Genomic DNA, 288,358 nt, shown 5'->3' on the forward strand with positions numbered 1-288,358 from the left:
GGAATAATGTAAACACTCTATATCTATTTTCAGATTTCATAATCAACCCATAAATAAAGCATACAGACTTAAATACAGTAACAGAACATAATTTAAATGTTATTAAGTGTGAAATTGTAAAAATAAAATTATAAAGACAGAATCTGAGAGGTAGAAGTTGAAAAAAATTGGTAAGGGCAGGGTATGGGGCTAATGCCCTCATCTTACCTCAAAGCATTAACACATACTGATTAAATTTGATGCAAAAAAAACAATTGATGTCTACATGTTGCTTATTTCGATGGTACTGGTAGTTACATGACAAACTGGCAGCTGTGGGGTTGGGGGATGAGTGCACATGTGAAGGGGATGAAAAGGTACAAAATTCCAATTACAAAATAGATATGGCACAGGGATGAAAAGTACAGCATAGGGAATACAGTCAATAATATTGTGAAAACTTTGTAGGGTGACAGATGGTAACTGTGGTGGCGAGCATTTCATAATATATATAATTGCTGAATCATGATGCTGTACACCTGAGCCTAATTTAATATTGTATATCAACTACACAACAATACAAACATTAAAAAGAAAAAAAAGGGATCACCTGCTCAAAGACCACAGTAGGAGCTTTTCTTTCTTGCTCTTGCTTTTCCTACTCACATGGCAGCTTATGAGCACAACTTTAGGCTGAGAATACCTTCAGACACTGGAAGAACTGGAAAGGCCTTTAGTTTGGAACCTAATTCCTTTGTTTTAATGACCAGAAAACGGAGACCAAAAAGCAGACGCCTGCTTCCCCATTAAGGGCTCTTTCTGTTTAATTAACCTAGCCTTTCACCAAAGATTCTCAAAGTTTTCAAGCCACAGATGTGCTTTTCTATTTTAGTAATCCCTTTCCCTCTTCTTCTGTGATGTCTGGCATATCTATTTTTAAGACCTTTTGGGGGAAAAAAGGTTAGATTTTAGTTTATGTAAATTATACCTCAATAAAGTTGATCTTTTAGAATTTACCATTAATTTAAATTTAAAATGTAACCAATAGAAGAGTAAAACATATATAATCCTAAAAAGCTAGGGAGAGGAATAAAAATGAGTGGTAAATTAGACAAAGCCTTGTTTTTCTTAACAAGGAATCAAGTTGGTAAATCAATAAAAAAACTAAAAGAGTGGCATTTGTGCATGAAAAACAGAAGATCCATAAACAGACCCAGTTACATACGCAAATTTAGAATGTGATAAAACTGCCATTTTTATCACATGGGGCTAAACTGGGTTTTTTAATAAGTTATGGGGTAGCAAGATAACCATACAGAAAAAGAAAAAACAAAGCTTGTTTCTTACACCGAACATCAGAATAAATCCAGACAAATCAGAAAGTTAAATGTTAAAAAAAAAAAGAAAACTTACCAACACTAGAAGCAAATGTGAGCAAATTACTCTATAACTAGGACAAAGGAAGTTTTTCTGACTCAAAATCCAAGTGAAGTAAGGGGAAAGATTGTTGACTACAGAAAAATAAAATTTTTATCCAGCATAAAAAAAAATTTTAGAAAGGTAAAAGGATAATGGGGAAAATGTTGCAGCTTATCACACAAAACACTACCCCTAATATTTAAAGAGATTCTAAAAACCAAGCAAGAAAGGACTAGAGAAATGGGCAAGACAGAGGAGCCAACAACTAGAGGAAAAGAAATGCAAATGCACCTTAAACACTCTTGAAAAAATGTTCAATCTTCTTTGTAATGAGGGGAATGCAAATTAAAATTTCTAAGTTTAACAATCTATTTTGTTGATGAGGCTGTGGAGAAATAGACACTCTCATAGTGTTGGTGGGAATGAAAAATGGTACAACCCCTTCAGAGAGGGGACTCACATTATTTAGAGAAAGTACATACAATTTGACTCAGGGAAGCTTCTAGGAATCTCTTCCAAAGATACACTGGTGAAAATTCAAACAGGACACATGCAGAAGGCTGCTCGTTGAAGGATTATAGGGGTTGGTTGAATAAACTATGGTACATGCTCACAATGGGATGTTATGCTGCTCTCAATGGCAATGTGAAAATACGGACGATCATCTTTGCTGGTACCAGGATGGATTGACAGCAACAGGGCAGGAGGGGATGGATGTGTTCTTAAACTGGATTGTGACGATAGTTGCATTACTGTATAAATAAACTAAAACTCATTGAACTGTAATTTTTGGAAGGGTGTATTTTATGGTATGTAAATCCCAAAAAAGCTGTTTAAAAAAGGAATGCACAAAAATATATTTATACATAGCTATGGAGTGATCCCTGGGGTAATTACATGAAAAAACCAAGATGGGGAAAAGTGAGGGTTGAATAACAATATACAAACACATTTGCTTATATATTTTTAAATGGAAAGGTAAACCAAAAACTAATAAAAATAGTTACCTATAAAGGAAAGGGGAAACTATGGGGAGGAGGAAATTCTCTGAGTAGATTTTGTTTTATAGACTTGACTTGGAACAAGGTAATGCATTACACAGTTTATAAAGCCAAGTTAAAATTTAAAAGCAATTCTTACAAATCTGAAGCAAAATGAAAAATTAAGCTGGTAGTATAACCACTCTAAGGCCAAAAAACAAACAAACAGAAAAACATAAAACCTACCCACAAACTTTAGATTGTTTTCATAATGTTGGTGATAGCATTGATGGTATGCTGAGACTTTGGCATATATAATTTTGGCAAATGAACAATCTTGTTGACCTACCTGGAACGAGGACTGTCAGGATGGGAGAAAGAAGATACAGCTGATGAGACCAAAGAGGTTAAAGAAAATCCTGTTGTCCTGAATTTCAGTATAAATGCATGATGCATTTTCCTTTCATAAAAAAATAATATTCCTCTTCCCACTGAAAGATAGAAAAATGCCCAAAGTGGTAGCCGTGAGCGACACTCATTCCAAACTGTGGTCACAAAATACCATCTCTACTACAGGAACTCAGATCTCCTGAGAAATGAAGGATTCCAGGGCTAGGGTGCAAAATGAGCCCAGAAATTGTAACGCCAGAAGCTAAAATTGTCACGGAGCACTGCAGTCGTGTCTAAAACACCCAGGAGGAAACTTGAAGACATTCCTACTGGCTAAAGCTATAACCATTTGAGCAGCAGTAACCCTGAATTAAAAAAAAAAAAAAAAATCAACCCAATTACTATGGGTTAAATTTATATAGATCTTGATTCAAACATACTGTTAAAAATCACTGAAATAAGAGAAATCTGAATACTCAATAAAATTTGAAGAAATTAAGGAATTATTTTGTTTTATTTTTAGGTGTGAAAATGGTTTTGTGGATTTGGGAATGGACGCCAAAATATTCATGGAGCAAATGAAGCAATGCCCGGGGACTGCTTCAAAATAATCTGTGAAGGAAGTGGGTGGGGGAATAAAGAGATGGTTGTAAATAGATGAATCATGGAAGCAGGACGGTGGATACATAAGCGCCCTTCTTTCTATTATTTTTGTATGTACTTAAATTTTTCCATTAAAAAAAAACCCTGTTAACAAGCTTAGCTTATTATTTATTTGTATACTGCGTGTACATATGAATTCAATCGACAACACTCAGGACAAGAAATGTCACGTTAGTTTTTAAAAATCAGATGCAATCATTTCTAATGTCCCAACTGGTTAAAGTGTTGAGAAATTCAAGCTAAATCGTGCCTCAGCGACGGTTTCTCCTTCGCGGGGTCTTTGGAGCCTGTGTGTCACCTGCCAACTGGACCGGGGTCCGAGGCTCCAGCCCTTGGAGGTGTTCCCTGCCCTAAGCCAGCGGTGCCGGTCACCTGGGGTCTTTGGCTCCACCTCCTGCGACCTCGGCTCTCCGCACTTTTCCATAACGGCTAGCCGTGCGGCGGTCGTCTTCTGGTGGGAGCTGGACGAGTCCCCACCAGCAGAAGCCCTCCTAAAGCCTTCCCTCCCCCAGAAGCTCAGCTGCTCGCCTTGGTTGCGCCCTGTATTATCGCGCATGGGCTGCCATACCCAGGCTGCTGGGTTAAACAGCAGAAGCTGTTTCTTCACAGTTCTTGAGATGGAAATCCAAATCCAAGGTCAGGGTGCTGGCAGGGCTGGCTGCCCCCGTGCCTCTCCCTGGGGTGGATGGCTGCCTCCCCCAGCGTCCTCACATGGCCTTTTGTGTGGGTGCACTCTGGGGTTCCTTCCTCTTCTTAATAGGGTGCCAGTCCTACTGGATTAGGGCCCCACCCTTATGATAGCATTAACCTTGAGTACCTCTAAAGAGCCCATCTCCAAACATAGTCCCACTGGCACTTCGGGCTTCTTCAGCATATGAACTTTGAGGGCACACAGCTCAGTCCATTGTAGACCTCCAGGTGCCCGTCCCCACCAAAGCTCCCTGGCGGCTGGGGCCCTTAAGCAGAAGTCTTGGCAGTGAAGTTGTCTTTCAGCTGCCCAGCACTTGTTTGGGCCCGGAAGTGCAAACCATCCCTGCCTGACCACGGAGGCAAGTGGGGGGCAGAGGCCCGAGCTACTACCAGGTGAAAGGCCAACGAGGCCTACTAGCAGCTCTCACAACTGCAAGAGAAAAGCATACATTATACCAATAAGGGTACATACTCAAAATAAGCCACAGGGATGACAGCGGTCAGGTGTCAGTCTCTGACTCCTCCTTACAGAACTTCCTCAGGCGCCCTAAGAAGTATGTGCAGGTGACAGCTTCTGCCCTCTGTGATGAGCCCTCTCCTCTGGGAGTTCTCCGTGTTTCTATCCGATCTTGGGATTTGGCTGTGCTAATCTTAGGCATTTTTCAATGCCCTTGTCATGTTTTTACTAACAATTTCTATGGAATAGTGGTTCTCCAAGTGTCGTCCCAGACCTCTTGAATTAGACTCTGGGGTAAGGCCCAGCAATCTGAGTTTTAACAAGCCTAGAGGATCTCATGCCTGCTCAAGGTTAGGAAGCACGGACCTAGAATAGCAGAGGGCTGGGCAGCCCTGCAGTTCCTCGGCACCCCTGGTTCTCCCCGTGCTGTGGGAAGGCCTCCATGTCCTTTTAACTCAACTTCCTTTTGGATGAGCTAGTTAGATCTTCTTCCTTCACTTTTCACCAAGGTTCAGCATGTAACAGTGGCTCACACAAAGCAGGATGCTTCATAGTATTTATTGAACAGATAAACTATGTAATAAATAAAATTATGAAACATTATTTGCCTGTGGCTGCTATGATTCATTTTGTAGGTAAAAAGGATGTTCTGAGAGCTGAATGTAAGCACCTGATTTGGGAGAATGCTGTTTAAGAGGCTGGTCCTGCATGATAAGACCTTTTTTCTGACAGATTCCTGGATGAGCACTGCCACACCCCGTTCATGAAGGCTTCCCCGTAGACGCGGCGAACCCCTGCGTCTCTTCCCTGGACCACACCAAAGCACGGAGGGTGTAACAGAAAACAAGGGAGGTTATGGCCTGGCTCTTAGGAACAGGCTTTACCTAGTCTGGATTTTTGCGACAGCAGAGTGCAAGCTCAGAACCCTGCAAACCTGGGCACATGTCCGACCCACTATGAGTGCACCAGGCCAGAGCACTGGTGGGCATCTGCTTCTGCTGCCTGGGTCTTTTATGGGTCACAGAATGGCAGGAACTACTGTCTAGACATAAAGGTGGAATGGTTGTTCACCACAAGGAATCTCTGTTTCTCAGCAAGATGAGGCCCAATCGCTCTGTCACATGGCTCAGAGGTTCCGACTGCCCACGTTCCCTGGCACTGCACAGGGCATTCTGTCTAAAACACTGACCACCCTCAGGAAAACAGCCACCCAGCTGCACAGCCCCCACACCATGTGACTCCTTGTTGGGTATGTGGAAACCCTCAGGGATTTCCCTCTTCCTCGTGGCCTTGAGGAAATGAAGGGCACACCACAGCAGAGAGGCTGTCAATGCTCAAGTGTGCCGTGTCAGCCCCCCAAGAAGGATGAGGCTTTCCTGTGCATCAGGCACCACCAGATTGGTCCCTTGGTATTTGTGGTCTGTCTTTGACTTTTGTTTTAACAGAACCAGACAACAAAAGCTTTGTAAATGAAAAATTAAGAAAACCACTTCTAAAATCCAGGTTTTTTAATGAAAATATGCATGAATGAAATAAACCAGAACCCGCTGCTTCTCCCCTCCCTTCCCAGGTAACATTTCCAGGGGAACTTTGCCTTAATTTAAGTGTTTTTTAAAGCCATTTTTAAAAACCAAATTAATGTGCACAGATGTTTAGAAAAATCAGGTTTCAGAGATTAACATGCCATGTCTGAATCCTAATCCCTCCCCCTCCATTCATACTCTCTGGGGTGACCCTCAGCAGGTTTGATTTTAGAAGCTTCAGTATGTTTTTCAGCAAAGTGTAGCCACATTTACCTGAAGATTCTAGAGGGGATTAACCATGGTAGGATAGAGCTTCTAGCACTTGGAAGTTATCGAGAACTTAAAATGTGGCCTGTCAGAACTGAGACGTGATGTGTGACATGCACACTGGATTTCCAAATCTTAGCATGAAAAAGGAATACAAACCATTTTATTTCCTAAAATACTGGTTATATGTGGAAATTGTTTTGAAATGCATTGATAAATAAACTATTAAATATTACAATGTGCAAAATTATGTGTCTACCTTATACTAGAGACCAGCAAAATGATAGTTTGCTGATAGGTCAACTTACTTTTGCACACACCTTCAAAGTGTGTGCGGCTCCCCTCAATCACTAAAAAGTACTCAAATTGCTGACTTCATCTACATTTTAGATTCTTTCCTTGCCAGGTTTGCTGTTTAAAAACTGCAGTCATACACCTGCTGGCACCGGAGTTCTCTCCATATTAGAGAACAAAAAAAAGAAACTTGGTGCAGACCTTGACAGCTAAGGTCCATAAACGCCAAAAGCAGAATAGTGCCAGTTCTCAACGTTACACACCTGAATTAAAATGCACACTAACACCTGTTTTGGCATTCCACTGCTTAAATAAAGTTGGGAATCTGAGATAGACTTGGCCCCAGGAACAGGCAATGTTCCTCTTTGGCAACTGAAAGGAAACGTGGAGTCTTCCAGGGCTGAATGGAACAACTTTGCCTGGTTGCAGATCCAGCAGGGCCTGCCTGTTTCCGGTGGCTTTGGGTTGAATGGGGAGCCAAGCACATGACTGGGAAAGAGGACCCGAACCTAGTAAGCCTTCGACGGAGAGGCCTTGCAGGAGGATCTCTGAGGAGCAGTGACCGTATCAGGGTAGCTGATAAAAGTTCTCACCTCTGCCACTGCCCATCCCAAGATGAAGGAGCTCTTCATATTGCTGCCTAAACACCCATTTGCTAAAAAATGCACTCATGTTCACAAGGAATACCAAAATCATTTTGTATGGGTTCAGAAATGCTCTCCGATGGCTCCTGGACTGTTTACCAGCCTTGTGTGTATGTATGTATGGATGTATGCATGTATACACCCAGTCCCTGAAGGGACCTCCTCTACATTCCAGCAAAGACCACCTCAAGGGCACAGCCCAGGTCAGCCACACAAGGTGCCCATTTCAGTCTCTTGGGCAGTTATGCTTGACCTTCATACTGGAGGCCTGTCTCTCTCCATGGGTTCAACACACTTTTCCTGGCTCTACCTACGTGGCATCTTGCAGAGCAACCCTTCCTGCATTTGGTCTCTCTCCAAATAAATTTAAGCCAAAAGTAGGTACCCTGAGTCTTCCATCCTACAGACTGGGAGGCTATGTGTAAAAAATGTACATGCTGGGGCACAGCACCACACACAAAAGAGTATTCCTAGCATCACTGTTGCTAACCCCCATTTAGGACAGACTGATTAGCTGAACAATCTTTAGAGGTTTATGTAACTGCTTCTCCTGTTTTACCTTTTCTGCAAACCAGTCTTTATGGGAGCTAGTTTAGATGCTGTGACCTGTGTCCCACCAAGTGCGACCTAACCAGGACGACAGAGTGGTGGGCATCATCTCCTCCCACTTCACAATTTTATCCATGCATTTCAAACTCACACCAACTCTTTTGGCAGCTACAATGCTTCTTTAGCTAAAACATGGCATCTTTGTCATCTGTTACAAGGCTCTGCTTTGATGTAGAAGGCACCAAGCACCACTTTCAGAGTTGCCCCTTTAGACGGCATCCCCGCATTTCCCCAGAGCGGCAGCATACCCACGGCTACTCGGCATGCGTGGTTGCTCAACTTGCTAGACTGACTAAAATGCTGCCAAGTTCCCAGAAATTGCTAGCATCCACACTTACTCAATGATGTGCCCTGCAAGGGCAGGCTGAGGGACAGGACGACCTTCCTGGAGGCAGCACAGAGGAAATGTCCATGATGCCAGTAAGATACACACGAGGTGCTCAAATAACAAGGCACTTTTGAAGAGTGACTATTGGACATACTTACCTAGGATGAGAAAAGTATCTGCTCGGTAGATCAACTTTTACATCCACTTCTCGGAATGAGCACGTTTAGAAGAAAACCCGAGTACCCCTAGGCAGGCCGCCTTGGCCACCAGCGAGAACACCTACTGGCCCCAACCTTCCCAGGGTTTAAAGGTTTACTCTCCATGGGCAAGACTTGGTATTAGTGCCTCCAGAACGGCCCCCCATTGCACAACTTTAACCTCTGCACCTGACCTGTGATGAGCCTCATGTTTAGCATCAAGATCTCTGGTGGGAGGGGATCAGTGGGTTCCTAAGAGCTCAGCACGAATCCCTTTCTGGGGCTGCTTGTCAGGCTGTCTCCCCTGCGGGGTGGAAGGTTCATTCTGCAGCTTTCATTTGAGGCTGGGGCCCTCACTGCCTGGCTGAGATATTGGTCCTGCAGCTGAGGGCCCCCGTGATCAAAGTTAAGAATGAAGAATGTGAATAAAAGGAAACGAAGTTCTTAAGTGATACAGGCTACAACATGGATGGACCTCAAAAACATTCTGCTAAGTCCAAGAAGCCAGTCAGAGACTACACATTGTATTTCATTTCTATGAAATGTCCAGAAGACGCACAAGATGAGTGGTTCCCTAAAGCATGTGAGGATGGGGAGGGCCAGGACTGAGAGGATAATGGCCAGCAGGTTCCTTCTTCAAAGTAAAAAAAAAAAAAAAAATGCTTAAAAGTGATCGTGGTGGTAGCATGTGCATAAGACCACATAAAGGCTACTGATGGGCACACTGCATGGATGTGTATCCTACCTCAGTAAAGGTGTTAGAAAAGAGCCAAGTATTTAATACCATTTGTTGTGGAAAGTTGTTTAACATTGGCTTTAATGGTGAGTGGTTACATCAGACTTGTAAATAAATTTAAGGAGCAGAAAGAACAACTTGCTCAAGCTCTATGCACATCCTTCCTCAGAACCTCCAGTGGGCATGCTGCCAGACTTTCACAACCTAAACCGAAGTAAGATCTATCATTCTGAGCTGGACTATCGAAATTTCCTATCACCAGGCGAGCGAGCCGACAGACGGAGGAACCGAGGGCTCTGCACTGTTCCTTCAGCAGGCCGGGCGCGGTGGGGACCCAAGTCGGCGTGGCATCCTGCCCAGCATGGGAAGGACGCACGCTCAGCCTATGGCCTGGCTAACCCAGCGCACTTCCTCTCGAGTTCCAAGCTGCACAAAGGACTGGTTTTCCCCTGGATTCATGTTAGGGTTTTAATTTTGTTACTTAAAGCAAATCACCCGGCATTTCTGAGTGCCTGCTCAGGCCAGCAACATGTTTGGGAGTTTCTGAGGAGCAGTTAGGATTTAATAAATGGGTCACCCCAAGAACTATCTCCATTCAGATGACAACAAAGGGAACAGAACTGTACTATGTCATCAGCAAATAGGTTATCAACTTTAAGCACAATGTAGAAACAAAGACCGTCTTTAACGTGATTGAGCTGGATCAGCTGAGCCTACTATCTGCGCACACATTACTTCTCCCTTAAGAAAATGCATAAACTACTTCCCCAACTTATCATTCCTTAACTGTTTTACTCTGTAAACTGTAACACCTACTTCTCCTCGTGAAAAATAGGTGTGTGGGGGAGGGGTTTAATTCATAGATAGCAGAGAAAGCAGCAACTTCCCTGCCCCCTTGAATGTGCCCCTCAAGCACAGCACTGGAGTCAGTGATAGGATGTATGTCTCCCTGCTCACTTCAAGGGAAAAACCCACGGAGTGCAGTTGGAAGAGGAGGAATGAGTGACAGCTCCCAGGCAACCACGCGCTCTGCCAGATTTCTATTCCTCATCACCTACCAGCTCCAGCAAACATCAAGTAGGAAAAGAAGAAGTGTACTCACTTTGGCAACCTAGGTATTTACACTTTTATTTTCACCTTAGAGAAATAATGTTTCTAGTATGAAGCACAAAGGAGCTAGTTTACTGACATATTTAATTGCTGATATTGTAGCATGGCCAGCCCTCCACAATCCTGGAGTCTTGGGCAAGATGCTGATCCCCATGACGTGGCCCCACATCTGTCCAGTGGGGGTCGTTACTGCCAGACCTATGGGGGGATTGGATGGGGCACACCCCAAGGCTTAGCCATAATGCCCTTACACTGAAGGTGCTTCAATTATTAGGCCTAAGTTAGTATTTACATGCCAATTTGAGAAGGGTTTACTTCAGTTGTTCTGTTAGTGACAGGCATGCTGATTTACTTTTTGATCCAATTCAGACCTGCAAAATAAAACCTTATTTCTTAAGCATCAACTTTACTCTGTTTTGGCTTCAGTTAATGGTGAGCAAGAGCTCACCACCAGGTTCATTCTGAGATCTTTGAGCAAACATACCTGTCACCCCATGATGGGAGAGGGCCAGGGCTGGCACAGGGGAAAAGCTAGTGTGCATACAATACAGATCCTATAGGAAGAAAACATTCTGGAGGATCAGAATATACTTGAAACTCATGCCACATAAAATAGGTGTCATTTTTACTTTATTTAAGGAAAAAGGGGGGTGGGGACAACACTAATTTTCATAATACACAGAAGACAAGTTAGCACTGGGAAAAAAAAGGCCATGTACTTGTCACCAGTCAGCTTTGCAACTCTATGATTAGTAAATTAATGCAGCTTGTCATTTGTATTACTGTTTAGCAAATTTATAATTGGCAAAATTAGGGATTATGAGTCACTGTCAGTAGACTAAACTAAGACACAAATCTAAATAATCCATAAAAAAATCACTTAAAACCATAAATGTGATGCACATTAGTGTAACAAGACCATTTTTGTAAACATTTTCTCCAACATAACATGTGCATGAGAAGTAAAAACACTGCACTCAATACAGGGTCACTCTGATTCAAATACAGAAGGTATTACTTATGAAAGATTTGACTAAACCAGAGACGACTTGGCGTGTAGCTCTGAAGAGCCCTGTTCCCTTTGTAATGCTATCCCTGTAACACTGTTTCTTCTGCAGTTCTGCCATCTCAGCACTTCTGTGAGGTCACTACCCTGCTAAAGGAAAAAAAAAACACCCTTTCTTGAAAGTGGAATCGTTGATGGAGAACCCTGTGTGCATCTGCTTCTAGCTGCAGCAGCACAACCTGGGTCATGAGGTGCTGCAGGCCAGGGAAGCACCTGGGACTCGCCCCACGAGGACAGGTGGCTGCCCGGCCTCAGCAGGTAAGCCCCGCAGTGGACTCAACCACACTCAGTGCAAACCCACGCCTGTGCCCAGCGGATGCCTGGTGCCATGCAAGCGGGACAGGCCCAGTTCTGATGTGAGCTCAGACCGTTACCTCGTCCGCTAGAGAAATGCAGTTTTTGCCAAGCTCTCAAAAGTCAGATCTTCTAAGGAAACACTTTTATTACCCACACAACACCTCTTAACTTACAAACCCTCTGCTTCAAGTTTATGGATGATTAAGACCAAGGTGCCTTCTTTTTTATTTCGTCCTTCTCAGGATCAGAAGTGTAACAGTTTCCCAAAGACACCTGCCCAACTTTTCCTCTCTCTAAAGCCACACAAGGGGAGGACAATCAACCAAAGCCATCTCTTTCTCCTCCCAGCGTGCGCACAAGCTCACCGCAGCACCTGCCATCTCACTCGCAGCGCCACCACACGGGAGATCGACGGCAGAAGTTTGGTTTTCCCTGAAGTCCTGTGGTGACAGAATCTGGCCTGTCCTACAAGTCTTTTCCAAAGGTGGGCTCAACTCTTCAATCTTCCCTGCTAACTACAAATTAGTAGGAAAAGAACTAGTTCTTTCTGTGTGGGACTTTAGCACTATGGCAAAGTCTTACAAGTGGAAAAACCCCTTTCATCCCCTTGTCCTTCCACAAGTAAGGTTTTCTCAGCTTATTGATCGTCTTTGTGGGTGTGTAGACCCAGCTAGTTTCTGCATCTGTGGGTATATATATTTTTCACTAGATTTTTGTAATTTAAAGGAGAGCCTTTGGCAAAGATGCTGAACCAGGAGGAAGAGAATAACAGCAGTCAAAGCAGGTGCCAAACGGGCTGGGAACACTGGGCCACACAGCCTTGGCAAGCAGGTGCAGGTGACGTTATGTTTTCAGGAGGAAAAACCCCCATTTTCGTGTTATAAAAGAAAATTAACCACAAGGGAGAATTAAGCCTGTTTGGGAGCAAAGTTTGAAGCCGCCATCACACTGTATTCCCGTTGCAGAGGAAGAGCAGGACCGCCACACTGAACACTGCTCTTTTACCGAGACTACCATCCTCCCAGGAATCGAGCAACCATGGAGCCATGAAACAAATTATTACCCAAGACATTTATTACAAATGTCATGAACATATTCATAAAGTAAAACTGGTTTAAAAAACAGAGAACAAGTGAGACCGAGAAAAGCCAGGGCTTTGATATGACACCTGAAATGCAGAAGACCCCGGCTTATGAAGCAGCAGGATTAACTACATTCTCAAAACGGTTTTAGTGCACTGCATTTTAGAAAAGGAAACTACCCCCGCCCCCAAGAGCAGGTTCCTGCAACACTGGACATTGTGTATGACTACTCTAGTATGACCCCCGTCTGCCGCCAAACCCCTGACTGACAACAAGGAGGCCCCGTGTGCTGTGGGGCAGAATCGCCCACCAACCACTAATGGTCAACTTGGTGAAATGAAGCGCTCTGTAGAAAACAGATGCATCAGTAAGCATGGTAAAGCCACTGGCTACTTCTCTTCTTCAGGGACAATTTCTCTTGTGCCTACGGACACCTGTGATGAAGTAAGTCAAACTTCAATCTGACAGTTTTGGTACTAAGATTAAATTAAACATTAATGTTTTCCTCCAAAAAACATATAAACTAAACCACCTCTTAATGCATTAAAAACAATGAGGTAGGCAAAACAATAAACGTGGTTGAAGTTTTTTTTTTTTCGTAAGTGCAGACGGTGGTCTAAGTGTTGTCACACTTCTAGGTTTAAACAAAAATTAAACCTTGAACTGAGGCAGTGCTAATACTGTCACTCAACGAAGTTCTGGCCATTATACAAATGCACACATTTTTTCTTTTCTTTTTTTTTTTTTAAAGAACCATCTGCACAGGATTTGGGCAAAACCTGGTACACAAAAAAATGACTGGGTTCTTGGCCAAGCCAAGCCAAAAAAAACATACCTCAGAAAAAACAAAACGGGACCCCTCTTAGCCCACCCCACCCCCCACCCACAAAAAAGTTCTCCTAGTAACTGTTTTTCACATTTTATAAATAGTAACTTCTTAAACCTGCACCTTCTTCTTTGTCCACAAATTGTCACATTACAAAAAGGAAATGTCAATTAAATACATTGTTAATGGTACTATATTAAATCTCTCTGCTGCAGCAAACTGCTGGTTAGCCCGATACTTCACACCACCTGTGCCCACTTGATAAAACCAACAGCATGTTCATCGTCTCCACCTTCAGACACCCACAGACAGAGTCATTCAGGGACAAGGAATTCTGGAGCTGAAGGAAACGTGTTTGCTTCTGGTCTGATGCTCGATCCCAAACACTGATAGCACCTGATGGTAGAATCTGAACAGCACCAGCTGCATTGCAGCCTTGATTTATTTTTGAGTAAGGAAACGAAGAGAATGGGGGTAAACTGGTAGGAGAGGAGCGGGAAGGAAGGGGAAAAGAACCCCACACGCGGTGTCCGCGCACGCACACAGCTGTCCTGCACCGGCGCAGCTGAGCTCCAGTTGCAAGGAATTCCAAGTTCTCGGGGTCCTGAAGACTCTGGGGGCCGGCAATCCTCACCGCACTGCTTCTACCAGCTCAGAAGAGAAGTCCTGCCTAACGTCATGAAATAGACCTGACTGCTGCCGCCAGACCGCACAGAGGCAAAGAACACCTGTGAGAGCAAGAGAAGAAGGGGATGTATTTACTGCGTGCACACCATGCACACTGGGCAGACACGCGCCCCGGGTGGTCACCAGAGCCACGGCGACTTGGGCACCCCGAAGACGCCTTCACATCAAATCTGCAACCATGCCAACTTATCATTTGTAAGAGTGACCATCTATAAACAGTTATCACAACTAAGAAGGCTAAGTTAATTTAACTCCTCATACACAGCTTTACTATGAGACCTCAAGAGAAAAATGGGTATTTCTGAAACTGCATTATTTCTTTTTACCCCCACTGCTTATAACACCCAAACGATAAATGTGTTTGGAAAACCCAGTGAGCAGTAAATAGGGAGGATTCCTCAATAACCTGATTTTTCTCTTTTAGGAAATTAAGCTAAAATATTACTAGTTATTTCACAGGATTCTATAATCAAAGAAATATAATTTACTTTTGTGCTTTTTATTAATAAACTTATGGGATATGACATCATGAATAAAAATAGACTATCAGTTATGGCTGCGTTGAATATACCTAGGAAAACATGAGCCAAAAAGATAGAAAAACCCTGGATTAGGCCTAAGGTTGTATGGATTTTCAAAGTGAAGATTTGGGAGATACTATGTAAGAATAAAAATGTTAACTGCATTAGCCAATGAGCTATGGGTCTGCTGGAGAGGCGGTGCTGTGACTGCCGTGCTGGGTATGTAGCTGTGCACACCGGGGGACCAACTGCAGTCAACTTGTAAGCTGGCTACTAAGAAGTTTAATGTATTTTAAGTGATGCAAGAAGTGGAAATGTTCTTAAAAGGCAAGTTTCAAAGACTGCAGTGAGCTGCCTCAGGCAATCAGACATATTTACATCCAAATGGAGAAAAGTTGGGCTTGGTGAAGACCCTCGATGTCCCCAAAGGAGGCCAGATGGGTCAACTACCCTCGGACATCTGCCTGCTCCACTCCAAGGCTGGTTTTGGGAGGGAGCCCTGGGGAGGGAGTGGACCCTGGAAAAGACAAGGATGTGACCAGTGTTGAAAAACAAAGGTTTTAACTGGGACTTTGATGCCCTGAAGTCTCAGCTGCTGGAGGTGCTCGTGCTTCTGCAGAAAACAACTTACCCTGTTGGGCATATCTGACATGCAAACCATCAGGTTAGGTCACTACTCAAAGGGCAGACTAATGAGTGGTCTTTCTCAGAGACGTCAGGGGAGAGGGAACTGTTCCCCTAACTCAACACTGCACTGTGGCCTCCTCCTCTTCACAAAAGAATCCCACCTGTCTAAGCTGGCCCCCTAAAGCAGACAGAGCCTAGATAGGTCACCCAATGGAGCTCAGAATGAAATCCAACACATGGTCATCCTGCAGATAAGTATGTCTATCCCATCATGGCAAAAACAAAATAAAGGAGACCGCAACCCCCACAAACGGGTCTCAAAAGTTACTACTAAAAAGTTCCTTGTTGAATTTACTTCAGAATCTATCAAAATTCCAAAGAAAGGCTTCCCCAAATTCCATGGAAAATAAGTCACTGCTAAAGGCAGTAACAACTAAAAGGTATCTATCAGGAAACCATTACCTTGTCATTGCGTTCACATAAGAATTTTAGTCTTTGAGCCCTTTTGTGCATAAACACACCATCCAAGTGTCCAGTTTCCACAGATCGGATCTCTATGGCCTTTTCTCCCCAGCCCATCGTCTGATTGGATCGAATATATGCTTTTTGAAGGGAGAAATACATGTTAAAATTAAGTCAATAGTTGTAAAAAGGTGCCGGTTATATGGCATACACACACACACACACCCTAAATGTCTAGCAAGATTTTTGTTTCTAAGGAACTCTGCCGATGTAACCTTGTGGTCTATCCTGGGAAGTGGTCATCTGAACCCATGGTTGAATCTGTCAATTCCCTGGAGGCATCTCATGCTTACCTTGAGCAATGACCCCCTGAGTTTATACCCAAGCACTCATATTGTCCTCAAACCAGTTATGAGGTTAAGGTAGGCAGAAGGAATGACAAGTAGAGATAAATAATTTGGGATGTACACTTATACGCCATGAAATTTCAGACATCAGCCTGTCCTCCTAAATGCACACCAGCAGTCTGAGAGGCTGTGTTTCTGGTGTGGCTCTGCCCCTCGGAAGAGCAAATCACTAGCCCTTCTCTGTCCATAACTCAGTCAAAACAACATCTATTTTATTTTCCCTGGATGTCGTAAATAAATGAAGGACTGTGAATGACAGAGTTTTAAAAAGTATTAAATAATTACTTGGGTTTTGTTTTAAAGTAGACTATGACCAGTCTTGGTCTACCATATAATAACTTTACACCATCTGTTGTCAACCACTCTGTTAAAATGGCTAAAAGGTCCGGACATGTAAAATTAGCATAATGAAATGTATGTGGTGTTAAGAGTAAGCGCCACTTTCACAACTGTCTCCTCTGAGTGGTCCGTACCTACAGACGTTGGCATCTCTCCCCACTGCAGAACCACATCCTTGGTGATGCGTCCATAGGTGTTCACATAAACCCCTTCATCTTCATAGCACACCAGAAGCTCCATTCCATCTGTGTTGGGGAGGATGATGATTGCATGGGGTTTGATGCTACACTGGATCTAGACAAGAGGAATGAAGCACAAGAGGCATGTTTGCGGCTATTTCTATCCCTACAAAATGCTCACTAAGACTGTCTGGGTGAACGCGCTGGTTCCTATTCCTGGTGATAAATGCAGCAACTGGATAACATTTTGGAAAACCCATGTGACATATACCCCCAAAGTCTACCTTTTACAAGTCATACACTCTATTAGACACATTTCCTGAGGCCCCGGAACACATCTGCATTGCAGGTTCCATTAAATCATGTTCCTCAGACCATTCCCAACCCAGGGATGTTCGGACTACCAGCAAATGCCCCCAGTCCATCCCATGTTAGTCAAAGCCAGGGCTAAGAGGTTCTCAGGAGGGCCTCACAGAGCCAGGAGAGTGGATTTCCACTTGTCTCAGAACATGGAGCTACTGAAAATGGCCCATCACTTAAATACTCACCCCTCACCAAGAGGAAGTGAGGAGTCCCTGCTTGTGTTAGTTCACTAAGCAGAGTAAAGAAAAAGTCAAAACAAAATGAAGCCAGTCAACCAACCATAGAGTGTGGGCTCTTTCTTACGTGTGTTGGTAGATAAATGTCATAGACTGATCCTGAATCCACATCAACAGCATGGAATCCAGCACAGGATCCATAGATCACTTTCAACCTCTGGCCTTCCTCCACAGTGAGATCCACCAGTAATGGCTTATGTACCAATTCTCCAAATGACTACAAAGAAGCAATCAAGAGAGAAAGCAGTAAGACTAGTAAAACTGATTTCTAACAGATCAAATTAGACAGTCCAGAGCCAGGGTACTCAACTGTGTAATTACTGAGCTGCCCAAAAACCACCATACGCAGAAGTGCTTGACAAAATGAGTTTGTAGTTTACTACAGTTCTGTCGGTTCGTCAGCACCTGGAAGACACTTCTTCCAGAAGCCATGTCTCATATCTGCCCACCCAGCCCAAGAATTCTGCTCTGTCACTTACTGTTCTACTATTTGTCTTGGTGAGAAAACTGAAGTGAAATAATCAGGATTTTCTGGAATGTACTATGCAAATGCAGACAAGGGAGAAGAAGAGGAGATGCAGGAGTACACGTGAGAGTTTCATCAGTATGCTCACCACAGCCACTACTTGAGCTACACAGACTTCTGTTTTAATTCTGACTAGGACAGTGATGAAAAGCTGCAGTTACTATACTAGCCTGGATGGCCTCAGTTCTTCACTGTATCAATGCCTACAGCTCATGAAATCGATTTAAGTATGATATTTATAAAAGCAACTAGTACAGTACCTAGCACATACAGAATATTAAGACCAGATCTCAGAAGACAGTTGAAATTTTACAACTAATTACTTTCTTAGTAATATGCACACTTACATTTTTAGTAAATTTGGTAACCTAATTTATTCTGCTCTACTGGGGAATCAAGCCAACAAGCAATTAACAACAAGCCAACTGACATGTTTGACATGTCAGTTTTCCAAACAATTGAAGCTTACCTTTAATAAAACACATCAAACATTTAAAAAAATTAGTATAGAATCATTTTGGATGAATAATTCTTAATTAATTGCACTAAAACAGCCCCAAGGGCTATGCTTATGGTTTTGTGTCTAGTATTAGTAATGATGTTAAGGTATTTATAATATCTAATGTCATACACTGAGGAAAAGATGTGACAAGAATGCCAGGTTCACGAAAGTTTCTGTGATGAATGCCCTTGTACTGTTCACCATGTAAGAACTTATTCACTATGTAAGAACTTGTTCGTTATGCTTCAGAAGACTGGAGACTGACGAGAAGTAGGCTTGAGATGGATTAATGATTGTGCATTGAGCATTGACCCCCCTATACAGAATTTTATTATTGTTAACAACCATTTGATCAATAAGTATGAGAGATGCCCTCTCAAAAAAAAAAAAGAATGCCATAGGTTTTAAGGGCTTGTCTCATTATAAAGGTACAGGGTGGCTTTGCAGGTGAAACCAGAATCTTATAAAATTTTTAAGTAACTATTCCTTTTCAAAATGCTGTTCTAAGTTACTTAGTAAGATTTCTTATATTACTGTTTTGTTTTTTCAAAAAAATGTGTAACAAAACTATAAATACGCTTCGCTTTTAGCTGTGATACTCTTAACGATTATTCTTGAATGTACTATGAAGTCAGAAAGCTCTTTAGTTCTTTGTTAAAAATTATTTTTAATTAAGAATTTCATAAATTTGTATTTAGTGCAAACTCTAGAATTATAAAAAATATTAAAAATGCCCACAAAATAACATATTTTACTATAGATTTTTTAAACAAAAATGGCATAGTATACAGATTTTTTAACTTACTTTTCCTATTTAACATATAATACACCTTACTCCTTATATCATTAAGAGTTTCTGTCATTTAATTCTTAATTAGTACTCTTCTGAATTACCTGAAGGCTGCCTACTATTGGATGGATACTTTTTTGTTATCAAAAATTCATCTACATCTTTATACACAACCATGACTTTAGTTACAAGGTCACGGTCTGCTTTTTAAATGGAGGTGGGGTTATTTTGTCTTTTCCTCTATTACCAAATTGGTATATTGATCAAAATGTCTGCCCTCTCTCTGGTAAAGTTACACAGTGTTAGTACATAGCTTTCAAACAACCCGCCTCAAGTATGCAAGGTTTTTTTTTAACTCATTCCCTGGCTCTTGGTCACAGCATGCAGGTCTGACTCTACTTTGGAGTACACTTAAGCTGTTACCTTAAAGGCCATAAATTTGTGATATGGCTTGGGTGCCCATGCATAGACTTCCACAGAACTCTTCAGAGCAATTACCAGAAATTTGATTCTTTCATATTTTACTGAAAAAACAAACAAGAACACAGGTCAGTATCAACATGAACTCTAAATCTATTTAGGTGTTTCCTGTAAAGTATATAAAATGCCTTCTAGATTCATCCAAACCAACAGGAGAAAACTGTTGAAAACAAGTTTCACAGTTTCCTTTTCCAATTCTTCAATGTGTAACTCATGCTGTTCCCATCTTTCTTGATGTTGTGTTGGACTCAACTCCAATACCTGGGTTACTGTCAACAAGTGCTGTCACCAGGGCTCCTGGCCTACCAGACTGCGAGAACTCAGTAATCAAGGGCAGTGCCACACACAGCACCCCCTAAAGCCTCAAGGGCTTAGCACTATTTCCAAAGGATAAAGAGATTCATCAGCTTTGAGGCTCCCAAATTATACAAGATCTTCCATGTGGCAGGACTAGCAGCGTGTCCTACATGGGGCTTACAGACTGGGGAACACAGAAGGCTGTGTCAAAATACTCATCAGCTCAGTTTGAAGTCTGTCTGTTTCTGTGTACAAGGACCAGGTATCACTTCAAACCAGTTACTCATCCTCAGAGGTGAGGATTCTGTATCAAAAGAGCAAGAGTAAAGGAAACCTCTCTTCACCCCATATATAATAGATAAGCAAACATGCCTCCTTTGCACGGCTGTTTCGATTCTTATGACCAGGCAACTCTGCTTAGAAACACATACTCTTGAGGGGTCCTGACCAGACACAACTTACTGGTCTGTGCAGACCGACCAGTTTCTTTGCTATCTAATATCAAAGTACTACCTGACTCTTCCTCTGTACGTGAGAAATGGCCTGTGACCCTAACTCTACTTGTTAAATTCCATGTATTGTCACTATTCAATAAATCAGACATTAATGTTAAGTCACAAGGATAAAAGGTTGTCCAAAACAGTGCTGTTTAATAGAATTTTCTGCAATACTGGAAAGATTTTTTATCTATACTGTAATCTCTATCTGTGATATGATAGCCACTAGTTGCACGTAGCTACTGGGCACTTGGAATGTACTAGAGTCACCGAGGAACTAACTTTTCCAATTTATTTCATGTTAATTAACTGAAGTATAAATTTAAATAGCTCCCTGTTCTTGATAGAACCATACTATACAGCCCAGTTCTTGATAAACTAGGATTTCCTTAAATGCAAAGGTAACAAATGCATGGTATTATACACTCGTATCTCCAGAAAACATTTGTAACTCATTCTCCAAGAATGGCGGGGCCGAGGACTGTTTTGTTCTGATGAAAAGCCCAGTAACATTCTAACATATTTGCCTCTAGTTCCCCCTGTAGGACAATCTATTCATGTACATTTCAGCTGCCAGGAGCTGTTACATTAAATATGTCCTTTGATGATTTTGGTTACATCTCAACACACAAAACTATTTCACATAAACACACAGAAAAAATTTTAATCCCAAAATCTAAACCAAGAGATAATACTGTTTTCCAGTTTCACTCAGAATCATCCCAATATTAGGATGGCCCTGCAATTATATTAAACAATGAGGTGAGTGTTGTGGACAGATTACATAAACAAGACAAGGTCAAAGATTATATATAGTATTCCTGGGAACAGAGAAACTGACTGTAAATGACCCTTGAGCAACATGGGTTTGAACTGCATGGGTCCACTTATATGCAGATTTTTTTCAATATATACTGGAAAAGTTTTTGGAGATTTCAACAATTTTGAAAAAAGTTTTCTCTAGCTTATTTTAAGAATACAGCATATAATACATGTAATATACCAAACATGTGCCTGACCATGTTATTGGTTAGGCTTCCAGCCAGCAGAAAGCTATTCAAGTTTTAGGGGAGTCGAAAATCACACACAGATTCCTGACTGTGCATTTCAGTGGCGGGGGGGAACCCTGAGTTGTTCAAGGGTCAACTGCACTTTATGAACATAGAAAAAAAAGAAAACATAAGCAGAAATCAACATTCAATGAACCCCTTATGTTAATCAGTCTTTGGTGTATATACAGGCCCATTTGTTATTTTCTCAATTTCCTATTTTAAATTCTATTAAAATATATCATCTCTTCAATAAAACTTTAATTTGTCTTAGCTCCATTATTTCCCCTTGACCTCCAATATTAGTACCAGTATTTTAACATTTTCTCACACACAAATTTCTTTTCATTTTGTTCTTGTGAAATTTCATTTCATGAGAACTATGGCATATATGCCAAGAAGAAAAAAACACAGTTAGTTGCCACGAACACTGATAGACCAGCTAGACCTATTTACTACTAAGAAGCATAGTAGCTCTACACAGTGCACTTAATTCGAAATGACAAGCCACAGCTCTTTGGGCAAGCATTCTGTCAGTGACCACCCGAGACCCACAGTCCTCTAAATGGAGAATAAGCCTGTAGCACAAGGAAGGATTTGGATCGGGTGGCTTTCCTTTGGTAACCACCTTCCTGAGAGGAGTTATTATGAACCACTCCTACAAAGAAGGATGTAGACTGTCAGAGAAGGATCAAACAACTTTCTTACAAGACTAACGGAGAGGATGAGATGGACAAAGGTCAGAGGGAGCAGTAGGAATGAATGAACTATATTATGCTTCAAGGTGCACCACTTCAGAGACGGAAGATGCTGCAGAAATGAAATAATAGAAATGAACTATGTGTAGAAACAAGATTATTAAAAGCCTCAATGAACACATGAATTGTAAATTATTCAAAGCTCCAAAGAACATGTGAATTTTAAATGGAACATGAATTAATCCCTGGAAAAACAAAATCCTTAGGACCCTCCTGGAACTTACCAACTTTATAGTGTACACATCCTTCCAAATCCCCTACGGTTGTCCACCCCTGCTTCTTCTCAACTTCTGGATCATTGTGAAGTATTTTATTTCTTAACCAGGACAAATAGTAGACACGTAACTTGTCCTTTTTGCCTAGCAAAATAAAATAAGTATTTTACATGCATATTCAAAAGTAGGTATCATTAGTAACAATAGTAACCAAAAGAATTTCAAAAAACAGTAAGTATAATCCCCTTAAGAGAACCATTCTCTATCAGTTTTACAAGAAACTCAATTCAAGCTATTCAGAGGGACTTTTGAAACCCCTACAGAATTATCACCATGTGTAGGCCTGAGTTAGAGGGAAAGATTTTAGAAAAATAAAGAACTCACATTTATGTAGATGAAACTGTATCAATAAAGCACAAAATAATACAAACATATGCACAACAATATAACTGATAGAGCTTGTAAGATGCTTTCACATTTCATTATGTCATCTGATTTTCAAAACTCTCCAGAGTAGCTATTACTGCCCATTTGACAGCACAAAGGGTTGAATAAATAACCCAATACAGGGACTCAAACCCAGCAAAAAGCAAGCTGTAAATTAGAGATGTGTGCATCTTCAGAACTGACAACGGACTTACATCCAGAATGTGTAAAGAATTCCTATACATCAATTAGAAGAGAGGGAATGCAACAAACAATGGAGCAAGCAACTAACTAGACCGCAAAAATAGTAATCTCACAGATTCGCGAAAAGGTACTTGCTCTCAACAGTCAGTAGTGAATGCACATTAAAACCATAGAGATACAATTTCATACACCGATCAGAGGACTGAGAATTGAAAAGTAATAGACTGAAAGTAGGGACCATGTGGAGTAACTAGAAACTTTAGTAACTAGTGTTGTAAACTGAAAACCATTTTAAAAAGCTTAGCATTATCTATAAAAGTAGGATATATATGTACACCTTACTTTTTAACAGGTAATTAATTTCTCTTAATACAAACGTGTGTGTATGAACCCCCATATATATGAAGAAGACAATGGTCACGGCAGCATTGTTCATAATAGCCCCAACAGGTAAATACAACTGTCTATCAACAGCAGAATGCGTAACCAAATTGTGGGACAGTCATACATAAGAATAAAGAGGAATAAACTATAGCTATAAGCAACAATAAAAACAATGTTGAGCAGATGAAGCCAGACACATCAACAAACTAAAGAAAAATCATGATTGTATCAATAGATGCAGAAAAAGCATTTGACAAAACTTAGCACCCTTTTCATGATAAAACCTCTCAAGAGAACTGCCTCAATTTGATAAGAAACAACTACACACAACTTACAGCTAAAATCCTATGTAATGATGAGAAACTAGGTAACTTTCCTCTTTTAAGATCAGGAACAAGGGAAGGACGTCCCCTTCTCACCACTTACCTTAAACATCATACTGGATGTGCTAGCTAATGCAGTAAGACAGGAAAGGAAATAGAAGGCATACAGATTGGAAGGAAGAAATAAAATTATCTTTGTTTACATAAGATACTATTGTCTAGGTAGAAAATGCTGAAGAACTGGCAAAAAAAGCGCTCCTGGAACTAGTAAGTGATTATAGCAAGGCTGGAAGATACAAGGTTAATATACAATAGTCATCCATTCACTTTCCTATCTATATACTTGAAACAAGCAATTGGAAATTTTAAAAAACAGTTTAAACTCTAACAAAATAGTTCTATACAAGATCTCTATAAAGAAAACTACAAAATTCTAAAGAAAGAAATCAAAGGAGATCTACATAAATGGAGATATTCAATGATCATGGATAAGAAGACTCAATATTGTTGTCAGTTCTACCCAACTTGACTTATAAAGTCAATGCAATCCTAATCAAATTCCTAGCAAGTTATTTTGTGAATATTGATAAACTGATTCTAAAGTTTATATGGAAAGGCAGAAGAACTGTAACAGCCAACACATTATTGAATAAGAACAATGTGGAAGACTGACACTATCCAACTTCAAGATTTACTACAAAGCTATAGTAATCAAGATGGTGTGGTATTAACAAAATAAGAGACAAATAGATCAAAGGAACAAAATAAAGACCTGAAAATTGGCCCACAAAGAGGTATAATGAACTACTTGGACAAAGAAACTGAGGCAATTTGAATGGAGAAAGGAGAGTCTAGTCAACCAATGTTGCTAGAACTGGACATCCACATGAGAAAAAAAAAAGAGTGAATTTACACAGATGCTTTAAAAACTTGCACAAAAGTAAACTCAAAATGGGTCATAGACCTAAATATGAAACGCAAAGCTACAAGCTTCTAGGAGGTATTAACATAGGAGGAGAATTAGGTACAATCTCCTCAGTACTTTATTAGGTCACGCATTTGGTGTTAAAAAAACACTGCTAAGTTAGACTTCACTAAATGAAAAACTTCTGTTCTGCCAAAGACACTGTTAATACACAGACAAGCCCCAGCCTGGAAGGAAGGATTTGCAAAACACTTATCTTGATAAAATACTTGTACCTAAAATACACAAGGAGCTCTTCAAACTCAAAAATAGAAAAACAATACAACCTAATTATAAATACATTTTAGTACATCTATGCAAAGAACATTCTGTAACCGTGTGAAATGGGTATCTTGGAGGAGTGTTTAATAACACAGGAAGAGCAGGCCACATGGTTTGGACAAACAGAAAGGGATAGAATACACTCTCCCTCTGGGCAGTGGTTACCACTGGTGGCCTGGAGGCTGGACATGGAGGGGGATGCTAACTATACATACAACAGTGCATTCAACATGTTAGAACTAGCCAGTCAGTATGTGCTGTCACATTATTCTTGCGTATTCTCTAAGCCTCAAATAGTGCATGCCCACTTTTGTACAGATTTTCTCCTGTTAAGCGTTCTGAGTGTGCATATGCTTACAAGATTGGAGGTTAAAAAAAGTTAATAGATGTTCTTACTTTTTAGTTCTGACTTACTTTTCTGCAGTAGCTTCTTACTTTCTACAATGAACACATGTAATTCATACTAAGAAAAATGCTCTAAAAAGAAACTTACAGTGTTAACTGGCATAAGGAAGGAACATCATACAATACTTTAACCACTACATTAAGGAATGGCTGTTTTTGCATGAGAGCCCTATGGGAGGAAGCAGACAACCTTCACCCTGGATGCACCCAATTACACCCAACCAGCAGTAGGGCAGCATGTGGACTGTGTGGGAGACACCTGCTCTAAGTGCACACCCCTGGGCATTTCCAGACTGCTCTGCAGACAGTCTGACTGTGACAGTGGACATCTGAATACATTCTCCTATTGTATTACTGTAAAATGCTAGTTTTATCTCACTTAATTACATTACTTCAGAAAATGAGTTAAATGAAGTTTAGTGCTGGGAAGCACTGTGTTTTTAAACAGTGCTATAATCCTGATCTACTAAATAAACACTTACCAGATATTGTCACCAAGACATTCAAGCCTTCAAGGACATCCATTTGCTGAAATCGTCTTCGGTTGATCAGAGGATATACCTTCCCTTGACCACTTCTGTCCAGCAGCATCAGGCCACTCTCTGTACCCACTAACAAATTCACTCCTGTTTCAAAGACACAGAAGGGCCTACATTTTACACTGTGCTTGGCAAATTACCTGGTTGTATGGAAAGGATAATACCACCTCTCTGGAAAAGTGTTTCCTTAACTCATTCCCATAAAGAAAGGCTTAGAATAGTCACAGGTTAAAGTAACCAACTGCAACAAATCACCATGAAGGAGGAGTGGGGAGGTAGTCACTGAAACCCAGACAAGGACCTTAAGGGGGAGGTGAGCGAGCCTCGTCCCGATTTCCTTCTCCAGCCGCCAGATCCCCGCTCTTCCTCAGTCCCTCAGAATGTATCTCGCTCATCATCTCCGTGGTATTACGAGCTCTACATCTCATGAGCCACATTAGACACTTTAACAAAGCTTCGCCTGCAACCATAATCTTCGTGCTGCCTTCATCTGTCTTTACTTTCACAGGCAAACTTCTGAAATGAGCTTTATAGAGGGAGCCCCCTTAAGTCCTCAAAAGTTTGATTCGCTGGCTTCTATCACTTGGATCACTGTTTTCTTACAGACCACCCTACATTGGCATCAAGGAACAACTGCGCCCTGTCCTCTGCCCCTTGGTCTCTGAGGGGCACTCAACAGGGGGCGTCCGTGTGGCACCCGCCCTCTGACAAGGCACTGCCAGGCTTCCGCCATCTTCATCCCTGCTACCACGCGCCTTCCCTGCTGCCTCCATGCAGGTGGCTGCGCCGTCCATCTGCTGGAGGAGCACGTCAGGTCCATTAGCTCCTCACTCCATACCCCACCCTCCCTGCTTTCCGACCCGCTATAAATCTCTCCTGAAACCAGTTTCTTGGCCTTTGCTGTTTCTACCGAGAGCACCACCCTCTCCCGTAACTGTTCCATGAAACTGGCCACACCAGCCACCAGCACCATAGGCCTCCTTCCTTTTCCCCTTCCTCTGCACGCTCTCCCGATGTCAGGCTTCGGTCACCTTATAACTGATGGCTGCGGAAGGGGTTTTTAACTGAGGCCGAGACAACGGCACCCCTCTGTCCTCTCAGGACCGCACATCAGAACAATCCTAATCTTCCTACAGTACCTATGCAGTCACACTGCATCGTTAAGAACTACACTCTCTGTGGGAAAGCACACAAAAGCCTTGATCAGCTTTCAAATCTCTGCTCCTTGAGCCAACTTCTCCCTGGTCACCATTCACTCACTTCCCCAAATGCACTTGCTTGCTCGGTCTAAACCTTCCCTGTCCCATATAACTTTGTAACATGCAACACAAATCACCTTATATCCCCAGGGGAACTACATGTGTTTGCACTGATTCCTTAACACACACACACACACACACACACGTGTTTGCACTGATTCCTTAACACACACACACACACAACTTTCCAGAAAATTTCAAGTGAACAGTTGTGAAGGCAACAAGAAATACCCTCAGTCCTCTCCTCTCTCAGCTTTGTGTTGAATAGGAGAAACTCCAACGCCTGGAGAACAGTATGCAGACAGTATGCACCCAGGCAACCCTTGTGAGGACTGGAAGCTCCTTTCGGAACCTGGGGGAAAGTGTAGAACTTGGGATTTACATACATACTTACTGTCATTGCTACTCAAATGTGAATAAGAACTTCAGAAGCTAACAGAGCACCAGGCACACACATGCAGAATTATGGCAGAATACAGTCAGAAGCACTGCAGGCTCTGAACTAACAAACCACCATCCCAGAGTCATCAAAAACTGTAAAGCACGTAAAGAAATCCTCATGAATTATTAGAACAGACATCTCTAGTTTCTGATAATAGTGTCCACTGATAAAAGTCCCTACTAAAAACCAGGTTCCAAGCACCAAATATGGGTTCCCTGTTTTGCCCTGTGGAAACAGTGTCCATTTCACAGAGCAGACCCATGTGCTGAGCTGCCCCGTTCCCCTCTACAGCACAGGTGACTTTCCAGCTAGGAGATTTTAGTGAGACAGTTTTGACAGAGCCTGGCAGGCAACAAATCAGCTTCAGGAAATCTGAGGGAAGTCTCTGAAATTTAGGGGACATGGTAAAAACCTGAGGATTCACTCCCCATATAGAATGATCCTTAAAAACAAACAAACCCCTCAAAACATGCTCATTTGTACACCGTAGGAAAAGGCTTATTAGAATTGCATGTGTCTTCTTCCAGCACCTACAGTTAGGACTTTGAGAATGTACCATCTGGACGAGCCCTTCCTTACTGTGACCTCCATGTGGTGAACACCGCAAGTTGCTACTCAATGCTTGAAGTATGGCTGGTGTAACCAAAAAACTGGATTTTCTATTTTAATTCAATTAAATTTAAACAGCTACCTGAGACTAATGTTGACATAATAACCAGTCCAGGTATGGATAATACCAATATTTCATTAATCAGATAACATGGCTTTGAACTAGAGCTCAAGCATGGGCTCATGCTTGTTAAGGCTTACAACAGAAAAGGTCTTTAATTAGAAACATCATACACATTAGTGACTCAATGCTAAGAAAAAGAAACTGCTATCAAATTAAAAATATTAATCATAAGACTAAGAGAATTTAATGCTCCGCTCATTTGCATATGCTTTCACTTCTGAGGTTGGCCACATTTCCATGACTACCTTCCTGTCTATGTAAAATTTATTTGGCTGTTATTCTGAGTGTTTTCCCTCAACACACCTATGTAATTCTAAATAGCTTTAAAGTTATTTGCTGCAGAAAAGAGGCCAAACATTAATTGGTAGAGCTCTCATTCACAAAGGCTCCACTTTATGTTCTATTTCATCATCTCATGTCCTATTCCCTTCCTGTTCTGGTCAATCTTCAATTATCAAGCAGACAAAAACATCCATGTCAAGAATCTACTAATAATCACTCCAAATATGAACCTTATTAAATCATCCTGTTATATGTGGTTTCCAAAAACAAACAGCATTCAAATTATCAATCAAGATTTTACAGTAAACAAGAATGAAGGAATAAAATATAAAGCTGAAAACATCTTTTCTTACACATGAAAACTGCCGTACTTTGGCACTTACATCCCACCTTCTAACTCTGCACTACATACTGAACTGTGATTATGTAAAGTGCCAGGTGCTAGCAGTCAAAGGAACAGAGGAAGTTACTGGAAAGTAACTACCTTGGGAATTATCGGCCTGTGAAAAAATTTGAGTTGCATGCAATTATTAAAATGCAGTAATTTTTAATAAATACCCTTCTTAAACCTTTCAGCTGTTAGATGTAATTAAATTTTATAATGCTAACTGGTGTAAATTAGCTGTGCTGTACATACACTAAATAAGTAACTTATAAATAAGCTGTGCTAGGAATTGCAATTGCACACACAGGAATCTGGTGTGGTTGGTGGGGAAAATGACTAAGAGTTCTATAATGTGATTAAACATTTCCTTTAAATTCTATGATAAATTATTTTATAGGCAAATCACTGTTAAGTTCAGACAATTCATTATGTATATAAGAATGGAAACAATCATATTCAAAATGTGTTAAAATAATGCTCACTGAAAATAGGAAAATGGTCTTATTAAAAAATATAAGAAGCAATTTACAAAACGAAAGCCAGTTATGTAAGATGATCAGAAAAGAATGCTTGCTGTAAGCATTTTCTAAGAAGGTACACAAAAGGCTAACCTGTCTGACACTGGTCACCAGAATGTAAATGAATCAATTTACGATTGAGACAAGGACCGTGAGTGTAGTCAGAGTAGGGTGAGGGCCTCAGGGAAAAAAGCAAGATATTTGCAGTCAGAGCCATGTAACTACATGCAAGAAAACCCCCCTAATAAAACTCTGTGTTAAACATTCAGCTCTAGAGTCATTCTTCAGTGAGATCAGTTGGTGTACCCCAGATAAAGAAGAGTAGCACATGTTTATTTCATGTCAATCATTTATAATCATGTATAAGATTCACTTTAACATGCTAAAAGGCCCAGAGCTACGAGCTGTCTTTCCTCCTTCAGATCTGATGAGGTGATTTTGCAAACCAGGCAAACTAATTTAGCATGCAAGCCCAGCCAGAACACAGTCAAAGGCAAGAAGGATTTCACCTTAAAGATAAGACTGCACTTAACTTACTCTTTAGCAAACAATGCCTCAGCCCACCTTGGGGTCTGAGCAGGTGGCCCTGTTTCATATGCCCCCAGACCAAGAGGCTGGTATCTCAGGGAGGAATGAACAGAGCAGGAGGTTCCTTGTATCGAGTTACTTGTAAATATCCTAGGACCACTTAGTAAGTCCACACCCCTAAGCTTTTTTTCATGTTCTCAAAAAATCCTCATCTGCCTATAAAACCCCCTAGACAACGTACCACCCCAGACTCTCTTGTCCCCTCCTGGCGTGAGCCGGGAGCTCTGTCCTTTATCTCTAAATAAAAGCCTGTACCTTGCTCTCCTACCTTGACTGTTTGTGAAACTCGTTCTTTGGCTTTGTGAACAAGAGCCCTGGCATCACCATTTCAAATACTCAGGGGTCCTCTGAGCTTTCTCCTCTCATCAGACTACAGTTCTCACTGTCCAGTTTTAACTTTTCTGGGTTTAAGTCTTTATGAGGCTTGATTTTTAACTTAACCTAAAAGGTAACTGACAACTACCACACGCAATTTAGGGAAATCCAACACTGATGTACCCCTAGCCAAGGGGCAACTCAAAAACAGTGATTTAGAGAAACACATTCCAACTGCAAGTCCTCTCTGTTAATCCTCTTTTAACCTAATGATAAAATGGAAAGTTCCACTATATTTTTAAATACACAGACCTGAGATACTCTCCCAGTCTTCATGGAGGTGTTGAAGAAATTAATTAGGAAAAGGAAGGATTTTAGTTTAAAATAATCAGTAAGGCACACAGAATGGGGTTCAACACCCTGTAGGACATGAGAGGAATATAAAACATGTGCAAACCTTCTGGATAAAAATCACTTCCCAATTGTGAAAGAATCAATAGATTTAACACTCTTTCTACAATTGAATATAATGTAATCCCTGTGACGATATAAACATAGCTTTAACATGAATGAAAATGACAAACTGAACTCCCTGACACAGTCACCGAAACTCACTGAACCACAGTCACAAGTCAGGGTGGTGCCCAGGCAGGCCAGCAGCTTTCCCGGGTCCCTGACCCAACCCCCAAATGGCCACTGTGACCTTCACAGGGAGGTTCATAAATAAAAGGCCCATGTTCCTGAGAGAATGTAAAGTGCTCAGTAGTGATGGGGTGGGGACAGAAATCAGATGTCAGGGAATGGAAGGGAGAGCAGGTGTGCCAGCAACGGTGGAGAGGACCCTTCCCGAATCCTCGGGACAGCTGATGAGGGGCAACCCACAGGAGGAGTATCGGGTTACAGGGCAGAGTGGGGACAGCTGGAGCCAGGAAGGTGAGTGCTCCCCAACCAACCAGCCTCCCAGGTTGTGGGCACAGGCGTGGTGTGGCTGAGCCGCCAGGGGCCAGGTGGGAGGGGCGGGGAGAGCTGCCCAGTCCCTGGGGATGACATTCCTGGGAACATATGGGGCAGGGCATGCTGTGGACTCCAACCATGAACGGGCAGCAACATCGAGGGAGTCAAGCTTTGCTGAGCAGAAGCAGGGCCCCTATTTCAGGGAGGAGGAGAATAAAAGCCAAGTGTGGGACTGGAATACAGGGACAGCCAGAAGCAGGGTTTCTCTGTGGGAGTGAGAAGGCGATGGGCCAGGGTTGACAGAAAGGCAGGCTTCAGAGCAGCCCTAGCCTCCACTGAATACCCTCTCCTGGTGTATTACACAAGCCCTGCAGGTATCCTCAGCTCAACAGCCCCCCTTCCGCAAGTCTCTCAGCCACTGGCAGATTGCTTTTAAAAGCTTCATTTACATGTTAGGCCCAAGTCACAAAAAGCAAGAAAAAGTGTTAAACGGAAACATTGAAAGCAATTCAACACATTTCTTCATTTTCCCTATAAATATGGACCAATCCAAACGTCTTTCTCATCTTTTAACTTCTTTTTTATGTAAGAGACAGATATCAGGCATCCTTTGCCACACCCAGTGGCCCAAACAAGCGCAAGAAGGCGGCCCCTTGGCCTGCAGGGTTCCCAGGGAGCAGCACGCGGAGGGCGGCATTTCCGCCTTATCTGTCAACAACTCTGCAAGAAATCCCAAACTCCCAAAGGAGTACTTCTCTTTAAAACCAGCTCACCCTTCAGAATAAAAATGAAAGTGTCAGAAGAACAGCAAGACACCTACCCCATAAGGCAGCACACAGGATCTCAGAGTTAAATCTCTTCTTGTATTTACGAATCTCTGGGGTGTCACTCTGTGGCCTAGTGTTGGTGGGATTCACATTGACCACTGAGCCCTTCCGGGTAGGGTCCTGCCTTATGGCTTCTGGTCTCATTCCATCACAGGAAAATCCCACTGAAATACAGTACACTTGAAATTATTTTCAGTACATACAAATGCTGTAGCTGCTTCCCTCCCCCACCATACCTCAACTAAATATTCATTTGTCCTAACTAACTCTGTCAAGAGAAACTTGTAAGAAATGTACATGGAAAAAGGAAATTGACTATGCCGCTTGTTGCAAATAAAGCAACATGAGCAGATGGGTGTTTCTGTATCCCAGGTCAGCCTGTGGACGACCACCGGCCAGGCCCAAGCCACCAGAAAAAGCAATGCAAAGAGACCAAAGTCCTGTTTGCCAGCTACTGTCCTGCTGGTAGCTTTTACTTACCCACAGAAGTCACTGTTGTCCCACTAGACGGAGAAATCTGTAGTAATCTGGGGTCTATAAAAGGTGTAAAGGAGGAGGAAGATTTGTGTTTCTGGAGTGTGCTACTAGCGGACTGAGTCTGCAATGTAAATTTCAATTTTATTAATACAAATGACATTAAAAAGATGAACATAAAGCATTTCAATCCAGTTCTATACTGCAATGCTCCCCAATGCAAAAGCCCATCCCTCTAGCATCATCCCCCCAAAATGCTCTCAAGGGCACTTCTGCATGTGCATGACACTCCCCAGTGCAGGCTGCTGAACCTGAACCACTGAAGGCGCTACACCTCTTTTCAGAAATATTGTTCATCTAAGACAGGAATGCTGCAGGCTACCAACAAAATCTATACTTCACGTTCCTAGCTTTTTGTAAATAAATAATTGTAATGAAAACTCCTAAAGGAGGTTTGAAATGTCCTGGTCTCAATTCATCAATTTCTGAATCTACTCTCCTGTCTCCAAAAGTCCAATTATTCTGTGATAGAATACTGACAAATCTTAATTTTATACTATTTATTTTAAAGTGAGCCTCTTGCCAGAAAGCTACAGAAGTTTTGGCTACCATAGTTAGGTGCATCATCATCAAACCTGTATCAAACAGGCTCATTAGTGAAAGGTGCAAATGACAAAATAAGGCATATCCCTTCTCCTAGGAGTGCTAGTGTCTTGGTTAGTAGCGTAACTGAAGACAAAAAAAAAAAAAAATCAAAAAACACAAGAAAGTGAAACAAATTGTTAAGTGGAAATGTAATGACAATTAAGAACAAAACAAACAAAAATAAACTTGCCAGTTTAGTGAGTTAGGAGCTATAGTAAATACTGTACATTAGCACAAAATGGAGCAAAGTTCAAATATAAGGAGGAATGTGAGTGCAGGTGGGACTTATCACTGGAGAAAAGGAACATGTCTGATCAAGTGCTTCCATCCTGTACCTTTCCATCCGCCATAGGCAGCTGAAAATCCCCAGGCCCTGGAGCCCACACCCTCCGAGTCCACGCCCTCCTAAGCTCCTACCAACACAGCTGCCTACAGGCTTTCCCGCCCTGTCCCATGAGCAGTGGCCAATCTGGCCAATGGCCAATCTGATGCCAAGCCTGTCTAGGAAGTGCTCAGCTTGCCTCTGCTTCTCAGGGGACAGGATTGTTCTGGTTCTTTCTAACAAGGGAACCAAAATAGGAGCTGGCAGCCCGGCTGGCAGTTAAATGTTTACAATGACAAGATTGGCTGAGGCTATATGCAGCTTTCAACCTCCGCTGTTAGACAAGTGTGTTGAAACCAAACCTCCCATGACATCAAAATCACTTGTTTAAGTACAGGGTGTTCAGGGTGGACTCTCACTGCATTTGGGGGTATAAGCCTCTTCCAAAGAGCAAAGGATTCCCCCAAGCAGCACCGTGACTGAGCACCACAGCCAAGCCTTTAGAGCGAACCACACAGATTTCCCACTAAAAATTTCAAGTTAAAAAGCATATTCAAGACCTTTGCCATTCTTGCTTAACATCCTAATCTAGGTTTCCCTGAAAAGCACTTGACTGCTTCAACTCTGACTGATTGTGAATTTCACAGGGATTGTGAAATTGTGAATTTCAAAGTCTTTTTAACAGGGTTGGCAAAAACAAGAGTAATCAACCCATAATCCACCCCCAAACACAAAAACGATCTGGCCTTGTTTGAAGGAGATTCCTGTACAGGGTAACAATTTTGTCCAGTAAGGCCAAGTCTGCTGAATCAAATTATTCTGCATTTCATTTATTGGATAAAAAGAATTAAAAGAGCAGATTCCACAAACGACTATGAGAATTTCATGCCAAATATATCATGGATCTGAGAACACAGCAATCATTTTATTTAGACTTTTAAAAAGTAAAATGAACAAAGAAAGCCATGCAACTACACTATCTAGAGAAAAGGGAACAGTGCCCTGAACCGGCAAGTCTGGAGGGAAATTGCTCTATGGTTAAGGGATCTGTATGCAGACCTAACACATGTTATTTGGGGGCTGGGAGAAGGGCAGGTGACAAGAAGGTGGGTGGGTAGGGGAGGGGGAGAGGCACTGGGAAGGTCTCCCCTGCAAGCTAGTACTCGGCGGTGCTGGTCTGACCCTAGGAAAGCAGCCAGCTGTGGTGCGAGACATACCTCATTAGTAGTGAGCTTGTCCTGGGGTGTCTGTGGGGACATGGTGGGTGTCGGCTGGCTGGAGGATGGGGAGGAAGAGGTGGAGGAAGTGGAGGAGGAATGGCTTTGCTGTAAGAGATCTGGCAAGAGGTGAATGCGACCGGCAAAGCCATTGCTCTCATGATGGCTGGCACGCTTTTGGTCAACTGTACTCTGTAGAAAAAACAGGCACACTTGTCTCGCTCAAGCGCTGCTGCAATTGCCTATGACCCTACTGATACCTGACTTTGTTTAATGTGCTGTGTGACTTCTCAAACTCTGCTCAGTTGTCAAGGAAAGACCGGAGGAAACTGGCCTCAACTACTCACACTTCTCACCAAATGCCTGAACTGAGCCAACAGCCAAAGGACCCCATCTGGTGGCCGCGGATGGGAGCAGTGAGTGTCTAATCTTGTTTCTCTATCACCCTAGCCGCTGTCACCAAAACCCCTAGGGCTTTTTTGTGTCCTTTTTCATCTTTCTGTGTAAAGCTCTAGGAAGTACTCGGTCACTTCTTTCAATCCTGGTCTTTTCCATGTTCTTCCTACTTCCTATCCAAATACATTACACATCCAAAATACCAGAGAGGTGCCACGTTCTAGCTGAATGAGGAACATATCACTTTCCGTACATCTAAGCTAAGAAATGAACAAACAGACAGTTGTAAAGCTTGGTAATCTCAGAGCACATCTGGGTGGCACACATTTAATATCCAACAAGTGAGAAAACTAACATTTTGGAACACACGAGGAAGACCGGACCTCCACCTCCCCACCCTCTGCTCCACACGGCCCTCCCTGGGACCGAGACTAGGGCTTCCGCTCTCCAGCGGTGCCGTGGGCCCCCAGAGCTAGGAGCTCTGCTTTGGACTAGGGGCTGCCTCCCCGCCCTCGGCAGGGCTCCCCCATGGCTTTCCTATTGCTCAGACACAGACTGTGAAACTCAGCGTGGTGCTTGAATGAGAGCTGCTGCAAAACATGCAGAGGAGCAGCAATGTGGGGTGAAGCCTGCTGGCTGCCTTCTTGGCATGCAGCACACACCTGCCTCCCTGGCCCCAGCACACTGCTCTTGGGGTCTTGTTAATATGAGAACAGATGATGATGTAGAAACAGCATGAGTGAGTGAATGAGCAAGTGGGTTAATGACCACAGGAAAAGCTCAGCCTCTAACAATGCTGGGAAGACATGGATACCTGGCGGACGATCAGCGTGCCCTCTTTGGACGGGGTCATGGCTGGTTCGCTTTCCACGTCGTCATGGACAATCATGGTTTTCACAGATTCCGTTTCACCATTGCTCAAATTCAGAGAAGACCTGTTGCGACAAAAACCCAGAGGTGAAGGGTCATAATTCCACAAGTTGAAGATAGCCTGGTTTAGATTTTTCACCTTTTCAAAGTCGTAAGATGAGATCAGGGTATAGACATAAAGTTTCCTCTAGGAAAAAAAATGTTTGGCGTTTTCCACGCAAGAAGGAATTTTCTACCAGTACAGTGTTTCTGAATGAAAAAATTAGCATGAATGCTACAGTTAAAATAAACCGAACTGAAACTTCCGTTTTATCATATCTTCAAATTGAAAAGAAAAAATAAAACACACTAGGGCTCTGGGGAGAGGCACTGACATGCATGCACATAAATGAACGGAAGGGGGAAACAAAGGATGTCTGCTGTGAATCTGTAACAACTAAGTGTTAAATGTTCACAGACTCTGACAGGTTGAGAAAAACTGTCCCAAGTGGAAACAAGGCTTAGTGGGGACACTTTCATCCTCTCTTAAATACACCAAAGACTGACGCTGCTCTGGTGTCCTCTGGCCCCGACGTGGGCTCCTCAGCCCCTTCCTGCTCCACATCATCGTCCTCCTCATCTGTTGTTCCCGACTCCTCGCTGGACGACGAGTAGTCGGTCACTTTGTGTGGGGGCCGGACATCCTCCACTGCTCGGAGCTCTTTGGCTAGTGCAGTCAAATCCTAATGCACAGAAGAAAGTGAGGCAAAGGGAAAAGTAGTGGGGCAAAAACAGTAAAAAATGGCAGCTCTGATAATAAAAGAGCTGTGCTGTCAGATCCATAAAACTGTTTTGTAGAGTATTTACCAGTAGCATATGAAGGTGAACTCTTAAAAGCTGTTTATAGAGAAGACCAAAAAGAGTCAAAAGGCAGACAAAACAAAAACAAAAACCCACAAAAACTCAAAGATGTTCAGTGCCAATCTCCTAACAAAAAAAATAACAATCTGTTTAGGTGATAGTGTTTTTTCCCTCGACTTAAGATAAATTCTAGATTAACAAATGGGTGAAGACAGGTCCCTAGAATTTGTTGTGAAGATGCCTGTGAATAGTCTTCTTTTGAGGACATTATCCAAAAAGCAAGATTCTAGGTTAAATAGGGCTGTTTTAAGTACGTATCTGGTGAAGTTTTTATTTTTAAAAATTTCAAACCTACAGAAAAGTGAGCATTGAGCACCAGCATGCCTCTCATTATCTTGCTTCCCCTTCACTGACTACGAACAACTTGCCATGTGCATTAGCAGCTCCTGCCCTGTGACGGGAGGGGGTGAGAGCTTGGGCTGCTGGGGTGGGGCTGACAGCAGCCCACCTTTCCCCATGACACTGCCTATGAATGGGGACATCAGGGAGAAGAGCATCCACAGAGGAAGGTACTACTCAAGAGGGACTTTGTCAGCCTCCACTGTACATTTTAGGGTTCAATCAATTACCCAAATATGATTTTCAGGTGTGATTATTATTTATAGTCTACATATTCATATAGAAAGCCAAAATATATCTTTTCACTTGGGTTGGGCATTTTATTTAAAAGTAATGACTTTTTAAACAGTGGGACATATGGCTATCTCCACTTTTCTGCTCAGAAGTTCCCAGTTTTCTTCTTCTTCACAGTTAAGGCCAAGTTTCTTTGAGCTTGAGCCTCTGGAGTTAACAGATCAAGCAGTGGACTTTGAATTTTATCAACTATTTCATGATTACAGCTGTGGCTTTTTAAGAAGTTAATTTTTAAAAGCCAGAGTTAAGAAATAATAAAAAATGCATGCAACAAATTTTGTGTGTTGGAAAAGATGAGGCCCAAGTTTGGGTTTTTGAATTCTAGAAAAGAACAAAAAGGCAACTTGAAGAAGGAAAAGGACTGTAGGTGAATACAAGCAAAATCTGAAAGGCAGTTAGACCACTGTTCTGATGCTGAGATTCTCAGAGGCGGGGCTTACCACTTCACCCTGCAATCGAGGTGGCGTTTCATTGAACGAGAGCAGCCGTCAGTGGTGAAGGATGCACAGCGTGAGGCAGCGTGAGAGAAGGCCAGGGAGTAGGAGGAAGGACAGAAGTCAGTCCAAGCAGGAAATCAAAACTCCCAACAAGCTTACAGCCCCAGGATGTATGCGCTTCCATGGGCAGTTAGTGCCACAAGGACTGAAGGAGGAGTGGGAGAAAGGGCCATGCCCACTGCTCCCAGCTCCAAAAGGCAGGATTTTAAAAGCAGGTGAGTTTAAGGTGACTTAGAAAAATTATTCTAAGCTAGTGTTGTAAATGGCCACATCATCAAGAACAAACACATAAAGGTTAATGCTAAGCAAAGATACAAAAAGGTTTCTCTTTTGTATTTTTTTAAATGACTGAAGGTGGCGCATACGTGACTGAGGTGTAGGGCTGTCCTTGTAGTTCTCAAACCTGAGGGGCCCCACAGAAAGAACTGCAGGCCTCTCAACTACACAATGTAATAGAGAAGTCTCACTCAAGTATTAAAATCTTAGAAATGAAATGAAAACAAGGAAAATGGATGTGCAATTCTTACAGCAGGCTTGAGAGGTCTAAAAACCTCTTTTTTATCTTCAGGTTTCTTTGCTGCGTTCTCTAGGCGCTGAGATGGAGAGCCTTCAGATTTGGATGATGCTGGAGACAAGAAAGGCGGATGCATATAAACATACAGGCATGTGTCACCAAGCTGACCTTGCCCATCTGGCCTTTTGTCCCCGCTAGATTACCTCTGTGAGCCCCACTCAGGAGGGCTGACTCCTGACACAGAATCCCCACTGCTGCACTCTACAGTTAACCCCTTACTTGGATTCACATGTGCTCACAAAACCCTGTAGAGGGACTTCCTACTCATCTATTATTATGAGTAGGTTAAAATAATGCATGCCATGGCATTATTATAAGGATTAAAGGAGATAATGCATGTAAAGTGCTCACAGTGCTAGGCATGTGTAAGCCTCAAAAGTTAACTTTATTACTTTTATATTTAAAATTTTGACGACTATTAGTGTTCTCAGCAACCTATACTGAAACAGTGTCTTGTGATAGGAGGCTGTGTAAAAACCACAGGTCTTACATGACTGAGAAGGGTTTCCCAAATACTGATCATAGCCCAGTACTGTTAACAGGGAAAGAGAAAAGCAAGGCCCCCTACATCTCACTCTGAAGCGCTCCCCGGAGCCGCTCTGAGATCCGGGGTGGGACCCCGGCTGGGATCCTGAGTTGCTGGACCCCGAGGAGCTGCCACTGCCAGGCCTGGGCACCAGCTTCTCCACTCTCTCCCACAGCAGCCTGGGCTCGATACTGCTGTTGGAAAAGAGGAGAGAGCAGCTAAGGAACTGTCCCAAGATGCAGTGTCAAATTATAAACACAGGCAGTCTCTGTCTCTATTTGCCCCATGTCAATGTTTCAAATGGATGTTGAGAAAAACAGCCTAGAAACAACATTTAATATTAAATTCACCCCAAGTTTTACTGACATCATTCATGGATTTTTATCTCAGATATCTTAACAAACCCAAAACTCTCAATGGTAGCCTACTGTTAGCAGACCCAAAGTCTTGAAGAGGTGGAGAGGAAATGTTACTGCTTGGGTCTAGAAGTGTCACTGTTTCTGTCACAGCTACGAACTCACTTTCTTAGTATAAAAAAACTCCACATATACAATGACACACACAATCATACAGGGCCAGGCTGCTGCCCTCACCCACTGCCCCTGGACACTTTCATGTATGGAGTGTATCCACACTCCTCTGTCTGAGCTGTGTGGGACACATGCCCATCCCTGCCACGGGCGCATCCAGAGCACGTGTTTGCTATGCAGGATGCCCGTGCAGGCTCAGTCACAGGAGAGTCCTGTAGTCTGCTCTGACTGCTTCAGGACTAAGAACGCTCTCTGCAGCTTCTGGGCTGCCCTCCATCTCACGGCTTCAAGGTACACGGAGGTTCCACGTGTACAAGGCTAACTACAGAGGTTCAGTGATGATCAAGTACAAAATATTCAATATAACAATCTTGTGTTTCACTAGAATGGTGCTGGTCAATGGAACGTACTGAGGTGATGAAATGTTCTGGAGCTGAGCTGTGTAACATGGTAGCCACTAGCTAAATGTGGCTACTAAGCCCTCAAAATGTGGCTAGTGCACCTAAGGAAATGATGTTCTGATTTTATTTATTTTAATTATGTTAAATTCAAATTTAAGTAGCCTCATGTGGCTAATAGCTATTGTATAGTACAGAACAGCTCTAGATCCTAAAACTATTATTTGATAAATTCATTCATTTATTGCAGACTGTAAGCCAATCACTGGTTGTCTTTAGCAGCCAGCCTGTCTGTGATTCTATACCACTCCCAAGACCTTAGGACTTCCTGCAGATAGTACACTCTGTCAGATTATGATTTTCTCAGAACCTCTCCCCACTTCCCTGCTATTTCTTCCACTTACTCTTAGAGACAGGTGGTTTTCATTTTAAAACTGCCACAACACACAAATCAATTTAGGTTCTCTTTTCACTATAGATCAATTTGGTATTATTCATGCTAACGGATTTTATGGCAGTTTGTCATTTATAACCTGATCATCTTTTTGCCCAAAACTTCATAATGAGGAGCATTTTCATGAAAAGAGACAAAGCCAAACTGTAGGAGACTACAGTAAGCCTTTCCTTAGCTTTACTCCTCTTTTACCTGGTAGAGTTTCTTTGACCTGCTTGGCTGTTTTGCTGCCCACTGCCCTGCAGTGGGGAATCCCGACGGGACAGAACAGGGGAGCGAGATGTTGTTCTTACGGGGACCTTTGGGGCAGAAAACACAGCAATTAAATTATTGAAAATATGAGGAGGAGAAAAAAGATTTCCCTATCAAAACATATTTTTAAGGCAGCCCTAATCACGTTGGCCTTACCTAACACCAACCTACCCTCGACCCTGACCTGTCCGTGCCCTCTACTGATATGACAGAGTAAACACAGTCAACAAGGCACCAAAGGAGCCAGGGAAGGAGCCTGTCAGTGCTTCTTTATAGCATTTAAATGATGCTTGGACTGAAGCATGGTGGCAGGGGACATATAACGCATTTTGCTAAGATAATGTGAGAATCAGAAAAATAAGCTCAAAGAAACCAAACAATGTTCCACAAATGGATCAGTAGGAAACAAAGACTGGTAGCAAGCAAGAAAATATTCAGAGGAAGCAAATTCCAAATGGATAAAACGTACACTAAAATGTTCCTTTTTGTTTAGTTTCACCATTAATTATCAAAAACAAAACAAAAATTTAAAACCCCAAACAAAATCCCTCAACTTAGAAAGAAAAAAAACATTTTATTTGAAATTTTTATGTTAATTGTTTTCCTTTTTAGATAATTTCTAAAAATTTCGGTATTGGTTAATGTTAAACAAAATAATTTGTAGCTTCCATATAAACTTATAATAAGACAACCAATACGCTATATTTTTATTCTATTTGCATATGCCCCTTAATTCTGGTGAAGTCGCCATACCCTCAATTAAAGTAAATAATTTTTAAAAAAATAACAAAAGAAAGAAAGAAAGAAAGAAAAAGCAGCATACATCTGTCTTTCTGCTTCTTACCCTTGGAGGCACCTCGTCACTGTCTGATCTAGACCAAGCCTTTTGGGTGGGGTCAGGTACCTCCGACTTAGAGTCAGAATTCTGACTTAGCACCTCACTGCGGGAAGGTGGACATGGGTCCTGACAGCGAAGATGGTGGTGTGCAAATTTGGGAGGAGAAGGGTCACTGAAGGAATGGGATCGCGAGACAGGGGAAACATTGTTCTTGAGAGATGCCAGGTGGGACCACTGTACCTTACAAGAAAACAAAACACAAAACATTCAATGCGTTCTGCATACAACGCTTTTCTGGTCAATACCAAATCCAGAGCAGGAACTAGCAGGGGAAGCAAAGTGGGGTGGTACAGCATTAGGTAAGCCACGCAGTAAAACGGGTACAATCCTGGTAAAGAAGCGGTTGGGGAACACAATATGTAGAGAAGAACTGTACATTTATAAGGAAAACTCTTAATATCCAGACAAACATTACAGGTATCAGTAAACAAAAGAATTGAAAAAGAAGACTTCTAGACCTCCTGTCCTGAAAGTGGGGAGAAGAGCGTGCTACATGCACATCCATGCCTAAGCAGAGACTGGACAGGCAGAGAGGGAGAGAATCACAAGACAGACACTGCCATACATGCAGACCTATCTATCCATCCTCACATTACCTGGTGGTGTAAAATTTCAGACCAAGTTAATAATAAAACAACACATTTAATGAGCAAAGAAAAACCCCTCATGCTTTGACAGACTATAATTGTATAACTTAAAAAACAACCAACTTTTCAAATACACCAACAGTTTTGCTTCTTTATTCTCCCAAACCTCAAAACACTCAAACCTTTGATTTCCTTAGAAATATTCAGTACTATGTTTCCTCAACTGTCTGCTGCTGGAGTTTTCCCTCTACTTGACAATTAAAGAAATGTGACAATTGTCAACAGAGTTTATCTGATAGCTTTTAAATTGGGAAAACAATCTCTGAATTAATCTGTAATTTCTTTATTTTATTTTAAAATAATTGTTCAGTATTCCAATATATATACTATATACCTATTATATCAATGCACTTAATGAAAACTGCAAACATCAAATCACAATTGCTTCAGTCCTTCTGAATACAAGATTCAAAATTAGTTTCAGAGCTACGACTTCTAGGTAAGTGAAATAACTCCAGTTATTGGTGTAACCCCAGAAGTCTAAAATGTTTAAAATTTTAAGGGAGAAAGCATGGAACTAAAAGTATGGGTTTAAAGTTAGAATCCTACATGAAAAAGTCTCCCCAAAGAATGTTTCCACAGATGTACATCTACAGTGAGGAGGAGGAAAAGGGCAACTATTTTCAGCACCACATTATTTAATCATTAATATGGTCCATGTAATTCAGGAACTCGTATTTTCTAAACTGTTAGTGGATAAATAAGAAAGATTTTCTACTTAACGGTAAGTTTACATTTCAGAATAAAAACTTTTAATCCTAGACTCTTCATACAAGTGCCATCACAAACCTACGCCATGAGTCCCTCTTCCCTTCCTGCCTCTCCTTTTACTCTGTCCTGCTTCCTTCCACTCCTCTCCCTCTGGAGTTGCCAACTTGCTCCCAGGTCAACTCCCCTGTGATCCCGTGTAATTTCCTCCCTGACTCCCAACACCTTCCCCACACCCACTGCATATGTCCTGGTTCTTCTTTACTTTTTTTTAAACATCTTCCCCATCTGGGGATTATTTACTATAAAGCACATTCAAATCTTCATTTGAGTTTGTTTTTCAGAACATCACAGCTATATTTCTCACGAGACTATGAACTTTTTGTCTCCCATCAAAGGAAAACAGTGACAAAACGATGCACAGGGACTTGTTCCCCATATTCCTACACAGCTGAAAGGAGGAAAATGTCTGGGTCAGTTATTTTCAGCAAGAGAGTGGGAATCAGCATTTTAGAGCTAAGCTCTTTATTGAGGGTAATCACTGAGATCTACTTTGTTCTCCCAACCCCACAGAGGGGTCTCTGAACCATAGAGCACTCATCCAGACACGACAGAAGGCTGTGGCAGACCCAGTGAGAGGCCACGATCTTTCCCCCGGCCTACTGCAGGGAAATCTATACCTTAACCACTGGATCGTAGCTTATTTGGATCTTGAACCTTTTGAGATTCTGATAAAAAGGCCCCTTTCCCAGAAAAGGGAAATGCACATTTCAACCAATCAAAAAATTCTACCTGGAACTTCAAGGCAGTCATAGGCTCTTTAAAGCCCTCTCGTGGAAATGGCCAAAAGCCAAGGACCACAGTAAAGGTTTGGCTTCTTCCTCTATGGATGTATGATACCAACCTTCTAAAAGCTAAGCTGAAAGATTTTTGTATTAGAATGAAGATGTAACTTGTTTATGAACATTTGAGTTAGTGAAGGCAGAAAGTTGGACTGAAAGAAGAAATCAATCTAGATACTCTAGATTGTGCAACAGAAATCTTAAAAAAAAAAATCATCTCTTCTGTATCAACTGGGAGTATGTCTTCTTTGAGTTAGTCCAAAATCACTCCTGCTACTCTTCTCTTTCTAAAGGAGGTTAACACCCTGAAGTGAACATCATAAGAAGCCTGTGGTTCAGTGAGCCTCCTCAGCCCACAGCCCCCGGTGGTTGCTACCTGGGGCTCAGCTGGTCTCTGCAGAGCAGGATGCACAGACTCGGAGTTGCCGTTGGAAAAAGACTCTGATCTGGAAGGCACTGGTGGCTCCAATACTCTGCCTGTCTGCTTAGACTGGGCTTCAGGGGAGCTGTGGTTAGTTTTCCTAAATCTATCTTCCACCTGCATCAGAGAGTTAGAAGACACAACTCAGTGTTAGTAGGGGATAAGCAGAGATACTCAAAAAGCCTGAAAGCTCAAGAACTCTGAAGAGCAATTTTCCATTTTCTTCAAATGCAGGAAGAGAGGTGGCTTGGAGAGGGAGGAGGCAAATGCACCAGGACTAGATTTCAATCAGGATAAAGAAATAATTATGAAGATAAAAATTAAGAGCGGCTACCTTTAAAATCTTTTCTTGACAAGAATTCTATGACTATACATGATGATAAAGTAGAAAACAATCTGTCATAACCAACTAAACCATTAGATTAAAAGACTATGCTCAGGAATCCAAAACACATTTCATCCCACCAAAAATAAGGGCATTCCCCAGAATAAGCAGACACTTGTTCCTAGAATCTGCTCTGCCAGGGCAGGGCACAAGATGCGAGGCTGCCGCCTGCAGGCAGGATGCAGTGCCCCTTTCCCAGTGACCCAGAACAGCACAGCCGTGCCCCTTCATCACTGCGGGACTCTGTGCAGGCCAAAGGCAGAAGTCCAGACACAAGTCCCATCAGTGAAAGGTCAATAAGCCAAGCCACTGGCACACTTCACCCTCACTGCAGTTTTAGAAAAGAGATGACCAGGCCACCATTCCCCCATTTACATTTTAAAGAACAGTTCTGCCATACAATCCTGTTTGGTGTTCAAGGTTCGCTAATGGAGGTGCTCTGGTCCTCAGGAAAAACATGAACTGCATTAACAGACCTTGGGCTAGTCCCTTCAGTTCTCTGCTCCTCAGTTTCTCAGCCAGAAAACCAAAGGGGCCTCTATGCCCCCTTTCCCCCTACATCAGCAGGTCTCTATGGTCCTCCAGGTGCCAACATCCTACAGCTGTGAAAAGTCCTTACATTACTCTCCAGGGAAGAGTCAACACACAACCAACAGCAACAGAAGAAGATACCTCTCGGGCTCTGTCAGCTGGCTCGTAGTGGGCCTTCGGCTCCGGGCCGTGGTACGCGGCCTTGCTCCTTTCCTGCTGTGGCGGCGGCTGCACCAGCTGCGGGTGTGCCCTCCTGTGGTCGTGCTGTAGAGATAGGAGATATGCTTGTTCTTGTTGCAACTGCCTCTGGAGCCTCTCTGCCTGCCGGTGCTCCTCCATCTCCCGCCATCGGCACTCCTTGGAGAGGGAGAGAACATCAATCTATGGGGCACTGGCATGCTTGCCTCGCCTCTGGATTCATCCTCAACTTTTTAAAGACACAATGCTTTCCCCACCCCCTTGTTTTACAGCAAAGCAAAATGGCTGGGATTTTAAGTAGCATATTACCTGTGGAAAAATCTGACAGCTTGTTGCTAACCATAGTATCACTGAACAGAGTGAGAGAGAATTCAATTAAGTGTTGGTTTTGGTGGTTTCAAAAGATACTTGGAGTATGCTAGGTAAAAATCCTACAGCACATGCTTTGAACCTTCAGTCCTCAGCATTTGAGTATGTTCTCTGAATGCCAAGTTCTGTTCAAAACCCTGTCATCTACCAAACGAGAACAGTTAACTATTAACGGGAAGTAGTAAATAAAAACCACCTCGAAATGTGCCCAAAGCAGTCTGACCACAGAGGACGTCTGCATTCGCACCTGGCAGCCAGCCCACAGTGCTAAGTGCAGCTGTGCAGAGCCCGGGGCGGGGCAGATGAGCGGGCCCTAGCACTGCACAACAAGACCGACGCGGGGCGTTACCAGTAACATGGCCTGCTCCTGGAGCAGCTGCTGCTGAAGGATTTCCAAGTGCCGCTGCTCCTCTTCTAGCTGTCGCCTGATATACTCCTGTCACACAGAAATTACCCAGCAATCAATTCATCCAAAAGCAAAGCATCAGGACCACATGAACGGAGCCCCAAGAACCGTCTGCTCCCAACACCTTTAGTGGTGATTCACTTAGTGATGAATAGCCAAAATAATCTGTCCAGAATGTTCTCAAGAACTTCAGACTGGCCACCAAGATCTAAAGACTCTAATAAATAATGACATGTACTCCGAGGACATACACGAAGGCATGTGGAAGTTTTCTGTTAGAACACAGCTGTTACATACAAATGCAGGGTTTAAAGGACCGTGATTTTCCACTTAAGAGAAATCAGCAGTTTAATTAGATAGGAAACCAGAGCTCTCATTTTAAAAGTCTGCTTATTAGTCATCATTTATAAGCGTGGATTACCTATTTTTAAAACCCAAAACCTGTTTAATATTAAGGTAAAATAAACATGATTTGTGTTTTCTCAGATGACACAGAAGGTCCCTGGAATGGCTAGATTCGAGAGATCTCCCACAAATGAGCAGACCCAGGCGCTTCATGGTGAGGGCGTGTAGGGGGGCTGTGTGTGAGAGAGAGAGAGGAGGAAGGTGGGAGTGACTTGTTTTCAATGGGAGAGAGAGACCTCTGTAACAAGGCAAACAGGTAACACATCCAGAATATGTAGAGGAAAAGTCCACTTGTTAAGGTACATGCATATTAAATGGAGCAGGGGACCTAGATCTATGACCCTGAGCAAGCCCTCAATCTCTCATTCTCAGTCTGGTTATTTGAGAAATAGTGTAACTTCCAGGTTTTTGTGAGACTCTAATATGATACAGTGATGAAGTAACTTAAAAAAGTATGAACACTTTACCAACAGAAGATGTTTCCTTCCTTTTCAACAGGGAAAAAAGCTAACTACTCTAGAAGGGGAACAGAATAAGGGGCCATGAGGAAAAACTTCATTCTGAAATTCAAGTATTTCTTTGTATGTCTACTGGTGACCATCCCCCTGAGGTACTGTGCACACCGTAACACAGTAATGGCCATATATCTGGCAGAACAGAGGCTTTAGTTACCCAATACTTCTGACTGAGAGAACTCTGGACAATGGAAATCATGACCTTAGAACCCCTGATCTTACAAAGCAAATGTAGCCCCAAAAAAGCCAGTATGTGGGAAGCATATCCACAAGGCAAGGCATCCTGATTCCAACCTGAGTTCCAAGCCCCACACATTTCAAGCCCGACTCTCCAAAGCACACGCTGTGCCAGGAACTGCCCAGCACGGTGTACAGCCTTCCCCAGCAAGGATGGACAGAACAAGTTGAATCCAACTCATCTCCTCTGAACTAGACAGCATTAAAGCATAACTTGAAAGATCAAGTTAGTACTCTTACTTGTTTTCTGCCTTCAAAACACAGGGACAATCAGAAAATTCACATCTCTCCAAATCACAAAAGCCCTAACATGCTGTGAATGAACACAGGATACAATTATACACGTAGACAAACATGCACACTTGTGCAGAAATGACATGTTTCGTACAGCACTGTAAGAGACATGGGGAATAATTATCTTCCAAGAGTAAGGAAAACACAATAAAAACTGAGTTCTGATGCTTTTCTGTTTAAAGAGGTGAATACTTGTTCCACACAAAGCTAATGACTGCCATTATATTACAGTGTTATTTTCACACCCTCTTCTCACAAATGGGAAGAATTATCCCTAGGTGATTTGTCTTTTAAAAAAAGCTTGTATGATCTCTACTCTCTTCAGCCCCAAGTAAAAATGAAAATATGAAAAAAATCCAAAACTCGCCAGGTAACTGGCCAGTAATGTCAATAAGGTAACAAATGAAGAGTACCAAATTCCTAGGAAAAACTAGTTAAGCATGCAGACCCAAATCTCAGAAAGCCCAGGGAATACAACTGGACCAAGGATAGGAGCTGAAACATCAAATCTGAAGGTAATACCACTGTTTATAAGTATTTTAAGTATGAATTTCAAGTGTTATTTAAATTGGTCCCCATTCCTATAGTTTTTCTCTGTATTCAAAATTCATAACAAAGAGTGATCAATTCAAAGCCATGAAGGGCAAAGAGGCTGACAATGGGGTCCCCTCTGACAACACAAAGCATAATTTTTGTTTGCACAGGTGGTTCAGGAAAGACAACTGTATCTGCATTAATTAAATACTATAAATAATACTAAAACACGATCTTTTATTTTTTGGCTTAACAACATTATTATTTTTTCTACTGGTACATATGTATATACTGAATTATATGCAAACACAATATTCAGTTACACACTTGGAATACTTTCAACGTTTCTCAAAAAATTTCTTACAGTTGGTTTTTAATCTCATTTTTTAATTAATTACCATCCAGGTATTTGGGATTCAATGCACTTAAGCCAAACCTAAGAAGATATATTCAGAAATCTCTCAGGTATAATATTTAGAGACCACTTAGCTGGTTTAAAGAAGTTTCTAAAGTGTCATGATTTACATTATCTTTTTTGAAGACAGGAGACTCAGAGTTTATTGGTCTGTTTCCAACTGTGTTTCACTATTTTTAAACTTCCAAAGTCCTGAAAATGTGTGTATGGGGGGTGGGGGCGGGGTGCACATGTGTGCACACACACACACACACACGTGTGTACTTCCTGCCCCAAACCCCTGACTCTGCCAGTAACACACCTCACCAGGCCATCGGTGGCGCGTTCTTTCATGAACTGACCTGTTCTCTTTCTACTCTCCTCTTCTCCTCTTCTGCCCGTCTCCTTTCCTCCTCTTCTTTCCGCCGTCTCTCCAACTCTTCCAGACGCCTCTTCTCCTCCTGTTCTCTCCTTCGCTGTTCACGTTCTTGTTGCCTTCTGGCTTCACGCTCTCTCCTTTGTTGCTATCAGTAAAGACACATAATTAGCAGGGACCTCCTGGCTGTGGCTCTCTTATTAGTCTGCCGACCAGTTCACAGGTAGATGCTAATAAGGGGGGCTCCCGGACCCCAACCCTACTGGCCAATTATGTCACATTGCCCCTTGGCCCATACAGACCAGCTTCCCCATAAACATTGGTCCAAGGTGCTGTGTTCCTGTGAATCCTTCTAGGGCTGAGTTTCACTTTGACATCAATTATTCCCCATTCTTCACTGTGCCACAACAAATAGGGGACAGGAATCCTTTATCCTTGAGTATCACTAACCGAGTTACTCAGGGCCCTTCAGTCAGATGAAAATGAAGAGAAAGGAATAAAGCAAAGGGGAAAATAAACAAGGCAAAGAATGCAGAAAAATAATTTTAAATGAGAAAAAAGAAAAAGTACACATCAGGAAAACAGGAATTGACAAATGCCATCATTACTATCAATATAAAAATAAATGCCACTGAGCACATGCTTACGGTGTCTCACGCTGTGCTAAGGATTTGTCTTTATTCCATTCACTTTACCTAAGATAATTCTTGTAATAAACCAGAAGTAGGTATTTCACTCCTACTTTACAGAGGAGCAAAGAGGGTCAGCAAAGGTAAGTAACCTGCCAGTGTCACCCGGCAAGCTGACCCCAGCTGTAAGGGCCACTCTGCCTGTAAAGCTGATCCTCCTAACGACACCACCCTGCATCCCAACCAACAGGCGCAAAAGGTGCTCCTGAATCACCAGACCTGCGCTGACAGCCCTTCCTGAGCCAGGCCGTCTGTGTAACTCCACAGTACACAGCAACGTGACACACTGGCTCTCACCTGGCTGCTGCTTTGTCCAGTCCCAGACACCTGCCAATACAGCACTTCCATGGTGTAGAGCATAAAGTCAGCCAACTCTTCCCATAAAATGAGAAATGCCTAGACTGGGACTGCATAAAAGACCTCTCAGCAGTGATGACATGTTCTGCCTCCGCGTGTCCAGAACAGCAGCTGCTAGCCACACGCCGCCAACTGAGCACCTCCAAAGTGACTAGTATGACTGAGGAACTGGGTTTTTAATGTGATTTTAACAATGTTAATTTAAGTTTAAATAGTTGTATGTGGATAGTGGCTACTATATTAGCTCAACTCTAGAGATATACAGCCATCAAATTTCTCAAGATACAGGGAGCCAGTATTAAATACCACAAATTATAATGCAACATGAGATTTAACTATTAGACAAACAAGCAAGTTGGGGTAAAGCTATTAAACACAAACCTCTGTGACGGGTGCACCCAGTGGGTACTTACTATCGTTGAAGTATTCCTTCTGGATGTCCCCCCACCCTCATCTAGCATTCAGTCTGAGGCAGATACTTACAAATGATTTCCTGAAAAATGCAAAGAAACGCCCTACATGTCTAAGAACTGGAGAGAAACGTTTACCTGGTGTCCAGTCTCTCTCAGCCGAGTACTACATCACTATTACTTTTCAACAAGGTTTTGAGTCAGCTGTTGGCCCTACCTCCTCTCATACTCCACATGTTTTTGTTTTTCCCCCATTGTCTGCTATTAGAATTCAATGCACAAAACTTACCAGGTTCCCATCAGTGGGGATGGAGTCCTAAGAAGAACTGAGTTCCTGTCTTAGTGTTTAGAAACCACAACTTTAATAGCTATGGCATCTTTACTGAATTCTAACATGTTCACTGTTCCCATGCAATGGCTGCCTGTCGCTTTCTCACCAAATGCTTTATGCTTTTTCTTTTTCTGAAGTCTTACAAGAAAAATCCAAGACTAGAGTCTTTTCAAACGCAAATCTAGGGAGGACACTGACAGCAATCGTCCATGGGTCACAGGACTTGGGGGCTGAGGCTTTCTGCACTGATGCTTCCCTTCCGTCACGTGCAGTCTGCACATGGGAGCACAGCCCAGGCACCTGGCCCTGAACCCCTCAGAAGGCAGAGGCTTTCCTTTTTAAAAACTTGCTACCAGAAGATAAAACAAACGAAACCACTTCCCCTCATATCAGACCTCTAGGAATCACATAATAGAGTAACTGAAGGGAATAAATCTGAGAATCACATCCAAGCAGTGTATACTGGAGCCTTTCCTCTTCAAAGCAAATTAAGATATTTTATTGTGTATCTTTTGCTTTTACTACTACACAGGAACAAAAGGAACAGGTTAGTTTTCAGCAGTATATCATCTGCAATAAATATACAGCAGCTAAGAACACAACTATTTTTCTAACACTGGTAATGAAAATCCCTATTATTTTGCCAATTATTTAATTCCTTCAGATATTACTAGCTAGCCATATTTTCCAAAGGAAAACATCATCTGATCTTTTCTGTTGAGTAAAAAGGCATTATTATAAGCTTTTAAAAAAGCCTCCTGATAAACCTGAAAAGTAAAATTAGAATCTCTCTCATTCAATTTGCTCTAAAGCTTAAACCACACCGTATTTTCCTTGAAGAGGTGAACATAGAAGCTTCGGGGAGCTCCAGTCCTGAGAAATGGGTGTGCTCAACCACCAGGTGTACTGAGCCTCAGGACTACTTGAGTTCTGAGGGACGATCCTGGGTAAAGCTCCTGACGGTCAGGACACTTTCTGGTTTATGAGGGAGATCACTTGCTATAATGCACGGGGCTTAGTAACACCTGACAGGCCAGGTATGAAGAGCCCCACTTCTGGCTGAAAACCAGAACTGACACTCACAACAAAGGTGGACAGACAGCCACCCTCTTGGATGTGTGTAACAATTTTCCTCAGAGTCAGCTGGACAAAAGGAAAACAGAACAAAGCAAGGAGTGACACTGCCTCACACCTCCCCCCAGCATGACAGCCAGGCCGCAAGCCCGTCCGATTAATGTGGCCAGGTCAGAGGAGGCAAAGGGTTTCACACACTGAATTTTACAACTTCCAGGTAACACAGGAGCCAGGATGGGCTGAAAGGGAGTTCTCTGAGAGGTTCTGGGATGCACTATGGAATCCTAGAGAGAGAACTGAAATGAGCCAAGGGATTGGTCTGTGGTCCTGATCCAGCCTCTCCTCTCCCTGCCTCTGCTTCCTGACGTGTGTGTGCAGCACAGCGTGGCAAGGAAGCCGTCTGTACTAGAAACCATCATGGCGTGGCATCTGTGAGGAGTATCTTTTGGAGAAAGTCAATAGTTGGTGTTTAAAGTGAGAAAAACAAAATTTTTAAGGTCTCATAACTTGTGCACTATAAGAGAATCATTCCCCTTGGAAAAATGTGGGCTTCACCCTTCCTTGCCCACCACCCTGGGGCTGTGTCCTTATGCAGTGAGATTACATGGTCAACACAGAACTGAGACAAGTGTGTCCCTGCATCAGCAGCACAATCAACAGGAGCACAAAACACCTACAACTTTAATTTACTTATAGCTGTAGCTCAGCCCTTTAAGACAGCTAGTTTTGCATGTTTTATAATGCACATAGCCAGCACAATAGTATATAAGTAAATATATTTGTCAAGATAAACATGCTCAATTTCTTCACTGCCATGTGCATGATTAAAAATCATTGCAGGCCACTGCACTACTCTCAACAATGTCACATAGCCACAGACACACCCCACAACAGCCTCAGAGGTGTGCTCACTGCCATTTCCTAATGTACCATGCAGGCTATTAAAAACTGTTTCATTTTTAGGAGTGATGCTGAAGTTAAGGTACCTTTTAGCCCATGGTGTCACACTAACAGAAAAAGTATCCACAGTTTCACTTCTTTTGTCCTCTGTCGTTATTTATTTTTTTAATTCTTCATTTTGAAAGCAAACCCATATCCCCATCTCTGCTGAGGCCTTCTTTGGCTGTTACCAGCAAGGACTCGTCCAGGAAGAGCTATATGAGGATAAAAACCTCATCGAGAGTCCCAAGTGCTGCCATGCTGAGGTGTGGCCAGAATGACTGGTTGCTCACCACACTGGCTGCCACTTGGCAGGTGTTCTGGTATACCTAGAACCAGCCAGTGCAAACCAGCCTCAAAATCCACATTTCTGCTGTGACTCCAGAGAAAAGGGGGTGTTGCAAAGGAAAGGCAGAGGCAGTGTAGCAGCATCACAGCTGGCTTTGCACATGCCGGCCCCTCGCCTAGAACCATGACACCCCAAGCCCTGGAGTGGGTCTGATCTCAGGCCCAGCTCACTGCCGGACCCACTTCTCATCTCACCTCGCCTGCTGCTCTTCCCTGTGCTTGTGTCACCTAGAGCCTCAGGGACTGATGGGACCTTGTGTACATCCTCCAGTCACATGCACTCATTCTCACAGGTCATAGTAAGTTCCAAAGTGGTGAAATGTGTAGGATCCATTTTCTTCGTTATTTCCAAGTCTGAAAAAAGGCTTACAGTTCAAGGGGAAATACTAAATTCAACCACATGCTACTAAGAAGCAAATTTTAATGCTCTTACAAGTAGCTTTTTCTGTTTGATTTATGTTTTAACTTTTTAAATCAAAGTACTATGTACTTTAAGAAGTCAAAAAGAATATAAGACTTACGTCAAAAAAAAGTTGTTCCTTCTCACTCCCAATTCTTACTTCCAAGGTATAACCACTTTCAATGATTTTAGCTTTTCTCATCGTATTTTACATCCTTACTTTTAAATAACAAGCTTAAAGAGCTATTTAAAATTTTTTACCACTTTAGACACCATCCATTGACTTCTCCCAAAAAGTCATGCACCACATGATTCCATGCTCTGAATTTAGTCATGTGACCATTTCTGGTTAAATGAAAACCTCATTCAAGGCTGAGTTATTACAAGTACCTTTATTCTTGGTTTTCTAGGGAGTTACTAATTGCCTTACTTAGGACGATCAAATCATCTGTGGAGTTTCTTCCTACCTTAAAGCTCCTCCCAACATGGTCAAACTACCAGGCATTCTTTACCTTGGGGATCCACCTTTTGCAGCCTTCTCTTCTCCTGAGCCAACCAGGCTTCCTGTATATCTGTCCCCCCACTTCCAGGACTCCTTTTACGCCCTCTCCTGTATAGGATCCCGTTTACTGGAGCCCTTGCCATCTCTCTCATTTGATGGACCACATCCTCCAGTGGCTTCTTGAGGAAACGTGAAGACAAAGTATAAGACTTTTAGACACTTGGTACACCACCAAATCTCTACTTTCACACTGTAGAGGTAATTTTGGCTAAGGGTAATAATATCCCCTCAGAGTTTTGAAAGCATTGCCATGTCATTTTCTAGTTTCTGATGCTGCTCTTGGAGAATCTGAGAGCATTCCAACACTTGACACTTAGTAACAAGACCCATCCTACCCCTCTACCTGGCTCTGCCCGGTGTGTAGGGTCCTCTTTTTAAGGTGATACATGTGCCTATGTATGGGACTTTTTCATTCATTGTGCTGGGTACTCAGTAAACCTTTCAATTCAGAAATTCCAATTCCTTAGTTCTGGAAACTTTTCTTGAATTATTCCTGCATGTTTTCCCTATAATGTTTACTTCCTGGACCATCTATTAAATGAGTTAAACCACCTGGATTGATTCTGTTTTTCTTCTGTTCTATTTCCCATTAACTCTTCTCCACACCCCAAACCCCAACCCACCCCAAGAATTTTAATTCATTAAAATTTTTCAAAAATTCTTATTTTCTGAATATCCTCATGGGCATATTTTCTCTTTTTAGGGATGCTAAGATTCTGTATATGTGCAGTGTGTATGTATGAGATGCCTTCTGTTTCCTAGAATTGTCTTGATTTCCTTCAAGTTCCTTTTTCTAGCTGTTTTAGAATCTCTCATGTTAAAGATTCTTCTCAGTGTCCCTGGATCGTGGCTGTCCATTCACATTTAGGATAGTAAAGAGCAAACTGTAAGGGCTGTAATAGCACTTGGCAAACAGTAGGCTTTCGAGTACAGTGGCTGTGAGGCAGCATGATCATTTCACAGAGGCCTTATTTCTCTTGTCTAGAAATATCTTCAGAGAGGAATACCTGCAATATTCTGAGAATCACCCAATATTCCACCTGGGTTGGAAAGGCTATAGCAAAAGGAGGTAGCACTGTAATTAACACGGTTGCCAGCATCATGGGAGCTGAGGGAGTTAAGCATGCTTACAGTCAGACTGATTAGTATTTTGATTTCCACTTAATGCCCTTGCTTCAGTCTCTCTCTCTTTACATCCACAGTTGTGTGATTTCTCTGTGCTCTGAGTTTCTGGCTCATCTTTTTCTAAGTAGTACATACCTGCTCCTTCTGGGGAGAGGGAGCATAGTGGCCTGGCTGCATGGAGTTTGGAGGGTCTAACTGCTCCATATATATATAGTTTTCTCCTCTCATTTTTTTACGTGCTTCTGGGATCTACAGTACCAGCCTCTTAAAGTGCTTACCATGCACTATTTAATTTCTACAATTTGGTTTCCTTTCTTGTGCTTGCTGTCATTGTTTATACCATTTGTTTTTTCACAGTCATTTCACTGGATTTCTCTAGGAAAGTGAGTCAAGCATCAAGCGGTTTTTATTCAGCTGTTTTCCAAAGTCAATATAATTATGTGCCATTATTTAAATGAAGTAATTAAAAATTATTATAATAGGTTTAGCTCAAAATACTCATCATTAAATAACAGCAGCCAGACTTCTTACAGACAGGGAGACTACAGTGACAATCTCAGTTGTCAAATGAAAGCCTCTGAGAGGCTTTTTCTTCTTAGTTTCCTGCGGAAGTACTGTATTCTTGGTTACTAGTCAACACACACAAAAGACCATAAGCACCTTGAGAGAAGGAAACACATTTTACTCATCTTTTGCCCCCTGTAGTAAATGTCATAATATTTTTTTGAACTGAATCCAACCCTCACAACCAGCACACATGTCATCCAAGACAAAATCCACTGTGATTTTATCTCCACCATGTAGCATCAGGAATAACGAGAACAGAATCCATTCATATCACAAAACCAAATCAAATCATAAAGCCATCTCCTCTTCAAGACCACCTAGTATGTACATAATTAAGGATTGAACAATAATGGATACATTTGGATAGTGCCTCACACTTTACACAACACATTCTTTGTGCCTCAGGATAGTCTGAAGGTCTGTATAGTACTTTCAGGTGGCTCTGGAACTCACATTAGAGATCTCAAGTCCAAAAGTCTACTTAAGAATGGGTGTAAATTTTAAGAACAAGCCTTTTCTTTCCAGAGATACACCTAGGGCTACAAATGACTGATTCATTCACTTGAAAAATATTTACTAGGCACCATGGATACACAAAGATGAATCAGACACAGCTCCTCTCCACCAAGTCTTGTAGTTAAGCCATACACTTAAAAAAACCCAAAAGACAACTGGAAAGCAGGAAGTTTCCCAGGGCTAGCCCACTGAAGTCCTGATTGGGAGACCAACTGGGTGACAGGACCAATAGCCAAGAAAAAAAACAATGCAGTCAGTGACTGCTCTGCCGCATCATGCTCTTAGTATCTGCAGCTGTGAACTGGGACAAGAGTAAGAATTTGAACTACCCACCATGAAAACCACTATAGTCCATATAGGCCCTCAATTTGGAATGGGTGGTTAGTGGTGGTGAGGAATAATTACAAGTAAAAAAAAAAAAACAGCCCTTAGTAAACACATCTTAATAGATGGTTAATGGGGAAAGTGGGCCTCTTGTAATAGAATCTCAAAAGACAATGGCCAAAAATAAAACATACATACCATTGACCATCAACTAAGTAACATCAATCCTTACTGGATTAACTTTATTCTGTGATTTCAAATAACAAAACCCAACAGATTCTAATGAACATGCCTTTTCAGGTTTACCCCACTAAGGACAAACATAATATAATCCTAGAAGCATTTGCAAACTTGTGTCATTATTTTTTTTTAAATCATTCTTTCTTTAAAAACCAAATCAAACAAATTGAAAGACTGCATGATACTATAAAGTGATTTTCAAATCTCTCAAATTATAGAGATTTCTTTATTACTTAAAATTTTCTAAGCATGCCTGGGTAAATATGTATTTCCCCAACTACACTTTAATTATCTTTAAGTTCCCTTTCTACTTTGTTACTTAAAAGCAATGCTTTCATCTCATAATTCTAAAAACTTGTCTAAATAGGTCATACTGATAATAGTGAGGTCCATTTAAATACACTCCACTGGGCTTACCAGCTTTAATAGAAACTGACTTAAATAAACTAGTCTATTCTTCTTCAGAGTCAGCTATTTCCAAGAACTTCTGAGGTCATATTAGTATACATATATACCACCAACCTTTGAGTTTTTAAAGTGCAAGTTCTGATGAAGCCTTACTAGAGAAATTATTTGCTTCTCCCCAAAGACAATTCTTTCTCATCTAGAAGCAACTAATAGTGTTTTGCTGAACTGAACTAATTCTTACAAAGTTTGACTATAAAATACAACCAAGCACTAGGCTGGGATGCCAAAAGAACATTTAAGAGCTTATAAGGAGTTCTGATAAACAAGATGGCTACCCTCCGGCCAAACAATGTAGCTGCTGCCTGCAGAGAAAGCAACAAGGCTTGGCTGTAGAGGTACCTCCATGCCCCGGCACCATGATCGCTGCATGCATTAAAGCTGGAACTGTAAAATAAGGAGCACTGTGCTAAAAAAGCTCTCCATGTTGCATCACATCCAAATGATCCACCAAACACCGGTCTCTGTGTCAGCAAAGAGGGGTGAGATAATGGTTCCACTTATTTAAAATGCATGGAAACCCTGTTGGGGTGAAGGAGTTCACAGAGCCTTCCTTCTAAGATCTTGCAGCCAAGGAATAAACAGCAAATCCTGGCACGGTTTATTATTTTTTTCTTAAAAACTCGTCTGTTTTATTGGTGTCCCTATTTAGCTTCAGTGGTAATCTTGCTTCACACAGAAAAATCCTTCCATTTTCCTTTTTTAAGCATTTCTTCCCCTTCTACTCTCCTCTCTTAAAATTTTAGTCAGTTTGTAGTTTGCAGAAATGAGGGTAACCATTGTGTCCTCTCGGTGTCAAAAAGGCAGAACACAGAGTACTGGGCTCATGCCAGCATTACCCCTACTTGAGGGAGCAGATGCCCCGAATCCCAGTGACAACAGCTACTGCAGGGCTGAACGTTTTGAAAGGAAAGATGACAAAGATGGGGATTCTTTTTTTAAATACCTGCAGAAGGATTCTGAGACAGGGAAGTGTTGAGTATCCTGTCAGCAGTGTTCAAGAATAGAAGAGAGGAACGAACAGCAGAAGTGACGCAGCCCGCTGTGTCAATGGTATGTATGTTTTATTTTTGGCCATTGCCTGACTGGATCCAGGTAACGCACAGGTAGCATCCAGAGCACAGGTGTCATGGCCATCTTCCCAGAAGGGGAAGACTGGGAGGAGACAGGAAACTGATTTTATGTTTTTAAGAAAAGGGTAAATTCTAATCTCGAATGAAAGTTCTGACTTCTATCTATAGTAAAAAGATCATTTAAACAGAGTTTTTTTGCTGTTTTAAAGTGCTACTGTTATGATGGCACCACAGCTTGCTGAAAACTCATCTTCTTTCTAAGAAATCTTCTTTCTCCTTTCTGCTGGCTTACTGAAGTAGCACACACTCACCATAAAAAATGTTATCTTGCTTTTACCAATAATTTGACAGTCTCTTGGAGGACAAAATGCAAATGTATACACTAGGAGACAGAAACTTAGTTAAACATGTTAACAGGTCCAAAAACATATCCAAAGTATACCGACTAACGTAGTAATCTTAGATTACTAATAGGGTTTTTCTCCAGGACAAAACCTTATTTAATATTTTTATTAAACTTAGACAAAGAACAAAAAAACATACTAATTATAAATACGTGGATGCCATGGGAGTACGGAGAAATAGTTAATAAGTACCAAATCAAGATTCAGTGAAACAAGAGCATAAAACCATTAAGTTAAAATGACAACGTAATTCAATACTTTCATTTTTGCTCAAAAAAGGACAATGGATAGAGTGGGGAAAACAGCTGGCCTGTGAACAATTTTTATATATAAACAAAATTAGAGGCAAAGTTCTAGATGAGCCAAAGGTGCTATGATACATCTAAATGTGAAAGGTAAAACAGTCACAGGACAGCTTTTTGATTGAGGAAGATCATTTCCATATGGGTTCTGAATCTGGATGATACACCTAAAGCAAGCTGAGAAAAAAGAGTGAATCCCAAAGAGAAAAGCTGGAGGAGCAAGTCAAGTATCAGAAGAGCTGTGAGGGACAGGACAGGAGCAGCCACCAGGAGGATGTGGCTGCAGGAGCTCTGCAGGATCCCCTCTCCTCCTGAGACCAAGGGAAAGGGAAACATAAACAAAACCTCGTTTTCAGCAAACTCAGAGACAGACTCAAAAATATCTGCAAGGACTTCCAAGATCTCTAGTTCACACAGGAGCCAAGGAGGAAGCAGCAGAGAAAAACAAATTGTGTTTTCTTTCCTAGAAGCAGCAAATTTCAAAGAGTACCAAAGGAAGAGAGGAATATATATATACACAGGCATACTTTTGACATCTTGCCAGTTTGATTTCAGACCACAGTAAGGGAAATACCTCAATAAAGTGAATAAATGAATTTCTTTGGTTTCCCAAAAGTGCACATAAAGAAATTATGATAACACTATACTGGAGTCTATTAAGTGTGCAATAATAGCATCATGTCTAAAAAAAATGTGTATAGTGTACACCTCAAATAATACTTTACTGCTAAAATATGCTAGCCACCATCTGACCTTCGGTAAATCATGCTCTTTCGGCTGGAGGCAGACTTGCCTCCATGTTGATGGCTGCTGACTCATCAGGCTGCTGAAGGCTGGGGTGGCTGTGGCAAACTCAAGACAGCAAGAAAGACTGCTGCATCAATGGACTCTTCCTTTCCCAAGTGAGTTCTCTGTGGCCCATGATGCTAACAGCTTTTTGCCCACAACAACACTTCCTTCAAATTGGAATCAATCCCCTCAAACCCTGCCACAGCTTTATCAACCAAGTTTACGTAATATCCTAAATGTTTCTGTCGTCACTTCCACAAAATCCTCACAGCATCTTCACCAGCAGATTCCATCTTAAGAAACCACTTTCTTTTTGCTGATCCATAAGCAGCAGCTCCTCATCTGTTTGAGATGCAGCAACTCAGTCCCACCTTCAGGATCCACTTCTAATTCTAGTTTCCACCACATCTACCTCCTCCACTGAAGTTTGGACCCCTCCAGGTCATCCATGAGGGTTGGCATCAACTTCTTCCAAACTCCTGTTGATATTTTGATCTCTTTCCATGAATTATGAACATTCTTAATGGTATCTTCAACAGTAAATCCATTCCAGAAGGTTTTCAATTTACTTAGCACAGATCCATCAGAGGAATAACCGTCTATGGCAGCTATAGCCTAAAAAATGTATTTCTTAAATAATAATATTTGAATGTCAAAATGACTCCCATTTATGAACATTAGAATGGATGCTGTGTTAGCAGGCATGAAAATAAACATTAATCTCAGTGCACACTTCCACCACAGCTCTGGGGTGACGAGGTACATTGTCAATGTGCAGTAATCTATCTTTTTTCCAAGCAGTAGGTCTCAACAATGGACTTCAAATATTCAATAAACCATGTTGTAAGTAACTGTACTGTCATCCAGGCTTTGTTGCTCCATTTATAAAGCACAGGGAGAGAATACTGAACATAATTCTCAGGAGCCCTAGGATTCTCAGAATGGTCAATGAGCACTGGCTTCAATTTTCAAAGTCGCCAGTTACATTAGCTCTTCACAAAAGAGTCAGCCTGTCCTTTGAAGCCCTAAAGCCAGGCACTGACTTCTCTCCAGCTATGAAAGTCCTAGGTGGCACTGTCTTCCTATTGGAAGCTGTTTCATCTACACTGAAAATCTGTTTAGTGCAGCCTCCTTCATTAATTATCTGGGGTAGATCCTCCGGAAAACTTGCTACAGCTTCTCCATCAGCACACTGTACTTTCTACATCATTCACCCTGCACTTTGATGTTATGAAGACGGCTTTTCATGAACTTCATAAACCAGCTTCTGCTAGTTCCAAACTTTTCTTCCGCAGCTTCCTCACTTCCCTTGGCATTCCCAGAACTGGAGAGTCAGGGACTCCCTCTGGACTGGGAAGTGTTGTGGCTGTTTCCATTTTCTACCCAGACCACTACAACTTCCTCCATATCAGCAAATAAAGTTGTTTCGCTATCTTACATCCATGTGGTCACTGGAGCAGCACTTTTAATTTCCTTCAAAAACTTTTCCTCTGCATCACGACTTGGCTAAACTATTTGGTTCAAGAGGTCAAGCTTTCATCTTATGTCCACTTTTGACATGCCTCCCTCACCAGGCTTCATCATTTCTCGTTTTTTATTTAAGTGAGAGACATGTGACTCTTCCTTTCACTTGGACGCCATTGTGGAGTTATTAGCTGGCCTAATTTTAATAGTGTTGCACTCAGGGAATAGGGAGGCCCCAGAAGAGGGAGAGAAATGGCAGAACGGCTGGCCAATGGAGCAGTCAGAACAAACAACACTTACTGATCAAGTTTACCATCTTACACGGGCGCTATTCATTGCACCCCAAAACAATTATGACAGTAACATCAAGTATCACTGATCACAGATCATAATAACAAATATAATGGAAAAATTTGAAATACTGGGAGAATTACCAAAATGTGACAGATTCACAAGTGAGCAAGCACTGTTGAAAAAGTGGTGCAGGCTGACTTGTACAACATAGGTTGCCACAAACCTTCAATTTGTAAAATTTGCTCAACCTCTGAGTACAACAAAACAAAGTGCAGTAAAATGAGGTACACCTATACATACGGATTCCTTGAAGATGGGGGGGACCCATGAGGAGCAAAAGCACTAACCCCTCCCTGCAAACAGAGCTCAGAAACACTAGAGGTGGGTGGCATAAGTCCTTAGCCCCAGGGGGCCTGATTTTACGGGCAGCTGCAAAGGAAGGACTATCTTCACTGCTTCCCACAACCTTGACTTTGAGGCCATTATTCTGCTAGTCACTGGGAGGCAGTTGTTATCTCTTCCAGTTTTAACTGTCATTTATCTTATCAATGAGACCTCTATGCTAGCAACAAAAGGAACCTCTACTCCCCAAACAGTTCTAACTGATGACCAGTTAAGGGCTATTACGGCTCAAATATTCCCAAACTGCCTTCTGGGACCTAAAGTATCCAGGTGAGTAAACAGAAACTAGATCACCAAGAATCCAAATTAGAGGATGCCATTCATGCAAATGTTCCCCATTTCAGTCCCAGCTCCATCTTTCCTGATTAAAGAGGTATAAAGAGGTGACTGAGTAGCAGGCTCCCTAATTCTCTGGCCTCTGTTTAGCTAATATAACAAAATGGCTTTAAAACTTCAGTTCCTCTTCGTGAGCCCCTGCTGGCCTCCACTCTGCAATCCTCACTCCCCACTGAGGACAGATGCTGGATAATGGACACCTACCTCACAACCAGTTGGGCTGAAGGCAGCCCCCATGAGCTCTAATTAGCCTAGGGCCTGGACCGTCAGGGCATAAACCAGCAAACTAACCTGCTTTGGTAGTTGAGGGAAAACAGAGCCCAGAGTCAGAAAAGACAGTGGGGAATAGCATATAAAGGGCTGACTGAGAAATGCTGCAGCCTCAAAACTCAAGCATTCGCCTGTCAGTCCAAATGATAAGTGACTCGAGCAAACCTCAGAAACCACTCCAAGCTTCTGTCATGTGCAAAGGGTGATGAAAACAGTCTTTTAAATACTACAAAAGAGTTTGCAAATCAACTGCTAAAAGAGTTATTACGTAAACAGCAATGCTGTTCCCACTACTGAGGAAAGTTTCATCCTGTATGTTCTTCGACAAACTCCGCTGAGTATTTCCACTCCCCTTAGACAGGTACTGGTTTTCTAACCTCAGGGCAAATTAATGTTTTCAGAATTTCAGAATTCAGACTACAAACACAAAACGAACAAAGATCTCCTCACAAAATGTACTTAAAATAGCCTGAGCTACAGCTTGCAATTTTATTTAGACTCCTCTGCATAGTGTCAATGGAGCGCTTTTGTGTTGTTTTGGGTTCTTTTTCTGGTGTGAAGATAAAAGGTGAAACAATAAGGTACATGAATTAAATGGAAACAGAAACTATTAAGAGGGAGAAATTTGGAGCTGTGAAATATACAGCAAAAGGCAAGCAGGAAGAGAAAGCTGAAAGACTCTTTTGAGCCCCAAGTGAAATACAGGGAAATAATGCTTCTATGAATTAAAAAAAGAAAGATGTGGGTAGCCAACCACATTCCGTATGTCACTAGTACTGATGAATTACATGAGCAGGTAGCAGGACATGTATTTCCCCTCCACAGAACATAACTCACCCCACACTAACGACCAAACTAGGGAATACCATCTATGTTACACCCAATATAATTCTTTTATTTGTGCCTTACTCTTAAATGTACCTCAAGTTGAGGCGTTTATAAAGAAAAACTAAAGTTAGGGCATTGGTAGAAAAATGTTTTTCTTGGAAAAAGTCTGAAGTTTCAGAAAAAGCACATACACATACACCTGGACCCAGAGGCCACGAGTGGGAAAAAAATCAGGCCAAGCTGGAGCTAACCAATTTACCACCAGGGACACTGCCATCAGAGGCTGGCTGTGTGGCGCCATGCTTGCAGCCCTGCTGCCCTGCATCCAACACAGTGTGCCAAGTAATGTGGGGCAGGTTCTTGAAGTCTTTATAAGGAATGAAAACATGTCTAAGACCTCAAGGAATGTGAAGGCCTGCAAGTGTGAAAGCCTACATTTTCCTGCAGAAGTTACTTGAACAGCTAAGCCAGGGTAACGGTATTACCTCAGGAGGCTACAGAAACATTCCTTTGAGTGCCTGGGCACCAATGGAATAAAGAGAGGGCAAACGGACATTTTCCTTTTTCTACCTCCTCCAGTCGCCGCCTCTGCTCTTTCTGCTGCTCGATGCGTTTCTGTCTCTCTGCGAGCAGCTGCCGTTTATACTCTTCCTGCTCCCGGAGCTGTTGCTCCTGCAGGAGCTGCTGTCTCCGCAGAGCCTCAGACCGTTCCTTGTTCTCCTGTTGCAACCTCAGGAAGTCCCGACGAAGAGTGGACTCACCAGGCACATTAACAATGGAGCTGCAGGAGGAGACCGAGTGTTCAGGGTACAGCGGGCACGCCGCCCTTCTGTGAGGGGCAGCCCGGCAGGCTGGTGCACTCCTATCCCATCCTCTCAATGAGTTCCTCCCACTCTGAGAGGCAACGAATAAATCTACAACTTAATGGTACTATTGCCTATCCTCTTTTATCTGTTTCGCATGCATCTTAAAACTCTCTCCTGGTTGTCTGCCTGACAAGACACCTCTACTTAGGACTCCCCATCAACTCTAACTCTGTAAAATGGAAAGCTGACATCACCATCTTTCACTTCCTTAATCCCTCCCTGACCACCTAGTTTCCCATCACTAAAAGCAACATCATGTTCCAGGTCTGTCAGGATAGAAATATCAGCATAATCTTCAGTTCTTACCTCTCCTTCATCTTCCTCATCTGGTCCAAGACCTGTCATGTACCCCCTTCCCGCTTCCTTCAATTCCAGGGGCAGCAGCTGAGCCCACATGGGTCCCAGGAATTAGCCACTGCACACATCAATTACACACAGCACCTTTCCTAGCTGGTCTCCCTGTTGAGCGTCCCTTTCCACTTCTAGAACATCCAGGATAAATGGCAAATCAATCTCCTTAAATGGCCTCTTTCATTTTATCATGCTCTTAACCAAAAACAATTATACTGCTGCTCATGAAATCAGTTGAAATTACTCTAAAATTTTTATTCTCAAATGGATTCAAATCTTCTATGTAAGAAGGAAAAGAAACTACAGAGTTTCTTCAACAAATTCTCTTCCCTCTCTATAGGTTCTCACAGGTCTTTCAACAAACACTTCCACCCTCAATAAGTTATGCAGAGCTGCAGCAGGAATAGCAGCTAGGCAAGACTATTATTGACAGTTTAAATTCTCAATTCCTTGATTAACTTAGTTATTACAAGATTCTCGTGTTACCATGCCTTCAACCTTCTGCTTCACTGTACATTGGGAAGCAGAGAGAACCAAATCAGAAACTCTAAAATAGATCAGGACAGAATATACCCCACAGAGAGGAAATGAAATGCTGGTAACCACACTTGTGGGAAGAGCAGAGCAATTACATTTTGGGAAAGACTGCTGTGTTTTTCAGTGGAAACCCTGGTGGGTCATGAGCAAGACAGTTCTTTGTGCGTGTGACCATCTTGCAAACCATTTACCACCCACGCCTGCTCAGGCCATTAGTGCCAGAGGCAGGCTCCCCTTCCCAGGACCAAACACACCCCATATGCCTCCAAATGACTGGGAAGGGGGAACAACACAGTCTTGGTAAAGAACTAGTGGGTAAGAGGATTCGGGGCAAGATGTTTATAGGAATCATCAAAGAACAGAGATGGATGGAAGGTAGTGAGGCACTTCCAAAGTAACTGAAACCCCATCTCCTCACAAAGCAGGACACCAAGCAGCGGCTGCCTCAGTACCTTGGCTCTCCTTCCTGCTCAGGCACTTCCTCCTCCTCTTCCTCACTCCCACTGTACTCATACTCAGTTTCATCTATAAAGAAAGACAAGATAAATACAGTTTGTGAATCATGACATGGGCATGTAAAGGCAAGCATCTCCAAGGGCATTATAGCAGAAAACAAACAATATATTCTTTGCGAGAATAAACATGTATGGGGGACTTGAAGGAAAGTGAGTGACACTCAGTTCCTACAGTGAACGCTGCAAAATCCTGGGCCAGCCTTGCTGCCCTTGCTCTCAAGGCAATTCCATCTGGGACACACTGCTGACGGGGTGCAGGGCTGTGAGAGAGGCTTTGGAGCCCTCAATGCACAAGAAAATGGGCTTAAGAGTGTCCACAAATTCAGAAAGTCCACTCTGATGCCAAAATTCAAAAGAACAAGCAAGATTTAGCTGCCCAAACTAATTAAGACAACTACACAGGTATTTGGTTATTTGTGGCACTTGGTAACAGGATGCCAGTTATCCAAATGATCTGGAAAGTTACCAAAACAGCAAGGTCAATGTGAACTAGAGGCTACAGAAAAGAAGACTTCATGGAGATGGTGATGAAGCCTGCCTGCACCTTGCTGCACACAAGGGAACAAAGGGTGCTCTAGACAGTAGACACAGAACATGAAAGGATTGGAAAAGATACTGGCAACATAAAGAAATCTAATATATCAGCAGAAGGACATGTGCAAGAAGTGTACAGTAAGAGAAAAGTTATCAGGCTGTAAGCGTGGTCCAGGCCTACCCACTCCATCTGTAGTGGAGCAAAGCAGTGAGAAGCCTCAGGGTTTCCTGAGCAGGAGAAGAACATAAGCAACACACTGAGAATGATGGTCACAGCTGATGCTTGTCAAACCCTGAGCGACGTCCAGAGAACACAACATCCGTGAGGCAGTGAAATGTGCAGCAACAATGATGTGCTCCTGAGGAACATGAGAAGCATCCCGGGGCGACCAGCCGCAGTGACTGTGTAGCTGGTGACAGTTTGGTGGCACAGCACCCCGCTCTGGTCAGCCATGCCAGGGGCCAGGCTGGACCCCAAGTCCACCGCTAGACAAGCTACTCAAGCACAAACAAACCCATCACTCAGAAAGCAGCAGCCTATTTCGGATGGCAGAAAACTAAAGGAACATTTTTAATATGAAAGTAAAAACAGATTGAATACCTTTCTCTCCTCTCTTCTTTCTAGTCCGGTCTATATGATCCTTAAGCTGGATTCTAACTTGCCTCTCGTTGGGCTGATCCCTTATAAAAGGATGTTTCAAAAGCTGCTCTGTGGAGGGCCTCTGCATGTAATTCTTCACCAGGCACCCTTCTATAAAACTAAAAAATTTCTTTGACCTGTAAAAGGAAATTTTAAAAAAAAATCATCAAACTTCTACCACAAAGAGCAAAGCTCCAAAATACCGGTTAATTTATAAGCCTGAAAATAAAGAAGAGCTTTGAAATTCACTGTGACAGTCTGCAAATGCACAGGAACAACACAGGAGCTTCAGGACCATTGTGGACCGAGCATTACACAACATGGCTTAAGAGTCACACACATCACTGACAACACTGCACAGACATAGAGCTATAAAGGAGTCAGATTTAAATAAATTATTGCTTAAGAATAATCATTCGATCATGGGGTGGAGGAGGCCGGGGTGAAGGGAGGGTCTTGCCAAAATGAAGGCAGACAGAGGATAGGTGTCTGGAACCCAGAAGACAGACACAGAGATGTGAAAAAGATAGTAAGTGGCCAAATGCTGGGGTGCTTAAACCTGATAATATGACATTTCAATCAGTTTCAGACTAGTTTACTTCCCAGTTCTCTGCACTGAATATACAGAGGTAGAAGTAATAGTTCTGAGGGGGCAATGACTCTTGTCACCAACATATGCCCTACCAGGCACTTTTATTTTTGCCTGCTTCTCCGTACCTGGCTCATGAAGACCCCCATCTCCAGCCTCGGTGGAGACTTACCTATCATAGCTTTTGACTCAGCTCAGATATTGTCCCTTTTGGTAAGCCTTTCCTGGTCTCATTCCAACCCTAACTGCCCTAAGTGAGGAACTTTTCTGCAGGGGTTGCCTGCATTTGACAGTCCTTAGCATTATGTTTCTATCTCTGTCACCCCTGCTGGTTTGAAATGGTACAGGCCAAGAGCTGGTTCCTACTTTTCAACCGGTTAGCAATGCCTAAGACTGAGCATGGCAGACCATGATAGGTATGTAATAAATTTTTGTTGAATGAATGAGTTATTTGGTCTTTAGAAATGTGACTTAGAAAATTAGTTCATTTCTTTCCAATTAGTTCACCACTTTAAGGAATCACTTCTATTATCTTGTATTTCCTTCAAACACTTGTTTTCAATTCAACAAATATTTATGTATGAACAATTTACATTTGTTTATGCTAGGCCCTATATGAAATACACATAGGAAATAAAATGGAGGAAATTTACGTAGACACAGTAGTTGTATAATCAAATGTAGAATGAAGAAAAATACTGCTGCAGTGGGTTAGACATCAAAACAAGTGGGATGTTTGACATTCCAAAGACGGGAACAGGAACAAAGGTAGAAAAGTAATGGGAAATGATGAACTGCTTTCTGATGCTAATATAGGAAGTGGAAAAGAACAGAAAGATAGGTCAGGATCAGCTCAGAGCAGGGCCCCCAAAGTCACTCAAAGCAGTTGTTACTTCATCTGTGGTCAACGAGGACATGGGAGCTTCTACACAGTAGTGGAAGGCTCTAACATTCAGATTCCCAAACCCACTGTCCACAAGGACCATTCCAGAAGCTTATTAAAAATACAAATACCTGGGTTATTCCTCAGACCCCACAAGCTGGAAACACTGGGTTTGGAACCTTAAATTAAAAGATTCTAAAGGGATTCTCATGTACTGAATATACACATTAACATTTGGGAATCGATGACCTATAACATATTGTTTTAAATCAACTATTAAGTTCTTTTGACAGAGAGTTCACGGCTACTTCTCCAAACATAGTAGAAATTTCCATCTGGTGGACAGGAAGACAGAAAATATAAGGAACAAAGGACTTTATATTTGTAATTATGGTCCTTTACAATGAGAACAATGAGATAAATAGATGAAAATGCATCTAATCAAATTTAGTTAGAAAAAGTTTGGTGTAAGAACATAGAAAGAATTTACTGTCATCTGTGCCTGTCTCTTTATATCACCATATTATACACACAGCAGTTAATCTAAAACAGTGAATAATGGGCAGAATAATAAGAGTTGGGCCAGCTGACAAGGCTTATAAATTGTGAGATACCCTAAAGATAGAGAACACAAACTCCTTTAAATGAAACCTGACAGAGAAAAGGGGAAAATGCGTATTATTTAGTTCAGCATGAGCAGCAGACCTCACTCCTTGGTGGTATCTACTATACGCATTTGGTATCCCTTGGGTTGGCCATCTACGGGTGCCCAAAGTTATTGTGTCCCAATACAGGACACCAGTTGAAGCTAAAATTTAAAACTTGTTTGCCTTAAAGAACATCTCCAAAAACTGCTAAGTGGAATTCAACAACCTGTTATCTGGAATGGAATGTGGTTAAAGACAGTATAAAAGAATGAAGACAATCCTGCCAGTAGACAAAAGGTAGGGGGGAAAGGACAGCAAGAAGCAGAGAAAAAAAAGAAAACAAGAGTGAAAACATGGGTGTGCACATGTAATCCAGAGATGGAAAACTATAGAACATCAGATGGGCACCCATGGAGAAAGAACAGACACAAATAGCCGAGAGGGCAAGTCGAGGCCGGGAGGAGGCTTCACACTGAGATTTTGTGCCTATTTCAGAATTCAAGTCAAGAACCTGAGAGGAGATGATATTAATTGGATAACTAGAGAAAAGAGCTTCAGGGTGGAAGTAAGACGACAGTGGGTATGCATTAAGGGGAGATGAGTCCAGGAAAACACAGAAGAGAGGCGACAGGTCCACGTGCAAGAGGAGCCTGATGGGGACAAGAAAAGGGACAAGTGGGGACAAGAAAAGGTTGGGGGGGTGGGGGGAAGACTCAGAAGAAAGTTTGAGAGGGAACATTGGGCAAAATTCTCAGGCAGAAAACAAAACACTGCCCTCTCCCTTCAAGATTTTTAAATCTAAACCAAACCAGCACTTTCCCACACTGCTGCGATTCTCAAAGTTCTCGCCAGTAAAGGTCATCATCACCCACTCCACGGACACGTTTTTGTTTAGCAAGTGTATGAGAGCTGCAGGGAGAAAGAAAGGTGGCAGCTCAGAGGATGGTTCCTCTGATGTGTTCTTCTGGAATGGAAAGGGACACATCCACTTTGGTGTTTTGCAATAGTTACAGGAAATGCCTTCATTAATATTAAAATGCTGCTTCACCTGAGGAACTACAAGGCAGTACAGCTGTGCTTTCTCATGTGAAAATGTTCGGCAGTACATTACACTTGAGAGTGTGTTTAAATATTAAAATGGAACTTCTTTCTGTAACCATGTTACAGTTCACATGGTCACTTGTTGAGATGTTCTATAATTGGAAGAGAATGTATCAAGAAAAAAAATTTTTTTTAAATCAATACACTTTTCAACTGTTGTTTTGGGGCACTGGCTCTCCTGTTCTATGGGAATTAGAATGGCCAGAATTTGTCTCAGAGTCAAACTAAAATGAATTTTTTAAAAAAAATGAAAAGAAACAAGGACAACAAAGACAATACATAGCTTACCATTTTTTTGACTTCAGCCGGGGAGGAGGGTTTCTGGGGATGAGAAACAGTGCTCTCATTGGATGCATGTCACAGAGAGCTGGGGAGAGGAGACGGGTGGGTCAGCACGGCACTGATTTTACTCATTCTTGATTTCCAGGGCTTGCTCATCTTATTAAACGCTCTGTCTCATCATCTGCTTTGATAAGTTTTATGTCAAGCAGCTAGACATCTAGTTATGAACCCTAGGACATACCTTGAATTCCCATCTAAACATAGCAAAATATAAGGAGGACAAGAGCAACAAGAACATACAATTTCAAGTAGACATTGGAAAGTTCTTGTAAATCAAAGATAAACACTGACTCAGTCTTAAAAGAGTTAAAAGCTTCAGTTTCTAAACCACCTCTAAGATTACAATGAAAACAACTTGATTTTGGCAGGGTTGTTGTGAGGGTTAAATTTTGTCACTGCTTGTAAAGGCCATCACACACTGCCAGGAATACAGTGAGCAGAGTCAAGCCCCCTCAAGACATCCCCTGTTCATTGTTATAGCTAATATTACTATGAAAAGGCAGAAATGTGGGAGCAAAATGGGATTGTTTCATTCTGTGCAATTACTGTTTTGTATTCCTATCACTTGCTCAGTAAAGGCATGCTGGCTACACATGTACATCTTAATCTTACTATGTCACAAGAGGAAATATGCATTGTTCTGTGTTTATTTACCTCCATGAGAAACTTACACAAGGCAGCTAGAAAACAGGGGCCAAAGAAGAAAATCTACTCCCATTGTGAAAGAAAACTGAGACAAAAGGTCAGGCAACACTTCCTGATCTCTATTCCACAGAGTGAAACACGAGGGGACATATGTTTGAGACTGACATCCATTTCAATATTGCAAACTGATTTCCAGCTATTGGTAATTCATTTTCATTCATTCAACAAATATTTATTCAGCACCAACTACATACCAGCTGTACATTCTTTGTGTATCCCCTTTTTTGGGGGGACCAGTAGAAATGCTATTTTTACTTTTGTTCTCTGCAATTCTCTAACCTTGTCCCTGCTCAAAAATCAGTTTTATGAAGTTGCCATTGATATTAAACAAAGGAGAAGTGAAATTTCATAGGTAACACAAAAAAATTTATTATACAGATAAGAAGCAATGCCAACTTGTAAAGTCAGAGCATAAATACTACTAAAATTTTAAGTGTTAGGACCAGTTTCACTGAATATTAAGATTAAACTATAAAAGAAAAATTACTATCTATTATCTGAGGTCAGCATAATTTCAGTCACACATATGAATACAATTTCAATAAAAAAATGTAGCTTACAGACCTCTGGGATACCTCCGAAAGGAATAGCGGATGCTAAGAATTCCTTTTACATCTAAAACTTTATTAATGATTCCTTCATCTAAATGCCCCACTAGGAATGGCTTTGCCCATGAAGCTGCACTTTTTGAAGCCTACGGACTAGATTTAAGTTAATTTAACAGCTGGGCTAAATAGGAAGGAATATTACTTACGGGGAGCACCTTCTGCCATCTCAATGGCTGTAATGCCACAAGACCAAAGGTCGCTCTGCAAAAATAAGACAATTTTGTTATGGGTACCGTATAAGATATGAAGCCACTACCCTACCATTGCTGGTTACTCATGCAAATGATATAAAGGCATTCTTTGGTATAGAAACTGAAAGGAAGTTCGCCAGGAAATTAAAAGCACAAACACGTTCTCAAGAACGCTTTCCAAATGAATGAATGATAAACTAAAGACAAAACAGATTTGTTAATCAGAACTGCTCCTTATCTATGAATGAGTTAGAGAAGGTCCATATAAAAGCTTCTAACTGGCCGCCACATGCTCTGTTCAATGTTTCGTTTCTTTATAAGCATTCCGTAATTCAGACTCCTAGCCCAAATTTATGTTTATGTTAATATCTCAAAGTTAATTAAGATGTCAAAAGATTAAAGGCTAAAAACAGTCTTTAAAAAAACAAAAAAATAAAAATAAAGGTTCACAGCTGAATTAATAAAATCTACCACAGTGCACTAATTTGAATCACACTGCTGAGTCTCTCTACTCTCTCCTGAAGTCTTATGTCAGATGAGCAGTAAGTCAAACTGACTTTCTGTGCATGGAATCTTTTCTGATTCCTCTAAAATATTCATTTAAAAATGTCAATTTCAACTTTATTCCCCAATCAAATATAAGTTCTATGAGGACAGGCATTTCTGTTTTATTCACCTTTGTGCCCCCAGAAGAGTGACTTGCATATGGTAGGCACTCAAATAAACATTGGCTGATGAAGGAATCCAAACAAGACTTTTAAAATGCAGATAATGAATGGCTATTATCATTAGCATTCTTTTGTTTATATGCTATTCCAACAGAGGAATTAGATAATGTTGCTCAGTCTAAGGGTTTTCTAAAAAACCTATAATTATGTTACAGAATTCAAACACAAATGCTTGATTACAAGAATGAGGATAAGTCCATGAACTTCTCCATTATGTTTATGGAGTTTTCTATTCCATTGGGGTGCAAAGGAGGGGTTCATCATGGCAACCCTGTGACTGATCTTGGCAGCTTCAGTGGTGCAGTAAGCAGATGTTCTGTGCCCCCAGAAGAAGAAATATGAACTATACCTGTATCCTCTGAGGAGAGAGCTTGCTAAGAACGTTTTCCTACTAATTAAGTATCTCCACTTTATAGGAAACTAAACGACATTACGAAGACGGCAAAGGTAAAATTCAGAAGTGGCAAGACAAATCTAGAAGGTGGAATACTGTCTCTTCAGCAAATCAGTGTCCTAAAAAAAAAAAGAAAAAAACTGGGGGGTGTAGAAAAAGGAGGAATAATCTCAATTAAAAGATACCCAATGGCCAAACAATCAACTACTATGTCTTGTCCTGTGTTGAATACTGGTTTGGACAAACCAGGTGTAAACCAACTGGATCTAATTATGGATGTTGTATTAAGTTCTTTTTAATTTTCTTAGTGTTTTGGGTATATTGGAAAATGTTCCCAAATTTTGGAGATGTGTAATAACTCATTTAAGAGTGAAAAGTCACAAAGTCTGTAATCTATTTTAAAATATATCCAGCATGTTAAAAAATAAAATAAAAATCCCTCTGCACTGCAGACTTAAATTGAGTTTCACTAATAGGGTATTTATAATAAATATTAAAATACACTAAAGAGTGTTAAGATATTAACATAATTTTGAAAATCATTAAAGGTACATTAATCACTCAGATTCACTGAATTGAGGCAAGGAAAATAAAAAAACATTTTGTAAAGATTGAGCCTGAGTCTGATTATTAAATATGGGTTTTACATCAGGATCAAAAAAGTGTATTACTGACACATGTCCCTAGAGGTCACTCTAATAACCTAAATATATTTTGTCCCACAAAACTCTTTAACCATTAAGATTTCACATAGATAAAGTTATTGCTATATATTCTAGCAATATTTTTAAAAGAATAAATACCTGACTGTAATATATTCTTCTAGTTAGAAAGACCAACAAACAGGGTGTAATCACATAATTTACTCATGGCAAAAAGTTCTGTGCACAGCAAAGTGGCCCACACTGCCTTGAAAGCAGTGTGTTACTTAAGTAAGGAGGACAGAGATGATGTAAATAGACCAAAAAAAAGACAGCAATTAAATACCATCTGGAAAATCCGTACCTACAATAGGATGCCCTGTCATCCTCAGTGAAAAAGCAGGAAGAGAAAGGGGTGTGCAATGTGTAAGCAAAGCCTGCGCCCTCAGGTATGTTAGGGACACTGCAGGCCAAGCTAACTGTGCCTCTTACTCTGTAATCGTAGGTGGCATCTGGGTTCTCGTCACAGGCGATGACCTCAGGAGCCATCCAGTAGGGGGTGCCTATGAACGTATTTCTCCTCCCAACTGTCCTGTCAAGCTGAGCACTCACACCAAAATCAACTGTGGAAGAAAAAGGAAAGGAAAGTACCATTAACAAACAGGTAAAATACAAGATAAAGAAAGGGTGAAGAGGGGGTATGTTGAGAGTAAACTGAAATAGTTACACTTCAAGGACGCACAGCCTCAACACTACCTATTGTTGATGAGGAGCATCTTTCCAGAGCAAAGCCACCCAGGGGGCAAGATCCTCTATAATCTGGAAGCTCCTAAGAGGCCCAGAACCAGCCACCTCCCTGAGCTCCCAGACAGCGGCCAGCAAAGGGACATCTGGGTGAATGAGGATCTTAAGTGCTTTCAGGGAACGTATGTGCCACAAAAAGGTAAGTCACAGAAAGCCCCAAGTTCAGGAAAACTGACTGAAACCCACGTAACTTAGCTAAGAAGCAGCACTAACCACAAAAAGAGAAGAAATACACAAAGGTGTTCTGGAAAGAACACAGTACTGAACTAAATAAAGAGAATCAAGCTAAATTACAAATACCCTAAAAGACACTCCCCAAAGTACCTGGGACTGATTTTTCAGAATGACTCCTCCATCCCACTCAACTGAATTATGGTACTAGTATAGGAAAGTTCAAGGGTGAGGCTGGCAGAAAGACAACACCTCTAATGAGGTATCTGCCAATGTCATCACTGCCCCTAGCACAGCGCATGACAGTGGAGGAGCTTGTGCAGACGGGCCTACGGAGGATGGGGGTCACTCCCAGGGTTATGGACGCAACTTCTGTATGCAGCACATGCTCAGCAAACCCCTGGCTAGAAGTAGGCTGACATGCCGAACGCTCCTCAGAGACAGACACACAGGCCGGGCTGCCAGCAGAGCTCACAGCAATGGGACAGCAGTGGCAGTTCATCACCAAGCGATTGAAGGAGCCAGCATAGGCCACCACCGAGGGGCAGTGCAGGGACTCACATGGCTATAAAGGGACAGACCATTATATGAAAAGGGATAGGCAATTCCAACGGGTTAGGTCCCCAGTGTGAGCAACATTACCACTTTCTAGCTGCTCCTTGAAGACACACTTTAGATTACCATCTACAGTTTGGAAGGGATTTTCCAACTGGGCAGACTATTCTTCTAGAGACTATCAAAAAATGCAGACACTATGCAAGACAGCAACGATTTTATTTTTACAGGGTAACTACTGTGCCTAAGATTTTTGGAAGATGGATTGGATTCTTACAAGCATAAAGAAGTTTTATGTGCAGTGAAAGAAAACTTAATGCTAATTCTGTTTTAAAATTTGACAGACCATTATATGAAAGTGGGATAGGAAAAGGTCAGTCAGATCTAGGTAAGAAAAATAAAATCATCTCTAGGAAGACACCTCAGGCTCCATCCATCCATCCATGCATACATTTATTGAGCACCTACTACATTTAAGGCACTATACTAGCTGCTGCATAAGACTCTCTGGTTAAAGAAACAATTCCAATTGCTGCCCTCACAGAATTTATTTATATTCTGGTAAAGAAGTCAGAAACATAAGCGAACAAATAGCTACAGTTGTAAACTATATCAGTCTCATGAGAAAACAAGCAGTGGGACCCAGTATAGATGAGAGGGTCAGGGAAGGCCTCTGAGGATAAGAAAAGAATTGCAATTTCAAATCTGAGGTCAGCTGTTCTCAATGGGGACTAGCATGTGCAAAGGCCCTGAGGCAAGTTCCACAGGAGTTATAAAACGAGTGACTGAGGAACAAAGAAGTGAGGAGGGGATACAAAATGAGGTTGGAAAGTAGAGGCCATGGCTTTTTGTGAGCCACTCTAAGAGATGTAGATTGGATTCAAAGTGAAATAGGAGCCACTAATGGTATTTAAGAAGGAAAGCGACATGATGTGATTTAAGTTTTAGTTTGTCTACTATACTGAGACCAGAGTAGAGGGGAGAAGCACAGCGGAAGGGGGACTGTGCCAGGCTAAGCAGTAAGCCCAGTTCCCAATTTTTTAACAGAACAGAAATAGAGGACATGGGTAACAGACTAAACTTTTCACTAAATGCAAACAGGGGAGGGAATGTAGCTGGTTTGCGCCAGGGACAAGCACCATGTGTCACAGCCACAACATACCAAGCTTCACCTCCGCATTCTCTGTCAGCAATACATTCTGGCCCTTAATGTCCCGGTGAATCACATGATGGATGTGAAGATGTGCCAGTCCCTAAATAGGAGAGACATGTGACTTTAGTTCTTTGTCCCTGTAAGTAAATAGCCAGGAACACACCTTTTATAAAGACAAGTGCACATGCAGGCCAAAAGTTTTTGTGAGCCTTATTTAGAACATACAATTCAATCTTAGTGCATTTCCAGTACCACAAAGACAGAAGGAAGTACCCACCCCCAATTCCAATGGGTTAGGTCCCCAGTGTGAGCAACATTACCACTTTCCAGCTGCTCCTTGAAGACACACTTTAGATTACCATCTTCAGTTTCTCTGCTGTAATTTGTGCTATTTGTGTACAGAGTGGCTCCTTTCCCATGCTATATGTCTGCTACACATGGGTATACTTAAACTTCACACATCCCAGAGGAAAAGCAAAGAGCTAGTGTGGAGTTTAAAGTTTGGCTCTTGACTGCCTAGTTTTCCCACCACATGATAACAAATCACTATCAATCAATTCTACCTCTACCCCAAGTGTAAAACAATTTTGCCAACAAAAGAGCTTTATGTCAAAGTAAACTATCTTTCTTTCCCAAGAAAATAAACCCTACTGGTCATATAGCACTTTCTGATGACCTTGTACCTGGAATGAAGCCCAAGATCATGTCTCTCAGGTGGGAGAAGAACAAAACCGTATTTTTTATCCAAATATAGTCTGAAAGACCAAAATGCATCATTATCCCAACTCACTAATTTGTTCCTTCTTCAGCTAGAGAAGCCAAATCTATAGCCTGCCTCCTTAAGATACAAGCAACCTATTTATTCAGAAATGTCTCAATTCAAAAAGGGTAGATTAGAAGTAAGGCTTTATTTGAGCTTCGTGTTTAATTTTTTTGTGTGGGGTTTTACTATTATCATTACTTCGTAGAGTATGGGTTAAATACAACAGCTATTCTAGCAACACTCATTTTTATAACACTGGGTGTTTCTAAACAATCATTAGGAGTCTGTTTGTGAAATCAGAACAGAGCTTATTTGATGGTTCTATTTATTCTTCCACCACTCAGGATATGCAGTGTTACACCACAAAGCCCTGACTGGGGGGAGAAAAGCACTAACAATATATGGGATTGTCATGCTCTAGTTAGGAAGGAGGTCCCCTCTTTTGGTGTAACTCTGAACAGCAAAAGAAGAGACCAAAAAACTGTAGCTTCCCTAATTCTTTCATAATTCCTTTTACTTCAGCTCATTTTTTATTCTCTCACTTTCACAAACCCCCTTCTTACACTTCTACAGGTTTCTCTTAGCAACAAACATAAATACCCACATCTTCTCAAACACACGTGGCCTGCATGCACCGTTCTGCCTTACGAGGGATAAATGTAGGCAACTTCTACTTCTCAGAACTTTCCAAAGATCTTAAATAACAGCAGCCTCTGAATCTAACACCTAGGAGGGAATGAGGGCACATTTTGACACTATACAAATTAGTTCCCCCAGGTGCGTCTTTTGAGAACCCAAGTTACCTGCTTGGGAGTGGCTGCCTTCCTTTTCTTTCCTGCCCCATTTTGCTTTCTCTTTACCAAAACTGACTCAATAGCTCCTAAGATAAAAACTAGTGGATGATGCACTGACTCTCCCAGAGGCTTTCGTTTGTTTAGTTCGTTTAGACTTTGTCATCGGAAAAATTCCTATTCTAGCTGAAGTGTAGATGAAGGAAACTGTTGTTGTTTCAGGTGCCCATTGAGGTGGAAAGCATTTGCTGCATCTCAAAAAGATGTCCAATAAGCTAGTGTATTCATGTTCACCAGAGGCCTCAAACAACCAGGCTTTTTTAAATGTTGTCTGAGAGCACGTATTTATGCACCAAGGGTGAAGAGTGCTTGCCTGTGTACATAAAAACCTATAAATTGTCTTTGATGGCTGAAATACACTGGACACATCTGTACTGCAACTTGGTTCTCTGCTTGAGAAACTATACTGGAATTATTCATAGGAAAGCTATGTGTAAGTGTATGTTTGTAACAGACAGTAATGAGAATTAATATTTACTGAGCACTGGTTATATACCTCCAAGTTACATTAAATCATTTGTTTTAATTCTCCTAATACCAGTACTTCCTTCATAGGGCTGGTATCTAAATTTTACAGAAGAACATAACCCCTGAAAGTTAAGTCACTTTGCCAGGGGTCTGTAACCAATGAGCAGCAGAGGCAGGCCTCAAGCCCAAGTCTGTTCCTCCCCTGTCTACCATGCTAAGAGTTTTAGTTATTAGCATAATAAACAATCTGCCCACTCACTGAACTCCCTCACAGGAAGAGTGGGGCAGGATACTTCACTCAGTTCCCCATTTTTAGGCTCTGCTTCCTGTAATAACCGTAATAGAGAGGACCTTAATGTTTTAATAATGAATTGGAGTGTGATTATAAAAAGGTGGTTCTCCCACCTCACCCCTGGTAACCAGTTTTCTTAAGAGAATTGTCTATTTTCAAGGGCTTTGTAAAATATCCAAATAAAAAGAATTAAAACTTATCTCTTTGAATCCAAAATGGCATTTTTTTAAACCTGCAGTTCTCTATAAAACTAAAATATAAAAAGTGAGGTAAATTTACCAATAAAAAATAAAAACATTGCTTATTATTGAGAGAAGCATTAAGAATTACATTCTGTCAGCAGTATGTTTTAACCCCATATTCTTTATTTTTAAAATGCAATCCACTGCAGATGAAATCCAGTCAATTCAGGTGTGAAAGTTAGGGGTGAGGTAGAGGGAAACACCGTAATAGCTGGTCAATGGAAAGAGGCCCACTGGGCCATTCACATGCATGTTTCGGATATGAAGCATTAAAAACACTCTGCTCTGTCAGGATGGCTCTGCTACTGAAAGGAATCATTTAGCAGCTGTGCCAACAGAGGTTCAGAAACTCACTCTAAAATCATAAGCCAGCTTTCCAACTGGCTTGTAAATAACATCAAACACTAAAAGTTTTCCTCATAAAAACTGCAACAGATTCTAACAGTGAATGCCCAAGTCCTCAGGATGATTCTGAAAACCAGCATTCAACATCATTAATGTTGATTTCTAAGTTTAGAGACAGGATTTCTAAAAGGAACAGCTAGAGACTATTTCCCTTCCCCTTCTCTGATTTTCTTTTTGGCACCTGTAAGATAAATTCGGGGAAATACAGAAGAACAGTTTTTTGTTTAAGTCTACTTTCTTTAGATACCTGCCAGGGTCAAAACCATGACAGAGCTTAAACTGTCAAGCCAGCTAGATATACAGATCCCTTGGCTGCCTGGCTGCCGCGAAATGAATAATCTGTAGGATTATCTAATGCAAAGAACTACTTCGGGCTGGGAAAGTGAAAATGGAAAGACAAGACCACCCTGGGGGTGCCCCAGCCACACCCCCTCCTTACCCTCAGGATCTCTCTGGAGATGTAAGCTATCCAGTCTTCTTTGAGTGTGTTCCCTTTGGTGTTCTTCACAAGGTCCGTGATGGACCCAGCCCCACAGAACTCCATGACAAGCTACAGGGCAGATAAGATACATGTGACTGACACAGCCCAGCAGTCAGAGGGAGCATCACAGAATTCCGGACACGCCCGAGGGAGTTGGGAAAGCACAGTCTAACCTTCTCTGCCTTCCCTAGGTGCCTGGGCACATGATCATTCTGGAGGTATCCAAACTGTTGAGAGCTCGTTTCACCATCCAATTTGTTCACTGAGTGGATGTGGTCCACAAACGGAGCGTTCTGAAGCTCTGTACCTCCTCTCATGAGCTCACGGGCACAGGAGGATCATTTTGTTTTTAATCAATGCTAACAATCAGAAATTTGATGTAAACACTCTTGGACATTTCTTCTCAGAGTCAAAGATGTTCTACTGTTCACACATTATGATTCTCCAACTATTTTATATTAACTGGGGTTGGGGCAAGAGAGAAATGCTATGTTTAAGCAGCACATAATTTTTGAAAACACATGATTTACAATACCTAAGTGTTTGAATAGTATGAACACAAATATATTTTTAAAGAACCTAAAAAATGAACTGAATTGAACTATTCTAAAATCTTAACTTTGATTGGGTTTGGGCAACAGAAACAAAGCTAAGTGTTTCCCTTTTGCCTTCTCAATTTTGCCGATTTTCTATAATGGTTTTTAAGAAAATTAGAGAAAGTATTATTAATCTTCCTTCCTGCTTTAACAAATCCAGTACCTCTGGCATAATTAATGTGATAATCAGATTTGACAGCACCTTACAGTGTTGTCATCTTGAATATATAAATGTGTGCAATAAGAGATATGGTTGAATATGTCAGTCTAGAAATTTCACTGGAATTTATTGTTTTTAACTATCATTAATATTATTAATTAATCACATATAACATAGGTTTGTGTTTTTGCAGTTTGTCTCTCACTTTCAGGTGTAAAGAAAGGTGCATTTAATTGTGCTTCCGTATTAATTAATTTCCATAAATAAAGTTTTTATTGCATTGGTTTTATTTTCAAGCCCCTAATTTCCTTGCTATTTACATTCCTTTTCACAGGTGCCATTTTATTCCTGAAAAACAAAGTTAACCCTTTTCCATGCAATATAAAAATCATCAAAATCAACATTCAGCATACTTTTGACAAAGGAACCCAAGGAAGATTCTGATGCCCTCTTAATAGAACCAAGGAGAAAACCCCACAAATGCTCAGAAATTTGCCTACCCAGAGCTGGTCATCATGTCCTGGAGGGCTCTTTTTAATGAAAGCACCATAATATGTTGCAATATTTCTATGATGAGAATATTTCTTCAGCATATTTATCTCCAGTTTGATTTCTTCCTCTTCGTCCTTAAGAAAAAAAATAAAAATAAAATGTGTGGCTTTTGAATGATGTGCATGATTTATTTTCCACATACACAGGCAATAATAAAAGTTCCCAGCCCTTCCAACAAAAGAGAGATACATTCACTTTATCTTCATGCCAAGAATTCAAGACTTCAAGAGAACTCATCCTTTGAAATGTGATTATTTGTAAGAAGTACATGAAGTATAAAGGTAAAGATGAATACAGAAAGCAGCATGCAGGAAGGGGGGCATTTCAGTCCTGCACTTTCACTATGTGACCTTAAGCAATTGACTGCACCTCTCAATTTGCTCATCTGTAAAAATGGCAGGAGAAAAAGAAATGGATTCATACTCTTTCAATTAATTACTAAGAAAGATAGATTCTTTTCTAGAATACATTTGTGGGTACAAATCATCCGGCACACATAAGGCGGGAAGGGTCACACCACCCACCACACACAACAGTTGCACTGGTCTATGGTGAGGCCCCAGCAGATCACTGAACAAAGATCAGCACTGCAGGCCTAGGGTAGACGGGGACTCAGTGAGAACCGCTACACCACGCCCCTCTTCCAGTACCAAAACGTCACTGTGACAATGGTGTTTTAGCCTTGGCTCTCCCCCGAGATTTGTGCTTTATGAAAATAAAATGAGCAGAGGAAGAAACGCAGAGTTCATGTGAGAAGAGAGAGGAATGAAGGAAACAGATGGTGACACATATTGCCCCTTGTGAATGCTGAGGGTGCCTGGGTGTGCCTTTCTAGCTCATGCACACCCAGGGCAGAAATGGCATCAGCAGGGCATTCTGTCCCTTGTTGTGTACACATGACACAGGGAGGGTTCTCCCAACCACCTGCAAAGAGTTTGGCTAAGGAACCTTGACTGGTAGCATGAGAATAAGGAGAAAGCAGGATTAAATGGGAAAGAAGAGAGAACATGCAGGAAAGAGAAGGCCAGTCAGCCCTGGTTAGAGAAGCAGGGTGCAAAGGAAAATAAAGATCTTTCATAAAAACCTGATCATATGAATTCTCTAGAATTCCCTTTACCACATACATTTTAAAAAGGAAATGACAGCCTACAATTTCCTTCCTTTTCTACCCTGGCACACGCATTCCACTTACAAGTGATGTTCTTCCTTCTCCTGGACTTAAGTCTCAGGATTACTAAACCGTCAAGGTGCATGTGTGTTTACATGTAGGAGAAAAACAGACAGTGCACGTGAAAGCATGCACGTGCACCCAGACACAGACACACACACACACAAAACCTCCTGTTACAGCCCAGCGTCTCCAAAAACATTTATAAGGCTTCACAGACCTTACAGCAAGTTTTGCTTGCAAATATTGTTCTTTAAGATAAAAACTGCAACATCATTAGTTAGGTATTAATGATGAGACCAAATGGAAAGAAAAGATGTCTTTTTAATGTATAACTGCTTTAGAAACCAAATATAGAAAAAACATGTAGTCTCAAGTGATTCTCAAGATGGTAGATTTCAGCGTGGTCCCCAAAACATGTACTAGACTCTTCCAGCATATATATAATGAGCATAGCTGTCATGTGACTTTGGCAAATGATTGACTGCAAATACAGAGCAGAGCTACATGGCCAAGTACAGTGTATATAGCAGTCACTAATAATTCTCATTCAAATCCTATATATATGAAAATCACAGCAAATGCATATCATTTAGATCTGTGATTTAAACATGGCCGTGTTTGAAGTACATGAAAAAGATACTGACTAACCAGAATAACAATCTTAATTCTAAACAAAACCAGTGTATAGCCCAGCTAGTATTACAGAATAACACACTTGTTTGGAATCCTTCTTCAATGAAAATTTATACTAAAACTTAAATAAAAGGGTGACAATTTTTATTAATATAAGGCACAAAGAAGTATGCCCCAAACAGAAGTAGGAAGTCCAACTCAATAGCTTATTTATGCTCTTTCCACATGCTTACACTGATACACATTGTGCGTAGTGACCACAACTCACTGGCACAGGACACATAAAGCCTGCCCCTCCTGAGACACCCGAACTCACAACTGGCTGCCAACACTATCTGTGGGTTCCTGAGCAGCCAGGACAACCCTGATGAGGTTTATCAGGACTGACAGGAGCCCAACACAATGAGCACATGACTATGGCCATAAACCAGCTCCTGCTGGATAGGCACGTGGTGTTGTCCCTGGGACAAGGCCCACAGGTAAACATGTTGGGCCCTGAGAAGTCAAACATCCCACTTTCCTGACAGGTGATCAGTAAATGAACTGATTGCTCTTTCCCTTTTATCCAAAATCAGTAAACCTACAAGGGGATCTGAGATAAAGACTACACATAAAAAAATAACAATGCTGAACTACAGTAGGGGAAAATCAAAATATGGTTTGATTTAGGTTTTGTGCAAAGAGCAGCCAAGTACTTCATGCAGCCTGTGTGTCTCACTGGGTTGCACAGGCTTTGTTTCACTGATTTATCCCTGACCCCTACCCCCTCCCTCCACTGCCTATACTGGCTAAACAACCCCCAGGGTCTTTATTCCCTTTGATGCTCTGCCAATTGGTTTCACCTCTTGACAGAAAACAAATGCTACCTACATACAATTCTCCCAGGAAAATCTTCCTGAGCAATAATTAAAGATCATGATCTGTTTTCACTAGTTTCAATATTTTTTTTCTTTTAATGACACAAACAGTATCTTCTAGGATCCAACTTGCTCACCAGTCTGTGATAATCAAAAGCTTTCATAGACACTTGATATTTTCAGAGACCACTGAGTTAAAATTCATATACATTTTAAATTGAAAATTCTCAAAGGCTTAAATTTAGTACTTTCCACCGTTGTGAAAAACACTTAATATGCATATTGGTGAACACTGTTGGCAGATGACCACAGCACAATGTGTCACCCTGAATCTAAGATGCCACTACATAAACATCATTTTATGAAATAAAATCATCATTTACTGTCAACCGTAGACTCACACTGCGGCATCTTTGAAATTGGGCTACATATTAGAATCATGAAATATGACATAAGAACAGCTTAAATACAACAAGGCTGGCAACAGCTTTTCTAGTATGGCTGAAACAGCCAAAGTACAGTCATTGGCTCAGTGTCACTTAACAGAAGATTTCCAAATCCTTAAGTAGTCAAATCCTGAAACCAAACTACAAAAAATTTTGCTAGGAAAGTATACTGTCCTCTCAATTTACTGTTATTGAATAAAGTTTTTATGTACTTTGATATTCCTTCTGTTGCTTCTATGATTTTAAAGTAGATGGCTACTACATATCTTATAAAATAAGAAGGCATTTAACACCACTAATTGTCATTTACTAATTAAAAGTGCCCACTTTGGAGGAAAATCAGAAATGCAGAATCTGCCAACAGCTTTGAGATGATTATAGCTGGAATTCTAATTATGACTGAAGCTTATAATACAGTGTTTTATGTTGTCTTTAGAGTAATAATGGACCAACTTCTAAGTTGAAATCTCCTTTAGTTATTAGTGAGAAACAAGTTTGGTGGTCTCATTACGTTTAAATATATAGGCACACCACCACCACCACAAACAAACGCCTCATTTAGACTGAGAAGATAACCACAGGGAAGAGACGCAGGGCAGGCTAGAACTGAGATGTTAGAACAACAAATCCCACATATACAAAGAGAAGTAAAATTGGCAAAATTATATGACGGTTTATATATCCCATGTGTCTAAGCTGAGTCCAAACAACTTTGCCCTTCATTCTACTCTTTAGGAGACCACAAACATATACAAATGAAAAAAAAAAAATCAGGGTCACTTGAGAGAGGAGAGAGGAGAGGGGAGGTGTTGGTTAGGAAGGAAGGCCCCCTCCTGGTTTTCTCCAATGATGATGAGGCAGCTGCTAGCCTCCACTTAGTGATTTAATGCAGCTGATGCCAATTAGCATTTTGGACTCCAACCAGTGGAAGCAATCTCTCTTAGAAAAGGTCTTTGTCTGGGGCTGGGATGTGACTAGGACTTTTCTGTTGCCTTCCTTGGCTGCTAGAGAATGGGGGAGGGGAGAACATCTGAATAGTGGCAATTTTTTCAAAAGCAGCTATGGGTTTGTAAATTGGTCCTATGACAAGCCCTGCCCACGCCACCATCAGAGCACACAAAAGTGGGTATTATTAGTGAGGGTTTTTTCCCCTTTAACGGCTCCTTAAAATGTTGTTTAAACTCTTGTTACCAAAATTCTCTCTCCCTCCACTGATGGCAGCAACTATGTGAGGACAAGCCGACTTTAGATAAGCAAACTAGGTGGATCGAGGGGACTGAGAAATGTTCTGAGCTAATTGGCTCTCCTCCCAGCATACCCTCCTCATGGAATCAAGTCTAGTCACCAACAGTTAACAAACAAGGAAGAACAATTCATTATTCACTTTATCTTTCCAAGTTCGGGAGAGGACTAAAAAAATGAAATATGCAAGTATCTGGCAGATTTCACCACCAAAATGTATAAATGAATATATACTTAGAATGAAAATACCTATTTTTTAAAAAGTTTACTGTGAACTAGTAGAAAAATTAGAACAGATCACCTTTTACCTGGCAAATCCCAGTTACACCTGACAGCACTATTTAGTACCTGTCCTGCCTGAAGGGTTCAGCCCGCCAGCAAGTTCACTATGGATCAGTGAGACTGAGAAATGACAACAGAACATTCTTGGGGTAAAAGGGTTTATACCCAGTTTTATTCTCAGGACAGTAGGTTGGGCACTAGAATCACATCTGCATTCAGCAGTCTGCAGGTCCATAATCCACCTCCATCTCTGCCTCTGCCCAGAGCACTGGGCAGACCTCTTTATATAGTGACTCGGTCAACAGCTAATTGCCTAGAGTGTGGAAGCAGTAGCCTAGCAGTAGGCCAATTACATCATTGAGTAGTTTAGGATCAGGTGAGGATCCTGGCCAGAGGAATTTCCATTTTTCCACAGTGCCATACCAACCTGAATTAAACAAAATTCATTTTTTTAACTCAGACATATGACAAGTTACACAACTTTAAGTCACTGACAATTCAAACAAAAGGTGAACAGACTATGCAGAAGGAAAACTATAGAACAAAATTAAGGTTACAGGATCTGGTAAAAGGAAGGAATGACATCTTTAAAATTAATCAGTCCCCATCTCCCAAGATCAATCAGTCCCAGAAAGAAACCCAACAGAAAAATGGCAAAATCAACATAACTCAAATGGAAATCAGACACTCATGACACCTTACTCAAGAAAAAACACTGTTCTGAACACATTTCAGGCAAAAGACATGCTATTTTTGTTACTCAACCAGTGAACTTCTGGGATTCCAAAGTCAAAGGGTAATGGACCTGAAGGCCTTAACTTGCTCTGTGTTTTCTGTTTACAGGCACCATCTAAAACTTTTACTTGACATAATGACATCTGAGCCCTCCATCTCCTCCATCTCTGTTAAGTCTGCCAGAACACATTACTTACTCTATTTTCAGTGAGATCATGTCATTCAATGGGTATCTAGAAACAGTGTGATAAGGAGAATTCCACAGTAAAACCATTCACCTGGATGGGCATGGAGCAGTGGGTGATGGGGGAAAACATGAGACTGTGACCAAATAATACAGGACGCTGAATACGATTCCCTCCCTTTTCCTCAGTATCACTCACTCATGAGAGCCTTGGGGGGCAGTGCTTCCATGTCTGACACCAAGAACCACAAGGAGGCCCAAATATATCTCTGTGACAGCCCCCTACCAAAGGGCGGAACACAACAAATGGATGTGGTGACTTGACTCAATTCAAACAAGACAGATCACTATTTTCTTTATGATCAAAATGAAAACTATTAGAATCATCCAAAGTTCCATGCCATCAACACCCAGCAGTCCTAACAGTTGCTCTATCAAGCCCCAATCTACAGGACACAACTATGCCATGAGGACAAGTGGTTTCAACTGTGACGATTTTAAATAGTTCATGTTAATGCTTGATTTTAGAATCCATCCATTTTCCTCCCCTATTAGGGAATTAGTTACACACACACATACCCACTTACTGGGGACCCTGAGGTGTGACAACCTAGAAACAGGACTTGAAACCTAGACCCTGATTAAAATGGAAGGTAGACCCACCATTAAGGCCCAGTGTGTCCACCCAAACATTTTATTTAATTGAAGGTCACTCCAAAATATCCTTCTTTCATATAAGGATTATTTTGAGCTAAAGGCAATTGAAAAACAGCAGGTGCAAGGACACTCTGATATCCCCTTTTCTTCCTGAAAGCAGGAGATAAAACTCCCATGTCCTTCTTATAACAACTGGAAAAAATATTCTTATCACCAGAGACAGGGAGTTGAGGCCCGGGAGAATTCTGTACAAGCAAACCTTGTTAAAATAACTCTTATCTTCCTTTAGCTACCCACGTATTTTAGTTACTTTTCTACAGTGGCCTCTCTTTGTTCAACCTGATATAAAAGCATTTGGATTTTATCACTTCTTTGAATCCTCATTTTTCTTGTGAAAGCTCCCCAATATATACAAGATATACATGTTAATACACTTGTTGGTTTTTCTCTTGCTTAATCTGTCTTTTGTTACAGGGGCCTGGGTCAGAAATCTAGAAAGGCAGAATGAAAGATTTTTCCTCCCCTTATGTAATCAAAATTGTAATTATATTATGAGACCAAAAAGATCAGTAATCCAAAATGCTCGGGACAAAATAGTATGCAACACATTCACAACACAAGTGTGCAAATATACTTAATTACATATAAGTTTTAATGAGTTTACAGACAGAAGAAAAGTGTTAACAGAAGACCACCTCTGGATTATGGATATTTTCTTCTTTAACTCACATACTTCTCTCCAATGACATGCAGTGTTTTCCAATTAAGGAAAAAACATTAAGTAAAGAGTTTAAGGACAGAGGAGTTAGCTCCATAAGAAGTCAAAATGAATTTCCTGGCAATTCACCAGGCCCAGCCCAGCCCCAGGTGTCTCCATGGGTTAACGGTCCCCACCCCTTCGCTCCTCCAGAGCCACTGCAAATGCAGCTGTTGGGCTGCTCCCCCTACGACCAGCTGTGCACAGAGGCGGATGGGGCCTGAAGAACTAGTACCTCCCTGGTTAATTTGCTCTCTGCTCGATCAGTGGCACCACAGAGCTCTGACCCTTCGTGGTCCTTTCTTCTGTTTGCTATCATGGTTACCAATCCAGACCTGTAACTTCTTGAGACTGGAAATTTCCAAGCTTCAGTTTTTCCTGGAGCAAAGGAGCAGGTAAATGGGAGCACAGATCAACCATCATGTTGGGTTCACCCTCCTGACCTGCCAGAGGCTTCCCTTAAAGAGAAGTTTGCCTCAGTCCACTCATACCCTTGCTTAAGCCAGTGGCAAACTCCACGAAGCTTCCCACATGGCCAGCAGGAAAAGAATACTGAGTACACTCAACAAGGTCTTGCCTAAAACCGTAGAATCAGGCCCAAGGCAGGATGGCGGCAAGGGGTACAGCTCTGAAGACAGTGTGGGTGTGGCATGCAGTACAGCCTGCGCATTTCTTCCTAGATCTCTGTGTGTGCTCATGTGCACAGGAACCCTTGCTGACCCATCAGACAGGGCGAGTCAGAAGAAAGCTGGGCTCTCAAAAAAAGTCTGTAATTTAAAAGAGAGAAGGGAACATCTGCTCCTGGCCAAGTTGGAGACTTGATTTACTGGACAAGATTTACTCCCCCACTTGAACTAAAATTAGACAAAACATGTGAAGATATTTTAAAACACTGGACATCAGGGATTAAAGGACAGTGACCCTGAGAGATGGGAAGCATGAGGAAAGCCCCATGACTGTCCAGCTTACTGCCTTAGGAGAGATTCCAGGCTGCAGCAAGGGAGAGGAAACCCAATCAATGCTCAGAGGATTCTCCAGCTGAGAGGTGGGGCAGACCAGCGCTGGCATATGCAGCACAGGATGCTGCAAGCTCAGGAATTCTGAGATGCCCGCCTGGGCGTCTCAGCCACAGTTGGCAGGACTTACTGGAGGTCAGTAACCTGCCAGAGAAACCCTGGGAAGAAACCCCAGAACAGATCAGGGAACAAGGATGAGGACTAGTATCCAGTGCAACTGGCAGAATGGAAAAACTCATCATTCACAGGACTTTGGGTACAATACTCAGGAGGCTAATTGGAACAAAATTAGCCCTAAATGCTGATGTGATCTCAACAAATCTTAAAAGACTCACACCGTTTCCAAGTACCTAACTGCCTCACTGGGCAAAGTTCCAGATTATAGTAAGAATATAAAATATCCAATAAATGGTAAGGTAAAAACTGTCTGGCATCCAGCTAAAAGTTAAGGGGCATGCAAAGCAACAGCAATAAATACCCATGGCGGCGGAGGAGGTCAGAGGGCAGTCAACCAAAACAAACCCAGGACTGATAAAAAGATGATAAATTAGCAACAAAAACACTAACCCACCTACTATCTACCCTCTGTAGGCAGTAACCATTATGCTTTTGGGGCCTTTGCCCATGACGGAATGAATGTGAGCTCCAATTCATTTTATATGATCCACTATGTTAAAACCTAGTGCATTTAGAAAGCAACAACTTGGATGTATAGATGCTTCAATTCCTCAGCCAGGGAGGAAGGGTAAATACCCCCCACACATCATACAGACCATCTTGTTCCCTCTTTCCCACCACTAAAAGAATATAATAATACTTTTTAAAAAAATTTAATCATACATAGGAAAAAACCTAAACTAAATTCGCATTCAAAATCACCCTTTTGATGAAGTCATTAAGTTTTATTTGCTCTCAACTGCTATAAGCAAACTATTATTAGTCCAGGCCTGAATGATAGGTCTAGAAATGGCCAAAGTGAAGAAGTACCACTACACCGACCACACCTGGAGGAGCGCTGGCTTGCAGGGTCAGGGAGGGGTGGCAGTTAGGGACAGAGGGTCTCATGCACAGTACTTAGCACGGTGAGTTTCAAATTCTGACCTTGAGGATATTAGTGGCCAAGCAAAGACTTTTGGTATGTCTCAATGTATTTTTTACCTTGATGTTTTTCTCATTTTCCTGTCTCCCCCACATCCCGCTTTGTAAGCTACCCCAATTTCTGCTTATATTACCCTGATATGTTTTATGATACACCAGACCAGAATGAGGGAGTGAAAAAAGGTAACAGAAGAAACCCAACAATGATCACCTATAGAGAAGTAATAAAATCTTCCCTTGGTAAACTATCATCCAAATGTCATGGCATTAAACCAAAATGAGTAACACCTCCTACCACCTGGCTCTTGGTGCTTGCTGGCTTACAGAAATTTGCTGTAGTGTGCCAATTATAAAATTAAGCCCTCATTTTAATGGTTTAACTGTCATCTTGTTGCTTTCAAATAATTCTGTCCATTGTGGACAACTCACATATCTGGAGAGGATCCCCCTTCTTTGTTCTGAATGGCAGTTTCCACTCAGATACAATCGAGTGCCCTGGGACACGTATTTCACATGCCTGAAGGCAGCTCCAGAAGATCCTTGTGGAAAACACACAGGAAGAGCCATTCCCTCAGCTCTGAGCATTCAAAGATGCTTTCCACAAAAGTTACTCAAGAAGACAATGATTACATTCCACACATCTTCAGGCAAAACAGAAAACAGAATTAAGATACTTTAACTCCTAACAGACATCTCCTATTTAAGAGATCTTAGGTGACAAATTTCAGGTAAGAACATTCATTTATCACACTGCCATCTACTCACATTCTGGGGAATGTGGATTTAGCACAAATGGGACCACCACTCTGTCACCTCTTGAAACACCCTAAATTGATGTTGTCACTTCTAACTGTGGTGTGGAGGAAAGCTGCAGGATGGCACTAGGAACAATGACTTCAATAATTAGACCTCACCTTATTTTTCAATCCCAACTAGGAAAATACTTTAAAATGCCTCTTCCTCCCAATTTTCTCTAGTTTTTAGAAACACATCAAATCATGTGAAGAGAGAAAATGAGAAGAATATAAAACCAAGTTTCCAAGTCCTAACAGAACTATTATACCAATGGGGGATCTGATTCTATATTTGCAGAAGACTAGCTATGTAAACTGACCTCTCACATTGTTTAATAAAACCCAAAAGGGAGGTTTTGCTCTAAACCAAACCAACATATTCAGCCCACTGTGTAATTACTTGGTGGTCCTCCATGGGAAAAGTCTGGGTGGAAGTTTCATACTCTGCCACAGAAATTCATAAAAATGTGTTCCCCAGCCTGCCAGCTCGAGAAACCCTCCCCACCTCTCCAAAAGCCTCACTCACTCCACCTCTGCACCACAGCCAGGCTAACAGCCAAGTCCCAAGTTCCAAAAGAACCTAGAAAAAACAATGAAAACATTCAGTAGCATACAAATCACATGCTCTGGAGACAGATAATTGTCTCTCATAGTACTCTCTATGACAGCACAAGTTCAAGGAAAGCAGGGACCCTACCCCTGGCAGTGCCTTTCACACTAAATGTGTACAACAGTATTTAGCTGGATGCTGATAAGATAGCTTTTTAAAAAGAAAGAAAAGAGTAAATCCCTGGGTCAGTTTCCTTCCATACCAGATGAGGAAACCCTAGTTCACTCTTAGCTAGTGAGTCACAGCCCAGGGTGGGTGAATAAAAAAATTAGACATATGAAGACCCTCATGATAGCTAGCACATAGTAGGTACACAAATATGATGTTAGGAAAATGAACTGTAATTATGTTTTGCTTTATAAACTGAACATTTAACACATTTTCTGAACACAAAGCATTCCTGAAGCCGCATATAAAAGAACTAGGCCGGTGAACTCCAGCCACACAGCTCTGTGGCATCACCTGCTTGTGGCAGCAGGGAGGCAGACAGGCAATCGATAGCATGCACTTTGTCAGCTTTACAGACTCACTGCTGTAATGGACCGAGTGGGCCAAGCAAGGATGCCAGCCATCAATTCAATCAACAGCCAGCCACCAACACACTCACCACCACTGTACTTCCATCCAGACTGCTTGTCAGGGTCTACTGCTAAAGAACGCAGAGCAATATGCGCCCTTGACTACATATGCTATGCTCTCACCTCTGTTCGGACAGAGACAGTGGTAAGCTGCAGGTGCTCCTCTTGGAAAAACATGAGAAGATGCCAAAAATCCAGATACCAAAAAGACCTAGAGGGTTCAATAACTGATTATCTTCAATATGTGATTCACTTAGAAGGAAGGTGATTCATTGCTGAGACTGACATTAATCAACTTATTTCTAAGCCTCAAAGAATGCCACACCTAGCATGGCACTTACTTTGTTACAGCTCCATTTCTACGGTTTTCATTCTGAGACATGTTCTGAGCACAGTACATTATTACTGCTGACACTGAACAGTATTTGTATTTTATCAGAAAATAATTTTTTTTAAATATGATTTTTAAAAAATACATAGGATTATTGTTTAAAATGTGGATTTTATTGCATACAGGAATATTAAGTGTTTACCAGAAAATACATCTTTAATTTTAGAGTTGAAGGCGGTAATACAGGGTTAGAGTAATCAGATTCAAACAGGCAAACAGAAATAAAGTTTCTCCACATTTTGAAGACTTAAATTCATATCCTATCTTAACCTTGCTCATCTTACTTCATACATCCCAACCAGCAGCATGTCAGCTGTACAGCAACCATTTTTGCAAAGGAAAAGGGCAGAGTTCTCCTTTTAGATCACCAGAAAGGTGAGTGGTTAGTGAACTTTTGTTATTATCACTTTTGTTATTATCACTTATGTAGAACTTTAGGGTGTCTACTACATACACATTTCAGAGAACTGTAGTAAGTCATTTTGGTCTAAAAGCAGCTCATTAACTTGAGATCATGTTTCTTAATTCATTCACCCCACCCCCCACCCCACAAACACACAGACGGCGAGCCTGGGGACAGTACAGATGCTCTCCATCTGGCCACAATCAAACAGCACCACTCACTAAAGAACAACACAGGAATCCCTTTCCTGGGATCACTGTCTCCCTCTACTCTGAATGTCAATGAACCAAAACACAAGAGAGTTGTATGGAGCCAACGACATCACACTGGCCAAGTCGAAGTAATGGCTTTAAAACTGCAACTCTCGCAGAGGACAAGAAAAACGGCCACACCCTATCCTGTGCCCACCCTCAAGGTAAGGGTAGGGGCGGGCCCTGGGCTGGATTTCTGCATAAAAGGCAAGGAAAAAGGAAAGACGGGAAGAAAACCACCACCATCAGGGACTTACATACCAAGTACCTACCTCCAGTGGCATCTCCTCCTCCAAAAGTAAACACTGATTTATAGAGACCAAAATGCAAAACAAATTTAGTTACATGTTAAATAAATTTCTCCAGTGGAAGGTCATTCACCAATCCAAAGCACAAGCATGAAAGAAGGTACCACGCTGGAACCTGCCCAACTCATCTATGTCCAACCGGCATTATTAACTGCCAGCCTTACCATCTGCCATGACCCCAAAACTGAAAGCTAAGAGGTTGCTGTTACTTTTCTCGACAGCCTTTTAGGAAGAACCGCATCGTTCCTTATGCCCAACCATTGGGGCAAATGCATTCAATCAGCATGCTGGTTAGTGTTCTTCATTAAGTAAACACTGTGTGGGCACTGCACTGCACAGCACCAGGATGGGGTGGGGAGCAATAGCTGCTGACACAGTCAACGTCGGGGCGGGGGAGCACCCTCCTCAAGGCATAGTGGGCAGATCTTACAGAGCTAAGGGGCCCAGAAGAGCCAGCATAGAAGAAACCCAGACAAGAGGAGCCATGCAGTACAGAGGGCGAAGCAAGAACACTCACAGGAATGTAAGACCACCTGTGCCCTTGGAGCCTCGACTACGTGGCCAAGACAAAACCATCTGTAAGAGAAACCAGTAAAATCCCCTGTTGCTGCCAGGCTCTGTATAAAATGGCAAACTCACATCTGAGTCCAGCAACTCACCTTGTATGGATGTCTACACACTGTACACACTCAGTAGCTGGTCCTTCTATTGAACACTAAGCCTTGGGCTAAAAACTGGCTCACAAGAATACTGCAACCTGTTTGCAGAATTAAGTTGACTAATTTATCTAACTAAACACGGATCCAAGATGGGGGAAAGACACAGTTTAAAAATTTAAGGTTCTTTAAGGCTTACAATCTTTAGAAGGAAAACCTCAAAATCAGAGGAAAAAAAAACAAACGTCTCCTGAACTGACAGTCAAGTAAAGAGTTAATTTGGGGCTGGCAGGCAGAGCTTAAATCCTCTCAGGGGTTAATTTTAACTGAAGACAATGACATCCTTAATTACTTGGGGAGGAAAAACACATAAAATCTTAGAGATATACAAGTTCTGGAGACCTCTGTGTTTTAAATGGTTTTGAACCTTTTATTTAAAAAGAAACAACCCAGAGAAGAGATTCCCCTACAAGTGCCAACGCAAGAGCTAGTGAGGTTAAATGATTATATGTGTATAAATTAAAGTATGTACAAATTCAAAATATAGAAATATACTTAATACATACACATTAAGAATCTATAAAAAGAGAAAACCCACAATGGTACTACACAGTCTTCCCTAAACATCCCCTCTACAAAGGTACAGGAGCTGCTAAGAAATGCATCTCAGACACACTGATTCTCATGAGATTTTAATTAAACTAAATTCACTCTTGACTATTTGGCCAAAGTCATCACTGACTGTATTTGCTGCTATAGAAAATGGCCATTTCTTAGACTTGGAATGACAGAAGTTAGCATGTATCCATCAGCACTGGACTAAACAATTTACAGGTACTACTCAGTAAGACAATGATTTTTCAATTCAATGAAATCTTCCAAGTCTGCACAGAAAACCATCCTGAGCTCTTGAATCATTTGTGCCTTGTATATCAACTAAGTATACCTGACATTATTCCATTAGGCAGCAGACAATTTTCATAGAGTTGAAGGAGAAAAGAACTCCACTCTCAGGCCAGATGTTTTTGGGATTGGTGCCACCAAGCAGACACAGAAACCCCACAGCTGTGTCCATCAATCACAGACGTGATGTCACGGTCCAGCTTAGAAGCTATTTTTCCCTTCCACACAAATGAAGTAGCAGATGCTAAAGATGATGATATGTAAATTCTGACACTGAACCACTTCATTTAACCAAGAATGGAAGACTTAAGTCAAGTATCAATAGAAATTCACAGAATCTTATCAGAGATTTCAAATAGGACACGTATTTTAGTCATCAGACTTTTTCCATCAGTCTATACTGCCTCGTTCCCAAACTTCAGTTTTCTTTGTATTAAGCTGAGTTAAATTAGTAAAGAAAATGACAAATACCTTGTCATTTAAGAAGCATCTGTCAAAGACAATCATATTAAGTAACTATTATGTATCATGGTGATTAGAGCCTACCTTTCAAGAGCTCATTGGCCAACTAGAAAAATGACTCAAAGTAAAAAGTGCTTCTAGTCACACAGTACTATGAAGTCACTTAAACTGGCCTGTTCTGTATTGTTTTATAATCTTAAAGGCCACGTTGTCTAAACAAAGTACATGGACATAAAGAAGTAACCACTGCATGAACATAGAGTATGCACATACTATTAATGACCTTAAAGACAGAAATATATTATGAGGTGGTGACTTTAAAAAAGTGTGTGTTTGAGACTAGACCAGGCTAAGGAATTCACTTTCTAAATTATTTATGAGAAATCTCCCCAGAAAAAATACAAACTTAAACGCAGCCATATAAACACACATATTCAACTATGAGTTCTTGGGTGATTAGCAGCAGCAAGAAATAGCTTTAATCCACAAAAGACTAGAAACACACCAAAAAGTTAACTGGTTAACCTGAGGAGAGGGAGGGAGCGTAAGGAAAAAAATGTTCACATCTTTGAAGTTTCTACATGAATACATTACTTTTAATATTAGAGAAAGTACTATTTTTTCATTTAAAAATTTTATATGTATATGCACATATGTATGCATGAAACTTGAAAAATATACATTAACATGTTAACAGTATTTAAGCCAAGGTGAGAGAATTATCAAGTGCTTTTTCCCCATCTTTTTATTTCTTTGTACTTTCTCTCCCTAGAGGTTCATTTCATAAATAAAAACAAAACTCTAGGAGTCATTTAAACTTTTTTACTGAGCAGTAATTTATACATCACAAAATTCAGCATTCTAAGTATACTAAACTTTTCCTGCCTGAAGGAGGAGATAAACTTTAATTTTCTTACCATCACGATAAGTAAAACAAGCCAGTGAAATCCAAAGGCTCAAAAGACCTTGAACTTGTAAGCTAACCTGATGAGAGCAGGTGAACATTCACCACCTGCGATGACCTGGGCTTAGGTGAAGCAGCATCAGCTCCGAACCTGCTGTGTAGAAGAACAAGGGCTGAGGCCATAGCCTCAGGTTCCACAGGTGCAGAGGAGGTCCTCGCTTCTGCAGGACGCCAGCAACCCCTCTCCAGGAGTCCCCAGGCCACCACCCTACACACTCTGCATCGACACCACGCAGCATTCATCTACATCTCTCCAACTCTTTCCTTTACCAGCAAAGTAAAGGGAAACTGGCATCTGCTCCCCATCCTCCTGGTGGGCAACAGAGAATTAACTAGAAATGGTGGTCACCAGTTAAGGCAGTGGGCTTACCTTAAAGAAAACAACAACTCACTTGGGTGGACCCTTCCCGTGAAGAAGCAAGCATCCTTGATCACAAATGTTACCACCTTCTTGTCCCTTCTGTCTCTGACTGACTAAATGAGAATGGCAGCTACTCTAACATCCCCCTTCCAAACACCCCACAACCAAGGCTTCATTATAAAGCACTTACACAAATATTACAGGACATGATGATAGTCTATAAACTGTCATACAGAAGTGCCATCTGGGTTTAAAGAAAGGTGTGGGGGAAAGATAAGCAGAATCTGCTGACCCGTGAGCATTACTCCACACGCGTCAAGTCACAGACCCAGGGGACACCACTGCTTCGCCCAGTGGTTCCAAATCTTAATCTCTCTAATCTCAATGGCCTTCTCTTCCTTGTTCCTTTTGAACAAAAACATCTGTGTAGTCATTTTCCAAATAAACTGTTTTCTTCTTTGTTCTAAACAACTCAAGGAGAAATGACCAGGAGTGGTGGTCATTCCAGCCTCAGGGGGAGGAGGCCCAGCATCTGCAGGGAGGACAGAGTAGGAGGACACGGAATGCCGCCGACCCTAACCACAGGAGAAGTGAAAGGTGACCCAGAGGGTGTCCGTGTGCTCTTTTCTCATTCACAACAGAGGCGCCTGACTTGGGGACTCCTGGCACAGGGACTCATCATCAGGAAAGACCACATCACGACACACTCCCTCGGCCTAACAGCCACTGCTGGAACTGCTGCTCCCTTAGTTATGACAAAATGCCCCACCAGAGACTTTGTTTTTGAAGCACTCGTGTCATCAGAAAGGAGAGCGAGTAGACCAAGAGCTTTCTCCCATGAGGATCTGTGAGCACCGTGGCAGGGAGTGGGGCACCCACAGCGGGGGAAGCAGGGCAGGGCAAGAACACTGACTTGCTTGAAATGTTAGTCGTTCAGTTCCATCTCCCTATCGTGATTTCAACCAAACCTCTAGCACCTTAAGGCAAAGTGAGGACACACTGCAAGTGCAGCAGAGTCAGGAGAGCCAACCAGCCTCAGGGACAGGATGGAAATTCAACAGCAGCGTGACATCACTGCTAACACTCATGCCAAACAGGAGTTCCCCAGGGCTCTGGGTAAAAACTGCTTTAGACCTGTAAAAGTAGAAAAGCTCTGAAGCCAAAGAAGATAAGAGTTCCAGAAGAAGTTCCAAATACTTTATTTCTAGTAATCAAAAGTTAACAACATTACCTACTCCTTCTCATGACTCTCACAGTAAACAAATAACTTAAATCAGAAAAGAAATACTTAATCGCACCCAAAGCATGAGAATTAAAGAAGTGCATCTTTACCCATTAAAGGAGAAGGCCCTATAGTAGGCATATTTCCTTCTATTTCTTGCAGCAATTCAATTCAGCACCTTCTACGTGCAAGAGAGTGCTAGGCTACATGGTCAGCCATATACCCAACAAGACGAGATCCATATTCACTTGGAAGCCAATGGGACACAATACTAAAAGCAATGAGAATTAACCAACTATCTCTATATGCATCAATATGAATGGATCTCACAAATAAAATGTTAAGTGAAAGTCAAGACCATACAAACAGAACCATGCGGTACTCTTAACAAGTACAAACACAAGCAAAAATAATCTATTGTTTAAGGAGCCCGGTTAGTAGTTACTCTGGGGAGAAGAGTCAATGCCTGGAAAGCGGGCAGTAGGACAACTCCTGAACTCCTGGGGTGCTGGCAACGTTCTGTTTCTTGATCTTGTTGCTGGTTCATGAGTGGGATGTGCTCACTTTTTGGAAATTTACTTAACTTCTAAGCTATGCCCTTTCCTATTGCACATTATACTTCACAAATGGACAAATGCACACAGACACAGCTACCCTTCAGAAGTGGCTCCTTCCAAACCTGTCAGCTCCATTGCTACAACATAGGTATGTTAAGAAGAAAGAAGAAAAGCGTCTGGGAATGTCTTGACACATCAGAGACAAGGGTAAGGGGTAACTGGCACAGAGTTCTGGGGCCAGGAGCAAAGCCCCGCACTTCAGAGTCCCAACGCTGGACACAGTGACGACCATCAGGTCCCACAGCGCAGCAGCAGTAGGGGTGGGAGGCAGGTCTGCACTCAAGTCAGGGCCTCCCCTCTACACCAGAGATGAAGGCCAGTTAGCGGCCGCGAGAACTAGGGAGAGGAGCCAGGAGATCGACTTTCTCCACTTCACCAAGACTTTAAATAAAAGCTAAATCACTGTAATGATTCCAAAGATCATTTAAAACCTCTAACACATACTCAACTACATGTAATGCCCAAGGTTCAAAAGGGACAAATGTGAATCTTAAAAGTGGCCAATTAAAGTAAACTCGAATTCTGGGGCAAGATTACAGCCACAATATAATCTGGGCCTTGTCATGCTGGGCTAGCACATGCTGCTAAAATCCAGGGGATGGAGCCCAGTGTGTGGCACAGCTCAGACAGCAGGGAGTGCTAATGGGGAGTTAACAGGGAGAGGGGCTGCTCTCTCCACTTTTCTGCCTTGGGGTGGACAGAGCCTAACTTCCTGGACTGCTTAAGAACCATTTATGGATTAGTAGTGCACTCAATACACCAGAGATGTAGAAGCTAAAACTTCACCAATCAACTAGCTGGCTCTTTAATCTTGTTTTAGATCAATTCTGCCAAAGTCAACCCTCTTTTCTATATAGGTTTAGTACAAAAGTCAGAATAATCAGAAGATAGGGATTCTGCCACTAGAGATTTCTCATTCTTTCTCAGGGTATGATGTTGACTTCAGGGGTCAGGGGTGGTGAGGTTTCTCCAATTAAACAGACCATTTATTCTAAAGGCTCTTTTACTGTCATATAAACTTAAGAAATAGATTTTCACTGGACATTGACTAGTAAAATAATTCCAGTAAGTTTTATTATACAGGCAGTTTAGTTCAGCCTACAAATAAATTTATAGTCAGATCCTATAAAAAGAATTTAAACTGGAAAGCAGTTATTGGGATTAAATTTAGAAAAACAAGGGTGGGGGTGCTACTGTGGTCCTTTTAAAAAGCTTTGCCATTTCAAAAGGTGAAGTATTTCAATGGTGTGGGTGTGGGTATTTGAAACCTCTTCTTTCTAACTGATGTTTCATCACTTCACTACACCACAAAGGGCATCTCATCATATATAATTAAAAGATTATTAAAAGTTTAATTTTCAATAGTTTCTCCAACAAAAGCATGAGCTTACACAGGCGCACTCACACAAAACCACTAACAAACCATACATAACTTCTTTGAGCTTTGAGTTCTTCACACAGAAAAAGACAGAAGTGGCTCTCTAATAGATTTCTAATATGCCTTCCAGCACTGATACCATTCATTCAACAAATAGTCATGAAATGCCTACTACATACATGCCAGGCACTGAACGGGTGCTCGGGATGATGCATCACTGAAAAAAACAAAGTCCTCTATCATCATAGTGTCTTGGGGAGAAGGGGGGTGAGTGGCAATGGGAGAGGCAGGTGACAATACACTTAGTGTAACAACAAACTGTGATATGCAGGCAGAAAATGTACAAGCTAAGGGCTCTGGAGACAGGAAGGTACTGTTCACTGAGCAAAGGCATGAAGAAGATGAGGCAGGTGGGTGGGCCATACAGTCACTGGGGAAGGGCAGTCTACAGGAGGGAACAAAAACAAGGGAGAGGTCTTTGCACAAGAGCACCCTGGCAGGATGGAGGCACAGGGAGCAGGGCTGTGTGGCTGAAGGGTGAGGCAGGTGGAAGAGGAGGTTTGAGAAAGAACAGGGTGGGAAGCGGATCAAGGAGGGCACTGCAGGCCCCTGTGAGAAGCCAGGTGTTTCCTCTGAACTAAACAAGCAGCCAGTGAGAGACTGTGATCTGACTTTATTTCAGAAAGATCACTACTGAGCTGCTACATGGAGAGAAGACAAGTGAACAGCATGGAAGCAGGAAGATGTGTTAGGAGCTATTGCAGAAATGCAAGCAAGAGATGGAGGCAACCGGAAGCCCAGGTGGTAGCAGCAGAGGCTGGGGTGGGAAGGGGTCAGAATTGTAAGTGATTACTTTCTTACAGACTCACAGACTATTACAGTCTGTTACAAATTTCAAATATACAAAAGAAGAGGAAAGAGTGTAACAAACTCTCTTGTATCTGTAATCCAGATTCAACTGCTATTAACTTGTCACCTTCTCCCTCTCACTGTCCACCACTGGTGGTCGTTATTTGGATACAAACTGGACATGGTTTGAGGGCAGCACCGACCTGATCACCTAACGGCCGGGATGAGCTATCTATGACAGGGTGGTCACAAGGGATCACAAGCCTTTTTTCCCCGTGACAAACAGGTGGGTTTCCACCAACTGAGGGGGCAAGGATACAAGTAGATGAGGTTTACAAGGCAAAACTAGGCACACACACGATGTGTTGAACCTGGGCTTGCAGCAGACATTCACTTAGGGTAGATACTGAAATGGTCAGCCACAAATGAATGCAGCGTTCAGGAGAGTCTGGTTTCAAAGCCCAGAAAGGTCTGCTGCAAAGTCAGCCCTTGGCTGGAACCTGGGACTTGGTGCAGGAGGGTTTCCATCACTCCCAGAAACAACAAGAATGGCTCACTGTTCCTAGATTGTTTGAACAACGTGGTTATGCTTTCCTGTTGAGAGTCTGAAAATTTTGGTACATGCCAGGCAGAGGATGCTTATGTGACTGCCTCCAAATAAAAACTGGGTCTGAGTCTCTAGCACACTTTCCTGGTAAACACCATTTCACACATGTTTCGACAACTCATTGCTAGAGGAGTTAAAGAATTAAGCTACCCTATATGAGTCCACTGGGACAGCAGTCCTGTGCCTGGTTTCCTTCAGACCTCATCCCCTGAGCCTTCTCCTTTTGCCGACTCTGTTGTGTGTCCTTCTGTAGTACCATAAACCTCAGCTTAGGACCCTCCTAATGAATCACTGAACCTGAGGGAGGTCTTGAGGGTCTCCTATACACAGCCTTTTCAACATATTTGTTGTGAATGGATGCAAGGAAGTGTCAAGATAAAAACCAAAATGTTGCATTTATAGCCTAAAACTTAAAAAAAAAAAAGCATGGGGAGGGAAGACAGAATTGTAAAGGGGAACAGTGCCCTCATTTTTAAAAACTGCAATTTAGGTTCCACAAAATCTGCTGGGTGATTTTTTTTCTTGACTATTTATTTTACTTAGAAAAATGACTTTGATTAATGAAGTGAAGGGATTAAACTACAAAAGTGTATACGCTCTGCCTGGAAAATGCTCATAAACAATTACAAAGAGCATCCTCCCAACACAAGTTTCATTTTAACCAAAAGATCAAGAATAGCTCCTTCCAGAGCATGATTAATCCGTCTATCCCATCCCAGAGCTGAGAATAACATGTATTAAAAAGACTACGTGTTCAGTAATCGTTTAAATGAAATTAGTGCAACTTCATGAACAGCAATTTAAAAAAAACAAAACTGCAAACCATGGTTGGTATTTGCCATTGCCAGGCCCAATGGCCCAAAACTGCATGTGATCAAAGTGATGAGTACTTTGCCGTGTTTTCAGTAAGAAAGAGTAGCAAGATTTTTCTCTATTCCTTTTTAACATTTCAAATGATCTCACAAAGCAATAAAGAAAATGCATGATTACAAAGTAATGTAGTAAAAAATACTAGCACTTACACATATTAAAATAAGGACTGTCTAATTTTTATAAAAGGGAATGTGTGTGTGTGTGTGTGTGTGTGTGTGTGTGTGTGTGTGTGTGTGTGTGTGTGTATGGGTTTATTAATGCCAATGTTTGAAACACTTTTTTGGAAATTCTCCTCTAAAACTGCCAGGATATTCTTTAGAAACAGCAAATATAAGCTTAGTACCACCCATGTGAAAGGCTGTGTGATCAGACTGGAAGGGCTGAGAGAATCCTAACAGAGTTAACTCCCCACATGGAGTTTATTTCACCTAGTACAGAATGACATAAGCATGAAACTGACATGTGAAAACCGTTCTCCAGGTCGTCAAACAGCACGAGAAAAAGACAGCTTATGAAGCAGGACAAAGGCAGCCAGCAAGGCACCAGCAGTGATGACTATAGCGAGGGGACGAGAAGCCCCTGCTGCAGGAGCTGCAGGCATGAAGACGCAGAAAGGAGGAAGGCCAGTGGGAAAGGTCATGGGGACAGCTAAGGAGTGCCCTGGAATTGTGAAAAAGTCTTCAACAAAAGGGATGTTCTTTTAAGATCCTGAATGAAGAGAAAAAAGAAGCCCTCATTTATGACGTAAAAAGTAATAGGCAAGCACTTTATATGTATTGTGTAATTTTAATTCTGACAAAAGCCTATGGGGTAGGAATTATTATTCCATTTTACAGATGAGGAAAGTGAAGCTTTATTAAATTTAATTCTAGGCCCTAGTCTAACAAAAGACATGAATACACTGTCCTGGGGTAAAAGCCAGGATATGACTATTAAATAATGAGGCCAAATTTCTATGTGGCTCATAAATAATAAATTCACCTGGAAAATTTTTATAGGCCTTAAATTTATGTTCATAGGAAAAAGGGAAAAAATATTAATCATTTTTATTGGTTCAGTGACAATTCTACAAACAAAGCCTAGAAATGTACTCACTCTTTCTAACCACTAATAATTTTAAGACTCCTTTATTTTCTTTCCTAGAGCAAAGAGATTTAAGTGCAAAAAGCAGGGCTCCCTATCACTTATTTATGATTACTGTATAATATCCACAGTTACTTTTAATACTTGATTACAAAAACTGAAAATGCTCTAAAACATGGTACCTTCAAGAGTCCATTACTTCAACATTACTATAACTTTCTTAGACAATGAAAATAATGTGTATCTGTTACACGTTTCTTCAACTACCCACCAAAAATAGAACATCCTGTTCAATTCATCAAAGATTAAAGTACCTACACAACTTAACAGGGCATTGCAGCTTGTTTTTTGCCCCTAGAACCCGACTCCAGAATACCACTGCTCTGTCCCAGAGGGGAATGAGGTGGTCTCCTGGTGCAATGAGACCAGATGCTGTTCTGGCAGGGGGCAGGGGGCTTTGGGCAGGTCAACCACCTATTTGAATGTCAAATGCTTCCATCCATGAACAAAATGAAGGCTTCTCAGTACAAAAAATGTAAAACGTCTGAAGTATACAGCTAACCTAGTCTTAACCTACTACTTATTTACTTATTAAATAGACAAGTATGGAACGAAAGAATTTTGATAGTTTATAAAACCCCAGTTGCATTCTTAAGTTAGAATGAAGTAATCCAAAATAGAAACACGTTCCATCATTCCATCCCAGCCAAGAAGAAAAAGAAACACTAATTCTTTAAAAAAGTTCACTATCACATCATCATCAGCATAGTTCTCTTTAAAAACACTTCAACAGGTACCTATTTGGTGAGCAGTTTTGATCTTAACCCTAAGTTCTTTATACTACTTTTGGGGAAAGAAGGATAAAGGGGGTCAGAAGAAAGAGGGGCAAGCTTTACAATCAGAAAAGCTGGGAGCCAAGTCCCAGCCTTTGTCCTTCCCTCCGCACCCAGGGAACAAAGGTTTCTGTCTCAGAATGCTGAATGAATCCAAGCAAGTGCCTATACCATACTCAGTGTGCTGCCCGGCACAAGCCGTTAAAAAAAAATACCAGTTCACTTCAATCACTGTGTGCTTTCCCAGCCAGGAGATCTTCTTTATCACTTTAAATTAATTCTAATATCCAGTGAAATTTAGAAAGGAAAATACTAGAGACAGTACAAAGCTTACTGGAGCTCATCTGTAAAACTAGGTTTACCTTCCTCTATACCAGGTGTTCTCAACGCAGGTGGTATCACCCTCCACAGGGATGTAAAGTGGATGTTGGAGGTAGAAGAAAAAACTTTACCACTTTTATGTATAAAGCATGAAGATACACATGTAAGTATATTAATAAAGAGATTTTAAATTTCCATAGGGGTGTTTAGGAAAAAAAGCCCTCAAAGTTTTCTTAGGAAGGTGATAATGAAAGTAAGTTTGAGAAACACTGCTATATTTTACAAGGACATAGTGGAACCATTCTCAAAATCACTGATATATTTTAATTAAAATAAATCAAAATTTAATCAATTTCTAACTGATCCGAAGACCTTTTCTTCAAGGACTTGTACCAATATAAAAAAAAAAAAAGAAAAGTACTACTTGTGACCTTTATCTATAGAAAAGCTGAGTGAGGAAAACAATCCAAATTAGAAAGTTGAAATCTAAGCTCAAGACCATATAATTTAAGTTAGATGTTATCTAAAGATAATGCCAGATGAGGAAACTTAACATTCCCCCAAACTTGGACCATCAGTTTCTCTCTCAGCAAGAGAGAGAAGGTAGTTTTCTTAAGGAACATAAAAAGCAGAAGATAAGCAAGAGAGAATATGTGGAGGTAGCGGACACATAACTCCGCTGTCCAAACACAGCTGAACATGGCCTAACCAATGCACGGAGAGCCCCTGGCAACCCTGAGCAAGCTTGTGGTGAATCTGCCAGTCAGGGAGGACCAGGAGAAAGTGCCACCGGCTACCTGAAATGGAAAAGGCCAGTACCCTGCTGTAAGGCCTGCAGCATTTAACTGGCCTCTGAGAAGCAACTGGAACAATAGGTCACACAGTCCACAGAGACCTCTCTCCCTTCCGTTGTTCTTTTTTCAGTCTGGTCAAGCGCAGCACACTTGCTGTATTGTATTGTGCTCCCCTCAGCTGAAAAGTGGTAGAACTGCTGAGCCTCAGAGGGCCTTGATTTGTCATTGGAGTAAGCTTGCTTTGCTCTTCTCTTGCCAGAGCAAGGACTCCCTGGGAGCAAGGGATCTGGCCTCCCTTGTGGCCCTAGCTCAGATGGTGCCCGAACACCTGCCCCCCAGATGTGGTACACCCTGCTTATTCAGCACTGACCCGTTTCAGTGGCTCCTGCCTCCCCAATTTGTTGATGGGCAGAGACGAGGCTTTTACTGGCTATTCTAGGCAAGGCCAGGTTTTTGCCTAGCTTTTATGCTCACATCTCCAGGAGTACAGTGCAAACTATACGAAGGGTGCTCCAAAATATCTGCTGACTGGCTGCCTGCGCCCAACAGGCATGAGGCCCAGCATCTTCCTGTCCTCCCAGAAATATGCCACAATTACCAACCACAAACATTCTGGTCATAAGACTAAAAGTCTGCCTGCTCTGCTGATCTGCTAAAAACAAACTTTAGAAAGGAGAAAAGCGATCAAGAGCCATCCATCCATCCTTTAAGCTCCAATCAAATCAGCTTTCTCAATAAGCCCACTTCAAGCTGATGTTTAAAACTGTTAATATTTTTTAAAGTTCCATAAGGTGAGAATCAAAGATCTGGGGTTGGGGGGAGGCTCCGATCCCTGCGATCTGACTAACAGTATACTCCTGAGCAAGAAGTGTCAGCATCCCCAAGCTGGAATTCTTCATTCACAGACATGAGGGGGCAGCCTCTTCCTTAAGGTCCCATTAAACTAAGGGGTTTTCAAGCATGAGGGTACATCAGAACCTCCTGAAGGGCTTGCTAAACCCTGATCACTGGGTCCCAAACTCAGAATTTATGATGCAATCGTCTAGGATGGAACCTGAGACACTAAGTTTCTAACAAGTTCCTAGGTGCTGCTGCTAGTCCAGAAACCACACTTGGAGAATCTACTTTGATCCCATCACGTGACAGAAGGCCAAGTGGAAGAAGGACCACTGGACCACCCTGAAGACTGGACTAGATGCAGCTCTCCCGCTCAGTGCTGACAAACTGCAGTGAAATATCATTCCACAGAGCACCAGGTCTTCTGTGATATAAAACACCACGTGTTAAGCTTGCATCTCTTCTCTCTGCATCACAAGGAGAAATGTTTAGCCCTATTTTGCCCAAAGCAGTAACAAACACAAATGGCACAGACCCTGCATGGCATACTTGGATATAAGTCAGTCTGCCACCTAGATGGTCTAGACTAAGCTCTTTTGCATTGTTTACCAAAATTCACACCTTTTATATATTTTTGATTTGTGAACCATTGTGACTTACACATTCAAAAATTGATCAGGAGTAAAAGCAAATTCCACAAATGAATCAAAACAGAAACTGAACCTAGCTACATATCAAATTAATAAACTATACAGAGAAAAGAATTATTTCAACTTCTGAACACAGCACAATGCAAATCCTTAATGACATATTCCAAGGACAAAAGGAACTTTAGAAAAACCATAACCTTCCATCCATTACCACTGTTAAGTGGCAATATTTGTTAATAGAATTCCAAAATGAGTTTATGCTGAGAGAGAAAGCAAATAAGTAAACATATTATTTTTTTATGAACCTAGATTTTACAGTATAGGAGAAAAGAGAAACGAAATAAAACGACACAAGATTAAAGAAATTAAGAAAAAACTGATGTTTGAAAAGTAGATTTCTATGTTCAGTCTACTGAAAAGGCCTAGAAGCAATAACATATCAGCAGTACTGGGCACACTTAGCATCCAGATATTGGTTTCTAAGTATATTTTCCACCAAAACGAACTAAGGCACCTCAGAGGAAGAGAATTCACATTCTGGCATTTGCATTTCAAACATCTACTTGTGCCAGAAAACAAGGAAATGGTCAAAACTAATGGGGTCACAGGGCTACAGAAGTCTGTCTGAATGAGCACCTGTAGGGGAAATGGAAATTACTGTGGCCAAGATCCTCACCTGACCCTAATCTACTTGCCCACTGCATACATGCAACACTGGCAGGCACAGGCCTGCACACGTGTTGGCAGTTCTTGATATTATTGACTGTGTTGCTATATGAAGACCTCTGCTGGATGGAGAGGCACAGCTGGAGGAGGTGTAAGGAGCAGACCAATTGCAGACTGGCCAGATGTGGACCGACTGCAGCACTGACTTGCTGCTGTAAGAGTAAAGCCTGCTATAAATCCATTTACCTCTCAAGTTCAGCTGTTTTTTCCATCTGAGTCCAGAGTGAACTTGCCCAGAGCAGAAGGCCTCTGGCTAGACAGTACCCATGGCCAAATGTAGCAATTTGACTTAATAATAACTGCAGCTTTAACTGATGGAAACACTTTAATAAATAAAACTGCCTATTTCTACTGCAATACCCAGAAGAGGACAGAAGAAAGCGTGAGAGTAGATAAGAAAGGAAACTCTTCTTTATGACTGTTTTAACTAACAAATACAGAATACAGAATCTGAAAATCATTTCACAATAATAACTCAGACAATAGTCATCAAATGAATGCCAAAACCGTTACTTAAAAAGTGGTTGGTGAAGAGGATATTCACAGGGTGCCAGAGCATATCCCCGGAGATTACTTCCAAAGCACAAAGCTAATAATGCACCTCCACAGAACAGAGCGTTGACAGTCACCTCCTCAACCAAGTAATCAAACTTGGCTTCACCAACAGTGAGACAACGAGAATGAATGTGCCCCTTGATGTGACTCAATAGGAAGTACCTAACACCACGAATAAGGTGTTTTTGCCAAAAAATACATGCTTTCAACCTAATTTCCAGTTTACAGGAAATACAGGAGGGAGGAGCAAGTTTAAAAACACAACATGAAGAAGTGATCAGACAAATACAGAATGTGGAGTACCTTACAAAACAACTGGCTGAACTCTTCCAAAAGTCAAACTCTTAAAAAAAAAACTGGAGGGGCAAAGAGGGTTCAAGGGAACTGACTTAGATTAAAAGTGAGTTAAAAGATAACCAAATGTAATGTTTAAACCTTGATTGGGCTGTGATTTGAAATAATGGTTATAAAAACATTTCTGGCACAACTGAGGACATTTGCATGTAGACTGAACATTAGGTGAAATTCTGGAACCATTAATTATCTTAGGTAGTACTATGGTTATATAAAGACTGTTCTAAAGACGCATGCTGAGTATTCACAAGTGAAGAGTAGTCATGGTGGTGCCACAAAGACACATACAACACACACACCACAAAACGTCAGGCTGTTGAATCTAAGCTAAGGGGAGAGAGTGTTCATTCTTTCACCAGTTCTGTAATTACGAACATTTTCATAATAAAAGTTTGGGGGAAATTATTAAAATGAAACACAAAATTCAGTCTTCAGAGACAAATCTTACTCAGAGTTCATGGACTCCAGTTTGAGAATTACTGACCTAGCTAATTCATCTTTTTATCTTCCAGTGTCAACTCAAGATAATGGAATACTTCCAAAAGGCAAGAAACTTACCAGTCCCTTATGCATGACAGCAATAATACAAGTTTGACATTACAATACAAGGATTGAAATGAAGAGGCTATCAAGAATTCAAACCCAATTCAAGTGTCCCTCAAAACTCATCAATGTCTGTCTCTGTCTCACTCACACACACTCACACTCACACTCACACACACGCACACACACACACACACAAATATGGGTGCATGTCAACCGAGGGAAATCTAAATTAGCTCTGTGGACTAGATGAGTGCCACTTTCCAGTGGCCCGCCTGGTTCAATGCCATGTGGGTGCAAAGTATAATGGTACGGCCTCATTTGCTATAAGCCAGCAGTGGAGTCCAGGTCAAATCCTCAGCATGTAAAAGCAATCATTTGCCTTGCTTTGTTCTGTGCATGACTTCAGTCATACTGAGACAGGGACCGTGGGTGTAGCCAGAGTAGGGTGAGGGCCTCCGGAAAAAAGTAAGGCAGGATATTTGCAGTCAGAGCAATGTAACTACATGCAAGAAAACTCCCTACTAAAACTCTGTGTTAAACATTAAGTGCTAAGAGTCATTCTTCAGTGAGATCAGTTGGTGAACCCCAGATAAAGAAGAGTAGCACATGTTTATTTCATGTCAATCATTTATAATCATGTATAAGATTCTCTTTAACATGCTAAAAGGCCCAGACCTACGAGCTGTCTTTCCTCCTTCAGATCTGATGAGGTGATTTTGCAAACTGGGCAAACTAATTTAGCATGCAGGCCCAGCCAGAACACAGTAAAAGGCAAGAAGGGTTCCACCTTAAAGATAAGATTGCACTTAACTTACTCTTTAGCAAACAATGCCTCAGCCCACCTTGGGGGCTGAGCAGGTGGCCCTGTTTCATATGCCCCCAGACCAAGAGGCTGGTATCTCAGGGAGGAATGAACAGAGCAGGAGGTTCCTTGTATCAAGCTAATTGTAAATATACTAGGACCACTTAATAAGTCCACACCCCTAAGCTTTTTTCATGTTCTCGAAAAATCCTCATCTGCCCATAAAACCCCCTAGACAAGGCACCACCCCATACTCTTGTCCCCTCCTGGCGTGAGCCGGGAGCTCCGTCCTTTCACCTTATCTCTAAATAAAAGCCTGTACCTTGCTCTCCTACCTTGAGTGTTTGTGAAGCTCATTCTTCAGCTTCGTGAACAAGAACCCTGGCATCAACACTGTACTACAGATATTTAAGACATCATTGCTAGCAAGAACTGGGTGGAGGGCACATGGGATCTCCCTAAACACTTTTCTGCCAATTACTGTGAATCTGTAATTATTTCAAAAATAAAACATATTATAGATCTCATGTCCTGGTTATGTCCAGTTTGAACATATCTTAACCTGCTCCTTAAACCCTTCCCACAACCAGTAAGATAAACAACAAACTTTCTTTAAAAAGACCCCTTCAAGATTCTAAAGACAGTCAAATCTTAAAATTGTTACAGTCCAAGAAGAAATATAACAAGATCTGTATGTCTCTTCCGAATAAATGCCTCTATTCCAGACCCCTTAGTCTCCTACACAGACCCCCTCTGTCACTTCACTCCAGGGTGAAATGTGAATTCAGCTGGCTTTGCTTTCCAGGATCACATAATCAAGTAAAGCAGGTGAAGTGGAGTCAGTGCAGCCAGTCTAGAATACATTCATTCAGGACTGCCAACAGTTGACAGCCGGGGAGAAGAGCAGCCAGGCATTTACCTTCCCACACCTGCTGCTCTTCTGGCCTTCTGAGCCTGGGGTATAACTCATAGCCTGGTAATTGTCCCTCAACTTCTCCTAATGAAGAGGCTCAAGAGGCAGGCAGGTCGGTCTGTGTGATTTTTCCCAGAAATAAAAACACTCACACCTTTCTGCTCTCAGACAAAACTGAGCATGTCAGAAACCATGCAGAATTCTACTCTCATCAACAGAACCGCTCCGACAGCCTCTTCTGCTGGAGCTGAAGCTAGAAACACCAGCTCCAAGTTCTCCCTCACTCCAGCCTGCTCCCTCATGCTCCCAAGTCCCACCCAGGCTGATGCCTTCAATTTTACAAGAGTGAGAGGCCCTTGGTACAGGGGCAGACAAAGGCATGTCTTCCAGGGTGCCAGCTGCACTACATCCTCTATGCATAATCAATACTTGCTCTGAGTACTCTGCACAGAGGTCACTCTGTATAGAGGTCACTGTATCAAACCAGCACAGAAGAAACATTGAAGGCCAATATGGTAAATGGCTGATTTGGTTTGTATTTGTTCTAAAGACTCACAATCTGGTTTTCATTATATCTGAACACATGGGTTTTGCATCATTATTTTTAAAGGAGACCTGGAAAATGAGATTTTCCAACATGTCCTGATTTTTCAGACAAGGAAATACCTTTTGTATAAACTGAACAAAAGGAGAATATAAAAGCATCTATTGCACACAGGTATGTATTTTACAGCTATGCTCACAAAGATGATAAAAAGGAAACACTGCGAAGTACCAACAATGGTTATTTTAAGGGGTGGAAATAAAAGGATTTACTTTTTAAAATAGTTTTCTATATTTTACAGTTTTCTTGGTTAACAGTGATCATGTGTTGAATACTTTACTCAGAGCCAGGCTCAGCTGAAGAGGACCTCTGTAGAGAAGACAAACCTCACAGATTCCACCTGAGATGTGAAAGGGGGCATAGGCTGGCTGGCCACAACAGCTGTGTAAGCCAGGGGTGCACTGGCTGAAGGGAGAGAGAAGCTCCACTCTCAGGACTTCCAAAGGCTTCATTAAATTCCGAAAGACTCCATCTAACACAGCGCCCCCAAGTCTGCTAGTGACCAAGTCAGGCAGTGTGGTAATACACGTCCAGGAAGGCAGGCTTCTGCTACAGCACTTCCCAGTTCCCAGCGCAGCACCAGCAACTGGCAGGGTGTGAATGAGGCTTGGAGGCTCACCGCACTCAGGATGGGTGGAAAATAACTCGACCACTGTATTTAAATTACAGTAAGTTAGAAGGTACTGCTTCTTCACCACTCCTTAGAATAATCTTAAAAATAGTATTTGACTGGAAAGCATCCAACTTCTCAGTGATTTGTACACGAAGATAGGATCACTCTAATGCAACAGAATACTCTGTATCACAGTAAGCAATCTTTTAGACATCCAAGCCAAGCAATGGTGCTTTTTCATTATCAAGTCCCTATTACCCCCTTTGACAGAGAAAAGAGCAGTCAGCTCATAAAGTATCACATCTTCCAATATTTGTATAAAGCATTATCAGCTGTCCTGTGATCCAGAGACAAAAATGTTTTCTAATTCCAAAAAGTGTGCACACTGCAGATAACAACCATGCTATTAGAGCCCAAGAGGAGAACAGGGCTGAGGAGATCTCTCTTGATTACATCATCACTGTTAACCAGTAGGTCCCTCAACAGACACAGATTTGAGGAGATTATATGACTTGATTTAAAGATACCCCAAATCCCCACGGCTACTGATTAACTCTAGAATCAGTGATATGTGGTGGTAAATCTTATTCATAATTAGTCAATTTAGAAGCAATCATGAAAGCACAAAGTAAAATTGCAGATAAAAGTAACTTAAGTAACTTAAGATATTCATTATAATCGACTTTTAAAAATTCAATATGGACTCACGCACATTATGTACATGCACACACACAGGCACATACAAACTTACTTTTTGTCTGAGTTAATCTCTCTTCTTTCCCATCCAAAATTACACAGTAAATCCTCATGTGACCACTTCAAGAACTATTTTCTGCTACTAAATTTTGCCAACAATCTGCTCAGTATTCTAGCAGATGTTTCTGTTTTCAAACCTCTGGGAACTTGGCTAAATCTGTTTTCTTTCCCCATGTTAAAAATAAAAGAAATGACCCAAATGTGGCCTAATACCCTAGAGAAGATTTTCCCTACCCACACCCCTCAGTCTCCCTATTCATGTGACCCCACGATCCTTTCTAGAATCTTCTCTTCCATTAGAGATGTTTCCAATTATGATCTATTATGTTGCCAAGGATGACATCACTCAGATGTGGTTTGGGTTTTTTCTGTTTTTTTGGTTTTTTTTCTGTTTTGTTTTTTTTTTTTTAAGAAAATGCTACTGATTCTTAGTTACTTGGGGTCCCATCTGCAACAATTTAAGCCAACTAGTCTGCTAGATCTTCTGAACCCAAGTCACAGGAGGGCAATTTGTTCAAGATCAATTCTCCAAACAGAATACTCTCATGTTGGGGGATGGAGAGAAGGGGGGATCCTTGTCTTTATCTAACAATTTCTTTAAAAACATTTCTGACACAAAGTTACCTCGGTGACATCCATAACTTTGATGGCTGCCAGCTGACCTGTTTTAACATGTCGGCCCTGAAAAACAGAGAAAAGAAATATAATTGGCACCACTGTTTTGCACAGTCATTTTAACAGCTGAAATTTCAACAAATCTTCTCTTCAGTACTTTTTCCCAAAAGTGATGATAAAATGGTCCCCCCCTGCTCTCCAACGAAACAATACAGTTTGTAATACCAATGAACTACACTTAATAAACAAAACTAGAACAAATGAAATTTGATAAAGTGTCAATTCCCTCTTTCCTTACTGGGCTTCATTTATATATCATTACTCTCAATCCAATTAACTTAAATGTTTTCTTCTTTATGTCAAGGAGACCATTCTTTCTTTTTTAACATTCTACATGAATGAAGTGACCAAAAAACTACCAAAAAAACCTCTAGATATTATAAAAAATGGACAGTAGTCATTTTTCCCATGTACTTCCAATACCCATTACTTGATTTTACAAGTTATACTAAGAGTCTTCTTTGAAACTTTATTATTGCAGTCCCAGTGTAGGGAAGCTTAAGAATATTTATCCAGAATAAAGAGAATGTAGAAAGAGATTGGGGTGACACAAAAGAGTTTTCTTACAGCTGTATTACAATTCCTGACCTATGGCCTAAAATCTTTCATCCACTTATATCAGCAGGTGTTCTCAAACAAATGTGACATCATTCTCCTCTCACCCAGATGAGGTGCACTGTGTTTATTACTGTCAGTCTTGTTCCTCTCCACTGACTATGCAATGCTCTGCTGATAATCACTCAGGCGAGTAACAAAGAGCTACCCACGTATCCTGAGCATGATCTGTGCTGTGGAAAACGGTCCTTCTGCAACCAATGTAAAACAGAAAGGACATCCCCCTATTTTCCGAGAGTCTGTCTATTCTGTGGTCTCGTGAGTTATTAACTTTAAAACTTAAAACCTGAGGAAAGCTCTCTGTTTATTCTGGAAAGCTTACATAGGAACTGAAGTTACAACTTAAGACAATTACACGAAAAAGCATTGTATTACAATTATATCTCAATTATACATGGTCATGGAGGAATGGAGTCCAGCAGGTTCATGGGCAGGAACCATAAAACTTAACATACACAGGAGACCAGGACAAACTGAATCCACAGGCCAAGACCCTCACCCAACTCTCCCCTACCTGCAGGCACCACCTTCCTCTGCTGTTCCCAGCGTGAGCTACCCTCCCTATCTTCAAACATGCTGCCATGTGATGTGGGCACCATCTCCAACACCACACACACCAGTGGTCCACTCTAAGGCTCTGCCTCTGAGGTGGGCAGGGCTGTCCCACACTGGTTCATGTACCAAGGAACTCTGCCTACCTCCCCTTGCAGCCTTGCCCCAGATGCCATTCCGTAAGTGTGCCTCCACAGACCCCAATGCCACCTCAGCACCCCATTATCACACAGTCTTTAACATCACTGCATAGCCCTGTAGAATGTCTGGCACTCTTCCTGCATTCACAGGAGGGTGGCCCCCAATCCTGGATGAAATGTTATCCTGTCTATATGTTACCATACAGCATACAATGATCTAAGAAACCATTTGACAACTATAGATGCTCCATCTCAGAGATGCACAGGGTGAATATAACTGACAGAAAAGTCATAATTCAGAACATTGTCTGGGTTTACATATTCCTGATTTTTACTGCCATTTTTTACTACCTCTCTATCCAAGAGTCGGTACCTTTCAACACTGTCCCCTCAGAATCACTCATTTAAGTTTCCAGGTATGTGTGTTAAAGACTTTTTTTTTTTTGCTTTGTGTCCCACAGCCCTGTGCTAAGCACTCACATGTGGGAAACAGAGCTGTCCCTCCTGGCCTGGGTGTGGCAGGATCCTGCTGCTACGGGACCACAATACAGATCCCGGGCTCCAGATTCAAGACTGCATCCACACCTGGTCTCCTCTCGTGACAGAGGCCCGGGCATGGAATGGTGCCTCAGCCTCCTGCTTTAAGAGGGGCAGGATGGGTGCCCAGTTTGTATGTTTAGTAAGAAGGACACCAGAGGGGCAAAGGACAGTGCATGACATCTGGCCAAGGGCAGCCTTGACAGGAGGATTCCACTGGCCATTGTTTCCTTCAACTGGTAATAGAAAATAATATATTGGCAAATTATCGAGCAACTCCCATGACTATGACTGGTAAGACAATCAATCGTGAAGCCAAACTATGATTTCTTTGAATCCAAGAACAGAGTAGAACTTAAGAAGACAGAGTATTAAGGAATCCTCCATACCTTCCATGTAACAAACACAAAAGATCATCTCCTTAGCACCCACCCAGTCAGCCCTCAAACCTGAAAACACACACCTGTTACCTTTCCTGTGGTAGGATTCCTTCCAAATTTCTGAAGCTAATTTCTTGCTGACAGAACCACGCAGGGAGAGAATTGTACCAGGAGTTGCCCCGCTTTCCCTCTTTTCAAGAGGTTAGCAGTGTTGTGCTGGGAATGTGTTGGTAAGATATGGGGTAGCATAGGTCTTCTGAGTTCCGATATGGTAATACTTAAAATCCATAGGGAACAAGAAAAGCCATAGATCTACAAAAAAACCTCTCGCGATGTTTGTGCACTAGCAGTAACTTCTTTTTTCCCCCTCTATGCCTGAACTCAAGGCCACAAGTGTATTCACAAGACTTGGCAGTTTGATGGCGGCATAAAAGCTGAGTCATGAATTCACTCAGTATTTGCTCTATATAAAACATGAGTTTCCCTTACTGAAGGAATAGGGAATCAGGACCTAACAACTAACCGGTTACTTCTGTGTCAGAGGACAGACTACGCAAAAGCAGCAGTCTTCATCAACACATACTACACCTTCCAATATTGGGTCCATTTTAAATTTAAATTTAAATCAGAAAATATCTTAGCATTCTGCTTCCCTCCTTTCTAAGAAACAAGACAACGTTCTGGGAGAAATGAATCTAGGATTCAGGCAGCTACCTTTACCTATCATTCCTCTGTTACTGAGATAGGGACCATGGATGTAGTCAGAGTAGGGTGAGGGCCTCCGGAGGGGGCAGGGCAGGATATTTGCAGTCAGAGCAATGTAACTACATGCAAGAAAACCCCCTGCTAAAACTCTATGTTAAACATTAAGCTCTAGAATCATTCTTCAGTGAGATCAGATAATGTTCCCCAGATAAAGAGGAGTAGCACGTTTTATTATGCTAATCATTTGTAACCAGTGTAAGATTCACTTTAACATACTAAAATGCCCAGGCCTATGTGCTGTCTTTCCTCCTTCAGATCTGACGAGGTGATTTTGCAAACTGGGCAACTTACTTAGCATGCACCAGCTGTAAACAACATAGTAAAGGCAGGAAGTACTCCATCTTAAAGATAAGATTGCATTTTAACACCCAGGACATTCCAGAGGCAGGATTCTTTAAAAAATAGACAATACCTCGGCCCACCTTGGGGGCTGGGCAGGCAGCCTTTTGATATGCTCCCAGACCAAGGCGCCAGTGTCCCAGAAAGAAATCAAGGCAGGAAATTTCTTATGTTAAGTTAATTTTTAATATTCAGAGACCACTTAACAAGTCCACACCCCTATCTCAAAAAATCCTCAACTGCCTATAAAACTCCCTAGACAATGCATCACTAGAGACTCTCTTGTCCCCTGCTGGCGTGAGCCAGGAGCTCTGTCCTTTCACTTAATCTCTAAATAAAAGCCTGTACCTTGCTCTCCTACCTTGACTGTTTGTGAAGCTCATTCTTCAGCTCCGCAAACAAGAACCCCGGCATCACTACCACCTCATGACTGTATTTTCTTGAGAAAATTCCTTAACTTCCACAAACTTCCTAGCATCACTGTAGGATCCCATGTGTTATGGTACCTTAAGTCCTCTCTAGAATAAGGGAGGCAATAAATAAAGCAGAGAGTACATAAGGCCCGCCATCCTATCTGGCATGTGGTGGGCCCTCAGGTAAGTCTGCCTTTCCCCACTCCCACCACAGACCCATGCTGATTTCCTGACCCCTTTTCTCCCTGAGCCTGCAACCACCTCAAACCTCGTCAGTTTAGGTCTACTTCTCATTTTCAAAAGGCAGGACCAAAAAGAGGAATGTAGCAATATGCTAAAGTAATGTATTTCTCTAGTTAGTGAGGAGGAGGAGAAAAAATCTCTAAATATGAAACTAACAGAAGTACTCCTACCTATCTGCTGAGACGGCCCATCTTTCTGTAAAGGACAGCCAGCACAAAATCCTGAGGAGCAAAATTAAAGCCAGAACTGAATGTACTAACATTAATATGCACATAGGTGTGTGCTAAAGCGCTTACATGAAGAGGGTTTTGAATGGGTAAAATGTGTCTGGGGTTTACTCAACACTACCAAAGAGAGAATATATTAATGAGTCTCCTTGTGGAGAGGGCTACAAGCTTACGTCTGCAAAAGCCAGGTGCCCCCATCCATGTGAGAAGCCCTACCCATGCTCCCTGGGCACCACCTCAGCTTTAACATTGGCCCACTTTCAAACTGCCTCAGCAGTGTAGGCAAGGACAGATAATCGTAACCACTGAACTGGGCTAGGGACTTAGGGGTATAGAAAAGGCACTGTTCACTGAAGCCTGAGGCACCAGGACACAAAGCACCAGGATGTCCCCACTCCTGGGATATGTAGAACAAAGCACTTTATATGCATTATCATTTACTCTTCATGCAACCCAATGTATGTATCATTACTCCCATTTTATAGATGGAGAAACTGAGGCTTTGTTTTTGAAAAAGTTAATCTGCTCAAAAATCACACCCAGACTTTTCCCTATACCAGCCAGGCTGTGGACTTTGAAACACCAATGACCACAAATGTCCTATTTAACCAAATTACACAGGAACTGCCAAGTATACTATTTTTACCACATAAGTTTTAAGTGATTATAATCAAACATGGCAACATGGTAACCAATAATAAAAACTTATTTTCAATCCCTGGCCTTTACTCTCCCCTATGACAAACCAGAAAAAGTCAAAAGAACATCCTGAAGGAATTCTCTAGGGACCCTGAAGTCTGTGTGAGCACATTCAGAGCACCCCATCCAGGGCTTTCTGAAACTGATAATGGGCTTTTGTTTGTTCCTGTTTTATCTTAGCATAAATATTCCTTCAGTAAGTATTGGGGAATAGAATGCTTTTCTTCCTGCTGAGTTTAATCGGAGACAAGAACTCTGCAGATTAACTAACTGAAAGCTTTCTATTTGCTTAATAACAAAATCTTTCAATGCAAATCTCAGGAACTGAAGACGGACTACATTTAACCAGTGCCCAGGACATGCTCTTACACTGCCAGGAGTGCAGGAGGAGGATAAAACACTGCACCGGCCTTCTGGGAGCTTATGATGCACAGAAGTGGAAGAAAAAAAAATCACAAGAAGGGGCACTACATGGTAACAGAGGAACACTGTGCTCTTTAGCAGAGACACTCACAACAGGGCCGTGTGAAACCAACTGCTCTGTGGCACAAAGTACAGAAGGGTATTATTGTTAAAGGAACATCACCATGGGGGTGGCTAGTGGTGTGGGCCTACCCTGACCTTCAAGGATTGCCTTGATCTTGAAGATCATGAAAGGACAGGATGTGGATCCCTCGAGATCCAAGCTGTAAACAATCCTTACCAAATTCCAGAAATGGTATGAAGTTTTCAACAGGTCAGGAGAAAAGGGGAACTCAGTGATTCACCCAGGACTAGTGTCACAGAACTGCATCGCCTCTGTCCACACGTGGAAGGACAAAAGGAGCCTGCCATTCGCTGCACGCAGCCAGGCAGACACCAGTCACTCACGCGGTCTGAAGGGGGGCCTTCTTCCCCAATGTGATGGGGTGCTGCTGCAGAAGGGCCACGACCTGACTGCTCCTCATCCCCACCCAACCTGAAAGCTTTCTTCCTTGATCTTAGTGATTTTTAGTGGTGTTTTGGTTTGGAGATGTAATCTTTTGGCTATAAGAGGCTTATTAGAGGTGAGGAGGGGTTATGTTTTTCTATGAAGCAAAGCAAGTCAAATTCAGTCACAAACACCACTCACTGTTACCCACGATGTGCAGATTCCCGGGTACCCCTGACCCAAATGCATATTCCATACATGGGGTACAAGCAGGAATCCACAACTTTTTAAACCCATCTCTAGGGGTTCTTACACATTCTGAAGTTTGAGGATCACTTCTCCAAGCTTATGTGGAAAAGCCCAAATTCATGTTCTCATATCCTTTTTGGACTTACAGTATTTATTACAATAATATACACACTCATTATCTTAGCTGGGGGTTTGGTGTGTGAAGAAAAGATTCACAACAAGTACATTTTAAAATACGGCAATTATGTTTATAATAAAACATATGTTCTGAAGCGTTTAAGAGCTCAAACAACGGGCAAGCCTACTTCAACAAAATAGTTAATTTTCAGATGAGCAAGTAAACCCAGAGAGCTAGGAGGACCCCTGATGAGTGAGGCTAAACCAAGTCCGGTTTGTCAATTCTCTCTCCAGAATGTCTCACTCGTCACTTCGTTGAAAATTCCAACTGGGGAAGGTGGATGAATATGCAGAGTACAGAGGACTTTCGGGGTAGTGAAAATACTCTGTACTATGCTATGATGATGGATCCATGTCATTATACATTACCCAAACCCAGAGAAGGCACACCACCAACGAACAGACCCTCATGCAAACTATGGACTTGGAATGATCACGATGCGTCAGCGGAGGTTCATCAGTTGTAGCAATTGTCCTACTCTGGGTGGGGGGATGTCGATAATGGGAGAGGCTGTGCATATGTGGATATAGAGGAAATCTCCGTAAATTCCTTTCAATTTTGCTGTGAATCCAAAACTACTCTAAAGAAATTAAGTCTTTAAATTTTTTTTTTAATTCCAATGCACTCCCTCCTGTATTTCCTTATTTTTAAGTGCAAAGACGAACATATATGACCATGCAGTGAACCACGTGAGCTTAGCACCAGGCAACTCACTGACCATTCTTTTTACCCTGCGGTTCTTCATCTACCCACGCCAAAGGCAAAGACCAGTTTAACTGGTTCTGCGCTGTAAACCCGAAAACCATAGGCACCACCACTTCCAAGTAGCATCTGTAAAAAACCCAAAATTCCACCAAAGGGAGAGAAGATACTACCCAGACAGCACTCCATTAGCCACCCAAGATAAAGAATCACATAATTCACTTGGGAGATGGCTCAGCGAATTTCAGGGAACATCTCCATCTTCTAACACCTCCTTACAACAGAGCAATAATGAAGCCAACTTTTCTCACATTTCTCCACAGCCCACAGCAAGTGTAAGGAGAGCAGGCTCATTGTGGCACTCTTACCCTTGTTAGTGCCACTATTTCTTACTATAATCAACACCTGTTCCCTTCCTCCTCCTCCTCCCTTTCACCATCAGGGCTGAGGACAAGCAGGAAGGAGAAAACACGGTGATATGTAAGTGTTATGAAATCAGTCACAACTTACAATTTAATAAGAAGATGGTGCGCTTCTAGTCCCTAAAGAGTTTAAAATTAAAGACCCAATATAGAATTGTGCCTTTCTTAGCTATCTTATCTGGAACAACACTCCCTTAAGGAAAATTACACCTCAATAACAGCGAATGTGTAGGTTTAACTTCTACTAAGAACGAAACAGTCAATATAAACAACATGGTAAGACCTCAACTATGTGGTGCTGTTCCCCAACCCCCAACAAATGAGTCATTTTACATAGCTGAGTTAGCAAATAACTAAAAGTCAAATCGTTTATGCACTCATCTTTTTTCTTTAAGAAACCAATCTGGATGGAATTTTGAGCACACTGAAGCCCTTTTCTTAATGGTTCAGGGAAATCATTATGAACATCAATTATTCTCCTGTCCTTGCAATTAAGTGGCAGCCTCAGGGAACACTACGTCAGGCAGTAATATTCTGGCTCCTTCAAAGAAAGGGCCCAGTCATCTGGGCTCTGCAGCCTTATTCGGACATTTCAGCTGTGTTCTAGAACAGATGGAAGGTAGAGAGATCAACCAGACATCAAGCTAAGTTCCAGTTAGGTGAGTTATCACTAGCAAAAATCACCTTTATGTTAAGAAGTGGAGACAATTTGGATGAATACATAAAATGTAAGAGCACAAGGGAAGAAGTACTGCACAATGAGAGTTTATGAGTAATTCACTTAAAGGCAGGGAGGGAAGATTTGGCTGAGCAGTGAGTCAGGTGGAAAGAAAAGGTAGCTGCTTTTTAAACACATCTGGTGAAGCTGCATCAAAAGGAGAGTTTGCAAGGGGTGGGGCCGTGGGTACTGGCAGCCCTGTGGTGTGGGACATGTGAGCCAGGGTCCGGACTCCAGTATCAAGTGTGAGGAATTGTGTTTAACAGGGAGACTGGCAAATTAAAAAAAACACTATAGTAAATGATCCAAAAAAATACAAAGGCGGCCCAAAAAATGAGCATATCTATTCTTAACATTAATAGCAAAAGAAAAGGCACTGGCAAGTCTTCCTCTCAAAGCATCTAGAACAAGGGAGATTTCAGATTCTGCAAGCAAGCCATCACTAACATTTAAAACACATTTGCAACTGCCTTTTCCTCTACTCACTTGACAAACCCAGCTGACTTCAGATTTAGCCTTATTAGTTTAAAATAACAACATTTAATAGCACCAAAAACTCCCAATCCTTTACTATTGGCAGACAGACATATAAACTTATTTTTCTAGCTTAGTCACTATGAGACACGGCTTAATACATCCAACAGCTAAGTAATTAGTCAACGCAGTAATGCTAGACCTGAAATCCGATCATGACTGTTAAGGTACATTAAAATATTATACTCCTCAAGGTAATTTAATTCAGCATTGGATAAAGGAAAACTGACCAATGGAAATACACACAACCCATAAAACACACATTCCCTAAACACATATTCCCTACCTTAAGAGTTCTTACAGCAAGAGCTGCAGATAAAACACCTATTTTCATATTTATTGACTGTTTGAAAAGCTACTAAAAATAGTTGAGTTCACTTTTCTTTCTTTCTCTCCTTTGGTGTATTATCAGTATTTTATGCTTAAATTTTATAATCATATTTTTAAGGAGAAAATAAACTATTATTTTAATTAGTACTTTCATTTCACATATTAAAATATGTAAATACCACAGAATGCTGCCCAAATGCGGCACTGGAGGCAGGAGCCCTGAACTGGAAACCCACCTCCACCACACACCAGAAGGTGACCTCAGGACAGTTTCTTAACCTTTTCTGGACATCATTTTCTTCATCCATAAAATGGTGATAATAACAACTCTCTCCAAAGGTCCCGTGAACTGAAAAATAAACACTGAGGTGGTGAGCCTAGTCCTAGAAGAGGGCGCTGTGTTTGCAGTGGTGGGAACGCAACTGTGGTACCAGTGGAAATGGATCTGCGATCAGCCTGACATCACAGTATCTGAGGGATGGGCTTTCACAGCAGGGCAAGTCCTCTAAGGTCGCCAGCCAGAGTTCAAAACTACCATGCGTTGCACTAGATGTTTCCCCTCCAGGTGAGATCTCTCAGAGGGGTTGGGGGAGAAAACATAAACCTAGTTATACAAACTCTAGCACAAAAAATTAAATATCCATTCAGATTTCAAACATACAAAAAGAATTTTTCTCTTGAGACCCCACACAAATAGCGCCTATAACTACTGTTAGATATTGATTAATTTTCTTATTCACTGAAAACCAAGTCATAGGCCACACTTCATTATTTTAATTATTGCAACATTAGTGATCCACATTTATCTTTAATATAATTCTCAATCTCAGCTCCTCTCTTTGGTCTTCCCTTGGTAACGTGTAAAATGGCCACAGGTCCCTGCACCAAAGAGTCCTGTCTTTTTTATATACAGTTTTAACTTTGAGTTTTGACAGTGAATTTTAATAAAAAGCTTGTCCATTATAATAGGCAACCATTTACCAGAAAAAATGATGAAACACAGAATTCTGTGGTTCCCTTCTTCCTCCACCCATCATGAATCCACACCCCGCCCCCCGCTCCCCACCAAGCTTTCCTACATTTCTCCATTGCGGCATCAGAGTATTCTCAATGCTCAGGAACTATACCCATGGTATAATTCCAACACTGAAATATCACCAGGGCACTCAAAATAACAATTCTCATTTGCTTACAGAAAAAATCTGGAACTTTCAGACACAAAACAAAAGAGAAGAGATTAAGTGATGTAAGTGATTCTGACTCCTTTTTGGGCTCCTGATCTTCCTAGTCATTACCAACCCAACCTTCCATTAAGGTTTTGAAATTGTTCCTCACTTTTTCTCAGCACTTCAAGAAGCTGACTGTAAAATAACACTGCCCTTGAACATGGATATACTTAACAGTATTTTATATACAGTCCAACTATAAGCAGCTTTGTGTCTCCCTGAACAATTGATTTCTAAATACACATATAACTGGTTTCTGAACCTACACTGCTGGTGAGGCTGTGTCATCGGCACTGGTGCAGTTAGAAAGCAGAATTCTTCCCTGCATCTGAGCTCTAAGGGAAGTTATTTGTTCTTCTGTACTTCAAAGTGGGTTCACAAGTCTTTGTTCTGTATACAACTCTCAATTTGCCTGTTCTGAATATTCACAAGCTATTTCATTCATTACTCATAATTCCCCTATCCCTCCTTAAAAAAAAAAGAGGTAGAAGAGAAAACCCCACCTTTAGAGTTTCCCTTTGTAGTTCCACTTGATAGTATCCCTTACAAGACAGGATGCATCCCACCATAACTCAAGTTTTCCAAGTATCTTCATGCAAACTCATACCATGTCCACCTAAAATTTATATTGGTCCAAGTGAAGAGAGATCATTGATATTTTAAAAGTATTTCCACAGAATATAGGGAGAGCTCTAGCATCAGCATTTGAAAAAGAAAATTCTCTCCTCAAAGCATCTTTTGTTTAAAATTATGATCTACTACAAAGAACTATACTGTAAAAGTAGGTAAGTTTTCCTCAGTGTTAAACAGCTGTTTCTTTTTGAGCTGGGCACACCCATTGTAACTTCTGCAGAATAAGAAGCACAATCAAAAAATTTGTGAATATGTAAATAAAAGAACAGTTTTATAACTTCAGAACAACTTTATAACTTCAGCATCTGTGGTCAGTAGGTGTTGGGATGTCCCTTCATAAAAGTTTACCTGCTTCCCTGCCTGCAGCCTATGGTTTAAATAAACTTGGTGGGGCTGATAAAGTCAATCAATATTCTAACCACCTTCCCTGACTACTCTAGAAGATGAGGCCACAAAATGATCACATTGCATAACTAAATGAACAGGCAAAGTGAAATTGTAATGAAATTTTATGCTTCCCTCTATTTTTTTGAGTCTCCTCCTTTCGTCCTCCTTCCTACCAATAAATAAACCTCCTCTCCCACCCCACAAGGATGATAAAGAAGCACCCACTGCATGCTCGTTCTTTTAACAAGTATTTTCAGTAAATATTTATTTTCTGTGCCTGGCACATAAAAGTGTACAAATATGTTATTATGTAATACAGGAAGTTCTTGCAACAAACTTACAAAGAAGAAAATTCTCCCTATTTTATAGAAAAGTGGTAGAGGTTCCATGAGATTAGAAAACTAACCGAAGATCACAGAGCTAGAAAGAGTATTCTAACTCAGGTCTATCCAGCTTCAAAGCTCTAAGTCTGAAGCACTCTGGGTCTGAACCACTGATTTGGATCAACACATTTCCTTACAGGCCATAGCAATTTAAAGCTAAAGGTCTACATTCCAGAACCTGCTCCCATCTCACTCGTACCTGACTGCAGCAGGCAGTGGATGTCAGAATGTAGAATCTGGTGAGTAAGAAGCATCTTTGGTCAATAGGTGTTGGGATGTCCCTTCATAAAAATTTATCTGCTTCTCTGCCTGCAACCCTACTCAGAGGGAAGCTTCCAGAAGGCTGTTTTATGAAAGCCCTCTCCTCTCAACTACTAAATTCTACCTCCACTTTTCAGTCAACCCCCAACTCGTTCCAGAGCTGCAGATGTCAGAACCAAAGAACCTTTACAAACCTGAGAGCCAACTAAGAATGAGCCCAACATACCACTGTTTATCTCCACATGACACCTCCTATTTGGTGCCCACACTGCACAACACCTAAGAGCTTTGATGGGGTCTAGGCAAAGCCTGGGGCTATCAGTATGAAAGGGCACTACTCAGAAAACCATACAATGAAGAAAGAACTAATAAGATTCCACACCTACCTGAGGGATCAGAAGCCATGGCCCCAGAGTCCAGAGTGTGCTGGCCAAGCAAATGAGGGATAAGTGGAAGTAGATGTTCACCAAACTACAGTAAGTGCCTAATTAACTTTGTCTTTCAATATACTTAACTTCAGGATGGCGGCAGAAAGGTCCAGTGCCACTGTTCCTCCCTGGGATAGAGAGCTCTGCCTGGAGGTACCCCCTCCCTTTCAGCAACCCCCTGATGAGACAAAGTCTCCCTGATGAGACAAAGTCTATCAATGGACTTGCTGCTCCAAAGAAGTCACTCTCTCCAACCTGTAGGAACAGGCATCCAAAATTACCCTACAGAAGGTCGAACTGAAAACTGAAACTCTTCCAGCCACAAATACAACAAAATTTGCTTTCCTACGATAAACCTAAGATATTAAAAGTGAAAAGAAATTCTGATCACCTGAGTCAACTGCTCACTCTCCCACTAAATAGATTTATGATCCTGAATGAGTCACTCTTCAGAAGCATGGCTGGTTCACTATAAAATGTTCATGGCCCTGAGGTCTCTTCCCCAGGCCAGCATTCCGATTTACCAGCCACAGTCTACACACAAGGATAGGAGAGAACAAAGGAGGTGAAGTCTGTGCTCTCATTCCAAGAGGGGACACAAGCAACAAACAAGTGAATATACTGGATGCTGTTGTGAATACATTCTGATGGTTAAAAACAGAAACAAAAAAGCTACAGGAAATTCTAGCAGAGTGAAGAGGAGAGGTTGCTAGTTTATACTGGGTGGTCAGGGAGGCCTCTCTGATACCCTGTCATTTGGGCAGAGAGCTGAAGGAGGTGATGAATGACATGCCCTGCAGGACCTTGTTTCCCAGAATTATCTACAAAGGAAAACTCCCAGGCACCACAGGGTGGGCTGGCCCACCAGCCCTGCTACCTTAACCAATGCATTATCCTCTGCAGCTTGTGGGCAACATGGGGGTTCTATTGAAGTTTCATCAATGGTGACATGCTCCATTCCCTCTTGTCCAGAGCAGGCACAGCACCCAAAGGGCATCCCACTGCACCTTGTCTCTTGTAAAAACAGGCACCATCCAACACATCAACAACAGGACCCTTTCTCTGGGCAAGCCAAGCCATTCTCAAGGCTAACTACTTTCTCATGCAAAGCTCAAGCCTAGGTAAGAGATTTTTAGCCTCTCTTGAAAAATGGATTTGTTAAAGCAGGGCCCGTAGGCCCAAGGAAACAATGTGTGGAGCTGAGCTGAACCAAGGCTGCCTCCTTGGGCTGGCAGGTGCTCTCTGGCAACCTCTCACCACTCAGCCGCTCACGTATAGATGTGCTGGCGTGGGCCAATTGTCCTTGATCAGAGGCCACAGCAGGCTCCCCTTCCCTAGCTGACAATGGGTCACCCGGAGAGATTTGTGTTGTGTTGTTGTGTGTTTTTTGTTTTGCTTGCAACATGCTTGGGCCTCACCCGGATCTACTAAATCAAAATCCCTAGGAGCGCGACCTGAGCATCCACATTTTATAAATATTCCATAAGTAATCCGGAATAACTGCAACTACAGCCGCATAAAGAACAATGTCAGAAAGACTCCAGTATATACCACCAAAATCCACCTTCTCGACAGAAAATGAAAAGCCCCCAAGGACAACCCCCTGGATCACATGTTATTAAGAACCATACTGTAGGTAATAAATGCATGGCTGTTACCTCCCCAGATATGTAAGACAAATAGGTGTGTGGCCCAACAGCAGGGAGAAACCCAAGAAGCAGATGCCACAAAACACACCAACAGAAACACCCACTGGGAAATGGCCAAATAAGCACCCTGCCTCCTTTCCACCTTCCCTGGTGACCATTTTAAATGGCCATCCAAACAGGACACTTGAGGAGGAGGCGGCACTGGTAATAAGCAGGCCAGGAGACCAGGTGCAAACCAGTACTGCCCTGGGCAAACAGAAGGCGTGGTCACCTTCCCTTCACTGTGCCTCAAGAGTATTTGGGGGGCACAAAACAACACACACAGATGGCAAATCACGAATTACGAGAATCTCAGATACAGAAAGCAACACCCCAGCACCTAGCCCAGAGCCTGCACATAGCAGGCCCTGGACAAATGAGGTTTCAATGAATAACCAGGAGGCCAATAAGACTGAGTTGGGAGTGATAGATGCTTGTGTGGTCAAATCTACTCAGTGATTTGTAAATACAACCCTTACAAACAATCTCAAACCAACAGCGCAATCCCCCAATCCCTCAGGTGATCTCCCCAGAGGCTTTCTGGCAAGCCCCCACAGCCACAGATCATGCAGGAACGCGCTGGGTGGCATACAAATTCTTCACAGGAAAAGTTGTAACAGAGGATGTCAAAATCTGACCCGGAAGCCAACTCACTTGTAAGGCGCAAGCTCCCCAACCAAGGCGGTGGACAGGACCTTTGCCTTCTCAGGCCGGGGACCCCTGCTGTTCCTTCCGATCAGGTCTACTGACCCCAGGAACGCACTCTCCTCAGCTGCACCCCACAATGGCCTGGAAAGCCACTCACAACACGCAGGAAGCTTGAAGGGTTGAAACCGCTTGGGAGTCCTCCAATACAACTAAAAACCCACAAATGCCTGCATCCATCATCATCCAGGCCTTACAACAGAGCAAAACCTAGTTCATTAGATGGTAAGCAAAAATGCAGTGTGATAAAATGAGCAGTAAGACCCAGAATGTACACCCGCATCGGGGCCTCCTGGGAAGAGGACTCAAACCAGCCTCTACAGAAGGCCTGGGGCTACACTGCATTCCTCCCAGAGCCCTACGGAGCCCTGCCTAGGAAGAAGGCAAGTCTCCTCAGCACCAAGACATTCCTCCAAAATCTGACCTGACAAGAACAGCACGAGAGGATTTTGGGGGTGATGGAACTGTTCTGTATTCTGACTGTGGGTACACAAATTACACGTGTTCATTTTCAGATTTGTATGCCAAAAGAAAACAGAAGTCGGTTTTACTGTATGACAATTTTTTAAACAAAATTTAAATACTGAAGGGAAGTAGCAATGATTCAAAACCCAGGACACCTCCAGGGCCTTCGGCCTCTTCCTACTTGCTTGGTAACGGCCCCCAGACAGGCACTCCGCTTGGGCTTTTTTGCTTTGCTGGCACTGTCTTCCCTCCCTCCCCCTCCTGGCCCTCACTTTTCCTATTCTGATGACACTGTCATGCAACACAGTTACAATTCAGGCTCTCCACTAATGAAAAATATCAAAATATCAGGGAAAATACCGAAGCCAGAATATGTGTAATTACTTCCCCAGGTGCTACATCAAGGAGGAAGGGCTGGGCCACTAAGGGTTCATCAAGGCACAGAGCACAGGAGGACGTCCCACAACCTGCAGCCCTCCCAGAGGGCTACTCTGCACAAGTGGGAAGGTGTACTGTGTCTCAACAGCCCATGCAAAGAAACTGAGCCTTGCCAACTCAGAAAAAGCAAAGCAGAGTAACTAACACAAAGCCATGAGCTCCCAACTTAAGGAGTCCAGTGATGACAAGGACAAAGTAAGGATGTGTGTGACAGAAGGCACAGTGCCCCACACATGCCACGATAAAGAAGCATTAACTACAGTGATTGCACAAGCAAGACCACATTCCATGAAACTGATGAACACTTTGCAACACAGATGCCAAGCCAGGACTCCACTAAGTTGAAATTTATGTAGTGCTTTTCCCATTTAGTGCTGAAAGGGAAGCACACTATTATTCCAGACTAGGGAGGCAACTGAGAAAACTCAGCAGTATTTTTTTCCCATCCTTCCTTGGACAGACACACAAAATAATCTCATCTGGATCTTTGGAAAGGGAGTCACAACAGTCCACTATTTAAAAGGAACCCATTTGTGCAGAGACAAATATTTCTATAGCTATGCTTCTTTCTACTCAGTAGGTGTGTTCCCAAAGCTGGTGCTTTAGATCAAAGAAGTTTTTGCAACATTCACTCAACTTTACCAAGTTTGAAGAAATTTTATTGGGTGTCCTTTTTCACCCAATGAACTACAGCTGCAAATACTGGGTTTGTATAAAATGCGGGACACCTGACTATAAGCCCTACTAAGACAATTTTCCCTTTGGGGCAATCAGAAACAAAGACTTTGTTTCTGCTTGATTTTCAGGTGGTTGAGATGCTAAGTACCAATCTGTGGGCCTCTTCCCCAGCCCTCTCCATCAGGAGTACACCCAAGTAGAGGCCAACGCAAATAAAGTTTATTCAAGTTATGTCCTTTTAACATACACTCAGCCAACAGAATTTTGAGCCCTAGCAGAGTCAAACAAATGGCACAGGATGGCAGATTTTACCTGAGGCCTGGCCTTACCATACTAAGGGAAACCTGAGTGGCCCACAAAGATGCCCTACTGACCCCCAGGGACCACAGTGTCATGAACACCAGCAATCAGATTTCAGAGCCGTCACAGTCACAAGGCATCAAGACTATTGGGTTTCACTCCTAGGATACTAGTAAATTATGTAGGGATTTTGCTTCTATTTAAAGAACTGCAGTGAACAGGGTCAATCGGGCATCTTCTCATTATAGTTTTTAATTCTCCCAATGATTGTGTCCATCCTGGAGCACTGTGCATCTCAATTCATCATCATGTGAGTGAGGGAACAACAATGGGTGGGTCTGGCCTTATTAACTGGAGCCACAGTACACCTCAACTACTCATGTGCATGGCCTCCGTGCAGTTTGCACAGAGCGGCAGGAATGAAACTCACCCAAGAAGGGATAGGAACAACGTCAAGTGGAAAAATGCTCCCCCTTCTTCCCAGCAGGAACCTGAAATTCAGTGCAGACTGAGCACCTGGCTCAGAGGAAGACAAGGCATGATAATGGGCTTACACAGCTGGACAAGACAAAAGGGGATGACTGGCATGCTTAAAGAAGACCTGGGCCTAAGTATAAGTGGTAACAGCAAAGGGGGTACGTAGAGAAAATGGAAGTTTCACGGTCAGGATTTTCACCTGACCCTAACCCACTTGCCCACTGAACACGTATGACACTCACAGGCACAGGCTTTCATGGGCAATGAGTTATTATTGGCTCTGTATATAAAGAACTTCACCTTGGGCTCTGGGGCTGCAGGGCTAAGAGGCAGCAGACAGACCTGGAGGCAGAAACCAGCTTGCTGCAAGCAGACTAGCCCTGAGGCGGACTTGACCTGCCACGGGGAAAATAAAGCCCTGTATAAACCCTTTTACCCCCAGGAACTTCCATTGTCGTTTAAGGCAAGATGGATGGATACTGGAGACATAAGGACCCACTCTCTATTTACGAAATGAGGCTAGACAGACAAACAGCTAATCATATTAACCTAAATTTGCATTACCACAGAGTTTAACGGTGTAACATTCTCATTCTCCAAAAATTAGCACAAAAATATCTTGTGAAATTTAAACTTCACACACATTGTTTTTTTTTAATGGTCATCTGAGGGCTCCAACTACATGTATGTTAACATCTTGTTAACAGGAGATAGACTACCAGCATCTTTCTGAAGAGCAGACCTTATTTAAAAACAAGTGATCTGATAAATCAACAGTAACTAAGAACTGTGAATAAAGCTGGTTATCTTCCTAATAAGTTTATGAAGATTTTGCTGATAAGAGCCGAAAAACTCTCACTGGTATCAGTCAGCTGTGAAGAGTTGTCAGTCATTCCCTATTTCCTTTCAGACATCCCTTTAAATATATAACTCCCTACAAATGGCTCAAAATCATGACTTAAAATCTCAAGACATTTCTTGTTAAGAAAGCATCAAGATACCACTATCTCATTAGTACATATCTCAAAATTCTATCTACATCACCATCATCCCTCGCCTCCATGTGAGGACAAACCCATGTGTCTGTAAGCAGCAGGAGGGCAAGGACCTTACTTAATGACTTCTCATTATCACAACTCTACCACCTAGCTGGACACTTAGTAAATGGTCACTGAAACAGCTGAAACTCACTTTACTTTTCTATTTAAATGGTAACAAAAGAACAAATGAGACTTTAAAAAGACGAAGCAGCTAATTTCGCCATCTAAGTAGAAGGAAAAAAAAGCCAAGTCAAGTAACACTGTTTAAGATTCAGTGAAGTACAATTATTTCCAAGAATCCATACATTAGACATAGGCACAAAATTTTGACAGAAGCAAAAGCAAAGGTTTTCTTTTTCATGTAATATTACAAAATTAACGCACAATGAATAAATCCCAGACCTTTGCAAATTCTTCTCTTGTTACCCTTTAAACGCCACTATGGTTTTAAATTAGAATGGTTTGAACAGGCTTATGGTGTGGCCACTGACATCCTGTGCCTATTGAGAACTGGCATCTTCTCTCTACCATGCAAATAAAAGGCACCTTACGTCTTGTGCTGAAAAGAAGAAAGGACAGAAGTTTTCTTATTAGACACCTAACAGTACTTCTTGGGCAATTTAAATCTAACATCAGTGATGTTAGCTGTGAACACCCTTCGCTGTGGAGCAAATCTATCTGCTCACCTAACTCCACTCCCACATAGCCTTCCACAGAGGAAAGAAACACGCACAGTGCCATATACTATTATTTGACGGGTGGCAAGAAAGGTGTTACTGCATTACCTCAAGGTGTGACAGAAAAGGATGGATGTGATAAAACCGCAGTATTTCCAGAATCTCTCGCCTGGCCTTATGGCATCTCCATACATTAGGTGTTTCCAAGTGGTGGAGGGAAGTAGCCCATCTCCATATCAGTAAGCAATTACAAAGGGGGAGCAAGGGCATATCTGAACCAGAGAGGTTGAATGGGATCTGAACCAGAGAGGTTGAATGGGATCTCTTTTTTGCAGCCAGGTTGTGAGAGACACAGGCGAGCAGAAGTGGATGACTATTTGAAAGCAATAAATAGGTTTCTCCCACTTTATTTCTCTCTTTGACTGATTTCGGCTTCAAAGCTTATTTGCCCAGGGGTGGGAACATACCTTCCCCCAGAGTTACAGTGGCATACATGGTTTGTTTTGTACAGACACTAATGTTAAGAACAAGCAAATAAAACCTACAATGTCAGGGCTGTAACCAAAAGTACACAATACTTAAGCCAAAACCTGAACACAGAAGAACGCACTACAGGTTTCAAAAGTGAATGAAGCATGTTTTCACTCTTTGTGAGGCTAACTTCATCTCTTCTAATTCAACACTTGTTTCTTTGGCAAAAGCAGTTACTACTATTAAAAGAAAAGCAGCAGGTATTAAATAAAATCTCTATCTCCTCAGCCCACTGGTCAGTTAAAGAGGAAATAGACCAAACTCTTATTGAAGCGGTCCAACAATACCTCCTAATTGGATTTGGAAATGCAAACAGTCACTTTAGTGCTCTCAACTCATTACTGTATTAAAATATCACTATGATTATGATGCAAGAGAATCATATACCTAGCTTAAGGAACTGAAGTAATAATATGCTACATGTAAAAAGGAAGCATATAAGAAACCACCAAGAAAAAGAGATAAGCAAAATCTGTTTCAATTAGTTACTCCAAAAGTCTGAAACTCAATCTTTTATTGCAATAGTAGCACTTTATAGTAAGCCACCAAATCCAAAAGGCAGGTTTTGTGGGAAAGAAAAGGGAAAAAAATTAAAATGAACTGGTCTGAGTATGAGTAACAGAGTATTATAGCCCAGTCTAACCCAGTTATTAGCAAGTCCACTGTCACAGCAATTATTACAGCAAATTTCCTTCCTAACTGAAGGTTAAGTCAACCTGCCATGCACGCCAAGCACAGTGCCCCCTTCTCAGAGGGGAACATCTCTCTGGGAAACCAATCTGGATGGAGCTGGAGCCCAGTGAGAACTCTAGTTTGGATAAAAACAGAGGCAGGAGGTACCTGCAAAGGTGAAATGTTTGTCCTCCCTGAATGCTTAGTACTGGCGTACTTTCCTGAGGTTTGAAATAGAAGGGCAAGGCCATCCTAGAGGTGACAAAGGCTGAAGGAGCATCAAAGATAGCTAGCTGCCGCAAGAACCTGTGTGCGCAGAAGGTAGCTACCTCCCTCTGAATCACAAACCAAAAAGCTTCTGAAAAACCATTACTTGAGGGAGAAGAGATCAGCTCTTTACAAGTTCTGATTATTTAATTTCTAATAAAATCCAGGTTAAGTTACAGGACATCCCCACCCAATTTCCAATGAGGTAACATGTTTGCAAAGTCCACATGGTTGATAGTCTTCTAAAGGCGAATCCCAAATGTCACTGTGGCTTCTTCTTACCAGACTGGGTCACTTACTCACTGTTCCACTTAGCCATCCCCTTCTACTGGTCACAACTTTCTGTAGCGGAAAGAAGCTGCCTTAACCTACACACTCAGACAGTTTGAAAAAATTATTTCCTAGTACAGGAAACAGAGGGAAATGATCTTAGACATACTGAAGCCAAAAAAAGTTAGGAAAAAACAAGAAATGTTTACTTTTTAAAAAAATAATGGAGTTTAAAATGATAAAGAGGAGGGGGGGAAAAAACAAAAACCCACCTCCTAGCCAACAAAGCTCTAAATGTGATTATGGCTGGAAAAATGGAGGCTTAAATATTCATCTCCCTCAAGCCACCCAATCAATTCAAACTGCATGTGCATTTACACTGAGCAGTAACTATAAAGAGACTTGGGCCACACCCCAGGGACTCTGCACCAAGAGCTACTCTAGTTCAGCTAGTCTAGTCCCTCCCATGGTCCAGCTCTCAGACACTTATTATCATTATGCTTCTCGTAACACAAAAATCCAATCAATTTACCTAATTTGCAAACCCCACACTTCTGTAACTCCTGGGGGATTGGGGGATAATTTCTCAGCCAGGGCAAAGTACCTTTGAAACCAAAATCATTCAAAAGGAGAAATAAAGTGGGAGAAACCTGTTTATTGCTTATAAGCAGTCATCCACTTCTGCTCTCCCGTGTCACGCCTGGCAACCTCTCGGTCCAGATATGCCCTCGCTTTCCCCCTCCCCCGTGTAATTACCTATTGATATGGAGATGATACTTCTCTCCACCCCTTGTAAACACCTATTGATATGGAGATGAATTAAGGCCAGGCGAGAGATTCTGTAAATACTGCAAAGTCACTCACAACTTCCTTCCCACCAAGCCTGGGTGACCACCGGGCACTTCCTCCTGTCCAGTCCCCTAAGCACTTCCAAAAGAGGAGGAACAATCACTCCAATAACTTCACTTCTCTGTAGTTTAAAGACTTTTATAGCAAAGAGGTTAGATATTCCCATTAGTTTAATTTATCAAGTAAGGGAGAAAGTTTTCCCAGAAGCAGTCAAGGATAAGAAGGGTTCAGATCCCGGGTTAATACGAAGGTGGTCTGTGAGGCAGTCAGCTGGCCAGAGGCCAGGGTGGCCAAGGGCATTTACAAGCACTTCCCCAAACACCTATTCCTTGGGCTCAGGTATTCAACCTTTTGTTATTGAAGATTAAACAAGTAAGCTGAAAACAGGCAAAAAGTCAGTATGGCAAAGAAATACCTTTACAGGAATTCATATGTGCCTACATTTTTAAATGTGACCTGTGGAGTGCCTCAAAAGTAGAAATACTATTTTTTAATCTTTTTTTAAGAGAAATCTCTCATACAAAGATTATGAAATACCCCAACATAAAGAAAAGGGAAGGAATGGTTCTCAATATACTGAATATCTAATTATCTAATACCCAGAGTCAACACTGATTAACATTTGACAAATTTACCTATTTCTCTTAAAAAAAAAAAAAAAGATTTCCCCACTGAACCATTTCAGAATAAGTTGTAAACATCAAGAGACTGCATTTCAAAATACAGGTGAGAGTATCCTCATTACCACAAACCATAATCACAGCTAAGAAAAACAATCATCCCCATATTATCCAATACCCAGCCCATTAATAAAATATTTCTGACATCCCCCTTCCCATTTTTTAGCTTGTTAATGAGACAGGGACCATGGGCTTAGAGTAGGGTGAGGGCCTCTGGAAAAAGCAAGGCAAGATATTTACAGTCAAAGCAATGTAACAATGTAAAGTCCCTATCAGAACTCTTGTGTTCAGCATTATGCAAGGTCAAGGTCACACTAATTCTCTAGGGTAAAGATACTAGACTAGGAATATAGACATCTTCAGTGAAATCAGTTAAAGGTCAAAAGGCCAGGAGCAACCTCGCCTGGAATGTTTAAGTGTTCCGCGAGGGTATCTCAGCATAACCCATGACTTCACTGTAAACAGCCCTAGCAAACAGGCAATAACCCAGCCCACCTTGAGGGGAGGGCGGGTGGTACACGTCCACACCCTAAGCCCTCAGTTCACAAAAATCCTCAACTGCCTATAAATCCTTTAAACAACGTACCACCCCAGGCTCTCTTCACACCAGGAGCTCTTTCCTCTCACTTTATCTCTAAATAAAAGCCTGTTCCTTGCTCTCCTACATTGAGTGTTTGTGAAACTCATTCTTTGGCTCTGTGAACAAGAACCCCGGCATCATTTCTAAAGCAATCCCTCCCAGCACCCCTTTGGCAGCCACGGCACTGACTGTTTGAAGAAATTAAGCCAGTTGCCTAATGGAAGGGCTCCCACTGTGGATTTTTCTGACTGTTCCTTGATACATTGTTAACTTGCTCTTCTATCCCCTATTTTACTTTAGATTCCAATTAACATTTTTTGGCACATCATAGATAATACTTTATATGTGTACAGCATTGCAAGGGATTACACAGTGTCAGGTTGTCCAACTGTTACTGATCCTAAATTTGATCACTTAAGCAGTGATACAAATATTTAAATCTGAAATTATGTCACTTAAAAGCATTTGGGATTTCTAAGGATGTTTATCAATAAGTAGAGAATACAGAAGAAAGAAAAGGGGGAATGACCAATAAAAATAAGGGAAACAGATGATCCAAGTGTGCTAGTAGTCGGGGATATAAATGATGTGACCAGAAAGTGAGGGGTGTAATATTCAGGTAAAATCTACTTCAGAAAAACCTAAATGCTTTAAAGCAGACACAATTATTAGGTGATTAAAAATTACCATACAACTATTCATACAGTTAACTCCTCAGGTACCATTAAAATACACTTAAAAATGCAATATGTATACTATGTCACTGTGGGTAAAACTGCAGTATTCCCAGAATCTCTTGCCCAGCTTTAGTTCACCTCCATACAATAGGTGTTTCCAGGGGGTGAAGTGGAGTAGTCTATCTCCATAGAATAGGTACTTGCACGGGTGGAGCAAGGGCTTATCTAGACCAGAGAGGTTGGGTGGGAGGCTCTCTTTCTGCAGCCTGGTAGCAAGAGACACAGGGGAAAAGTGGACAACTGCTTTTAAGAAATAAACTTTTTTTCTCTCATTGACTGATTTTGGTTTCAAAGGTATTTGCCCAGGATTTTTCCCCCAGAGTTACAACCACCTCTTAAGTCATTACATACTTTTCAAATATGCTTTTCCATATATATATATATATATTCACACAAGGGATCACCATGACAACCCCAGGGAAGTCGGCAGGGTTCAAGAACATTCTCAACCTCATTTTACCAATGGGAATTTGAGTTCAAAGGCAAAGAAGGAGCCAATATCACTCTTACTGTCAAAACTAAAGCTACATTCCAAGTCCCCTGACACTCAGTATAATAACCTTTCTAATAAAATGAGTTCTGATTTAGCAGCAAGGTTCAATTTGGGTAAAATTTTTCAGAAACCCCTTTATGTCTGATACTATGGTACAATGCTATACAGGCATGACATTCTCATTTCGTATGTGTAAGGTATAATTTTATGCACATACATATATATATGTATATGTACAACAGAATTCATTTAATCTCAATGTTCCTTTATTTGAGTAAACAGTATTTGTTAAGTATGTTCAATAAATCCTCTTTAAGTAACATCAATCCTACACAGACTTCCCACGTTAAGTATAACTGTGTAACTACAGTCTACATGACAAAGAAAAAAGATGTGACAGCAGTGGTGTAATCAATTTCTATCTGCTCAGGCAAATAGCATTTAAAGCCACACTGGGTGCAGCCTAGCACCTCTGGGTCCAGTTCTCTCCAGCTCTGTCTCCATTCACAGCTTTATGCTGGCACATGGCCTGGCACTGATTTACTGAAGTCAGAAATGCACCACTATAGTTATTTTTAAGTTAAAGGGGTTTCCAAAAATAACCCTATTTTACAGAAATATCAGAATTCGAATGACTCTTCTGCTTCTCACAGAAATTTTAACGAGACATTTTTCAAGTTAGTTCATCTCTCTGTTATGTAGAGTCCATGAACCCTAAGGCCTTTTTTGCCAGAACCACAGGTGGATTTAAAATCTTCCAAAAATTATTAATTTACTCACATCTTCACTTCTCTAGCTAGAAGATGCAAAGAAGGACCAGTGCACATTTTTGCAGTCTCACAACTATGGTCATTCTATCTGTTAGGGTGCAGGCTTCCGAGGCTTCCCCAAAGAACAAAATACACAGGCATAGAGATGTAAATTCAAGCAAAGTCTTTATTCAGCCAACTAGTTGGGGTCCAAGTCAGCCCGATGCAGTGGGTCTCAACAAGGACCCCGAGCACTCAGAGCCAAGGGTTTATATAGCAATTTCAAAGCACTTAACTCATAGCAATTTTCTATAACTATACATTATTCTTGCAAGACATATATCCTGGGGTTAAGCAAGGGCAGGGTAAGACTACTCCTCAATGGTTAGGGAGGTTCTGCACGATAAGCTTGGTATGTAAGATTTACTGACCAAGGTTAGCTGACCAAGGGTCACAGCTGCCCACCACCCGGTGCTCATGATTAACTTGTTTTTCAAGGCCTTACCCAGTTCCAGTTTTTCTTTCTAAGTCACATACTCAGAAAATGGCTTCTAGGCCTTTAAGATGGCTATGCTTATGCTAACCTATTTCTATTCTTACATTCCCCTCTTCTTCTTGTATCTATTTCAATCATGAAATTAGGGGTCATCTGTTTGGTTAACACTCTGATAGTTCTGTCTCAACACTATGATTTGCACGGTGCTAATGCGTTCTTTGATAAAGGTAACACATGGAGTGACTCCGGTTTGGCGGGCCTACTACTTGTTAGAATAAGCTGGGGTGGTGCTGATTACTTCTGTCTTGTTGTAGAGGGAGGTGTAAGTTTTAGGAACTCTCTCAATGCAGGTTCTTTGCCTACTTGCAGAGGATAAAGTGAGTCTCGGTCTTTGTCTTCTACAGATAGGGACTCTAGCTGCTGCTAGGGAAAAGGGGCGATGACCGCTCTGACTGCTTCGTGCTGAGAAGGGGGTGCAGTAAAGGGTGCAGCTAGGTCTCTATTACTGGTCAGTTGAGAGGGCTTCAGAAGGCTGGCGCTTCTATTACTATTTGCAGTTTTGTGGCTTCTAGGCAAGATAAAACAAATTGTGTTATTAGGTTATGTAGCAACATCTGGAGTTGGATTTTCTATTCTGGAGGCTGCAGTTATTGAAACAATACTTTTCTCTAAAATCACCCTCATTTTTATTAGAAATAACCAGGTTAAGAAAATAATTAACAGCTGGCTTGATCATTTGCACAAGTGCAGCAAGAAGAGCAATTGATTACACAGGCTCTTTTAAATATGCTTTGCTGGAACTTTTTATAAGGAATTTCAGATTGAACTTTTAAAGGCCTCTTGAGGCCAGACAGCCAAGCTAGACTTGCCATCAGGCTTTGCCTGCAGTACCTGTAGATTTGGATGAATTCTTCTCTTCTCGAGGTCTCTGAACCTGCCAGGAAGTGACCTTCTTTACTCACCTGGTAAGGCTGCTGGGAACTCTGTAAGCAAGGTACTAGGCCAGTTCTTCCAAAGGGCTTTGTTGGCTTTATAAAGTCAATCTTAGTTCCTTAAAGTTGTTCACATCTGAGTCCATGCACATGTCTCTCAGGTATGACATTCCAGTCAAAGCCCTGGCAGTATAACCAGTGTTCTTAAGTAGTCTTCTCACAAGGAAAGCAGATTCTTATTGAACTCATGCAAATAAACATACTGCCATGGAATACAAAAACAGTCACTGAAAGTTTTTAAACTCTGGAGGGATCAGGTAGAGAGAAGGAAGTTTCAATTCTGCTCATAAAGATAGTCATTTACTAAACTGTTGTCAGTTTAAGAGAACAAGGTTAAAACACTTTATCAGCAACATTTGAAACAAAAAGACACAAAATCATTTTCTTTAGTTTATGTAATCTTATGTAACTAATACCTGTTCTGCTGAAATCTAGTTCTTTACCAGTTTAGGGATAATACTATAAATGACAAAAGACTTACAAATGACAATGGTTAAAGATCTGATGAGAGCTTACTGTAAGACAGTTGACATAAGGAAATTCTGTTATTTCTGTAATACAAAACATTTAGTAACAAAGTTTAGCATCATTCTCTTTGACAGTGCTTTCCTGGTAAATAAATAAATATATATCAGATAAATAAGCCAAATTAGTCAAATACTTTCTCTAATGAGAAAAAAATTCTTCTGACATGTTCCAGGGGCCCTCTGGAAAATATCAGAGTTAACTAGAGGTAAAAGCACTTTTTTTTTGAACTTAGCATAAGTGTCCAAGACTAGATACAAAAAAAGCAGAGAAAGTGCTTAAGTCTACAGGTCTTCTCTGAAAGCTTCAAGAATGTTTTACTCTTTAATAGTAGATATAAGCTGCTATGCAAATTCTATTAAAAGCTCTAAGATCATTTGCATTAAAAAATATGAAGAGTCCTCTGAAGGACTACTACTAGTAAGATGGCAAACTTCCGGCTTCTCTTCGGGGTCCTTGGTTTCCGCCGGCGCCACCTGAAGCCCAATCACCTCTCGCTCCCCTCCCAATCCCAGCACCTAGCCAACAGCCACCAGCTCCGTAGAAGTGACACCTCAATCAATTCATGCCCCTTCCTATATAACCTAGCACTTTTCCCTAATAAAGCGGAACTCTCCGGTTAATTGCTGCTATGTGTCGCTCCTTTCCTTTCATCCCCCATTTTTTTTTTTTTTTTAAAACATACAGCATATAAATTAAACAAGAAGACCTGGTGGTTGTCAAAAAAAATCTATTACAACCTTTCTCAAAAGTGGTCACACGTTTGTCCATTTAAACTTTTACAGTGAAACTTGTTTTTCTGGGAGAAACATAATCTTGTCTAGATTCTAGTTTAATTTTTAAGAATAAATTTTGGTTTGTTAACTAAGTGCATTTAATCAGCTGAAAAAAGCTTTGTTACCATTCTGCTTAGGTGGATAAATTAAGAAAACAAATAATCAGTAACAACTTTAATCATTTGTTGGTTAGAGATTTTTCCACTTATAAAAATATATGGAATAATTCAATTTCTCAGGCCATGCAATCGTTTTCAATAACAAAATATTTCAAAGGCAAATAAAGCTTATACAGTTGTTAACAAACTTTAGCTTTTCGTCTTTTTAATATTACGATTTCATTTTTTTTTTTTTTTTTTAATATTCTGGCAACTCACTGAGACTTTAAGCATGAGAAACTGCTTTGATCTTTCAACATTAAGAGCAGACTAACAGTTAAAGAAAACTGTTTAACTAGAAACAAGATTCTAATTTTGCTGTGCACTTGATGTCAAGACTCACTTGCTTTAATTTCACTAGGCACGACTATATCTGTAAGAATATAGTAATTTATTCTTCATTTGCCCTATGGTCCCAAGCACATAAGCCGGTGAGAATTAGCCTGGGCTTGCCTGCGGCTTGACTGGGTTTATCTCACTTAATCTCTAAACATCCTGACCCTCCCCCCCAAAGCAACATGCTGAGCGGGTCTTCTACAACAAAAGGCACCACGCTGTTTTCTCTCTTTAAACAAATAGCTGTACTTTAGAACAAAGTTACTTTCTTTATCACAAAACACATTCTTTAGCATGCAGAAGACTTTTCATTCTTTATACTTTTTCTTATTAAAACATACATTTTTTAGCATAGAGAAATGTTTTATTACTTTAAATAGTTTTAATTAAAACTTAAAACCATTAGAAACTTTAATTTCCAGTGAACACCGAGAAGCAGGCCATTGTAAACTGTTAAACTAACATTCTTTAGATTGACAAATTTATGAACACATTTTATAATTTCTGTAACCATGAGCTTTACAGCACAATCTCTCATAGAGTATATCTTCTTAACTTAGCAAAACTTTAAGGTTTTAGGTTTCTACAAAGATTCTCAGGCAGTAGGTAGGTATACACACTGTAACACACAATTAAAAAGAGGTTCACTTGCTTCAGTCATTTAGTTCACTCATTCGTAACAACTATTCTAGATTACTTACAAGACCTTTACTGAATATTAGACAAAGCCAAGCCTTTAAGCATTTTATTTTTAAAAGATTTAGCAGATAACATGACTTAAATGACCTCAGGTAAATTTAGGCAGCTGATAACTACAAGGACATGCCCGCCTCAGGCAAACTCAAATTAGCATTAATGCTTAACACTTTTTATCAGGTTTTCTGGAAGTTTTAGAATACCCAATTTTCACAAGCGCTTGTCTTTAAATCAATTTCATTAATACCATCCGGAGGTAGAAAGATATATTCATTTACACACTTAGGGGGTCGTCTGAGTCTGTCTCATGGTGAGAAAGAAGGAAAAAGAATATGAGGGAGACAAAGGCGAAGGATGAAGATGCCACTTCAAACAAAATGACTGTTGTATGTGCTTGTGAACGAGTGCCTGTCGTTGCACAGTTTTTCTTCCACGGGGGACGCGAATTTATCTGGGATTCGCGGCTGTGACCCCCTTATCCTGTCACGGGAGTCTTCTAGCGGCGGGCGCCCTAATGGCTCTTAATTGCCCGACCCGTGCCCGCGGGGAATGATGTAGTGGCAGAAAGGAGGAACGGAGAGAGCAGGAGAACCTTAGAACAAGGAAACTTAAAATGAGAAGCGCAAAAAAATATAAACTGAAACCAAAACACAGTAAAACAGTCAATGATAACACCAAGCACACACACACCACATCTGATCGCACTCGTTCGGACCGGTCCTTCTCTCACTCTGGTGCGCACCACACTCACCACTTTCAGGGTCTTCAAAAACTCTCGTAATTCTCCTGAAGGGCGTCCACTCGGACTGCCGCAGGGTGACGAGCTCGATCTTTTCCTCCTCGGGCGCCAGTTTTCTGCCGATCGGATTTGCCTTCCTAAGGCCGAGTCACTCGGACCCTAGGGCCAGGATTGGTTACCTGGGCTTCACCCAGGGTCGCTAACCTGGGGGCCGGGACTACCAGCCCGGACTTCCTCACTCGGGACCACTAACCCGAGACCATACACGGGATGGCGACTCCCGCTTTATAATGGATTTATGCAGACACGAGGGGGCGACCCTCGAATTACACTGCCCCGTCCGGACAATTAGACCTTGCCTCCAGCTGTCCTTTGTTCTCAGGGAAGCTGCTCGTATCCCGGACGAGCCCCCAAATGTTAGGGTGCAGGCTTCCGAGGCTTCCCCAAAGAACAAAATACACAGGCATAGAGATGTAAATTCAAGCAAAGTCTTTATTCAGCCAACTAGTTGGGGTCCAAGTCAGCCCGATGCAGTGGGTCTCAACAAGGACCCCGAGCACTCAGAGCCAAGGGTTTATATAGCAATTTCAAAGCACTTAACTCATAGCAATTTTCTATAACTATACATTATTCTTGCAAGACATATATCCTGGGGTTAAGCAAGGGCAGGGTAAGACTACTCCTCAATGGTTAGGGAGGTTCTGCACGATAAGCTTGGTATGTAAGATTTACTGACCAAGGTTAGCTGACCAAGGGTCACAGCTGCCCACCACCCGGTGCTCATGATTAACTTGTTTTTCAAGGCCTTACCCAGTTCCAGTTTTTCTTTCTAAGTCACATACTCAGAAAATGGCTTCTAGGCCTTTAAGATGGCTATGCTTATGCTAACCTATTTCTATTCTTACACTATCAAAAACAAGTTAATTGAAAATTTATTCTATAAGCTTACTAATTTAGCCACCAAAACCCTAGAAAAATCATAGTCAAGATAAAGTCAAAGAAAATTATATGTATGTACTGCATCCTAAGTCATCTGACCTGGTCAGGACTTGTGAAGAGGCAACACTAGTAACTGGGTTGTGCTTTATACTGCCAAGTGGTTCTGCCGGTAACTCCTGACCAACTCTACACAACCCTGAGAACAGAGAGCCTTTAGCCCCTGGTGGACTGGTAGGTTAAGAGTAAGAGTTACAAGGTTCTGCTCCTTTCTGAAGTCCCTTGGTATATGGGATTCTTCGTGGAGTCCTGCTGTCATCAACAAAGTGGACTTGCTGCTCCCTAGAGTCCAGGTAACTCCCCACAAGTCATGCAACTAGTGAGTGGCAGAGCAGCATGCCAAACCAGCTGCCTGGGGCTGCAGCCTGGGCCCGTGGGCACTCTACTATTCTGGCTTCCCATCCCAGGAGATGGACAGACAGGCTGCCCTGAGGAACCCATCAGCTACCGATCAACTGTTGATCAGATGTCACATTTCCACAAATGGCTGCCACTCAGATTCTCCACAACACCCCAGCCCCCACGAGCCGAAACAGCTGCTGGACACTAGCAGAAAGCAGACTACTGCTTTCCATATTCCTTTCTTCTGGCTGTTGCAATCACACCCACACAGGGAGAGCCAAATGCAGAGAAGGGGGCATTACCAAGTCAGAGAAGGCCTCACAGCCCTCTGCCAGCCCCCAGCGAGACAACAGGGAAGCTTTGTGCAACACATGCTCGGGGGTTTCTTCACAGTGATTCAGAGTGAGGGAATTCCACTTACTGCCAGGCTTTGTTAGAGAGCTCCCTTTTATGGCCATACCCTTCATAATCTTCCCCTGTGCCCCTTTAGCGTTCTACCTCCACACGAGCTGACAACTCAGCAGATGGTATCAAAAGTACTTCTGTACCCAGGCCTGAAGGGGAGGATGAGGGCCTGGGCCGGACAGAGGTCCTATTCAGAAGGGCCTCCTTTGAAAACTCCTCTGGCATTCCAAGTTCCAGATATCCAAGTCACTGGGCAGGGAGAACTTTCACTGCCCAGTGCAATGGGGACAGGCGACCAACTGTGCCACCTGGGCTAGCTGTGGATCATCAGCACAGTGAAGCCAGGGCAGATTTAGTGTCTCGGCAGGTGCGGCAATTTGCCACTTTCCTTATTCTCTCAGTGAGGGTTTCCTTCCAGACATTTAAAATGAACCTCTAAATGTAGGGTACGCGATTCCTGGAGCCAGAGGTCATCATATGAATCATAACACCACCAGAAAGCTTAACGAGCAGTCAGTCTACTTTTCGTGTAATTTCTACTCCTGAAAGCGACCCTACTTGGCAGGGGGCACTCCCAGCCCTTTCTTCAGACAAGGAAACAGGCTGGAGTGGGGTGGGGAGACATGGGGGAAGTGGAGGGTCATTAACTTGCCCAAACTGACAGACCTGCTTGCCCAAACTGACAGACCTGCTGAGCCACTGAACTGATGTCAACCAAATCCCCACAATCATGGTTTACCTGCTCCCACCCATGCTTCCTCCCTGTTGCCTACCTGTAACGAGGACAGTGGGGTGACGCCCCGGCTCTGTACAGGTGCTGCATGCAACTCACTGACAGCGGGGACACTTCCGGCTGAACGGAGGATTAAAGAGTCGCTTTCTCCTCAGAGCTCCCGTTTTCACTGGGAGTTAATTACCTGCCTACTTGAAGGTAAGGACTGACTATCTTACTCATTTCTATACCCCCCAGCACCCAGCGCACTGCCAGACACACAAAGCGCCCTGAATTGGTAGTGTGCAGGGTCCCTGGGCCAGAGCAAAATCTCAGGCACATCACCAGAGACCATACATCACTGACTGCACATCAGAAGAAAACTGGTAAGAGCAAACCCCAAAGCCTTATTTTTCATAATCTTAAATATTAAGTGCTTCATTTACAGCAAAACCAAGTGAAAATAAAGCCACACTGTCACAACAGTACCTTCAACTTCTATAGCAAGTTCCTAAGACACAAGTGCTTCACTTTAAATCTCGTTGTTACTGCTTAAACATTACTTTGTTCCTACAGCCTCTACAATTCCCAAGTTAAAAGTTGGTTCTTTGGATTCAATCTAGTCTAGAATTTAATCAACAAGTTAAAAGACTCAGTTTTGAGCTAAAAAGGAAAGAAAAAGTACTATAACAGTATTTTACCTCTGCCTCCACACCACTTTTATTTTTTAAGTAGAATACCTTATCTAGTTTGTACACAGATGTCTCAGTACATCTAAGAGCCGGCTTATGAACCTAGATAGTATGAAAACCCAGAAATATTTTAAAGCCTTACGTGAAATAAGAGTGAATTTTTTAAAAAAGGAATTAAAGACAAGGCTCCATTAATTTTCACTTATATTACAGCTCCCCTTAATAAACAAACCCCTTCCTGCTGTGGTTGGAGAATTTGGGAGAACAAACTCAGAGGAAATGCCAAGGAGATGGTATCATGCAAAACTCCTTAAGGAAAAAACAGATAAGACCACTTTCTAGGAGAAAAATGCCCAAGGAAACCCAAGGAAGCAAACTTTATTCAAATAGAGAGAAATCTAATCTAATTTAATGAGCCTTACAGTCTAATGAAAACTAAAACATGTCTAAAACATCTAAAATTTAAAAAGCAATCTCTTTTTACAGCACCAAACTCCCCAGATTTCAACTTAACCCCAAGAGAACATGCTGCCTGAGGCACGAGTCAATTATTTCGAATGCCTATATACCCAACCTCAGCCAAATTTCTCAAGTGTTTTTTTCTCCTTTCTTCAAACTATGTGTCCTCCTAAGAGGATGAGCATCTAGAGCAAAGCTAAGGGATCAGTTTCAGGGTTAAGGTAATCAAAGGAAAAGTGGCTAAAAAACATAAATCCTGGGACAGTGTTGGTAAATAAAGAACTGTACTGCCCGTCATCACAGACATGATGTGAGCCATAAACAAATGCAGAATATCCCTCAGCAGCACCCCTGTTCAAATGAAGGTTACAAAATAGCAGTTGTTGCCACAATTCTGACAGATATCTCTGATTTGCTATCTTCCAAGAGTAGTGGATCCCATGACGACATTCATTACTATAAAAACTATTTCAAGTTTTGTTTTTATATGGAGTCTGTATTATATGACTTATTACTACTTATACTACATGACTTATTACTAAATGGAAAAAAAAATTGTGAATTGGGCTCAAATCCTGCCATTTTACCACTTGCAAGCTACAGGTTACTTTTCTGTAAATCCAATCTATTCACTTCTAGTTATTATTTACTTATTATTTACCAGGAAGGTTTTCTCAAATTTTATATAAAGAGAGACAGGGACAGAAGCAGAGATTGTATATAGTATTTTTAAAACCTACACAAAGTATTTTGAGGTTAAGAACAGAAGAGTATCTAAAAAAATCAAGTTACATCATTATTTCAAAAAGCACTTGTCAAACTGCTATCACTTCAATGGGTTTCTAATGCACACAGTTGCAAGATTCTTCAGGCCCTAAGCTTTCCACATATAAGAAGTTTCCCTCTTGCATGTCCCTTATCCCAAAGGAACACACAGATACTTTGGAAGAATTCTTAAGAGTAGAATGCCATCATGAAAGTTCAACAAACCCTGTCCTATTGCATTCTGCATGAAGTAAGATGGAAGAACAAATAGCACTGGCATTAAAGATCTAAGGCAGATACAACCCACCAGCAAATACTCAGGGGAACATTTTTCAGAGCCGAGTAGAAAAATTAATTTATAAGTGATGGAGGCCATTTGATAACAGAACACTCCTATGGTAAAGATGAACTGGGACCTGGAAGACACAGGTTAGAGTCCAGTGTTGTCACTAACACTTCTTTACTTCTGACTTCCAAGAACACTTCTGGAACAGTATAACAGTATTTTTCAACTGCTCTGAGGCAGGGGCTGGCATTCCCAGCTGCAAAAGAGGACCAAGCAGAATTGGATGGCATCTACTCAGCTTCCAGCTTCCCTCTTAGCTTAAGTAGATTTTTATTAAAGCTCATACTGAAATCTTAAAGCAGGTCTAAGGACCAGCACTTGGGATCCCATAATTTCATTAAGATCCAGATGTGTTCATGACTTCCTGAAACACAGTTGACCCAGGAACAGATGGAGGTAGTGTGCATTATTCTGCTTGTAACTTAGGCAGAAAGTGAGCATACTTCACTCAAAATTATTCACTCTAGTGAGCTTACTTTAAATTTAAACCTCATCAGCACAATGAAATGACCTCTTTTCACTCCATCCCAACCAAAACCAAAACTAAACATCTCCAAGGCAAGCAAAGTTCAGGAAACTACTGTTATGTACCTAGAAAGCCTAGGCATATCACCTAGCTCAGCTGAGTAAAAAGAAGGCAAATCCTCACCCACCTCCTCACCACGTGTAATTCTAGCACTGAAACCAAGAAACACACTGCCAAACCGACTTCACCCTAAGTGATGCAAGGGGCAAATTCTACTTGGAATTGCTTCATGTCTACCTCAGTCAACAAACTCAGGAGAAGTGCCAAGAATTGTTACTTCCTGCATGTGCTTATAGTTCAAAGCTCCAAAGTGTTCAGAAGGGCAAATATATTTCCTTCCAACAAAAAATGCTGATTGAATTTTAATACTTTTCTACTACAGAAAAGGAGCCCAGGTTAACAATGCAACATAATCAAACTCTTCTAAAAGATGTAATGACAATGCTCAGCGATTTAGTCTCTGATTTAAGGTATACAATTAAGTTTTCAGTCCTTTTATTATCATTATCATACATTTTTTAAAAATCCTTTTCAAAAAATACAAACTGGCCTGTAAGAAGGTCTAAATTAGGAGTAAACAGTTTATTTATTTAGAAATAACCACTTCACCTAAAACTGTTGAGAAGGAAAACCAAGAGTGATGCAGAGAAAACAAGTCTGGAAAATTCGTAAGCTGAAGTTCTGGTCCTAGAGCACCAGGCTCTGCTAACACAGTAGTTCCCCACCTTAACCACAGGGGAGACATTCCCAGACTCCCAGTGGATGCCTGAAACTACACACAGTACTAAATCCTACATATGCTGTACTTTTTTCCTCTACATACATGCCTATGATAAAGTTTAATTTGTAAGTGAGGTACAGTAAGAGATTAACAATAACTAAAAATGAAATAGAACAATTACAACGATATACTGTAGTGAAAGTTATACTTTCACTCTCGAAATGCCTTAGTATGCTATATCCACCCTTCTTGTGATGGCCTGAGATGATAAATGTCCACATGAAGAGGTGATGTGCGGTGACGGACACAGGCACTGTGACGTGGGCCCTGGGCTGCCGACCTTCTCCCCATACCTCAGGAGGATCGTCTGCTTCTGGACTAGGTGGACCACAGGTAACTGAAACCTTGGAAAGTGAAGCCACGGATAAAGGGGGACACTACTATATCAACCTGGATGAAGTGATCAGAAGAATGTCAATAAGGAGGAAACAAACTCAGAGAACCTGTAACGTGAGAATTCATGCTAACAATGAAGTTTCTCTGCAATGCACAGAAATATAACCAAAGCCTCTATGAACAGATGTGTGCCCACTAAAGTCACCTAGTAAAGAAAAGGCAGGCAGTAAACAGAGTACTTAGCTGTAGAAAAAACCATCCTGTCCAGCAACCCAGGCCTAACACAAAGGCCTAGGTCAGCTCTCAACGCAACACTCTGCGGTACTCTGCACTGATACAGTGTTCTCCATGGACACTCTGCTCTGTGTAAGGGAGCAATTTCAAAGGCAGACGAGGAGGGGGTAGGGAAGACGGGTTTCATGCCAAGGAAGGGGCATACTTTGGGGGGGTGAGGTAGATGAGACAAAAATCTTTTCATCTGTGCAGACACAGAGATGACATTCAAAGTAACATTTTCTATAGTTTGTTCCTTTGACAGTTGCTTCAGCCACCTACAAATACGAGTAAAGTTTTTCTCCCAGTAGAGTTTTGCTCGGGGTCAGGGATAGCTGAGGAGACGCATACACCGCACAGGCTGGGAGTAAGAAAGATGTGCACAGGGTTGGGAAATGACCAAGTAAGAAAGGAGCAAGAGGGTAGGCCAGCCTTTCCCTTCGCTCTGAGCAGTTATTATCTCCCAGCACCGGTCATGTGAATTCAGAGTTGGCATTAGACACAAAGGGCCTTTACTAAGACTCCACAAGAAAACCTTTTAAGAATTTTAGCCTAGAATATGACTTTTTCCACTCTGGAAATGGCAGGGGTGGGGGAGAGCATCAAAACAACTAATTAGATTTTTAAAAACCGTCTGACAAATCTTGTCAGTCTCTTATTTCCAAAACTAGCAAATAAGGTAAATGATTCTTTAAGTTTTCTCAGCTAATGGAACATAATGTAAAGGGAGCAGCTGCTCATACCCATACTGTTTCACTACCTCGATAGGTTCACCTGCACAGTAAACAGTCACCTTAAATTCTTCCTGGAGCAAGGCTTACATAGGAACAAATACATTTTAACCAGACCACGCTAGCTCACTCTCTTGAAAAGCATGCAAGTCACAGGGTTTTCAAAGCCATTAAAGATAATACCCGGGACCCTTTCCTCCTTCCCCTCACATTCCCCCACCTTCCAACTCCTTACCTTTCCTTCATGAAAATTCATAAACCCGAAAAGTCATCAGGCTTTTCCTTTCTAACAAGGATCTGTTGAGGCCCAAGAAGCTGCTACTGCTGGTACGAGCAACACACCCCCCTCATTCTCTCTGGGACTGTTTTAAATTCACTCTGCTTAGTGAAAACTTACATCAATAGTGCTTTCCCCCAACTCAGAGCCTCCAACATACTTTGAAGAAAAAGTGATTTCCCACAGAACTGAGCAGCAACTAGTTCCTGAACCTGGTCAGAAACATGGGAGCAGCTTTAGTGTTGAGAGAGGCGGAGCAGATTCTCTCTCCCCTTGAAGGCATTTCACATCCACATAAACAGAAGATGCAGACAGTGTTAGACGTTAAAAGCAATTCATGTGACTGAGGCTTTCCAATTAAAAGAAAACAAAATGCCATACACATGTGGCAGCTCGATCATCCCCTCCTCCTTGCTTTACTGAAAATGGGAATTACTGCTAACCCCCACCCACTATTGGCTGGCTGTCCACTCTTCTGGGGGCTGTGCTGCTGAGGGGCCCCCAGAGAAACCCCCAGGCAGCAGGCGATGAGACATCCATGATATCCTTGTGCCAAACTCTTGGTGGTTTCTGGAGTTAAACCATCTTGGTGTGAATGGCCCTTAACTCTATAAACCACAAAAGGCTGGGGGTAGCATCTGAAAGATGCACAGCCGATGAAACCTGAGGCACTCACGAAGACCCCTTAGCACGAGGGCAGCTGCTATAGTGAGTACTGCTTGAAAAGAACGGATTGCCTTTTAGAGTGGAGCCTGGGAATGTTTTTACATGGTGTCCTACAGTCGTGTGTTTGGATTAAACGAAACCCAGTAAATCCTTGCAGACAGAAATGCCTGGAAGGATAGTACATAGAATGCTAAAAGTGGTACACGTACTTGTTAAAATCCGTATCACTTTTCACAAATCAGAGCTAGGTGGGACCGTCAGTGGCCACTGATTTGATGTCTCAGTATCCAGGACCACAACAAAAAAGATGGAGGTCTATCCTATTTTGCTAAATCCTCCAAGGAATGCATTTCCAATCTCCTGTAAGCAGCACAATGAGCGTGTTTACGTGCAAAACGCCAAAGGCATATTTCAGAGACTTTTATTTCAAACAAAGATTTTCTTTGAAAAACTGTGCTATGGGGGTTGGGGGGAGGGGACGCAGAGAGTGCACTGTAGAAACTGGCTTAACTGTTTTAATCAAAGGCAAACTTGGGAGGGCGTTTAAGCTTAGCAAGGTAGACAAATCATAGCTCTGCCACTGACTAACTATACAATCTCAGGCAAATTGCAAAAACATCTCAAAACCTGTTTCATCATCTAAAAAATGGAGATGATAACAGGGCTTGCCTCATGGCATTCATTTGAAGGATTAAATCAAGTAGTATGTGTACAAGTATACTCCACTCCTAGAGCTGAGTACCTCCTGGCATACATGAAACCTGCAATAAATGCTGGCTATTGTTATTACCATCAGTTATTCGGCCACAAGGACAGAACTGGCATTGTCCTGTGGTCTGCTGCGGCCTGCAGATGCCATGCCTGGGTAAGGCTGCTATGCTCCCTGCAGTTGGAGCCTGGCACTAATAGAAATCAGACTGGGTCTCCTGAGACCAACATGGTTTCATAAGCAGACACGGGACAGTGGTCGGCAGCAATAATGATGTGGATGTGGTAAACACTATGTGCAGTTAAGTGGGATGAGTTTGAACTCAGACCTTCAAGCTACATGACCACAGACAGGTAACTTAACCTTGCCAAGCCTCCAGGTTTCCTCTTCAGCTAAATGAGAACATTGTCTAAATTCATCCTTGCGGGTTGAACCCTCGCACAGTACCTGGCTCAGTGCACCATAAATATGGTCCTTTCTCTTCCCCCTCCTTTATCCCATAACTTCCTAGTGCTAAATGCCTTCTGGCATAAGCTTGTCAACTGTGATGATCAGAAAATGGGCTGGATGTTATTTGAATAAGGATATGAGAAAATGTAGGTTGATGGAGGGAGTGGTATTTTCTCCTGAACCAAGAATGAACCAAGACAGTTGGAGGAATGAGATAACGCTGCCTTTCAGGTAAGAACATGAATCTTATCTGTTCAATAAAAGACAAAACTGGTGCACTGTGAACAAAGCCTAAAAAATATAAACTTGTGTGCCATGTAATTCCTATGCTATTTTACTTTCACCAACTTTCTACTAATCTTTCAATCACAGACCAGGTTTTCAATACCTTGCTTGGGGTGACCCTCTATCCTTGGGCATGCCATAAAATTTCCAAGTTCAATAAGGTCATTTTAACCCACTTTACAACCCTAGAAGGGAAGATTCAGAAGAAAAAGTTAACAGAAAGCAAACTGGGAACTGAACCCCATAAAATTGGGAAAGTGCTGTTGTCCAGCATCCTCAGGGCACACGTGCACAGCTCACCTTCCAGACCCTGGAGTCACCTGAGCTGTGAGGAGGACTCCAACACTCAACTATAAAGCTCAGATATGGTAGCAGCAACGATAACAGCTGACACAGCCCCCTGTGCTGGCTCTTTCAGACCAAACTGAGGTAAAAACCAGTGTAAAGGGGGGACAGTCTGAGCGGGTAGACCGGTACATGTGATCCACACCATCTCGATTACAGCTGAGATGCACAGAGAACGTGCTCTAAGAAGTGTTGGTCGGAGAAGCACCAGGCCGTGGAGCTGGGGCTCAGAGGGCAGGAGGCAGAATCACAGAGGCTTTCTGGGTGATGTCCACAGCCACTCAATCTTGACAAATGGCTTCCTCCCTGACCCCACCACACTGTGAGTTCTCCCCCAGAAACAGGCTTTCAAACTGCTATCTAAAGACTTAATAGCACCTGAGCACAGCACAGCCATATTACCTTGATGTCACTGGGCCCAGCCACTGTCACTGTCGTTTGGGGAGGTGAGGAGCAGTACCAGACCCCCACAACCAGAATCCCAGGATGAAGAGGCTGGTCACAGGCAATACTTTCACACATGGCTGCCACTTAACAAAGCTCCTCCATGTGTCCCTTGGCCATCCTTCTGAGAGGCACACAGGCCAGTGTCTGCCCAGCGCAGTGTAGAAACTGAGACTAATGAGGTGTCCGTTTTCCAGACTCCTGAGCCAGGAAGCTGCCTGCAGACACCAGGCCCAGCCCTCTCTCTCAGGCTACCAGCAGGGCCCACCATCCCTGCTGACACTCCACAGGTAACTGTCTGCAGACTTGTGGCGAGAGAAAACCCTTCATCCATGCAGATTTACAGCTCTGTAGATGCCAACATTTTCACCCCAAAGCAAACTTCAACACAAGTACCTCAACTTTTATACCCTCCAGACAATTCTCTGGGGAGGACCATCCTTAAAGATGTATATGTTTTTCCCCAAGCTATATATCAAGCCTCAAAGCAACAACAAATGTCCATCAGCTAAAAACTAATTGGCCAGCCACTCGGTAAGTGACCCGGGGAAGATAACAGGCTGACCAGCACTGACCAACCTTGAGAACCCCGGCAACACCTTCACTCTGATGAGGCTCACACAGAAACCTCAGACGTGTGCAGACCCCGGGCATCCAAATGGGACAGTTCACACACACCCAAAGGGTGCTGGGTGCTCACCAAAGCCTCCTGCTTGTGCTTCTATCTCCAACTGTCTTTAAATAAAAGCCAGTCCCCCTTCCCCTTTCAGCAGCTCCTCACGGTCTCTCAGCCGATGGCATGCGCAATCACTGATGGCTTGTCTGTTTAATGTCTGTCTTTCCTACCACACTATCTGCTCCACTTGGTTTCCCAGATGTGAACACCTGGAGACTCGGGGCCTTGCACTCAGCAGGTACCCAATAAATATCTGCTGAATAACTAAAGGCACCTGAAGGAATCACGCACTCTGGTCGTCTGTTTGAGCTCCATTTTGCAGATGAGACATGTTAGGCTCTGGGGGTCAGGCTATTTGCTTCCAACATCAGCAAGCTGGGACAAGAAGCCACCCTGGGAAGCCGGAGACAATTGGTCTCTTGTCTGAGTATTCTGCTTCTCAGTTGTATTAAAAAAAAAAAAAAAAAAAAAAAAACGGGAAAGGAAAGAGCATTTCCACAAAGTTGGTATCCTTTTCAATATATTCTACTGATATCCAACCCATCTCTGAAGCCTGTTTTAGCCTTTCCTTTTTCAGTAGACTTCACGCTCCTTCACCTGAGAACGGGTGTACGTACAACTGAGAAACACTGAATTATTTGAAGAAATGCTCCTTGACAACAGAAAAGCTGTCATTAAAACCCTTTCATACTTTCCAACATACCAACAGGGAGAGGGCAGTGGCACACAAACGGAGCAGGAAAGGCCCTTCCATCAGCAGGCATTAAGTGCCCGACCCCAGAGCTTCTCCCAAGAGGTGGGGCCTGGAGGAAGTGAAATGGAGCGGTTAAAGGCAGAGGGCTTCCAGCCTAAGGTAACACTATCTGGAGCCCGCCGCACTTGTGAGGGCACCCTGGATGTGTCTTCATTCCTTAATAAAAGTAGTCTCATGTATTCCAACTTCAGAGTCAAGAAATGGTAAATGGAAATTAAGTGGACACATGAAAGTTCTTCAATAAATTCATCATCTGATAGTAATTTCAATTTCAAAGCAGAACAGTGAGAACTATTGTGCTGCTTTACAAGTATCTGCTGCTTAATACCAGAAGCATTTGTTACTTCCACATACCAGACACACACCTACACACACGTTTCTTAAGTTTTGCAAATGGCAATCTGTTCAGGGTTGTTGCCCTACTTTGAACAGCTTCACTTAGTGAACTATAAACTCTCCTTCAAAAGCCAAAAAGCAAGGTATATTATTTACATACAGCACCCAGAAACTTCCTCTGGAAAGTCCCATAAAATACTAAAGTGCTCTGTTTTACACCAAAGACTCAGGTTGTAGCTGCTCCTTTGAACTATACAATCTGGGAAACATACTGCAGTATACCCAATATATCAACGTGCTAACAAGAGGCATGAGAGTCCTCCTGCTTCTCCGGAGGGAACCCAACCCTCAGCTCCAATAGTGCTATTAATCACTGTTCAGTTTCTCAAGTGCCTTCCAACACACTTTTCCAGTCACATCACAAGACGGGGTGCCACAGTGCAAGCAATGCGGCCCCTTAGTGCTCCCTATCATTTTCAAAGGCTGCTGCAGAGATTAACCTTCTTGTATCAAATCGGACACAACTAACACTGAAACGACATTTCGGGACATTTTGTTCATTAGTTAATTTGTTCATTTCCTCACACAACCTTCCCAATCCCTTATCAAAGGTTTAGATGGAAAAAAATCCCTGACAAGATGAACAAGACTGCTGGAACACAGCACCCAATCTTCCATTCCAACTGATTTGTTTTAATTTGTGCTCACCTGCAGTGTGGACCTCAAAGCAGAAGATGGGGGTAATGTCTGTTCCTTCAAAAAAATCTTTCCTTTGTATGCCCTTTTGTGCCTACTGCTAGGGAGACCACATGCATCACTCACCCCTGCTCAAATCCAGCAGAACACACCCTTCTTGAACAAGCGTAGGTACACCAAAGAGCCCCGGGATAAGCCTTAAGATTTCTCTTCTAGTACCATCCTAAGCTCTCAGGGTTGACTATCTTTGGATGTCAACCTCAAAATGCGTTTCAGGGGAAAAGGGTGGGGTCACAGGACATAACCTTTTGTTTATCTAAGGGAGTTGCTAATAACCCTTTGAGTAAAACCTGGGTTCCTCAATATTGCTGACATTTTAGCAACAATACACCCCATGTTAGAAATCTCTCAGGTTTCTATAAAACTCGGGGGAAAAGAACAGAAAGAAACCGAGGTGGGATGGAGCTAAAAAGCAAAACTACATAAGAGAAGGGGAAATACAAAGGAAAAGGTCCACATTTGGCCTAAAAAGAATTTCTGTACTGTTGCCAGAAGTGAAATGTAATTTAGTTTCAATATGATATAATATAAATAAATATTTATAGGTAAAGGCATAGTCCAAAATGTACAAGATCCCCAAGACAGTATTTTATAGCAAGCTCTCATCCTGCAATGGGAGAAATCCCACAAAACTAAAATTTCAGAGGACAGGATGTAAAAATCAGCTCCCTGCCTAGGATTCAGTTGTGAGAAGCCGTCAATTATCCTAAATATAATACCTTACTATGGTAAACCAACAAAGTAAGTCACAAATGAAACCATTTCTAAGACTTGGAAAGCTTGAAAAAAATTTCTTACAAGTACTCTAAGACAATGAGAACCTAAAGAAACTTAACATTGTACTAGCAGTAAAAATACCAGCATACACTCTTATTTTAAAAGAAATACAGTTGAAGGACACATGAAAATATGATTTCACAATCCAGTGAGGATGTAGATGACTTGGAGTGAAAGCAGAGAAACCAGGTATGCCAGCCAAGCAGGACCTGAGGGACAGAACCACTGGGAAGGGGATGGAAAAAAGAGCGGATAGAGGGGCCTATTCATTTACCAGGCTAGCTGCTCCAGAAAGCAGTGTAGTAGCTGACCGTTAAACACACTTGCACACACACTTGCACACATGGGTGTTTGGCTGGGCAGTTACTGGCTCTGGACAGCTAAGTGTCGAGAGAGAGAGCGAGAGAGAGAGAGCGAGAGAGAGAGAGCGAGAGAGCGAGAGAGAGAGCGAGAGCGAGAGCGAGAGAGAGAGAGAGAGAGAGAGAGATACACCCCAGACCCCAAGCTCTAAAAAGCTGTGTGTGTGTGTGTCCGTGCCCCAAAGCTCTAAAAAGCTGTGTGTGTGTGTGTGTGTGTGTGTGTGTGTGTCCATGCCCCAAAGCTCTAAAAAGCTGTGTGTGTGTGTGAGACATTTCCAATTCAGACACATCAGAGGAGATACATATACCATGAGAAAAAGCTCAGAATGCAGGCCCCAAAGGCATGTGGTACAGCAGAAAGTCAGAATTCCTAGTTGGAAGATGTGGGTTGTATTACTTTTTCTACCTAGAGGCAAATGAGACCAGGCTTAACATTGTGAGAAACTACCACAGAGTCACCATTCTACTTAGTAGTATTTGGAGGGAAGATGGGAATTTGGGGTTTTTTTCATGGAGGGGATTGTTTTCACTTTTTGCCATCTTTAAACAGTCCTCTGATTCAACCTATTTTATAATATATGGAATCTTATTGTAGAAGAAATTTTGTGATACCTGATCTAGAACCATGTATCTTTTTTTGGCTGCCTGTTATTTCACCTTTAAAAAAGATACAAGTAAACCAGAGAAACACACCATCAAACAGTTTCTCAACAAATCAAGTCCCGACATCACTATTATATCTTATGTTCACCTCTTGGTTTCACACTATTTAAATCTGCTATACTAGCTATTCATCCAGTGAAACAGTACAATATTAAGAAGGTGGTACTGTACAATCAGTAACATAAATTAAAATTCTCTACTCCATTATAGATGACAAGTACTTAGAACTCTTCCCACCATAAAAGTTACTAAATAAACTTCTGGTGCTTAAAAGAGTTGCTTTCTGGAAAAACTAACTCTTCAGAAAAACTCATTTCCTGCCTTTTTCAAATAATAGAGGTGGTTTAGAGGTTCAGAACCATACACTACCTGCACAGGAGTTTTAAGCCACCCAACTTTGTTCTTAGGAGAAGAGATCAGCAGAGGGCAGATGACCAGATAATGCCACCTGCAGCCCTGTGTCGTCAATGCACTTCAGAGCACAGGCCTCTGCAAGGGAAGGTAAAGCCCACCGGCCAAGGCTCTGCTGAGGTACACTAGTGCTGGCTCCTTCCTCATGAACCCCCAGCCCAAGGAACAGGCTGCAGACCAGCTTGGGTCTCCTCACTGCCTCACAGAAAGTACATGGGAAATCAGAACTCTATGGTGCTGGTCAAAGGCAGGCTCTTGCGAAATCTAACACCTACAATTCAGGATGTAGAAAAAAATCATTTAATAAAAAAACAGACCAATTTCCCTAAATCTGCTTTGTCTAGTTTCGGAAGCCACTTGAAAACTTCTGTGTCCTTTTGTTTTAATATGCTAAGAAATTCCACAGATCAATTTTAAAGTCTTTAACACCTGGATTCCCATAGTTCTCAGCATAGTGGCAAAGAAAAAAGTACTAAACACACCTTCAAAAAAAAAATAGTCCTTCCACATTCATGCATGCTTTTGTTCTTTCAAATATTGCCTGCTTCTGAGACTGGCTTAAATGTGGGGTGTTTTTATCCCATATGAAAATGGTTATCAGGTCTGCACAGGAGGCAGACAGCATCTTGTCAGGGACATTCAAGTCCCGGTGAAGAGATCAACATGCAATCACTACCCATCACACGGGTAGGGAACAGATAGTATAGTACATTTACTGGCAAGGATTACTGTTGTTGAGAGTTAGAGTCTTGATAAACACTTGACCCAAAACTGGCCCAATCACTGCTCTTCCTATTACAAGTCACTTATGGAGACAAGGTCCACAGTTCTCCAGAAAGAACTCTGTTTTGTTACTTTTACCATGTTAGAAATATCACTGCCCAAATGTAAACCCTAAGAAGGCCTCTCAGATCACCATATATATTTTAGAAGCATCGGACCTTACAAGTCCTAAAAATCCAGACAGCCTCCCTTTCCCGAGACACATTAATACCAGGTTAATCCAGGTAATTCTCACACATCCCTAAGACACTTCTAATTTTGGAAACATTGAATTCACCTTGGTCTAGTCTTACCAGTCCCCTGAAACAGAAAACCTTGAGGCCATGTTAGAACTGAATGTAAAACAGATTTCTATTTTTAAGACTCTAAGTAGTAAAACCACTTTAAAATGCTGGGCTGGATCGATGCGTCTCCTTTCACTAGATTTAAAATCTGAGTAGAAATAGGTTTGTCCTTTCAAACTTCTGAATTGTAACTTACACCCTTGGGGGTAAAGGTGGAAGCCAGTTCTCAAACCCTACTCAGGGAGATGACAATGATCCGTAAGTCTTCTTCCACCCGTTTCAGAAAATACAATTAGAAGTGATGAGTCTGTATCCCAAGCCGTCAGTCAGTGTTCCAAACCTCTCCCTTCCTGCCTGCCTCCCAGGGTCTCACCAGCGGCCACACCTGCACAGTGAAACCAACTACAAGGAGAGTGAGCAAGGCCTCTGAGCACTTCCAGTGCCAGCTGCTAGAAAACAAGCAGGGGTGGAAGAAGGTTTAGGGCCAGAGAAAGTGAATGGTAAAGGAGGGCTAACTTAGTCCTCACTCTTTTTAGCCAAAATTAGCACTAAATTAAAGGGGGCCTCACTCTCTTTGGCACATACTTACCATAAATATCCTAGGGAGGGAGAACACAGAGACAGAGACAGAGACAGAAGAAAGCAGGTGGAGGGGAGACGGCAGGGAAGCCCAAGCCTACGAAAGAAGCAAGTTATTTTAAAGACAGAAGGAAAGCTGCACCAGTCCAGGGGGTCACTGAAGAGAACTCGACTCCCACCCCCAAGCTACCCATCAGCTGTTAGCCCAGAGCCCACTTCTGTCAGCCCAAACAAATCAAGGTGAGAACCCACCGGTACCTGCCTAGGAGGTCTCCCAGTGAGATCCCAGGTGCCTTAGAGTCAGGTCTCGGATTCAGTGCTGGGCAGCACTCTTCCCCAAGAGTCTGGCTGAGCCCAACCCAACAGTGCAGGACTTTGAAGGGTCCTTTACAATCTTCCTACTACCCAGAGAGCAAGACCCACTGGAACACGTTTAGGCCTCAGCACCATTTCACAAAACTCTCCTATGCCTTTGGTGACAAATCTCTTCCAAGCCAAAGATCGGTGCAAAAGTATGCTCTGCACCTACAGCCCTCCCTGTACCACCTACCAACATGCCTTTGCTCACCTATGTACAGGTGCCTCCCTCAAAACGACCATCAATTCCCTGAACCCTGGGGCAGACTAGTATTCATCTCCACACACACGGCCAGCGCAGTACAAACTGCACCTGAGTGGTGGCCTTAAGACACACTCGGCAGGTGTAAATAGGTAACACTCACAGCCTTATTATTATTAGTTAGTTACTACTTTCGGCCCTGTTCAACTAAGGGCCGAATTTAGAAAAGTAACCTTCCTAACGGCTAGTTAGTAAATTCTAGAACAAGGATAACTGGCCCCCAGGCCAACACTTCAACCACTAAGCCAGTGGTTCTCAAACTTTTTAGTCTCAGGATCTCTTTATAGTCAAAAAATTAAAAACTCCAAAGAGCTTTTGTTTAGATGAGTTATATCACTATTCTCCACGTTAGAAATTGAAACTGAGTCACTCAAGTCAGGAAAGAGGGAGAGAAAGAGAGTGAAACTCCCATTATCTAACTTACCGTAGGTCCTGGGCAAGAATTCCCTTACTAGCATGGAGTGGTAAGCTCAGCGGGAAAGATGTACACATGTAAAAGCACTCCAACATGTCCCCATATGAAACCACAATGTTTATAAGGAAACAGTGTTGGAGTCCTCAAGCACCACTAAGTTGGGCTCGGTTCTCAAGTCCTTCTTTTTTAAAATTCCATATTGCCTTCTGGAAGAGAAATAACCTCTGCCTGCCTCGGCCTCATCAGTGGCCATGCGAGTGACAACTGGTGAGTTTTTCAGGATGGAACACACAGTACAGTGCCCAGGTCATCAACGCTCAAATACTGGCTGGTATCACTGCTGTTATTACTAGCTAGAGAAAAGGAGGGACTAAGCTGAGAATTTTCCACTTCCATGTAACTTAGCAAGGTCTTCTGAACAGACATGTTTCCTTCCCTTACTCTAAAAATAAGACTCTTTAAAAGCAAATAAGGGAAGGGGCTTTGGCTGACAGTGCAAACTGAGAAAACTAAAACCTATCTTTGAATATTTTCTTTCCCATTTGAATGCCAACATCCTTTTTCTGTCTTCACAACCAGCTTGAAAAGAATAGTCACACAGGCATGGAGGTCAAAAAACACAAGTCTCTCGTCTCAACTCTGCGGGATATAGTAGGGGACCTTAACCGTGTGGAGCTCCTATTTATGTAACAAATTACAGGCACAAGACTGTACAGTAGGCTTTACATTATGATGGTTAGGGAAAAAATTAATCAAGATGGTTATAAGTCACCTCTGAAGCCAAAGACAGGGGCAGGTTTCTGTGGAAGCCTCAGCAGTCTTTCCCACCCTCCCAGGATGCTAGATGTCCTGTCATCCACATACAGCAGAGGAAGGGCCCAAGTCTCAGACACAAGGAGGGAGGAGGGGAGGAGGCTGCCCTGCTAACCAGAGACACACAGAGCCCCCTTTATTTATTTATAGGTTAAGAGGCAGAAGTCACACTGACAGTCCCAAAGCAGGTTCCCCCAGTACTTCTACAGTTGACTTCTCAAGGGTGGCGAAACAAGGAACTGATTAACAACTGTAATCTATCTGAGTGAATTCTGAATTCATTTCTGGAGTTGAATTTAGTGATTCGCTGGCGTTTCACATCTGCCATGTTGTAAAGAAAACAAGTTTTCAGAGTCACGTTTATTATTTTTTTTAACTTTTGTTTATAGTCAACAGAGTTTTTGAAAAGTAAATCTAACTCAAAAAGGCACAGAGTGCTCAGACTGGGAAAGTAGTTATCAACCTACAGGGAACTTAAATTACAATCACTAAGAACCCAAAGCATAGAGAACCAACATGCCAGAATAACCCTCTGGTTCCATTTAAGATGTACCGCATTACTATAAAAACAAATAGGAAACACTTTTATTGAAGTATTGTTGATATACAGTTTTATATTAGTTTCAAGTATAACACAGTGGTTCACCAGTTACCCATATTAAATCCTCACCCCCACTAGTGCAGTTACTATCTGTTAACATACAAAGATGTTACAGAATCATTGGCTATATTCTCCATGCTGCACTACTATCCCCCTGACCAACTTATATTATGACTGAGAATTTTTGTGCCCCTTTATTCCTCTCATACTCCCCCCACCACCCAACCCTTCTCCCATGGTAACTACCAGTCACTTCTCAGTGTCTCTGAGTCCACGGCTATTTTGTTCATTTTGTGTTTTTAGATTCCACAAATAAGTGAAATCATATGATATTTGTCTTTCTCCACCTGGCTTATTTCACGGAGCATAATACCCTCTAGGTTCATCCATGTTGTCACAACTAGCACGATTTCTTTTTTATGGCTGAATAATACTCCATTGTATATATGTACCACATATTCTTTATCCATTCATCTACTGATGGGCACTTTGGTTGCTTCCATTTGTTGGCTATTGTAAATAATGCAGCAATAAACATAGGGGTACATATTTTTTTGAATCAGGGATTTTGTTTTCTCCAAGTAAATTCCTCTAAGTAGAATTACTAAGTTGTATGGTATTTCTATTTTTAGTTTTCTGAGGAACCTCCATACTTTTTTTCCACAGTGGCTGCACCAATTTACATTCCCATCAACAGCGTAGGAGGGCTCCCTTTTCTCCACATCTTTGCCATCACTTGTCATTTCTTGTCTTTTGGATAGTGGCCTTTCTGAATGATGAGGTGTTTATCTCATTGTGGTTTTGACTTGCATTTCCCTGATGATTAGCGATGTGGACCATATTTTCATATGCCTGTTGGCCATCTGTATTTCTTCTTTAGAGAAATGCCTATTCAGTTCCTCCACCCATTTTTAATCAGGTTGCTGTTTTGGTGTTGAGGCATGTGAGTTCTTTATATATTTTGTATGTTAACCCCTTATCAGATAAGTCATTTACAAACATATTCTCCCATACTGTAGAGGTTGCCTTTTTGTTTCTGCTAATGGTGCTTTGTTGTACAGAGGCCTTTTAGTTTGATCTAGTTCCACTTGTTAATTTTTTATTTTGTTTCCCTTGCCCAAGGAGATGTGTCCAGGAAAAAATTGCTCATTCATATGTTCGAGAGGATTTTTGCCTGTGTTTTCTTCTGAGAGTTTTATGGTTTCACAGCTTACATTCAGGTCTTTGACCCATTTCAAATTTACTTTTGTGTATGGAGTTAGGCAGTAATCCAGTTTTATTCTCTTGTATGTAGCTGCCCAGTTTTCCCAGCACCAATTATTGAAGAGGCTGTCTTTTCCCCATTGTATATTCATGGCTCTTTATCATATATTAAATGACCATGTATGCATGTGTTTGTATCTGGGCTCTCAATTTGGTTCCATTGATCTATGGGTCTGCTCTTGTGCCAATACCACATTGTTTTGATTACTGTAGCATTTTTTTTTTGGAGTAACTTTTTTTTTGGTATCATTAATCTAGAATTACATGAGCAACATTATGGTTACTACACTCACTCCATCATCAAGTCCTCACCCACCACATAACCCATTACAGTCACTGTCCATCAGCATAGTAAGATGCTGTAGAATCACTACTTGTCTTCTCTGTGTTGTACAGCCGTCCCTGTGCCCCCCCTACATTATGTCTGCTAGTAGTAATGCCCCTTTTATTTCCCCCTTATCCCTCCCTTTCCACCCATCCTCTCCAGTCCCTTTCCCTTTGGTAACTGTTAGTCCATTTCTGGGTTCTGTGAGTCTGCTGCTGTTTTGTTCCTTCAGTTTTTTTCTTTGTTGCTCTACTCCACAGATGAGTGAAATCATTTGGTACTTGTCTTTCTCCGCCTGGCTTATTTCACTGAGCATAATGCCCTCTAGCTCCATCTATGTTGTTGCAAATGGTAGGATTTGTTTTCTTCTTATGGCTGAATAATATTCCATGGTGTATATGTACCACATCTTCTTTATCCATTCATCTACAGATAGACACTTAGGTTGCTTGCATTTCTTGGCTACTGTAAATAGTGCTGCGATAAACATATGGGTGCATACGTTATTTTTCAAACTGGGATGCTGCATTCTTAGGGTAAATTCCTAGGAGTGGAATTCTTGGGTCAAATGGTATTTCTATTTTGAGTTTTTTGAGGAACTTCCATACTGCTTTCCACAATGGTTGAACTAATTTACATGCCCTCCAGCACTGTAGGAGGGTTCCCCTTTCTCCACATCCTCACAAACATTTGCTGTTGTCTGTCTTTTGGATGGTGGCCATTCTTACTGGTGTGAGGTGGTATCTCATTGCGGTTTTAATTTGCATTTCTCTGATGATTAGGGATGTGGATAATCTTTTCATGTGCCTGTTGGCTATCTCAATTTCTTCTTTGGCGAAGTGTCTGTTCAGATCCTGTGCCCATTTTTAATTGGATTATTTGCTTTTTGTTTGTTGAGGTGCATGAACTCTTTATATATTTTGGATGTCAATCCTTTATCAGATGTCACTTATGAATATATTCTCCCATACTGTAGGATGCCTTTTTGTTCTATTGATGATGTCCTTTGCTGTACTGAAGCTTTTCAGCTTGATACAGTCCCACTTGTTCATCTTTGCTTTTGTTTCCCTTGCCCAGGGATATATGTTCATGAAGAAGATGCTCATGTTTATGTTCAAGAGATCTTTGCCTATGTTTTTTTCTAAGAGTTTTATGGTTTCATGACTTACATTCAGGTCTTTGATCCATTTTGAATTTATTTTTCTGTATGGGGTTATTAGACAATGATCCAGTTTCATTCTCTTACATGTAGCTGTCCAGTTTTGCCAACACCAGCTATTGAAGAAGCTGTCATTTCCCCATTGTATATCCATAGCCCCTTTATCATATATTAATTGACCATATATCCATGAGCATGGCATAGACTTCCACTTATTTGTGCCCTCTGTAACTTCTCTTATCAGTGTCTTACAGTTTTCACAGTATAGGTCTTTCACTCCTTAGTTAGGTTTATTCCTAGGTTGTTTATTCTTTTTGATGCAATTGTAAATGGAATTATTTTCCCGATTTCTCTGTTAGGTCACTGTTAGTATATAAGAATGTAACAGATTTCTGCATATTAATTTTGTGTCCTGCAACTTTGTTGAGTCCAGTTATTAGTTCTCATAGTTTTTGGTGGAATCTGCAGGGTTTTCTATATATAATATCATGTCATCTCCAAATAGTGACAGTTTAACTTCTTCCTTACCAATTTGGATGCCTTTTACCTCTTTATCTTGTCTGACTGCCATGGCTAGGACCTCCAGTACTATGTTGAACAAAAGTGGTGAGAGTGGACATCCCTGTCTTGTTCCTAATCTCACAGGAAAAGTGTTCATTCAGCTTTGCACCATTGAGTATGCTGTTATTAGCTATGAGTTTGTTATATATGACCTTTATTATGTCAAGGTATGTACCCTCTATACCATTTTGCTGAGAGTTTTTATCATGAATGGATGTTGAATTTTGTTAAATGCTTTTTCGGCCATCTATTGAGACGATCAGGTGGTCTTTAGCCTTCTTTTTGTTGATGTGGTGAACGATGTTGACTGATTTACAAATATTGTACCATCCTTGTATCCCTGGAATAAATCCCACTTGGTTGTGACAGATGACCCTTTTGATGTGTTTTTCACTTCAGTTTGCCAATATTTTGTTGAGGGTTTTTACATGTATGTTCATTAGGGATATTGGTCTAAAACAGAAAACACCTTCAGTATCAAATGATATTTCAGGGGGAAAAAAACGCTTGAGGACTCCTATTCATGAAGAAGATAAATGCTTTCATTTATATCCCATATAAAATATATCTTCGATATGTTTTCCTTTTCAGCTATCCCTGCTGTAAAACTGAAGGCAACAGAAATAATTTCCAACAGAACCAACAGCAGTGAGGTCTGCAGGTTAAGAGTCTCAGGAGCTGACCACTAAGCTCATTCATGTGCAGCAGGATTCAGTGCCACACAGATCTCTATCTGTTATCCCTCAGTGGTATTTTGAAAACAGCACCACTTTCCTGATTTAATGTGTTAATTTACTGAACATCTAGTACGTACAAGAAAGGAAAATCCAGAAAAATGTGACAGCCAGCCAGCAACAATCACTGCGTGTGTCACTCCATGAGCACAATCTCATTTAATCCTTTCAGTCAATGACCTCCAGCCAGACTCCTTTGAGTTACCTTCTCAACAAGGCATTAACCCTGACCTACAAAAACTTGAGCAAACAGTGACATCCTATCTGACAGCTCAAGGCTGCATCCCTAGGATGACTCTAAACCCCCTTAAAGTACCTGCCTGCCTGAGGAAACTCAAGCTGCCAAAAGAAGTGACTCTTGCAGCCACTGCCTGAAGGTAAGGACCCCATCTCCCAGTCTCTGCAGGGTTTCCCAACTTCAGTTAAGTGCTAGTTAGCAAACCCAGATGGGCTTCACACCAACCCAACCCCACTCCCCTGACTCCATAAAGGTCCTACTCACCCTCCACCCCCTCATTCTCCCTTAAAACGCCCAGTCACCTCTGTGCAAACTGAAGTTGAGTTCAGTTCATGCTGACTCCTTTTTTCCCTGTTGCACCAGTTACTACACATTAAAATCTATCCTTAAAATAAAATCTATCCTTACCACCTTGGTGTCCAGCTTTGCTTGTCTTTGACAATCCCCACTACCACTGCGTGAAATTGGCACTATTGTGATTAGCCCTAATTCACAGCTCAAACAATGGGTTCTTAGGATCAGCCACTTTTCCAGGGTTATCTCCTATTGGCTGGCAGGCCAAGCAGATGGTGATCTTTCTACACCACTGGTATTTCCTTTAAACTGTATGGGCCATAGGACAGGAGAGCCCAGAAAGACAGAGCAGAGCAAGAGGCACCACAACAGGAAAAGGAGGCTATTACCTGCCGCCAGAAGGCAGTGCCTAAAGTACCGGTGCCCAGGGCACTCCAAAAGCACTGAAGTATGATGGGAATAAGATTCAAAATGTCTAGAAAAAAATCACTGAACCGAAAAAACCTCCTGCAGATCATTATCTGATTTCTTTCACTCTACAAATCTCAAAGCACTAAATCACCTCCCAGAGGCAACTACTATCAATTTTGCTGAACCAAAACTGACTTTAATTGCCCTGTATAAAAAAAGACATTCTACTGCTTTTTAAAAGAAATCTGCATATAAGTTACTTGTGGTACTGACGGAAGGCATTCATTTCCCAGTACACTGCGCCTAATGCTTAAATCCCTCAAACTGGCCCCTGCGTTCATTAGGCGGCCAACTCCTTTCTGGTCAAAAGCAGTCTAATTTCCTTCGTACAACTGATTAAGGAGGATCCAGGTTTATGTAGATACTCTCTGATGTTTGAAGTACCCCAGTCCTTATCTAAAATTGTTAATTTTAGTGACTTCAGAGGAGGAGTAAAAAGGAGCTTTCTCCATTTTTTAAATTTAACTTTTTTTGTCAGGGCAGGACAAGGACAGGCAGTTGTCACTGTTGACTTTTAAGCAGCTCTTTCCTGATGGTGATGAGGCAGGCAGTAGAGACAACATGGTCCAGGAGCGAACTGAGTCAATCCCGGTCAAGGAGCTGCTCTCTGCCACCTACAAGCTGGGTCATGTTGGCATGTTAGGTAACCTGTGAGGTCCACAGAATGTTCACAGCCTGCCACAGCAGGGGATCAATATAAATATTACTCAAAGGGGGATCAACAAGTATTAATTGCTGGCACTCCTTTCCACTTCCACTCATTCCTGGCAGCTTCAAGTGTAGAGCAGGTTAAAGGAGATGGGAATCTAAATGAAGGAGCAGGAAGGGAGGAAAAGAGAGCAGAAACAAAAGGCTTAATTTCAGCCTGAATTACAATGAGTAACCAGAAAATGACAGCCTTTTTCCTTTTCAAACTTTCTTTCATCTGAGTCACCTGTTCCAGACATAGGCTCCTGGCCTTGAGCAATTCAAAAGGAGTGGCCGGGAGGAGAAAGAAAAGCCCATGATTTTAGTGTGTGCGTGTCCGTCAGCACACCTAACAAAACACTAAGGAGCCCTACCTCCAGACGGCTCCAGGCCTGTCTCTTCTTCAAATATGAGCACTGAACATTTCCCAATCTTATATTCAGATCCACCAGAGAGACAATTAGGAAAGGGGGTTGACGACTCAATCCTAAGTAATTTGAAGCAATAATGTACATTCCATAAATTCTTTGGAACCATGTAACCAACTTAACTGAATCCAAAATTTAAAAATGGGATGCAGCTGTCATTGCTTAGAGAAGAGTGGCAGCTTATCACTGTGGCAGTAATCTGGGAGTCCTGGTCTCCATTCACACCTCTCAGAAACCATGCACCATTCACATTATCTGACCAACAGAAACACATGCAATCCAACCAAGAGAAAAACCACCAGGTGTCAGAATGGCAGCTCCTCCAGGTGACAAACAATTTCCTAAGATTAAATTTTATTAGCAGCTTTATCATCTGTGTTTCACAGATTTGTCATAATGACTAACTTTTCATAATCAAAATTCCAAATTGCCCAAGAGCCCCTTTTTCCTGTGTGGACAGCTCATGATAACCCAGCAAGGGTGTAATACTGTGAGAGTAAAAATGAGCTGTCAAGAGAGAACGGAAGGAAATGAAGAGGGGCGGAGCAGCAGCAGGCAGGAGGAGGGAAAGAGGGAGGGGGAGAAAAGGGCAGGGAAGGAGAGAGATGCGAGGGGGAGAGAGGGCTAAAGACATTACATTTTGATGCCAGAGCTTAAATGACTTTCTAAAGTGTTCTTTTGGCCAAAAAACCTGGGTAAGTAAGCACTCACCAGGTGCCAAGTACTGTCAGTGTTGTAGCACTAATTCTTCGGCCCTCACAGAGCTTACATCCTAGAGGGAAGGATCAACAATTCCTCACAGCAAAATGAGAGGAGTCTTACAGTGTTAGAACAGGGCTCTAGGGGACATGCTACAAATGAGTTTATCCTGCAGAGAACAATCAGAAAAAAAATCCTGAATTCACCGGAGTTGAATTCAAAATACATAAGGACCAATTACATGCCAGATACTCTGATAAGCCAGGGGGGACACAGTGGTGATCCCTCTCTAATCAAGTATGATACAACAAATGTAAGAACGCACTATGACAGCAAAAAGACAGTGTTAAAAGCGTCTTTATTTTGAGCAGGCCCTAGCTGGGGACATCAGGGAGGGACATGCAGAAGCATTAAGTGCCTGGCAGGTGGGATGGGGACAAGACTCAGGGGCTGACAGAAGACCATGTGGTAGCAGAACAAAGATGAAAATTGTGGCACGTGGCTAGCATCTGGACCACCTGGGCCTAGAGCCACATGAAGGAGTCTGGCCTGAATCTCATGAGCAATGGGCAACCACTAAAGGGGGTGACATGACCAGGTTCTTGTTTTGAACAGATCCCCATGGCTGCATTGAAGGGAACAGATTAGATGAAGAGGCCAGTCAGGATAAAAGCTGCAGCCGGGGACAATTTGTGGAAACAAACTGGATGGAAGGAATTCTCACCTCAGTAGCAGCAGCTCCTCTAAAATGTTAGGCTTTGGAAGTATTTGATATCAACTTGTCTGGAAAGTGTAACAGGAAGAACCATTAGTTAAATAAAAGGCTGGAGAAGTGGGCTTCTCCCTACAGAAAAAGCACCACTCCTCCCAAAAGCACCTGTCAGAAACCATTCAAAGCCTTTTCATTCTGAGACAAGAACTCACCCATGGTATTTGTGCAGCTTTCAAACCCACACCTTCTACGTACCTCCATTTGTAGCTCCTATCCCAGTGCATCCAAACTAGCCTCCTTGTCTTCAGCCTACTCCACTCACACCACCCTCCCCACTGCTGCTGGAAAGCTTTCCAAGTACAAACCTAACCATCTCTCTCTAACCCTTCATCAACCTGCAGCTTCAAGACACAGCCTGAATTTCTTGGCTAGATACAAAGGGCCTCCTGTGGGCCTGCTGGCCGGCCCCTGCCTGCCTTTTTGCCTTGGCCCCACCTCACCCCAAAAATGACCAAGAGTGACAGGTTATTCTGGGAAGTGCTTACTCCCAAACCTGCAGATGTTTTCATTTGATCTCAGCACATCAGCAGATCTACTACTACAAAAATTTAGCAGGCGGTGCCTAGTTGGTACCCTGGCCAGGCTAGTCAAGAAGCCTTCAGCTCAGAAAATGTCCAAAAAATAGACCTTTGTCTTCTGAAACTTCCACTTGGCTAGTGCAGAGATGAAGAGAAACAGGGCTAGCCTTGGCAAAATGGTTGGTCTGGAAGTTTGCCATGGGTGACTCCACTGTCACTTCAAGGGGTCTCATTTGTACAGCAACTGAAACTCAGTCACAATGTAGCTTTGGAAGCTAAGCATTACAAAATGGAAGGTAAAAAAAAGTGGGGGGGCCGTGATGCTGAACAAAGGCATCTTAAAATTTTAAGTTCTGGACAGTGACAGGGGAGGTGGTAAAATTTTAGCATGGTGCCTCTGTCTCTGACAACACTCTGCCAACCAGCACAGGTCAAACATAAGCTAACAGGGCCTGGCCCCTTCTGACTCTCATGCCCTTCCCTCCAGGTCCACAGATGCTGAGCTCGTCTCACCTGCAATACTCTAAGTGCTGGATGCTGAGGACCTCTGGGCCCGTTGTCTCAACAGCCCATTATCCCATCCTCCACAACCACCCCAGCCTTCAGCACCGGCCGGACCACAGAAAGGGGTGACCACAGTGCTCCCTGGAGAGCAAGACAGGGCAGAGCCAGAGCCCTTCTTCTTTAGAAGCAGGACCAGAGGGCCGACAAGGGAAAAGGTTGGCTACCCAGAATCAAAGCAGCTGACCCTCTGCAGGCGAGGCCATGGGAGTGTGGGGAAGGCAGGCCTGTTCTCGGAGAGCAACACCCAGGTCCTTCAGTTCACTAATGTGCACAAGCGTGAATGGGTAACAACCAAACACTGCCCACCTGGCAAACTGATGAATGATTACAGATACAAAGAACGGAAATGGAAACACACACACACATACATATATATATACATATATATGAATTTTGGCTTGCTTTGTAATAAGGCTAATTACAATCTTTCAAGTGAACTACCTGATATTCATACTAAATTACCATTCATATAGATAATTATGTGCCTCAGATTTACCATGTGAGCTTTGGATTTGTTTTTTAATACAATGGTATACTTTGTACCTGTAACAATCAGCAGCTACAATGTGAAAGAAAAAATGTATGTGTGTCTGGGATGTGGTGGGGGGCACACAGCTTACCAGGTCACTGTTTATAGTTTCTATAATATTTGATTTTGTACAGATTCTTCGGGCAAAAAGAATTTCAAAACTTTAATCTCTATTATTAAGGGAACTATAGTGTGATTCCCTATATAATGGATAATGAATCATCTCACTCATGGGATCTCTATCAATGGCCTCAATAACAACAAAGAAAAATGATAAATTCTGACCAGACACTCTCAGTAGGCAAACTCCATTAAATCTGTGAACTATACTGGGTACTACAGCCTGTGCTAGCTCTATCCATTAGTCCTCTATCCCTCTGAGGCCTATATTCCTATTCCCAGGCTGCAGTTCAGGGAACAAAGGCTCCAGGAAGTGACTTTTCCAAGGTCACAAAGCCGGTTTGTGATACGGCTGCAATTGGAGCAGAAGCATCACTCCAAATCTTTGCTCTTTCTGTAGCAGAACCAGTCACTCGTCCGACAGTGCCTGCGGGGAGCTGGTAAGCCCTGAGAAGACAACTAATGCCAAACACCTGTCATGGGTGGTGCCATACAAGGTCTTCTGTACACAGAGCATTTCATCTTCAATGTAAAGTTTGATGTGTGGGTGATGTTATCCCTATTTTTCAAAGAAGAAAAATTAAAGTTCAAAGAGAGAATATGTAACCTGTTCTAGGTTTCCACACTGGGAAGTGGTGGAAAGGACATACAAATCTTGGTCAGTCTGGCTCCAGACCTCCTGGTCTCCCCACTGCCTCATGTGTGCCCTGTACCATTTTGCCCTTTGGCCAGACATGGGAGAGTCACAGGGGTTTACAGGGCCACCACCCGCACCTCCCCTCTCCGACTCCTCTCCCTCCACACATCAGACTCATCCGCAACTGCTCCCACAGCAACGGCCATACCTAATGCCCACTGCTCATCTCTCCACTGCCAGCTTTCAAACAGACCCAGGTTCTAATTCTAGGCTTGACACAACTCGCCAGGTGGCCTTTTGAATGAAGTTTAAGCTGTCTGGATCACATGAGGCCAATGGACCCGTGACCCCGAGGGTCCTGGACAAGCCTTACACTCAGTGGTTTCCTGACATCCCTGTCCTTTCACCGTTCCCTGAAGACTCAGGCCTTTCGTGACCATCACCAGCAACAGGGTCACTTTCCTCCTCAATCACATAGGGTCAGGTGCAACCTCCATGTCTGGACTCAGCTGCTTTTGTGCCCCTGCAGCCACAAGAGACCCCAGGCCAGGGCTAGAGGCCTTCTGAGAGCCTGCAATTGACAGAGGATGGTTTTTACATCCCTCAACTCAACAAGTGGGTATTTCAGAACACAAGCATCCATCCCATCAGTTCCAATCCACAGTCCCAAAAGTCTCCTGAAGGTATAGCTTCTACAGGACGCTGTAAAATTGGCTCAGAGGTCAACTGACACAGAGTCCCAGGCTACAGCGACTGCCAGCTGCTAAATCCTAAATATACTAAGGACAATGGCTCTAAGACACTGTACTTCTGTCTTTCCAAGTCCACCAGCACTTAAATGTGGGTTTTGTGGAGTGGTGACAATGACAAACAGCTGACTGAAATCACTCTACTAAACCCAGGAAGGAGAGACCATGCTTTCCTTTCTCTCAGTACAGCCAAAGGGGAAATGTAGTTGGCATGGAATAGGGAGAGAGGAAAATACCCCTTTCATAACACCCCATTTTCTGAGTAGATAAACTTTAAACAATACTCACCTCAAGATGGTAAAACCACTTTTTCTGAGACGGTTGCTGGACATATTCCCTTCAGCCCCACCCCACACAAGTCCATCTTGATGACACTCCTGAGGGGTAATCAGGTCTCAAAGGAATAAAGTAAATTCTGGTAAGTTTATGAAAGAAGGATGTGTAGGTTACTTCAGCCCCAGGGCCACAGTAAATTACATACCAGCTACTTCTGTGGGCTTTCTGAGCCCATTTCATCTCCCACTGAGTTTTAAATTAATAATAAATTATATTAAAATCTACCCCTATTCTTTCAATGCTGGTCTTAGTATACATGTCACCACAGAAACCTGCAGAACCAACTTCCCTCCCCGGTTCTGAAAAATAATTCAGAATTAAGGAGAGGAATCACTACGTTGGTAAATCCACTGCAGATTATGGGACTTTCAATGTTTCCTAGTCGTTTCTGGAGGAAGGGAAGGAAGGAAAAACCCAACAACAGGAACCAAAACTTATTTCACTTCAAAGGAATCTCGAGTAAATAAGAAACAGGAACAGGGTACAATGTCAGGTTCATGTTCAAAATCCTTTTCTTTCCCACTACCGTCCATACATGATTTCATTTGTAAAGAGATAGTTTTCTGCTCTTTGTTTTGTAACTAAAAAAACCTACTGTCCCATTCAAATCAATGTCAATGTACTCTGGTGCATTTCTGAGCTGAAGTGAATCAACAGGAATTAGATATTAAGTTATATCTTCCAAAGGGAAAAAAAAGTACCTTCACACTTCGATTCATCTGGATGTTACTGGAACAGCCCCTACGGAAAACATGTGCAGTGCTCATGGACATTCATCCCACCAGAATCCCGCAGGCAGCGGTCCCTGTTCTGACCCAGAACCACGGCAGCCCCACGGGATGAGCCAGCAGGACAGGCTCCTTCCCCCGCCTCACCATCCTCAACAGCGACTTCTCTGCAGTTGTAACCAACCAGCCGTGAGTTTAACTTCAGCTCTCCACTGCTACAAACCAACACATAGTCTAAAAAACTGTCCCCACCACTGTCACAACGGGGAAGAGTGAGAGAGCGCGTTCAGTCATGAGGAGCTGGCCTGCAATTCAACTTCAACAAGCCTCTATCCCAGGCTCAACATTGTAGCATTACAAAATTTCTCAACCAAGGGAAACAGTAAAGGTAATTTTAAACTATTAATTTTAAAAATAGGAGTAGCAGTTTAAACTATGAATAAACCATATGCCAAATTGTCCTACAATGTAACAATGGTAGGACTCTGCAGAATGCCATGCAACCATTTCAAATGATAAGAAGACTAATAAAGATGAAAGTGTTTCAGATACAAGGTTCATGAAGAAAGCAGAATTGAAGCTTTTCCTTTCTCCCTTGTTCCTAGGTGCATTTTAAAGAGCAGGTCCCAGGACTCACCCCAGCTCCCCTGCCATTTCTCCCCAGGGTAGACATGACGTCTCCTGCCAGGACATCCACAGACCTGTAGAATGGGGAGAAAAAACAAGGGCCCAGCCACCAAAGAGAGTGGTCTGCAAGCCACGTAAGGCTGTGCTGAGGGTACAGTAAACACCCTCACCTAAGTAACAGCCGGAAGAAACACCTTGAGAACAAGATTAAAGCAGACAGGAGACAGCGATGTACTAGGATTTCATGAGAAAAAAAGACCTGTGACCTGGAGTGAAGAGAACACAGGGCTGGAGGTGGTATGGGGTTGCCAGTGGGGCTGAGGCGCAGCTCCACAAGGAAGGTACGAGGAAACTATGGTGACAGGCTGTCCCAGCGAAGCCCTAGGCTGGGGCAGAACAGAACAAAACAAGGATCACAGTGCAGACAACAGTGGGCTATGCAGCTGAATTTTCTTTCGAAAAAGAATGTCTATTCGCTTATTAGAAGTTTTTTTCAACTTTTCCTCACTTGTGCTCCCAGTTCATTAGCTTTCAAACTATCCTGACCCCAACCTATGACAAAAAGTACATCAAAACCACCACCCAACACACATGTAACACACAATTTTTAGCCTAAAGGAAAAGTTTCTAAAAGTTCCACAGAACACTCACCCCGTGTACCTGACACATAAGATGGCAGCCTTGACCAGCCAAGCTGGCAGCACTGCCCCCCGAAAGACCACACCCCGCAAGTAGGGAAACATGGTCTGATTCTGGAATTTTTATGGAAAGCAGGCAGAAACTGAAGGAAAGAGATTATAAGCCTAATAGTAAGCAAAGTTGCCTCTCCTTTCATCTATCGTCTCAATTTTATCATCTTCACGGATTCCTGAAAACTGAACATGTGTGCAACTCATCAGTTTTCATGTCACAGATTGATTTGTTAATTTCGCCAGATTTCAAATATAAATCAGTTTCTTTCACACTTGACAAGAAACCGAAGAATACAGAGCAGTAGTCTCCAAACATGGCTGCATGTTAAAATGAACTGGTGGATTTGTTTTTAAAAATACCATGTCTGGGCCACAACAAAGATTGATCAGTGGAGCCCTGGAAATAGTAGTTTTTTAAGCTCTCAGATGTGACTGCTAAGTTTTGTATTTTGATAAGGGGTTTGAGTTAAAGAGGTGTTTGCACTTTCTTCTACAAACTCAAAATTCATTAAGAAAACTCATTCATTCCATGTAAGTTTTCCCTAAAGAAAGAAGCCATAAATAAACACTGTACTCCATTTAATGATATACAAGCTGAAACATTTCAGAGAAAAGGCACTCATTTCAGCAACTTATCCTGAAATGCCTAAAAAAAAAAATGGCTACATACTGTATGATTCCAACTGTATAACATTCTGCAAAAAGCAACACTTTAAGTGTAAAGATCAGTAATTGTCAATAGGTGGAGCACAGATGATTTAGGGCAATGAAACTACAGTGTATGATACTATAATGATGGATACATGCCATAGGAAAGAATGGTTACATCAGGTTTAAACCCCACACTAATTCAAAAGCAGTCTTCTTGATAATTCCTCCAAAGTCCTTGAATTACGAGAAATAAACACAAACCCTTCATAATTCAGAATTCTCACTCAAACATAAGGCAGTTTCAGAACTCTGACATTTGCAATCTCTAACTGACCTGACTGGTTTATTATCTTCAAGAGATGAAAAGTTAAGTGAGGTACCCCAGGCCCAAGCCCAAGTTAATGAAAGCAGCAACACCCCAACCTGAGGAAGCCAGGAAGCTAGAAGCCGGACCACCAAGGATTTCCTGCATGGCCACCAAACGTTCAGTGGACTCATCGAGATGCACAGCATCTAACCAGACTTTGACCAACAGAAATATGCAGCAGCCACAACAAAGAGTTATAAAAAAAAGACAAGACTAAGAGATGAAACCCACAGTATTAACTACAGAGGCTAAGTCCTGCAGAACCCTGCCTGCCATACATGGATTCCACTCGGCCACAAGTGCCCTGGCTCATCATCAGCCGTGTAGGCCACCTGCCAGTTGTCCTCTCCCACAGTGACGAGAGGATGATCTGGGCACGGGAGCACACATGACAGAATGTCTCTTTTCATTTATCTTGTAGACTTGAAGCCTAAATGGTGATGAGCAGTATGTATCCACAATTACTCAGGTTAAACCCAGCAGCACGTGTGTGCTTGCAGAGGCTGGTGCCCAGGGAAAGCTTGGTTGTCCAAGGATCTCACTCCAGGACGTCCTATATGAGGTGAGCACAGTGCATACCATACCATTTACCTTTTGTGACTACAGAATAAACCCAACAGGTTTTCAAAAAGCAAAACTATTTTTTGCTTACCTTTTATAGTCTGGAAAACTTCAACACACCAAAAAAGTAGAAAGACTAGTAGAAGGAAGTCCCATCCATCCATCACCTGCTTAATAATTATAAACATAATGGCCAATTTTGTTTCATCTTTACTCCTACAGATCTCCTCCTTGCAGAGGCTATTCTCAAGTAAATCCCAATCATGTATCATTTCATGTGCAAATACTTCACTATTTATATAAGAAGCAAATGCTTTTGAAACTATTATTTCCCATATCAGGCTGTATAATCACTTACATAGCTTTAAAAAACCACCATTTCTGGGCCTCTTCAGTAGGTCTGGGTAGAGTACTGGATCGGTTTGTTTTATAATCTCTCAGGATAAATCTCCCACAGCTGAAAGAGAACTCTTCTTCAAGGTCTAAAACCAAAGTTGGTTTCTAGACTCAAAGAAGCCCATTCAGACCTAAAACACTGAAGATACCCCATGAGTAGAACGAGGTACCCAATAAATCTCAATCCCTTGAATGCCCAATGAATCCCTTTATTAGAAGTTTCAAAAAGGCGCTGCCTTCTGAAAGCCCTCAGAATTTTTGGAAATAAATGGGCCCACACTGGCCCACCCCATTCCCTTCTGTAGACAAGAATCTGAGGCCCAAAGAAAAATGCAATGACCAGATCAAGATAACTGATCCTATCACTGCAGCACAGAAGGAAATCCCTGCCTATCCCCTGGGGCTGTCACCACTGCCTTGTGGCTCTCCCTGTTACCCCAGTTGTCCAGTGCCATCCCAGTGTCCACTGCCAGGCAAGCAAGTTCAGCGCTTCTCAGACACTGGCTGCACTGGACAGCACAAGCACTGGGCCCTTACCTGAGCACCACCATTTTTATACAGGTTATATCAGACTGGAACCCCTCCACAAGTATGTCAGACACAAAGATGTGTCAAACAGAAAAAGCACACTGAAAGGACTAAAGATGCTCACTGCAAAGCTAAGAAGCCTTAGGCAGACATGAGTGAGGCCTTCATTACCTGGCTAGTCATCCCTCACTAGGGCAGAAAACTCGAAGGGAAGGGCCTCCAACACAGTACCTAGTTTAAAACTTTAAGCCATATAGGTCATGACCTTTCCTATCAGGGACAGAGGTGAAAAGAAAAAAAAAGGCAGACTTTGATTTACCATTTTTTCTTAAATATAAAACTAGGTAAACAAATTTTCACAATCAGCTGAATCTGTGTTCCCCAAAATTGAGTTATTATAATTGAAGGTAAAAGGAACAAAAGTAAGTGAAGGGAAAGATGCAAAGGACTTCCAAATTCAACACCCAGCAGGGCCACAGGTCAGAAAGAGCAATTCCAGCAGATGGGTGTGGATCAGGCCCAGCAGCTTAGAAGGGAAAATGTGTGTTAGAATAACGTGGGCAACTTTTCAAAATCCCACCGCTCAGGTAGCACCCCCAGGGAAACTGAGTCTGAATGCCTGGGGTTTCCACACAGTCACCCATTTCTTTTTAGCTCCCCATGTGACTGCAATGTGCTGGCTCACTGGTTTAGGGTGAGGCTGAAAAGCTCCCCAAAGTGATTCCAAGGTGCACCAGGGACAATAACCTCCACCCAAGGAGTTTGCTTCAGATTTCCCACTATTACCCTCCTTCTCCCCTACTGTGGTCAGGAGCTTCAAGGCCGCAAGAGGTCTCAGGAGGCCCTCTATTTACCAGGTCCAACAGGAGTTAAGGAATAAAACTAGCCAGACAAGTTGTTATCAGCTGAAGGCAGACCTACTGTCTTGCTGACTTTTACTGGGTTTTGAGGGAAGAGAAGGGAGTGAGCCCGCTAGACATGTGCAAGGGAAAGCTGAAAGAAGGCATTAACCAGCCTTATGATAACTCCTGTATTTTATATGAAGGTGAACTTCCACAAAAAAACAACAGAGCACCACACCACCCCTATCGTGACACACTACTCAAAAGATGTTTCACTTACAGATCATCTCTTGGGACCTTTCTTCCCCGCCCAGTCAGCTGTCCCCCGGTCACAAAGTTTGGGCAATATCCTCTCTGGAAATGGCTTTTTCACACTGTTCTAGAGAAAACAATGAACCTATCCAAAGCCAGCCAGAAGTAGATTTTTTTATTCTCATGGCTGCTTTATGGGATTCCTTTTATGTCAATTTCTCCCACGAAGTATTGACAATTTCTTTTTTTAACCTCAGAATCTACTGGCATGTTCCTACTACAGTAGAAATTAAATTTCAAAGGCATATATACAAAATGGGAATGTTATTTCTGTACTGTTTAGATGACTGAGAGCTCTGAATTCATGCTAGTAAAGCTCTGTAGTGCTAAAGGTATTTCAGCTAGACTACAGTGCTTTTAAAGGACAGATTTTAAAATGTGGTTTTCATTAATGTGACACATAGGAAAATTGAGTATTAAAAATGTTCTCCAAAGACCAGCCTGATGCAACAAACTGCAAAATGTATCAATTCTGCCAAACCAGAAATTCAGCAATAACTCCATTTGATATCCGAATTAAAGCCTAAGGACAGACAAATCTAGTAATTATTCCCATATTAAGAAAATAGCAACAGAAGATTACTGAATTAATTAGCTTGAATATATGAATTTTCAGAAAGCACAATCTAAAACTCAAAGGAAAATGATAAAAAAAAAAACAATGTTTATTACAGTGCCTATATATAACAGACACTTAGTAAAAGGGTATTTTTTTAAAATGAGGTAAGATGAGAGAAAGCCAGTGCCAACAAGTTATTTTAGGCAAAAATGTAAGTACATTATTAGGCAGTCTACTATATAGCGGGTAAATAGCTTAAGCCATTTGATCCCTCCACCTCTCTAGGTCCTGGGGGTTTTTTTCTAGGCAAAATGAGGGGCAGTGAACTGGAGGCTGTTTGAAGTTCTTTCCAGAACTATCATTCTATAATTCCAGGACTCCAATATAAAAGCCACTACCGTACCCACTATCCCCACACAAGACAGACTTAAAAGTTCAACTGTGACACATCTTTGCTAGAGCATAACACTTACTTTGTGCCAGAAAATGCACTCCAAGCTGAAATGAAATATAAGAATAGTAATCAGTTTCTTATTCTGACTTCTTTCATGTCACCGAATCACTCAAAAGGGTGGACAGGATAGTACTTCACTGTACTGCCTTCAACCCTGCAGACTGACAGAAAGCACTTGAGGGTGAGGGCAGGGGAGACCCCAAATCTCTGTAACCCTACCTGACCAGGCCACTGAGTCCCTCACAGTTCATCTGTAACCTAAGAGAGGTCAGACTCCATAATCTCTCATAGCCTTCCCTACATAAACATCACGAAATTCTCAGAGAGACTGGAATCCCAACTAAAAATTATGGTTTGTTCACAAAATAGTCAATTTGGAAAGTAGAGATACACAACACTTTACACCACAGAGATAAAGACTTAATCCTAGTCCAAACAGGCCACCCTAACAGCTGTGTTCAATAACATGTGTTCATCAGCGAACTAGGAACACTTCCTACTCCAACTTCTTTGCCCCACCTCAATTCTTGGTATTCTTCAGTTTCACCTGGGAGCACATTAGAAAGGCAAACCTCAGGCCCCATCCCAGAGTCCTTCCATCAGAATCTGCATTTTAACAAGCTCTCTAGCTGATTCAAGTGCACACTAAAGTGGGAGACACACTGAAGCAAGCACAGAAAATTAAGAAAGGAAAACTTCAGGGCTGTTAACTTCTGCCGTCCTTTGCCTCTCAACCGCAACCTAACTCCCACCCAGGCTCTCTTCTCACTGTTACCCAGGGCCCCAGGCGCTCCAGCCTCTTCTCTGCCTAGTCCCATCTTGTCTACCTATCCAACCTGTCGATACCCTGGATGACTGGTTAGGTGCTACACATAAGTCAAAACTGAAAGGCCTTAAAATCTCGTTTCTCCACTGCTTACTAGTGATGTGACTATAGGTAAATTACTTTACCTTTCTATCCATATGTGAAATAGGGATTAAAAATGAACTGCATAGAAGAGAGCTCAGAGGCAGTACTCAAGATAGCTATTATTTTTTGGACACACTGAATTGAGGCACTAGAGCACCTGAAACCAGAGCAACTTATGACTTATTTGTCCCCTTTACTGACTCAAATAAAGCATGTTGTTTCCAAAACTCTCACATATCAACCCAACGTCCATTGTCAGCATTTTTTCTGAGTCTTCACCCCTCCATTTCCTTTAATTTATATAATCACATTATCAAAGGCTAATGAGTCCCCAGTGAGCTTAGCACACCTTGGTTCTTTTCAAAATCGCTGTTTATGGAATACGCTCAACTCAAACAAACGGCTTGCACACTGTGAATGGCATACCCCAGACACTCCCCATGTGACCAACACAAAGAAACTGAAAAATCACCCAGTAATGGAGCCTGTGCCAACTTCCCCTCTAATGAGAGAAGGTCATGAATTTGAAAAAGACTGATTCAAACCAAGAGCTTGTTTTTCCCTAAACATAAAGAAATTAAAAGCTATCATATGAGAGCCTTAACCTCAAGCACATAAGCCTCAATCCCACCATTTGTTTTATTTTTCCTAAGAACTGAAACTCATATTCAAACTCCATCTTCTGAAACACACACAGCAGACACATCTGGTTAGTTTACCTGTAGTAGATCGCATTTCCCCATCTTAAATCAGCATTTTGGGGAAGGAAATAGACTTCACTTACTCTCCTAAACACCCGTAAGAAGCCTGCACCCTGCAAGCTGGGTATGCACAACTTCTCCAGCCCTCCTACTCTCATTTCCTGTTGCGCTAAGAAAAGCAGGTCAGGTGCTGCCATACATGAACTGAGGCACCAGAGTACCTCAAACCAAAGCAACTTGTGACTTGTCATTTTGCTATTATCCTCCTACCCTAATAAATGGATGAAAACTCCTAACTGCTTGCTAGAAAACAGGACAAGCAGTAACACTGCATCAATAGCGATTAGACATTTTCTGTAAAAGGAAGGTATTTAAAGTCAGCATTTTATCTCCATCTTAATCCCCAAAAAACAGAATCTTCCACACTATACAAAATCTTCTTCGTAGTCCTTAATGGAGAACTGAGATGTGACAAGAAAACAGCTCTCAAAGAACGTGACAGGGGGCTTAAAAAGTCTGCCAGCCTCCTGACTATGCGGCTCCCAGCAGTGGGCTGGCAGGGGACAGACCAGCACACAGCCTGACCACAGTCCAAACCGCTGACCCTCAGAACCAAGAGCAAATAAAATGATAGTTGTTTTATGCTATTAAGTTTTGGGGGTGGTTCGTTACCCAGCAAAGGTCAATGGAAAGAAGCATTTATCACCACCTTAAACATTTATTTCCTGTCTGCTTAATCTCTATGTAAAGTATGGACTGTGTCTTCTTTAGTTAATTCTGTATTCCCACCATCTAGGAGAGCACCTGCAGTATTTTTATGTTGAATAAATATGCTATATACATCTGGACAGAAGCCCATATGTAGTTTTCAGTTTAAAAAAAAATACAATTCTTAGTTTAAAATAATTTTTCAAATACATTTATATAAATATATAATTCTTAGTTAATGAAAAAGCATTAGTACTGTAGAACACAAAGTTATTTTTTGTGTCTCTACTATGAAAAAAAATTGTATTGTATTGTTATGGACTGAATGCATTGATTGCTCTGCCCGCCCTGAAAAAAAATTTCTGTATTGAAGCCTTAACTCCTCCATACCTCAGAATGTGTCTGTTTTTGGAGATGGAGTTTTAAAGACATGACCAGGTTAAAATGAGGTTATTAGAGTTGTCCTTGTAAGAGGAGGAAAATTGAACACGTAGAGACAAAACAGGTACACATATACACAGAGGACAGACCACGTGAGGGCAGAGCAAGACCTCCGCCGTCTGCAAGCCAAGGAGAGGCCAAGGAGAGATCAAGCCTCCATCTTGGCTTCTAGCCACTAAATATTTTGGTATGGCAGCTCAAGCAAACTCACACAGGGATGGAGTTCACATGCAATTTTTCTTGTGGCTCTTGTGGTCTCTTATTTTCACATTCTCTGAAAAATGAAAATTTATTGAGGAATTCAGAAGAAATGTTGAGTGACAACTTTTCTAATTGATCTTTTAACAAAGAAGAGATAGGTGTCAGTCCCATTTTCGTGACTGATGAGCTCTGAGATTTTGGAAGGCGTCTCTGTAGCCTCCTTAGAACAAATCTTAGATCCATTCTTCTACCAATGTTTGAATTGGATAATCTTCAAGCCTTCTCCCAGCCTTAACATGCAATGACCTAAATGGAAATAATCATCAGAATTTCAAAAGAATTCTGCAAATGATTTAAAAAGGAGTTTAATTCCTACTTTTTTTCAGGGTTGGTGTACATCAGTGTTGAACCTCACAGGAAGGATAGTTTTCCCAGTTTGCTGATGAAAGGGCAGATTAGTTATGTAAGATAATGACAGAATACATTTTATACTTTCAGGAAGAGAGAGGCTTTCCTGCTGCTTTCTTCAAAGAATCTCTTTTGAAATATAAGGTAATCGTATCTCTTAGGTACAAACAAACATGTTACACAGATGGCATAATTCTCTCAAAGTTAAAGTTTATTTCTCAATAAGGTTTCTCACAAGTAGCAGAAATACATTTTACAGCAAAATCTTCCGGCCCTATACTTTAATCTGAACAGTTTGCCTGGATGAAATCTGTGTTCTGGGCAGTTCCTATTTTGCTAATACTTTTAAACAATCCAAAAAGTTGGCTATTTTGAGAATGTAGGAATAATAAATGTTAAACTAAGCCTGACAAGACTTGATTATTTAGCATTTTTGTAGCACTATCAGATTTCCCAAGTGCCTTAACGTCACTCCTGTTTCTTGAAGCAACACTGGATTGAACTTGAGATTCATCTGTACTGTATGAGTGAGGTTCTTACACAAAGATATCAAACAACTTGCTCTTGTCACAAGGCCAGGTGAGTTTCAGGATTATAATTGAAATGGAAAGCTCATTGGGTATTTGTTACTTTTGGTGGGGTCAGGGTGATGAGAGATTAAAACTTTTTCATTTATCATTTTCAAACTGAAATCTTAGGTCAGCAAAGTACATTTTTCCTCTTAGATGAAATATTTCCAGCAAAATAAAGATTTTGGCTTAATAGAAATTCTTCATTAATCAACTCTTGGAAGTTCAAGGCAAACTATTCCTTAGACTGTCAAGGCCAGAGTCTTTGATCTTTCTTAAGAAACATATTTCTATATCCTTTGCTGATAATGACAGATATGTCATCTAGGTATATAATTTGTACAATTTCTGGAGTAGACGTTTTACAGTGAAATTTTTATTTTAAAAAATGGAAAAAATAATCTAGGTAATTATTTTCCATCTAGATTACCTTGGTTTGGTTCCATTTCCTTAGATCTTTTACTTTTTTCCTCTTCTGTGCTATATAGTACTTAATTTACAGGTTCACTGAGATTTGGAAAGAATCCGTGGCATTATCAAATTATTTCTTAGTGCATTTGCAGAGTGAAGATTTGGAAATACCTCTCATGCTCTCTCACAAATACATGGGAGAAGGGAGTCTACTGTCTCTGCTATGCAGACAGGTATGAACAGACATTAGTCTGCAAAATAGTAAAGCTTTTAATCATGAGAGGAATAAGTCCCAACTCAAAAAACTGTTGGCAACTGTAAAATAAAAAAAGTTTCCTGAAAGTATGTGCTAGGGTCAGTCAGTAAAAAAAAAATAGCAAAAGCAATAGGTTCTTAAGAACAAAGTTGGAAAACTCACTTTCCAATTTCAAACCTTATTCAAAACTACAATAATCAAAACAGTGTGCCACTGGCATAGGATAAACAGAGATCAATGGAACAGAATCAGGAGCCCAGAAACTTTTAAAGAGTTCTGAAACCCTCACATTTTAGGTCAGTTTTCGACAAATGAATAGGAAAAAAGCAGTCCTTTTAACAGATGGTGCTGGGACTAGAGGATACCCACATGCAAATGAATGATGCTGTACCCCTACTTCACAACATATACAAAAATTGATTCAAAATGGATCAAAGAACTATATACAAGTACTCAAACTATAAAACTTAAAAGAAAACATAGGAGTAAATCTTCATAACCTTGGCTTAGGCAGTGGTTTCTTAGATATGACATCAAAACATGGGCAACAAAAGAAATGCATAATTGGACTTCATCAGAATTTGAAACTTTTCTGCTTCAAACACAGCATCAGTAAAGTATAAAGTCAACCCAAAGAATGGGAGAAAAATTCTGCAAGTCATTTAACTGGCAAAAGACTCATAACTAATACATAAAGAACTCTTACAACTCAAAAATTTTAAAAAAACAACACAACTTATAATGGGCAAAGGATCTGCATAACTATTTATTCAGAGATATTCAACTGGCCAACAAGCATCCAGAAAGATGCTCAACATTAGTAGCCACCAAAGGCTGCAAATCAAAACCACTAAAATGAGGAATCAAAGATAGCTAATTACAAAAACAGTTAATTACAAGTACTGACAAGGATGTGGAGAAACTGCAATCTTCACATACTGCTGGTGGAAATGTAAAATGGTACAGTTGCTTTGGAAAGAGTCTGGCAGTTTCTCAAAAGGTTAGACGGAGTTACTGTATGACCAAGCATGACCCTAGATATATACCCAACAGAAATGAAAACACAACTGTGATATACGATGAGTCATAAGAAATACATACTTGGTCATTCAGATGACCAAATTATGTATTTCCCAGGTGTCTTTGGTCTTCATCCACAATTCCTAAAGACACTGCAGAGTCTTTAAGGTGAAATGCATGTTTTGTCATGTTAGTAAGAGACTTTTGGATCTACTCCCACCACTTCCACTGCCAAGGGCAGAGGTAGAAGGTTAAAGCAGCCAAGAGTCAAACATGGCTACACAATTAAGCCCTCAAAAAATACCTCTGAAAAGAGCTTATTGCTCTCTTGAATCCTGCTTCTCTGTTGGAGAGTTTCTATGCTTGGGCAACCAGAACATCTCCACGTGCCACTGAACCAAGGCCCCAAGCTCCTTTATTTGGGACCCTGCCCTACCTATCTCTTCATTCAGCTATTAACTTGTATCCTTTACAGTATCTTTTATTAAACTGGCAAAGGTAAGTGTTTACCTGAGTTCTAAGAGCCACTCTATCAAAATAACTGAACCTAAAGAGGGGGTCATGAGAACCTCCAATCTGTAGCAGGTTGGTCAGAAGTACAGGTAACTGCCTGGGTCTTGCAACTAGCGTCTGGGGTGGGGGGTGGAGGGTGGTCTTGTAGGACGGAGCCCCCAACCTGGGGAATCTGGTGCTGTCTCCGGGCAGATAGCATCAGAATAGAGTTGAATTCTTAGACACCTGCTGGTGTTCAAGAATTGCTTGTTGTGTGTGTGGGAAGACTCCCCCTCCCACACACACAGGGGGATCAGTCTGGGAACCTGAAAGGAGTGAGGAACATTCACAAAAACTTGAATACAAGTGTTCATAGCAGGCATTATTCCTAGTAGTCCCAAAGTAGAAACAACCCACATGCCCATCAAAATGTGGTATATCCATACAATGGAATATTATTCAGCAAAGGAAAGAAATGAAGTAACAATACATACCACAAGACAGGTGCATCCTGAAAACAAGCTAAGTGAACTAAGCTAGGCGCAAAACACATACTATCTGATTCCATTTATAGATTTACCTGTTCTGGCCATTTCATAGAGACAGAAAATAGATGAGTGGTAACCTGGGGCTGAGGTGTGGGGAGGGGGAGAGGTAGGGATAGGAGGACTATATATGGGGTTTCTTTTCTGGAGTGATGACTGTGTTCTAGACTGTGGTTATGATTGCACAACTCTGGCAATATACTAAAAGCCACTGAATTGTACATTTTCAACAGGTGAATAGTGCGGTGTTTGAATTACATCTTTATAAACCTTTATTTTTAAATGGTATTTTTAAAATCCAAGGTGGTTCTCCTCCTACTCCCCACTACTCCCATCAAGAAAGGGAGAGGGGTTGTTTCCACAGTTTGTCATGTTGCTCATGTCTCATAGTGAATGTATGGTGAACAAGAAACAGACCGGAAATACCACTGTGGACTTCTAGCTGAGGAGTTGTTAACCCAGCCTGGATTTACCTTTCTACTTCAAGTAACCAAAACAAACCCATACAAAATGTATGAAACAAAGCTTTTAAGAAACTAGACATCAAACTATGAAGGACAGTGACAACCTGAGAGAGAGGAAACAAATGAGGTGAGTCATCCAACTGCCTGGACTTACTCTCAACAAAGTTTTCGGGCATGGCACAGGGAGAAGAAACCCAAGCAGAGTCCAGCAGACTCCCCTAGTTTAGAAGGAGATGAGAGTCCAGGTAGACCAAGGCAGCTAGAGCTCCAGGTGAGCGTACCAGAGACAAGAGCTGCCCCAAAAGAGAAGAACTCCCAAGCTCTTCAGATGAATGAGTCCAGGTATTCAGCCACGTAATGACCAGCAGAAGCATGTAAGCAAGTGCCCAAGACTGAGGGAGAAATCTATTCAAAGGGGTTAGAAAGAACAGTACAGGTAGTCACACAGGGAGGAGAACAGACCCTACGCTCACCCAACAAATGAAAAGACTCACAAGTCATAGACAAGTAGAGTGCTCAGAAAGTCTTACCTGAGTAGTGGGGCATAACTGGCACTAGGCTAACCACTGCTCCAGACCTCCTTAACAAAAATCATAAAAGGCACAAAAGTATCAAATTATTTCCATGTGACTTAAGCGCACCCCAGAACAAGGCTCAAGGATACTCATAGGAATACAAAAATACCCAACACCGAACAAAGTAAAATTCATAACATCTGCACCTACTCAAAGATCACCTCACAAAAAGCCTAACCAATATTGAGAATAACAGAAACCAACCCCATACTGACACACATATCAAAATTACAGGCAAGGATGCTAGAACCACTATTATAACCATACATTCAAATGTTAAATAGAGACCTAAAAATATTTTTTTTAATCCTCATCTTCTAGACATGAAAAATCCAATGTCTGAGATGAAAAATACACTGGATGGGATTAATGGCAGAGTCAACATTGAAGAAGAAACGTTAACATGAAGACACAGCAAATGGAACTAGCCAAAATGAAGCCTAAAAGGGAGAGAGAGAAAAAAAAAAGATGATCAGTGACTAGTGAGACAACTTCAAGTGGCCTAATAAACATGTAATAGGAGTCCTCAGTCCTAAGAAGTGGGAATGGGAAGATAAGGGGAAAAAAAATTGAAGTAATGGCCAAAATTTTCCAAATTTGATTAAATCTCAAAACTCACCAATCCAGGCAGCCCACAAACTCCAAGCACAAGAAACATGAAGAAAAGCACACCAAGATGCATCATGATCAAATTGCTCAGTAGCAGGGATAAAGGGAAAATCTTTAAAAAAAAAAAAAATGACATGTACATGTACAAAGGAACAAAATATGGACAGCCAATCTTTAGATTGTGAGAAGATAGTGGAATAGTATCACTAAAATAATGAATGAAAAAACCTGGAATTCCATAACAGAGCAAAAATTTCTTCTAAAAATTGAAGCATAAAAATAAGTTTTCAGACATAAAAAAGCTGAAAGAGTTCATCACAAGGAGACCTGTACTATAAAAAAAGATAAAGTCCTTCAGACAGAAGTGAAACGGCACCAATCTACACAAAAATTAAGCACTAGAAATGAATGCTGACCACATGGGTAGACCTATTATTAGGGTTTTTTCCCTTACTATTTATACCTTTTCAAAAGATAGCTGACTGTTGAAACAGAAATAACATACATAGATTTGTAACATACATAAAAGTAAAATGAATTAACAAAATTACTTACTGTAAGGCCAGTGTGGGTAAAATTGTAGTATTTCCAGAATATCTCACCTGTAACTGCCTATCAATAGGCGTTGAGAGGTGGAAAGAAGTATGGCTTTAGTATATTTGCATCATTCCTCAGGAGTGGAGAGAAGTTCGTCTCCATATCAATGGGTAATTACCTGGGCAACAGAGGGTTTATCTGTACCTGAGAGGTGAGGGGGAGGGCCGGGTTTGCTTCTGCTGGAGCAGGAAAGAGAGCAGGGCCCAGACTGCAGTTTGTAGGCAATAAGAAGATTTTAAAACTTTATTTCTCCCTTTGATTTCAGTTTTTAGAGGTATTTTGCCCCAGGATTTCCTCTCCAGACTTACATCTAGTGTAGTAGCAGGATTCCTCTGAACCCAAAATCTGTCATTAACAGGAGCAACCTTTGGGAGGGCTGCCCCTAGAAATGACGGGGAGAAGCAGCACTCACGCCGAGGGACATGTGTCTACACTCGTGTGGTCGTGGAGGTACCACCACCGCTTCTGGCCGCACCACCCCCGTTCTGTGGCCCAAGCCTAAGGCTACTGCTTCTGCCACTGCTACTGCTGCTCCTGCTGCCAGCTGAAGACTGGTCACAACTGTGGAAAGGAGCAGAGGTCCGCTTCACCTTAATAGAGAAGCAACTGACTGCTGCGTACCACACCTTGCTGGCTACAGAGCCCATCACCAGAACAGCTCTGACCAAGGTAATAACAACCTATCCCATCGCAGGGTGGGTGAGAGACTGGACCCAAAGGTCATGGAGTGGTGTGGCACAGACACCTACCATATATCATGTGACTGGCCATTTGCCTTTGGCATCCCCAGGGAATGATGAAGCAGATACATTGGCCCAGATGCGCTGGCTAGAAGTAAGTAACAAAAGTACTTACTGTAAGGCCAGTGTGGGTAAAATTGTAGTATTTCCAGAATATCTCACCTGCAACTGCATATCAATAGGCGTTCAGAGGTGGAAAGAAGTATGGCTTTAGCATATTTGCATCATTCCTCAGGGGTAGAGAGAAGTTCATCTCCATATCAATGGGTAACTACCTGGGCAAAGGAGGGTTTATTGGTACCTGAGAGGTGATGGGGGGAGGGCCCGTTTTGCTTCTGCTGGAGCAGGAAAGAGAGAAGGGCCCAGACTGCTGTTTGTAAGCAATAAACAGATTTTAAACTTTATTTCTCCCTTTGACTGATTTCGGTTTTTAGACATATTTTGCTCCTGGATTTCCTCTCCCCAGACTTACAGCCAGGTAGGGAGAAATGGAAGAAATACTAATTTGTAATGTTCTCATACATGCAGTATACATACTTTGAAGGTGAATTATGATAGGTTAAAGTGTGAACTATAAATCCTAAAGCAACCTATGAAACAATGCAAGTAGAAATTATAGCTAATAAGCCAGAAAATATAATCATAAAAATACTCCACTAGTCCAAAAGAAAGCAAAACAGAAGGGAAAAGACAAACTACCAATGAGACCATGTCCTCAGCACATACAACCAGAAAGAAATAAAACAGAAGAGAAAAAAAAAAATCAACATCCTATGTAAAATTTAGCAACTTAAGTCATTTTCCTAGAAGTAAAAGGGGGAATATATATTTTCATTTGAGTAGCAACTCATGAAATGTCTAAATCAATCTTGGAGTTGATGACTGACAGAGGCCTTGAAACAAAATAAAAAAAATAATTTCACACTTTGATGGCTAATAATAACCAAAAAGGTCATTCTTTCAGGATGATTAGACCAAGGTAAGAAACATTACACTCTATATTAATGTTTTCAAAAAAGCACACAAAATCACATTTTTCTCAGTAGGCTCAAAAAAATAGTCTACACTATCAAAAACCAAGGAACACCAGTACCTGAAAAGAAATGCAAAGCTTTATCTTTTAAATCTTTGCCTTGTATAACCTGAACTCCAGAAACTTAAAAACTGAATGATCAGAAAGCTGTTAATATCGCTGTTCCCATTTTACAGGTCACCTGCAGTCCTAAGGTCAAAGAGACTAGGACCTGAATAAAGCATTCTGTCCTATGTGTAGTATAAGGCACTATGTGACCTACTCTGGGCCATCCATTCACCAAATATTCCAGATGTTAGTCACCGGACCCTCTGAGAGGTCTGAGGAGAGCTCTCTCCCCACCCTACCACTCTTTGGGCATTCTGAGGTGCTAAATTGATAAACTGAGAAATCCTGAAGCAGGAATTCAAAATAATAAACACCAAAGAAGCAACATCTTATAATAACAATGCCTCCCAAGAGACAGATGGCTCTAGGCAAACTCAAAGGGGCTGACAATTACCATAATCAATGGAACACACCCCTCCTATAGTTATTCAAAGTTCTATTAACTAAAGTGAGTCATAAACTCAATGGTTTGTTTTAACTATGAGCTGACTTTGCTCCCTCCTCGGCCAACTATGCCTCATCCAGACAACCTAAATTTAAATGATAAAGCCTCATTGTGTACACACCACCGTACCTATTTTATCAGATCCAGCTTAGCCACACCCCTAAAGGCTCAGCTCTTCCCCATCTGCAGTATTAACCTCTTAAAACTGCTTGCTGTGTGCTTTTCAACGCCGAAACCTCACTGTTCTTCTTGGTCACTGTCCCCACTACTTGAGTAATAAATGATGGAAATGAATCTTGCCTAGCAGAGCAGGCTCAAAATATCTACAAACAGGGAACACAAAAGAGGTACTAAGCCCTCAAATCACTTAAGAGTAAAGAGCTAAACATCCGCAAGTTTTTTCTAGGAACTAAGGAAAGAAGCAACAATAATGGATGAGAGCATATGTGCATATAGAGAACAGAGACGCTCTAATATGCCAAGTCCAAACAGGAAAGGCCCCAGGACATGCCCTAGCAGGTGAATGAATATACCCACCTAATTGCGTGTCACTTGAATGCCATCCACAACTTCAGGCAATATTCTGTGCCTACTCGGAGATCCCCAATGAATTCTATGTCCCTTGGATATACAGCCCTAAAGTGAGGCAACATTCAGTCTTTGACTTCTCAGTCTTTGAGGATCTCAAAACCGCAGTCATAAAACTACACAGGAATTAAATAAAGAGGGTCTCAGAAACCGATGGGACGAAAGGGTCTGGCCATCAAGAGTATTCTGTAACTATCATAAACAGGTAAAAATAAAATCTCCAAGAACAAGAATTTTCAAAAAGTATATTACTTTTAAATTTAATTAGATGTGATCTGACTGCATTAAGTCCCTAATAAAAGATAGAAGTACTTTATGTAAAAGATGAGAAAATACTAAAGGTACACTTGATGCAAATCAAATTAGTAATATTCCCCTATATAACATAAATCATTTAATTCGGTACATTTTCTGACCAAAGATAATAGATTGTGTTTTGTTTTTAAACCTGGGGAGTCAACAGTGTCCACCTAGGATGAAGGAGAACTCCAGTCTTTAGCATCATACGGCAACTAGCTATTACACAATGGAATCCCCCCCAAAAAATAGCTGGGAGGGGAAAACTGGTTTGGCCTGGTTCCTGATACTAATGACCTCACTGAGAGTACACAGTTTGTGTTTACAGAGATAAGAAACTGTATTCATGTTTAAAGAAATGACTTAAACTCACAGTGATGACTAATAATGAGTGGGGAAGGTAAAAGTTTCAGGGAAGCAGACAGGCATGCAGGGTCACCAGAACCCAGATATATTTGGTTATACTGACAAGAAATGGAAAGATAAGATCCAGGCAGATAAATTCCCACTGCTTTCTCCCTTCTACGGAGACTCCAAAGTGCAGTTCCAACCCACAGCTCATCTAAACAAGTCTGGGATAGCAGGCCAAAACACCTGCTGAATGCAGTGTTCACCACAGTCAAAAACTAGAAACAACTCCAAGATCCATCAGCTGGTGAACAGACAGACAAGTGTAGTATAACTGTGTACTGGAAAACTATGCAGAAATAAAGAGGAATAAACGACCACACTTAGCAGTGCGGATGAACTTCAAAGACATTACCAAAGTAAAAGAAACCAGACACCAGAGACCACACACTGTATGATTCCATTTATAAGAAATGTTCAAAAAGGGAAAATGTATAGAGACAGAAAATAAATGAATGGTTGTCTGGGGCTCTGGGTTGCAACAGGGATTAACTGTATGTAAATGGGCGTGAGGGACCTGGCCAGGGTGGCCAAAGTGCTCTAACACTGCTCTGGGGTGATGACTGCAATTCAGTAAATTTACTAAAAATTGCTGAAATGTAAACTTGAAATCAGTGATTCTCATGACACATAAAATATACTTCAAAAAAGCTGTTCAGAAAAAATGAAAAACCTGTTGAGCAAATTTGAAGGCTTGTCTAGAGCAGCAGTGCCATGCCTTACTCTCCCTGTCCTCATCCTCACCTCCCTGGGCTTGTATCTCCCACTTAAAGCAGCACAAACGTCAAGCACTAAGCCCATGTTTTCATTTTCATTGCTGCTATTGTTTTGTTATGGTTATTGTTCTGAATGAAAAGTAGCAAACGCCTAAGCAAAACCATAAGTTTGAAATCAAAGACACAACTTCTGGTTAACTTCTAATCTGATGGACTGATCAATGAGTCATGGAGGTTAATGCCCATAACAATGATTATAAGGTAAACAGAAGAACAAAGAGATAAAGTGGAAGGGAGACATTTCTATCAAGGTTTGACAGCTAGAATGGACGAAGCAGTAATCACTTTGGGAAGAGGAAAATTTTCAACCAAAGTGAAAAGGTCGCAAGTGAGGCAAGATGCCCCCATAGAACCCTGAGAAGATCACCATTTGGAAGCAGCTGATACCAAGTGAAGTGTAAGGCTGAAATCAGGAGAACTGGTATTTAGTGACTGTCCCTGCTCCCCTTTCCCACCCACAATCTGGTGACTGTCCCACATCACTCCACACCCACAGAAACCACAGAGGTTTGGTCCCTCAAGACAGTGAAGGAGAAATGCTCCAGATGAGAGGACCTGAGGCAAAGTAGTGAGACACGAGGTAAAAAGTTAAGATAATTAGACTGTGGGTCTTCAGTCTCCTTCCACCCCCCTGGAGTCCAGAACTCCCACAGATGTTCAGCCTCTGGTGGCGGAAAAGCCTCTGAGCTATTTAGAAGTGGAGTTCCCCATACATAAGAACTGCGAATCCCCCACCAGTCCTCCCTACTTTGAAGTACCAACAGACAACAAGCGTGCTGCTCACATACACTAGCCTCCAATTCATTTCTAGTGCCTTACTCTTATGTATGAGCAGTCATGAATATCCGGGCACTTAAGGAAAATCTTCATCATTAAAGACAAAGACCAAAATAAACAAGAAAAATGAAATCTGAAGGAAACGGGGAAAAAATGCATGAGCAGAAGAACACCAACCAACAAAAAAATCAATACTCAGCATCCTCAGAAAAAGAGCAAGCTATCTACAAAAGAACAGATGCAGAAAAAAAACAAAAAAAATTAAGAGGGCTGTTCTTATAAATTAAAAATGATAAAGTCAAAAATCAACAGAAGTATTGACACATGAAGTCAGACTTCCCTTAATAGCCAAGTTAAAAAAGAAAAATACACACAACAGTAGAGGAAAAGATAAGAAAATTAATCGTAAAGGTGACTATTAAGACTTCCAGAAAGAGAAACAAGAGGAGTTGGAGGGGAGTATAAAAAATTTCCCAGAAAAAAAGGGCATCTCAAGATGAAAAGAATTAAACCAAGTACTTAGGACAGTGAATGACAACAAAAGCCACTCACAAAATCTTCAGAACACCAAAAATAAAGAGAATATCCTAAAAGCTTCCCAAAAGAAGTTTAGAACAGTTCACATTCAGACAAAAGATCAATGTCTTCAAAATTTCAAAAGAAAATTGGATATTCAACTTAGAGTTATGTTCCACCAGCTAACATAATCCCATGTAAAGAACAAAGACACAGTCAGATATCCAAGGACTTAATTACGGCCTGTCCATCCTTTCTTAACAAGCTACTGGAGGATGTGCTTCAGGAAAATAAGGTAGTAAACCAAAAAAGAATACTGGAATAGAGGAAACAGAAATGTCCCCACCAGCTGTACACCAGGTCTAGGGAGCACCCATACCTGGCCAGCTCTGAGGATCCTCCAGGGATTTTTTGAAAAACAGAATCAGCTGGGTACCTGAAACAATAACTTGCCCGACTTATTTAAGCATTTGGGAAAACTTGATGAAGGCTTAACTTTGCCAGGCATTTGATGTCTTTTGGGGCCTCTGAGGAGGAAAGTAAGGGCAAGTACATAGAAAACTCAGTAAATTAAACAGTAAGGCAATGTGAGGGGAAAGAAATGTTTAAAAAAGTTCAGTGTGTTTGTTTATATTGGACTGCGTGGCTCAAGTTAACTGGTATTTACATAGTCATGATAATATAAACAACTATCATTTACCATTAATATAAATTATATGTTTATATATAATGCTATGTGTTCATTTAAGGGATTATATATGTCATTTAAGGGATTATATACGTTCATTTTATATATTATATATGTTCATTTAAGAGAGGGGCTGAGTATAAGAGCTGTATCTTCAACTACTATGGAACTACCCTAGTAGTTCAGTAACTGTAACTACAGTTATAATTAAGTCAATATATATAACTATTAAATCAAGAAATACCCACATAAGCATAATTTAGAAATACAGCAGTATTTTTAATACTTATTTCTAAATTTCAGATGTAGCAACTAAAAGCATTGAAAATAGATGCCTCCTGGGAACAGGGCAATTCCAAGTTTTCATATAAGAATTTTACTAACATTTGATTAACTATGTGCATTCATAACTTTGATAATTTTTAAGGCCCTATTTATTACATAATGAAAATAAAATGTTAAAGTCATAGCATAAAAGTGGGGTTTTTTTTAATTGTTTAAACTTAACAGGATAATTTGTCAGTATCTGGCCAAACCTGAGATAATTATGATGCCCCAGAGATCAAAGGCAAATTAAGCTTGAGGCTGTAAGCGTGTGCTCCAGCTTCCTGCTTCTGGGGGGGGGGGGGTGAACAGCGGAGACTGGACGATGGCCCCCAGTTCTCCAGCTTGCTGATGCAACAAATCAACACAGCAGCATGCCGAGAGCCCTGTGCAGAACCAGCCCTGCCAACACAGTGCTCTCCAAGAATGGCCGGCTGACCAGGGTACACAGCAAGTTAATTTCAGAAATTGAGGGTGACTGTGTATAAACATACCCAGCAATTTGACAGGGTAACATTATGTCCTTTCATTCTAATAATAAAAAGAATTTAGGCTGCTACTTTGTGTCTTTCTCATTTCGTTTTTCTAGTCATTTGTTCTGTACGGCAGCACAGAGAAGTCCTGCTCAGGCTGGAAACGCACAGGAGCCTGAGGCGGTCACTTGCGCGGGTGCCTGTCCTGTGTCTGAATCATCCAACTGTGGTGGGCAGACCTAGAGACATATGTGACCAGTTTATCATTGATGCTACACATTTGGCATGTTGTGTCCACCCCCATCCTTCCTAAGTTCCTGGAGGGTAAACGTATGGCCTGCTTCCTTCACCACCATGTATACACCTAACACACAGAGCAGGGGCCCAGCTCAGGAACAGCAGAGCAAGAGCTTTAAGTGAAATGAAACCATCTGTACGGTTAATCGTTTTGCATCTTGTCTCCCCAACTTAGTGCTGAAGTTCCTCATAATGCTACATAGACTAGATTTTCTAAGATACCAGTTTTAAAACCTCGGAAATTCCTAAAAGTTATCCTGTTGTCCTTCCTTTTGAAGTTCTTTTTTGTAGAGAAAAGTGCCTCTCAACACATCGCTTCTCTTCAGAATAATGTCAGAAGACTTTTATTACTGAACCAGTCTCATAACAGAGTATCAGATTATCTGTCTGGTGTGCAGTTCTATACCATTATAAAACCTAAGAACATACCCATGCTGGTCACTGGTAATATGACACTACCCTGGCCTTCTCTGTTGTGTTCCTGCCAACCCTCCGTATGTCCACAAACTTTATCACATTTAAATTATTGTGTTACCACATTATTAGAGCAAAATAACTGTCAACCAAATCTCCCCAAAAGTTAGCTAAGTATGTGGGAATCTCTACCCTCTGATAATCAAGTAACTGGTCCCCAATTAAATATTAAATATACCTTAACGTTTCAATATTGGTTATTCAGACTAGTACTATAAGAATCCAACTTGAAGTCATGAAAACCATTCGTAGTAAATATTCAATTACTTGCAAATACTTTATGAAATGCCCAGAGATCCACTAACTATACAGGTGACCCCTGAACAACACTGGGGGGTTAGGAACACCCATTGTTTGTGCTGTGAAGGCGAAAACTGGGGTGTAACTCTTGACACCCCCCAAAACTATTAACAACCTACTACTGACTGGAAGTCTCACAGATAACAAATAAACAGTTGATTAACACATAGGTTGTATGTGTATCATATACCATAGAGAAAAGAAAATGTTTTTTTCAAATTGTTGCAAACCTCCAAAACATTTTCCAATATGTACTGAAACAAGATCACATATAAGTGGACCCGCAGGGTTCAAACATGGGTTGTTCAAGGGTGAACAGCTTATTTATCTACTTGTGAGAGAAATAAAGTTCTTAAAACACTGATTTTAAAAGGTAGGTGGTGACCTAAAATTGTTTCCACCCTTAACATTGTTAGAAATTCTAAATAAGCAGTGTTTGCTTTTGAGAACTTAGGATGGCAGAAAGTCCTTGACTCAGTACAGTTAACCGTCAGGCAGTCTGCACTTCTGTACATTTTACTTCAAAGTCTATAATATACCTATACATGAGGTAGGGAGCGTGCCTTCCAGGTCATCACACCCTAGTGCTGCCCTGGGGTCAACAGCTTTGCTTCAGAACCTGGACCACCTAGGTCCACGTATTTAAATACCCTACTGCTGCATGCCAATTTTTTTAAGTGAATGTTATGTACTAAAATGAAAGCACTGATACTAATGATTCAGCAGCACAGACATCATAAATAATACAACTGTGAGATGGGAATCACCTGATGCTCTAGCAACTGTTCACAACCAGGTGGTGAATTTACTAAAAAAGCAAAGACACAAAGGACCATGCGTGAAATTCATGCACCAAAGCATCCATCTCTAAGTTAAAATATACTTAGTTTATAATATTTTTAGTTCTCTGGGAATCAAACTTCTTAGATGATTATTCCTTGGCTTAGCACATCTGTTCAGGGATGCATTATTTCAAAAGTAGGATACATTATTTCAAAAACCTCTCTGCTCTCTCAGGATCAGTCCACAAAAATCTATACACACACACACACACTGCACAAAAGGTGACCCCAGATATCATCTTTTGATTATGTCACTATATATATATATTCAAAATTGGTTAAGACAAAAGGCAAAAATACAAGTTTGTGGCTATGCAAATTAACATTTGTTTATTCCAAAGTTTCAAGCAATAAGGAATTACCAAACCATCAGCAGCAAGGCTTTTTTTATCTGGTGCTGGATTTTCTGTAAGCCTTCTGATGTTCTTGATTTCATTTAGTACAAAAATAGTTTTTGGAAGTTTGGGGTCGATGTTTTTTGAGAGCTACACACCGATCCATGTTCCACAACAGTGCTGGCTTCCTCTCACCCAGTCCAAGCCCAGAATCCTTCTAGCAAGAAGGAACTCAATGTCTCAAAACAAGTCTGTACATGCCACTCAGTGGCAGAGCAACCCTCCTAACGAAAACATCCACAGTAGTTCTACAAAATTCATTCTGCCCCATTGGATGCCTTTACCTCTAATTAAGAGATTTAGAGATGCTACACTTACAAGATAACATTTAGAGAACCCTCACAAAAGTTTAATTGTTTACTCCAAAATATTAGCCTAATGATTTTTAAAAGCTACACAATTTATCTGGCACTTCATTGCCCAGCAATCTTAAGTAATTTACCGCCATTACTATACCAAGGCTCCTCCTAATCCAGTGGGCTGTGTACCCATGTAAAGGGTCACACTAAAGCCCTGCAGAGAATGAATGACTTTATAAACCCGAGCCAGGGGGAATGCCGGAGAATCCACCCCAACCCTCGTCCTCTCTACCTCCCCTGCCACTACCCTGTCTCGGCCACACCCCCTCTATTCTGGACCATTGCCCTAGGCCAAGCACCTTACCTACTCCCTCCCAAAACATGATCAAGCCTCCTAATCCCAGTGATTTCCAATCCAAACAAAATTTTCAATGCCTCCTCAGTGCTCGGAGTGATGGCCCCCCTCAAATAACCTCCCCAGAGATGCCCACTATTCCCTAAGGCTCATGCCATTCCCATCAGCCACCACCAGACCTTCACTACACACACCGCCAACCTGCCTTTCTTCAATGAGGGGACAGCACAGCACAGTTCCCCACTGGGGGCAAACTCTCATGCTCGTTCTGCTCGCCACCTTCGGGCCTACTCTTCTCCTCAGCCAGCGAGGTCTGCTGCCACCTTTCCCCCAAGGACATGGCCAGACAGGGGCAAAGATGCTCAGTCCTCTGTAAGGCTGCAGTCCCTCCTGAGAGTAAGCCCTGCCTCCAGACACTGCACCTGGTGAATTCTAAACTCCCTAACTTCTGCTCTCACTCCCTACAGAACTTTCCAGACACAGGACTTTCCTCTCCTACTCAAGACACGTGGAACCCTAGCCACTGCGTGCCCACAAAATACAAAGTAAGTTACCCCAGGACTAAAACAAAAGGGTCAAATAAATATTAAAAGTAATAAAATCCAATACAAACTTTGATTACTTCCGGTTTTGATCTGATGAAAATAATTAACATGAACTACATTTACTCAACATGCACATGATCATCCTACAAACACTTCTTTCATAGGCATGAAACCTTGTCAACAGACTTTCACAATGTTTTTTTTTTATATGGAATGCTTCACGACTTTGCGTGTCATCCTTGAGCAGGGGCCATGTTACTCTTCTCTGTATCATTCCAATTTTAGTATATGTGCTGCCGAAGCGAGCACTCACAACATTTTCTTAAGTTTTAATTTATGAGTATCCTTCCCTCATAAATTAGATGATTCCTCAGAACTCTAAGGCAGAAAATAAATTTCTCTAAATAGAGCATACCTTCTATTTCAACTCCTCTTTTAAAAATCAAGTTATATACTGTTCAACTACAGACTATTAACCATTTTTGTCAGATAGAAGAAATTATGAACTATCTCCCAAAAAACCAATTTCATAGAACATACCAAAACTTGGAAAAAAACTCCATCTTTCTATTCATTCACTTCACATAACTATAGTCTTCTCAAAATAAGCAACCACTATCACTAAGAAGTGAGGAGCTTATAAGAAACATGAAAAACAGAAAATATACCAACGAAATAAATTAGGACTACTGGTTGTTCAGCATATACGTGTTTCACCTAAGTATGTTTTTAAAAAAAGCTTTCTTATAACAAATATTTTCCAAACACTGATGCTATTAATGCTTAGCAGCAATACACAAATGCTAGCATTAATAATCTAATCCCAAAACCACCCTACACAAATCATGTCAACAAAAATCCTAGATGAGCTCCTATGCATAAACCATATGGGCCTACAAGTCATACATTTAAGGGACAAGAAAATGAAGATGTTAATTATTTCTGCTATTTCCACCATCCATAAGACTAAACTTCCCAGTATTGATTAAGAATTCTTACTATAGTAAGAAAACATGTGAAACAATCAGGAAAATGTTAAGACTAAATATTGGATACTTAGGAATATCAGAATCATAGTACCAGTGAGAATGGCACTATGATTCTCTACAAAAAAAAAGATGCATACTCAAGTATTTATGGGTAAAATATCCAAGCTTTATGATAAGATAATGGAGGGGAAGAAGACCACAGATGAACCCCGACCAGTCATGGGCTGGTAACTGTTAAGCTGATCATCTACTCTCTACCAGTGTGTATGTGAAATTTTCCATAATTAAGGGTAGAACTGCTGGTGAGCAAAATCTCAGGCTCTGTTCATGATTGTCTGCCACTTCTGCACAGATTTCTCAATTCCTTAGGTTTGCATAATTTGAGAATCTCTCCTCCACTGTACATACTTTGTAGTCGAGAGCTGTGTCACTGCCAGTTGCCCAAATACTTCCCAAATGCAGGGCTCATCAAATCTATTTCGAAAGCTTGGGAGAAAGAGGGGATGGAACCCAAGAGGAAATGAGGAGGGGGTGAAAACAATGAACCTGCCCAAGTGTCACCATAAAGAACTCTCACCTCTTAAAACCAATACAGACATATTCAGGTTTCATTCTTCCTTTTTCTTAGGGTTTTAAAAATGCACTGTTGGCTTCCAGCTTACTTCACTGCCCCGCACAGCCATGCTGTCCGAAGAAGGCACAAACAATTCAGCTGCTGTGTAAGGAGGTCAAAAACAAGCTCTGGCTAACTCACTTGGAAGAGTACACTCACCACTTAGATTTGGCCAGAAAAACTAGGTTAGAAAAAATCCAACTGATGCTTAAACAAACACTGGGACTAGGGAGAGTATCTTTAAGCCAGTTACCAGGCCACTCAGTGAGTTCCAACACAATCTCTTCCAAGATTTTTCCAAAAGCTTCCAAATTCAGTTGAGCCCAGCAGGCTGAGTTAACAGGACTCCCTTTCAAATTCAAAAATCTGGCCCCAGCCCCAACAGTTAACCAACAAAACACATGCTAATTCACTTGAGATGACCTAAGAAAACTGACTCCAATTCAGACCTCAGACCCGTACACAGCCCAAGCCAGGGGGAGTTGGGGCTGGCTCAGTTTTAGGTGATAGATAAACGGTATTCATAAAGCAGAAAAGAGACAGTGAGACAATGAAACACTTAATGCGGCCTAAGAAAATGTCTACAGTCGGCTTCCAACCCGCCCCCCCACCTCCATTTCAACGAGCCAGTGACAATCCTCAGAGAACCACAAAGCCCTGCTTCAGAAGGTGGTGTGGTTTTTTGGGGGTTTTTTTTCTATCCCAACCTTGTACCCTCCCCAGCGCAGAGAACTTTCAGAAACGTTTCAGAATAAGAAATCAGGATGGGGAGAATTTAACATTCAGTTTCAAATTTTTAAGGCCAGCGTCTCCATTACCTACAGCTTTTTCATAATCTCTAGAATGTGCACTGGATAAAATGAACAGCACTGTTAGTCACATCACATGTCAGCTACTCAGGACACTCACAGTCTCCAGATCTGTTGGGGGTGGGGGTGGGGGGGACAGGTGTTGAAAAAGAGATAAAGACCTGGGGTGGGTGTGAAATCTGGACATCCTCTTCACTCTTGCCCTCCCTCACTTGTTTCAACTACACACCTGTCAAACAGGTTATTCCTGGAATTCAGATTTTATAATCCTCATACTGTAATTCTTCCTGCTCCTGTTGCCCAAACACACACCCCTCTCTGCTTCCCCAAAATATGTATCCATCAGTGGAATGTCTGACAGTTATAAAGTCGTCCCAGGTAACCCCAAACTCCGCACCTCTAGCACTTGGCAAGCATTCAAACGATGAAACATGACAATTTTTCAAGAAGGCCCAGGCAGTGGTTTAGCATAATCACGGACAAGGCCTGTTTATACTGAGTTTTAATTAACGCACAAACTCAGAAGGCCAGAATTGGGAAAACAAAGAAATGAAGGTTGTCTTATGAAAAAATGCTTTCTCATTTGATTGAAGAAAAGTGCACGCCTAAGAGTGTAGCTTATTTCCTTATCTCAAAGCCAGGAAATGAGGTCTTTTAAGGCCAGTCTGAATATAAACTCTGTTTAAAAACAGAGGGACTGCAAGGCGACACCCCCTTCCCAACTTTGGCCAAGTGTCGTAGCCTCCAGTCAGCAGCGTGTTTATCACCCTTTTCCTCGTCCCCTACAAGAAGTTCCAACAGGCCACGGGAAACAAAGGCGCCCCACACCGACCTTATAGACTTGTCCATAGGTGCCATTTCCAACCACTTCCACCAGCTCAAAAATCCCAGCCGGATCCTAGAGAAGAAGGAGGGGAGGGGTTATCATTTGAAAGCAGCACAACAATGAATAAGCGGGGAGGCTGGAGAGAAAGGGCGGTTACAGGGGCGGTGGGCTGCGCCCAATGCCGTCCCCAGCGCCCGAGGGCCCCGCCAAGGGTTCGGGGCCCGGGGCGCACGGAGGCCGGCGGCCCGGGGGGCGCGCGGGGGACGGCGGAGGGTCGCGCCCCGCGTCCCCGCACAGGCCGACGCCGGCAGACAAAGAGGCCGCCGCGCCCGCGGCTCTGCCCGCGGTGGCGCCCGAGCGCCCGGCGGACCCGGGCGCGGCCCCAGCTCCCCGCACCCCGCACGCCCGTGGCGGGCCCGGGGCGGCCACTCACCCGCAAGGAGGAGAGGTCGATGTCCACCAGACTTTTTGCAGGAGAGTCGTTCGCCATTTTCCCTTTTTGCCACCAAAAGCGGCGGTAACAACAAAGCGAGCTGCTGCTCTACTGGGTGCAGTCTCCGGCAAGGCAGCCGACGGCGCCTCCTCGCACGGGGACCGGGCGGTCCGGACTCCGCCTGGCGAGACCGGGGACGGCGGCGGGCGGCTGTCGGCCGGTCCCGGCCGCGCGCGGAGGGCGGACGGAGCGTGCGCGGGGCGGCGGCGGCGGCGCTCACACCATGGCGCGGGGCGGCCGTCAGGTCCCCGGGCGTCGCCCGCCGCCTCAGGCCCCGGCGCCCGCGCCCCGCGCCGCGCGCCTCGAGGACGGGCCCGGAGCGTGGGGCCGCGGCGCCGCCGAGAGTTGAGCGAGTGAGCGCGAGGCAGCCAGACAAAGATAACCCGGGAGGCGGAGGCGGAGGCAGCGGCGAGGGAGGGGCGGCGGCGGCGAGGGAGGAGGAGAAACGGGACACCAAAAATATATTCTGAGGGAGAAAACAGCTCCCCCTCTCCTTCTCCGCCAGGAAAAACGAGCGGAAACGCACTCACACCCGAAGACCCGCCGGGGAGGGCGCGGGGCGAGTCGCCCGCGCGGTGTGAATATTCATCAGGGGTGGGGCGCGAACAATGGCCGGGCGGTGGGCAGCCGCCCCGCCCCGCGCCCTCGGAGACGGCCCGGGGTCCTCCGGCCAGGTGCTGGGGTGAGCAAACGTGCCCGCCTCGCACCAACAATAAAGGAAGGAAAATTGCGCTGGGCCCAGAGGCGCACGGACCTTCCTCGCAAGGAGAGGCCGCGTCCCGCCGTGCCTGGGCTCCAATGGGACGCCGAGAGCTGCATGCACGCAGAGCAGGGTTCCCCCTTTTTCTCACCCCACTGATCCCCAGCCCCTTCCCCCACCTCCAGATTCTGAATCCTTAAGCCCCTCATTTCCGGTTTCCCTACATGGTTTTCTTTTCCTTTCTCCTCTTTTCCAGGCGAAATTTGAGCATCACTCAGGCTGCCTGGACCCAAGACTTTCAGCAGAAACAATCCAAAACAGCTCCTCAAATTGCCTTGTGCCCGAGTTCCTCACTTCATTCAGTAGGTGAGCACTGTGTTGGGCACTGAGTACTAAACCCAAATTTTGTGCCTGAAATCATTAAAGACTAGTCAACCTGTTTAGGTTTCTTCCAGCAACTTTGGAAGCTTGTCAGTAGTTAGGCAATTGAATACTGTTAAACGAGAATAGTGTCTGTGCACAGCAATACTTTGTATTATTACTTCACTGTACAAAACCTTTCAATGGCTCCCTATTACCTCACAGCAGGTTCTTAAAACGAAGTGCGAATCACCGGGAAGGTTTGTAAAAGCACTGATTGCTGACCCAGCCCCCAAAGTTTCTGATTCAGCAGGTCTGGGATGGCCTGAGAATTTGAATTTCTGACAAGTCCTTATCCAAAGCCTTTCATAATTAGACATCACAATGCCCATTATCATTATCTACCACTTCTTGCTTTATGTAAGAGTATCCACTTTAATCCCTGCTGTAACCCTGGAGTATTTTATCCTCCCTTTAAGAAGAGGAAAACAAAGCCCTGATAAGGAATGTGCCCAAATTCCTTAAAAGCATACCCTGGAAGTGGAAATAGGCTCACTAGGCCAGCCTTTTCCCAAAATCCAAGTGTCTTGCCAGTGGGTTTCAGCCCCAGGCAAGTTCTCAATGGATTCAATGAAACCGAGGAAATGACAGTGGAACACTCTTAGAGTCAAAAGGTTATTACCCAACTTTATTCCCACGGTGGCTGGTCAATCACTAAAATCCCGTTCACTCAGAGCGAGTCCTCATGCAGCAAGCCAGTCTCTGCCTCTGGGCCTTTGCCCACACATCCGTCCCAGTCTCTGTCCTTGGCGCTGCCACCACTCCAGCCTCTGCTCTGCTCTCCTGCAGCCTTGCAGCTGTGCCACCTTGTTGTCTAGAGCACTGGGCGGCGCTCTTTTTATATATAGTATTGCCTAGCCAACCAGGGCCAGGTGAGAATCGTGGCCACAGGAACCTTCATTTTATCCACAGGAAGTCTCTGATGTAGCCAAGTTAGTCTTCTACCCAGGGTATGTTTAGCATTCTCCTGGTCTCCCAACACTTTAATTTCTGCTATGAGAATCTCTTGTAAGACGAATATATTCATGAACTCCTGAATTCATTGATGAGAGAAGAGTCATAGTAACTAAAGTGTTCTTATGAACTTAGTAGAGCTTTTAAATTACTTTGTTATTTAATCTATCAGCAGCAATGGCATTATCTCTGAGTGTAAATTAAATAATTTACAGAAAACTACATGATACAATAATTTAAGAGAGCTAAACTGGTACTCAGGTGAGCTTTCAGACCACATAACTAGTAATAATAGTTTAGTAATGTTTACTAATAACAGCAGATAACACATGTTGGGTCCAGATAATGTGCTAAATTCTTTACATATGTTATCTCATTCTTCACATGAGCCGCAAACGGTAGGTACTCTTGTTTTTCCCACTTTGCACATTGGAAACGAACATTTAAGGAGTTAAGTGATTGCTTGATGTGCACAGCTGACCGTGATGCAGAAACACCAGGGCCAGCAGGCCAGCCTCCCTCCACAGGCGCACAGCCTCAACTCTTAATTCATAATATTGAAGCCCACTGCAGACCACCCCCTCCTTCTCTGCAGTAGCCACATTTTCTCTCCGTCAACTTAAGAGATCATCTCGTCCTCCTACAAGCTTTCTCTAAATCTTTGCCCAAGCTGCTATTTTCCATATCACCATGTGACAGTTATTTCCCACTTTCAATTCAGTACCTTTTCTTGAAGTGCCTGCCCAAGGCGAGTCACTGGTATAGCCACTAGATATAAAGAACATTAAGATAGCCTACCATCAAAGAGCTTCCCTTCTGATAATGGGTATAAGACATTTTCATAGACAGCTATAGTTAAAGGCAGAACACCATAAATTCTAGCTAGATGGAAAGAGCACTAAAAGGTCTAGTGGAAAGCATCCTGGATTGGGGACAAAATTGCACTGGCTTTGAACCTAGTTGATCTCAGAGCACAGGCCGCATAATAAGACCTGAGAAAGGAGATCCAAGAGGTCTTGGCCCAGTAGACTCTCCTAGAACTTGGTCTCTGATGGGATACCAGGTAGTGTAGACAAGGGAGTAAAAGGTTTGCTTGTGGTCCAGGTCCTTGTTCATACCTGGGAGGATGTGTCAGTAAAAGGAAAAGATGGTCGCTGCTGAGAGGTGGTGTCAAAAGAAGATTTAGTTTTGGACTCTGTGCAGAGTTAGCTAACTTTTCACCAGAAGCCGTATTCACCTGCCCAGCTTGTAACTTCTCAAGCTCCTTAAGTTGGGCCATTTTCTCAGTCATCAGTCTTGTATTATCTTAGGCTGCCATAACAAAATACCATACACTGGGTGGCATAAATAATAGAAATTTATTTTCTCACAGCTAGAAGCCAGAAGTCCAAGACCAAGGTTCCAGCTAGCGGTTTTGGTGAGAGCTCTCTGGCTCTCCCTGGCTCATAGACAGACACCTTCCTTCTGTATGCACAGAGAAAGAACAAGCTCGTAGGCACCTCTTCTTATAAGGACACTTATAAGAAAGTCCACCTATTGGACCACTGCACCACATTTGTGACCTTATGAATTTAACCTAAATTGTTTCCTTAGAGGCCCATCTCCATATACAACCACATTGAGGCTTAGAGTGTGGCTTAGAGTTTTGACATTTGGGGGACACAAACAGTCCCTTAAAAAGCCATGTGTAATACGTGATGCCAGGAAGTAGACTTAAGTCAGGGTCTTTGTCCTCAGAAATCTATTTGAGAACACAAATCCACCAAGAAAGATAATCAAGATAATAATTTGAAAAATAAGGACAATTCCACGTTTTGGGCTGAAGGAAAAAATAACTTGCTTGGACAAAGAATGAAAAGAATGAAGAATGACAGAATGAAGAAACTGGCCACACTGGGCCAGAGGACTCCATTCAGAGAGGCCTGAGAGAGAAAGCTAGATGGGTGAGAGAGAACTGAAAGCAAAACTGAGGCATGAGCTACCTAGGGGCTAAAAACAACCCAGATTATCCATCTAGTCAAGGGAGAAACAGCCTAGCCTTGGATTTCAAAGGCTCCAATGACAGGCGAGATGCTCTTAAACTCAGCAGGTCATTGATATGCATGTGCACCTTCCCAGGACACAGTGGTCCAGACTGGCAATCATCTCACACCCAGTCACAGAAATTCCAGGGGGAGCTTAATTATGCAAGAGGTTGACAGTGACAACCCCCTGTACCTCACTTTACTTATTTCCTATGTATTTCTTTGTTGCAGAAATACTGGTGGAAATTGATTTTCAACCTCAGAATAGGCTAGGGCAAGGAGGGCATTAGAGCTGTGAAACCAAACCGCACGAATGTAACTTCAGGGCTCAGTCATTGAGGACTTAAGTCAATGGCAATAAATGATAGAAGTAGTGATGAGCAAGGGGAATGAAGTCAAACAAAGGAAACAATGGGGGGATGTGTTCAGGAAAAGCTCAGAAAAGGAGAAGCACAGTGTAGGGGTCAGAGATCTGAGTTCTTATTCTCTGAGGGACAAGGTGTTGAGCACATGCTTACCTTCTCTGCCCCTCAGTTTTCTAACGTGAGATTAAGGGATTGGATGGAAATGATGGAAAGGCTCTCTTGGGACCTTAGAGATTCTGATTCATAGAACCCTGGCTCAGCCCTAAAACTGCTCATTCCACTTAGCCGAGTGGACGAGGGTTGACGTGGCAATGGAAGCTAAGGGAACATGTGGAGTGCTGTCGATGCAACAGCAAAACTCAGCCCTTTAAAGGCCATCTTGGAGCACTGGTAGAGAGAGTTAACTGGTGTACTGTTGATTTAAAAGGAAGCAACTGTTCTAGGCACAAGATAGAAGGCGTGCGATGCCAACACCAAGCCAGAGGGCAGCAAAAGACAAGGCGGACCCGAGGCAGGACACGCATCCCACCTCAGCCACCAGAGCTGTGGCTGTTGCTCTTCTGTGTGGCGAAGTTTGTCTTAGGTCAGATCCCCAGGAGGAGATCCTGCAACACGGCTTTGGGACAGATAGCTTCTTTGAGAGATGACCCAGAAAGCGTGAGGGAAGGAGAAGGGAAAACGAGACATGGAAAGAGAGGAGCCAGTGAGTTGTGTGTTGATGAGCTGCTTATCTCTGTGGGCAGCTGAGCTAGATGAACCTAGCTGGCTGGAAAATGAGAAAATGTACTTACTTCACTTTATGTGTGCCTGTGTCCAGGAAAAAGGTTCTTATACATATTTTTTTTAAAACAGAATAGTATTTTAAATGCAGAGGAACTTGCTATTTGTAGAATTATTTGAAATCTTTTATAAAAGGAATTACAGTCCCTTACCTCATCCTTTCTGTTAATTTATATTTTATGTATCAGGATTGCTTAAATCAAGTTCAGCTGTGAGAAATCCTTTATCTGCAGAATTCTCAAGGTCCTCAAAAATGAGGTCAGAAGTAGCCCTAGCTTTAGAAATCAAGATGGGACCCATAGGAAGGGGTTGGGAGAAGATGGCTGGGAACATTACATGGTTGTCAGGTGTTTTGATAGGCAGTTGGGTGAGGGGAGTCAGGCTCTGCCACGCAAGGCCCAGGTAGACCTGCTAGCTGAAGAGGTAACTTAAGTTTATTTGTCCTTGATAACATATTTGTGTCCTGAGCTTGTGCAGCTAAATCTCAGGAAGTGACCAAACCAGTGGGCCTCTCTTAGGCTCAGCCATTTAATATGTCACAACTGAAATAGAATCATGAGTCTGAGGATAATGCATCAGATCCTGGCCAGTATGCATCTGAGCCCCCATGGAAGAGGAGTTCAATTATAATCAAGTTTATCCCTTTAAAAAGGAATGAGCCACAAACCTCCATTAGTGATACTGCAAGCTCTCCTGTCCTATTGATTTGCCATTCTCAGTTAATTAGAGTGATTCCAATCTCAAAACCTTCTCAAATATGCTCTATAATAAAAGAGTAAGTGCTGACTAATGATAAATTATGAACTATAAATGCCATATTTAGGATTTAAAAATTGGAGGCCTTTCCTGTTCTTTTAAATAAACATAATTATCTTCATCTTCTTGTCCATGTCTATATTCTATATTTGGTGGCCATCTAATTTAGAAAATAAGAGTCAGGACCAGGTCAGGAGGCTAATCATAACTGACATGAATCTCCTGGATTTGTTCTAATTCTTGGCCACAAACAGCTCCTCAAGGTTAGTTAGGAGTTGAGGAGTGGGGAGGTGCTGGGGAAGGGGAAGAGTTGGGCAAAAAAGTATATCCAGGTCAGAATACAGACTTTATCACTCCTGGAAATGCAGCTCAGAAGGAAGCACCACTTATTCTCACAGGATTGCATTAGAACTTAGCACTATTCACTGCCTTGTTTGTAAAAAATGTATTCAGATATAAAATAGTACTTGTGGAGAAGTGCTACACAGAAATGATCTTCAGAATCACAGCTTAGCTCTTTAGTTACATAGAGAGGAGAAAATGCAGGAAAGCTGGGATGCCAGGAGATAGCAAGAGGAATTGAAGAGGGGATGATCTGGGAATGGACTCAACATAAGCCAACCTATATATGTCACCACCCATTTTGAAATTTCCAGGAACTGGGAACAAGGCAATCACTCAGATAAGAAGTCAGAAAAAATTGAAAAGCTATTTTTCATAACCATTAATTCCTTATACACATCAAACTTTAAGAAAGCCCCTTTCAGCATGGCCATTCTATTCACAGAGTGAAGAACTAGAGTAGGTGTTCTGTTTTAGAAACTGTTCCTCAAGGCCCTAGGGTTCCCTGGAGATGGTTTAGGGGCTTCCTGGAGTTCTATAAGGAATTAATAAGACCACTGAGCTCACTGCCTGGCCCTCCATCTTTCCACCACACAAGTTCTGCTTTTATATGTTTTATAAACTGGGAATTGGGGCAATTGTTTATTAAAAACAAGACATCCACTGTTAAGAAAAGTTTGCAAATCATAAGCTACAGAGAACCCAGATTTCTATAATCACATGACAGAGCATCTGTTAGATAAATTTAGGCTGAGTTCAAAACTAAGCAGCACTTTAGGCCTTTTTTCATCATTGCCACAACCTGAGAAGAGAGGCAGAAATGATGCAGGAGTGGGAATCAGGAAATCTGGGTTCATGATTCGGTTCTAGCAGAATCTACACTGTCACAGTGGTTATTAGGTCACCCAGCCTGGTGTCATGAGACCAAGTATTCAATAACTGCTGGCTCATTCATTACCAAATGCTTCACTGTCATGCTGCATCTCATGCAAGGCTCTGAGGATGAGCTGTGTCCCCATTGCTATTAAAGTGTCATTGGGGTCTATTTGATGGCCTGTTTCATACTAACTAACCTGCCTTCTGTTTCTCACACAGCACATTTTACATAAAATTGTCACGACAATCAGAAACATTTTTAATTCCTCGGAATCAGACTAAAAGAGTGACTGAAATAATGAAAACAATAGAATTCTAAAACAGACTTGTGGGACAATAATCTGGGCAACACTGAGCGTGTTGCAAAATTTTAAAGATGGTTACAAAAAGTTTGTAATAATATAGAAATGTATGTTGTAATGTTAATTGAAAATACCACTATACAAAATTGCTATGGGATTATAGTCATAGCTACATAAAATTTCAGAACAATTCACCAGAAAAATTGAAATACCTCAAATTTTAGTCATTTTTGGCTAACAAAACTCGGAGCGATATTTTTTCCCTTCCTTCAAGACATGTGGTTCTATAGATTTCCTGGTGAGCGTGTCTTATTTTATGATATAAAATATATAAACTTAAATTTCAAAATAAAATGAAATAAAGTAATTGTATTCATTTCCTAGGGCTGCCCTAAGTAGCACCAACTGGTGGTAAACAGAAATGTATTGTCTCATAGGTCTGGAGGCCAGAAATCTGAAGTCAGGATGTCAGCAGAACCATGCTCCCTCTGAAGCTTGTAGGGGAGTCAGTCCTCCTCGCCCCTGCCTGGCTTCTGGTAGTTGCTGTGTACTGGCTGATCCAGGCTAACAGCTGCAGACTCTGATCACATGGCGTTCTCCTATGTGTCTGTCTGTCTCTGCACAAGACTGTCTTCTTTAGGGACACCAGTCATTGTTGGGTTAAGGTCCCAACCTCCCCAGTGTGATTACATCTTAACTAATTATACCCACAGCAACCCTACTTCCAAGTAAGGACACATTCTGAGGTACTGGGGGTTAGAAATTCAACACATCGTTTTTAGGGGAGAACATAAGTCAACCTGTAACACTAATTTAACAATTACTTACATTTCTTAAAGAAGTTGAAGACCATTATTCTTTCTTACCCTAATGTAGTCGTTTCCACAACTTAGCACATGGATAGTTAAGGAAAGTAAGTGGTAGTTTTGATAGTTTTGCTATGGCTCCCTCACCTTCTGTCTTGCCACCTCTCTTGTTACCTAACATGTAATTATTAGGCACATACTGAGTCTGTAGCACTGGTTAAACCTATCAAAATTAAAAATCACACAAAACTCTCCTTACCATTAACTACAAGTTGCTTTCATTTACACCATAATTTTCAAATAGGCTGACTTTGTAATGAATGACTTCAGTTTGAAAATCACTATGAAGAATTATCTTTAAGATAGATTGTAAAAAATTTCTTAGACCTTTTTATAAATATATAACAGATGATAGGGAAAAAAGAAGGAAGAAAACTAAAGTAGAAATGGGTACCAGTAGAAATTATTTCTACTTGTTGTAAGGCCAGAGGGAATATTTTTTCAGCAGTGAGTTATCTCTAATTTGGTTGGCATATTTGTGAATTAGCTAAATGTTAAAATAGTGTCTTACTGGCTTTGAAGTACTTTTTGTGACCTTTTCCCACTGCATTGCTGGAAATAGTTTCACTTTTTTAAATTGAAATTTACGCATATTTATTTAATATTTTGAAAGAATGTGATATTTTGCTAAGTTTGATAGAATTGCTTGATATAAAAATACATGTAAGGGAATATAGTGTGGCATGGATAAAACAAGGGTGACTTTCTGTATATTTTCTGTACATGACTGTATTGCTGCTGCATGCTTTTGGAAGCAAAAATATTTGTTTCACTTGTTAACGTGTGTGCATTTATTTTAATGAGTATTTATGAAGCCCTCGTTGACATCTTCAAATCAGCATGTGGATTCCATCATGCAGTTATTCCCTTTTATTTCCATTTTCTTGTTAGGAATGCTTTGTTTGTGTCTCAAAAGCTAAGGAAATTAAATTCACAGCTATGTCAGTACAATGAAACTTTGCCACACACAAGTCAGGAAATTAGAATTTGTTGTTCTCCCAGCAGCTGGTGTTTGGCTCTTCTGAACATTTTATGTTAGAGAAGTTAAAAGAGCGGCAGTTTTTCCTGACAGGAATTGTGTTAGGGTACAAAATAATACCACTTTTACCCACTCAGGACAGAGGACTGTGGGCCGGGCAGACCCCACCAGCTCTGGATCTGGGTCCTCAACCTCTCTCACTCCAACTCCTCTTCTCTGCAAATTACAAACCACCTGTGCTGATGTGGCATGGGTGGTTTGCAGCATACTGTGGTAGCTCCCAGCACAGCTACTATTGCTAGTTGCCCCCGTTACTGGGTGTCACAATGTGCCAGGCATTCTACCAGGTGCTCTGCTTGCACTATTCCATTTCACCCTCACACAGCCCCAGGCAGCAAGCACTTCTGTTATCCCAGTTTCACAGATGAGAAAGCCAAGACTTAGAGACATTAAATAATTTGGCCTTGATTGCCCCTTTAGTAGCAAATCCAGGATTAAAAATCAGAGTCATGTGGACAACTTATGTTTTGACCAGTAAGTTTTAGGTAACTTAGGCATTTTAACCAAGTCTTGGAAGGTCTGATTTCCCTAACACAAAAGAGAGACTTAAAAAAAATTACATTCTTCTGATTATAAATAAAACACATATTCACTGAAGAAAATACAGAGAAGTATAAATAAGAATAAAATTTACCTATAATCCTTAAGAACAATCATTAACACTTAATATATTTCCTTTGTCTTTTTTCTAAGCATGTGTGTGTGTGTGTGTGTGTTTGTATTTTTTAATGTAATCAGAATTGTACCATTAGGTGACCTTCTTTTCACTCCATATATTATAAACATTTCCACATCATTAAATACCCTGTTACAACCTACTGTTAATGGCCATATTGACTATAATGTAATTCCTGTGGTGTTGGGTAGTTAGAAAGTTTCTAATTAATCGTGGTTTTAAATACCACCTCTGCTAGTAATGATTTCCTTAAGAGAAGTTCCTAGACATAGAACTGCAAAACCATGAACATCTATAAGGTTCTTGGTATATTTTGTCGAACTCCCTCCAAAAAGGCTCTGTCGAATTATGAGTGGGGGTAGTTGAGAGGTGTGTATTTCAAGTTTTCATATAGCCTCTTGAGGGAGATACCATGGAGAATGTAGATCATCCTTTGTTTTTCAAGACATACCTTATGGGTAGTCACCCCATGGCTCCCAGTGGGTTCCAGGAAGGACGTTTGATCCACCAGAGAAAGGCTGGGACAGAGGATGTTTCAGCAGGCCTCTGCACTGCCTGCCCAGCTCACGACTGTGAATTTAGTGGTCCCTGAGAAGTACGGACCACTAAAGTAAGTGAGGCAGTGGGAAAATGGCAGGACATTTACTAGTTTATGGAGGTTTTTTCTGCCCACTGCTTCCTCTGGTCTTTATCACAGCCTTGAATGATGCAGCTTTATGACCATTGGCACTTTGCAGAGGATGATGGTTAAATTTAGGCAATGTAAGCGCCTTACTTAAAATAATGCCACCCTCTGCAGAGCAGCCCAAGCAATGTCTGCTTATTCTACTCTCCCGCATCAAGCTGCCTCTCCCCAAGAAAAAAAAAGCCTCTATGTCAAAGATTCTGCCACTCAACAAGTGGAAATACTTGGCCTTATATTAAGGACCCCTTGAACTTGCTCTACAAGTTATTATCATTATTTTTCAACATTTGCCGAATTCCAGCCACATAATAGGTGCTGTCCCAGACAGATTCTGGTCCTGAGCCTTTGAGCTTGAGATCTTGAGAAACCAGCAAGCCTGGCAAACGTGAGAAATGAAGGGAATGCACTTAGTTAAAATGGGGCCTGAAAAAGGGCACTTTGGGCAATTACATGTCTGGTTACACATTCTTGACAACTATTTAGAACTCTGACTGACTGTGCAAAGACAATGCCCAGTTTGTTGGCCTGAACAAAGGCAAAATAGGATGAACCCCAGGACTGATTCTATGCACCATGCTGGAATGTTGAAACAAGAAAGCCAAGGATCACTGTATGTGATATGTACTTAAACTCACTAAAGAGGAAGAAAAACAAGAGCTTAGAGAGTAGTCCCAGGTTTGCCTGTTCATTTCAGATGTGTTTAATATGTCATACATACACACAAAATTTGAACTTCACCAAATACCTGCTTCTCTTACACAGTATTAAAGTGGGGCAGGAAGGAAGCATGAGACAGTTTGTAAAGGAAGTGAGTTGTAGCTGTAGCTCTACAGGGACTTGACTGCTGTTTGGGTTTTGGTGACTCTGTGTGTCTGAAGCATCCATGGCCCAAACCCAGGAGAGAATAGCACATTGACCCCTGAAACTGACTCTGATGGGGGAGTGAGTAATAAAGTGTGGCTAACACAGAGGCTTTAATATTTTATGTTTTAATTTGCATGCAATAAAACATGCTTCATTATATGCACATTTGAATATAATAAAACATTGAAAATATCTTTTCAGCATATTTCTACATAGGTGGCTCCAGAAAAAGCATGCGAAGATAATAAATCTGTTTATAGCCAATCTGTTATCCTGACTTTTCTAATTCTAAACTGTGGAGGAATTCTGCAACTTTCTTTCATTTTATATCATGTTGACTAGGTTAGCAAGTCATGGCTCGTGTTCCATAACTCAATCTGGCTGGTGGGTTGTATATAAATGTAGAAATCCATCATAGTGTACACTTTAGAGTAGGACATATGAACTAATTAACACTGCTGTGTTTCATAGGAAACAAAATAGTAAAGTAGACAGAACCTCAAATTGGGGAGGGTAGACTAGAGTTCTGTAGCAAGCTCACCAAAGTAATCAAATGAAAATGAAAGGAGTTATTAAAAACCCCTAAGTGGCAAGAAAGGTACAGAATCTGCACAAGATATTAAGATATTACCAGCCAATGTAAGGGGAGATCCAATAATTGGGGGGATTATCAGAAATAATTAACCTATTTAAAATGCATTCCCCAGTGAGCTCACACTGCTTGATAGGTTACCATGTCAGGGTGGATTTATCCTCCCAGCTGCAGGTGCACAGAGGGGATTATTCCCTTCAGGAAAATTCCTGCAATGACAGATCACAAGAGCAGGGAGCAGGGCTTCAGACACTTGTGTTGTCTTTGTGCCACTTCTGGAGAATGTTCAGAAGATATTGAAGTAAAAGTTAAATCCCTCCCTGGAACACCCTCCCGCTGTGCCCTCCACACTCCCAAATGTGTCCATTTGTGACTACCCCACAGGCCACTACCAACAGATATCCACTGACTTTTTGCTCAAAACAGTAATAGTAAGCATTTTCATATTGTACTATAAAGGACTAAGGGGAGGAAATAAATGACAGTTCACAAAGCAGACTTGATCAGGGTAGTTAGGAGGTCTCATTTGTAGAAGGCAGGGCTATCTTTATGAGTAGACAACATGACAGTGGTCTGAAAATTGATTGAAGACCTCTCCCTCTGCAATATCTGAAGTTCCACCATTACCTATTCACCCTGCCTTACTGAGGCTGCTATAACCAAATACCATGGACTGGGTAGCTTATAACCACAGAAATTTATTTCATACAGTTCTGGGGACTGGAAGTCAGATCAGGGTGCCAGCATAGTCAGGTTCTAATGAGGGCTTCTTCTAGGCTGTAGACTGCTGATTTCTCATTGTATCTGCAAGTCAGAAAGAGCAGAGAGAACAGAAACAAGCTCTCTAGTATCTTTTGTAAAGACGCTAATCCTATTCATGAGAGTTCCACCCTCATGACCTAATTGCCTCCCAAAGGTATCACACTGAGCATTAGGAATTCAACCTATAAATTTGGGGAGGGCAAAAACATTCAATCCATAGCAACCTCTTGGGGTGAGTATTGCTTTCCTTCCTTCATCATTTTCCAAAAACACATATTGCTGAGAGGAAATACATGTTAAGTTCTTACCATTTTAATGCAAATTAGTGTCTTAGTTGATTTTCTATATAGGAGAAAGCAGACTACTTGATAAATGTGAGCATTCAAGTTAAGTGAAAGTTGGGTTGAGGGAAGAGAGCAAGTGAAAAGGTCAAGAGAAAAAGGAGAATGCACCAGAAATTAAGAAGGTTGTTACTGATCTGGCCAAGCATCAGTCTCCACTCAGTGTGGACCATGAGACTAATGATTAAGTTTCTTCAGTTAAGCCTGTTGGGAGTGGCTGTGAGGAAGCAAGTTACCCACAAATGTACCCTCTTTTCCTTTCCCTACTTACTTTGTTTTTGAAACAAGGAATATGTTTTTAAAATGAGATGGTGAGTACAGAATCAAGTTGGCTAACTGAATAACTGACATGTTTTATATGTCTCTCCATTAAAGAAATAACTGAAACAGAAAAACACCATCACCACAAAAAAAATAAATTAAAAAAAGTCCATGATTCAGAAATTTTAGGAATTCCTAGAAAACAAAGAGTATATAGGACATCATTGGTGGCAAAACCAGAACAGGTAAGTGCTGTTTAAGATTCGGGGTCACAAAAGGAATTCTAAAGTTTCTCCACACACGGCATAAATTATTTCAAAGAATAGGCCTGGATTTTGAGCAATTGTCAGGGCAGTTGGTTAAATAACTATGTGTGGAGCAGTCGTTTGCCTTCCACTTTCATTGGGCATATCCAGTGGTGACAGCAGCATGTGTCCCCATATAACCCTTAGAACTGCTATCAAAAAAAATATTTGTTATGCTGAGGTTAAAGAAAGATAGAAGTAGACTCTTAAGTCCCAGCAGACCTCCACAAGGAAATTGAAGGACAGAATAAAGAGATGGAGTGCAGACTCAGTGTTTGCTTCCAAAGTGCAAGAATCCTTCCCCTGGGAGCATTCTTCCCTAGGAGTGAAGTTTGGCACAGCAGACCGGCAAAAGAGGTAATGAGGCTAGGGCTCCAGGGAACTAACAAACTACAGCAGGCAGGGAGACCTGGAAGACAAGCTTCCCACCATCCAAATCCCAAATCCTGAACCTTCTCCGCAATCAGGAGGCAGACTATTGTAATCAAAACATTCAATGACAGGGGAAGAGGGAATTCCCTCAAATATGAACACTGAAAACTAACATTAGCCTAGTACTTGTGGAAAAGCAACACAAATTCATCACATTGAAAAAAATAAACCCCAAGTAAATGACCTTAATAGAGAAAAGGAAAAAAGTACTTTAAAGGAGAGATCCTCAGAGAAATGTTTTAAGTGTTCACATCCTTAAACCAAGATGGTGAGAGTACATTCATACATATTAATTATCCCAATAAGTGTAACTGGGTTAAAATTTCTTTATTAACAAAGAAAAAAGCCTTTATATCATTTTACTAGTATTGTAGTAGTTCCTAGCACAGGCTCTGGATTTGAATTCTGGCTTCTATACCTATTAGTGATTTATATTAAAAATAATTGGGCACATAGAATAGGTTCAGCTTAAAGTGTAAGAACAACCCAAGAAGTTCTTCCTCATGACTAAAGGATAAAGTCATGACAAATATCAATTATGAAATAGAAAATACAAGACATGGAAGACAGAATTGAACATTTTTTCTACAGGATTCCTAAGGGTAAAAGACTGATGAAGGGAAGAAATACCCAAATAAGTAACTGAAGAATATTTCCCAGAACTGATGAAAAGTAGGAACTTTCAGATTTAAGTCCTCTGTTTGTTGAGCAAGAAAAAAAGAAAAAATAATCCAGGAATGTCACCTTAAAATTTTAAAGCCCCAAAGATAAAGAGAAATTCCTAAAACTTCCAGAAGATTAAAACAGGTTATCTAGAAAGGAATGATGTCCAGGTCAGTGTTAGAAACAACAGACACAAGGAGAGAAATAAAAAAAATAATAACTTCAAAATTGTAAGTGAAAATTACTTCAAACTTAAAATGTTATACCCTGACAAACTAACATTCAAGTGGGAGGTCAAAATAAAGAAATTTTTAGGCATTCAAAGATTAGGAAAGTTTATATCCCATCAGACCTCTTAGATAATATTCAAGAATGTATTTCAGCAAAATAAGACAAGTTTTTATGGAATTTAGAAGGTAAAAGATGACATATCAAATAATTCAAAAATTTCAGCAGCTTATGACAATAAACATTTATTTCCCCATTCACATTACATGATGATCATGGTTTGACTATGGCTCCCCTTCAGGCTGTGTGTCTGTTTCATGTATATTCTCATTCTGGGACCTGGAATGAAGGAGCACCCTTATCTGAGACAAACCTGTGTTCATGGCAGAGGGGAAAGAGAGAGGACACCTACATTCAGTTGGCTAAACCAAAGTGCATGTCTAAACCCAACAGCAGAGGGGTATGGAAGTATAACCATCTCCCAGATGGAAAAGAGAGTGACTGTTTGGTAGTAATAATTAAATTTATCCACAGATGATAAGAATCATTCATACACATCATTTATTCCAATAAATGTGATGGGTTGAATTTTCTCTATTATAGGACAAAGATTAATGGATTTAAAAAAATCTAGGTGGCATTGTGAGTACTACAGTGATTAGTACAGTAGTACAGGCTCTGGATTTCCAACCTGCAAACATACTTAGTATGTAAAGTGGGAAACAATAGTATGTACTACCTACTTCAAAGTGTTGTCATATAAAGTGAGATAATGCATAGATAGGTACTCGTACCCTAATACATGTACAGTACTTGTAAAGTGCCTAACAAATAGTGTTCAATGAATGATAGCTCTTAGTACTATAAGAGACACCTGAAACAAAATGACGGGTTTAAAGTTTGAAAATACAGGAGGAAAGAGAGCAAGTAAATACTAATGAAAATATACAGGAAGCAGTGAATTAAATATGATGGATTAAAGATGCTCCCACTTTCACCCAAAACCCACTAAATATATAGTAAGAGGAATTTTTTTTAATATAGGAATAGATTCCATAAGGACAAAGAGATGAAACAACATCTTGGGAAAAGGAAGACAGACATCTAATTGCTAAATGATTAAAACAAAAACAAAAAAATCTAATGCCTGTTTGGCAGTGAGGGAAACCAGAAGTAGGCAGCTTTATATCACAAACTACCAGAAAGGCCCTGGAATAGGAGACACCACTCTCAAGTATGAAAGGTGAGGTGTAAGTGAGGCTAAAATGGGATTGTTGATTGAAGTCCATCCATGATGTAGTTAGAGTCCCAGCTATCCTTCCCACTGGAGCTGGAGAGTGAACTAGAGTGATTAGACTCAGGGCTTACTTGAGGAATTAGGGGATATAGCACAGTGGGGTTAAAGGAAATGCTACATAGTATGAAGACACCTCGTCTCCTTCCTCCACTTGGCTCCAGTAATGCTGGTGGTCTCCACTGCTGCTCCCAGGCATTGGAGATAGGCTCTCTTAGGAATTGACTAGCCTAAAGGAAAAGACCTTAGCTGTTGGTGGTGGGGGTTCTCCAACTCCCTACTGCCCAGCTAGGAAACAAGCCACACCCACTCAGAGAGTTTCCAATGCTTTTAAGTGACTCACTTCTGACTCTGAAAGATCATGGAAGGATTACCTGATATTTGAAGAAAGCTTCCACATAAAAGCAGAAAACAAAACAAAAAATGAGCAAAAGAGAGAAATCAAATTTGGGGAGAGAGAAGCAATGCATAAGTACAAGAAACTGACAAAGCAAAACAAAGCAATGTTTTCAGAGAAATAAAAGAAGATAATTGTATCTATGGGAAAAGAGGCCAGTAGACTGTGACCAGAGGAACATTCAGAAGTTGTCTTGGAAATTAAAAACAATATGAAAACTTTGATGAATGAATAAGAAGATAAATTTGAGAAAGTCTTCCAGAAAGTAGAAGAAATTATGTGGGCAAGAAAGAGGATAAAAATTGACTAAAAATGATAGAGGATTAGTGCATCAGTTTAGCAGGCTCATTATCATGAGAAAGGAGTTCCAGAGAGAAAATGGAGAAGAAAGTACAAAGTCATCAACTCAAGAGATCTCCCAAAAATAAAAAACGTGACTTTCATTAGATGGAAAGCTCCAACTAAAGCCCAGCACAGTGAATGAAAAGAAATCCATACCCAGGCAATTCCTTGTGAAATTTTGGAGCACTCAGGACAAAGGGAAGATCCTGAAAGTTTCCAGGAAACCAACAGGCCACAGACAAAGGACTGGGTATCAGACTGGCACTACACGTCTCAACAGTGAGACTGGAAACCAGCAAAGCCTTCAAACCCCAAGGGAAAATAATTTCAACCTTTGTTCTTCACATACCCCAAACTATCAGTTGAATGTAAGAGTAAAATAAAGACATTTTGGACAGGCCAGTCTTATGTACCCTGTCCTAAGAAGTTTTGGAGATGGCCTGCCAAAACAAGGGAATAAACCAAAGAAAGACATGAGATTAAATAGAGAATAAAAACACCAGAGAATCATCAAATGAATGCACAGGATAATAGTACGGAAACGTCCACAGAGGACAGCAGTGCAGGACATCTGGAGATCAACCAGTGGCCCTAGAGGGCAGTGGGAGATTTAGACCTCTGAGGAAAAACTGGGGTGAATTAGTGATTCAGATACTTGGCCAAGCAAAGGAAGAGATTTATTAACTTCAGGGAAAAGAGCTATTCCTGAAAGGATATATAATCATAATACACTGAGTAACTTGGTTATGAATTATGTTTTCATAGACACTGATGAATATTATATATTGATCTAACCAAAAATCATAACTACTTTGGAAGGATGTGGGAATGGGAAACGGGAATGTGGTGGAGTCATGCTAGGGAACTAAATAATAACATTCCACAACAGGAGAGAGATAAAATCTGAAACTGAAAAATCAAGAGATAGCAGAGGGAAGGTTATTACTTAGAAATGTGGAAGCAATTATCAGAAGAAACAGAGTGGTGAGTGGTTGTCTCAAGGGAGAAAAAAAGTGGGAGTGTTTGAGGCAAGGAGTTCATTTTGTTATGTCTTATAAAATTATTTTATTTTTAAAACCACATACCCATTTAAATTAAAATGTATGCAAATTAAAAAGTAATTTAAAGACAGTAAGTATGGCAATATTAATAGCAGAAAAAAGAGGATTGAAGACTAAAGAATTAGAATCAGAAAAAATACTTCATAATGGTAAAAGGTACTACTATCTGCCAAGAAAACATATTGTCATGAACCTTTGCCCTTGTGATAATATAGCTTTAATATACAGGCAAAAAAATATTAGCAATCAGAAATCTTAGTAGGACATTTTACATACTCTTTTCAGAAACTGAAAGATTAAGCAGGCAAAAATTCCGCATGTATGTGGAGGATTCAAATAATTGCTGAATAACATTTACACATACATATACATATATATTCACATAAGCATTCTTTTCAGTTGACCTCAGAATATTCATAAAGGTACTATGAATTAGGCCACATAGAAAACCTCAGTACAGTTCAAAAGTACAAATCATATGGACAGGGTACGTTCTCTGGTCATTAGATAGTAAAATTAGAAATAAGCAACAAAAAAAGAGTGTCAAAAAAATATCAGTTTTTTGTAAATTTATTTAGATGTTTAACACCTAGGGTAAAAAAAAGAAAATTTATAATTGTGAGCTGTTTTGAAATAAAGGACAGTGGAGAGACTGTATAACAAGAATAGAAAGCTAAAAATAACTGTGAAATAACTCCTGATAAATTTATAAAGGCAATAGGAAGAATGAATCGAAAAGAAAAAAAAATCATATTTCATCAGTAAAACCAAAAGCTATTTCTTGGAGCAGGGGAGAGGGAGTGACAGTAAAATAGACAAGCTTTTGACAAGCTCAACAAAAAAGGAAAGGCATATAAATAAAATTAAGGAAAGGACTAAACTACAAATTCCTATCAAAAAATTTAAACATCTAGAGGAAATGGAAGATATTCTAGGAAAATATAAATGATCCAAAATGGCTTTTGAAACAAAAAGTGCTTTATATGGATTAAAAACTGTTTATTGTGGTAAAATTTATATAACATAAAATGTCATTTTAACCATTTTAAGTGTCATTAATTATACTCACACTGTTTTGCAACCCTCACCACTATCTATTTCCAAATCTTTTCCATCACCCCATCAGAAACTGTATAACCATTAAGCAATAACTCCCCATTCCCCAGTTCTCCCAGTCCCTGGTAACTTCTAATCTATTTTCTGTTTCTGAATTTGCCTATTCTAGATATTTCATGAAAGTAGAATCATACAGAATCATACATTGTCTTTAGGTAACTGGCTTATTTTAGCATATTTTCAAGGGTTATCCATGTTGTAGCATGTATCACAATTTCACTCCCTTTTATGTGTGAATAATATCCCATTATATGGATAGACCACATTTCATTTATCCTTTCATGTGATGATGCACACTTGAGTTGCTTTCACATTTTGACTCTTATGAATAATATTGCAATGGACGTGGAAGCAAAGTGACCTTTAAAGAGGTAGAAAAGCAGAATAAACCAATTACTTTAGAAGAGTTAAATTTAGTGAAAGATTTATCTTTAAAAAGCTATTGTCTCAAACAGTAAATTCTCCCAGACTTTTAGGACATACAAAGGTTCTGGAGGCTAGAAAAAGACGGAAAGTTTCCCAAATAATCTACAAGACTAATATAAACCTGATTGGACAAAGCTCAAGTAATAAATAATAAACAAACTATAAAAGGAACATCATTTAAAAATAAAGATGCAAAAATCCCAAAACAGTACAAATAAAATAATAGCAAATTAAATTTTTCAGTGTACTTAAAGGCTAATTCTAATGTGATAGGCCAAGTAGGGTTTATTCCAGAAATACAAAGATATATTAACAAATCTGTTATTGTAATTCAACATTTACAAATTAAAAATGAAAAAAACAATATATTCATTTCAAATGTAAAAGAATATTTTGGCTAAATTTCAGCATCACTTTCTGAGCAAATCAGAAAATGATAGACATTTCCTTCAGCAACCATACTTAATGGTGAGGTAATAGAAGCATTCCATTAGAAAGTCAGGGAGATGCAGGGAACCTAGCTGTTATCACTACTGTCCATCATCATGCTGAATATCCCAGTGAGTTAAACCAAGAAAAGAAGCGATTGATAAAAATAGGAGAAACAAAAGAGGGAAAACCATCTGGGTTTGTAGACGATACAATAGTCTAATAGAAAATCCCAGAGAATCAACAGAAAAAACTATTAAATTAGAACGAGGGTTCAGTAAAAGAGCCATACAGAAAGCAGTGGTTTCCTGTATACTAGCATCAAGCAATTTAAAAATTCATGGGGAGAAACCCTTTCACATTAGCAACAACAAATGCCTTAGAATTGATTTATGATGAAATGAAAACAAGTATAAAACCTTTAAAAAGTAAAAAAAAAAAAAAAACTCCTAAGTAAATCAAACAGCAAATCTTAAGTGGAGAGACGTGATGTTTTTAAGATGTCAGTGTTCTCATTATCTAAATTCAAAATAATTCCAAAATAACTTCAAACCAGCACTGTCCAGTAGAACTTCCTGTGATGATGGAATTCTGTGCCTTCACTATCCAGTTTGGTAGTCACTAGCCATATGTGGCTCTTAAACATTTGAAATACAGCTCGTGTAACAGAGGAACTGCTGGTTAATGTATTGGGTGGTGCGTATTTACCTTACATCGATCTCAGACTAAGCCCCCTGAGATCTCACTATCTGCCAACAGCAATGCACCTAGGCCAGGATTGTTAGGCCTGCAAAGAGGGGCTCAGTTCGTTTTCTAGGAAGGCCAGAACAAATTACCATGGATTCAGTGGCTTAAAACACATGTATTTTCTTATAGTTCAGGAGGTCAGAAGCCCAAATCAGTCTTGTCAGGCTGAAATCAAGGTGCCTGCAGGACTGGCTGGAGGATCTACAGGGGAATCCACTTCTCACCTTTTACACCTTCTCCATTCTTTGGTGTGTGGCCCCTTCCCTCCATCATCAAAGCCAGCAGTTTAGCATCTTCAGTTTCTTTCTCTCTGACCTCTGCTCGTGTCCTCATATCACTGTCTTTGACTCTGACCTTCCAGTCTCCCTCTTATAAGGACACTTGTGATTACAACTGGGCCCACTGAGATAATCCAGAATAACCCCCTCATCTCAAATGCTTTAATTGAATCACATCAGCAAAGTCTCTTTTGCCATATAAGGTGACATAGTCACAGGTTCCTGGACATTTTGAGGGGCCATTATTGAGACCACCATTAAGGGTGAACAACGTTTTCCATCACATAAGATCTGGGCTAACAGCACCACTCCTGGAAGCTGATCTGGAGGTGGGCTTAGCTCCAGAAGCCTGTATGTTGGAGCAATTCTCACCTCCATGCTGGACACAGCAAGTGGGGTTCAGCTCACGGTAGAGGGAGCAGTGTCCAAACTCCTTGGGGAGAAGGTGGTTAGGCCTGGAAGAGAGAATCAGGGCCAGTGCCAAATACACTGAGGTTGAAGACAGAGCTCCAGGTGATAGCCTGGCTGCTGCCTGGGGAGACAGAGGGACCCATGTTGAGGGCCTAAGTGTGGGAAGGGGGAACAGTCAGTGAGTAGAAGCCTGCATGGTACCTGGACATTGGGAGTTATATAAACAGCAATGCTTAAAGAAGATTAAGCTGGCAGCTGTGTGCAATTGGGGCTGGGAGGTGGGGTGGGAAACTGGTGAGTAAATACAGGCAAGTAATGATTAGTTTCAGAGGGAGCAGTGGGAATAGGGAGAGAAGGAACTATGTGCAAGAAACATCCTGTCAACCAGAAAATGCACTAAAAATACCACTGCTGAGCGAATCAGAAATGGCAGCAGCATCTTAAATCATTTTGAAAAATATTGCTTCAGTTTTTATTGGTTTATACTCTCAAAGAATTTATGTAATTGTAGTCTGTTAAATGGTTTTATTAATGCCAACTGTTGTCACCACACAATATATATTTAACAGGTATGCCTAGAAACCTTACTATATTCACAAAGTGTTTTTTAAAAACACAGCTAATCATTCAGGTATTCGAAAGAGCATAATGTTACAGATATTTTAATTAGCATGTATAAAATGCATGCCTTAGGATTGCTCCTCCAGTGGTAGCCACAGATGTATTTTCAGCATAGGAAGTTTTGACATTTACTGCCTTTCACCTTTTAAAAAAATGAGCCCTGTGTTAACATACCAGATGGCCCCTCTCTATATGGCTTGCCTGCCATCTGGAATTTGTTTTGATAAATCCAAACATTAGGGATATGTTATCTTCCCAGCTAAATATAACATTTAGTTCATTCGCCTGGCAACCTATGCATTTCTTTCACATGCTAAAAAGATAGTACTGGAGTTATAGCATGCATTGTAGTCACTGGGTAAAAACCGCCAAAGAGAAATCAGTCTGCCTTTGGTGACCTGTAGAACAACTTGGAAGGAGGAAACAGGGTCAGGTCAGTCCCTGAATCAGCCACGCTGGGGACTTGGGGGTGTCTGCGTCCAGTAGAGTGGAGGGGATTTGATATGCTCCAGATTCTTCAGGACTCGTGCTTATAGCTCTAGTCACCTAAAGATGTCCAGAAGCTCTCTTTTTTAGTTTCTTTAGAAAATTCTAATCTTTTAAGGATACGCACATACTCAAAAAGTAAGATATAGCAGGAGTGGCAGCCCCTGTGTCAGCCTGCCCACCCTTAACTACCACTTCAGCAGCTTCCCAGCTCTTTAGGTTAGCAGTTTATTTCTATTTTGCCTCCATATTTTTAAAATAACATACTTTGCTGCTTTTTCTTTACTTTTCTGCTTTGATAATATCCTTTGTCTCCCTTCAGTAAAAGAAAAAAATTAGCTCTCAACATTACATTTTCCCTCTCAACATGAATGAATATATTCTACTTTTATATCCAATAGAAATCAGTCTCCAGTATTTATATAGCTATGACCGCATAAATATTACTCAAAGCTGAGCCATGTTGTGTACTATAATTAACTGTATTTTTTTCTGTGTTTAATCTTTTTTTTCCCTAAGACAGCAATAGTCTTAATTTTCCTGTTTAGATTTTTATGGGCCAATCACTGACTAATCTCCCCAAGTGTAAATTGCCTCTCAATATGTTCAAATATAGTAGGCAATTCATCAGTTTCATTTTTTTCCCTTGGGGCCACCCATCCTGTAACCCTCTGTCCTCCCGTTTCAACCTGAACTGGCAGCACTGCAGGCCTGCAGCCCCTGTCACCACAGGATACCACCACCCATCAGCATGGACACCTTCCCGTGGCCCAGGTCAAAGTTACCTCCTCCTGGATCCCACACTTGCCTCTGCTTGAATCACTCCCCCATTTGGGTAGGGCCCTCCTTAAGCATTCCTTAAAAACAAGACAAACATGAGAGGTGGGAAGTAAGGCTAAGTTTTAGAAATTTTATTTTACCTCACCCACCACTGATGTTTGGTGGAATTTGGATTTTGAAATAATTTCCCCTAGAACTGTGAAGGTGTATAATCATTGTCTTCTAATTTTGAATGTCACTTATGAGAAGTCTGATCTACTCTGATTCCCAGTCTTTTCCTGAGACTTGATTGTGGGTTTTTTAATCACTGGAAGCCTTTAAGATGCTCTGTTTGTCCTCACTGTTCTGAAATTTCATGTGGCCTTTAAAGTACTTAATGCCTCTAATTCTGGAGTCTTTTTGGCTTTCTGTTGCACAAATCAACCTGCTTCTGTCTGTCTTCCTCTGCTGGTTTAGATTTCAGCTTTCTCAAGGATGCTACATCTGTTAGCACAGCCTGTGTCATTTCTAGGCTCCAAAATTTGTTGCTGTCATTTCCTCTCTTGTTCTTTGCTCTTGTGGGTTTCTTTTTCTTTTTCTTTTTGTTAAGTCTCACGTCTGTTATTTTATTGAAGGTTTTGGAGGGAGTAGTGGCAGACCCATGACTCAATCTACCATACTTAACCAGATATCCCTCTAGAGGCCTTCCTAAGAGGATCAGAAATTCTGGTAATGAGAAAGGTCTGCAGACAAGGGTGTTGAATAGCAGGAAAGTCACCTTGGACATGAGTGACTGTTGGGTTGGGGTTGTCAGTCTTCACCATTTCCCCGAGCATTCACACTCTGCAGGGTACCAGTTGGGACTGAGTTGGGGGGATGGAGAGGGAAGACTGAAGTGGTGTATGGAAAGAGAACAGAATCTGGGTCAGATTTCTTCTCCTTGCTCATTACTTTATTAGTTAATTAGGAATTCATTGACTCTTAATTTATTACAAATGGAGGAAGAGAAAAAGAAATGTGACTTCCATCTCATTTTTTACCTCTTTCATCCTTAATAGCGTGGGTTCATAGATGGGTGGGCAGGACATTCTTGTGTACGCATAGGGAAAGTTGTCACCACAATATCACTCAGGAAGAAGCTGGATAAATTGTGGAGCAACTAAAACTTCCATGAGTTGTGAACTCTAAAACATTATTTTCAAAACTTTTGCAAATAACTTCATCCAAGTTTTTCAAAACTCATTATAAATATAATAAAGTACACATAAATGATTGATTTTTCTTCCATGGCATGGACAGGTCAGAACCTGAAGGCTTTTGTGAGTGTGATTACTCTAACAAGGAAGGGGCTTCAGCTCCAGGTCTTTTCGTGTCTATTGCAGGATGTCATCTGAATTCTCAGAAGATAAACAGAGGAAAGAAAATGAAGAGACCTGGAAATGGATTTTAAAGCAATACTAGTTGTAAACAGCCATGTTTACAGTAATTTCACCCATAGTAGGCCCAAACTGGAAACAACTTGAGTATCCATCAAAAGAATGACTCACCAGGACACTCACACTGGGCAGTACTACTCAGAAATGAAGAGAGATAAACTACTGACACTTGCCACAACACGAACTGATCTCAAATCGTTACGCAGCAGGAAAGAAGTCAGACACAGAGTGATGCACACTCCCCGATTCTTCTCGAATGAAGCACTCATGTATGGATATAGAAATCAGACTGTTGGCTGCCTGTGGGGGGTGTGGAGACTGAGAGGCACGAAGGAACTTCCTGGGGCACCAAAAATGTTTTGTGTTTTGACTAGAGTGGTGACTACACAGTGTGTATGTTTATCGACGTCATTTGGCTTTGAATACTGGAGGTCTGTGCATTTCACACTATGTAAATTTTACCTCAATACTTTTTTTAACCAACAAGAAGAAAATTAAATTAGCAGGACCTTCTAAATGTCTCCAGAATGTTCATGTCTCTCCCGCAAGCCTCAGAAGTACCAAGATTTGCGTCCTTGCTCTCTCTGGGGCTGGGAGTTACCTGTGGGAGGTCGTTGCTGCTAGAGTGTGCATGACCCCACCTCTGCTGCTGGCTGGTTTCCACTCATCCCTTCAAGACCCCTCCGGGAAGACCAGCACAAGTCCCTCCCTGCCTGGTGTGGCCCTCCCCAGCTGCAGGCCAGCAGCCCCTCTCTTCATGCCCTTAATTATCCCTCTGTGGCCTTGCACGTGTGTTGGGTATCTTCTTATGTGAATCTGTTTGCTCTTCTAGATTTTAAGCTTCCTGCATCTGCAAATATGTGTTTTGCTTTCTTGAATTTGTCCACAGCCGTTTCTGACTATTCAGAGTGAAGGCTCAGTAAGTGTTGGTTGGTTTAAAGAGAGGAAGATTGTATGAGATGGATGGAAATGCTTGCAGCCTAGAATTAAAAAAGCAAGGGTGAGACTCCTGAATATGTAAACTTGGTTGGTTAACCTCACTGAGTTCTGTTTTTTCCATGTCCAAAAATCAGACATTCAAACCTACTTCACAAGGTAGTTGGTACAAAAGAAATAGCATCTGTAGACATTGGCACAGTGCCTGGCTCTCAGTTGGTGTTTAATAGATGTTACTGTTTTTACTAATGGATGCTTTTTAAGGGGAAGGTCCCCATATAGGGTCAATGACCCCTAAGACTCAGTACTAGCCTCACTAAAATGTTTCCCACTTGGCTTACCTGTCACCCCTCTTCCCAGGTTCCTCACATTTGTGAAGGGACAGTAGGTGTGCCCTTGGAAACAGGAAGGGATGCAGGTGGCTGCCCTCTGTGATGTGTACCCCTGGCCATGGCCATGTACAACATGTAGATAGTTACTACATGTACTCCAGTAACAACATGGAGATAGTTACTACTGCTGTTTTGGGTCACTCTTTCCCCTCCAGATGCCTAAGACACCAATTCACATCTCCAAACTTATCACTTGAATTTAATTCTTTCTTTCTTTCTTTCTTTTCTAGACCTTTAAATCATGGTATAAAAATAGGGCTTCTTTTAATCCTTTCTCCAACATGGCCCAAGTCCCAAGATACCTAATATGCATTAGTCAAATATAATGATGTTATCTTCCTCCATGTCACCTATAGGTCTTACGAAGAAACCACTCCTTCACAGGTAGTGTGCCCAGCATTTAGGAAGCATTGATTCCCCAAAAGTGACCTTTTAGTCAACTCAGCTAATGTTACCTGAGATTAAATATTTCCTGTGGCATGTGAACACCCCACGGACATGGGGCCTCATCTGCTGTGAGATCCCATGTTTACGGGACCACCTGCTACCTGGCACACTTGCCCTCTATACCAAATGTAGGAGGTGGCATCTTGTACTAAATGAACAGTAGTGAGGCACACTGTGGAAATGATGATTTTGATTGCTGACTTAAGTTTAAACTCTTGATTGGCTTGATGATTTTGATACAGGGACCATCCATAGTTTTGCCACTGGCAGTTGCTTCTCTTCCATCACTGTGGCCTAAAGCAGCATGAGCTGGTGGGAAGAACACTGGCTGGGCTTTGGAACCAGGCTTAACTGGGTTTAAAGCTTGGCTCTGCCACTTACCAGCTGTGTGACCTCAAGCAAATTACCTAACTTGTCTGAATATCAGTGTACTTATCTGCAAATACCTGTGTTACTGGGACATTGTGCAGATTGGAGGTTATACAGATAATAGCACAGCACAGAACACATGGAAGGCCCTGAGTAAACAATAGCCACAGTAGTGTAACAGAAGAATCATTTCCACCATTTTAGTGGGATAAGGACAACAGACCAATGGTTAGGGGCTCCTTTGGACATCCTGTCCCAGGAATGCCATGTAGAGCAGAGTCCTTCCACGTAACATGAGGAATCTGCTGGTCCTGCATGCAAGCAGGAAATGTAGATGCTTACATTTTTATCATCGAACCTGGTGGATAGAGCTTAAGATGTCTATCTGTGTCCTTTTGGTTCTAGCCTGCTTCTCACACAAGATGAGGCCTGCTGTGTCCCATACCACCCTGAGAATTAGGTGAGGTCTGCCCTCTGCACAGCCCCAGACCTCTGCTCGGGATGACCGCCCCTCACTCCCAGACAGACTTCCTTTCCTGGGCCCTTTGAGTTTGCTCCCCATCCTGTGACCTCAGGGCAATCGACTCATCTTCCCTGGCCTGTGACCTCATCCTTAAATGTGATGGTTGGGGTTGGGGTGGCCAGATGATCCCCAGGTGAGCAATGTGAGAGGCAATGTGAACTCCAGCACCCTTTGACCCGTGCTTGGCTTCCCGCAGGAGGAGATTCATTTATGTAAGGAAGAGCCTGCCTCATGACATCCTGTCTCCTCTAAACCTCCGTACTGCTCGCCAGAGTGCCCTCCCTTCTCCCCAACTGGCATCAAATCACCTTTCTTCCAATTCTCGTTTGGTCAGCAAGCTCTCTGCTCTGCTTTAAAGGGCCCTGATCCGCAATTGCCTGTGTCCTCCTCCCATAATGCATTTCCTCTTGTCTTTTGCCTGCCAGCAAATCTTGGACCATCAGGAATTTAATACTGGAAATTCTATTCCTCACATACACTTGCCTAGTTTCTAATCTTTCCAGAAACTCTCTTATATCCATCGTCTTTTTGGATCCTTGCAACAACTCTACACAGTAAGATGCTTTCCTACAATTGACAGATGTAGAAACTGGGGTTTGCACAGAGTGGGTCTAAAGCTCAGTAGCCAGTGGGTGATAGAACCTAGGTTAAAACCTGTATTCTCTGACACTAGCTACTTCCAAAATCTTCAAAACCCACATTTCCATATTTTGTCGATATGCTTAAGGCTTAGTGTACTTCTTTTCATGTGTAAAGTTTGATTTTTGCAATAAAAATAGCTCATCAAATGGGGGTGAAGAGGTGTGAGAATTCATCTTCCTTCTCAAAATGCTGGCTTAGGCTGTGGATGTGAGAGCAGGGAGGGACCTTGGAAATCCTCAAGTCCAAGCCTTCACATTATACAAATGAGCATCTACAGGAAGTGTGTATTGCCCAACATGACAGATAAAATTTGACCAGCTGAGCTTCTGGGGAAAAGGGGGAAAGGCAAACAGACCCCAGAACCAGTGCAGACTCTCGCAGCCCCCAGGCCCACTCCCACCCTCTGGAACACTGGGTCTGTGCAGACACACAGTGTGTTCTGCCTGATGTGAAGTGTCCTGCCCAGTCACTCCCAGGGGAGCGTTGCCCTTCCAGGGAAGTAGATTAGCAGTGCTCTTTCTACACCATTCTTGGGTTTATCTTCCTGAAGCTGCTAGATGGCAGAAGGAGGTACCACTGGCAGCAGGATAAAGACAGGGCACCAGCCACCTGAGCTCTGGGCGCACAGCTCTTGCATGTCTCTGGGACATGGGTGCTGCCAACTCTGCTTCCCAGCTTCCTGTACTTGGGTCTCAGTCCCTGTAGACCGCTCTGGTCTCAGGGCTGCTCACCTGCCTCTCCACCTGCCTTTTATAGTCCATCCTGCTTCATCAGCCCGCGCAGCTCTCTCCCGCTGCTCACTGTGGGCCTTGTGTGCACGCCCATCCCATCCTGAGGACAGATCCCACCCCAGCCGCTAGCTGGGCTCCCCTGGGCTCTGTGCCCCTCCCCTGTATCTTCATGTGTGGAAAGAAGCTAACAAAACCTATCTTGTAGGATTATGTAGAGCATGATTGAAACCATGCTGGCATAACCCCTGATTCAGAGGAGGCCCCAAGCAATGGTAACTATTAATATGATTTACAACATCGCTGCTGCCAGACTGCAGAGGCCGAGGGATTAAGGACCAGGTCACTCATTTTTGTACCCCCGGGCATGGGACAGATTAACTGCTTAATAAGTGGCTGCAGAACAGAATGGAAGAGAACCATCCAGGCTAACTGTGGCATGAACATCTGTTGCTCACAGTCTCAGTTGTTCCCAAAATAGTTTCTGGAATGATGATTTACTCAATCAAAGCCGCCAGCCACATGATGGCTCCTCTTGGGTACCAGGACTCAGCACTGTTACCAGAGCAAGGGGTGACCTTCATGCAAGCTTTCCTTAAACCGTTGTGAGAACAAAGAAAAAAAGGAGAAAATCAGTATCTTTATCAAGGGACATTCTAGAATGCTGAGATAAGAATTTAGGAGGAAATGGTTAGAATTACTGTTTCAGAGGAGCGTTTTACTCAAAAGCCTGGTTCCATGGGGTCCAGCAGAGACTGGCTCCACACACCAGTCACAGTGGCTGTGGGAAGGCCACTGTGAACATGAGCCACCTTCCTGGAAGGTGCAATGTGGCTGCACACAGACAAGACTTTTGACTAGGTTTGGAGATCAGGTTTGCTGAGAAGTTTCCAATTACCAGAAAAATCTATCCAAGAGCTACTTTTATGGGGTGAGGGGTATGAGGGGTAACAACCCTGAGCCATCATTGCCAAAACTCAGCCAGGGCCCCAGAGGCCCACCCCAGGGTCACGCTCTTCCTGCGGGGGAGAGCGGTAGACCATCCGGGCGGACCAAGCTGACATGCTTCCCCTCTGGTTAAACAGCACAAAGGAGTGGGTGTGCGGCAGGAGGGTTGGTTTAGCCACTGGAAATAAAAACAACAGCAGGAAGCTTTAGCACTTGCTTTAGCTACTATATATTTCTCAGTTCATTTCTAAATTTGGAAATGAAATTTGCTTTCCGAAATCCCACCCCTCTGTCACATCCCAGGTTCATTCCCCCTTTCATAATTTCCCCGCCATTCTCCAGCCTGTCAAATTCCCAGAGCACGCTCTCTGAGGCCCTAGAATCCTTTAACTGTCTAGTTCACCTTTTATGGCACTTTGCATCATTTTCTCCCCTTGCATTATTTTTCTTTATACAAATCCCTTGTGATTCCCATCAGAATGCAAACTCCCCAGGTCAGAAGAGGTCCCTCGGTTCCACCATCGCACACAGTACAGTACCTTTGCTGTGGGGCATATCATAAATATTTCTTGAAGGAACAAAGGAAAAAGTGAAGTAAAGTATATCTTGAGCCTCCAAAAGCTACAGAAAGCTTTAAAAGAGTACAAGGAAGATCACATATAATCATAAAAAAATAAAATTATGAAGTGATTTGGAAAACTGAGGTAATTATTTGTAGGATAAGGAAGTGGCTTTTTAAATATGTCTGGCTCCTCTGCGACTCCCTCAAGGAAATGGACCGTATTTTTAAATCATTTCGAATCCCCATTGCCTAGCAAATTTTTGGCATAATTTTTTTCTCTTCTATTGTTCTTTGAGATGGAAACATCTTTAATGCTTTGCTTATCAAAAAGTGACATCTGCTGAGTGTTATAAAGTGTAAAAAATACAGAAACAAAAAGTAAAAAGTGTAAGGTCTACCTCCATCCATCTCCTAAGAGGTTATTTACTGATGTTTTCCACAGTTTTAGTGCAAGCTTATATATTCTACCTGTCATCTACTTTTATAAGCTATCAAAATGTTATGTTTTCCTCTGCATAGATACACATGGGGCTCCCTCATTCCATAGCAGCTGCACGGTTCCCTTCTTTACCTCGTAGAGTTGGAAGGTAAGGCAGGTTTCAGTTTTGCTATCACAGATATATTGTAGTGAAATACTGGGTACATACATCTTTGACACATGTGGGTATTTCTCCACTTACCATTAGGTGTAGGATTTATGGTTCCAAAAATATAAACATTTAACATTTTGCTAAATACTGCCAAGTTCCCCTCCAAAAGGTTTTTTCCAATATTCATCCCCAACAGGAACTGAGAAAGCCTATTGGGCTTACCTACCCTTTAAGTTTTCTCTGGGCCTACGTTGGAAGACTTGCAGCCAATGTGATTTTAAAATGATACTTTAGGTGTGTGAAGTACTCTATGCTTTTTCAAATTTTTTTACATAGAATACATGTTTTCCTTTGACTGTCACAATGGCCCATGATACAGGTAAGGACTTACTCCTGTTTTAGAATCTCAGCCGAAAAGACTTGCCACAGGTTTCACTGCAAATCAATGGCAAATGCCAGAAGCAGAGCCCTTGGACTGTTCTGAGTTTCTCTTTCCACAAGCTGGAAGGACCAGCCTTGAGAGGGAGAAAGGGCCCTGCCATGTAGTGAGGAGCTTCCTGAAGGTTCTGCAAGTCTTGAGTTCATGCCAAAGTGCAAAGAATGACCTGATTGGGGTATTCAGTTTCTTCAGCTACGTCCTCCTCTCTGACCAAGCCGAGGGGAAGGAGGAGACAGGTGGCCCAGCGTGTGCTGGTGTTGGGCCTTTCATGAAGCTCTGAGGGCTGGGAGGTGGGAGCGCAAGCTCAGTGAGCAGTGCTGCTGGGAGCTTTCCTTCCACTTCGTTCTCAGGAACACTCAATTTAGAGACAGGGGAGAGAACTGATCCAGTGAATCCTCAAGGCTTCCTTGCTGGGATCCCCTGAAATCTAGTGCTGCGAATTCTTTTGCTAACTACCCTATTCCTTCTGTTACATAAGGTTTTATTATTCTGAAGTGTAGTTTACTGACCCTTGACAAAGACAGAAAATAATGTGACTAGTCTATTTTTTTAAATTAAAGGTATCATTGATAGACAGTCTTATGTAAGCTTTCACGTGAACAACATTGTAGTTTCAACATTCACCCATATTATCAAGTCCCCCACAACCCCATTGCAATCACTGTCCATCAGCATAGTAAGATGCTATAGAGTCATTACTTGTCTTCATGCTATGATTAGTCTATTTTTAAATAGAAATGTTCACAAGCTATTAGAGCAATTGGGTTGCTTTGATAGTCTGAGGCTACCTTACTTCTACATAGTAGCTTAAGCAGTAAAATTACTTTAGACTGAGGTCAGAATGGCCAGCCCCACACGCTAACAGAGCCAGTGGACAAGTCAAGGTGGGATACTTGGAAAGGGCAGTTCCTTGCTACATGAGTGTCTATGTGGACTAGGGCCACACTGTCCAATACCATTGCCTCTAGCCACATGTGGCTACTGAACACTTAAAATGTGCCCAGTATGACTAAAGAAGTGAATTTTTAGTTATAATTAATTTTAATATTTAAGTGTAAAAACTGACAATCCCATTATTAGAAAACTTTTAAGTAAGTTTCAGTCAACTTGGGTATGTGAAAATACTTTTCAATGATAAATTTTATGAAATCTAAATATATGTACATATACACATCACCCTATGGAAATGTAACACTCTTAAAATGTATATTAAATACACTGTTTTTTCCTAACTTCATGAGTTTAACTAACAGCTTATTAATTTACAGTCTTTTCTGTTTTGTAACATGCATTTAAGGCTCTAATTTTCCCTGTAACTATTTCTTTAGCTTCATTTCAAAAGAGGTGATATATTGAGTTTTCATAACTACTAGCTTTACATATTTTATAATTTCCCTTGAATTTCATCTTTAAATTATGAACTATTTAGACGTGTGTCACTTAGTTTCAAAAGACATGAGAAGTGGTTTGGCTATCTTTTTATTGGTGATTTCCAATAACCACTAACATTGCATTGCTTTCAGAGAACATAGTCTTTATGATATTGACTCATTGAAATATGTTGAGACTTCCTTTGTGGCTTAATGGGATCAAATTCTGAAAATGTTCCATTTGTGCTGAAAAAAAATGTGGTTATCCACTTGACAGGTGCAGCAGCCAATACGTATCACTAGAGTTAGTCAGTTTTAAATGCTTTGTTCAAATCTGGGGGACTTTAATTTTCTATATTTTTTGCTCTGCTATATCTGTCAGTTTCTGAGAGATATGCTCTAAAATCTCCTGCAAAGACCCTTTATAAACTCTCCAGTTACCCTTTTTGAGCATGCCATCTGTATCTGACCAGATCCCTGAGCCAGATACCCCTGCTTCTATTGCATAGATCACATTTTCCTAAATCTCTTTTGTGGAAGAGAATACTAATTGCTTGCCCAAGGCCTATTCCAGTAGGACAGGTTGGAATGGACTTTTTTCTCAAACACATTATTTTCATGCTATTTTTCTCTGGGTGTAGGAAACTTGTGTAAGAAAAAGAAATATTTAGGCTACTTAATAGATGAATTGTTAAATTAAAATTGGTAATATTTGTCTAATTTCTTGTGGCTATCAAGGTATACATCCAAACCCTTCCATAACACATTCCTAAGGGCCAGCTCTCTGAGATATACAGATGAGATTCAGGGAGAAATGGAGTATAACTCATCATCTGTCAAGCAATCAACAAACATTTATTAAACACTTACTGGAAAGGCCCTGAACTGAGTATTGGGAAGGATGGCAAGATATTAAATGTTGGGGAAATAACGAAATTACCAGAACTCTTACATGTATTGTCTCACTTCATCTTTCCATCAGTCTTATGAGGTAGAGATATTGTTGCCTGAGTAACAGGTGAGATCCTATGCCTCAGCCACCATAGGGTGAAGCCAGGCTTTTTGCCCAGGTCTCAGTTCAAAACCAGCGCACTTCGCCTCTTCCAGGAATAGGGTTTCAGTCATTAAGAGCTTGTATCTGGGAGGAGATAAGATACAAACAGAAGAACAGTAAAACCATAATCCAGGCACTGTCCCTAGCAGCTTCTGTGGGCTGAAACGGACTGAGCAGGCGTTGTGGAGGAGGAGGGGACGGGGAAACGGGAGGGAGGGCAGCTCAGGCCGGTGAGCGGCAAGAGCTTGGTCCCCGCCAGCTCTGGTCCTGACGGTGCTCTCAGGGACAAGTAGAACACAGGTCCACGCGTCATACAGTCTTGGCTTGTTTTCATTTCTACCTGAAGCTGGGAATGTTGAGGTGGAGGAATGTGCTATTCTTTGAAGTGATATCCTTCCTTTCCCTTAGGCTGCATTTCCATCACAGGGTGGGAAGGGTCGGAGTTATTAAGTAATCTCTATCTAGGTACAGGTGTGAAGGGCAATGTCAGGGTGGAGGACAGCACAGGTGACGGGTGGAGCACTCCACCAGCACTTCCAGAGTGCCAGCAGCGGCTAGCTCGTGGTGGGCGGAATGCAGTAGGCTGAGAAGACGTCGTGAGCAGGACTGGTGACGGGCTTTGGAAGTAGAGGAGCAGAAAGTGGGGGGCAGGACCCCCTCTGAGCTCCCACGGTCCCAGGAGAGGAAATCACCAGTGAGCTCTGGGATGACACCCAGCTTCAAGAGTGGCAAAAGCAACCCCAGGGGGCGGAGCACTGTGGCGAAAACACAAGGCGGTGAATCAGGAGAGGTCTGCTCAATTCCCTTTTCCTCTGGGCTTGTTAACACCCTCTTAGGTCAAAGCCCTGGAATTCCCGCCCAAAGGGGAAGCGGTACCCTCCTAGCCAAGCTCTGCCCACTGAAGCACTCACATGCCTGCAAACTGCAGGCAGACGACCTCTGGAGGTACCTATGTCCTCCTGTTTCTCCCGACAAGCACCAGGGTGGGAATTATGTGAGGTGAGGAGATGGCCACCAGAAGAGGGCCGCTAACACGTCACAGGCAGATTTGCCTCCAAGCTTCCCACTCAATTCAAAACACACATGTCCCAATAAGATGCCTTCACTGCAGAAACATTTTAAAAATACATATTAAAAAAGGTAAGACAGTTGTATCCAAAATTTAGTACCCAGATACAACCACTGAAAACACTTTGGTGAAAATCCTTGGAAAGTTATGTCTTCCTTTTTACAATACATATTTTCTCCAATGTCAGTGGATAAAATATAATACACACTTACTTAACACTAGAAGAATGGGATCCCACTACACGTACTGCTTTGTCCTTAATAATGTATAAGGAACATTTTCCATCTTATTAAATATTATTTGATGACATATTTACTGGTTGCACCTTCCCTAGCTTTTTGTTGACCAGGTTCCCCTCTGAGAAACCTCCCTCACTTTTCATTCTCCAGCCATGGTTCCTGGGCTGTAAAGGGACTAAGGAGGAGAGGAAAGAACTGAATCCATCTGGGCCCCACAGAAGCTCCCATAGTGCCAGTGAAAAGAAAAGGGATATTGGGAGAATGACAAATCGGCGTCCCTCCTTTACCTTTGATAGTCTAGATGGGGGTGGGGCAGAGGGTGGAGTCTGAGGTGGAGACAGAGATTAACGCAAAACCAAAGCAAAGGGGGAGTGTGGGCTTGCTGGACTGCCTCTGCAGTCAGAGGTCCCTAGTGATGGCTCTCAGTTGGAAGGAAGGCAGGCAAGTTGATGTGGAGTTGAAGCTACCGATTCTTAAGCTAAGTGTGATTGACAAATACACATTCCCTAAATGGTCCCCAAGTGCATTGCTTTTGAAAGGGGTTGTTGTCACTTGGTTGAGTTTCGGAAATGTGAGGCAATGTATTTGGCCACTGCATCTTCCTGGGCTATCCCAGTGTTTCAAAACTCCCTGCTGCATTACATAAATGCTATAGGCTGAATGTGGAGACAAAGAAAGTGCCTCAAGGAAAACACAGATGAACATGATCTGTTTTCTTCAGAGGTCTCATTGTCTAGTGTGGGTATAGGAGAAATGCATGAATATCAGCTGCACAGTGCCTGAGCTCTGAGCCACTGTTGGGATTGATCCCTGGTCCACTTTTTGCCAAGGCAAGTGTCATGGTGATAGAACCTAACTCTGGGGTAGGGAAGGCTTAAAGGATATAAGCACACAAGCCTTGGCAAGGAGCAACGTTCAGCAAGTGCTCACCATGGTGCCTGAGCATGTGGGGTTGACCAGAAGCTACCAGACCCAGGTTGGTGGCCAGAAAACACTTCTTGGAAGAGGTAGGCCTTCATCTTTGGATACATTCTAATGACCGATGGAGAGGGTAGGATTTCAGAGACAGGCTCAGAGGTTGAGTTATACGGAGTTATATGAAGAATAGTCAGGGGAAGGTGACTAGAACACTTGTCTCAAACTTTGTGTCCAGTTGAGGAGTGAGTAGGAGTCAAATCAGGAAATTAGGGGCTAAAATGCTGGCAGGAAAGTCCATGTCCAGTTTGGCAGGAAATGAGGAAATACCAGAAGCTTTGAGCGGATGGTGCAGACCAGATGCAGACATCATTGAGTAGGACTTAACCAAGCAGATGGGGTGGGATGGGGGAGGTGAGATGCATGCGGCTCACAGGAGGCCACGGTGGACATCCCGGGGATAGAGGAAGGGTGCTATGGGAGGGGTAACAGAGAGAGGTGGGTGGCTTCAAGTGCATGTGACCTCCAGGCCTCATGCTTGACTTAATGGTCTACTATCATTGTCTCAAAATTCTTAATATATTTTGAACAAAAAGCCCCCCAGATTTTGAACTGGATCTCACAAACTCTGTAGCCAGTCTTGAGGGGGCATATATAGAACCAACAAAATATTTGGACAAGGAGTGGGGCAGAGAAAAGATGCAATTGAAAGAGTTGTAGGGAATTTAGGTGACTAGATAAGGAGTAAGGAGTAAGATGGTATTTGTGGAGAGACCCTGTGGCATGTGATATACCAGCCATTGTGGGGAGGTGCTTGAAACTTGTTGGGAATTTGGTCTTAGAGCTCAAAAGAGAACTTTGAGATGTAGTGATTTATTTGGAAATTATATCCTCTTATTGACCTTTTCTTCAAACACTGATGTCCCACTTTATTTTAATGAGATATATACTCTTGTAATAAAAAATGCAATTGATAAAAGCATCTACTCAATGATAATACATGAAGCTTTAGAAATGGGTGTAGGAAAGAAATGTTAACAAGGATAAAGAACCAAATCTGGAAGACCATTGCTGTGGACTAAAGTGTGTCCCTCCGCAAAATTCATATGCTGAAGTCCTAACCCTCAGTACCTCAGAATGTGACTGTATTTGTAGACGGGGCCTTTCCCACAGGTAATTAAGTTAAAATGAGGTCATTACGGTGGGACCTCATCCAAAGAGGCTGGTGTCCTTATAAGAAGAGATTAGGACACAGACACACACACACACACACAGACACACACACAGACATACACACACACACACACACAGGGGAGGCCACATGAAGACCCAAGCAGAAGCGGGCTGTCCACAAGCCAAGGAGAGAGGTTACTTTCTGGAGAAACCCACGCTGCCACCACCTTGATCACTGACTTCCATCTTCCAAGACTGGGAGGAAATAAAATTCAAGCTGGCCAGTCTGCGTACCTGGATACAACAGCCCTAGCAAACACAACCATCTTCCTTTAGAAGAACAAGAACATGTAGAAAAGTCCTTGGAGACAGGCCAGTAATGATCCTGGAGGTGGAGGGAGAAGCAGGAAGTGAAGTCACAAAAGCAAAGAGCATCTTAAGGATAAGGGGTGGTTCTCAGATGTCAGTGAGGGTGCAGGGCTTGTAGAAGCTGCTGGATGTTAGTATCAGGAAGTCATGATGAGCTCTGAGGGGACGATGTCATTGATGCAGCAGGAGAAAACCAGGTGCAGTTAGATTGGGGGGATGTGACATCATGTTCTGGGGCAGAGAATTCTTACTTTCAAGAAGTTTCAGTATGAAGGGCAGGAAGGGGATATGACAGTAACTTGAGGGAAAACAAGAGTTAGGGGAAGGATTTCTGGGGAGTGGGATTTAGGGAGCCCTGGGTAGTAGTGGCTGTGGAAAGCCCAGAGAGGGGATCTAGCACTGCATGTTGTGCCTAATCTACATTTTGGGGGTGTTCTCTATCATTCTTTTTTTAAATTGATGATAGTTGATATACAATATTATATTGGCTTTAGGTGTACAACATAGTGACTCAATCTACATTTGTTAAATGAATGAAAAGGAAACTTAAAGGGCCCAAACCCACCTCACCCCCAGCACTGGCTTGGAGTGACATGAGAAGGAGGGGATATTTGTGTTGGCCCTTATTCTGGCAGCCATTTCTCTGACCCTCCCTACTGAGCTCCACCAGGGTTCTGTAAAGAGCATGAGGCCTGGTTTCCTCTCACCTCTGTCCCTTTGGACTTCCCTGTGCAGATTTGGAGGGACAGGGACTGTCTTCCCAGTGGCTAGAACTCAGGCATGTGAGGTCTGTTCCTCCAGGACTTCCCCAACAGCAGAACACAGATGGTCCCTGGTGAAGCAGATGGTGAGACAACCTCCAGACTTTTGAGATGAGGGCCCCCAGGCATGCTGAGCACCCAGAGAACTACTTCCACTCCTCCCCTTCCCAGGGCCCTGGCCGAACTCCGCGATGCTCTTCCAGCTCCTGCAGCATCCCACAGCTCTCCCAGGCCCAGCCCCCAGCATTTGCCTTGTTTTCTTGGCAGTTGGGTGCTGAATCTCTGGGCAGCCTCAGCCCCAGGACCCTGCTTCTCCTTGGCCAGTAATTTTCAAACTTTTAAAGAAATAACTAAGTCCATCTTTCAAACAACATCTTAGAGAAATCCCTAAAATATCAAGGGGTAATAGTACATGAGTATACATTTCCATTATAACTTGATACTTAATGTACTCACATTGCTAAGCAAACCAATGAGAATTACAGATAGTTTTAATAAGTGGAAAAAACAGATACTGGGATCATAGGAAACCACTGCAATCTGATGCCAGCCTTAGGATCTAGTTTATTTCTGCTGTTTGCTTTCCTCACATTGTAATAAGAAATTTCTAATTCACACCCACAAAGGGCTGTAAACTGTATCTTTTGGTTTTTAACATAACCAGCCTTCTAACCTTGGGATTTAAAGGACCAGCAAATGATATATTTATTCAGAGTCTTTACAAAAATTACTTATCTTTGCAACACACTTAGCCTGCTGAGCTGTAGTGCATCATACAGCTGTGTGGCATACTTAAATCTATTATACTCTTGTATGCAAAATAATTTAACAATCTTTCAGAAATGGAGTTTGGGTCAAATGTTTGTAGAGACCCAAGTGGAGCTTTCTGTGGGAGTTGGATGGAAGCCCAGCACCATAAGAACCACCTTGACCCCAAGCCCCATCACCAACTAAGAAACATTTACCGAATGCCTCCTTTGCATCAGATCCTGTACTGGGCTGGAGATGCAGGGAAAAACACACTTTGTTCTCGCCTTCAGGAGCATCAGGTGGCAAACACTTAGTGGGCCTGGAGAGGGAAATGGGGTGGGGTGGCGTGGGGTTCATGGCAAGGATGCAGACCAGGCTTCTAGAGGCTATAAACTCTGTGCTGGGAGTAATCAGGAACTGAATGAGAAGGGATGGAGAGAAGTCTCTCAGAAGTAATGTCAAGAGGCAAGGAGTGGGGACTGCATGTGCTGGTGTCATGTGGTGTGAGATGGCTGGAGCATGGGAGGCAGGCGGTGCCAGGACACTAAGGGCGGAGGGCTTCAGAGTAAAACGGGATGCCTCGGGCTTCCCTCCAGGTGGTGGGTGGCCATGGAGGGGTTCTCAGCCAGAGGGTGCTGTAGTCGACCTTGCATTTTTAAGAGTCCTTATGTGGATTGGCCCCATATGAAGAGGCAAGAAGACTACTCGGGAGACTGTTATGAGGCCAAGGGTGATAGAGGCGAAGTCAGGGTGGGCAGTGAGGACTGAGTAATATTAAGAGGAGTTGTCAGGATTTGGTTATTGACTGCAGGTGGATGAAGAAGGGGAGTCAAGGAAGGCCCTCCACCGAAGCTTCTGGCACAGGTGGTTGGCCTTGTAGCAAGACTGTGGGCCCAGTTCCTCTGCTTCCACACCTTCCAGACTGAAACGATGAGCGGAAGGGCCATCGCATCACACTTGTGGTTAAGAATCGTTGTCACGAACAAAAATCCAAAGGAAAGGCCTGAAGCCAGGCTCAGCCCAGGTGAGAGAGTCAGTCATTCTTGGAAGTTCTGCCTACAGTTGTCGAGAATGAGTGAGCAGAGTCATCAATCTGGGATTAATTGATTGGTGAGATTAGTCAGCCCAACCAAAGGTCAGGTTTCTACAAAGAATGCAGTTCCAGAATTGAGCTGCCTTCTTTTTAACTACAGAATCCACTTAATCACATTAATGCAAAAGTGTCTCTCTGAGTTCTGGTCATAGGGCAATAGTATTTTCCATATAGATCCTGATTACAGTGAGCCAAATTGGGGAATATATGAATGTATGGCCTTAAAAGCAAGGAAAAATAACAAAAGTGAATCTTAGTGGGACTGCATCCCTGTGCATTTCTCAGAGCTTGGTAATTCTTAATGTAAAGCATCAATCACAGTGGGAAAATAAAAATACTATGTAATTGGATTGCCAAAGTGTTGGAAGGGGAATGGGTGGGGGAGTTTATGTGGTTTTTAAAATAGGAAGTTCTACCCCAAAGTGTGTCATTTCTGAAGTGAAGGAAGTTCCAATAGGCTATAGAAGAGCCTGCCCCAAAGCAATTTGATGTTTTCAGCACATGTATATTTTATGATAGGAAATACATGGATTTTCACCAAATCATACAGTGTTATTTGGATACCAAGTGACTAATATACCCTAAGGTTGGCTGCTCTGGGACTTTTTGAAGCCAAAGAGGAACTCCTGTTTAGTCTTATGAAAGATAAGATTGGTTGCACATCAATATTTTTTCATTTAAAATGCAGGTCTTCAAAACTGTAAAGAGACCTGCTTGAAATTGTGAGGGAAATGGTAATAAAGAAATGTTGGTCAGCAGCATTGCAGGAAGGGAAACATGGCTTGAATGATGCTGAAGGGCAGCTTATTAAGAAGAAGAACTCTCAAGGCCTTGTAAAATCATGGAGCTGCTCTCTAACATTGACTGCCTTCTTACTCAGGTCATAATGGAAATGGACCCAAATTAGACTCTAGTCAAGCTCAGCTGATGTGGGGGGAGGCTGTATGTACAAGCGTCCAAATCAGTGCAGGCTGGCCAAGCTGATTTCACCATGAATGGCTCCAGTGTACTCTGGCCATGGCGTTTCAGCCTTCATGCAGAAGGGAGGGGAAGGCCTGAATGGCCCAGTGTCCCTGGCTCCTGACCTCAGAAACTTCTTCCAAGCCTTCCAGAGCTTGGGAACTCTCCCAGACAGTGACAAAACAATTCTTTAGGGAGATAGAGGGGCGGAGGGGAGAAAGAATCAAGACTGCATCATTATCTTAACCAAATGCTAAGAAGAGATTGGTGCACACTTTATGTTTGCATTCAAAGCTAATGTTTTTACTACTACTGCCAAAGTCTGGCAATTGCAAATTGTCTGATGTTGTATCAGAGCTATTGAAACAGGAGCCTGTAAAAACTGGGGGAGGGTATTAGTTTGAGTGGTGGTAAAGACCATGGAGTCTGGGCTTGAATCCCGAGTCTCTCTGGCCTCATGACTTGGGCAAGTCACTTACTTCCATGTTCCTTGGTTTCCTCCACTGAAGAACAGGAAAGTGATGGGAAGTCCTGCGGTCCTTGTGAGGCCCCAGTGAGTTAGCACTTATAAAGGCCATGTAATAGAGCCTTTGGACAGCCTGAATGTCCAGGTCCACACACATCTCTGGATCAGGCCTTGCCTGACAGGGCTGGAGGTGACCCCTCCTGAGGGGCTCAAACACCCTCCCCCAGTTTTTACAGGCTCCTGTTTCGATAACTCTGATACAACATCAGACAATTTGCAATTGCTAGACTTTGGCATTAGTAGTAAAAACATTAGCTTTGAATGCAAACATAAAGTGTGCACCAATCTCTTCTTAGCATTTGGTTAAGATAATGATGCAGTCTCAATTCTTTCTCCCCTCTGCCCCTCTATCTCCCTAAAGAATTGTTTTGTCACTGTCTGGGAGAGTTCCCAAGCTCTGGAAGGCTTGGAAGAAGTTTCTGAGGTCAGGAACCAGGGACACTGGGCCATTCAGGCCTTCCCCTCCCTCCTGCATGAAGGCTGAAACGCCATGGCCACCCACACTTTAACGTACTCTTCCAGGTTCCTTGCTGCACCCCATCTGCTTCCTCTTTCAGCTCCTCACTGGTGGGCCTCTCCAGGGTTGCTCCAGAGCTCCCTCCTGCCTCTCTCCTAATCTCACTAGGCAATCATCCACACACCACTGTGCGCACTGCTGACCACACACAGGCAGCCCACAGAATTACAGTTCCAGCTGAGGCCTCTCTGCCAAGTTCCAGACCCAGATATCAGCTGCACACTTGACAGGTCATCTGTGATGCCTCAAAGGCACCACACTCAGTAAGTGAAAAGCCCAACTCAAACCTTTTATACCCACATCTGGCATTCCTCTGGGGCAGCCTGGTTCAGTGATGGGCACAGTCACCCACACAGACCTGGAAGTATCTTCACTTTCCTCTCTGCTGTCCAGGTCACCCTCAGACTCCGGCACCTCTGCCTCCCAGACATCTCAGATAAATCTGCTCATTCCCCTCCATCTCCACCAGTGTGACCCTAGGCCACTTCTCTTGCTCAGCTACTACCTTCTAATGTCTAACATAACATGTGGGTGGGGAATTGCTTTACAAACACACTGACAATACATTCCATAGTTTCTTATAACGTTAAGCACTACAAATAAAAACATATGAGGGAAATAGGTTAGAAAATGACCCAGAGGATGGTTAGGGAGGGCCTCTCTGAGGAGGTGAGATTCGAGGCTCATAAGGAAGAGGATTCCAGGCTGGCCTCGGATTCACAAATCCTGAGATAAGAACAAACTTGAAGCATTCAAGAGTTGGAGGTGATCACAAGCTGGGGCAAAGAGGAGAGAGGGGCCATGGGGTGGGAGGTCTGCAGAGACCAGTGCCTGTGGTTTTGGAGACACTGGAGAGGAGGTCGCATTTTATCCTAAATGCAGTGGGAACCATGCAGCTCCATCAGCTCTCAGAGGAATTGATTACTCTATGCCAGTTCCTCCAGCCCCACATGATTCTGCATCCAATAGATGCACAGAGCCCTCCATGCGTTCATGGGCTCCATGAGCTGCAACTCCGGAAAGCCAGCAGGTTATGCTCTATCAGAAGTTGATCACCCAGGGACTGTGCCACCTTCCTCGCAAATCCACAGCCAAAAATCCCGGGGCCCCTTGACTGTCCTCCTCCCCAGCAGTTTGTCACCAGCTCCTGTTCTCTCTGGCACCCAAACAGCTCTCCAACCTGCACATCACACCCTCAAATAGAAAGTAATAAGTGAAACCTCCTCAAATTGCATCAGAGTCAGCGCTGCCTGTGGCCCCTGAGCCCAGGGGCTGGTAGTTCAGAACCTGAAAGGCTGCTTCCCCTGCCCATGTGGGAGGTTCCTGTCCCTCCTGGAACGTGTGGTCTGGTAGCACATCCAGGGAACCTGGACCTACTGCCTGCAGCTCCTCATGCACCTGCCAATCATCTCTGTCTCTGGGTTTGCTTGAGCTCACTTGTAAAATGGATGTAACAATACTCACCTTATCTCTTTCATGCTGGCATAAAATAAGTGGCTTTGAAGACCAGAAAGCATCGCATCCATGAATAAGTGTGAAGTTTACTGGGGCTGGGTCCCAACAGACAAAGGGAGCCTCAGGCTCACATTAAGGTGGGAAACCCACTGAGCTAGAGTGGTTTTCTGGCCTGAGTACAGAGCACTGGCTCTTTCTTGGCTTGCTGCAGCCTCTCACAGGGCTGGGACTTCTGCCCTACTGGTAACGCTCTGGGAGGCATCTCCAAGCCTGATAGAAGCCTGCACACAGCTGGAGTTGCAGATGGGGTGTTTTCGGCACCTGGACCTCAAAGCACCATTGTGTTGCCTGCCATTTATTTCCAAAGATAATACTGCCTTTTGCCCTGAAATCCATACTTGACATCATCACTCACAATAGAAACAAAGGGCTATCTTGGAGCCATCAGCTCGGGGCCCACTCAGAGAAGCCCTGGAAGGGGCCTCCTAAGCTGCCCTTAACCCTAAGAACTCAGGCCTCACTTGCCAAGTGAGCAAAGCAGTCAAGTACCTAAGAAGATGGGTTTGACTGGACAGGGGTGAATATTCTAAGATGCAAGCAACTGTAGTGCCTGATATGCACAGAGTGAAGCCAAGTAGAATAAAAAGTGACACAGGTCTGGGCACAGCTCTATCCTGCCCTTGACCCTGGCTCTCGGCTATCATTTGCCTTCTTCGAACACCTCTTCTGAGCACCCCTACCTACTCACCCTTCTGCTCTAGGCTAGCACCAGTATGGTCTTCTCACTTACTTTCTTTTGTGTTTTCAAAAGGAACACAGTGTTGTTGTTCTGACTCTGCTCCCATTCCCCACACTCTAGCCCATGTAAGCACATGAGCTCTCGGTTTTGCATTCTCTGTCTCATCTGAAGCAAGGGGCTGGGGGAGCCAAGGGGAACATAGCAGGTGATCAGTGTCTGGTCAGTGTTCCCAGTACTTGCCCCCACGGGGTTTCACAGACGCTTGCAGCCCAGCAAGGGCATGGTTAGCACCCCTCTTTACCGCTCAGAAGCAGAACTTCACAGGAAGTTTGGGCAGCATCCCCAGGGTGGCCCAGGGTCAAGATGTGAGCCCTGCTTTCTCAGGGAAAAAGTAAGCTAGTGATTTTGTTTCTGAAGAATCTTGGCTTTCTGCCCTCATTTCAAACTCATAACCCATTGAGCTGAAAGGCTTCATTAGATCTTCTTGGCAGCATTTCACCTCTCAACTTATACTATCTTCTACTTCCCTGGACGTGCCCTATTCCTTGTGGAAGAATTGTTCGGCTCTATCCTGTTTCAATAAGATAAGTTTCCTTATTATCTCTGATCTAAATTCCCTGTGGCCAGCTGCTCAGGTCTCTATGATGATGCAAACAATACTTATTTCTGTTCTCAGTTGATCTTCTTTTAAACTTCTTTTCATGAAAACAGGAATTGGTTTTCATAGGTGGGGAGCTGTGGTCTTTCTTTTCTAAGGTCTGCATGTGCCAGCAGAAGAACAAGACAGACAATGCAGTCAGGAGCTCAGGGGCCACTGCTGTCCCCAAAAGCTCTGTGAAGCATTCACGCCAATTAGGAGGAGTCCTGGACACCAGCACGCAGCCACCAATGTGAAAACTCATGCAGCTGGCTCTTTGTAACAGCCCCAAACTGGAAGCTGCCCAAATGCCCACCAGCTGTAGAATGGATAAATAAATTGTGGTGTGTTCACACAATGCGATATCCACCAGCAAAGAGAATGAACTCTTGCAGCTACACACAGCAATATGGATGAATCCCACAGGCGTGACGTTGTGTGAAAGAAGCCAGGCACAAAAGGAACATACTATATGATTCCATTTACAGAAAGCGCCGACAGGCCAAAACAATCTATGGTGTTAGGTTTAGGATGCTGGCTACCCCTGGGGTGGGAGAATGAGGCTTCTAGGGTGCTGGTTATATTCTGCTTTCTTTTCCCTTAAATCTGAGTCCTAGTTAAACAGGTGTGTTCAGTTTGTGAAAAATTATTCAGTCGAACACCTATAGTATGGGCATTTTTCTGTATCTATATTATCTTCAATGAAAAAAATTTTAAGGTGAAATGGATGGAGCTGGCTTTGTCCAGGGGCATTCTGATGCCCCTATTTCTTAGCTATATATTTATATTTTGGGGGGGACTTGTCAAACATTCTCACTAATATTTTTCCTCTTCCACCTGTTGCACCCATCCCCCCATCTTAGCTATATGTAACCCGTTAAGATGCACAGCCATTTCTTCTGAGACAGAGTGATCCCTGGAGAAGCCACATATGACTTATTTTATCTTTTTAAAAATTTTAAATCTTTAAAATGTTAGATGCACTTACAAATCACCCCTTAAATATCCTTAAATAAAGAATATTACCTGACAGTTTTATTCTTTAATTGAATTAACTTTAGGGCCCCCCAAACAGCATTACACCTATTTGCCTGATTGCTGGTATAAGATCTATCTGAAGTCCTTTTTTCTTGTGACTAGATTTTGAATTATAGAAATGCATTTTTTTTTAACTGGGAAAATTAGAGAAAAAAAGATGGAGATCCTGTAGTGTAGTCTTCTTCAAATACACATAATAATTCTTGATAAAACATGTTAGTTCTTTTAAAACAGGAGAGGATCTTCTTATATCCTCTAGAAATAGCTTAGTGTCAGCAGCTTGGAGTGAAGAACAATTCAGGAGGAGTCATTTAAACCATTCACTTCCCTCACCAACTGTAACAGTGCCATGCAAGGCCACTCACATGCAACTCCATTATTCTTGGAGAGTGTGGCAGTACTGGTTAGGGGGCTGGGTGAGAAGGCAAACCCTCAGCTTCGTGGTTTTAAAATATTTGCTGAAATACAACTCTTACTCAAGACAGACAGAATGAGTCATGGCAACTTTTGCTACCAGCAAGGCATTCAGACTTTGTTTTAAATCTTGCATTGATGTTATTACATTTAATTGATATAGTCTAATAATGTGCCTGTATAATCTGTCCCGACACAGCTCAAAGCCACAGTAATGAGACATTTTCTCTTCAGAATCCGCCTTTTAAGTACATATTTACAGAAGGGGAGTTTCACATGGCTCTTGCATCTAAGAACTAAATTCAGTTTGCCTGTTGTTGTATTCAAGTCTTCAAGCTAGTGGGCCTGAGTTAAGACCTGCCTAAAAAGGAAACTGCATCTCTTTTTTTGGTTCAGTATTAATGTCTCAGAACCACCTGCAGTCCTGTCAAAGCCATCACACACATACCTTAAAAAGCCCATGTTGTGATGATGGGCTTTGGGGGAGATGACTAGGATTTGAGAATGAAGATGGAACCATTATGATTACCCTACCCCTTCTCTGATTTTTCTTTGTGTGCATTGCCATGGCTTTCATTCAAATCCATTTGCTGTTTGAATTCACTGGTGTTTCTTTCCTGCTGATTGCTAGATGCTGTTGTTGCATAAAATATCTATCTTGAAAAAAAAAGCCCATTTCCTTGGCCTTTGTTAAGCTCTCTTGTCAGTTGCAGGCTCTCTTACAGAGGCATGTATTTGATAAGGTGGCTGCAAACCTGCTCTTCGCAGACTGCAGAGCTCTCTGAAGAAGAAAGAAACAAGGACTACTAGCACAGATCACCACATGCCAAGTGGAAACTTCCAGGAACGTGACCAACCTGGAGAGCTGACTATCAGCCTCAGGCCCAGAGGGGAAGAGACGCAGGAAGTGGGAGAAGAGAAAACAACGGAACCTCACCGAGCAGCAGCCCAGGCGTGGTTGGTCACATCCAGAGACATGGCCTGACTCTCCAGCCCCTCCTAACAAACAATGCATGCTTGGACCAGACTCCAGGAGGCCTTCATGTTGTCCATGTTTTATTTCAAGATTTTCCTTCCCTTAGAAACAGCAGTGCGAGTTCCTAGGTAAGTCTTGGTGCCTTAGCAGAGATTTTCCACCAGGTTGAGAGGAAACAACATGTGGTATCTGGAAAAAGGCCTCTGAGAGGGGGGGTAAAATCATTCAAAATGTCCTGCAAGGAGCTGAGGGTAAGCATCACGGAGGGCTCAGACTTGAGCTTCCTAGTTTTTACTGTGTGAACTCTATTAGGAATAGGTTTACAGCTAATCCCTTGAAAGATGGGCATTGTGGCTGTGTGGACACCAGGAATGGCATATGTGGGGTTCTGACAGTGTGTATATTTGGGACACGTGATGGGACCCACAACACACCCAGGGGCTTGAGGTCTTTCCAAAGGTGATCATCACAGGCTGGCCCATGAGCTATTGATGAGGCCTGTCCATAGACCAGGACCTGGCCCCTGGTGAGACTAGGGCCTCTGTGCTCCACAAGGGAGCAACTGGCTTGAGGTAGGAGGCCCTGGGCAGGTATAGGCAGGAAGCTCTAGGAGGACCAGAGGCCGGTTGCACTAGTCACAGGGGACCAAGTATAATTATGTAGGCAAGTAGCCACAGAATGAGAGGCCACTTCTTCACCCTGGCTTCACAGTAGAGTCACCTGGCATTCAAGTTAATACAGCTACATAATAAGTGCACCCAGACTTGGTGGTATAAAGCCCCCACCACTTTGTTTTTCCCACAGAGTCCATGGAGCAGAGGCTGGGGAGGGCTCAGCTGTTGGTTCACTGGCTCCTGTGGCAATTCCTCAGGGATACTCAGCTGATGAGTGGATGGGCTGGTCTCTAGGCCCAAGATGGCTTCACCCCTGTGCAGTGTCTTGGTGGGGAGAGCCTGGGTCTGCTGACTGATTGCCCATGCAAGCCCCTGCAGCACAGCAGTCCAGGAATTGCTGGACTGTGTCAGATTCCCAAGCAAAGCTGGTGGGATGCATGGCCTCTGTGCTCCAGCCTCAGAAGTCACATAGTCTTACCTTCACCACATTCAGCTGGTTGAAGCATGCAGTCTCCCCAGTTGAAAGGGAAGGAGCTAGACCCAGCCTTTATAGGAGTGTGTTGTCGAGGACACTTGCAGAAGAGCATGAGGGCTTGGGGGAACTGCTGCACCATCTTTAGAAATACAGTCAGCTACACCTGAGAAGCTTTCTAAAAAGAGTCTAACTTCATTCTGTTGTATTTGATATAGGGCAGTGTTTTCCAACCTGGTGGGTCACTTGGGAACTTTAAAAATACCTATGCCTAGGTCACACCTCTAAACAAGTAGATCAGTCTCTGGGAGGGTGATTTAGCCATGTGTTGGGTGGCCAGCCCAGTTCTAAAATCACCAGGGAGTAAGGCCCAGGAAACTGGCATTACCTGCGTGCATGCACGTATGCACATACAACTCGCCATGTGCTTCTAACATGCATGCAGGGTTGAGAACATTTGGAATAGAACTTACGAACCTAGTCCACGAGTAGATATGCAGTAGGACTGAAAGTGGTTCTTTCTAAGCTTGGATGTCTTTATATTACTTGTATGTTTTTTTATCTATTTACTTCTTAGTTTCTCTTACTAGTTAGTGTGAAGTAGTATTTTTAAGGAGTGTGGCTGTGTCAGTCATCCTGGAGCCACCAAGAGGAAGGACTGCACTAACACCGGGGCTGGAGGCTCGGTTGGGCCGTGGGAGCACAGTGGGGCTCGGGGCAAGCATGAGCAGTCCCGTCAGCTGCCCCTCTGTGTCAGTCAGTCTCCTTCCCGTGCTCTCTGGAGACAGGCTGGGCATGAGCTGGTATCATTTCAAATATGGGAGGCTGTCTTGCTTGCTTTGTTTTGCTCAAGGGCAAGCTAGCAACACATGTGGAAATGTGTGCTGATGAACATTCTAGAAACCTAGTGTCAGGAGACCTGAAAGCAGAAACAAGCTGTGAAGCTCCCATTCTGAATATTCCCAGGCAAGACCCTTTCAAAATGTAGCAGGGCATCTACTGCAGCTTTTAATATGAATTCTGGTGGTTCAATCACCAAGAGCTACCAAGGAGCCTTAAGGTAAATAGTATGGCTTTTGACCATGAATCCCTTTATTAGTTACTCCAAGAAACTTGTGTTTTCAGTTGCTGAGTGAAATGATTATCTACCTTTGCTGCAAAAGCTTGCACAAAGTAGGTGTTAAATACTTACTTGGTAAACAAATAGGTAAATGAAAGCAGTAAATAATTCCACTTTCTTCTTGATATCTTTTTCAGCATGCAATAAAATCATTTTTTTAAGGGAGAAAAAGGTGAAAACATAGAAAAACTAAGTTTTTTGTTCTAATAACCCAGAGGGACCATAGGACCAGCACAGGGGCGCACCTGGCTCCCCAGAAGCACCAATCGAAGCAGCTGGATAGCATGGAGCTGGAAGGAGTTCAGTGATGATGCTGGTTTTGTCCTGTTTGTTTTTAATGCATGGCCATAGCATTTGCTCTTGACATCTCAAGCCGTGGGGGGGGGGACATGAATCTGGGATTCTCTCCCAGCCACTCTGGCTCCCTGTGAGTAATACCCTCACACCTCATTAGACCCATCTGCCACGGTGCAGACTCTGTCGGTCTTGATCCCGAGCAGGCAGGAGTGGGGAGGTGAGAAGAGGGAAAGCATGACGGTGGCTCTGGCGAGAAGCAGGGCCAGGGCCCCAGGAGCAGAGGGGTTAAGGGCTTGGGCTTAAATTATTACTGGCCTGGATTCCAGTCCCAGCTCCACTACTCACTGTGTCATTTCTGGCAAATTACCCAACCTCTCTCTGCTCCAGTTTCCTCATTCATTAAATGGGGGGGTCAGTAAAACTTATTTCAAGAGTTGCCATGAGGATTAAATGGGGTAAGAGATGCAAGCATTTAACCAGTACCCACCACATGGTCAGGGCTCAGGAAGCAGTAACTTAAAAAATAAACAAAACTTCAGTGTTGTTCTCAAGCTCCCCTCTGGTCTGCACCTTCTTGGCCGTTTCAGGGTTTTCTAATATGGAAATAAGTAGTTTGGGAATCACCAGAGCTGCGTTTGGAAGGGGCCTTTGAGCTCAGTCTGTCTCCCAGTCTTCTGACCTAGAAGCCTCTTTTCTGCATCTGTGGTGGGTGGCTGTCCATCCCCACTAGGGTTCCTCTGGGAAAGGGGACTGCACCACTTCACGAAGTGCCCTTTTTTCTTGTCCTCCTGTCTACAAGAGGTTTTCTTTGCATTGAACTGAAATCTACCTCTTTTGTAACTTCTACATGTAACTTTGAGCTTCATCCTCTTTCCATTCCATTTCTCTTCCACATGACTGTCTTCCCAATTTTTGAAACAGCCCTTTTCTCTTTTTTATTAGTCACTTGAGCACTTTATAGAATCCAGCCATTGTTGAGCACTTTTTATGAGCCAGCCTAATGTAGTACTAGATTAATATTTTATGTGCTTGTTTTTGTTCCTTCTTAGCAAGCCTCTGAGGAACCACCCCTCTGAATTCTCAGGGGCTCAGATGGGGCCACCCACTGCCACCCCACTTCTCAGTCCCAGAGGTGGGCAAGTTGCCCAGAGCACTCTCTACCATTCTGGTTATAGTGATTGGCTCAGAAATGAGCAGGCGACCCCAGCTGAGCCATTCAGGGCCTCCCCTAGAGTTTTGCTGTAACTCTGAGAAAAGAGACATGTTCTTTCCCATGGGATCACTGTCTCTGTGGCTGATAAATGTGTGGCCATCTTTGCCAACACACACTAGGAGTTCTTACCTAAGAACAGATCCAAACTCGGGGAAGCAGTGTCCTTAGCTACAGAGAGAGAGAGACAACTTCCTGATAACAAAATCTGAACTCAGGATCAAACTATACCTGGAACCATCAGGTCTTGGACATGCCAGTTGTATGGACCTAAACGTACACCCTCCTTTTCCTGTTTTAAGCTAGTTTGAGTTGGTTTTCTGTCACCTGCAACCAAAAGTATCCTGACTTATCCAGACAGGAAGTTCCCTCAACAGGACTCAAAGGACTAACCCTGGTGTGCCCCTTGCACCTGGCTGCCCTTTCGTAGCTGCCCAGCCCTTCGTCACTGTTGGCATATAGTAGGACTGTTCCTTTGCAAAATGTGAAATAGGAAGTGGCAGAAACAGTCCAGAAATACCCTTCTTGCTCGCAAGAGTCTATAAAACAAGAGGAAGTGCTGCCTTTGAGCTGGAGAGACAGGCACCAGACCTTACAGCAGAAGCCCAGGGAGGAGAGGGCCAGGGGTTCTATTTCTTCCCTTTAACTCTGGCCCACTGGCTTCCTGCTGAACTGAAACCTTCAAGATATGCTCAGAGGAGGGATCTGTAGCTCCTAAAAGGAAATTTTCTTTTAAAGGTTGAGATGAAAATATAACAAAGATCCTCTATGAGCCTCAGGCACACTCACTCTGTGAGCTTGCTGGGGCTGCCATTACAGAGCCCCGCAGACTGGGTGGCTAAGACAGCAGCTGACCTCCTCACAGTTCTAGGGTCCAGAAATCCCAGACCAACGTGTATTCTGGAGTGTTGATTTCTTCTGAGGCTGCTCTCCTTGGCTGGCATAGGGCCCTCTTCTCACTGCATCCTCATGGCCTTCCCTCCGTGCATGTCTGTGTCCTAATGTCCTCTTGTTATAAGGACCCCTGTCATTTTGGATTAGGGCCACCCCACTGACCTCATTTAACCTTAATTGTCTCTTTGAAGACCCTATCTCCAAATACAGTCACATTTTATGGTACTCAGGGCTAGGACTGCAACATAGGACCTTGAGAGGGCGAAATTCAGCCCGTAACACTCACCAACAGTAAATTTCTGGATGCTCCAACCAATGCTTAGTTGTGCAATGTTCAGGAAATTCAGAGTGCTTGATAGCGCCCATTTCTTTTAGGAATGAGGTGAACAAACTCTCCTTATCAATCATGCAGAGCATCATTGCTTCATCAGAACAGATCAAAGCAAAGGAAGATAAAAAAGACCTTGCTGCTGAGAGACAGACAGGAGCCGGTTATGTAGGCTCACCTTGGCCGAGAACCCACAGAAGCCCAGACTTCATCCTTTCCCAGCTCACTCCTGCATCTCTGAGGTAGGGATGAGCAAGGGGCTTTGGCAAGAATAAGGGGTTCATCTAGATCACTCTCCCTCCATAAATGTCCCTTTCCAGGGAGCCTATTCAGTGAGTTCAGGTGTAGGCACATTTGTATTTGAAAAGCACTAAAGCAGAAGCATGAGGGGAAAAGAAGCATGGGTCCTCTTTGATGTTTTGCAACAACTTGCAGATTTGACAAATTGCCCAGGTAAAAAAAAATGTAATCAGATGATATATACCTCCAGTGTACATTGCATATAACACAGTAGATTGTTTTTACTTGAAAAGTTATAGTTGAAAATGGCATTGGAGGAAAGGGCAACTGAAATCCTATTTTAAATGTGTCATAAAAGATATGCCATTAAGGGAATCTTATACTGGATCTTTTCTTTTTTAAGGCAACTAACTGCCACTGTTTTGTTGGTTAAAGACGTCCTGATTTTCATGTTAAAACAAACAGTGCAGTGGAGCAGGAGGAAAAGAAATAACTGAACTGCATCAGGCCTAAGCTGGCCCTCGTCTGACTCTTTCCCTCATTCAACAACCAGCAGATCTTCTTTTGTGCTTCCTGTACCCGGAGCTCATGTCCACTTTGAGGACTTTGCACTTTCTGTACCCTCTGCTTGCAATCCTTTTTCCTTGTATCTTCTGGTGGCTTGCACATTTTCACCATCCAGTTTTCAACTCCAAATGCCACACGTCTGTAGAAAGGTTTCCCACTCCCCACTCCAATCCTAGTTACTCTGCACCCCAGTGAGTGTCCCAGCACAGTCCCAGACCAGTAGTATCAGCTTCACCTGGGAGCTTGTTAGAAATGCACATCCCCAGGCTTCGCTCCAGACTTACTCGACCAGAAACTGAGAGTGGGGCCCAGCCATTTGTGATTCAGTGAGCTGTACGCCACCCTGGTGAGCTCAGGCATGTCCGAGTTTGAGGACCATCACTCTGCCCCATTCTCTGAAGTATTTTCCCCACAGCTGCCATTATTCAGAAATTACCTGATTTATTTGTTCATTTCTTATCTATCTCCCCTTACTGGGATCACAGAATACTAATGAGGGTGGAAACCTCTTTTGCCTTGATCAATGCTATACACCCTGAAGAGTGTGCAGCACATACAGGCTCAGTAAATACTGTCTGGATGAACAAATGCATGCTCAGGTGAGAGGCCATACGAGTGGGGATTTTGCAGCTGGACAGTCTGGGCTGACCCCCAGCTCTGCCATTTGCCAATGGTGTGCACAATTTACTCGTGTTTCCAAAAATTGTTTCCTCCTCTGTAACATGGGGATAGAAATAGGACTTCGCTGGAAGAAAAAAATGAGGTAATCCATGTTAAGTGCCTCATAAGTACTTAAGGTAAACATAACCAAGGAGGCTTCCAGGGTTTGAGGGAGCCGAGGAGAAATTTGAAAGGCAGAGAGGGAGAAGTTGGAAAGATGAGCAAAAGGAATTTATTTGTAGGCAGTGGGGAAGAGTGGACCATTGGACCATGTGTTTAGGAGTTCCAGGACCCGCAGACGCATGGTGGGCAGAGTATTTGGCAAAGGAAGCCTGACGAACACGGAGCATCAGTTCTCGGAAAGCCTGTAGGTCTGAGGATCAGAAACCGGATCCTGAGGGGGTGACAGGGAGACCCCGGAAAGCTCCGTTGGGTGCATAGCCCAGAACCGCTCATTGTCTCCCATGTGAAATTCTCTTTGGAATGAGCACAAGGTTCAGCTGTGTCTTCCTCAGATTATTTGCTGTTTGGAGCAGCAAAGAGACCAGCCTCCCCCCAACCACCCCACCCCGTGTTCTTTTGTACTCAAGAAGAGATGTTTCAGCTCAGGGCTGATTTTATTTAAAGATGCCTTTAAAACTGTTATTCTCCATGGTAACTAGAGGAACAGATGAGTGGAAAGCTTCACCCAAATCCCCAGGTTTCTCCATATCTTCAAATTTGTCTTAATTACCAAAGAAAAGTGTCATGGCATAAACAATGAACTGCTTTGCTTTCTAAATTTCAAGGCCTGATGCAATGTTTTTAGCAAGTACTGTGGTAATGTGTTCTAATTTAATAAAACTGCAAAACATAAAAATATGGGCATCCAAGGAGAGAATTTAAGGAGTGGTTGCTTACATTATTAGAGATTTCTTTCATTTTTTTTCTAAAAGGATTTAGAACAAGAAGCCTTTAAGTAGTTAGGTTTCCCTGGCCTGTGCATTTAAAATGCACAAAAATTTCACAAAAACTCAATATACTCAGAATTATTTGGAAATAAATTGCCTACAAAGCAAGGTCGGCCAGTGGGAGGTTCAGTAGAAAGGGCTTCCATCCCAGGCTTGGTGGGAGGGTCTGCGTGTCTCCATGGCAACACAGGGAGGGCTCCCTTCTGCTCTAGGAGTTTTTCTCCATCCCCAGCTGCCTCTGGGGTTGGGGGTTTTGGTGATGAGGTCAGTCAGGACCAGTATACCCGAATCCCATGAGGTTTCTTTAAGAGAGAACTCTATTAAACATATAGCATAAACTCTTCCTTTATTCATCTTTGAAGTTTTTCTGGATACTGGCTTAACTGTGGATTAATAGCATTCTTTACTGTAAGGGCACAGCCTGTTCCAGAATGCAAACAGCAGATTGTCCCAGAGAAGAGCCAGGGAGATAAACTCTACAGTTAGAAGGCCAGAGACCGACTGGGTCCTGTCCCTTCTGCTCCAGCCAGCTGACTCTGTGACAGCCACCCTTAATGCTTTCAGGCCTCTGCTCACATCCCAGCCCTGTGCTTGGGGCCCAGTGGTTAGCAGCCAAAGCAGGGCTCTTTCTATCAAGAGGTAGAAAGAGGTTGGCTTAGCTCAGGGCCTGTGACCGTTCAAGGACCCATGGTTATATTTCAGACCGGGGAGAAAATATGTTGGCACCTAAATACGAAAATAAAACATTGAAATTGAAATAAATATTTAATTGAGTCTGCAAAATGTAACATGATATCAATGAGTCAGCTGCTACTCACTTCAAACCCTATATGATTATACAAAAACAGAACAGTTTGAATCAGAGAAAACACTTACAAGAAAACTCCAAATTGGAATTATAAAAATTATACCGCAAAAATTTATATGTCCTGTGAGATGGGAATATGTTACAATGTGTTCGCTCTGCAGTGGGACGGAGTTGGCCGCTGAAGCCTAGACTCGGGTCTGCCTCTGTTCCTTAGTGACTTTGCAGTCTCAGGCAATCAGTAAAACTCATGGAACAACGTTTGCTTGTTTGCAAAATGAGTTTCAAAGAGATCAAGGCCATTAAGGTAATTTGTAGAAGTGCCAATGAAATGTTGTTTTATTTTTCTTTGTGAAGAACCTAAGGCAAATACATAGAGGGAAAAGCAAGGCTTTGCTTCCATGATGAGAACCTTACTACTGAGGCTGATTCCCCTGCAGTGATGGGCAGGCCAGGGGTGGCAGGGGGCCTCCCTCACATGCCTCTAGGCAGTTGTGATAGGAAGTTAGAATAGGACACCAGCGTCTTCTATAGATGTCTGTTGAAAGTAATGTATATATATTCCTTACATTCCTAACATTCACCTGGAAGAAAGGTGAGGATAAGAGCAAAGACCAAGTGGGACAGGGAGTGCGATCCAGAGGCTAGAGCTCAACTCCCCTGCCCCACTCACGCTGGGGTGCAGACACACCATCAGTCACCCAAACCCAGTGGCATATATTTTCCAGTCCCCTTCCCCCTGGAAGAGAGACCACATAGAAGCCCACCCCATGCCTCCTCAAGAAATACTCCTTTTGTATGGCCAGTGCCCATTTCTTGGCTGGAGCCTGTGCATGGCAGGACTGTTTATTCCACGACTTTGTGAAGCTTGGAGGGGAGGGTGCTTGCTCTTGGTCTGATTGTATCCCACGGGCACAGTGTGGACCTCAGGCTAGGCCCTGATTGATGGCAACTGCTCAGATGGCCTAGCTGCAAGGAAAATGCAGAAAAATCCCCATACACAGATATTGACTTAATTCAGAGCACTTAACCATGTATCATACTATCCCAAAAAAGTATATCAAAAAATCTAAATCTGATTAAATTGGAATTTTTTCCCCAAGTCTCTTGTACTTAGAAGTATTCTGGTTTTCCAGATTTACTTAATGAGCAGAACTTTTTTAAGTTTCCTTGGGTAGGCATTTGTATTGGACGTTTGATATTCTTGCCTCCTGGTCCTTTATTGCTTTGCCTGTAGCCTCTGCTCCAGCGCGTCTGGTTTAAAGATGCTCCTCTAGAGATACCCTGCACATTGGCGGCTCCCGGCTGTGCACGCTCTTCACCACTGGGGCCCCTCTTGGTCATCCTCACCTATACATGTTTGCTCCTCCCTTAAGGTCTAGCCCTGGGCTACCTCACACTGCAGGGGCCTCTCTTCTAATTTTACTGACTTTCCATATTGACACCACTTATTGAGGATTTACATTCTTCTTTGGATCCAGTTCAACGCTGCCTGAGATGTCAAACGTGTCAGATTCTGGAGGAGACATACAAACAAACATGTCAAAGCTCCTGCACCTGGTCATCCAGGGGCATGTCAGGAGTTAGGAGAGGCCCGTGAAAGATGAGGGCGAGGAGGAGGAAGGTGGAGACTGACCCTGGGGAGGCAGCCACGGAAGGCACGCTTCCAGCTGGGTTTAGGAATATGAGTCTATTTCTCTCCATGGAGAAGAAGCCAACAAAGAGCAAATCCAAAGCCACCAGAGAGGAAGGGGTAGGAACTTGTCAGGGAACAGAGGGAGGTGGCTGTGGCCCAACTGTCATTATTAAGAGCACACCTGTCAGAGCCAGACTCCCGGGGTTGGAGTCCTGGCCCCAGCACCTACAAGCTGTGTAAACAGGAACGAGTTACTTAACCTCTCTGGGCCTGTTACCTCACCTGGACAGTATGGATGATTACAGTCCCGACCTGCCAGGCTGGTTGTGAGAATTAATAGATAGATGTAAGGTGCACAGGTCAACGGATGTCATGTGGTCCCGGAATCAGTGAAAATGAATTGCTTTGGGGATGAATAGAGACCCCTGGGGAGATACCACTGGGAAAGGTCCACACTGGGGGGAGTTTGTATGCTGTTGTATGCAGTATGTATGAGTGTGGGCTCTATTCTTTGGGCAATGGAATGTTGAATTATTACTTAAATGTTCATGAGGGTATGTTTTATCTTAGCTAAAACTAAAGAGAGGAACTGTTCTATACCTCCTGGTATTCTTTATGGTTCCTAGAACAGTTCTGATAGTACTTGTTGAATGAACACTGGGTTAAAAGATCCTTGTTTTTGTGTACACTACATTGTACTTGAGTGTTCACTGAAGCTCTCCTTGTGTGTTTAGTACCCTTCACTCCTAGACTCTCACACCTATGAACTTACTCCTCTCCCTCACTGCGATCTTTGGTCTTTCAATCTTCTATTCCCCTGGGGAATTTCACTAATTGACTTTGTGTCTGTTTCGGAGGCTGCAATTTCTAGTGCATGTGGGTTCCTCTCCCCACCCCCGCCTCCAGCCTTCCAGCCTATCACAGACTGGTCCCTCCCCCCCGGGGTCACTGTGCCCTTCTCCCACGCCTGAACTCCTGCATGCTGCAAGGAGGTCATCACACTCAGCATTACTGAGATGCACTGCTGCCTACCCTCTACTGGGTCCTCAGTGCTGCCTTGCAGTCATTTGATCTTTTAACCTTTAAAAGATGAAATATTCAGACATCTACAAAAAGTATACGACTCAATGAATTCTCCCAGACTTCACTTCCAAGTGATCACCACCTAGGTCAAAAAGTATGTTTCAACACCCCTGATGTGCTCCTCATATCCGCTCCTGGCCACTATTACTTTGTCTTTTCCTAAAGTAACTGCTATCCTAAAGGTTTTGGTAATAACTTACTTTCCTTTCTTTATACTTTATACTTTCACCATTTAAAAATGCACTGTTAAATACTGTAACTTACTTTTTCCCATTCTCTGATTCTATTGATGGAATTATATGGTGTGTGTGTATATATATATAGTGTATGTGCTCATCTTACTTTTTCAACATTATTATATTCATAAAATTCACCCAGACATACAGATGGCCAACGGACACATGAAAAGATGTTCAATATCACTAATATTCAGGGAAATAAAAGTTAAAACCACAGCAAGATATCACCTCCCACCAGTCAGAGTTGCTAGTATCGAAAAAACAAGAAATAGCAAGGTGAGTATGTGGAGGAAAGGGGACCCGCACATACTGTTGGTGGAAATGTACATTGGTGCAGTCATTATTGAAAACAGTATGGACGTTCTTTAAAAAAAATACAGAAATACCATCCAATCCAGTAATCCCACTTCTGGGTATTTACCCAAAGAAAACAAAATCATTAATTCAAAAGATATATTCACCCCTGTGTTTTTTGGCAATTATTTTGCAATAGGCAAGATATAGAAGCAACCTCAATGTCAATCAATAATAAATGGATAAAAAAGATTTATACACACACACACACACACACACACACACACACACACACACACACACACACACACTGGAATACTACTCAGCCATAAAATAAATCTTGCCATTTGTGACAACATGTATGGACCTAGAGGGTATCATGTTAAGTGAAATAAGTCAAAGACAAATACCATATGATTTCACTCATATGTGGAATCTCAAAAAAACAAATGAGCAAACAAAACAGAAGTAGATTCATATATAGGGAGAATGAATTGGTGGTTGCCAGAGGGGAGGGGAGTAGGTGACAGGCAAAAGAAGCGAAGGGGAGAAAGGGGTACAAACCTTAATTATTAAATAAATAAGTCACAGGGATGAAAAGTACAGCATAAAGAATGTAGTGACAGGTGGTAACTACACTTACTGTCGTGAACACTTCCTAATCTATATAATTGTCGAATCACTATGTTGTACACCTGAAACTAATTGTGTATATCAACTATACTTCAATAAACAAATCGCTCATCTGTGTCATTTCACAAGGCTGTAAAGCATTCATTCTCAGTGTTGTATATTATTCCATTAAGTAAATATACCATGTCTTTAAAATTGTTTTTTATTGAGGTATAATTGAATAGTTGACATATATTAGTTTCAGGTGTACAACAGTCATTTGATATTTGTATACATCGCCAAATGATCACCACAATAAGTCCAGTTAACATCTGTCACTATAGTTACAAAAAATTTTTTATTTCTTGTGATGAGAACTTTTAAGATTTATTCTCTGAACAACTTTCAAATATGTAATACAGTATTATTAACTACAGTCATCATGCTGTGTATTCCCAGGACTTATTTATTTTATAACTGGAAGTTTCTACCTTTTGACCCCTTTCACCCATTTTACCACCCCATCTCCATCCCATAATTTCTTTATCGCTTCTGCAAATGTTGGTTACTTGGGGTGTTTCAGTTTGGGGGTACTTAGAGCAATGCTGTTGTGGATGTCCTTGTGCATGTCTTGGTGCCCATGTGCAGTTATTTTTGGGGGGAGTTCCACCTAGGAGTGGAGTCCCTGAATCATAGACTATGAATGATAGGACCAACTAGTTCCCAATTTTGCTGTAGGAATTTACACACCCTAGACCTCACCCCCAGCAGTGTATGAGGGTTCCGATGCTCCATATCCACACTTAGATTTGGCATTGTTGTTGTAGTAATAGATATAATTTTAATTTCATTGATTACTAATGAGGTAGAGCCCATTTCATATGTTCCTGGTCTACTGGATAGGCTTTTTTGTTAACTGCTTAAACTTATCATTTGCCCATTCATCTATTGAATTATCTATCTTTTGTTTTTGGATTTGTAGGAGTCCTTTTGCGACAAGCTAGTTGAATAGCATCTTTTGATAAATGGAAGTTCTTAATTTTAATGTAGTTCTGTTCATCAATCTTTTCCTTTGATTAGTGCTTTTTACAGCTTGTGTAAGAAATGTTCCTCTACTCTGAGGTCATGAAGATATTTTCCTATATTTCTTCTAGAAGTTTTGTTATTATTAAATATTATTTTGATTATTGTTTGCCTTTCATAAATCATTATAGATAAAATAAATCATATTATTTGAAACTGGTTTTTATATGGAATAAGGTAGGGACCAAGTTTCTTCTTTTTTTTTTTTTTTGCCTTTGCAGATATCCAGTTTTCCCAGCCCAATTTATTTAAAATGCCTTTCAGTGACAAGTTTGTCATGTCCATATATGCATGAGTCGGGTTTTGGACTCTCTGTTCTGCCCTATTCATCAGTACATTTATGTCACACTAATTCTTAACCTTTATAATAACACTGAATATTTGACAGAGTGAGTCTTGCTTCCTTTTCTTCTCTAAAAGTTCCTTGACTCTTTATCAACCTCTTCAATTCCATATAAATGTTAAAAATAAGTTTGTCAGTTTCCTATACAAACACAAAAAAATAATACTTGTAGGAATTTCTATTGTAATTGTCTTATCTCAACATCAGTTTTTGAAGAACATTGCCATCTTCACAATATTGAGTCCATAATTTCATGAATATGCATATCTATCCACTTTTTAAGATCTCTTCAATTTTTCACAGTGCTGTCTTACAGTTCTCTGCACATCTTTTGTTACATTTACTGCTAGTTATTTAATATTTTTTTCTGTGCATCTTTTGTTACACTTGATGCTGTCTTATAGTTTTCTGCACATCTTTTATTACATTTACATTTATGTTTTTAGTATTTTTTATGCCATTATAAATGGTATTTTTAAAAGCTTTTTTCATAATATAATTATGTATTTATGTAATTATATAACTATATGTATAATTATATTCAAATATGATTATATTACAAATCATACATATAATTATATAAATATCATTGATTTTTATATGTTGACTTTGTATCCAGTAGTCCAGTAATTCATATATTAATTCTAATAATTGAATAGATCAGTTTGGATTTTTAAAGGTATATTATCCTTAAAATCTGCAAATAATTTTAAATTTCCTTTCTTCCTTTCTAATCCATGTATCTTTTTTTTTTTTCTCACCTTATTGCAATGGCTAGGACCTCCAGAACAATGCTGCAATAGAAGTGGTAACAGCAGACATTCTTGTCTTGTTCTTGATCTCAAAGGGAAAACTTTCAACATTAACCATTAAGTATGATGTTTACTTTGGATATTATTAAATGGTCTTTGATACATTTTGAATTAGTTTTTACACATAGTCTAAAGGAAGGTTCCAATTCATTCTTATATAGGTAGATACATAGTCTTCCTGGCATCAATTGCTGAAAAGATTGTGCTTTCCCCCACTAAATGGCCTTGACACCCTTGTTTAATATCAAATTACCATAAATATGATGCTTTTTATCTGTATTCTCAATTCTATTCCATTGGTCTATGTTTATCCCTATGCCAGTACCATACTGCTTTGATTACTATAGCTCTGTAGTATGTTTTGACAGCAGGAAGTATGAGTTCCCCAACTTTTTTCTTTTTTAAGGTTGTTTTGTCTATTCAGAGCTCTTGAAATTCCATATGAATTATAGATCAGTTTTTCCAATTCTGCAAAAAAAATTCATTGGAGTTATGATAGAAATTTCATTGAATCTGCATATTGCTTTGCATGGTGTTGTCACCTTAATAATACTAAGTCTCCCAACTTATGGAGAAGGGATCTCTTTTTTAGTTAGATCTCTTTAAATTTCTTTCAGCCCTGTTTTATATTTTTCAATGTACAAGCCTTTCACCTCCTTAGTTCAATTTATTCTTAAGTATTTTATACTTTTGGTGCTGTTGTAAATGGGATTGTGTTTTCTTAATTTCCTTTTTAATTGTTCATTACCAGTGTATGGAAATAAAACTGATTTTTCAGTGTTGATTGTGTATCCTGCAACTTTGCTGAATTTGATTATTAGCTCTAAAAGTTTTTGTGGAATCCTTAGAGTTTTCTGCATAAAAGATCATGTCATCTGAGAATAAATATAACTTTACTTTTTTCCCTACAATTTGAATACCTTGCATTTCATTTTCCTGCTTAATTATTCTGGCTAAGACTTCCAGTACAGTACTGAATTGTAGTGATGAGAGTAGCTTCCTTGTTTTGTTCCTGGTCTTAGGGGAAAAGCTTTCATTCTTTCAGCATTGGATATGGTGTTAGTTGTGGCTTTTTCATGTAAGGTCTTTATCATGGCAAGGAAATCCCCTTCTGTTCTTAATTTATCGAGTATGTTTATCATGAAAGGGTGTTGCTTTTTCTCCATTGAGATAATCATGTGATTTTTCCCCCCTTCATTCTACTAATATGGTATATTACATTAATTGATTTTTCATATATTGAATGATCTTTGCATTCCTGGGATAAATCCCACTTGGTCATGGTGTATAATCTTTTTACTATAATGTTAAATTCAGTTGCCTCATATTTTGTTCAGGATTTGTTTATCTATATTCACAAAGAATATTGGACTATAGTTTTCTTTTCTTGTAGTATCTTTGTCATGCTTTGGTAATCCTAGCCTTATAGAAGGAGTTGAGCGTTCCCTCCTCTTTAATTTCTTTTGAACAATTTATGATTGGTGTTAATTCTTGAAATGTTTAGTAGAATTCATCGATGAAGCTATCTGGTTTTGGGATATTCTTTGTTGGGAGATTTTTGGTGTCTGATTACAACTTTTTACTTGTTTTAGGTCTACTCATATTTTCTATTTCTTCTTGAGTCAGTTTTGGTAGTTGTATGTTTCTAAGAATTTGTCCTTTTCATCAAGTTATCAATTTGTTGGTGTTGGATTCTTCTATAATCCTTTTTATTTCTGAAAAGTTTGTTATCATGTCCCTTCTTTCATTTCTGATTTTAGTTATTTGAGCCTGTGTCCTTTTTTTCTTAGTCAATTTAACAAAATTATGTCAGTTTTGTTGATCTTTTCAAAGAACCAACTTTTGGTTTCCTTGATTCTGTTGCTTTTTAATTCTCTATTTTGTTTATCTCTGGTCTAATCCTTATTATTTTCTTCTTCTCTTAGTTTGGGCTTATTTTTCTCCTCTTTTTCTAGTTCATTAAGGTACAGAGTTAGACCATTGATTTGAGGTCTTTCTCTGCTTTTTTAATGTAGGCATTTACTACTATAAATATCCCTCTGGGCACTGTTTTTGTTGCAAATTTCAGTATGTCTTATTTTCATTTTCATTTGTCTCTAAAAATTTTCTAAATTTTCTTGTGATTTCTTTTTTGATCCATTGGTTGTTTAAGAGTGTTAATTAATTTCCACATATTTGTGAATTTTCCAATTTTACTTCTGTTATTGATTTCTAACCTCACCCCATTATGGCTGGAGAAGATACTTTGATATCTGTCTTTTGAAATCTACTGAGACATACTTTGTAGCTGAACATATGGTCTAGCCTAGAGAATGCCCAATGTGTCTTGAGAAAAATGTGTATTCTGCTGTAGTTGGTGGGATGTTCTGTATATGTTAGGTCTAGATGGTTTATTGTGTTGTCCAAGTCCTCTATATTCTTTCTTACCTTGTCTGCTAGTTCAAACCATTATTGAAAGCGGGGTATTGAAGACTCTGGCTGCTATTCTTAGAACTGTCTCTTCTTCCTTAAGTTCTGTCAGTTTTTGCTTCATGTTTTTTGAAAGTCTGTTATTAAGTTATGTAAATATTTATAATTGCTATATCTTCTTGCTGTACTGAACATTTAGAACATGTAATGTTCTTTGTCTTTTGTAATCTTCGAGTTGAAGGTCTATTTTCTCTGGTAGGAGTATAGCCACCCCAGCTCTCTTTTGGTTACTATTTTCATGGAATATCTTTTTCTGTTTTTTAACTTTCAACCTACTTATGTTTTTCTGTCTAAATGAGTCTCTTATAACAGTTTATAAGACAGTTTATTGAATCTCTTCTTTTTTTATACATTCTGCCAATTTCTATCTTTTGATTAGAGAGTTTAATCCATTTACAGTTAAAGTAATTTCTGATAAGGAGGGATTTCTGCCATTTTGCTATTTGTTTTCATAGCTTTTTCGTCCTTCACTTCCTCCATTACCACCCTCTTTTATATTTATTTGATTTTTTTTGTAGTGAAAAATTTTGATTCCCTTCTCATTTCCTTGTGTGTATTTTATAGCTATTTTCTTGTGCTTACATTGAGGATTACATTTAACATCCTAAAGTTATAACACTCTAATTTGAGTTTATATCAATTTACCTTCACTAACACACAAGAACTTTATATAGCTCTTCTTCTGTTCTCTGTGACTGAAGTTGCAGATTACATCTTTACAAAGTGTGTGTCCAGTGATATGATTTTTTTATGCATTTGTCTTTGAAACCATGCTTTAAAAAAAATGGAGGTACAAATCAAAATTACAGTATCACTGGATTTTATAATTATCCATGTATTTACCTTCATTGGAGACCTTTATTTCTTCTTACAGCTTCAAGCAAATATCTAGTTTCCTTTCACTTCAACCAGAAGGGCACCTAGTAGCATTCTTGCCAGTACAGGTTTGCCAATGAATTCCCTCAGCTTTTGATTATATGGGAATGTCTTAACTTCTCCTTCATTTTTAAAAAAATTTATGCATTTCTATGTTTTTCTAATTTTTATTGTGATAAAACTAATTTCTTAACCATTTTTAAATGTATAGTCAATGTTATTCATTGCATTTATATTCTTATGCAATCTCACCACCATCCATCTCCAGCAACCATCACCATCATCCAACTCTTGAAAAGAGTTGCAGTTTTTCAAAATGCAGCTGCATCTTGAAAAACTGTAACTCTATACCCATTAAACTACAACTCTCCATTCCCTACCCCTTTTTCTGGCCCCTAGCAACCACCATTCTACTTTCTGTCTCTATAAATGTGACTATTCTAGGTACCTCAAGTAAGTAAAATCACACAATATTTGTCATTTTGTGATTTTTTTGCTTACTTCACTTAGTATAATCCATGTTATAGCATGTGTCATAATTTTCTTCCTTTTAAAGTCTGTGGTACTCTAAAATAGTTATCATTTTGTTTGTCAATTCATTCATCAATGGATATTTGGTATGTCTGGTTATTTTGATTGTGTGCTAGACATAATATATGAATACTTGTAAAAAAATTTTTGAGGCTTAGAATAACATTATTTTTCCCCATGGGGAATTTATATTTGCTTCCACCAGGTTCCTTGGAAGATCTAGCAATCTAGAATTGCATCATTGCACTTGCAGGCATTGAGGTGATTTAAAACTGGGCTTTAGTTTTTGCTGGTATATGCTTGTCATTTTCCCAGGTTATGGTCCTAGAGAGATTCAACTTAAAACACAGTATATTTCTTGGGAATCCTTTCCTTCTGATCTTCATGGGCTCTGGGATCCTATTTGTATCATTCTAACCCCATAAGGCTTCCAAAGGCACTGCTCATATGCCCCTGCATGAATTAGCAAGCCCTCTCAAAAGGGGAAAGGAATCCAAATGCCATGCTTACCTCTCAGGACTATTATCTCCATAATCTAGCTGGGTAATTTTCACTGCCTTTTATTACCATCAAGTATCTTTTTCTTGTATTTTGTTAGTTTTTCTACTTGTACTCATTGTAAAGGTTGGTCTAAATTATCTGGAAATGAAGCATGGTGTGTTTTTTTTTTAATTTCACTCTTTTCGTTGCTTCCTTTCAAGTTCCACACAGGAGCCATTGAGTCTTCTACCACAACTATCAAGCTTCCAAGCCAACTTCAGTTTTTCAGTCTCAACAGAGGATTTGGCCTTTTGCTAAATAGAGGAACCAAATCTTTCTCAATGGCCTCTTCAATGCCACAGTTTTGGTTTTTTAATTGTTATTTGATTGTTTTTGTATCTTCCTACATTTTTTGTCTACTAACTCCCTTTCTCAAAATAAAGTGGGTCAACTGGTGTTAACATGGTTTCAGTTTTCGTTCTCCTGTCTCCCCAAATTTCCATCTCATCTTGCTTCATCAACTACAGACAGTTTGTCCTCAGTCTCTCTTACCCACCTGTTTACAGCCAGTTCCAGGCGTTCCTTGCCTAAAAGAAACCTTATCCCAAACCTCCTACCATCTTGAGCTGTCATTTTCCTCTTTTCCCCTCTTTATATTGATATCCTTTCCTGAGGAGAAAACCGCTATGATTTCTATTCCCAACCCCACTACCCCTTTCTGCTAAAACTCTTCATAGGTTGTCACCAATGACACCTAGGGTGGCAATGACTTTTTGTCATTTTCTTCTGTGTTGATTTCTTTGGAGCCTATGAAACTGTGGCCTACTTTTCCCTAAATCCCTTTTTCTCTTGGCCTAAATTATAATTCTATTTTCCTTATTCATTTGCCTTTCTGATGATTATGTCTCTGCCACTGTAGCTGGCTGCTTTTCTCATATTCCTTATAAGACAACTATAATTTCAGAGTTTCTGTAGTCTTTGGGGTGGCTGGATGGTTCTATCACTGGAAAGTCAAATATTTCACAGGTGGGCCCAAGGCATGTTCCAGAGCAGGGGAATAAAAAAATGAAAAAATTTTCTGCCAAAAATGTAAAAAGCTGTTTCAATGATAGACTAGGGAAATTTTTACAAGTTATATTGCCTTTAGGAAAATGTTTCTCTTCCCTAGTGTGTTTCAGACTACATTGTCTCTGAGAATTATTGTTAGTCCTTGAAAACAGTATGGGAGGTTGTGTTCATCTGTGGGACAATTTAAAGGGCTGTCCTCACCTTCCACCATAAAGATGCTCAAACGGGGACTAAAGTTGGAGGGGCAAAGCCTTCTGTGGACTGTTCCCCTGAAGCCACCTGCATTGTCATTTTAATTAAATTGATCAGGCTAATTGATTTAAATTAAATTTAATTAAATTGATTAAGCTAATTAAATTGATCAGCTCACACTCTGGGAAATGTCCTAGTAGCTTCCTCTGTTCCTGGATTGGGTGTCAGTGTGGAGCAAGGATATAATCCAGTGTTAGAGAATCCACTGGGGCCAGAAGAGAGGTGTGGCGATTTGCACAGCAAAGAAGAAAGGTAAGATGGACTTTTCTTTAGGAGAGAAAGAGAAGGATGGACTTCCAGTCATGAAAGCTAGACTAGGAAGTTGAGTAGACCCTGTGAACAGAAGATTTTTCTTTTCTCTATGATTCTAGGATATAACAATCTAGTAGTATACAGTCTTTTCTTCTTTTCTACATTGTTTCCTATAGTTATTCCCAAAACCTTAATAAAGTTTTCACCAAACCCAGACTTGTTTGGGTGCTTTTATGGGTAAATAAGGGGCAACTCAGGAAGGAGACATGCTGACATCCTGTACCAGCTCCACCCGTGCAGGGGAATCCTACTGGGGAAGAACAGGAGGCCCAGAGGTCCAGGTGACGAAGAGCAGCGTGAGCAACCCGGGACAGTGCTGAGAGCATGTGAGGCGGGAATGTGGGAGCGGAAACCCCACCACAGTACAGGCACTCCCTTCCCCCAGTATACCGAGGAAAGAAGACTGCCCAAAGCTCTACCTCGGATCCTCTTTTCTGTCCTTCCCTTGCTCCCCCAAACACGCCTTTCTCTCTGCACCCCCTTATCTACTTCTGTAAGCCCATGGAATCAACCTCTCCCTCACTCTTATCACTCCTAAGTTTCAATCACAAGCCCATAACTTCTCTCCTGAAATAGGAAGTACCATATTTCCTTCCAGGTGGCTATGGACACACTGTTCACACTGCAAACTCCATGTGATTAAGGTTAAACTTAGTGTCTTTGCTTTTCCTCTTCATCCCTCCGTCCACACCAGCACCTCCCTGTCTTTACTGTTGTTATTTTTGTTGGTTGCCCAGCCATTTCTCATCACCCAGGCTTAGGGTGGGGTCACCTTCAAATTCATCTCCCTTGGCCATCTTTATCTGTTTGGGTGGCCACATCCTGTCAATTCTTCTTTAGTGGCTCTTCATTTTGACACCACTTTATCATTTTCATTGCCATAACTATAGCTTGGCCCCTTGGCTTCATGCTCTGATTCCTGTTACCCTCCTGGTTTCTGATCTCTTGTTTTAGCCCCCTCTAGGAATCTACATGCCATCCCCAGATTAATATCTTTCTGAACATTTCTTAATGTTTTCTGTTAAAAGCCTTTAGTGGTTCCTTGTTGCCTTCCCACCAAAGGCTAAACTCTCCTGCTGGTATTAAAATACTCCGCAGTCTGGCCCCTCCTACCTCTCCAGTTTCATGTCTCGCTGTTTCCCTAAACGGACCTTGCCTTCAACAAAACTGCCCATCTTTATATTTTCTCCCCTCTCTGTCTCTCCTCACAGTTTTCTCTGGTATATTCTTTGCTTTCTCCCATCTCAGACACATCTTTCACAACCTCAACCTCAAATGTCACCAAAGAATTAAGCCCCAAATTTCTCTCTCTCAACTTTAAACTTTCATTTCACTTTCCATACAGTTGTGTGTTATAGGGATTTATGTACATGTCTTATGTCTCCAACTAAACTGAAAGTTTTGTGAGAATGAAAACATGTTTCATATATTTTATATCCTCCACAGACCTTACAGACTGATAGGTACATACTAAACATTAAATATCGGAAGGAACAACTGAATGACAAAATGTTCAAGAACAAAGTACTAACAAGAGAACAATCTTACAGATCAGGAGGAGGAGATATTCCCCTATTTTCAATGAGAATTCTGAACACAAAGTAATTTTTAAAGCTGATCTAAGCAATATGTATACATTTACCTGTGGCTTCTTGTAGTCCTTTGAGTTTGACCAGGTCAGATTTGCACATGCCTGTCCAAGGAACCAAATAGCCATATATCCAAATGTGTTTATTTTCCTGAACAAAACTTATTATTCCTGTCAGGGCTGTATAAGAAGATCAGAGGTGAACAAAAATGGATCTGGGTTTCCAGTCAAAGAAAATATTTTACAAATATTACTAAACTTGTTCTTTTTGAGCCATTTGCAAGTTTGGCTTAATCTACTAAGAACTACCAGAAAATATAATTTTAATATAATTAGATTCCCTCTTCCAGAGTAATGTAAATAGGGCCTCCTAAAAATAAAAGTTGAAATTTATATCAACCAAGGGAGGGGCAAGTTCTTAGCCTTTTAATTCTACAGAATTGACATTGTTGTTCTGGTAACAACACACCCACAGGGGAGGAGCCAAGGGGCAAGGTTTCATCCATTAAAATGATTCAGTTTCGTTTGCTTTTGTTGAGAGCAGGTCATTTGTAGTCCCCGAAAGCCATGTTTTTCCCGCAGTCCTAACCTTGAGGGTGTTTTGATGTGAGTTGGCTAGTTATATTGCAATTTTGCCAAATTGCTTAGAGCCTAAAGAAGAAAACATCCATGGAGCAGATTTTTTATTAATGACTTGGTATTAAGTGGATTTGGCAGCATTATCTCTGCTTTTTCACTTTAATCAAAAGAAGGTAAGTACTGAAACATTCAAATGCAAAGTCTAACCAGGGCAAATTCCAAATAGGCTAGGTGTCTGCCTGTCTCTCCCACATACCTGCATATGTACCCACTTCGGTTGTATCCTGTATTTTTCAGAGAACCAATACTGGGCTAGACCAAGGAAAGGAGATGTTTGTCGAGTGATCTGAACTTTTTGAGACTGAAAAAAGCATGGATCCTGACAACTTCCTAATGGGGATCTGCCCAGACTATAAAATGGAATGGCTAAGGTCTCTTACCTCCTGAGAGCTATAGCCTCCTCTGTCGTGTGAGAATGCTCATGAGAAGAAAATAAGAGGGGTGTGGCTCTTTCAGGTGAAATTGTTAACTCAGTGAAGAAAAAATAGGAGCATCTGTGGTGCTCATGCCTTGCAGATTGCCAACTACAGGGAGTGTAGTTGACCAAGGACCCCAGCTCCCCCACCCTGAAATCCATTACGGGTTTGCCCCAGCATCGTGCCTTCTCCAGGCTGCTCTCAGTCAGTGTCAGAGCTGGCCGACTAGGGACGCAGGTCTGCTCCTGGGAGCCATGGGGTTCCCCTGGCTTTGCTGAGCTTCCTGACACTGCATGGCAGCCCTGGGACTTTCCCCCAAGCTTTCCTCCTACTCTCCTTCACTTGGAGTCAGACTAGTATCACGGTATGATGACTCTCCCAGCCCTTTCCAGCTTTTTTCTTATTTTTCTCTCACATAGGCGTTTCCCCTAATATACCCTCACACATTTAATCCCATCTGTTTTTCCACTGACCTGGATTAACACAGCATCTACTGTGTGTAGAGTATTCTTCTGTTACACATTTGATAAACCCCAGTCGGTAGGAATGGAAAACAGCTCGCCTGCATCTCCCTGTTCTTTGCTCATGGAGAGCTGAGCTGTGGGTGTGGTGGGGGGTGGGGGCAAGGGGTGGTGCACTTTCTCTGACACTCAGCAAAAGCTCAGTGAATATTTGTTGACATCATTCATTTATTCAATCAACTGTGATCTTAAGAATCTTGATGAGCTAAGAACATCTTTAAGCAATAGTTTGTTTAAGCAATGGTTTATTTGGGTGGTAAATGGAATTTAACTACATGCTTTTTCAAGAATAATTACCACTTACTAAAAATGGGGCTGGGCACAGTGGGGAGCAGGAAGTATGTGTTTTGACCACTACTCTGGAAAATATTTCATCTAATTAGGAAAATAAGAATTATGATCACAAAATCATAATAAGATAAGAAAGTATTATAATTCAGCATGAAATATATAATTAATGGGACTGACTAAAGTGTAGAAAGGATACAGAGACTAGAATGTTTCTATGTTTACAGCATCAGATCCCAAATTTACATCTGGAAAAAAATATTTTATCCAGACTGTTTGCAAAGACTCTTTCCTACTCAGATATTTTTATTTCTCTTGGTGAGTGTAGCCCTAATCTGGTAAATACAAAGATGAACTCTTTCTAGCTGGCAGGCTCTGGAGGAAGTGAGGTCGTACTTTCGTGTAACTTCTAGAGAGCAAAAGATTGCAGCCATCTTTCCCACCTCTCTGGCAACAGTAAGCAAAACCCTGGCCTCACCTTGGAAGCAGGTGCCAAAAGGTGCCATTTAGTGTAAATTAGAGAAAGGAAGTTACCTGGCCAAATTTCCTTGTTTTGTGGGTGAGGAAATGGAAACATAATGAAGGTGAGTGGCTTGTCCTGGTGGCCTAGTGAGGAATATGCGGCTAGAAGCAGCAAACTGATCTCAGTTACTTCAAACAGATGAATAAAGAGAAATTATTATAAGGATTCAGAGATACTCCAAGGACTCCCGAGGGGAAGATAAAGCTGGCTGAAAGTACAGCCTTAGAAAGCCATGGAAGACCCAGGAGTGCTCTCTCTGCACCACTGCATGATGTCTGTGGGCACTCTTGGCCCTGGCTCTCTGCTGCCCTGACAGCGCCCACAATCACACTCCAGTTCCAGCTGTATGAAGAAACTGGCTAGCTCTCCTCAATTCCTATTACAAATTTCTGGAGGCAAGAGTCTGGTTGGTCCATCATGGGTCGGTTGTCCAAGTTAGTTGAATAAGTGGGGCCTCATGTAGTAGAAAACTGGCTGCCTGTAGGGTGGGAGGTGGGAAGGAATAGTGCACAGAAGGGGTGGAATTATTGTGAACTGTGCTGACACCCCAGAGACATCTGCTTTAAAGGCTGTATACTGAGTACATGGCAGACAGGACAGAACGAAGTTTTCTCACTCCCGAACTTCTGTGACTCACTGGCACCTAGGGCCTAGGGCAGAGCAAAATATCCATGTGTAAGACAGAGACATGCATAAAATTAACACACATATGCATGTGTGTACACAAGGCATGTGTGCACACATATGTGTGGGTGTTTGCCAGCTGGTGGTGACAGCAGGACAGATAGTGTAATCCCTGCATGTCATGGTTTACAGTTTTTTTCTTTGATTTTTTTATCTTGAAAAATAATTTGCAATTTGATCACTTTCAAGATGAAAAATAGAATCATAAAGCATGTTTCAACAGGTCTATTGTGTTTCCAAAAGTCTTCAGCAATTTCTCAGTAGGGTATTGAGGCACTTTGTCCCTGAGTCAGCTTCCTAGTTTTAGGTCTGGCAAATAAGACAAACTCTTCTAAAGATGAAGTTTGCCCACCTGCACCTTCCCATGCACTCCTGCTGGGCTGTAGGACAGGCAAAGAGGAAGCGGAGGAGCAGCAGCAATGAAATCATCAGGCCTTCTTTGAGGGGCTAGTAAGCTTGGCACATTGAATATGTCGTTCCACCAAATCCTTCCAAGAACCTTACTGAATATGCATGTTTACTGTTGAATGGTACCGAACTGTACTGGGATGCAGAGAATTTATGGGTTTTGTTGAAGGTCATACAGCCAGCCACCCAACAGTAGAAGTGGTTTTTCTCCTCTCCAGTCTGCCTAACTCTAATGCCTTTGCCATTATCAGACACAACAAATCCCACAGGCAATCCAAAAGCATTTCTTATATTCAGACAGGCTTCTTCAGCCTGAACACATGTGAAGGATTCATGTGAAATTCCTGAAGTCATCTCCTCTCCCACCTCCCTTCTCTGATGCTTATGGCTCAGGGGACCCTGCTAAGTGGTGGGAAGAAAAGGACTTGGGTCATTGTTTCTGACCTCTACTGCTCTGTAACATGCCATCCCAAGAGGTCATGGCTTAAAATAACAATTTATTCTTTCTCACAATTCTGTGGCTTGATGAAGCAATTCTGCTTCATGTGGCAGCTGCTGGGGCTCTGGGACGGTGCCTCATTGCCATGTGAGCACTGGTGCTGGCTGGAAGCCCAGTTGGTTCCTCAGTTGTCTTCCCTGCAGGCATCTCTGTATGGCTCTTTGGACTTCCTCCTAGTATGGAGGCTAGATTCCAAGAGGGAAATGCAGGCTGCAAATATCTTAAGGCCTTGCCTTGGGGGGGTGCCCAGCATAACTTCCTGCATATTTTACTGGTTAAAATAGAAATGCATCATAGGGCTGCTCAGATTCAAGATAAGGACAGTGATGTCTCACTGCAAAAGAGCACATAGGACTTAAAGAGCTAGACAGAAAGAACAAACTAAACTCTAAGCCAACAGCAGGAACAAAATAATGAAGACTTTCAGAGATCAGTGACTAGGGAGTAGAAAAACAACACAAAGAATCAATGAAGTCAAAAGTTTTTTCTTTGAAAGGATCAACAAATTGACAAACTTTCAGCTCAACTGACTAAGAAAAAGAGAAAGTCTAACTACAATCAGAAATGTAAGTGAGGACATTACTGTTTATAGAAATTTAAAGTCTCAAAAGAGAATACGATGAACAATTGCATGCCAATAAATTAAATAGTCTAGATATGGACAAAGACTTAGAAATACACAAATTATCCAAACCAACTTAAAAAAAGAGAAAATATCAAACTTAGAGCAAGTAGGGAGACTGAATCAGTAATCAAAAACCTCCCAACAAAGAAAAGTCCACAACCAGATGTCTTTACTGGTGAATTATACCAAACACTTAAAAAAGGATTAACACCAGTGCTATTAATACTCTTCCAAAAAATAGAAGAGAACACTTTCTAACACATTCTATGAGGTCAGAATTATCCTGATGCCAAAGTCAAACAAAGACACTGTAAGAAGGGGGGGCGGAACCAAGATGGTGGCGTGAGTAGAGCAGTGGAAATCTCCTCCCAAAACCACATATATCCATGAAAATATAACTAAGACAACTCTTCCTAGAATAAAGACCAGAGGACACAGTACAACATCCGGACCACATCCACTCCTGCGAGAACCCAGCACCTCGCAAAGGGGCAGCCCAAGCCAGGCCACGCCCAAAGCAACAGTGGAGATAAACTCCATTGTAGCCAGGCAAGAAGCAGAAGCCCTGTCTGCATGCAGCTACCCAGCACAAGCCACTAGAGGTCACTATTCTCCCAGGAGAGGAAGGCCACAAACCAACAAGAAGGGAAGTTCTTCCAGCCGTCACTCGTCCCAGCTCTGCAAACTATTCCTATCACCATGAAAAGACAAAATTATAGGCAAACCAAGATCACAGAGACACCAGAGAAGGAGACAGACCTAACCAGTCTTCCTGACAAAGAATTCAAAATAAAAATCATAAACATGCGGACAGAGATGCAGAGAAATACGCAAGAGAAATGGGATGAAGTCCAGAGGGAGATCACAGATGCCAGAAAGGAGATTACAGAAGTGAAACAAACTCTGGAAGGATTTATAAGCAGAATGGATAAGATGCAAGAGGCCATTGATGGAATTGAAACCAGAGAAAAGGAACGCATAGAAGCTGACATAGAGATAAAAGGATCTCCAGGAATGAAACAATATTAAGAGAACTGTGTGACCAATCCAAAAGGAACAATATCCGTATTATAGGGGTACGAGAAGAAAAAGAGAGAGGAAAAGGGATGGAAAGTATCTTGGAAGAAATAATTGCTGAAAACTTCCCCAAACTGGGGGAGGAAATAATCGAAGAGACCACGGAAATACACAGAACCCCCAACAGAAAGGATCCAAGGAGGACAACACCAAGACACATAATAATTAAAATGGCAAAGATCAAGGACAAGGAAAGAGTTTTAAAGGCAGCTAGAGAGAAAAAGGTCACCTATAAAGGAAAACCCATCAGGCTAACATCAGACTTCTCGACAGAAACCCTACAGGCCAGAAGAGAATGGCATGATATATTTAATGCAATGAAACAGAAGGGCCTTGAATCAAGGATACTGTACCCAGTACGACTATCATTTAAATATGATGGTGGGATTAAACAATTCCCAGACAAGCAAAAGTCGAGGGAATTTGCTTCCCACAAACCACCTCTACAGGGCGTCTTACAGGGACTGCTCTAGATGGGAGCACTCCTAGAAAGAGCACAGAACAAAACACCCAACTTATGAAGAATGGAGGAGGAGGAATAAGAAGGGAGAGAAGAAAAGAATCTCCAGACAGTATATATAACAGCTCAATAAGCGAGCTAAGTTAGGCAGTAAGAAACTAAAGAGGCTAACCTTGAACCTTTGGTAACCACGAATTTAAAGCCTGCAGTGGCAATAAGTACATATCTTTCAATAGTCACCCTAAATGTAAATGGACGCACCAATCAAAAGACACAGAGTAATAGAATGGATAAAAAAGCAAGACCCATCTATATACTGCTTACAAGAAAGTCACCTCAAACCCAAAGACATGTACAGACTCAAAGTCAAGGGATGGAAAAACATATTTCAGGCAAACAACACTGAGAAGAAAGCAGGGGTTGCAGTACTAATATCAGACAAAATAGACTTCAAAACAAAGTAATAACAAGAGATAAAGAAGGCCACTACATAATGATAAAGGGCTCAGTCCAACAAGAGAATATAACCATTCTAAATATATATGCACCCAACACAGGAGCACAAGCATATGTGAAACAAATACTAACAGAACTAAAGGGGGAAATAAACTGCAATGCATTCATTTTAGGAGACTTCAACACACCACTCACCCCGAAGGATAGATTCACCGGGCAGAAAATAAGTAAGGACACGGAAGCACTGAACAACACAGTAGAGCAGATGGACCTAATAGACATCTATAGAACTCTACATCCAAAAGCAACAGGATATACAATCTTCTCAAGTTCACATGGAACATTCTCCAGAATAGACCACATAGTAGCTCACAAAAAGAGCCTCAGCAAAATCCAAAATGTTGAAATTCTACCAACCAATTTTTCAGACCACAAAGGTATAAAACTATAAATAAATTCTACAAAGAAAACAAAAAGGCTCACAAACACATGGAGGCTTAACAACATGCTCCTAAATAATCAATGGATCAACGAAAAAATTAAAATAGAGATCAAGGAATATATAGAAACAAATAACAACAACAACACAAAGCCCCAACTTCTGTGGGACGCAGCGAAAGCAGTCCTAAGAGGAAAGTATATAGCAATCCAGGCACACTTGAAGAAGGAAGAACAATCCCAAATGAATAGTCTAACATCACAATTATCAAAACTGGAAAAAGAAGAACAAATGAGGCCTAAAGTCAGCAGAAGGAGGGACATAATAAAGATCAGAGAAGAAATAAACAAAATTGAGAAGAATAAAACAATAGCAAAAATCAACGAAACCAAGAGCTGGTTCTTTGAGAAAATAAACAAAATAGATAAGCCTCTAGCCCAACTAATTAAGAGAAAAAGAGAATCAACACAAATCAACATAATCAGAAATGAGAACGGAAAAATCATGACAGACTCCACAGAAATACAAAGAATTATTAAAGACTACTATGAAAACCTATATGCCAACAAGCTGGAAAACCTAGAAGAAATGGACAACTTCCTAGAAAAACACAACCTTCCAAGACTGACCAAGGAAGAAACACAAAAGTTAAACAAACCAATTACGAGCAAAGAAATTGAAACGGTCATCAAAAACTACCCAAGAACAAAGCACCTGGGGTGGACAGATTTACCTCGGAATTTTATCAGACACACAGAGAAGACATAATACCCATTCTCCTTAAAGTTTTCCAAAAAATAGAAGAGGAGGGAATACTCCCAAACTCATTCTATGAAGCCAACATCACCCTAATACCAAAACCAGGCAAAGACCCCACCAAAAAAGAAAATTACAGACCAATATCCATGATGAATGTAGATGCAAAAATACTTACTAAAATATTAGCAAACCGAATTCAAAAGTATATCAAAAAGATCATACACCATGACCAAGTGGGATTCATCCCAGGGATGTAAGGATGGTACAACATTTGAAAATCCATCAACATCATCCACCACATCAACAAAAAGAAAGACAAAATCCACATGATCATCTCCATAGATGCTGAAAAAGCATTTGACAAAATTCAACATTCATTCATGATAAAAACTCTCAGCAAAATGGGAATAGGGGGCAAGTACCTCAACATAATAAAGTCCATCTATCATAAACCCACAGACAACATTATACTGAACAGCGAGAAGCTCAAAGCTTTTCCTCTGAGATCGGGAACTAGACAGGGATGCCCACTCTCCCCACTGCTATTTAACATAGTACTGGAGGTCCTAGCCATGGCAATCAGACAAAACAAAGAAATACAAGGAATCCAAATTGGTAAAGAAAAAGTTAAACTGTCACTATTTGCAGATGACATGATATTGTACATAAAAAACCCTAAAGACTCCACCCCCAAACTACTAGAACTGATATCGGAATACAGCAAAGTTGCAGGATACAAAATTAACACAGAAATCTGTAGCTTTCCTATACACTAACAATGAACCAATAGAAAGAGAAATCAGGAAAACAATTCCATTCACAATCGCACCAAAAAGAATAAAATACCTAGGAATAAATCTAACCAAAGAAGTGAATGACCTCTACTCTGAAAACCAAAGTCACTCTTAAGAGAAATTAAAGGGGACACTAATAAATGGAAACTCATCCCATGCTCGTGGCTAGGAAGAATCAATATCGTCAAAATGGCCATCCTACCCAAAGCAATATACAGATTTGATGCAATCCCTATCAAATTACCAGCAACATTCTTCAATGAACTGGAACAAATAATTCAAAAATTCATATGGAAACACCAAAGACCCTGAATAGCCAAAGCAATCTTGAGAAAGAATAAAGTAGGCGGATCTCACTCCCCAACTTCAAGCTCTACTATAAAGCCATAGTAATCAAGACAATTTGGTACTGGCACAAGAACAGAGCCACAGACCAATGGAACAGACTAGAGAATCCAGACATTAACTCAAACATATATGGTGAATTAATATTTGATAAAGGAGCCATGGATATACAATGGCGAAATACAGTCTCTTCAACAGATGGTGCTGGCAAAACTGGACAGCTACATGTAGAAGAATGAAACTGGACCATTGTCTAACCCCATATACAAAAGTAAATTCAAAATGGATTCAAAGCCCTGAATGTAAGTCATGAAACCATTAAACTCTTGGAAAAAAACATAGGCAAAAACCTCTTAGACATAAACATGAGTGACCTCTTCTTGAACATATCTCCCCGGGCAAGGAAAACAACAGCAAAAATGAACAAGTGGGACTATATCAAGCTGAAAAGCTTCTGTACAGCAAAAGACACCATCAATAGAACAAAAAGGAACCCTACAGTATGGGAGAATATATTTGTAAATGACAGGTCTGATAAAGGCTTGACTTCCAAAATATATAAAAAGCTCACATGCCTCAACAAACAAAGATAAAATAATCCAATTAAAAATGGGCAGAAGAACTGAACAGACAGTTCTCCAAAAAAGAAATACAGATGGCCAACAGACACATGAAAAGATGCTCCACATCACTAATTATCAGAGAAATGCAAATTAAAACTACAATGAGGTATCACCTCACACCAGTAAGGATGGCTGCCATCCAAAAGACAAACAACAACAAATGTTGACGAGGCTGTGGAGAAAGGGGAACCCTCCTACACTGCTGGTGGGAATGTAAATTAGTTCAACCATTGTGGAAAGCAGTATGGAGGTTCATCAAAATGCTCAAAACAGACTTACCATTTGACCCAGGAATTCCATTTCTAGGAATTTACCCTAAGAACGCAGCAATCAAGTTTGAGAAAGACAGATGTACCCCTATGTTTATCGCAGCACTATTTACAATAGCCAAGAATTGGAAGCAACCTAAATGTCCATCGGTAGATGAATGGATAAAGAAGATGTGGTACATATACACAATGGAATACTACTCAGCCATAAGAAGAGGGCAAATCCTACCATTTGCAGCAACATGGATGGACCTGGAGGGTATTATGCTCAGTGAAATAAGCCAAGCGGAGAAAGAGAAATACCAAATGATTTCACTCATCTGTGGAGTATAAGAACAAAGGAAAAACTGAAGGAACAAAACAGCAGCAGAATCACAGAACCCAAGAATGGACTAACAGTTCCTGGGTGGTGACCTCCAATGAGTTCTACGCAATGGTATAAAGGGCATATCAAAGTGTGGGCAAAGGGTCTGTTTGTGTTTATACAGAGGATCAAAGCCTAATTTGGCTATCCAGAAAATGAACTAAGATATGATATGAAGAAGAACCTCCAACATCAGCAGTCTCTGGAAGAGTCATACCAGAAGATGATCATCAAAAAATGTCAACAAAGATCCAGGCAATGCTGCAGTTGTAGCTGCACTCATCCCACCAGTTCCTGGACTTACCATTGGAATGAAGAAGGAGATATCTAAGCTGGCCTGTGCATACAGCAAAACAACAAATTTGACTGGATCTATACTATTGGAACTCAACCACGAATTAGGAGAAGTGCAAGTTGTAGCGCTCCAAAATCTTACAACTACAGACTATCTACTGTTAAAAAAACATATGGGATGTGAACAGTTCCCAGGAATGGGTTGTTTTAATTTGTCTGATTTATCTCAGACTGTTCAAGTACAGTTGGACAATATCCATTATATCATAGACAAATTTTCACAAATGCCTAGGGTGCCTAACTGGTCTTCTTGGCTTCATTGGAGATGGCTGGTAATTATAGATCTGCTTTGGTTATGTAACTGTATTCATATTATGTTAATGTGTGTGTGTAATTTAATTAGTAGTTTAAAACCTATACTTGCTTAAGTTACTCTACAAGAAGATATGTCAAAGAAATATTCAATCTTCCCATGTTTTCTTCCGTCTGCTACCTCTATAGCTTTTCTTCTTCCTTCCTAATTACAACCCTTAAAAAAAAAAAAGACACTGTAAGAAAACTATAGACCAATATTCCTTATGAATATAGACTCAAAAAATATATACAGAATAGGCAGATCCATAGAGACAGAGAGCAGACTAGAAGTCTCCAGCCACTGAAGGAAGTAGGGAGTGATTACTAAATGGGTATGGGGAGTTTTTATGGAGTAATGAAAAAGTTTTGAAACTTGCTAGAGCTGGGGCTGCACAACCTTGTGAATATACGAAATACCAATGGATTGTGTACTTTAAGATCGTTAATGGTGTGATATGTGAATTTCACCTCAATAAAAGTATAAAAAGTGCATGTAGGATAGTAGATAATTGTTGTGGCTCTTTCCAGAATACACACACACACACACAGACACACACACATGCACACACAAATAATATAGATAAGCAGCAATTAGAAAACTCTCAGATGATCAAAGGTAAATTAGTTCAGACTGTGTCATTTAAGGATAAACAGCTCTATTTAGGGAACTAAGTTGCCCGCATAATTCCTTACAGTGAAGATGGTGTCCTGAGCTGGCTCTCTTCCCTCCTGTCCCCTTCCAGGAGGCTGGTCTGTTCGGAATACTGACTCTGCCAAATGTGTCCACACCCCTGTGAGGGCCAAAGGGCCTTATATTGAATCTGCTGTGCTGTTGTTCACCTAAGATCACTTCTTACATTTTATTTTATTTTTCATTTTAAATTGAAGTACAATGATCCCTTCTTTCTTTTAAAACCGAGAAGCTCTGTTTCATATTTGACAGCTGCTTTGACATTTCCCTCTAAGATGTGAGGCACCGAGTCTGTCACAGAAGTGCAAGCACCTGTAAGAGATGAATTCTCTGGGAAGAAGAAACACAGCTCCGTTGGAGATCATAAAACACAGCCGCTGTCCCACTGCTTCCCATGGTGTTTTATGAGAGAAATGGCATGAACTGGAGACGGGTTATGCAAATAGCCTAAATGGTTGGCATCTGAATTGGAAACTGGTCCTTTTGCCCTAAAACATAAAGCTTTCCATGTCCAACAGACTGCACTGAATAATAATTCTCAAGTGCTGAGCTCCACAGGTTACAACAACTTCCTTGGTTGAGACAGCTCCAAAGATACTGACTTTTGCTGGGGATCCAGTATACGTCCCAGGACCTCATTGACCCTGGGGCTTAGAGGCCCATTTTGTACCCTGTACCTTCTCCTGTGTCCATCAAGCAGCGGTCATTCCTGCCTGCCTGTCTCCGCACCCTCTCCCTACCTCCCTCTCTTCCCTTGCTTGTTGTCTTTATCTTAAGCAAGTTCACAAAAGAAAAAGCACAGCAAATGCCGAGCTATTTACATTGGCCCAAAATAATTTCAGCCAGTAAACAATTTTTTTGAATCATTGCAATGTGTCAATATTATTTTGTTCTACTTTTTTTCACTTACCATTTCATTCACAAAAATTTTCAGGACTTTCACTTAATTTAAGTATCCAGGGGCATATGGCAGCTTGTCCCCCAAACAATCCCATGGATATTAAAAGGGTAATTTGAGAAAATAGAGATCAGTGATCAAAGAAGTTTGGGAGACCCTTAAACAAAGTTAAACATGCTTCCTTACCACAGGATTTCTCAGAGTATATTCTCTGTGTGCTGTAAATTCTCCAAATGGGGATTTGAAGCATTCCCTCAATTAACTTGATCAAGATTCTCTTTTGGGGAGTCATTCTAACAGGACTACCTTTGAAGAACAGTAGCTTACAAGGATTTTTGTCACATACCTCAAAGAATTTTGAAAGTGTATACTCTATTGCATATTTTAAGTTGACATTTAAAATTTTCACATAATTAGGTAAAAATTTAGATAAAATTAGATAAATTTAGATAGTTGCATTGATGCAAATATTGAACATCAAAAATAAAACTTACCAATCTTTAAAAAGGTTCCAGTGGAATTTCAGAACTAACAATTTTAGTTTTAAAATGTTTTAAATGGGTACTCACCAGCACCCATTTAAAACAAATGAACTAAGGTAAATTTTTCTTCTGGAAATTTCTTCTTGTTTTTCCAGTTCACTTTCTTCACAGCTTTTTATCCTCATAGCAAGTTGTTATGCTTGGAAGTGTCTTATTATCCTACCATACAAAACAAACATATGGAAACAGAAATTTTACATTTCAGTGTGATCATGACAGTCTAGGCATTAATATTTCTTCCAGACTGAATTTTCATTGTGATTATTATTTTAGAACATGACTGCTCAAAACAATGTACATTATCGATTTGAACACATAATGAAACATCAAAGGCAGAATTTTATTGGAAATGAATCTAAGTCAGAAAGATTATGATCAAATGTTTCCTGCATTTAATGAAAGGTAAACAATGCCAAGAGCCAGCATATTATTTATTTCTTGCTATTAGGAGGTAAAAAAGGTTATAGTTTTATAAAATAAAATTGAAAAGCCACATAATTTGAGTTACTATTTCATACTACTTGATGACAATAGTTATTACCAAGTCTGAAAGAAATTATGTAACAGTTTTACCTGTGGGTTTTTAGTCAATGAATCATGAAAACTTAAGCAGCCCCAGAAAACATTTCAGTTCCATTTAAAATAATCACTGGTGCTGACCTTTACTTCTCTGGGTATTTGAGGGCACATTTCTTTCCAGATAATACCCCATCCTAGGAATGAAAATAGCAGCTGAGCACAGCTTATATATGACTATGAAAATAAGCTAATCCAGGTCACTATTTCTTAGAATTGCTCTCTGCTTTGTTCCTAAGGGATCCTCAGGAAAGAGGTCAGCGGTGCTTCAGCAGTGCTGGGGCGAAATGGAAACAGCAGAGCTGCAATACAGAGATGATTTTCGCTCTTGCCGTCCCCCTGTTCCAATCGCCTGGTTCACACAGGGCCACTTCACCCCTCACAAAGGTGGGTATACACTGGGAAATGCGGAGCCTTGTGGGCGTGCGGGGCGTCCTGCCCTGTGGGAGCTCAGTTGCCCAGGTGCTTCACGGTAAGATTCGGATGGTGAAGGAGCATGTGTGCCTCCCTCATGCGGGACTAGGCTTTGGGGGACTCAGGCCAGATCTCAGCAAACCTATTGTAGGAAAGAATACATACAGATATTGAAAGCCAGGTGATGCGTTCCCTTGAAATTTGCAGAGCGGCCCCCGAACCATCTTTGCTCACCTGCAGGAATCCCCAAAGCCCAGTGTGAAGACTTCCACTCGAGAGCACCCAGAAGGGGACCCAGGCCCCAGGGCGGGAGGAGATCGATCCCCCTGCTAGTGGGTGCCTCAGTCAGCCCCCAAGCCCTGGGCTCAGGGTCACGGGCAGAGAGCCTCCCACGGAGCCTCAGCCTCATTCTCAGGCCCTGGCAGACATCCCTACGGTATCAGCTTTCCCCACCGAGTCCGTGTACTGCCTCAGGACCCTTTCAATTCAGGACTCCCAGACCTACGTCCCAGTCAAGAGAATAATACATAAGATGGAAACTGTTCACCATCCTAGATTTAACTTCTCCAGAGTGTTCTCACCTATAAAATAACGGGATAGGTCTACATGCTTTTAGGTTAAGGGCCATAAGTTATTTAACCAATTCCTCATTCTTGAGCATCTGGAATGGCTCCTAATTTTTCACAATTGTAAATAAATAATTTTTATGTGGTATAATTCCAACATAAGAGTATTAGATTAAAAGTCATAAAACAAATACGTAGCTCTTGTTTTTTATTTTATTTTATTTTTTTTACATTTTTATTTTTTATTTTGGTATCATTAATCTACAATTACATGAGGAACATTATGTTTACTAGACTCCCCCCATCACCAAGTCCCCCCATATAACCCATTACAGTCACTGTCCATCAGCATAGTAAGATGCTGTAGAATCACTACTTGTCTTCTCTGTGTTGTACAGCCCTCCCTGTGCCCCCCCCTACATTATGTCTGCTAGTAGTAATGCCCCTTTTATTTCCCCCTTATCCCTCCCTTCCCACCCATCCTCTCCAGTCCCTTTCCCTTTGGTAACTGTTAGTCCATTCCTGGGTTCTGTGAGTCTGCTGCTGTTTTGTTCCTTCAGTTTTTTTCTTTGTTGTTATACTCCACAGATGAGTGAAATCATTTGGTACTTGTCTTTCTCTGCCTGGCTTATTTCACTGAGCATAATGTCCTCTAGCTCCATCCATGTTGTTGCAAATGGTAGGATTTGTTTTCTTCTTATGGCTGAATAATATTCCATGGTGTATATGTACCACATCTTCTTTATCCATTC

The 288,358-nt window shown here is 41.8% G+C and overlaps 1 protein-coding gene and 1 non-coding gene across 46 annotated transcripts; both read right to left on the reverse strand.

Moving 5' to 3' along the window:
* Nucleotides 1-12,705: 12,705 nt before the first annotated feature.
* MAP4K4 (mitogen-activated protein kinase kinase kinase kinase 4) lies at nucleotides 12,706-203,724 on the reverse strand. 45 transcript variants are annotated; one of them, XM_073239369.1, is made up of 32 exons: nucleotides 203,521-203,724; nucleotides 203,094-203,159; nucleotides 113,761-113,817; nucleotides 81,393-81,518; nucleotides 80,095-80,205; nucleotides 76,644-76,734; nucleotides 74,444-74,574; nucleotides 72,144-72,198; nucleotides 70,631-70,709; nucleotides 67,084-67,259; nucleotides 65,886-65,958; nucleotides 64,250-64,460; nucleotides 49,157-49,318; nucleotides 46,359-46,445; nucleotides 45,584-45,706; nucleotides 44,482-44,643; nucleotides 41,855-42,088; nucleotides 40,951-41,057; nucleotides 39,419-39,567; nucleotides 38,804-38,901; nucleotides 36,793-36,968; nucleotides 36,191-36,311; nucleotides 34,981-35,172; nucleotides 32,803-32,920; nucleotides 32,316-32,486; nucleotides 25,963-26,106; nucleotides 22,502-22,636; nucleotides 19,620-19,720; nucleotides 17,446-17,595; nucleotides 16,735-16,894; nucleotides 15,855-15,994; nucleotides 12,706-14,285 (listed from the first exon to the last, which is right to left on the reverse strand). In XM_073239369.1, the coding sequence occupies exons 1-32, from the start codon at nucleotides 203,575-203,577 to the stop codon at nucleotides 14,202-14,204; spliced, it is 4,047 nt and encodes a 1,348-aa protein (XP_073095470.1). In that variant the 5' UTR covers nucleotides 203,578-203,724; the 3' UTR covers nucleotides 12,706-14,201. The 45 variants fall into 45 exon arrangements, with proteins under 45 accessions (XP_073095470.1, XP_073095356.1, XP_073095348.1 ...); XM_073239255.1 differs by having other exon boundaries at nucleotides 17,422-17,595; XM_073239247.1 differs by having other exon boundaries at nucleotides 17,422-17,595; nucleotides 39,419-39,570.
* On the reverse strand, nucleotides 200,053-200,159 carry LOC118972701 (U6 spliceosomal RNA). Its single transcript, XR_005061773.1, has one exon. It is a non-coding gene; the product is annotated as a U6 spliceosomal RNA (small nuclear RNA).
* Nucleotides 203,725-288,358: the final 84,634 nt, after the last annotated feature.

Source organism: Manis javanica, chromosome 1 (genome assembly GCF_040802235.1).
Source record: "Manis javanica isolate MJ-LG chromosome 1, MJ_LKY, whole genome shotgun sequence".
Lineage (NCBI taxonomy): Eukaryota > Metazoa > Chordata > Mammalia > Pholidota > Manidae > Manis > Manis javanica.

Bases quoted from the DNA above. Each gene is read 5' to 3' on its own strand.
- MAP4K4 (XM_037019927.2), bottom strand. From the start codon at position 203,577: ATGGCGAACGACTCTCCTGCAAAAAGTCTGGTGGACATCGACCTCTCC. The intron at 41,058-41,854 runs GTAAGAAGCAGA...TCTGCCCCAAAG, and splicing joins GTGACGAGGTGCCTCCAAGG to GTCCCCGTAAGAACAACATC. The intron at 22,637-25,962 runs GTAAGTGTTTAT...TTATTTTGCTAG, and splicing joins TGTCTTGGTGACAATATCTG to GCAAAAAGGACAAGTTACGT.